The sequence below is a fragment of the Marmota flaviventris genome, chromosome 2 (assembly GCF_047511675.1).
Source record: "Marmota flaviventris isolate mMarFla1 chromosome 2, mMarFla1.hap1, whole genome shotgun sequence".
Classification (NCBI taxonomy): Eukaryota; Metazoa; Chordata; class Mammalia; order Rodentia; family Sciuridae; genus Marmota; species Marmota flaviventris.
The window spans coordinates 172849166-173103285 of NC_092499.1; the positions used below are offsets into that span (position 1 = coordinate 172849166).

At 42.8% G+C, this 254120-nt stretch overlaps 2 protein-coding genes and 1 pseudogene across 9 annotated transcripts; 2 read left to right on the forward strand and 1 right to left on the reverse strand.

Annotated features, from left to right (window-relative positions):
* Positions 1–43588: 43588 nt before the first annotated feature.
* Slc23a2 (solute carrier family 23 member 2) lies at positions 43589–156784 on the forward strand. 2 transcript variants are annotated; one of them, XM_071608773.1, is made up of 17 exons: positions 43589–43677; positions 65740–65849; positions 95073–95329; positions 113266–113364; positions 114255–114371; positions 117097–117254; positions 128176–128264; positions 129265–129335; positions 130347–130528; positions 136449–136569; positions 137064–137220; positions 140569–140716; positions 142175–142280; positions 146989–147118; positions 147966–148103; positions 150617–150712; positions 152096–156784. In XM_071608773.1, exons 3-17 carry the CDS (start codon positions 95222–95224, stop codon positions 152326–152328), a joined length of 1953 nt encoding a protein of 650 aa, XP_071464874.1. In that variant the 5' UTR covers positions 43589–43677; positions 65740–65849; positions 95073–95221; the 3' UTR covers positions 152329–156784. The 2 variants fall into 2 exon arrangements, with proteins under 2 accessions (XP_071464874.1, XP_027775980.1); XM_027920179.3 differs by having other exon boundaries at positions 65744–65849.
* Positions 156785–171506: 14722 nt separating this feature from the next.
* LOC114107585 (large ribosomal subunit protein eL8 pseudogene) lies at positions 171507–195107 on the reverse strand (annotated as a pseudogene).
* Rassf2 (Ras association domain family member 2) lies at positions 176994–221972 on the forward strand. Of its 7 annotated transcripts, XM_027955017.3 has the most exons (12): positions 177009–177103; positions 178258–178332; positions 199133–199223; positions 201965–202040; positions 205123–205274; positions 207686–207774; positions 210734–210894; positions 211694–211795; positions 213871–213922; positions 214419–214540; positions 215709–215806; positions 217712–221972. In XM_027955017.3, the coding sequence occupies exons 3-12, from the start codon at positions 199165–199167 to the stop codon at positions 217779–217781; spliced, it is 981 nt and encodes a 326-aa protein (XP_027810818.1). In that variant the 5' UTR covers positions 177009–177103; positions 178258–178332; positions 199133–199164; the 3' UTR covers positions 217782–221972. The 7 variants fall into 7 exon arrangements, with proteins under 7 accessions (XP_071464881.1, XP_071464877.1, XP_071464875.1 ...); XM_071608774.1 differs by lacking the exons at positions 214419–214540; positions 215709–215806; positions 217712–221972 and having other exon boundaries at positions 177002–177103; positions 211694–213916; XM_071608780.1 differs by lacking the exons at positions 199133–199223; positions 214419–214540; positions 215709–215806; positions 217712–221972 and having other exon boundaries at positions 176994–177103; positions 211694–213916.
* Positions 221973–254120: the final 32148 nt, after the last annotated feature.

Here is a 254120-nt window from a genome sequence, read left to right on the forward strand (position 1 = left end):
ACTGGCTTGCTGGATGTTTAAGACCAAGGCTTAGAGATTAAAGTTTAAGGAAGTAAAAGGGCTGAGAAAGAAAATAGCCAATATTTGACTCTTGCCCTCTGAGTCAGCTTGAACCCAGGAAACAAGGAAACTTCACTAAGGGGTTGCAACTCTGGGCCACATTACCTCCTGATCAAGGGGATCCATGAGCCCCAAAGAACAGAAAGCCAACCAGTACACATGCTGCAAAAAAGAGGAGGGTCATTGGAGAAGGGAGACATCCCTGATGCTTCCAAGGAAAGCCACATGGTCAAGGAGACCTGACCCATCCTGGAAGATGGCACTAAAAGAGCTAAGAGGCTTCTTAAGTTCTCTAAGAGCGACCCCCTTAGGGAACTCAGCTGACTCTTAACAATAGATTGGAACAAGATCAATTTCACCAGCTTGGTCCTGAACACCTAACAAAAACAGTTATAACCAAAGTACAGCCATAACTGGGCATTAAAAAAAAAAAGAGGGGCTGAGGCTGTAGCTCAGTGGTAAAGTGCTTGCCTCGCATGTGTGAGGCACTGGGTTCGATCCTCAGCACCACATGAAAATAAATAGATACTGTGTGTTCATCTACAACTAAATAAATATTTTGACAAGGTGACCCATCTAGCCCAGGACACTTCCCAAGAGCATGCAAAAGCCATTCTCCTCCTTCATTCACAACCTGACTCTCCTGAGCCCCATAAGGAAGGAATCACCCACAGTGATGTCAAAGTTCCCTCCGTCTATAATCCCTCAAGCCACAACCAAAAATTGGACTGGCCTCTTATAGGAGTCTAAAGTAACTCCTACCTCCTTATCCTCTTCTAGATCTCTGAGAGGGGATCCCCTACTCCACCCCTTCTCAGCAGGAAATAGCCAGATATGATGATGTCACCTCAACTCATTATACAGAGTCTGGAATGAAGGATATGGAAAATAGGCCCCAAGGAAATTACCTTCCTGTTACTTTACCTGCCCCCCCACCCCAGCCCCAAAACTCCTCCCATGACCTGGCTCTGCTAAGACCCTATAAAACCCAGACCCTGTGGTGGCCCACCACCATTTTCTCCCCAAAGATGTGCCCCTCTGGTGCTTAATAAAGCATTGCTGGCCCATGATGTCCTGCCTCCATTTTCTTTTTCTTTTTGTATTCTTTCATGTGCTTTTAGTAATGATTTAATTTTTCCTTTTGGGGTTTATTAACTAGTATCTTTGAAACCAATACATTCATTTAGGTGATTTATTTCTTCAAGGAAAAAAAAAATAAAGTAAAATCCAAACTTTGAGTCCTTCATAGAAGAGGACTTTCTTGCTCATTTACCTACAGATAGACTCTGAAATGAGGATTAGTGTGGCTCCTGGTGAGGAGAAAAATGGTGGAAATTAGGAGAGGGACAAAGGATATTATGAAACCCACCCAGGTGGTTGGGGATATGGCTCAGTGGTTGACCACTTGCCTCACATGTGGGCTTTTTTTTTTTTTTTTTTTTTTTGGCCTAGTTTCTCTGAACCTCACCTCCAAATCCTGAAGGGAGGATCTTGAGTAGGGTATGACTGCCAGAATAGGGTATCAGAAATAAGGATGAAGGGGCAAAAACAGCAGGACCATTTATTTGTGCTTTCTAATAGGAAGGACTGGTGGACTGAAGACTAATAAGACTTAAACAATTGAGTAGGTGAATCTGAATATAGGCCTTTTCACATATTCCTGTTAAATATGATTTTCCATGTGCAGTCTTCCATTCCTGCTCATGGAGGTTGCTGCAAAGCCTGATGGTACCATCCAGTGTACTAACTATTCCTTCAAGCTGTGAGTCTTTTTATAGTTTAATGAACATTTCTTCCATGTTTTAATTCAACATGTTTATTCATTGATAAACATGTTGAATAGGACACGTTTAGGATTAAAGACAGACCCCTTCCATACTTTTTTAAAAAAAGTATGGAAGACTCCTTTAGCAAAATATATACACAATTTCTTCATTATATACATGAGGGTATTTCAAATTCAGTCTACCATACAAGGGAATTAGAATTTGATTTGTACCAGGAGGATATTATATAAGGTTATGGGCTTCTCTCTGGCTTCCTATCTTATCACATGATCTCTCCCTTTTCATATACTCCTGCCATTGTGATGCTATCCACTACAAGGCCATCACCAGAGGCCAAACCAATGGTGCTGCCCAATCTTGGATGTTCAGCCTCCAAAGCTGTGAGCTCAATAACCTGTTTTCTTCCACATAAACACAGTTATCTCATACTAGACAAAGGTGCCATAAACATACACTGGAGAAAAGATGGCCTCTTCAACAAATGGTGCTGGGAAAACTGGAAATCCACATGTAGCAAAATGAAATTAGACCCCTATCTCTTACCCTGCACAAAACTCAACTCAAACTGGGTCAAAGACCTAGGCATTAGGCCAGAGACCCTGTACCTCCTAGAAGAAAAAGGAGGCCCAAATCTCTATCATGTCATTTACAAATCAAATTCCTCAACAAGCCTCCTAAAGCTCAAGAAGCAATATCAAGCATCAATAAATGGGGTGGAATCAAACTAAAAAGCTTTTTCTTCGCAAAGGAAACAATCAAGGATGTGAAGAGAGAACCTGCAGAATGGGAGAAAATCTTTACCACACGCACCTCAGATAGAGCATCAATCTCCAGGATATATAAGGAACTTAAAAACTTTAACACCAAAAAACAACAACAACAATAACAAAAACCCTCAATAAATGGACAAAGGAACTGAACAGACACTTCACAGAAGAAGAAGTACAATTTGTCAACAAATATATGAAAAAAGGTTCAACATCTCTAGCAATTAAAGAAATGCAAATTACAAGTACATTGAGATTTCATCTCACTCCAGTTAGAATGGCAATTATCAAGAATACAAGTAACTGGGGCTGGGGTTGTGGCACAGTGGTAGAGTGCTTGCCTAATGCGAGCGAGGCCCTGGGTTCAATCCTCAGCACCACATAAAAATACATAAATAAAACAAAGGTATTATGTCCAGCTGAAAAACCAGCCTCTACTTCAGAGCAAAGACTGTCCAAGGAAGGGGCATGACCTTTGTCCTTGGAAAAACCCACAGAGCACTCCTAGGCACATACCCACCCTGCTGAGTTGTTTATCTACAAATAACAGGAGAGATCTGCTGCACAGGTGTCCCTGACCCATAGCAACCCCCTAGCAGCCACCAATCAGCATGAGACAGAGAAATACCTGGGATGCTAGATGACCCTCCCAGTAGTTTATGGTGCTTGATAACATATTGGGAAACCATGTAGATCAGCACTACTTCCCTCATGGTTTAAACCAATCAGTTCAAACAAATCCCCCTCTTGTACTAACCAATCACCTCTACCCAACTTGTTCTCATCAGTGAATGTGCTAATCATGTTTTAGAGTTGTTTTATGATTTTCCCATGGTGTGTGATGATTTGCTAAGAGATGTTATGATGTATGTGAAGTCCTTGCCTTCCCCAAAGAGTGTATAAAACTGCTGCAAACCCTGGGCTTGGGGCCTCTCAGTGTCACCAGTTGCTGTGTGCACGGAGGACCGAGCTAGCTCGCAATGAACAAACTCTTTACTGCTTACATTGATCTTGGTCTCTGGTGGTCTTTTGGGGGTCCCGAATTCGAGCATAACATAGATACAACTAAAAAATAATACTAAAAAAAAGAATTCAAATAACAATAAATGTTGGTGAGAATGTGGGGGGAAAGGCACACTCATACATTGCTGGTGGGATTGAAAATTGGTGCAACCACTCTGGAAAGAAGTATGGAGATTCCTCAGAAGACTTGGAATGGAACCACCCTTTGACCTAGTTATCCCACTCCTCAGCATATACCCAAAGAACTTAAAATCAGCATACTATAGTGACAGGGCCACATCAATGTTTATAGCAGCTCAATTCACAATAGCTGAGTTATAGAACCAACCTAGGTGCCCTTCAACAGATGAATGGATAAAGAAAATGTGATATATATATACACACACACACATACACACAATGGAATAATACTTAGCCATAAAGAAGAATGAAATTATGGCATTTGCTAGTAAATGGATAGAACTGATGACTATCATGCTAAGTGAAATAAGCCAATCCCAAAAAACCAAAGGTCGAATGTTCTCTCTGATATGTGGTTGCTAACTCACAGTAAGGGAAGGAAATAGAAGTTCACTGGATTAGACAAAGGGGAATTAATGGAAGGGAGGGGTATGAGAATAAGAAAAACAGTAGAATGAATCTGCCATAACTTTCCTATGTTCATATATGATACACCACCAGTTTAACTCCACATTGTGTACAGCCACAAAAATGGGAAGTTATACTCCATGTATGTTTGATATGTCAAAATACATTCTACTGTCATATAGAACTAAAAAGAACAAATAAAATTTTTTTTAAAACTTCTATTTTCTTTACAAAGTGTCAAGCCTTAGATCTTGTTCCAGCAAAAGAAAATAGACTAATGTGGTAGAAGGTTTTAAGCCAGAACAAAATATGATCCTAATAGTATTACATAAAGGCACCCTGTATAAATGAAGGCAGGAAAACATGTTTTCTCCAGGCTTTAGTTGACAATGCCCTGAGTGAAGACAGTGCTTATAGGAATAGAGAGGACGGCAGAGAGTCGAGGGCTATTTCAAAGGGAGAGGAGACAAAATATAATGACAGAATAACTTTTCACCTTCTGTTCTTAGATTCTAGGGGTAAAATTTAAATTATTCACTACGCACAGTGGTGCATTCCTGTAAGCCCAGTGACTTGGGAGGCTGGGGCAGGAGGATCATAAAGTCAAGGCCAACCTTAGCAATTTAGCAAGACCTGGTTCCAAATTAAAACATAAAAAGGACTGCAGATGTAGCTCCGTCTTAAAGCACCCCTGGGTTCAATCTCGGGTACTGAAACAAGAGTTCCAGGAGAAACCAGCTTCTCTCTTCTGCTTGTGGGGTGAGGGGTAGGAGTGGAGGTGGAGTGTCCGCATGAGTTGCAGGCTTCTACAGCAGAGAAAACCCATTTTAGTGTTAGCACATAATCACAACAGAGGGATGCCTGCTGGCATTAGCTCTGAGAGTTGCAGCCACACCAGATTCTTCTCCACTACTACCTTCTAGCACTCAGCAGCTCTCAAAGGTGGGCCAGACCCCAGCTGTCTGCCAGTGACTTCTTTTCAGGTTCTTGTCTCACACATTTAAAGAATGAAATCCATGGACAAGGAAGAGGAAAACAGTAGGATTTATTCAAGTGAGAAGAAGAAAAGAGACAGATCTCCCACAGAGGGGAAAGGGGACCTGATAGGGCAATTGCCATTTAAGTGTATTAGTTTATGAGTTTACAGCGACTGGATAGGGGCGCTGATGGAAATTTATGTTAAATGCCCATTGTTTGAAATTTTTGTTAATCAGGTCTTGGAAAAGTACCAGGGTTATTGGAAAAAAATTATGCTAAACAGGTCTTGGAAAAGTGTTAAGGCTATTGGTTAGTCCTTGAGTCTTAGCCTATGTTTAGGTCTGTCTTACCTCCCTTTTAGCACAGCTCTGGGATAAAGGAGTTGTCTGAAATGTTTGAAATGTTTCTACAGGTTCACTTCGTGAAGTGATCTTTACATTAAAAAAGAAAAAAGAGACTCCTAAAGGAGTTCTAAAGTAACACTGTTTGAAGTCAAGTTCCCTAGAAGTAGAACCTGAGACAGGGATTCAGATGTACATGATTTTGGTGGGGTACAGCTCCTGGGAGAAGGCAGGCTGGATGGGACAAAGGTAGAAACTGAGCAAAGATGTGATTTGCATCTGGAATCTAGTCTTAGCATGATCCCACAGTGAACTTAGGAGCAGGAATAGCACCACAGTGTCAGTCTCACCCTGAGGCAAGAGGACCAGCCTGGGTAGCATAGAGCCAGGGAGCCTTGGTTACAGACTGCTGAAGAATGGTTAACCTCCAAGGCAAGGTGCCCCAGGTTAGCCAAGATCCATTCTCTGGAGAAGGCAAAAGTTGTGAGTCATTGTAGCAACCAACACTCACAGCAGCTGGGAGAGCATGCACCAGGTAGAAGGGAATGAATTGTGTCTCCCTGAAAGTTCATATGTTGAAGCCCAAACCCCAGCATCTCAGAATGCGACTCGATTGAGATGTAGGAACGATAACAAAGAGAGTGAGTTGAAATGAAGCCATTAGGGAGGCCCCCTACTCCAATCTGACTGGTCTCCTTATAAGAAGAGGAAACCAGGACACACAGAGAGACAGCAAGGGTGTGCACACATAGAGGAAGGATTCTGTGAGGACACAGAGAGAAGATGGCCCTCTGCAAACCCAGGAGAGAGGCCTCAGAAGAAACCAATCCTGCTGAAGATCAATCAATCTTGAACTTCCAGCTTCCAGAATGGTGAAAAATAAGCTTGTTATTTAAGCTACCTACCCAGACTATGGTATCTTGTTACAACATCCCCTGTGAACTTAGCTAGCAGGTACACAAGATCTAGAAGGCATCACTATATCTTCATGGAGGCTCTTCACCCAAACCAGCTCTCCTTTGCTTCACCATACCTCTCACACTCTGCTCATTTAAATCTGTCTTGGCTCTTTCTTCATTGGGACCTACAGTACCAATTATAAGAACCAGCTAATTTCCTGGATGGAATACCAGCTGCCTGCCCTGGACAGAAGCCAACCAGCTTTCCCAACTTCCATTAGCAGTTTTGACATCTCAGTGGAAACAGTGCAACCGCCTAGAGGTTTATGATCCTTCAGCAATAAATCATCAGGTAATTGCATGTGTTGCTGTATTTCAGCTCTTAACCTACCATAGATAACCAGTTCTAATGACCGAGGGGATTTGCTTGGTCTTGTCTTGTCGACAAAGAGCTTAAGAATTATTTCCATGATGGAGAAAACTGTGTCATATGCATTTATGAATATGTCAAAATGAACCCCATTATTATGTGTAACTACAAGGTACTAAAAAAAAATTGTTTCCATGATGTCCATGGACAGAGCAATTAGAAAGGAGAGAGTCCAAACTGGCTAGACTTTCTGAGATGAGATTTTAATTTATATGACAATCATTAAAGTTAATATTTACTGATGGCAAAATTTCCTTCCAATGCTAGATTTTCTTTTTCCTGTTGTAACAAAGACTTTGTTAATCTAGTTTCCATTAACAATGGTAATTCTTCAACCTTCTGATTTGCTGAAACAATGAGTTTCCAAACGATAGACTCACTGTCTGGTAAGTTTATGTATGTATTCATTTATTTTAGTTTGCACGATTAAGTGAGAACTTTGGCTTTTTCTCTGGATGAAATCGGGAGTTGTTGTTGAGAATATTAGTTTAGTTTAATCAGGCTGCCATAACACTGCATTGAAACTTATTCTCTCACCATTCTGGAGACCAGAAGTCCAAGACTGAGGTGTCAACAAGGTTGGTTTGTTCTGAGACCTCTCTCTTAGGCTTAATTTTTTTTCCCCAGTACCACATATAAAAACATTACTTAAATATTAAAATTAAAGACTTTGAAATCACCCTGTACCTGGTGTACAGAAACTAGTAATGAGGTAGCTGGGTGTGGTGGTGCACACCTGTAATCCCAGTAACTTGAGAGGCAGAGGCAGGAGGATTATAAATTTGAGGTCAGCCTCGGCAATTTAGCAAGACCCTCAGAATTTAGCAAGACCCTGTCTCAAAATAAAAAATAAAAAGGACTGGGGATGTAGCTCAGTGGTAAAGTGCCCTGGGGTTAAATTCTCAGCAACCCCTACCCCCCAAAAAAGTAGTAAAGAGGAAAAAATCACTGGGACTAAGGAAAAATAAAACTGGAAAAAGGATATTTAGGAGACAGAATGGGCCTAACCAAAAATGGCCTACCACAAGAGACTACATTTGTATTACCCACAGGTCTTCTGCTTGTAAACTCAAACAGCTTGAACAAGGAAAGGACAGAAATAGATGCCCATTACCTTGATCTGATCATTATATATGGTATACATGTTTTGAAATGTCATATTGTACCCCATAAATATGTATAGTTTTGTATGTATCCGTTAAAAATAAAAATGTATTCAAGATGAAAAGAGTAGAATTTTTTATAAGGATGTGGGTACATCTTTACAATACAGAAATGGAAAAATGCAGTTAGGTTGTGAAAGAAGCAGCCACGCGAGACAATTCACCGGAGAAAGTTCCACTTTATTGCAAAAGGCTATGTGCTTATATAGATCTAAGGAGAGATGGCAGGGCTTAGATAAATGGCAGGACACCCATTTATTGGCAAGTTCTTCCAGATATCAGTTCCGGAGCCCATGGAATTAGTTCTTATTGGGGCTAAGGTTCCCCGCCAGCGAGATTTGAAATATTGGAGCCGGCGGGAGAGTTCACACCCGCGGGAACTTTTCGCGCCAGAGGAAAAAGGGGAAAGCAGGAAGAGAAGCTCCTCAGGCACCATGTTGGGGTGCGGCTGCCGTTATACTTTTTCCCAACAGGTTGCTGGACAGAGTGGAACCAAAATTGGACAAGTCAGAAATTCAGACAACAGTCCCTCTATCTCTGTGTCTTTGCCTTTCTTTGTATTCTTGCTTTCTTCTGATTCTCCTCTTTTGATCCTTCTGTTCCTCTTTCTCCCTCACTTTTTCTCTCTGTAAACTGGCTTTCTCTGTTTCTCCAGATTTTTTTTTTTTTTTGTACCAAGGATGGAGCCCAGAGACGCTCTACTACTGAGCCACAATCCCAACACCTTTTTATTTATTTATTTTTTAATTTTGAGACACGGTTTCACTAAGTTGTTTAGGGCCCCACTAAGTTGCTGAGGCTGGTTTTGAACTTGTGATTCTCCTACTTCAGGCTCCACTAGGATTATAGACCGACATCACCATGTCAAGCTTCCCAGCTTTGGGGCAGAAAATGGTTACCAGCAGTGTATTGAAGCTGGCTCTTACCAACTCTTTTTATAGTGCTGGGGATGGAGCCCAATGGCTTGGACAAATAAGGCTAGTGCTCTACCACTGAGCTACATCCCCAGCCCTTTTAATTTTTTATTTTGAGACAAGGTCTTGCTAAATTGTTGGGGCTGGCCCCAATTTGTAATCCTCCTGCCTCACCCACTGAAGTTACTGGGATTACAGGTGTGACCTCAGCTCCTAATTTTTTTTTTTTTTTTGTACCAGAGATTGAACTCAGGAGCACTCGACCACTGAGCCATATCCCCAGCCCTATTTTATATTTTATTTAGAGACAGGGTCTCACTGAGTTGCTTAGTGTTTTGCCATTGCTGAGGCTGGCTTTGAACTCCCTATCCTCCTGCCTTATCCTCCAGAGCCCCTGGGATTATAGGCATGTGCCACCATGCCCAGTAGCCCCTAAATTTTGATGAAGTTCAATTTGCTTATTTTTTCTTTTGCTGCCTGTGGTTTTAGTGTCATATCCAAGAAAGAATTGCCACAACTAATGTGAAATTTTCCCTATGTTTTCTTCTAAGAGTTTTGTAGTTGTAGGATCACAAGTTCTTACATTTGGAGAGTTCTTGGATCCACTTGGACTTAATTTTTATATATGGTGATAGATAAGGGTCCACCTTCATTTTTTTTCACACATGGATACCCAGTTTTCTCAACATCAAATGTCAAAAAAGACAGTCCCTCCCCACTAAATGTTCTTCAGAACTTCATCAAAAGTCATTTATCATATATACAAGGGTTTGTTTCTGGGCTCTCTGCTCAGAAATATATGTCTACCTTCAGGCCAATACCACACTGTTTTAATTACGGTAGATTTGTGATAAGCTTTTGAAATCAGAAAATGTTAAGTCCTTCAACTTTATTCATTTTCTATTTTCTTTCTTTCTTTCTTTTTTTTTTTTTGGTACCACTGAGTCACATCCCAGCCCTATTTTATATTTCATTTAGAGACAGGGTCTCACTGAGTTGCTTAGCACCTCACTTTTGCTGAGGCTGGCTTTGAACTCATGATCCTCCTGCCTCAGCCTCCTGAGTTGCTGGGAGAACTTTATTCATTTTCAGTATTAACAATTTTAAGCCTTTTAGCCCAGGAACTTGGGCTGTCTATACATTTATTTATATCTTTTTAAATTTCTTTCAGCAATATCTTTTAGTTTTTATTGTACACATATTTCACCTCCTTGGTTAGGTTAATTCCTAAGTATTTTATTCCTTTTATGCTATTATAAATAGAATTGGTTTTTAAATTTCTTTTTCAGATTCTTCTTTGTTATTATATAAAAACAAGTGTAATGGTGCACAACTGTAACCCCAGTGACTCTAGAGGCTGAGGCTGGAGGATCACAAGTTCAAAGCCAGTCTCATTAATTTAGGCCTCAGCAACTTAGCAAGGCCCTTTCTTAAAAAAAAAAAAAAAAGGGCGGGGGCTGGGGATGTTGCTCAGTGGTAGAGCACCTCTGGGATCCATCCCCAGTACTGCAAAATAAATAAATAAAATGATAACAAAATTTTAGGCATTGATTTTTGTGTCCTGTTGCTTTGCATCTGGCTGATGATATGATCTTATGAAATCTTGAAAACTATCAAGATTACACACACAAAAAAAATACTGTTAGAATTAATAAATTCTGGGGGCTGGGGATGTGGCTCAAGCGGTAGCGCGCTTGCCTGGCATGCGTGCTGCCCGGGTTCGATCCTCAGCACCACATACAAACAAGGATGTTGTCCGCCGAAAACTAAAAAATAAATATTAAAAATTCTCTCTCTCTCTCTCTCTCTCTCTCTCTCTCTCTCTCTCTCTTAAAAAAAAGAATTAATAAATTCTGGCCAGGTGCAGTGGCATACACCCATAATCCCAGCGGCTCTGGAGGCTGAGGCAGGAACATCTCAGGTTCAAAGCCAGCCTCAGCAACAGTGAGGTGCGAAGCAACTCAGTGAGACCCTGTCTCTAAATAAATGCAAAATAGAGGATGTGGCTCAGTGGTTGAGTGTCCCTGGGGTTCAATCCGCACCCTATCAATATGTACTTTTATTTTTGCAGTGCTGGGTTCAAACTCAGAGTTCATGCTTGCTAGACAAGGCTTCTACTGCTGGGCTACATTCCCAGCCCAATATGTATATATAAAATACAAAATTTTAGGGCTGGGGATGTGGCTCAAGCAGTAACGTGCTCGCCTGGCATGCGCGGGGCGCTGGGTTCGATCCTCAGCACCACATAAAGATAAAATAAAGATGTTGTGTCCACCGAAAACTAAAAAATAAATATTAAAAAATTCTCTCTCTCTCCTCTCTCTCTCTCTTAAAAAAAAAAGAACCTAAAATACAAAATTTTAAAATAAAGTTTTTTTCAATGTTTAAAAAAAAGATTGTATCATCTGTAAATGAATAATTTTCCTTTTTCTTTTCCAACTCCAAAGGCATTTATTTATTTATTGCACTTTTTGGGCCTTAATTTCTTTGGCTAGAAATTCCAGTATTGGGTTGAACAGAAGTGGTGAAAGCAGGCACCCTTGTCTTGTTCCTGATCTTGGAGGAAAAACTTTCCATCTTTCACCATTGAGTAGGATGTTCACTGTGGTGTTTTCATAAACAGCTTTTATGATGCTGTGGTAGTTGCCTTCTATCACTGGTTTGGTGAGTGTATTTGTCATGAAAGGGTGTTAAATTTCATCAAGTGCTTTTTCTGCACTAAGATGATCCTGTTGCTTTTATCTTTCATTCCGTTAATGTGATGTGTAACACTGATGGATTCCAGGTCTGATTTTAAAGCATTTCTCCCTCTTCCCATATTCATAGTTTTAGGACTCTTATTCTCAATGTGTTTAGGAAAGAGGCATAATATTAGGATTTCCAAACTATAAAACCAAGTTTAGGATAAAATGTATATGTGTGTGTGTGTGTTTTTTTTTTTAAATTGGGGACCAAAGCCAGAGGCGCTTAACCACTGAGCCACATCCCCAGCCCTTTTTATTTTTTATTTAGAGTCAGAGTCTCACTAAATTGCTTAGGGCCTCACTAAACTGCTGAGGATCCTTGAACTTGCAATCTTCCTGTCTCAGCCTCCTGAGCCTCTGGACTACAGGCGTGCACCACCATGCCTGTCTGGTGCCCTCTTCTCAATAATTTTATATTGTGGACCCTAATCATTCCTTAGTAGGAGAAGGATTGTTGGCACTTGTGCTAGGGAACTAAATTAATTCTTTTCAGTATTTTTTATTGGCACATTAAAGTCAATAAAGAAGAGGTTTGTTGTTTGGGGACTGAATTCTTTTTTGGGCAGGGCAGGAGGAGCTGAATTCTTTGGAGACACCAAAGGAGAATTTTTCCAGGAATGTCTCCTGGGAAGTGGCCTCCTCCAAAGAGGGAGCTAGAAAGTGGGTGAGGTGAGTCAATGAGAACTTTTCCTCTATCTGGACACAGTTATGGAAACTAATTTACTCCTGAACCTTGGTAGGATTTGCAGCTTGGAAGGTAAGATGAGGAATGGTTTTGTCAAACATGAGATAAAAAAAACTTCCAACAAGAGGGTCCTTCAAGTTGGGTCTGGTGGCAAATGCTTGTAATCTCAGCTACTTGAGAGGCTGAGGTAGGAGGATCTCTCATTTAAGAGTAGCCTCAGTAATTTAGTGAGATCTTGTCTCAAAATAAATTCTAGGAAAAAGGAGCTGCGGCTATAGCTCAGTGGCAGAGCACTTTCCTAGTATGCAGAAGACCCTGGGCTCAATCCTTAGAACTACAGAAAAATAAAAGTGTGCGTGGGGGTGTCTTCCCAAATGACCCAATGGAAATTTGGAAAGGAATATTTCATCAAATCCAGAATTTATCTGTGTGAAACGAAAGTCTCCCTAAGGCAGTAGTAGTTTTCATTCCATGTACAATGGAACCAATGGAATCACCTGGGGGGCTTCAGAAATACCTGGTCTCCTTCCCCAGAGATTCTGAAATTAGTGATCTGCAGTGCAGCCCGAGCACCATCCACAGGTGCTTCCAATGTGTCTTGAAGGATGAGTAATGGAGACCGAGAATTTACCTGAACGAGGTCCCATTCCACATATTTTACCACCTTTAAACCTCACATGCATCTTATGAAACAAGCCCAGTTTTTGCCTTCATATAGAGAAGCTACTGAAGCACAAAGAGGTTAAGTGATTTCCAAGGACACACAGTTTGTGAGAGGCAGAGTCTCTAATGTGAACTCCAGAGCTCATGCCCCTTATCACAATTCTGTGCTGCTAAGAATTGCATGCCAGTCCCTTAAGCAGTCCCAAGATGCCTCCCCAAGTTCCTCAGGGAAGCAAAGATGGCCTCAAAAGTCAGGAGCACCTCCACCCCACTAGAGTGGTCCAGGCACCAAGGATGGAGTTGATGGACACAAGAGGGAATCCAGGAGCCTTTCTTAAGCTCCTGAAGCAACTCCTCCTATGTACTGACCCTCGCTGGCACGAAGTGACCACCAAACCCTGACTGAGCTGATTCCCAGAGACCCCAGATCATACCTTCTGGCTCCTCTCCAGCCTCTTTTGAGTCTCAGGAGTTTGTCACCCCTTCATCTGAACAACACATGGATATCATGATATGCAGTTCCTTGCATGAGACTTGAGGGCTTGGAGATGTCAACACCATACCCGCAAGTCTCAGCCAATCAAATGTGATTGTTGGGGTCTATGGTCCTGTGGCAAACAGGAGCAGTTATTTTCCCCGGCTCCTAGGGATGTGAGAAATCTTTCAAGGTCATTCTTTACCCCAGCCAAATAGTCCTAGGGAGCCAAAGAGAAACTGGAAATAAAAACATCTCTGTCCTTCACCCCATTCCCAGTCTATGTGAAAATAAATCCTAAAAGAAATAGGGGTTGGGGTTGGGGTTGTGGCTCAGCAGTAGAGAGCTCGCCTAGCACAGGAGAGGCCCTGGGTTCGATCCCCAACACCACATAAAAATAAATAAATAAAGATATTGTGTCCAACTATTACTAAAAAATAAATATTTTTAAAAAATGAAGTAGTTGTGTCCGCCCACAACTAAAAAATAAATATTAAAAAAAAAAAGAAAGAAAAAGGAGTTAGTATATATAACTTTAATGCACCACTAAAAAATGGGGGTTGAAAATGATGATGAAAGTCTACATTAAAAATGTGAGTTTAGAAAATAATAACCTTTATTTAAAAAATGAACTGAGAAAATTTAATAAATATATGTAAAATTTATCTCTTAATGCATAATAAATTACCTCCAAATTTAGCAACTTAACACTACAATAAACGTTTCTGTGAGTGGGCCAGGAATTTGGGGATGGGTTATCTTGGCACTTCTGCCTTGTCTCTCAGGAGGGTACAGTCAAAACAGCAGCTGTGGCAGGGGACAGCCATCACCTGGAAACTTAATGGGCTGTGAGAATACACTTCTGAGATGGCTTACTCCCACGGCTGTTGGCAGAAGGCCTCAGTTCCCCAGGACACAGCATCTGGCTTCCTTCAAAATGAGTAATTCAAGGCTGGGGGATGTAGCTCCGTGGTAGAGCTTGGCTAGCATGTGCAAGGCCCTGGGTTTAATCCTTAGCACCTAAACAACACCAAAAAAAAAGTGGTCCAAGCAACAGAAGCCATCTACCATCTTTCTGCAATATCCTATTTATTTTACCAGCCACTTTCCTCACATTCAATTGGAAAGAGACCTGCACAATGATTGGAACACCAGGAGGTAAGGATCATTGGGAGCCATCTTGGAGATTCAATACCTAGTCAGCGTTTTGTTGCTATGACCAAAATACCTGACAAGAATAACTCAGGGAGAAAGACTGTTAGAGCTCTCAGCCATGGTTGGCTGACTCCATTGCAGAAACGTGAAGGCAGAAGACCATGGCAGAGGAAAATTGCTCAACTCATGGCAACTGGGAAGGGAAGAAGGGGAAGGGGTCAGGAAGAAGATAAACCCTTCCAGTGTACACCCCCATTCAGCTAGGCCCCACCTCCCATTCCATCAATGGATTAATCCACTGATGAGGTCAGAGTCTTCATCATCTAATCACTTTCCAAAAGCCCCACCTCCGAGCACATGATACTTTAGGGGACATTCTACTCAAAACAAAACACAACTAACTTATCTGCAGTGCTTATTTGAGCAGGACCCTGTCTTAGTGTAGCAACACATTTCATTTTTCTTATAACCCTGTGAGGTAGGTATTATTTTACACGTGAAGAATCTAAAGCACAGAGAAGTTCAGCTACTAATCCAACCCCCATGAACAGGATTGGAGGCACATTTTGAAATCAAACAACCAGGTGCCAAAGTCCTGCTGTCAACTAGAATGGCATTCCTGTTTGGTCATTCCTCAATGAGGCATTAAATTAATGACAATGAAAGCAATGAGGATTAGACTGGCACCAGTTCCAGCTCCTTGGGAGGCAGAGGCAGGAGGATTGCAAGTTTGAGGCCAGTCTCTGAAACATAGCAAAAGTCTATGTCAAAATAAAAAGGGCTGGGATGTAGCTCGGTGATACAGCACCCCTGGGTTCAATCTGGGTTCGGTACTGCTAAATGAATAAATAAATAAAACAATGAGGATTAAATCAAAAAAGTTAGAAAGAGAATAAGGAAAACAGAAATAGAGCAAGGAAAAAGAAAAGAGAAGAAAATTGAGCAAGAAAGAAGGGCTGGGAAGGTAGTGAATGAAAATAAAAAGATACTGGTGACAATTTATGTGGAAGGCATAGAAGGCAAGGGGTGAGTGGGGGGAAGCAAGATAAGACTGTATCTTAAAATCCTCCAAAAGTTAGATTAGGAATTTAAAAAAGAACAATGAAGGTCGAGCACACAGCTAAAGCACAATGAACAAAGGTTTGCAAAGGCTGAAAAGATAAAAACGGAATCCAAACCTACCATGATGAAAAGTTAAGAATAAAAAGATAGGAAGGAGGTTAAAAAGGATAGCAAGCTTAAAAAAAAAAAAATCCCACTAGAGGCAGCTGGGGAGAGACTGAAAGAAGGTTTTTAGGACACACCAAGCTTCTAGCATGTCCTAAAATAGTCAGGAAAGCTGCAGGCGCCCTCAGCATCTGCACCCTCCTCTGTCTGTGCCTCATAACCACTCTTCCGGGCTGGGCCCCTCACTTCCACTTCATGAGGCCTGGGACAGAGTTTTCTAGAACACTGCCTCTCAAAGTGGGGCCCTGGAACCAACAGCATCCCACCTCTTGTTGGATGCAGACCCTCCAGCCCCACTCCAAGCCCCATGAATCAGCATCTGCCTTTTAACAAGATCCCCAGGGGATTCATATGTGCATCAAAGCTTGAGAAGTCCTGCTTTAGATGAAATTTCACAGTTCTTTTTTTTCTTTTTAATGTATTACCATATTAGCTTTTCATCCCTGGAACAACATATCTGAGATAAACAACTTAGAAGGAGGAAAGATTTATTTGAGCTCATGGTTTAGGAGGTTTCAGACCATAGTCACTTGGTCCTGAAACTGAAAGCTCCTTCCTTGTCCTGGACACCAATCCAATAACAAAGACAAGTTCTTGAGAAAAAGGAAAATGTTTTATTGCTTTGCTAGCGAAGAAGAAACACGGGGGACTCCTGCCCCAGAGCCTGTGATTCTGCCCACCCTGGGGAACAGTGGTTTTTTAAAGAGGTGATTGAGAGAAAATGATTAGGGAGGAGAGATCAGGAAGGAGAAGATGGGGGCGGGGGGGAAGAAGATCAGGGAGGAGAAGGTCAGGGAAAGAAAATTGGGAAAAAGAAAAAAAATATATATAAGTTTCAAAGTGACAAGGGATATAATCAAAGCATCAAGTAAACACATGTTACTGACCTGTTGCCTTTGGACCTGCTGGGAAGGCAGACCATCATGGTGGCAAACACATAGAAGAGCAAAGCTGCTCACTTCATGGAAGTTGCGAAGTGAAAAGATAGGAAGCGGCACACCACCAATGACCTAACTGCCTCCCGCTAGGCCCCACCTCCTAAAGGTTCTGTCACCTCCCAACTGGCGACCAAGCCTTTTAACACATGGGTCTTTGGGAGCCACTAATCCAAACTATAGCAATTAAGAAATCTAAGCATCCAAATACACATGAAAATAATAGAACAAACACTTAGGAACTTAGAACTCAGATAAACAAATGTTGGCATTTGGACAAATTTGCTTCAGATTTATTTTTTCCCTTACATAAAACATTTGAGTTATAGTGCCTTTTAAAAATTTTTTTTTTTTTAATTCACAGATTGGGCTGGGGTTGTGGCTCAGTGATGGAGCACTTGCCTAGCATATGTGAGACACTGGGTTCGATTCTCAGTACCACATGTATGGATAAAATAAACGTCCACACAACTAAAAAACAATTTTAAAATTCACAGATAAAATTGTATGTATTTTCTGTATACTATAGAGTTTTGAAGAATATATGTGTGTGTGTGTGTGTGCGTGTGTGTACATACATATATACATATACATTATATGCTATTATTTTCTAATTTGTAGCTTTTCTTCAAGTTTTATATGATTTTTCCATGACTGTATAAGAGTTTTCAGTGGGTCTCTATAAAACTTTAAATTTTAATTTAGTTGAATTAGATAATAATGAATCTTTTTCCCTATACAGAAGCCCAAAAACACTTCAGTATTTTCTTCTAAAAGCTTTATTTTTTAATTTTTTTTTTTTTAGTTGTAGATGGCCATATCTTTATTTATTTTTATGTGGTGCTTAGGATCGAACCCAGTGCCTCACACATGCAAGGCAAGCACTCTACCACTGAGCTACAGCCCCAGCCCTTCTAAAAGCTTTACTACATTATTTACTTATTTATTTTTAATTGGCAATGAACCTTTATTTAATTAATTTATTTATATGTGGTGCTGAGGATTGAACCCAGTGCTTCACACATGCTAGGCAAGCACTCTACCACTGAGCCACAACCCCAGCCCCTATATTACTTTTTTTTTTTAATATTTTTTATTTTTTGGCGGACACAACATCTTTGTTTGTATGTGGTGCTGAGGATCGAACCTGGGCCGCACGCATGCCAGGTGAGCGCGCAACCGCTTGAGCCACATCCCCAGCCCCCCTATATTACTTTTAATCCACTTAGAATTTGTTTATTTATTTTTAGGTACTGGGGATTGAACTCAGGGATACTCAACAACTGAGCCACATCCCCAGCCCTATTTTGTATTTCATTTAGAGATAGGGTCTCACTGAGCTGCTTAGTGTCTGTTGCTGAGGCTGGCTCTGAACTTGCTTCAGCCTCCTGAGCCACTGGGGTTAAAGGTGTGCGCCACCGCACGCCCGGCAAGAGGGAGTTTTTAAGGACAAAATGAGAAAGATTATCTAAATTCTTTTGAATCATTTATCCTTGGCTACAAGGATCAATTACAAGGGTGGTATCAAAGTTGGACAAGCAGTTGATGGATACACATCCTTGCAGAAGTCTATCATATGCTAGATGGTGATTCCGGAAGAATCTTGTTTGATAATTCTTGTTATCAGGACTATGCTATAGTTTGAAGCTTGAATGTTCCCCAAAGGTTCTTTTTCTTTTAAAAAGAGGGGGGGGAATATTTTTAATATTTATTTTTTAGTTTTCGGTGGATACAACATCTTTATTTTATTTTTATGTGGCGCTGAGGATCCAACACAGCGCCCTGCGCATGCCAGGTGAGCACGTTACTGCTTGAACCACATCCTCAGCCCCCCCGCAAAGGTTCTTGACTAATCTGCTTGAATCAAATGTATGAAATATGATATGTCAAGAGCTTTGTAAAAAAAATATGAACTAGGGGAACCCACATGAAGACTAATTAATAGCTTTCATAAAATTCTAGTTGACTCCCCAATAGATTTATCTGAATCTATGGAGACAATCATAGGGTTTTTGCTTGTTTACTCTTTAGCTGTGTAAATTATCTTGCTACTTCCTAATGGTAAAATAACATCCTTATCTTCCTGAGATGAATACTACTTGGCAATGTTTATTTTGCACATTGCTGCTTTTGACTAGCTAATGTTTTATTCCTAATTGTTGCCTCCATGTGAGCGTAGCTGAACTATTAGTTTCCATCTTTCACTGTCCTTTCTGGTTTAGGGTCCACTGGCAGCAGCTAATGACATTGGCCATAAACAAGTTGTTAGATCTTGTTTCTTAGTTTGTATAAGATAGAGGTTTTCTGTTCCTTGATGACTATAAAAGTTACCCTTGAGAACATCTGGACTTGTAAAGTGTTTTGTGGCTAGAATTTCAATTTCAGATTCAATTTCATTAATGCATAAGTGTGCTCAGGTTTCCTATTTCCCCTTGAACAATTTTTTTGGTGCTTGATATTTTCCTAGATATTTTTGTGCATTTTAATTTTTCAAATGGATAGTCTAACACACAAAGTTCAGAACTTTAGAAGGAAAGCTGCTAGGCTCTCCTGCCTTGCTACAGTTGAGTGGAAAGGGAACAAAGAAAAGATGTGGGCTCGGGAGGTTGCACAGTGGTATGGTGCTTTCCTAGCAAAACTGAGGCCCTGGGTTCAATTCCCCAGCATTGAAAAGAAATGGAAAAAAAGAAAAAGAAAAGATGCTCTGATTTACCTCTGATGAGCCACAACCTTAAAAACGACATGAAAAAAGAGCCATTAATTTCTCAAATACTCCCAGTTACATTCCTTAAAGACTTTTCATTATAACCTTAAATTTTTCATTTAAGCGTTGGGGGTATAGCTCAGTGATAGAGCACTTGCCTAGTATAGGTGAGGCCCTGGGTTCATGTCCCAGCATTGGGGAAAAAAAAATCCCACAAACAACACCACATCTTATTAAATGACAAGGACATTCTGAGTGTGTAGGGCATAGAAATGAACAAGGGCCTGCAGGTTAGGCAGGAAAGTAAGGTGGTTTCAGGTGAAGGTGAGCCCCAACTTGGGCAGAGGGGTGGCTTCTCTGATTTGGGCATGGAGACAAGGTGGAATGCTTATCTGGAAGAGGTTGTGGCCACAGGATGGAGACCTTGAGGCCAGGCAGTCACCTGCTTTACCCTGGATCACCTGATCTCAGCCTTTTGACAAGGTGGAAAGAATTTCAGGTAGGGAGATATGAACCTGCTTTTCTTACTCCTTTTTTTTTTTCTTCCAGTACTGGGGATGGAATCTGGGACCTTATGCATGTGAGGCAGGCGCTCTACCATGGAGCTACATTTTTCTTGCCACTTCTAAACCTGTTTTTAAGAAGACAGGTTTGGCTGGGTGCAGTGGCGCAGGCCTGTAATCCTAGCGGCTCTGGAGGCTGAGGCAGCAGGATGGCGAGTTCAAAGCCAGCCTTAGCAATGGCAAGACGCAAAGCGACTCAGTGAGACTCTGTCTTGAACTAAAATACAAAATAGGGCTGGGATGTGGCTCAATGGTCGAGTGCCCCTGGGTTCAATCCCTGCTACCAAAAGGAAAAAAAAAAAAAAAAAAGACAGTTTGGGATAGAGGAGATTAGGAAGAGATGAGGCTGGAGCATTGTGTGTGTGGAGGTGAGACCCTAGATACTGGTTCTCAGACGTGACTAGGTAAAGAAAGCTGGGCAGAAAGCAGGAGATTTGGGCTAGGCTTTGGGAGGAAGGGCTGAGAATATGCCCTTGGGACAAGAATGCAAGGGATCGGGAATCCACAGGTTTGCAGTTATGTGACATTAGGCAGGCCAATTCCCCAAACCTTGGAATACCAGAATGAAATCCCTGATTTTCAGCAGAGTTCTGTGCAGTTTTAAATTGTTGAGGGTTGGCCACAGTGGCCTGGAGCTTAGTGGGTTACGGAATAACTTCAGGGTCAAAACCCCCAAAGGCTTCCTCTTCAACTTCAATTAACACATCTATAATATCTGACTTGTACAGCACACCCAGGGGAGCTGAGCAGTGATACTGTGCTGGGGAAACCAAAATATTCTGTAGTTTTAGAAATGAGATAGTGAGCTGGGTATAGGGGCAAACACCTGTCAAACCCAATGGCTTGACAGGCTGAGGCAGGAGGATCATAAATTGGAGGCCAGCCTCAGCAATTTAGCCAGGCCTTAAGCCATTCAGTGAAACCCTGTCTCAAAAAGAAAAATAAAAATGGGTGGGAATGTAGAAACCAGTGGTAAAGTACCTCTGCGTTCAATCCCCAGTACCCACCCCCGAAAAAAAAAAAAAAAGAATTAGTGAAAAGTTACTGACATGGATTTTCAAAAACCATTGGGACTTTTTTATACTGTAAAACATAATGTTCTAGATAAATAAATTCACAATGATATGCAAAATGAATTGGGAAGAACTGCTGGAGTCTATCTCAGTGGTTGGTAGAGTACTTGCCTAGCAGGCACAGGCCCTGGGTTCAATCTGTGCACCGCCAAGAAAAAAAAAAAAAAGGCTTAGGGGAAAAGGGAGACTAATCTTTGCTCCTAAAGTGTGGTCTCCAGGCTGCAACATTAGCCTCATCTAGAAATTTCAAGAAGGCAGAATCTCCAGCCTGGGTCCACACTAACAGAATTACAATCTACGCTCCAACTGAGGTGACCTAGACATGTTTCATTAATATCCTGCATTAACAAGGGGCACCAAACCAGGGTTTCAAATGGAGTCACTGTCGGGAGAGACAGAGGAAGGAAAGAAGGAAAGATAGTCACCTGAACCGAATCTGGGAATGCCAGGTGATAGATTTATTAAGTTATAAATTATGGGGCAGGTGACTATGAGGAGAAGTTAGGGGTACTTCCCAGATTTCTGGAAGGGATGCTGGAGGGAATCATGCAGCAGGAAAAGGCAGGGAGAGAGAAGCAAACCAGCAAGATGGCAATTCAATTCCTGTGTGAGGCATGGGGAACAGCTTGCAGACTGTTTAGCTCCACAGATCAACTCTTTAACTCTCTCCATGGAAGAGGATACTGTGTGGAACCACCACACAAAGAAAAGACAACCAACTCCAATTTTAAACCAAATTAAAGCAAGCTTATATTGTGTACACAAGAGAGCTGACCAGCGACTGCCTCACCCGATAAAAACAGGGCCAGAGGACAGCATCTGATCTAAGGGGTTTTGTAACAAAAACTACAAAGGTGGGTGTCTTGGGAACTTAGAGCTGACAGGGTTCAGGCAAGTGTAATACAAGGGCAGATGGCAGGTTAATGATCTACATGGCTTGACATCTCAAGGTAGGGAGCAAACTCAGATTCCAACATCAGAGTTAATGAGGAACAGCTGGGATTTCAGGGAGGGTGGTTATCTGGTCAAGGAGGGCCGGGCATGGGTGAGTTTAAAGCACAGGCAGGAATCCCAAGCAAGTTTTTTAAAACATCAAAATATGCAGGCCAGATAGAAATCTTAGTATTTTACAGTAAAACAGAACTTTTCATGACTTTGTGATGAGATGGCTCCCAATCTTAAAATGGAATTAGGCTGGGTTCATCAACTGTATTGTCCTCAAAAAGAAGGAGGAAGCAGCCAGTTGCAGTGGTGCATACCTGTAGTCTCAGCAACTCAGGAGGCTGAGGCAGGAGGATTGGTTGAACCAAGGATTTAGGCTCAGCCTGGTGTGTCAAGACCTTGTCACTTAGGTAAATAAAAAAATAAATAAATGAATGAATGAACGAATGTCCCACTATGCACTGTAATCTCAGTGACTCAGGAGGCCAAGGCAGGAGGATTGCAAGTTTGAGGACAACCTCAGCACTTTAGCAAGACTCTGTCTCAAAATTTAAAATTTAGAAAAAGGGCTGGAGAAGTAGTTCCGTGGTAAAGCGCCCTGGGTTCAATCTCCAGAAAGTGAGGGACGGGTAGAAGATGTGTAAGCACTTGGTGTAGTGACACAGGTCCATCTCCAGGTTAGGCTAAGTGAACCAAGCAAGGCATGAAGCAGTGCTTATGTGGGTGCTAGGGTGCATTTCTTCCCAAGTAAACTCTAAGACAAGGATTTGAGTACAAGGACTTGATTTGGAAAATAAGCTCACTAAAGAGCAGGAAGGGAGTGGGAAAATGAGACAGAGAAGGAACGGCAGCCGATAATGCACCATCCATCCAACAAAGAAGTACTGTGGGCAGTGGTATGCCATATCCTGTTGACGGGCTTGAGACGCACTTGGAACTCACTCCCCAGAGTTATTCCCCGAGTGAAGAGGGAGTTAGAGTGTCAGGAGAACACTGCCTGAAAGTCTTGGAGGGGAGCACTTCAGGGTGGGTGTAACCCTCTTTCCTCCCATACACAACCCACCACGAGTGCTGCAAAAGCTCTTCCTATGTCTGCCAAGCCCTCAGGCAGAGCCACACTGGCCAACAGGTAAATCTGGATGAGCATAATGACCAAGCAATGTGGCACAGTGGTTAAGTGCCCCTGTTCAATCCCTGGTACCAAAAAAAAAAAAAAAATATTTTCAATTGTTTGCATCAAAGGACAGCATTGAGAGAGTGAAATGACAACTCACACCATGTGAAAAAAATATTTGCAAAGTATATGTCCCATAAGGGATTCATAGCCAGTATATATACAGAACTCTTAGAACTCAACCACAAAACACACAACGCCATTCAAAAATAGGCAAAGGGTTTGAGTAGACATTTCTTTAAAGACGATATGAAAATGGCAAATCCTTAAAAAGATGCTCAACGTCACTAATTGTTAGGAAAATGCAGATCAAAACCACAAGATGCCACTTCATACACAACTGGGTGGCTGTTAGTTTTTAAAAATAGAAAAACAACAAGTATTGACAAGGATGAAGAGAAACTGGAACTTTCATACATTGCAGATGGAAATGTAAAATGGTGCAGCTGCTGGGGAAAATGGCAAAAAGAATTACACATAGAATACTCATATGATCAAGCCAATACTACTTCAGGGTATATGTTCAAAATAAGTATATTATGGACATTTGCTTATCCATAACAGCATTATTTGCAATAGCCCCAAAGTGGAAGCAGCTCTAGAGTCCACTGAGAAATGAATGGGTAAAGAAAACATAAAACATTCATGCAGCGTAATATCATCATTCAGTCTTAAAAAGAAAGGAAATTCTATTCAGGTGCAGTGGTGTACCCCTTTAATCCCAGCAATTTAGGAGGCTGATGCTGGAGGAATGAAAGTTTGAGGCCAGCCTCAGCAATTTAGCAAGGCCCTAAGCAACTTAGTGAGAGCTTGTCTCAAAAATAAAATAAAATAAAAATTAAAAGGGCTGAGGATGTGGTTCAGGGCTGCTAGGTTCAGTCCCCAGTACCTATCCCCCAATACTCCCCCTAAAAACCAAAACAACAAAACAAAGGAAATTCTGGCACATGCTATGCTATGGATGAACTTTGAAGACCTTATGCTAAGTGAATCATACTGTCAATCATACTGTCAAATACATTATGATTCCACTTACATGAAGTTCTTTGAGTAGAGAAAAGCCAGGAGTAGTGGCACACACCTGTAATCCCAGCTACGTGGAAGGCCAAGGCAGGAGCATTGCAAAATACAAGGTCAGCCTGGGAACTTAGCAAGATCCTGTCTCAGAATAAAATTTAAAAGGGGCTTAGGAATGTAGCTCCATTGTAGAGCACTTGCTACATAAGGCCCTGGGTTCAATCTCTGTTATCACTAAAAAGTAAATAAATGAATAAATAAAGAAATTTCACAGAGACAGAAAGCCGATGATGGTTGTCAGGACTGGGGAGAGGGGGATGATCATGAGTTAGGGCTTCATGGATATAGAATTATAGCTTGTGAAGATGAGAAGTTTCTGGACATGGATTGTGGTGATGGTTGCACAACAATGTGAATGTACTTAATGCCACAGAACTGCACATTTAAAAATGATTAAAATGGCCTGTAATCTCAGCAACTCCAGAGGCTGAGTCAGGAGGATCAAAAGTTGGAGGCCAGCCTCAGACATTTAGCAAGATCTTGGCTCAAAAAAAAAGAAATCAAAAAAGATGGGGATGTAGTTCAGTGGTAGAGTACCCCTGGGTTCAATCTCAGGTACCAAAAAAAATTACTTTAGGTGATACATATTTATCACAATGAATAAAAAGATAACTGCCCTACATTGTTGATAATGGAACAAAAAATATAAAAATATAATACTTCCTGATATGATTCACTGACAAGGACACAACATTATATCTGTGATACCAGTCAAAAATATTTAATCTAAATCTAATCATGAGGAAACAACAAACGCAAATTGACTGATGTTCTGCAAAGTGCGAATGACCTGGAATCTTCAAACACACCAACATCATGAAAGACAGAAGGAGGTAAAGAAGCCACAGATTAAGAGACTAAAGAGGAATGACAACTAAATGCAACTTGTCATTTTTAACTGGATTCAAGATCAAAAAGAAACAAACCTACAAAGGACATTATTGGAACACTTACAGAAATTTGCATATACACTGGTTGTTAGAGAATCAGGGTAATTTAACTGTTACATTTCCTGAGTGTGATATTGTGGTTGAGTAGGAGGATGTCTTTGTTCTTAGGATATTCCTAGTGAAATGTACAGAGGCGACATGTCATAACATCTGTACTCCCAAAGGTTCAGGAAAAACAGAGAAAATGAGAGAAAGGAAAAAATTGTGCAATTGGAGAATCTGGGTTGAAGACTTCATGGGTGTTTCTGGTACCTTCCTTGCAAGTTTTTGTGAGTGTTTGAAACTTTCAAAATAAAAAGTTGGGAACGAAAAAAAAATTTTTTTTTTAAAAATTGGAGGTTAAAAAAGAAACTAGCCATTCGGCGTGGTGGAGCACACCTGTAATCCCAGCCACATGGGAGGCTTAGGCAGGAGGATATCGAGTTCAAAGCCAGCCTCAGCAATTTAGCAAGTCCCTAAGCAACTCAGTGAGATCCTGTCTCAAAATAAAATATGAAAAAGGGCTGGGGGTATGGTTCAGTAGTTTAGTGCCCCTAAAGTCAATCCCCAGTACCCCCCCCCTCAAAAAAAAAAGGAACTAGCCAGGTTCAGTGGCTCACACCCACAATCTCAGCTACTTGGGAGGCTGAGGTAGGAACATTGAAAGTTTAAAGCCTGGGCTGGGGATGTGGCTGGAGCGGTAGCGTGCTCGCCTGACATGCGTGTGACCTGGGTTCGATCCTCAGCACCACATACAAAGATGTTGTGTCTGCCGAAAACTAAAAAATAAAATATTAAAATTCTCTCTCTCTCTCTTTCAAAAAAAAAAAAAGTTTAAAGCCAGCCTGGGCAATTTAGTAAGACCCTGTCTCAAAATAAAAAATGAAAAGGGGGTGGGGATTGCAGCTCAGTGATAGAGTGTTTGCAAGGCCCTGCTTCAATCCCCACTACTGCAGAAAATTTAAAAATAAGAATAAGTAAAAGTCAGAACATAAGTAAAAGTTAGTACCTTCTGGGAAGGTACTAACTTGGAAGAGGTACAAGAGAAATTTTTAGGGCAGTGGAAACATTCCAGATCTTGAATGTGGTGGAGGTTACCTGGATATCTGTATACATACAGAGAAGTTGAATTAGATGTACACTTGAGAGCTGTACTTCAGGTTGAGGAGGTAGCTCGGTGGTACAGCACTTGTGATGTCCTGGGTTCAATTCCAGCACAAAATACAAAAAAAGAATCAGAACATTTTACTACTACATGTGTGTTATAAATATCAATAAAAAGTTAGATAATATTAAGAATTTTTCCTTGGCATTGATCCGCAGGTGACTTCTTATTGTCTAAGGCCCCATATTCTACATTTAGGGGTAGCAACCCTCAAAAGAATATGGCCATTCTGCCTTTGGAGCTGGGTGAGACCTGGCCCTCCAGGACTCTGGGCAGATATTGATTGGTACTCCAGCCATAGGAAGAAGGGAGGAGCCAAGATTTAAAGGAAGGGCTGGGGTGTAATTCAGCAGTAGAACATGTTCCTAGCAGGCTAGAGGTCCTGGGTTCAACCCCAGCACCACCACCACCACCACCACCCTCAACAACAAAATCAAACCCAAACAAAAGATTTGCAGGGGGTGCAGGGGCACATGCCTGTAATTCTCAGCTAGGGAGGGTGAGGCTGGAGTTCAAGGCCAGCCTAAGCAACAGCAAGGGACTAAGCAACTCAATGAGACCCTGTCTCTAAATAAAATACAAAATAGGGCTGGGGATGTGCCTGAGGGGTTGAGTGCCCCTGGGTTCAATCCCAGGTACCCCCCAAATAAAAAAATAATAAAAAAAAAAAAGGGCTGGAGATGTTGTTCAGTGGTTAAGCACTCTTGAGTTCAATTTCTAGTACTCCCCACCCCCAAATATAGGAGGAGCCAGTATTGCTGCCAATTTTTTTTTTTGGTTGCCAACTTGTAGAAATAAAGTTTTATTGCAACCCAGCCCCACACATTTTTTACATGTTGCTTCAGACTACAATGCAGAGTTGAATAGTTGTGATAGAGGTCAGCCGGCTCCCAAAACCTAAGGTATTTACTACCTCTAAGAAAAAATAAGAATGGTACAGCCATTGCAGAAGATACTTTGGAGACTACTAAAAAAATTAAGTGGAATAACCATATGATTTAGCAATCTCACTTCTGGGTATATATCCAGAAGAATTCAAAACATGATCTCAAAGAGATATTTGCACAGTCATAGGCCTTGCAGCACTATTTGCAATAACCAAGAGATGAAGCCAACCCAAATGTTCCAGAATAGACGAACAGATAAAGAAAATGTGACACATACACACAATGGAATGTTATGCAGCATTTAAGAAGGAGGGCCTGGGGAAGGATCGATGTAGCTGAGTGGCAGGGAATTTTCTAAACATTCATGAGACCCTGGGGTCCATCTCTAGTACTTCCAAATAATTTTTTTAAAAAAGTTAAACATTGATTTTATTGCTTGAGTACATACAAATTTATGCCCCCAGAACAGAGGTTATGGATGACTCATATTTCCAATTTGGGAGGAGGACCTGCTTGGTCTCATAATATCAAGTCAATCAGTAAATTCTGCTATCTATCAGAATCAGAAGGAATATAGCATCCTTATTCTATCCTCTCAAGATGTTTTTGAACAACAGTTGCTTTATTAATTTAATGGTAAAAATCCTCAGGAAGATCAGGAGCAAGTCTTTTGGACCTGGGGATTCTCAAGATTTTATTGTCAATCACAAAACCTACTTGTGCAACACCATGTGAATCCCTCAGTACCACCCAGATTTGTGAGGGAGTCAAGCCCATCTCTGCTGGTTTGTAAATATGCTCCTTCCTGTCCTCAGATGTCAGCTTCAGCCAAGTAGGGATGATGTGGTGAGAGGACAGAGCTGATAGACACAGGTCCTTCCTGGGAACAAGTATGCAACCCACCGTGGTGGCAGTCTGGAAGCAAAAAAGAACATTTTAAAAAGAGCCAGATGTGGCAGCTCTGTCTGTAATTATAGCAACTCTGGAGGCTGAGGCAGGAGGATTGCGAGGTCAAGGCCTGCCTCAGCAATTTAGTGAGGAACCAAGCAATTTAGTGACAGCTTTGTCTCAAAATAAAAAAATAAATATAAAATTCTGGGAATGTAGCTCAGTGTTTTAGCACTCCCTGGACTCAATCCTGCAACCATAAATAAATAAATAAAATTTAAAAAGAAGGAAACCATGTCACATGCTGCAACATGCACGAATCTTGAGGACATTACATTATGCTAAGTGGACGTATACTGTATAACTCCTATCACATGATGCAGCTAAATAAAGCCGTCAAAATCATAGCAACAGAAAATTGAAAGGTGTTGCCAAGGATTTGGGTGAGGTGGAACAGGAATTGGTGAATAGTGATTATAGAATTTTGGTTTTACAGACTGAAAAAGTTTTAGCTGGGTACGATGAGGAAAGCCTGTAATCCCAGTGACTCCAGGAGAGCTGAGACCGAAGGATCACTAGTTCAAAGCCAGCCTCAGCAATTAAGTGAGGCCCTAAGCCACTTAGTGAGATCTCTGTCTCTAAATAAAATATAAAAAAGGCCTGGGGATGTGGCTCAGTGGTTAAGGGCCCCTGAGTTCAAATCCCCAGTACCAAATACTTCAAAATAAATGAAATAGCCAAGTTTTATGTTGTGTTTCCTGCCCCCACCCCGCCACCCCCCCAAAAAAAGAAAGATGTAGGGAGAGAGGCAAAGAAAAAAAGAGTGACTTCCCGAATCCTCAGCAGAACTGGAATGCCAAAGGCCCTGTTGCCTCCACAGCAATCAAAATGTGGAAATAAGGAAGCTGTGGCCAGGAGCAAGTGGATGTCCCCTGGAGCCTTGCCTCTCCCAAGTGATTCAGCTTTTTGTGTGAGCTTTTGCACGTGTTGTTTTGTTGGTGTCAGAGATTGAATCCAGAGGCACTTCACCTCGCAGCTACATCCCCAGCCCTTTTTATTTCTTGTTTTCAAAAAAACTCTCACTAAATTGCCAAGACTGGACAACCCGCCTGCCTCCACCTCCTGAGCTGCTGGGTTTGCTGCCAGGGAACCAACACTCCCAGTTAATGCTGATGGCGTGTAGATCATTCTAGAAGAGGCACTGGTCCAAGCCACTGCTTCCTAATATTTTTTTACGTTCTGTTGAGAGGAACAGCCTTGAGGAGGCTGGTTTCTTTGTCCCATGGATCCGAAGAATAAGGGTAGAGTAAAATGACAGTTTATTTCTTTCTTTAAAAAAGACAGGAAATACAGCTTCTGCAAGGGAGAGATATTAAATGGGTAGCTGCAGTCTAGGGGTTTATATGGTTTTATAGAAGATGACCTTTAAAGCTATTGGCTGGTGACATTTGAGGGGAGTTTCTTCATTCAATCAGATTGAGACACTCATTGATCTTCCGCACTTCTCCTCCCCCAATCTGTATGTTGATCATGTGCTGTTCAGATGCTTGTTCAAGGACTCCTTCACATGCTTGACCAAGTGCTGTCTGGCCCATCAGATACTTTGTATACATAATTATTGCACCAGAGGTCCCACCCTGTCTGCCTATGAAGTTTCTAGCTCCTGCTCTCGCTGTCACCCCTAGGTTGACAAGTGCTGTTTAGGAGGTGATGTTTAGGAGGCAACCGACTTTGGTGGTCAATATCCTCACATAACCACAGAAGATCACCTCTGAAATCATTCACAGCACAAACACACCTTGCCAATGACTGGTTCAGGGTGGGTACACAACCCTTCTCTGGCAGTTTGAACTGAGGCACAACCTCATGGTTGTGATGATGACCACTTGGAAAAGGGCCCCTTGCTCTTAGAGATGCTTGGGAAAATTGTCCCTCTTTTTCTGTTGAAAATTACAGTGAATGCATTTAACACTTGGAACCAATGAACAATCTGAGTTAGGCTGATACATGGAGGAGATGAGATGAAAAATGAAAAGAACTTGAGTCTCTGAAGCTATCATGAAACTTAATCAAAACTAAGCCCAACCTGCTTCTGGACTTTCTGATAGCAGAGTGAATACATTTTCTTTACTTATATTCTTTATTCCTTGCACATAAATCAGACATGGTGTACTTCATTATTTTCAGTGAAAGATAATCTAATATACATATTTTTAAAAAATTTAAGTTGTTGATGGACCTTTATTTTATTTATTTATTTATATGTGGTACTGAGATTCGAACCTAGTGCCTTACACATGCTAGCCAAGTGCTCTACCACTGAACCACAACCCCAGCCCTAACTTGCATACTTTTTAGTCTAGGTTTTTATTTGTTTGTTTTTATTTATTTTTTGTACTGGGGATCAAGCCCAGGGGTGCTTTACCACTGAGCCACATCCCCAGCACTTCTTATTTTTTTTATTTTGAGACAGAGTCTTGCTGAATTTCCGAGGCTGGCCTTGAACTTGCAGTCTTCCTGTTTCAGTATCCCGAGTAGCTGAGATCACAGGCATGTGCCACCACGCCTGGCCATCTTCTTGAATTTTAACAATATCATTCTGGTACTTATCTGAAGTTGTTCTTGGACCATATGAAACAAAACATAATCCTTTTAGAAAATACCAGTACAAGAATGTTTGTTGCATATAATATTCTCAAGCTATGAACAATTAAAATGTCCATTAACAGCAGAATGGGTAAATAAATGATAGCCTTTGTGTAATGGAACACTGTGCAGCTGTGCGAAAGAATGAACTATTACCACTTGCAACACCATGGATGAATCTCAGACATACTGTTGAGTGAAAGCCAGACACAAAGGAGCATTGCTACATGATTCTGTTTATACCAAGTCCAAAAAAAAAAAAAAAAAAAAAAAAAGCAAAACCAACTAATGTGATAGAATGATGATTTCCATGGGAGAAGTAGGTAATGACTGGGAAAGACATAAAGGAACTTTTGAGGAGTCTGGAAATATTCTGTATCTTGATCTGGATGGTGCTTATCCAGGTGCATATGTGTGTAAAAATTCATCAATCATCCCCTTAGTCTGGGCACTTTATTGTAAGTATCTTATTCCTTCTTTTAAAAAAGGGAAAGAATTCTTTCCCCTTCTGACCAGAATCTCTGGTTCTTTTCTGATATGTTTCATGCCTGAACCCTTTTTTGCACCATGATATTCTTCTCTACCCACTTTGTCGGTAGCACATGTTATTGCTAACGGTCTCTGTTGATTTCGGAGGTGATGGTCTGTGGCTTTCATTGTCTTCATCCACCATCCTCTCTCAGTTTACTTGCAGTCTCCAGTGCTGGAGGAGCCCCTGGAGCTCATTCCCAGGCCTTTGCTCTTCTCCATCTACACTTTGTCCCAGGATGATCCTGTTGAATCCCTTGGCTCTTAAGTTAGAGTCTTGCTGATGATTCACATGTGCTTACTCCTCTCCTCTGTGCCTTCATAATGCATCTGGATGCTAAATCCATCTGCCTACCTGATGCTTCCTTTGGGGGATGTCACAGAATGAAGTCTTCTAGGCTGTGCTCCACCCCAACCTCACCTCCTTCTGTCAGCCTTGTCTGGAGAATGGCCTTTCACCCACCTGGCTGCCCTAGTTCCAAAACCAGAAAGTTATCCTTTGTTTCTCCCGTCTCTTTGTCTTTCACATGGAGCCCATTGGCAATCCCTGTCAGTACTGCATTAGCCTCAAAGTATACTTTCATCTGCCCCCTTGTCTCCACCTCCATGGCTCTTATTCCAGACCCAGCCACCATCTCCCATCTGAATCACTGCAACTCCTCTTGTTCTATTTGCTTTTTACTTGGCCTCTTTGACCCATCTCCACACAGCAGCCAGAGTGATCTTAATATATAATGTGATCATGTTACTCAAACCCTCTAATGACCTCCCACCATATTTAGAAGCCCTGATCAATCTGACCCCCTCATTATCTCTTCTTCAGTCTCATCTCATCCCATTATTCCCTCCTCTCTTCAATAGTTCAATCACATTGACTGATTTTTGCCTTATTTGCCTCAGAACCTTTGCACATGTTATTCCTATTTTTCTGGAATATTCTTTCCCTAGTTCTTTGCATAACCTGCTCCTTTGAGTATCAGCAACAATGTCCTTTCCTTCATCTTTCTTTACTATCTTTCCTAAGTTGATTCCCCAACATTGATCACACGCTGATCCTCTGATCATTCCTTTTAAGTCTTTATCACTAACATAATCATTTTTATTTGTTACTTCTTGGTTGTTATTTCACATCCTAGGATACAAGTCTGGTGAGTACTAGCAGCCCAACCAAACAATGATTGTTTGCAATGATTTCTGTTTTCATACTTACCAGCATGCAGGCTCTCTGGGGGCAGGTTAGGTGAGTTTTTTAATCCATTGTTGTATCAAGAATGTTAGTAGCCCAGTGCCTGCCAGGTAGCATGTGACCAATGGAGAGTGGCTGCACTAACTTATAACAGACAAGTGAGTGGTGTAGCCAACAATACACAAATGATCCGAATTCCAAGTGACCTTATGTAATTGGAGGCCTTATCAGCAGATTAGGCTTCTTAAACTAAAACCTTTATTTGTCAAGGGCTATAAAAAACATTTGTATAGAACACATTCACACCAGTTATCTCATTTAATCCTCACACTAACTTAAGCTGTATATGGGTCAGATAGAATTATCTTCAGTTTGTATATTAGGAAACTTACAGTGTAGTTTGGCTATATGATTTCCCCAAAGTCATCCAGAAAGGCAGAGGTGGAGCAGGAACTCCGTGCCTTTTCTCTCCAAGCTTGCATGAATTGCATGGCCTCTTTATTCTAGGATCAAAGGATATTAAAAATTAAACCCCCTGGTTGTGGAGGTAGCTCAGTGGTAGGATGCATGCATGAGGTCCTGGATTCAATCCCCAGAACTACTAATTAATTGATTAAAACAAATCTTTATACCCTGCATAAACAGCCTTACTTTCTAAGGGACATGTTCCTGGAGAGGATATTTTGGACCAATTCACTTCCTTGGGCCTGATTTCTGCCTCAGGGTCCACCCTATTGATGGACCATGCTATTTAAAAACAGGGAACACATAACTAAGTGAATGTAAATCTGCTAATTCAAATTTTTTTCTAAATCTATTTTTGCATTAACTATTAAAATGTTTTTGTATACTTACAGAAAAATGGATATAAATATGCAGCTTAATGAAATCATTAAGTATACATACCTGTGTGCCTAGCGCCCAACTGGTAAACACACGGAACATGACCAGTTCCTCAGAAGTCCCTGTCCTCCCACAGGGGAGCAGCATCCTGAATTCCAACAGTTTTGCCTCTTTTTTATTTTATTCTACTTTACTGATACATCTTTCTTCTTTTCCATCCCTCCCCCTTAAAGACTAAGTGTGTCAATGAAGTTCTAGGTTCAAATGATTTCCTTTTTGAATAAAGCCTGGGCATTCCATGAGTTGCCTCTAACCTTGTTTCCTCTTGGCTTCTATGATGGTTCATTTTAGGTGTCAACTTGATTGGACTAAGAGGTGCACTGGGAGTTGGTAAAACATTTTTTTCTCTGTGTGTGTATGTGTGTGTGAAAGTGTTTGCAGAAGAGATTAGCGTTAGACTCAGTTGACTGAGTAAAAAAAATCTGCCCTTATCAAGCGGGCAGGCATCAACCAATCCGCGGAGGGCCTGGACTGAACAAAAAGGCAGAGGGAAGGCCAAGTCCTCATTCTTTCTTCTGGAGCTGGGACATCGGCACTTGGACAACCGAGCTCCAGGTTCTCAGGCCTTTAGACTCAGACTGAATTACCACCAGCTTTTCTGGTAGACAACATCCTGTGGACCTTTTGGAGTCATAATTGTGTGAGCTAATTCCCAAGGGGGAGAAAAATCCTCTCTTAGGTATGTCTTGTATATTCTATTGGTTCTATTACTCTGGAGAACTCTGTCTAATTTAGTTTTCAATTCTCCAGGAACCCGGGGGTTAATTCTGAGTCCTCTGTCCCTTCATATCATACCTTCCATCAGTGGCCAACTCCCTTTTGATTCAGGTCAATGGCAGAAGTCATTGGCCATTTATTGAATCCTTACTATGTGGTAGGTATCATGTGAAGAGCTGGCATACAAAGAGTCACAAAAAATCAAAACCTCTGCCCTGGAGGACTGACAATTAGAGTGAGAACCAGAAAAGCAAATCATTTCAATATACTTACATTCTAAATACTAGGAGGCATGGAGGGAGTTCACTTACACCCCAATCTAGGGCCCTGGAAGGTGTCGAGGAAAGGCCAAGGTGAGACTTTATGAGCAAGAATGATCCAGAGGAGGGGTTACAATGGTCCAGGGAGTAGATCCTATATTTGAGGGTTTTTGAGGGGAAAACAGAAATGGTCACAGACATATATCCCTTGCCACCAGACACCAGTGTTTGAAGGAATCAGGAGGAAAAAGAGACTGAGAAAGGAGAGTGGGGGAATGGGGGGACATGGTCAGAGAAGTAAGAAAATCAGCAGGAAATGCAGTCCAAAACCAAAGGAGAAGAGATTTTCCTGAGAGGATGTGGTACCAGGTATGGCAAATGCATCTAGAAAGTTCCAATAAGTTCCAGATCTTTTCTTTTTTCTTTTTATTTTTTAATTTTTTTATTGTTGGTTGTTCAAAACATGACATAGTTCTTGATATATCATAATTCACACTTTGATTCAAGTGGGTTATGAACTCCCATTTTTACCCCGTATACAGATTGCAGAATCACATCAGTTACACATCCATTGATTTACATATTGCCATACTAGTGTCTGTTGTATTCTGCTGCCTTTCCTATCCTCTACTATCCCCCCTCCCCTCCCCTCCCCTCCCCTCTTCTCTCTCTACCCCCTCTACTGTCATTCATTTCTCCCCCTTGTATTATTTTTCCCTTTCCCCTCACTTCCTCTTGTATGTAATTTTGTATAACCCTGAGGGTCTCCTTCCATTTCCATGCAATTTCCCTTCTCTCTCCCTTTCCCTCCCACCTCTCATCCCTGTTTAATGTTAATCTTCTTCTCATGCTCTTCGTCCCTACTCTGTTCTTAGTTACTCTCCTTATATCAAAGAAGACATTTGGCATTTGTTTTTTAGGGATTGGCTAGCTTCACTTAGCATAATCTGCTCTAATGCCATCCATTTCCCTGCAAATTCTATGATTTTGTCATTTTTTAATGCAGAGTAATACTCCATTGTGTATAAATGCCACATTTTTTTTATTCATTCGTCTATTGAAGGGCATCTAGGTTGGTTCCACAGTCTTGCTATTGTGAATTGTGTTGCTATGAACATCGATGTAGCAGTGTCCCTGTAGCATGCTCTTTTTAGGTCTTTAGGGAATAGACCGAGAAGGGGAATAGCTGGGTCAAATGGTGGTTCCATTCCCAGCTTTCCAAGAAATCTCCATACTGCTTTCCAAATTGGCTGCACCAATTTGCAGTCCCACCAGCAATGTACAAGTGTACCCTTTTCCCCACACCCTCGCCAGCACTTGTTGTTGTTTGACTTCATAATGGCTGCCAATCTTACTGGAGTGAGATGGTATCTTAGGGTGGTTTTGATTTGCATTTCTCTGACTGCTAGAGATGGTAGATCTTCAGGATTGTGCAATTTGAAGGACGTGGGAATTTACGTGGGAAGTTTCAGATGAATAAAAGGACAGAAGCCAGATTGCCAGGGGGGTAAAGAGAGAAGGGAAGTGGGGATGAAGAAACAGGGATGGGAGGTGGGAGGGTGGCGGGAACTGGAAGGTGCAGGTTTTAGAAGGAAGAGGTAGTCAGCCTTAAGAGGCGGAGGGGACTCAAAGGAGGGAGGTCTCAGAGGGTCTCCAGTGTGTAAAGCTGGGAAAAGGGGTCCCTCAAGGGAAATGGGGTTATGGGTGAGGGAAGGAACCCACCTCTCCTGACTGGTCACCAAGAAGCAGGAAACAAGGTTATTTGTCAGGTGTTGGAGAAAATGATTAGGTAGGGAATTTGAAATTATTTGCAGGTAGGTGAAGTCACTTATGAAGGACAAACAAAGAGCTGAGGACTGCCTAAGTGGGAAGCCCATGTACCATGCCTCTTGTATCTTGGTACAGGCCTGGATAGCTAACACTGGCTGAAATTCAGGTCTGCAGGTACTGCCATGGTGAGGGGGATGGAAGAGGCTGAAGTGGCAGCAAATGAGCTTCTTTGACACTCCTCCTGCATTAATCCTGGGCCCACCAGTACGTTTTTCTGCCAGGTAGAGTCCTAGAACTGATGTTCTGGGTTAAGGGGTATGTGTATTTAAATTTTTGATGTGTATTGCCAAATAATATCCCAAGGAAGAAGTCCATTTCCCTTTGCCTTCACCAATAATAGAAACTATTAATGTTTGCAGATCTGGTCAATGAAAAATGATGTTGATGACTTAATTTTTGTCCCTTTTTTGGGGTATGAGCCACCAGTCCTCATAGAGGGACTGGATCTCATTGTGTAGTGATCAACCACTGAGCACAAGTCCCTCTAGACCTGTTCTCTGCTTGCTCAGAGGCTGGACCCTCATGTGGGACAGATATGTTTCTGCCTCTGAGATTGTGTCCCCTGGGTGCATCCTGTCTTCTTGGGCATGGTGGATCCTTCATACAGGTTTCTTATTCATATGCTTAGTCACTGATGGTACCCTGAGGACACTGCCTCCTGACTATTGGTACTCTCAGCTCTGTCTTTCTGGTGGTTAGCCAGGTCAGGGGTGAGATGTCATTTCATGGTCAGGCAGTACAATAGAATGGTTTTTGGATTTGAAAAGGAATGAAATTCAGCTGGGCACGGTGGTGCATGCCTGTAATCCCAGAAGCTCAGGAGGCTGAGGCAGGGGGATCACAAGTTCAAAGACAGCCTTAGCAACTTAGTGAGGCCCTAAGCAATTTAGTGAGAATGTCTCGAAATAAAAAACGAAAAAGGCTGGGGATATGACTTAGTGGTAAAGCATCCCTGGCACCCACTCCCAAATGGTTAAAAGGGTAAATTTTGTATTATGTAAAATACACATGATCAAAAAAGAATGAAATATTGCTGTGCTGTTATTCCAACAGTGCTATATGCTACAATGTGAAAACATGCTAACTGGAAAAAAACAGTCACAAGGCCACATGTTATGATTCCATTTATTCTAAATGTCTAGGATAGGCAAATCTAAAGAAAGAGTGTAAATTAGTGATTGCCAGGGCTAGAGGAAGAGGGGAATTGGGAAATGACTACTATAGGTTTGAAGTGTTTCTGAGGAATAATAAAATGTTCTGAAATTAGTGGTAATGGTTGTACCATTTTGTGAATATACTGAAAACCACTAAACTGTATACTTTAAAGTTGTGAATATTACGGTGTACGAATTATAAGTCAATCAAAGTAAGCTAGCAGGCATGGGGTAGGGCTATGTGGTGTTTTTATCATGAGTCATTCCCCAATTGATAGACATTTAGGTTGCCTTCAGTTTTTTGTTTGTTTGTTTGCTATTTGAAACAATGTTGGAATAAACATCACTGAAGATGAGGGAGAAAAGTCATTTCAGGCAGGTCTTGGGCACCCCTGTGCTGACCCATACTTGACAAGTCTCAGTAGGAGACTGATTAAGGAAAGTGTGAGTTCTGCTGTTCTTCTGATGGAGCCCCTGCCCTTGGCCTCAGGTACTTTCTCAGAGCTACGTGAAGTGACCTTGAGAAACTCCCATTTTGCCTTCTCCTATCATTCAATCAGATCTCTTGAAAATTAAAAATTATATCTGTCTTGTATTGTCCTGAAGGGACAACCCTAAGCCAGGGGACTTGGATCCAGATCAAGGGTCAGCCATCTAAGGCCCAGCTGCCCGTTTTTGTGCCAGCTAAGAATTTTTTTTTTTAGGTAGTAGGAGTTGAACCCAGAAATATTTTACCATTAATTTCCATCCCAAGTCCTTTTTATTTTTTATATTTAAGGCAGGATCTCACTAAGCTGCTTAGGGTCTTGCTAAATTGCTGAGGCTGACTTCAAGCTTGCAATTCTCATGCTTCAGGCTCCTGAGTCGCTGGGATTACAGGCCTGTGCCCTGAGTGGAGTGGCCTAAAATGGTTTCTAAAGATTAACATGTGTGATCAACTTGATGACAGGAAACACTAATCTCAAGCCCCAAATTAAGCAAAATTTTATTATAAAAGTATTATATACTAGTTTTGGGAGATAACATTTGAAGTCAAGAGGACTAGAGTTGTAGCTCAGTGGTAGAACACTTGCCTAACATGTGCAAGGTTCTAGGTTCAATCTCCAGCATTGCCCATGCCCCCGCAAAAGAGATAAAAGATAAATACTATACTCAGTTGTTTATATTTTACTATACTCAGTTATTTTTATTATATTTTGAATTTCATCAATAAAAAGTCTGTGGGAATTTGTTTTCTATTACTATCTAAGTATCCATACAATTTGGTTCACCTAAAACATTTCCAATCCGGCCCTTTTCGAAATAAAGTTTGCCCTGGCCTAGACTCCAGTGAGATGTAGGAAATAATATTGAAGAGCAGAAGTACTGTATGAAGATGGAATAGCCTCAAGCTACAATTACTTCTCAAAAATAACACAGCCTGGATATGATGGAAATTTCAATCAAATTAACCAGGTCATAAAATGTTCTTGATAGCTTCTTTAGTTTTTATAATTAAGTGGGGAGGGAAAGAAAACTTGTTTGTATGAGTTGTAATCAGGAAGGAAAACAAATGGAAAATAAAAGGAAAAAGAAGCTAATGGGAAGATGCTCATGTATTTTTTGATTTGATGATAAAAATTATATCAAAATAATGACATTGAACACCAACATATTCAAGCACTGAATAAACACTGTATGCATCATCTTGTGCAATACTGATAAGAATCTGGAAAGACTTAAGTGAAGGGTATCTCCTGATACTAACTCCAGTCTGACAGCAGTAAAAAATAGTACTTTGTCCAGAAAAAAAAAGAAAAAAGCATGAGATTAAAAGGATAAGGTTCTTGAATACCTTGCTGAGAAAGAGCTTTCATTCTCTTTCTTTTTGCTAGGTTATTCTTTTTTTAAAAAAATTATTTTATTTTTAGTTGTTAACATAATGCATTTATTTAAAAAAAATTTTTTTTTAATGTGGTGCTGAGGATCCAACTGAGTGCTTCACATGTGCTGGCCAAACACTCTATCATTAAGCCACAACCCCATCCCACTGGGTTATTCTTTATAATGGCAGTGGTTATTATTTGCTGGGTTACTCTTTATAAGGGGGTGGGGTGTGGCTGAAGGATTCTCAGAAGGGGTATAAAGTGGTCAGCTTTGTTTGGGGAGGTACCAAGGATAGTTTTGGGAGATAACTTTTGAAGTCAAGAGGCCAGAGAAAAGTTTTTCTTTTCAACAGTCCAAGGAGGAGTGAGTGAGGGTTTGTACCTATGCTGGACAGCTCAAATTGACAACAGATAACAGAGTGGACCTGTGAGCTGGGGACTGGGAGTCAAAGACCACTTTGAAGTTTCTGGTGGCAACATGAGAGAACCTAAATTAAAAAATGGTTTGTGGGAGGAGAATAATGAATCTAGAAGTGGAGATGTCCTGTAGTTGGGACTGTGGGGTGTTGGTTCTAGGATCCCCCAACACCTAGGTACCGGTATCTCCAGATGTTCAAGTTCCTCATTTATAATGCTGAAGTGTTTGCATATAACATACACACATCTTCTCAAATCCTTTAATCTCTAGATTACTTATAAAAGCTACTACAATATAAATGCTGTTTAAATAATTGTTAAACAATTATGACACAGAAAAAAAGTCTGTACATTTTTGGGATAGATGGGGTTTTTCTTCCTGTTTTTTTTTTCCACATTGAGTATCAAACTCGGGGCTCATGCATTCTAGGCAAAGTACTCTACCACTGAGCTACATTCCCAACTTAATTATTTATTTGTTGGTATTAGAGATTGAACTGGGGGACATTTTACCACTAAGATACATCCCCAGACCTTTGTATTTTTTATTTTGAGACAGGATCTCACTAAATTATACAGGCTGGACTTGAACTTGAAATCCTCCTGCCTCAGCCTCCCAGCTGGGAATATAGGTGAGCACCACTGTGCCTGACTTCCAAATGTGACCCACAGTTGTTTGAATCCATAGATGAAGTACCCATGGATATGGCCAACTGTATTTATAATTCCTGAAGAACATCCAGGGCAGGTTGTCTAGGGGATATTAGAAATGTGTCTAGAAGTTCAAAGAAATTTGGTCTGGTGAGAAAGGCATGAGGAGATGAGTGAACTTTGGAAGGATTTGGAGAAGGAGCAGGCAGATGGGGAGAAAGGAGATATTAGAGAAACTAGCATTTTTTTTTTTGGTACCAGGGATTGAACCCAGGGTCTCTTAACCCCTGAGCCACATTCCAGTCTTTTTTTTTTTTTTTTTTTTTTGGTGCTAGGGATTGAACCCAGGGCCTTATGCATGCAAGACAAACACTCTATCAACTGAGCTATATCCCCAGCCCATTCCAGCCTTTTAAAAATATCTTATTTAGAGATAGGGGTTTTGCTTAGGACCTCACTAATTTGCTGAGGCTGGCTTTGAACTCACGATTCTCCTGCCTCAGTCTCCCAAACTGCTGAGATTACAGGTATGCACCACTGTGCCTAGCTGGAAAAGTAACATTTCTAGAAGTGAACCTGAGAAACTCTTAACATCCCTGATGGGGAGGAAAGGGGAAGTGCAGACAGTAAGCAAGATTGGGGCATTATAAGAAAAGAAGTTCAAGGAGATAGTAGTCAATGGAATGTTACAGAACTATTTATGAAAGGGCTGATGGGGTTTGGTGATTAGAAGGTCACAGATGACATCAGACAATTATTCAGAAGTAATGAATAAGAGTGGGGGAAGGAGGAGAGTTAGGAAGTCTGGGAAGATGGGGATAATGGAAGTTTTTTTGTCTCTCTTGGTACTGGGGATTGAACCCATGGGCACTCAACCACTGAGCCACATCCCCAGCCCTTTTTTCGTATTTTATTTATAAAGAGGGTCTCACTGAGTTGCTTAGGGCCTTGCTAAATTGCTGAGGCTTGAAACTTGCCATCCTCCTGCTTCAGTTTCCAGAGCTGCTGGGATCACAGGCCGGTGACATGGAGCCTGGCTGGAAGGTTTTTTTGAATACAGAAAAACCATAATGCCTAAGAGGAGAGAGGGAGACAAGGAAATGAAACAATTAATGAAATAAAAAACGGGGAAGGGGTAGATTTTTAGAAGCTCAGGGGGTCAGTATTAATCAGCAATTTACTGAGGCCCACAGCAACTTGGCAAGACACTGTCTCAAAACAAAAAAATAAAAAGGGCTGGAGATGTGGCTTAGTAGTTAAGTGCTACTGGATTCAATTCCTGGTACAAAATAAATACATAAATAAGGAGGGAGGGGGATGGTGGGAGAGAGAGACAGACATAGACACTGACTGGTTGGAAAATGATCTCACTGGTGTAGAAAGATAGTTGTTGGCCAGTCAGTATATGAGTTTTTCTCTGGTTGCTGGTCACAGAATCTTGGTCTCCTTTTCTCCACCTTTAATGAGGATTAAACATTTTGCCAATATATAAGCGAATGCTTATATTTTCTAAAATACAAAACTATTAGATAAATACATGGAATGATACATTATTGATTCTTCTCTCTCTCTCTCTTTTAGGTACTGGCATTGAACCCAGAGATACTTCTCCACTAAGCTACATTTCCAGCTCTTTTTTATTTTAATTTTGAGACAAGGTCTTGCTAAATTGGGTGTGGTTGGGATGACAGGCATGCACCACCATGCTCAGCTCACATTGATTTCAAAGATACAGCTTACCTTTTTTCTATTTTATGAGATTCCCATAATTGCTGGTTAACACACACATCTGCCCTCATTCTATTGATATGTATATGAGTTCCCAAAACTGCAGAAAAAGCAGATATTTCCTGTGATAAAATCTATTTCTTGATGGGTTTACAGGCACATGCCTGTAATCTCAAAGGCTCCAGGGGCTGAGGCAGAAAGATCGCAAATTCAAGGCCAGCCTCAGAAATTTTAGCGAGGCCCTAAGCAATTTAGCAAAACCCTGTCTCAAAATAAAAAATAAATAAAAGGGTTTGGGATGTGGCTCAGTGGTTAAGCGTTCCTGGGTTCAATTTATGCTAAAAAAAAAAAAAAAAAATCTGCTTCTTGCCATGTGAGGTCAGATGTGGTCCACAGTTCTTTTTTTCCCTTTAGGATTACAGGCGTTCGCCACCGCTCCCGACGGTCCATAGTTCTTTATGGCTCTCAAGAGTTGCTTTGATTTAGGAACTACTGAATTATTGTTCGGTTAGTAAAGCAACCATGACAAGTGGTTACAAGATGGAAGGCTTAAGAAAGCGCTAATTGCTAGATTTTTTTTTTTTTAAACGTTTACTCAGATAGCTTCAGCAAAGGCTCACACCTGCTGTCCCAAGACCAGAAGCATTAGCATCACCCATCGGAAATGCAAATTTTGGAGCCTCCCTCCGGTACCTCCAGCTTCAGCACCACTGGGGGTGGGGCCCAGCCAGTGCATTTTAATGGAGCCCTCAAAGAGAGACTGCTGTGCGCTAAAAACTAAGCGCCCAGGTTTACGCATGGCTTTTCCCCTAAGTGGCCCAAGTACCTAACCTATGGGCATTACCTGGGTCACTTTAGACGTGCAAAATCCCGGGCTGCACTCCCTCAAACCCGTTATATCAGAAGTCACCCCTAACACGATTCCCAGGGAATTCAAGTCTGAGAAGCCTTGGTGTAGGTTACGGTGTCCGCATATTGTAATGTCATATAATAATGTAACCTCTTCTTCGAGTTAAGAAACCTGACGGCCTAACTGGAGAAGCGGTGAAAATTATTTTAAAACACCCAACCCCTTTGAGTCCAGTGCACCTCAAGCTGCTAATCACCCTGCGGCGATGGCAGGGCTCACAGTCCCGCGGTAGATTAAAAAGGGGGCATCTGGAGGGCGAGAACTCTGCATTCCAGGTGGGTCCCCAGGAGCAGGTGTGACGAGAAGGGTCGAGAAGCGGGGCGTGCTTTCAGTACCCGGGAGGGAAATAAAAAGAACAGGAAGGGGGCGGCTGGTGCGTGGCCCGGGATGCTGGGGGCAGTACTCCCAAGGGCGAGGGGGCAGCCCCTCCCTCCCCGCAGGCCGGAGGGCGGGGGTCGGGGGCGGGGAGGGAGGTGGGCCCCAGACCGGCGCGGGGCGGGCGGCTGCGCGGCTCCCCGCCCCCGGCCCGCCCCTCCGCGGCGCCATTTTGCAGGCGGCTGTCGCGGGGACCTGAGGCGGCGGCGGTGGTAGGCACTGAGGCGCTGAGGCGCGGCAGCAGGACTGGAGCCCAGGGAGCTGCAGCCAGGTGAGAGCCAGGCGAGAGCCAGGCCGTGCGCTCCACTCCTGCCCGCGGGTCGCACCTGCCGGCCGGGCCCCGAGCTGCCCGGTGCGCCCACGAGGCCGGCCTGGCACAGCCCCCGCGCGCTGTCACCGGCCCCGCGGCGCGGCCTGCGACCTCCCACACCACCCTTCTCCCGGGGCCCCGCGCCCTCCGGTCACCAGGGCCCCGCGCCCCGTGATGCTCGGCGGCTCCTCGCCTGTGTCGTCCTGCCGAGCCCGGCCGGGGATCCGGGGCGCTCACCCCTGCCTGCCGCGGGAGCCACCGCGCGCTCCGGCTCTCAGGCCGCGCTGCGGGGATTCAAGTAGGGTCCCCTCGGGACGGCTGGCTGTCGCCGCCTCCTTCGGCCGCTGCGTCCGCGCGCCCAGGGGTCGCTTTGCTGGTCCCTCTCCAGGTGGTGCGCGCGGGCATCCTCGCGCCCCCGGAATTGAGGGCCATGTAGAGGGGCGGCAGCGGTGGGGGATGCCTTCTACATTCTTGCTTTCTTTCCTTCTACAAAGGCGGTGCCAAGTAATTTTTAGAAGCGTCTGTACCGACTTTAGGATTGTTCTCTTTAGTCTGTTCCCCGGGGGTCGCGGGTTCCCCTTGTTGCCACCTTTCTCGAGAGAAATTGACATTTCGAGTGTGACTACTTTAAGGGCGCGGAATATTTTCCTTGGCTTGGCCCTATATATGTACCATTGGATGGGTAGCTGATAGGAACTCGGCCTACAGGCTGCGGAATTTTAAGCATGACTGATGGGAAATTATCGATCATCAGGGCAAAGGTTAAATGAGGGCAACTGCTGGTGGAAGAAAGTTATCCATAAGGGTTTTCTGGGCTGGGGCATTTTTAGTAGCTGTTAGTTTTATTTTTGCAGTGCTGGGAGATGGGAGGGGGAAGATGCGGTCCCTGCTGACGTTTGGGTCATCTGTTCCCAGAGAAAGCCTGGGATGTGCGAGGACATGGGACCAGTCCTGAGGCTGCCTGGTTTGAGCTGTCATTAATTGGCCATGTGACCTCCTTCAGCCAGTTTCCTCTTCTCTAAAGAGAAAGGCTAGAAACCGGGGTGGCCGGAACTTTTTTATTTTTGTGCTTTTGTATTTGAGTGCTGTTGATCTCTGGCCTCAAGGTTTCCGCTTGTCTACAGTGTCTTTTCAGCTTTGCACATGATTTTGCCTGCTTGACCCCTGAAAGTGTTTGACCCTGGTGGGATTTATAAAGGGCCCTTTTAGCTCAAAAAATTCAGAATTCTGTACTGGCCTTAAGATTAGCCCTATCAGGGTCACTTATGAATGCAATACTACTGTTCATTCTTCACTCATCCAGAATTTAATAGCTTTTGGGCACCTGTGGGTGTGCATAGTGGAAGCCCTAATGACACACTTACTAGTTAAAAGAAGACAGCGGCTGTGCCCATCTGGCTACCTGTTCCACCTGATATCCTGAGTGTTAGGTGAGAAAGTTATCTGTTTTCTAGACTACTTCCTTTGCCAAAATGGTGACCAGCTTCTTACTTTTAATACTAGGGCATTTTTATTCTGGTTTCTTTGCTTGGAAGGGAGAATGAATTTTGTGAAAAAAATAGGTATTTCAGGAAATTTTTTTGTTGACTTCTTTTTGGTTTTTGGTTTTGTTTTTTCATGATACTGGAGATTGAGTAGGGGTGGTCTATCACCCCTGCTCTTTTTGTTGAGTTGCTAAAGCTGGCCTCAAATTTGCAATCTTCGTGCCTCAGCTAGGATTGCATGTGTGCACCACCTTACCTGCCAGATAGTTTTTTTTTTTTTAAAGCTTTCTGTCTATGGCACATTAGACTGAGATTAAACATCTGTTAAGATGTTTGAAAAATGCTTATGAACATACTTGCCTAGACTATTATAGAGGGTTTTGCCAGCTTTCTTGCCACACTGCCTACATCTCATTTGGGTAGCAAAGTCTGGTTCACTTTGCATTGCAGAAATGAGTTACCCATCCTGTAACTTGCCACTAATACCTCCATTCACTTGTCGGTTTCCCCATTAATTTGGTGTGAGGTGCTGTTGAACAAATCACTTGACTAAAACCCAGTCTTTTTTTGTAGTCAAGGAACCTAAGTTCTACTTTGTTGATTATTGGAAATTCTGAGTTCCTTTTGCCATTCCTTTCAGCATCTCTAAAGACAAGCCTGGGCTCCATTTGGGGACCCTAGATAGTACCCCTGGTAGCTTAAGGAATTTTCTCATTTTGGTTTAGGAAATGAAAAGTCAGCAGTAATAATTTGTAATAATATGGTGCTTTGTATCTGTAAATGGAAAGCCTCATTTTTATTTAATCTTCTTAGGCTTTTTAAACTTAAACATCTTACAGCCCACCTCTGACCTGTTTCCAGGTCTTGCCCATAAAACTCCAACAAAGCAGTCGGTTGGTTCTTAAAGCCTGATAACCTCATTAATTCATTTTCACATCCTGCTGTTCTTCTAGTAGTTCTCCCCTCAGAGGGCCAGAGTGACTGGGCTTTCTTTTATTCTTTTATTTCTGCTCCAGGTAAACCTGTGCATTACTGCCTCAGGGTTTAAACGAGCCCTTTGTGAGCCCTGTGGCACTCTTCTCATTTTCTTCCTGGCTTTGCTATTTCTAGCCTGTTATTTTGTCACAGGTTCTAGGTGGTTGGCTCTCCCTTAATTGAGGTCTGCTTTCAGCTTGTGCCTTTCCCACCTTTATTTTATTTTTGAGACAGGGTTTTGCTGTTTCACCAGGCTGCCCCTGGACCCTTGGGCTCAATCAGGCCTCTGGCTTCAGACTCCTGAGTAGCAGGGACTGTAGGTACATGCCCCTACACCCAGCCTTCCACACATTTAATATCTTGCACTGCCTGCTTTGTGTAGGGTAGTGTTCTTGGTGGTCAGATGCTGTGGGGAGATTCCTGGGGCACATGGAGCTTGGACTTCAGTGGGGAAGCAGGCGCAGGACTCCAGGCTTTGTAGAAGAATCTGGCAGGCTTGTGGGTTTAATACCCACTTGTGCTGGGGTATGAACTGAAACTTTTGGAAGTTTCAAAGGTTGAGGAAAGTCCAAGGTTAAGGTTGGTTTCTGGTGAGGGTTCTTTTCTTGGCTTGTAAGCAGCTGCCTTCTCATTGAGTCCTCACATGGCCTTTTCTTGGTCCCATCTCTCTCTTTGTTCCTTGTATAAATCTACCAAATCTAGCCAGGCTTGGTGAAGTACACCTGAAATCCCCAGCTACTGGGGAAGCTGAGTAGGAGGATCACAAGTTCAGTGCCAGTTCTGGACAACTTAATGATACCCTCTGTCTCAAAAAAACCCCAAAACAAAAAACCCATAACAAACAAACAAACAAAAACCCTGGGGATGTCACTCAGTGCTAGAGCACTTGCCTAGCCTGGGTGAGGGCCTGGGTTCAATCATCAGTCTTATATTAGCCATACAACTCCCCCTTAAGACCTCATTTAACCTTAATTATGTCCTCAAGGCCCTGTGTTCAAATACAGTCACACTGTGAGGGATAGGGCATCAACATGTGAATTTTGGGTGAGGAGAAACTCGGTTCATAGAAGACATCTTGAGTTATCTTTGACTAAAGATATGTAGGAAATAAGGCTTGTGGCTATTGGGGGGAATCTAAATGGAAGAAACAGCAGATGCAAAGGCCCAGAGGCAGGAGGAGGAGAAATTTTGGTTTTGAAGTTAGATTATATAAAGTCATGTGGACCATACTAAGGCCTATAGGCTTACTCTGAAGGGAGTGGAAGCCACTGGAGAGTTTTGAATAAAAGAGGTCTCTGGCCTGATTTAGAGTGTGTGTGTGTGTGTGTGTGTGTGTTTTGTGTGGGGATGGAACCCAGGCTCTTGTGAGTTCTAAGCATGTGCTATACCACTGGGCTGTACACCCAGCCCTGATTTAGGTTTTAACAAGGACAGTGTGGACCTAAGTGTGTGAGGAGAGACCAAAAGTAGGGCAGAGCTGAGGGCCGTGATTCGGATCAGCTTGATGGTGGGGGGGAAGGGAGGCAGTGAGAAGTGGCAGGATTCTGAGGTGGGGCTGAGGGAGATTTGCTGATGAACCAGGTGCAAGGGAAGGTTCCTGGTCTGAGCACCTGAACAAAAAGTGGCCATTAACCTAGATGCCCGAGGAGCAGGTGCAGGGCATGTTATGTTGTGATGCTGATCTGAGTGAGGGAATGATGTTTCTGAGATTTCCTCCTCACTGGAAATGTCAGTCTTCTAGGGAACTTCTCGTTGTCCTTTGTCTTAATTCTCTCTTCTGTCTCAGGTCCAGGCAGCTTTTAAGGTCCTGTAGGGAAGTTCACTCCATGGACAGTGACGTTCTTTTGTCCATGGTCAGGAAAGCCTTCTTCACTCATAGGTTCTTTCCATAGGTTTTGCCCAAAGCAGCTGATGACCAAGCTCCCTTGTATCAATTGCCTGTGGGTATCTCTTTGAGTACCTGATGAAGGTCACCCTTCTAGACAGCCATCTTTATTCTATGTATGGGAAATTTACAGACTTGTGTCACCCTGTCTTCTAAGTTAAATACTACTGCAATTTAATAATATGCACTTCTCTGTAGTAGCCTCTCCAAGCAATAGAGAGCTCCCTAGAAAGATGAGACAGCCTCTGTGACAGGGCCAGTGAAGTAATGCTGGTGCCCATGGGTATTGATTATATGCTGGGCACTGGAGGTTTTACTGGCCCTAACAAATAGCAGGCAGGGTGTTTCTGGTTTGCATTTTATCCACGAAGGAACTGGAGCTGGGTAATATCCTTAAGTAACTCCTGGGTCTTGAATTTTGCTGTTAAACTGTGGTCCCCTCAATGATATCAGTGCTATTCCCAGATATTTTCTGAAGTGCTGGATTCCTAGATTCCTTTTGGTGTAGAAGAGGTCAGAGAAGCCAGTGTTATTTAGGTGCTGGGTGCTCTGCCCAGCACCTCCTGTGTTCTCTAATCATCATTTAATTACAGCAGCCCTCTGGGATAGATATTAACTATTCCCATCTTGCGGCTGAGGATGCTGAGGATGTTTGGAGGAATGACATTGCCTTGCCCAAGGTCGTAGTGCTGCTGAGCAGCAGGGTCAGGATTTGACCCCAGATTGACTGCCAAACACAAAAGTTAGACTTTCATCACGCTGTACTGCTGTGTTCCAGGATGTTTTTCAAGGACTTGGGTGACGTGTCAGATGTGCATTTTAGGAAACTTCAGGGAAGGGTAGAGGATGCACTGGGAGGAGGCTAAGGCTTAAGGTAAACAGGGTCCTTCTCCTGCTTCTGTTTCCTAGACTGCTTGGGGTTTGTTTCTCACTGTATTGTTTTTTCTTTATGTACCCCAGCTGTGACCCCTATTAATTCTCTTATTTGTTCCTGTAGGAATCCCTGTAGGACCTCTCCATGCCCAATCTCAGTACTCAACTTTTTTCTTTTTATGCTGGCTTCCTTTGCTCAAGTAAATATGTACAAGTCTCCAGCTTTATTTACTCAGTTAAATTTGATTATTTTTTTCTTGTACTAGGGATTGAACCCAGGGGTGCTTTACCACTAATCTGCATTCCCATCTTTTTTTTTTTTTAATTTTTAATTTTGAGAAAGGGTCTTGCTAAATTGTTGAGGCTGGCCTTGAACTTAATTTCCTCCCGCCTCAGCCTCCCTAATTGATGGGACTGCAGGCATGTGCTACTCTGCTTGACTTGAATAAGTATTTTCATTCTGGACCATCATTTCCTTTTTTTCCCCTCCTACCAGGGAATGAACCCAGAGTTGCTTAACCGTTGAGCCACATCCCCAGTCTTTTTTTCCTGTTTTTGTTTTTTGGCACTGGGTCCATGTTTCTAGCCCTTTTTGTTTTTTATTTTGAGACAGTCTCACTAAGTTGTGGAGGTCCTCACTGAATTGCTGAAGCTGGCTTTGAACTTGTGATCCTACTGCCTCAGCCTCCTGAGTTACTATTCGTGTTCTACAACATCCAGCTTGTATGTTTTATTTTGAGACTGGGCCTTGCTAAATCTTTGGGGTCTTGCTAAGTTGCTGAGGTTAGTCTCCAACTTGCAATCCTTCTGCCTCAGCTTCCCAAGTCTCTGGGATTACTGGCCTGCACCTCTGCAGCCAGCTGAATTGTCATTTCATTATAGAGATATTGTTTTTATGGCTCTGAGGACAGTCTTCTCCACCCTGGTTCAGATTCTGAAAGCACAGCTTGGCCGAGAACATGCCATTTTGCTTGAGTTGGGATTTCAGCTTCAAACTTGGTTCGATTTCATTGTCTTCTTTTTTGCCCTGGCTAAAATTCTTTTCTGCCTCCAAAGCAAATCACCTGGATCCTGGTTTACTAAAACTTTTCCTTGTCTAACATGGTAGATTTCATATTGGAGAATTTCTTATGCAGAGGGTTTGGGGTGGGGCCCGAAAATTTGTATTTCTAACAGGTGATGAGAATGCTGATTCCCTGTTCTCAGAAGGGTTTTTTGAAACACAGCCATGTTCCTTCAAGAGACCACATAATTGATAAGCTGAAAATATGTGCTATCTGGCCCTTTATAAGGAAAGATTTGCTGATCCCTGCTTCACAGAAAGATACATGTGATCAGTGCTGACAATTTTTTGTTGAGTTCATACATTTTTGTTATCAAGAGCTCTTTATATTTTAAGACATTGCTTCACAAAATATTCTACAAATGTATGGTGTGGGGGAATATGTGAATATTTGGAAATGTTTGGAAATATAACAAGCATGACACTTCTCTTAAGCCTTTGTTTTATCTAAAATTAATGTGACTTTCTCTTCTATTCCAGAAACATCAGTGCTTGTTTCAATATGAGGCATTTTTGCTCCTTGATCTTTGAGTAAAGTTGTTGCATCTAAATAGGTTGTGCTTGATCCTTGCCTCCATCCTACTTGAGAAATATGCCATTAAGATTTGCATTTTTAGACAGGTGCAGTGGTGCACACCTGTAATCCTAGTGGCTCAGGAGGTTGAGGTAGGATTGCTACTTCAAAGCCAGCCTCAGCATTTTAGCAAGGCCTTAAGCAACTTAGAGAGAACTTGTTTCTAAAAAAAAAAAAAAAAAGGACCCAGGGGTGCGGCTCAATGTTAAGCATCCTGGGTTCAATTCCTGGTTCCAAAAAAAAAACGCTTTTTTCCCTGGTCCTAAGGTGCAGATATTTTTGGTAAGTGGTAAGCATTGAATCCAAATCTGTCAGTCTTTTTTCTTTGCTATGCCTTCTTTACCCTGAGATTTTATCAGTATTTACCCATATTTTCTCTAAACTTAAAAAAATATTTTTTGGACATAATTAATCTGATATTTGTGCTGGAGTGTGCTATGAGGTAAGGATTATTTTCCTCTTGTTTACATTTTTTTCCTATCACCATTTACTAATTCATTCTTATTAACTTGAAATAATCCTTTAATCATATGCTGAATCTGTGGTTCTGTGGTGGGATTTTAAATAATAATTTAAAAATTATTATTCTTTTGCTATGGCCTTAACTATTTTAATCTTAATTACCTTATAGTAGGCTTTAATATCTGGTAATGCCTATGTTCAATTTTTTCCCTGATATTTTTAAATAAAGTATTCTGAAATCCTAAATTTATTTATTTTTTGTGGTGCTAGGGATTGAACAGGGCCTTGTGCATGCAAGGCAAGCACTTTACCAACTGAGCTATATCCCCAGCCTGATTTCAGAGTACTTTAAATAGGAAATTTCATTAAATGTATGAGTTAATTTGCAGAGAATTGTCTTTTTGTGGGTGTGTGAGGGATGGGGGTTGGGGACAGGACTGAGATTGAACCCAGGGCCTATCTTGATAATATTGACTTGCCCATGAGCAGATCAAAGACAGTTTCTTTAGATTTTTCCTAAAATATGGTCTGAAGATTTTTTGTTTATTTCCTTTATTTTAAAAATATTTTTTATTTAGAATGAGATTATCCCCTCTTAACTGGTATGGGGCAAATATATAGCAAGTGTACTGCTTACAGGGTATGTCTCTCATAACAGATGCCTGTGTCAGTCAGGAACTTAATACTAGCCAAAAATCTTGCCTGGCAAAATAAAAACTTATTTCTTGCTCACATTTCTCTATGTGCTTCTGACTTAGGGATCTGGGCCCTTCTATCTTATAGCACAACTGACTTCACATTGTGACCTTGGGCTGAGGGTATAGCTCAGTGGATGTGTATAGCATGTGCAAAACCTGGGTTTCATCTCCAGCACTGCAAAGAAAAAGAAAGAAGGCGTGGCTTCTAAATTTGCCATGGAATTTTGTGCACATAAGACATTTTTATGGGCCAGGCAAGGAAGTGGTGTTTTTACTCTTAGATTCGCTGGGGGTTGGGAAATAGAGTCTTTTTATGTACTTGGGAGGAAAATGAAATAGCACTGTGTCTGCAATACTTACCTGATCAGACTTTGTTATTCTTGTTTTTTGATTGATTTGAATTTCTTAGGCCATGACAATATTGGCAAGTGGTCATTTTGTTGTTGCTGTTTTCCTTTCTATTTCTATTAGTGCATTGTAGAACACTTGCAGAACAGATTTAACTGTGATGGTAGTCCTTTCTTTCTTATTCTTGTTTTCTGTTCTTTTTTTTTTTTTTGTACTGGGGATTAAACCCAAGGGGCCCTTTAACCACTGAGCCATATCCCCAGCCTTTTTTATTTTTTTATTTTGAGATAGGGTCTCAACTAAGTTCCTGAGGGCCTCGCTAAATTGCTGAGACTGCCCTCGAACTTGTTATAACCCCCAGGCCCCGCGCGCGCCTTCTGAGTTGTTGGGATTACAGGTATGTGCCACCATGCCTGGTTCATTATTCTTGTTATTGAATGATATTGTATACAATCTTTAATGGTATTGAAGAAGTGCCATCTTGTTGATGTCTTTTTCACTGAATTAAAATCTCAGTACTATACCTATTGTTTTAATGAGCAAAGCCCATCCATCACCTTGACATTGACTCTGGAATCCTTGGTTGAATATGTCACTGTTATTGTAGTAATTCTCCATATAGTTGTGTTTCCCTGCTGATGTGAGAATAATCTCAAGTTTCTCACCAGAAGGAATTAGTCCAGCTCTATATTTCTTTGGGTTCACCCCAAGGGCTTTTATTTTTTAGCCCATGCTGTCATATAGTACAGCTGCTTACATCTTTTGTTTCAGAGATTCTTTGGAAATGTTTTCTCCCTCAGAGAAGTTTTATGGGTTCTTGTTTCTCTTCCTTTATTCTTTATCCATGCAAAAGACAAACGGAGTGTGTTAGCAATGTCACTTGTTTTTTCTTCCTTCTCTCCTGGGTCAGCCCACCTAGATGCATTTGAGGTATTCCATTTTCTGCCTGCTACCACCCAGTGTGAGTACCTGCTCTGCAATTCCAAGGTGCCCATTCTGAAGCCCTGCATTCCCCCACTGCTTTCCAGTGTGATTGGTGCAGGGTGTGTGTTTGTACCCTTCCTTCCTGAGCACCTTATTGGGTCTGCTATAGACTCCACTGCAGGGACCAAGAATTTAGTGGGAGCAAGAAGATCCCCTGAGCCCTTTGCAGAAGCCTGGGAGGTAGGCTAGGCAGGGGAATCTGTTTTATTACTGCAGGTGATCTGTCAAAACACATAAGGTCACCAGGCCCAATGTAATTTCAGTGACATGGGAGGCTGGGGTAGGAGGATCACAAGTTCAAAGCCAGCCTCAGCAGCTTAGTAAGGCCCTGTCTTAAAATTAAAAATGTAAAACTAAAAAGGGCTGGGGATGTGGCTCAGTGGTTGAGAGCCCCTGTGCTCAATACCTTGTACCAAAATGAACAAAAATAAAACCACACAGGGTCAGGTTCAGTTTTCGTGGTATTTAGTTCAGTGCTTGCTTATGGTGAAAGCCTTTAACTTTCTTTCAGTTTCCATTTTTGACTCTGAAATCTCACGCTTATTGTTTTATTTCTTGAGGTGTCTGTGAACTCCTAAAATATATTTTTCAGTCTTTTTTTGATTGACCCACTTTTCTTTGATGTATATATATATTTGTATAGATAGATAATCTTTTTTTAGATATCTTGATGTGCATATCAAAGTTTTGTAAAACATCCACATCACTATATATGCTGTGTTTTCTATTCTGTTTCATGAAAAAACAAACTTGGTTATGACACCCTAAATTGATTGAAATATGCAGCTCTGAAATAAAGCCTTTGAGTAAGAAAGGTTATTGAGTCATACTCTTATGGATAAGTAACCACATGAGATTCTGTGGGAAAGGCAGGAGGTACTACTGATGTTCAGAATAATCTGAAGCTTTTTGAAAAAAAAAAGCTCTATTGAGATAATTTGCATACCAAAAAATTTGCCCACCCCTTTGTTTATTTTTATTTTTTATGTATTGTTTTGGTACTAAGGATTAAAACCTGGGACACTTTGCCACTGGGCTACATTGCCAACTCCTTTTATTTTTTTTGGTACCAGGGATTAAACTCATGGGCACTTATCCCCAGCCCTATTTTGCATTTTATTTAGAGGCAGGGTTTCACTGAGTTGCTTATTAGTACCTTGCTTTTGCTGAGGCTGGCTTTAAACTCGAGATCCTCCTGATCCACATTGCTTAGGGCTTTGCTAAATTGTTGAGGCTAGCCTCAAACTTGGAATTCTCCTGCCTCAGCCTCCTGAGTTGCCGGAATTACAGGTGTGCACAGCTGCATCTGGCAAAATTCACCCCTTTAAAAGATACACTTTCATTTGTTTCCAGCATATTCCTTGAGTTTTGTAATCACTTTTAATTTCAGAGCATTTTTGTCCTGTACCTATTTGCAGTCACTTCCTTTGCCCTTTCCCTCAGCCCTTTGCAACCTCTGATTTAGTTTATTTCTATAGATTTGCCTAATCTGGACATATAAATGGAATTTTACATGCTGGGGTCTTTTGCAGTTCACTTTTTCACTTAGCATAAAGTTTTCAAGGTTGGGCTGGGAATGTGGCTCAAGTGGTAGCGTGCTCGCCTGGCATGCGTGCGGCCCTGGTTCGATCCTCAGCACCACATACAAACAAAGATGTTGTGTCCGCCGAAAACTAAAAAATAAATATTAAAAATTCTCTCTCTCTCTCTCTCTTTAAAAAAAAAAAAGTTTTCAAGGTGTATCCATGTTGTAGCATGTGTCAGTACTTTCTCATAATTGCTAATAATATCTTACCACATTTGGTTTATAAAGTAATCAGTTGGTGGGCATTTGCGTTATTTTCACATTTTGGGTCTTAAAAATAATGCTACTATGAACATTTGTAAACAGATTTTTGTGTGATTGTGTTTTCATTTTCTCGGAAAATGCCTAGAAGTGGAATTATTGGATTGTATGATAATTCTATGTTTAACGTTTTGAGTAACTGCCAGATTGTTTTCCAAAGTGGGGGCATTAATAATACATGAGAGTTCCAATTTCTGCACATTCTCTCCAACACTTATTATTGTCTGTCCTTTACATTATAGTCATCCTAGCAGGTGTGCAATGGTTTTGATTTCCATTTCCCTAGTGATTAATGAGGTTGAGCACCTTTTCATGTGCATATCGGCCAACTGGTGTGCTGTGTTTGGAGAAATGTCTATTGAAATCCTTTGCCCATTTAAAAAAAAATTTTTTTAATTGTTAGATTATAAGAGTTCTTAGTAGAATTAAGCATTTAAATTGTAACTCTTTTTTTTTTGTTTTTGGGGTTCTAGGAATTGTACCCAAGGATGCTTAATCACTGAGCTATATTCCTACCCCTTTTTATTTCATTTTATTTTTTATTACTTAAAGACAGGGCCTTGCTAAGTTGCTGAGGCCAGCCTTGAACTTACGATCTACCCTCCAGCCTCATCTTGAGCTGCTGGAATTACAGGTGTGTGCCTTCCTGAAATCGTAAATATATTACAGGCATGTGCCACCACACCCAGCTAAATATTAATTCTCAAATGTTTTTCTTCCCTTCTGTGGGTTGTTGTCTCACTTTCTTGCTCAGACCCTTTGAAACAAAATTTTAATAAAGTCCCATTTATCTATTCATTTGAAACTGATTTTAAAAAATGGTTATGAGGCCATTGTGATTACACACAATAATGGAGTTCATTTCCATTTATTTTTTGTTGCTTGTGCTTTTGGTGTCATATCTAAGGAACCACACCTGACCCAAGGTCATAAAGATTTATCCCTCATTTTCTTCTGAGAGTTTTATAGATTTTAAGCCTTAGACTTCTAAGATCCATTTTGAGTTACTTTTTTTTTTTTTTTACTATGTTGTGCCATAGGGGGTCCAACCTCCTTCTCTTAACATTCTTTTACAGTTGCCTCAGCACCATCTTGTAGAAAAGACTACTCTTCCCTCACTGAATTGACCCCTTTGTTGAAAATCACATATTAAGGTTTATTTCTAGATTCTGAATTATCTTCCTCTAATCTATAGTTTATCTTTATACCAATTATTATGTATGCCCTATTACCACACTATCTTAATCACCATAGCTTTGTATTAAGTTTTGAAATTGGGAAAAGTAAGTCTTTCAGTTTTGTTTTGTCATTTTTATCTTCAGGATTGTTTTTGGCTGTTATGGGTCCTGTGTATTTCTATGTGAATTTCAGAATTTGTCAATTTTGGCCAAAAAGTCAGATGAGCTTTTTATAGTGGCTGCCTTCAATTAGTAGATCAGTTTGAGTAGTATAAACAAGATTTTTTTCTCTTAGTATTGGGGACTGAACTCAGGGGCACTTGATCACCGAGCCACATCCCCAGCCCTATTTTCTATTTTATTTAGGGACGGGGTCTCACTGAGTTGCTTAGCTCCTCACTTTTCCTGAAGCTGGCTTTGAACTTTGCCATCCTCCTGCCTCGGGCTCCCCAGCTGCTGGGATTATGTAAGGCCTGTGCCACTGAGCCTGGCAGTGTTCATCAACTTTGCTAGTAGATTGGGATCATCTGGGGAACTTTTTGTTTTGTTTTTGCAGTGCTGGGGATTGAATCCAGGCACACTCTACCTCTGAGGTACTTCCCCAGCCCTTTTTCATTTTGAGATAGAGTCTTGCCCAGACTGATGTCTTAAATTGTGATCCTCCTACCTCATCCTCCTAAGTGGCTGGGATTACAGACATCCACAGCTCATCTGGGGAACTTTTAAAAACTGGATGACAGTTTTTAAATGACGCCGGGTGTCATCCCTGAGACCTGGGTGCAGTTGGTTAGGAGTTCAGCCTGCGCTTTGGAGTTTCTACACATCTTTTGGGTGATTTCAGCGTGAGCCAGGATTGAGAACCCTTGTAGAAAATCAGTGAAGGCTCAGGTGTTTACCACTTACATTTTGTGGTGCTGGGATCTAACCTAGGGCCTTGTGCATGCTAGGCAAATACTCCACCTCTGAGCTATGCCCAGGTATTTACCGCTTTTAAAGCCTTTGCATAGATGACTGAACATAAGTTGGGATGGAAATGCAGGCGTATTACTAATTATAGATCTTTGGTGACGCATATATAGAGAGTTCTGGTTGCGCACTATCTCAGCTTAATATGATCACTGATGACGTTCTTCTAAGAAATTTAATGATTTTTGCAGTTGATTTCCCCGTGGGTGTATAGAGTTGTCTCTGTTGTACGTAGAGAGCAAAGATAGAACAGAGTCCCTGGAGAATGTCATTTCTCAGGAACTTTTTGTGTACTTTGCCCTTTTTTGTAATTGGAAATGGATTGAGAAAAATATGCAGGAAATCCATAGCATTTTTAGGAATTATCATATAGAGAACACTGAGGCTATTGGTTAGTGTTACTGTTGAAATACTTGAAGCTACTGGTCAGAGATTAAGATTAGCAAAATATCTGAAAGTGGGACTGGCAATCCTATCTTGGAGATAGTAAGGAATACTAGGATTGTGGTAAAAATATTACATGGAAAGTAGCTTATTTTAAACTTTTATTTAATTTATTTACTTATTTAATGTGGTGCTGAGGATTGAACCCAGTGTCTCACACATGCTAGGCAAGCGCTCTACCATTGAACCACAGCCTCAGCCTTTCTGGTTATATTTGAAAGTAAAATTTTTTTTGTATATTTATAAATGTATATACCTATAATGTGTATCTGTATTTGTTTCAAAATACAGATCATACAGGGGCTTTTTAATTCTTTTAGCAGTTTGTCTTAGGAACATGACTGAATCATTAAATCGTTCTTTAAAACATGGTTTTTAACAGCTCATTTGTGCTGAATGCATCATGGTTTACTTGATAAATCCTTTTATCGTTGGGTCTGTAGCTTATGAGTCTGTTTTTTTTCTGTGAATGACATAATACGATGATGATCAGCCTTGAGTATAAATCTGTGTTCACTTTTCTGATAATTTTTAAAAATTTTTGAAAGTGACATCATTTGCATTTTTAAGACTTAAATATACATAACATACATATGTGATAGCTCTGTATTCATTCAAGTTAATATATTGTGAATTACTGCTATTTTTTTTTTCACTTTTTGCCCATTTGGGCAGAAAATAGAATCATCATGTTTATTTTGCTATTCTTTTGATAACTAGTGCATTTGAACATTGTTTAATGATTCCTTTGTTATTTTATTTGGCTTATTCATTTACTTTATAAGTTTTTCTAGTCTCCTGTTTATATTTTTTTCCCTTGTGATTTATAACAGTTTCTTTTGTATCAAGGATATTAGCACTTAAATAAATATTATAAATACTTTCCCCATTTTGTCTTGTAATTTTATTTCATGATGTATTGGGGAAATAAATTTTACTTGTAGGTCATTTTTCTTGGGTTTAATTTTCAAATTAGAAGTCTCATTTTTCAAACCTTAAAGTTTCAGAAGATTTTTCTTAAGGTTGAATAAAAACCTTAAGAACATGATTTTATTTGAAGTAATTTTTATATTTCAATTTGTGTACTAAAATATTATTATAAGTAGATAGCTAATACTTTTGAACAGTGGGGGGGGGAAGCAAATCTTGAACTTTATTATTTTTCAGCATCATAGTCTCAATAAACGAGAGCTTCTGGAGATTGTGTATTCCAGATAAAAAGAAAAAGGTGCCAAGGAGTTATTTACAGATTTTTCCACTCAAGCTTTAAGTTTGGGTACTTTTGGTGTTTAGTTCCTTTGGGTGCATAGAGTGTTTGTTTTGGGTTGATGGAACTTTATTGCTCTAATTTCTTAGTTTTGCTCCAGTTTAGAATTACAAAGTAAAATTTAAGAGTTTTTCATCAGACTTAAATAACTCTTTTTAATGTAATCCTTTAGGCTTGTTATTAAAAAAAAAAAAATGAGCCTCCTTTTGTATTTCAGGTCTCTGGAAACACTTGTCTTAACTAGGTTTTAGGGGTCATTAGTCTTCCTGACTCCTTGAGGTTGTGTACGGAAATTAACTTTGTTTGCAGCTTGCCTGGCATCTGGTATGGCGGGGCGTGGGGCTCAGCACCCTCTGTGCACACTGTGGCATTTTCCTCCAGACGGTTTCTAATGAGAAACGAGATCGGTCTGGGTTCTGTTTCTAGAGCTGCCCCCAGCTGGGTGAGTCCTTCCTGTCTGTGCCCTCCACTGTCCTTGGAGGGAGGGGCTGCCAGATTCTGGGCTTGGTGTTTATCCCTTTACCCATCTGTGCTGTCACAGTCTTTGGGCATGGTGCTGGGTTGGATGTGGGGGCACAGCTGTGAGGAGCAGCCTTCCCCTGCACTCGGGCAAAACCATTTCCAGGTCTTCCTAGTTCTGAGTTCAAAATTCTGACCCCAAGTCACTGTAGTCAACACTCCAAGACATTTTAGAAAAGGTTTTAGGAAGTTTTGCGGATAGTTCACATAAAATAGCCTTTTGTAGCAGAGTTGGAGCGCTAGTTCATATGCAGAGGCACAGTTGATTAAAGGGAAAAGCCAAACCATTTGTGTTATTGAGTTTGACTTATTACCCCTGGTAATTGCCATTGGACTGTGTTTTTACTTTTGATATTTTTGCCAGGCTGTAAATTGGGAAAATTTTTTCTTCTCCTTCTTTTCTTCCTCCTCCTCCTCCTTTTTTTTTTTTTTAATACCCGGGATTGAACCCAGAGGTGCTTGACTACTGAGCCATATCCCAACCCTGCTTATTTTGAGACAGGGTTTCACTAATTGCCGAGGGCCTTGCTATATTGCACGGCTGGCTTTGAATTTGTAATCCTCCTGCCTCAGCCTCCTAAACCACTGAGATTATAGGTGTGTGCCACAGTACCTGGCAAAATTGGGGCATTACTTCTTAGACCCTTCACATAATTAAAATTGGCCGAGCCTCCATTTTCTCCTCTCTCCCCTTCCCTTGTTTTCCTAGAATTGAAAGTTTAATATCCCATTTTAAACATGGGATTAAACATGCTAAGTAAAGACATCTTTAAATTTTTTTGAAGATACTTAGTTGTGCCAACTTAAACTTTGAGCACAATTATTTTTAGTGACTTGTTTTATATATGTATTTATGAATTTTAAACTTTTGAAAAATCACAAATATAATGCATGTTCATTAGTAACACATAAAGCAGAACAGCATAAAGAGGACATTACCTGCTATCTGACACCCTTGGAAGTCAATACTTAGATATAATCTGTCACAGTCGATACATAGGTAAGTGTCCCGCTTTGCCTGACTTATTGACCAAGGGTGGTTTTTATAAAAGTGGAAATGATCTGCTCTACCTTCCCCACTTAGTAACAGATGGACTGTTTTCCTATGTCATTAGATAGTGTATTACAGAATGACTTTATAATATTTTATCATGAAATACCCAGATTACCCAGATGTCATTTATTTAGGTAGTTCTTAAATGTTGGACATTTACTTATTCTATAACTAAAGTGAGTACAGTTATACTCATCTAGTGATTTTCATAAAACAGTTATTTTTGTTTGATGTGTACTTTTAGAAGGATGGATGTTAAATGTTAAAAAAAAATTTGGGGGGTACTGAGGATTGAACACAAGGATGCTTAACCACTGAACCACATCCCCAGTCCTTTTTGAATTTTGTAACAGTATCTTGCTAAGTCACTTAGATTCTCACTATGTTGTTGAGACTGGCCTCAAGGTTATGATCCTCCTGTCTCAGCCTCCCAAACTACCTGAATTATAGGCGTGCGTCCCTGCACCTTGCTTAAAATGATTTTTGACCAAAAACATCTAGCTGCAAATGACGATGACTTTTTCTCTGATTTTATAGTGGGATGTGACTTCCTAAGTGTGGAAGTGATAGGAGAAATTGCAGAAGGAGATTCGATTTGACTTCAGAAATACTTTTTTAAATGACCTTTGTTTTAAGTGGTATAAACAAATGGCAACACAACAAAGGGTTAACTTTAGAATTCTTGCAAATGAATAAGAAAAACTCTAGCACCTACTGAAAAAAATGGGTAAAAGGCACTTACTGTTCATAAAAGAAGACACACACGTGAATCAAAGGAATCAAGATTGGAACCAGATGTCATTCTTTTCATGTCAAGAATTTTTTTCTTTTTAAACAAAATAGGAATGGCAATGAGGTTAACTCAGTTTCCTTCTCTTATACTTTGTCGGTTTATCAGTTCTTTCCAGAAGAAATTGGGAAGCTTTCCCATTTCCCATTTCTTACCGGAAAGGTTGGGAAATAAGTAACCTGTGGACTAGTCTGAGCATGCATCCTTTTTTGAGGCTGTTTCTTTGCTTTTGTAATTTTCTCTACTTATTGTTACTTGTTCAGGTTTTCTTTTTTACAGTGTTGAGGATGAAACACAGGGCTTGTGCATGCTCTACCACTTGTAGAGCCCACTCAGCCAGCCTTGTTCACGTTTTTTTAAAAAAATAGTTTTCCTAAAAAATTTGCCAATTGCATCATGAGTTCCAAGTGTACACTTGTGTTTTATTTTGGTACTAGAATTTTGTTTTTTACTTTTTAATTTGTTCTAATTAGTTATACATGACAGCAGAATGCATTTTGATTCATTGTATGGTACTAGAAATTTAATCCATAGGTGCTTTATTTTTTATTTTGAAACGGTCTCACTGAGTTACTGAGGTTGATCTCAAACTTGATCCTTCTGTCTCAGCCTCCATAGTCCCTGGTATTACAAGCATGTGCCACTGTGCCCAATGTTGTTGTTGTTTAAATCTTAAAACACACACACACACACAAAACTAAATATAAAAGCATAAAGAATAGGTAGTGTGTTGTTTGCCCTTGTTTTCTAATAGTATCTTTGACTTATACAGGAAGTGTTTCTAATTTGCATTAGATAAGTTTTAGTTCTTGTTTTGTAAATCAGGAGGTGTTTTGGCCTTTACTGAATTTAACAAGTATTTGGCAGCTCAGAGATGCTGATCTGTGGATGATGTGGGCCCTGGGGTTCTATCCTTTCTGTTTTTGAAACATTTTACATCCCTTTTTAAAGAAAATGATGGAGAGACTCAGGGATGGATGTTAAATAACATGGTAAAAGACAAAAGTTGGCAGTTTGGTATGATTTCCTTCTCAAATTTTTGGTGATATTTGTTTATTTTCTCTATGAAATTAAAGTCTGGAAGCCACAGCATATTCAGTTAGGATATCTCTTATCCTAAATGCATGAAACAGGAAGTGTTTCAGATTTTTTTTTTAATATTTGCATATACATAGTAAAAAACCTTAGGGATGAGACCGAAGTCTACACACAGAATTCATTTGTTTTATATATGCCTTATACATAGAGCCCAAAGGTAATTTTTTCCCCTATATTAGGGGTTAAACCCAGGGTTTTGCGCATGCTGTAATACTGAGCAACACCCCCAGATCCTGAATGTAGTTTTATACACTATATTAAAATAATTTTGTGCACTAAACAAAGTTTTACGACATCAAGTTTGCATTGAAAAAGCTTCAGATTTTGGATTTTTGAATTGGAGATGTTTAACCTTCAAGTACTTTACAAACCACAATTATAGAGCAACAATGTGAGTTCAGCATAGCCTTCATGGGGAAAAGTCAGGTGGTCAACCTTGTGCTCCCCGTGATGTTCCTCTGGCCTGTTGCAGGGGTCTGGGCTTTGAAGTCAGTGCTATGGCCTTGTGTGTGAAGGGCAAGTTTTCATATTTCCAGAGCTTGGTAGAACCTACAAAGGGGAGGGGCATTCCGCCTGTACTCTGACATAAGTTCAAGGGTGCTTACTCACTGATAACCCAGTCTTGTTTTTGTTTGTAGAGTGGTTCTTCCTGTTTAACTCCTTTCTCAATGATTCCTTTCTCAAAAGTGCATTTGCATTTTTGCAGTATAAAAACTTCTGACCCAATTCTGTGGTGTGGTCCAGTGGAATAGAAAGCCAAGCCTTTCCACTCATCTTACTAACCAGCCTAGAAACTACTTTCCAAAAATAAGTCTTTAAGGAGTCAAAGTATTTTTATGTGATCTTTCAGAATTTTTCTGGATTTGCAGCTAAAATGACATTTTTTTTTTTAATGTGAAATTTTACCCTCATGGAACCTTTTTTTTTTTTAAAAGTAATATGTCTTAGTTTTTTTTAAAAAAGGATTTACAAAAGAAGTGTACACATATTAGAAAAATTCTAACTTGTCAGAATTGTGTTAAGTAAATTGGAAAAACTGAACGATCTCTTCTATTCCTCTTCCCCACTTCAAGGCAGTTTGATGTGCATCCTTGCCAGCCCTTACCTGTGTACACAGATATGTACTATATAATTATTCTTTTCAATAAAAGTGGGATCAAACTAGATATATTGTGCAACCTGCATTTTTCAAAGAACAGTATACATTATTATAGTTTATTTAGCTGAAAGTTAGCCTTTGTGTGTGTGTATGAGTTCAGTGAAAGACCAGTGTTTAGTTTCTGAAGGAAAAGAAAAAAAAAGAAGAAAATACAGGCTCACTGAAGGCTGGACTTGGGTAAGTCTGTTGGCATTTCAGTGCTTATTTACCTCTGGGCCTCTGGGCTCGATGCCGACTCGCCCAAGAGCTAATGGTAAGAGTTGGAAGATTCCCGGCACAGCTATTTTCCACTGAGAATCTGGCTAAACTGTGGGTTGCCTTGGGCATCTTTTTTCATTTGGGAGGACCATGCTCATGACTGGGGCAGCACCGGCTGTTCCTGAGACAGCCACCAAGTGTGGCTCTGAGTTATTTTTGTTGTGAAATGCATGCACAGGTACAAGAGTGTATAAAACATGATCATTTAATGAATAATAAAAGGAACATCTGTGTATCTGCTGAGAACTCAGCTTCAGAAATAGTGTTTTCAACTTTTTGAGAAGTACTATCCCAATGTATTAATGAGTATTTTTTTTCCCATAAAGACAATATTTTCAGTTTATATTTGCATTGGCATTTAAGGTAGCCTAGAGTAGCAATTATAGGTGAGGGCTCTGCTGTACATCTGATGGGTTATGGGTTCTGACTCCTACACTCGTTGTTGCTTTCTGTTTTAAGTCCACAAACTTGACCAGGAGGTTTTGCATTCCTGAGGTTTCTTTTTTTTTTTTTTAAAGAGGAGGAGAGATAGAGAAATTTTTTTTTTTTTTAATATTTATTTTTTAGTTTTCGGCGGACACAACATCTTTGTTTGTATGTGGTGTTGAGGATCGAACCCGGGCCGCACGCATGCCAGGCCAGCGCGCTACCACTTGAGCCACATCCCCAGCCCTCCTGAGGTTTCTTACTGCAAACTGTTGACCTGGTAGCTCCCAAGGGTTGTTGTGAAGATGAAATGATGCACATGTGACATGTAATTAAAATGTTTGGCTTTTAGTTAAACTAAAAAACTCTTAATTTCTTTTTCTTTTAAATCAAAGCCCTGTGCTAGTGTATTAGCCCAACAGAGTGCAAAATTGCTTTTTTTTTTCAAAATTGCTGTTTTACAGGTATCTAAAATACAGTTGTTTAAAAATATTTTGTGCAATTGGAGAGTTGATTTTTTTTTTTTTGTACTGGGGATTAAACTCCGGGGAACCCGGACCATTGAGCCACATCCCCAGTCCTATTTTGTTATTTTATTTAGAGACAGGGTCTCACTAAATTGCTTAGTGCCTTGCTGTTGCTAAGAGTGGCTTTGAATTCCAGATCCTCCAACCTCAGCTGCTGTGATTATAGGTATGTGCCACCATTCCCAGCCCGAGAGTTGATTTTTAAGGAACTGAGAGTGCAGTTTGTGACCTAGCCTAGTATTGGGCTGGTGCCTCAGAGACAGACATTCTGTAAGAGTCAGGAAGTAATAGTTGAGTGCAGTGGTGCATGCTTGTAATCCCGGTGACTGGGAGACTGAGGCAGGAGGATCCTAAATTCAAGGCCAGCCTGGTAAGTTGGTGAGTCCACTGATATTTATGTAGATGTACGTAAGCCTGGCTTTATCTGGGTAATAGCTTTGCAAGCAGTTTTTTTTTAAATTTGTAGTTGGACACAATTATCTTTATTTTGTTTATTTATTTTTATGTGGTTCTGAGGATCAAACCAAGCGCCTTGCACATTCTAGGCGAGCACTCTGTCACTGAGCCACAGCCCAGCCCTTGCAAGCAATTTTTTCAAACATTTTATTAAGAGAATTTTCAAGCCTGGCATGGTGACACATACCTGTCATCCAGCAATATGGAGGCAGAGGCAGGAGGATTGCAAGTTTGAGGCCAGCCTCAGCAACTTAGTGAAACTCTGCCTCAAAATAAAAAGGTCTGGGGATATGGCTTAGTGGTAAAACGCCCTGGGTTCAAAAAAGCAAAACAAAAGAGTGAAGAAATAATAGAGTATGTTCTAGGACTGGGCATGGCTGAGTGAGTATAGACTCCATTCATGTAGAGTGTCTCCTGGGTTTATGATTACTTTTTTGGGGTGCGTGGGAGGGGTACTAGGGATTGAACTCAGGGTCACTCAACCACTGAGCCACATCCCCAGCCCTGTTTTGTATTTTATTTAGAGACAGGGTCTCACTGAGTTGCTTAGTGCCTCGCCCTTGCTGAGGCTGGCTTTGAACTATCGATCCTCCTGTCTCAGCCTTTTGAGCCCCTGGGATTGCAGGTGTGTGCCACTGTACCCGTCTATGATTACTTTTAATTTTAATTTGTCATTTGCTTTTCTCTAGCTAGGACTTGACTCCACCAACCAGGACTTCTCGTGGGGCTTTGAGCTTGGACATCGGCAGCACAAGGAAATGTAGCTCAGCGACTTGTAACGGGGAGAGCATATGGACAGGTCTGTACCACAGCATTTAGGTGGATCTAAAACACAATGCCCATTTCTGTGTTTCATGATAGAATGATGCTGACAACTCTTTATCGTCAGAACCCTTTTATACTTGACCTTGCCCTTTGTACATGTCAGGAATGGTTTGAATGCACAAACTGGAATAATGAATTGCTAGGTTACTGTTAATGATAAGGTAATGGACTTCTTTAGGCCAAATTCCATGTAAGTAGATTAAACTAGAAAATGAACAGGCACAGTCTTGCCATTTATATTAATTACAAGGTAGGAGGTAAATATTTTCGTATTTTTTTCCCATGCTTTTGACTCTTTAAAATAATCATCAGCAGTCCTTTGTTCAGTGCCTACTACTGTTGGGTCCTTGGTCAGGGTCACACAGGAGTGCCCTGGGGTAAAGTGATTTAAGAACTGTTCTTCACCCTTTTCCAGGCAATCTGTAAATATAAGCACATACACATTGCTAGGGAGCATTCTTCTTTTTTCCTTCTCCTTTCCTCTACCTCTCCCTTATCCCAAAGTTCAATGGACACTTTTGGTATTTAAGTGTTTTTTTGCTCTTGTAAACAATATTACAATAGCTTTGTTCTTTTTGGAAAGAACAACCTAGTGCTAAGATTATTGGGCACAGTGTATATAATTTTAAAATTTTAATAGATATTGGCAAGTTGTCCAATACAAAAGCTACAAGAAATGACACTCCTATTGATATTGGGTCTGATGCTTTACCTTGTCCAAATTGGGTGTATTCAGTATGGTATGTAATGTTCTGTCAAGGTTATTTTTATTTATTTGCTTTTACATGTAGTGAAATTCACTATTTAGGTGTACATCTATAAAAGCTTTCATTAATACATACAATGGATCATTTCCTTTTTTTAGAAATACTTTATTTTTACTTTCTAGTAAAAGAAGCCTTATCTTACTATTAAAAGAAAGAAAAAAAAAAAAAAGGAACAGAACCAAACTTGGTATATTCTAAAAATTAGGAAGAAAAAGAGTATTTTTGTTCCTACCATTATGAACATTTTTGTGTGTTTGTTTCCATTTTCTTTTTTCTTTGTGTCCTGGAGGTTTTTTTTCCCCCTTTAAGCCATTGTCATCAAAGTATATATGTTACTTTCTTTAAAACATTTATTAATGATGATGGAGGTGAGGACAAGAGTTTTGTCTAGGGGTGCCTGCAAAGTAAATAGTTTCCAACTCTCAGAGTTTCAGTTATCACCTTTGGGTTTCATTCACAAAGCTCTGTCCCTGCTGTTTGTTTCATAGAGCTCTTCTCACAACATCTGGTGGTCTTTGGTGGGCACTTTTCAGATGTCCTCCATACCCACTCGGATTCAGCACATCCACACTCTTTTTGATTTGCCTCATATGCTCATTTCGTTACTTTTTCTCTTCCTAGGGGTTTTGGTTAGTTGGTTGTTTTGGTGGTGCTGGAGATTGAACCCAGGGCCTCATGCATGCTGGACAAGCACTCTACCACTAAGCCAGATCCCAGACCCCATTACCTTACTGATTTCTGGAGAGGGCATCCTTGTTCTTTTCTTTGACACCAAGTATTCACCTGTTTCTTTGAAATCACTTACTCTTTCATCTGCTTTGTCATTTCCATCGGCTTAGTTGCCAAGGTCCTTAGATAATTGGCCTTCCAAGACCATGAGTTCTGTATCTGTGAATTTAACGAACAGTTGATTGAATCACTGCATCTGTACTGAATATGTATACATTTTTTTTTGCCATCATTTCCTAAACAATACAGTATAACAACTATTTATATTGTGTTAGTTGTGATAAGTTATCTAGAGATGATTTAAATACACAGACCCATGATGTTATATGCAAACACCATGCCATTTACATAGGAACTTGAGCATCCATGGATTAGGAAGGATGGACTGAAACCAGTCCCCAGCAGACACCCAGTGACAGCTGTACTTGGGTTAACACAGTAGCCTCTTTTCTCTGTATGGAGCATGGGGGATGGAGCATGGGGCCTTGCACATGTTATGCAAGCACTGTACCATGAAGCTCTACCCCCAGACCTCTTTACTTTTTATTTTGAGGCAGAGTCTCAGAGTTTGTCAAGGCTGGCCTTGAACTTGAAATCCTCCTGCCTTATCTTCACAGTCACTAGGATGGCTGGCGTGTGCCGTTGTGCCACTTGATGTTGAGATGATCTTGCAGTGGACTTTCTGCTGTCGTCACCTGCCCAAAGTGTGTATTTCCTAAAGCTGTGTTACAATTAGTTTGACTTTTGAGGTTCCTCTGACCCTTTGAAAATCACTTTGAAACCTATGGAGATAACAGTTTTGAAGAAACAAGTGAGGATTTCGTGTCCAGGTGGAGGGATTTTCTCCTCCACTTCACCCTGGGTGTTTTCTGTTCTGGAGACTCCTCATACACCAGTCTTCATCTGGACCTCCCTGGTGGCCTTCCTGTAAGGCTCTGGCTGTCTTGCAACACTGACCTCAAGTTCCACTTCCCAAAGCCATGTCTGATGATTTCGAGCCTGGAGTTCCGTTCTCCCGACTCTCCCGAGCCGCGCTATGGTTACTGTGTGTTTCTTCTTTACTCATCATCCCTGTCTGTTCAGTGGGCGGGCAGATTGCCTCCAATGTGGTCCGTTTCCCTATCCACACTTAGACCATTGTCTGAATCAGGAAACTAGTCGACAATTGGTTTCATTCCATTTGTTTTCAGTCTTTCAGTACAGATCCTAAACTATCTTATTAAACTGAGAAAAGAGAAGACCTTTCATCTTTGTCTTCAAGAACATACAGGTGTCATTTTGGTACCTGGCCTTTATAGCTGAGAACACCTGTTCTATTCAGTGCCAGGAGCCTGGTCCAGGTGCATTTTAGAAGTTGCTAGAATATCACAGATGTAGAGGGAGTTGGATATAAACTCAATCAAAAGCTTTGAGCAGTGAGGAGAAATTCTCATTTTATGGGTGCCCGATTTCCTAGAGGCCTCCCTGGTAATTCTGGTGTTTTTGGTTTATAGACTCTGTGTGCTGTTGACATCAGTGTCTTATTTTCTCATTACTAAACATGTTATATAAAAATGTTGTATTGTTTATGGTTCAACTCATAGCAACAAGAGAATTAAATATTTACTGGAGAAATTGGGCAGTTTCAAAAACCTATATAAACACTAGTGGTGATTATAGAGCTTACATAAGAAGGAAGAAAAGAAGATGGAATGGTTGTGTAACGGTTACCATGAAAGAGATTCCAAGCAGATTAGAACAACTCTGGACTTTTCAATTGGAGATTTTTTTAAAGTCAGCAAGTTAGTGTTGGATTAAGACCAACTGATTATGCTGACTTTCTGTGTGCTATGGAAAAATGTACCAATAAATTGTTCTGTTCTTTCTAATGATAATCCTTTTTAAATACAGGTATTATTTTGTTTTAGGTTTGCCATCCCCAACTGGAACCTGCAGTTTGGTAGTTATAAAGCCCTTCTGGATTTGAGCAGTGTTTACCTTGTGGGCTCTGTTTTATTTAGATTTCTTACGCTGCTTCTGGGCTTCCAGCAAAGAGCCCCTGAGTCCAGCCCTTCTGACCTTTCAGCTTACGCTTGTTGTTAGCACATGGATTTCTGCTTCAGCCTTGCTCACATCTGGCTTCTTCCTTCCTTCTCCTGGTTCTGCATGTGTGAAAATTTAGGTCACGGCAGGCAGCTGCTCTCCCATGCAGGCTGCAGAGCTAATTGTGTAGAATATCAATTATAGGATTTGTTTTGGTGTTTGGGCCAAGATACATGGCCATGCCACTGTGTGTGTGTGTGTGTGTGTGTGTGTATGAGAGAGAGAGAGAAGAAGTTCTCACACTCAGCATGATCACCATGGTTGTATGCTTGGAAGTGCCATTTTCTTTTCTCATTTCCTTGAATCCACTTTCTTGAGACCAGTACACTGTCCTGTACAATTATAGTAAGAGTCACACAGGCAATTTTTTAGGAGCTACATTAAATAAAATAAAAAGAAACATATAGAATTATGTAGTAGCTAATCTGTACCAGGAAATCTACCACTGAGGAATGTTTTCAACTTCTAAGCTGTGGGATTTTTGGTATTTCATAGGGTAGGCCACTTGTGTTTCAGGAACTGCAGAATAATGCATACTCATAGCCGAGTGATGTCCCTACAGCTTCCCTTTCCTCACTTTTTTCCTTTCAACTTTAGAGGTTTTCCTTTTCCTGGAAAATACTTATGAATCAGTTCAACAGGTAAATTGATTCCCCACCACCCTGGCTTGAAAAAGAACAATTTTTTTCTTAACATATTCTAAATTAATATACATATGTTTAGCAGTTTTTTAAAACCCAAGAATCTCAAATATGTTCCATAGCTTATAGTCTTAGACAAGTTGAAGTTTAGGGTTTCAGTATTGTTCTTAGGCAATACTTTTTTCAAAGAGGTACATAAACATTGTAGAAAAACAAGAACATAGAAAAAGTCAATCATCTGGAGATAATCACTTTCCATTTTGGTATTTCTCCCTTTTCTTTGTTCCTAGAGATTGAAACCAGGGGTGGTTTACTACTGAGCTGCATCCCCAGCCTTTTTTATTTTGAGGCAAGGGTATTGCTAAGTTCCTGAGGCTGGCCTTGGACTTGCAATCCTCCTGCTTCAGCCTCCTGAGTCACTGGGTTAAGGGTGTGTACACGCTACCTTGGCCAGTTGTTTCCCCTTTTTCTGCATATATATATGTACACTCATTGAAAAGGGATCATCACATTGGGTTACGACCTGCCATTTTCTTGTCCACTCACAGATACACTCAACACATTGCCATGACGGTGAGCACTGCTGTTACCAGTATTTTAATCCCCGTGATATTCTGTTTTGAGATTACAGGGACTGGTGATGTGGCTCTTATACAGTGCTTGCCTAACATGTGCAAGGACCTGGGTTCAATCCCCAGTGCTGCAAAAAAAAGAAAAGGAAAAAAAAAAAAAATAGGCAGTAATGTTTTCCTATCCAATTTGGGTTACTCTAAGCAGTATTTTAACTCTCAATACTGAAAAATTTGAGCCTAATTTAATTAGTTTATTAGGATCAATTCCTTTAAGAGTAAAATTGTTGAGTCAAAGTGTATGTATATTTTTAGAGCTTTTGATTAACGATGTTGAAGGACTACCTAGAAACATTTTGCACCACATCATGTGCTTCTGTGCTAAAGGGACATTAAAGATAATTTGGCAATTTTATGATTTGTTGAGTGAATTATAAGTGGTAAAATTTAATTTTCTGATCTTTTTATGATTTTTCACATTTTTCTTATAAGAAAGCTCATACATGATCATATTCCCTTCAGCAATCAATGGAATGAGAATCCCATTAAACTAAAAAATGAGCCTTGGCAGTTTTGGCAGTTCTTGGATCCAAGCAGATTACTTCTGAGGCTATGTGGCTAAGGTGTCCTGAAGCCAGTGTGCAAGAGGCCTGCACTCCTGACACTGTGATTTGCCCAACACGTTTTTAGGTATTCCCTTTACAAAATATTATTTTTTGCTAGCCACAATTTAGGAACCATAGATTCAGACATGTGGATTCCTCACTGCATGAACTCAAGTGTCTATCTGGATAAGGAAGGATAGTTAGTATGAATCATGGTCATTGCTTCAAGGGAATGGCAAAGGGCATAGTGTATGATTTGGATTGTGAGGAGTCTGAAAAGGATTTGCTACCATCGATATTAAATAGAGACCTGAAATATGACTAGGAGTTCTCCAGGGTCACAGTGATTCCAGGTAGAGAGAGCAGCGGGTCAAGTCTTTGGTTCAACCACAATGTCAGTTTTGAAGACTGCCCCAGTCTTCTGTGAAACCCTTTAGATTCTTCACTGTCATCTGCCCACTTCCTGGTCATATTTTATGCTCCTTGAATGTCAACTCCTGGCTTGTCACTTTCTTTCTATTGTGTCTTCTAGGCTCATATGGCCTCTAGACCTCTCTGTCCCTTTACTTTCTCTTTTGCAGGAAGCTTCACCTCTGCTCATCACAGCCTTGTCATCTCTCAGGTGACACTTTGGAGAGCTCAAGTTTAGAGAGTGTCCTGTGTGCACTCTCGCTGCCCTTTGTAGCTCACTCCTCTGCTCCGGCAGTCCTGTTCTTCATACCCTTTGGTGGTCTCTAGCTTCACCTTCCTGGCCCCTTTTACCTGCAGTTGGCTCTGTAGGTAGTCATGGGGCTGTCATCTTACCAGCTTCACACTTTCTTTACTCTGAGCTACCCCTGGAATTGTCAAGTTTCCTCAGTGATTCAGTCCTGTTTAATTTGTGTGTGTGTGTGTGTGTGTGTGTGTGTGTGTGTGTTGCTGAACTCAGCTGGAGAGAAGCCAACTTTCTCTCTCAGTAATTTGAGTTCTAGGCACAAAGGGACCTTGAATTTTGGCCTCATCTCTGGTCAGATCCTTTTACTTATCCTTTTCCTCCCTCCACAGCCTCTTCTGTCCACTCTCATACATAGCCTCCTTAGTCTCCACCATGACCTCCACTGCTCAGTTCATTAAGAAAATAAGTCATCAGGTAAGTGCCCCACCCCCACTTCCTGCCCTCCCGCCTCCTGCTGTGTTGACTGATGGTGGCTGCCTATCTGTGTACATCTCTGCCTACAGAGGACAAGGCAACCACTGCAGAGGGTCTGTGTGGAGCTGTTGTAATAGGTTCTGAGCGTTTTCCTCCCCAGGTAACGTCAGAACTGCTGTCGCTGCTGTGGCACAGTGAGAACTTCTGGTGTCTGACTTTTGGGGAAATGTCTATAATTTCATGGAAGATGGGGTTTTAGAAGTGGTATGACCCTCAGAGTGGGGAGGTCTCCCTGCCCAGATGGTAGAGCTTCTTCATAGCATAATCAGGGCTAGAATCCCATCTTCATTGGCATTTTTTTTTATCTTAGTAAGAATACTTTAGAGGGTCATTGCCTTCCCTCCCCCATGAAAGTGGGATTAGAGGTGAAGAGGGCATCAAATTTATTTGTAGTTAAAATAATAGGTAGAGAATATAAATAAATAGATAAAGGAATAAAATTCAAAAGGTTGTGTGAGATAGGTGTAGGGAGTGAGTCTGCCTTCTGTGTGATTCCAGGCAACTGCTTTATTGGGTTTGTGGATCCTTCTAGAGATAACCTTTCTTTGAGACAAAGTCTGACTGTGTTGCTGAGATTGGCCTTGAATTTAGGATCCTCCTGCCTCAGCCTCCTGAGTAGCAGGGATTATAGGTGTGTTGCCACCATGTGCCATCATAGAAATAGTCTGTCAAAGTTTTTGTTTCTAATTGTGAAATTACAAATATAAAGAAAATGAAAGAATGAACACTTGTGCCAGGTGCCCAGATCTAATAAATCTAAGCATGTTGCCATTTTTGCTTCAGGTTTTTCATTTTACAGAAAATAAAGCATTACAGGTATCCTTTTAGTGACTTCGTTTATCTTATCTCCTCCTCCTTTCTTTTCAGAGCAGCTCTGCAGCACATGTTTTTCCTTCTATGAGACATGTTTACACATCCATAAACCACTGTGCAGTATTGACTGCATCATTAAAACGATAAGTAAAAGACCTCATGGGGTATGTGTTCTGCAGACTACTCAGTCACTCTGGAGTATGAGTGATGGTTTTCAAGTCATGTTGGCCCAAGTGGCTAGAGGTCATTTCTGTTACTGTTCACTTTATTCGACTGCTTAAATATGTCACGACTTCCAGATTCTCCTGCTGGAGTGTGCTATTAAGAACAGCAGCATGATGAACGTGGTGACTGACCTAACCTGGGGAAGCATCTTCAGGGCCGGACATGTTGAGGCCTGGTCTTGCTAGAGCATAGTGCCACCCTCTTCCACCTACTGTGTGTTACCAAATTCTTATCCTAGGTGTTTGAACCAATTTCATTTCTGGCAACACGCAGGGAGAATTCCTGTTTGCCCACTATGTGTGTATGTGTATGTCTGTGTGTTTGTGTATGTGTATGTGCTTAACCACTGAGCCACATTTCCCATCCCGTTTTTTTTTTTTTAATTTTCAGATAGGGTCTCACTAAGTTGTTTAGGGCCTTACCAAGTTGCTGAGTCTGACTTTGAATTTGGCAATCCTCTTCCCTCAGCCTCCCGAGCTGCTGGGATTACAGGCTTGCTTGTGTCACCAGTCCTGGCTATCTATTGTTTCAATAGGGATGTGCCAGGGTTTGTAAATAATGGTTTTATTAATAAGTAAAATCATTATACATATTTATGTACAGGATTTCATTTTACAAGGTAGATATCTGGAAGTAGTACTTCTAGACCTTAGAATAAAATTATGTTTAATGTGGTAAGAAATGACCAGTTTTCCAAAGTACCTTTTTGCACACGTTCCAGGAATGACTGGAAGTCTGTTATTTTCTGTCTTTGTCAGCACTTGGTATTGTGTTAGCTAGCTGTTTCTATTTTGTTATATGATTTTCTTTAATTCAAAGAATGAAGTTTTAAAATCAGATTCTATTTTTAAATCACTTAATGTAATTGATTTATGCTTTCCTAGCTCTAGAACAACCTTTTCTTCTGGGGTCTAGTGTAGCATAATATTTGTAGGTTAGAACATATGATAAATGTGTTTTCATTCTGAGAGTAAGTTCATTAAATTATTGAATCTTTGATTTACCGGTTGGACTCTTTGGTATTATTTCGGAAAATACATATTAAAACTTTTGCAGCGAAGAGCGGTAAATCTTCATGTTAATGACACCATCCACCTACTTGTGATTCTCCCCCGCCCTTCTCCAGGTTTTGAGTAAGATCAATTTGAGGATGCTTGTTCCATTACTAAAAACAGAAGTGTGAAACCCACAGATGCAGGGCAGCACCCCTGTTTTACAGAGTGGGACATTTTTGGCTACTGGTTAATGACGTTGCTGTGATTTCCCCACCATGGACTCCTAGTGCAGAGCCGTTTCTTCACTAACCTCTTTGAGGCTTCTTGTGGGTGCTAGGCACACTGATGTCAGTCTTGAGGTCGAAGCCGGCAGTCTTCACAGTGGATTGACAAAGTTGAGTGAACTTTGGTTTCACCTCATTGCCGGAATTCTGGTGGGCGCTTGTCAGCACACATTCCGAGTCATGCCTAGAGATTCTGGATGACTGGGTAGCCTTTAAGTGTCTGCCAAAGAGGCCAGTTTAATAAGTCTGATAGCCAAGGTGAACAATGAATTTATTCATCTCGCCCAGACACTTACCCTTTATCATGAACCTTGTTTGACCCTTCCAAAGGAAAATAACTTTCAACCCCCCCACCCCCCTCCCCAGGTTTGAATATGTTCTGATCTGTTTCCTTTTGAAAATTTGGTAACTGGGGTCATTCCAAATAATACTATCTTGCCAGTACTCTCTTCAGATTTATTTTTTTCTCTATATGGCATCTTTTTTTTTTAAATGTTAGATTTGTTTTTGAGATGAGCACATTATAGATTACTTAAGTATAAAGTTGTTTTTGAAATATCAGGTTTCCTTTTCTGTTTTCCTTCTCTCTCTCTCTGTCTGTCTCTCTCTCTCTCTCTGTGTGGGGGTGCTGGGAGATGGAACCCAGGGCTTCATACATGGTAGGTAATCCCTCCACTGTGGAGTACATCTCCAGCCCAGAATTCTTCATTTTTAAAATGTGCATCTGTGGTGTGTGTGTGTGTGTGTGTGTGTGTGTGTGTGTGTGTTGGGTGTAGTGTTGGGTGCTCTAACATATTCAAATAATGAAAAGAAACCTGTTCAACAAGTCTGACAGAAGCTTCTGTCTCCCAGATTACTGCCCCTTTTTTCTCAATCCTGAGAGTATTGATTCTTTAACATGGTCTAAGATTTGTTTTCTGCAGTAGGGGGAAGAGAGACACAGGAAGGGGAGGGAGGGCGTGATTATTCTGCTCATGTTCTATTGGGCAAAGCTGGCCACATCTATCTGCAAAGGAAGCTGGGAAATGTTGTCTTATTTGGTTGTGTTCTCCGCTTAAAAATCAAGGGTTTACTGTAAGTTGAGTTATTGAGACTGGCTTATTTATGTTAATGAAACATATAAGTGTCCAGTGAGCCATGAGCACAAAAATCAATAATCAGAAATAAGTTGGTTATGAAATAAAAATGTGGTTTTTTTTTTAGTTGTAGTTGGACACAATATCTTTATTTATTTTTATGTGGTGCTGAGGATCGAACCCAGCGCCTCACATGTGCTAGGCAAGCCCTCTACCGCTGAGCCACAACCTCAGTCCCTAAAAATGTGTTTTAATTCTACTTTTCTGTATGTTTGAAATTTTCCAATATAGATTTTCTTAAAAATTTTTATCCTATGATTTACCTTTACCAAGTGCCAAGTAGATATTAAAACACTAGAGGGTGCTCTTGGTTAATGTACTTGATTGTTTTGCTCTTAGTATTTATGGAACAACGGCGGCCCCCTTTGTTGATCACAGCATCAGAGTAGTTTTTGTCCAACTGGTAATTCTAAATATATTTTGTTTTACTCTTTTTGATAACAATAGGGGCAATGAAATGTCAATATATAGCATTTGTTTGAATAGGTACAAGCAGATAATCACTGTAAGTAAAAGGGATTTTTTCTTCTTCTTAAGAGTTTTTTATTAAAAGGAAACAAATCAGAGATTACATTAATAAAACCAGATATTTGTAAATTCACATTTCTGAAGAATTAAATTCTTGTTTCCTATATTTTTCCAAGTTTAGCTTTTTACTTGTTTTGCATTCATTTCTTTTCTGAATTTATTTACCATACATAGGCGCTAAGAATTGAGCTGTTCATTTTGCCTTCTAGTACAATGTGAGGGACATAACTAGAGTTTAGAAAATACAGATAAGCACAAAAAGAAACATCTAGCCAGGTGCAGTGACACGTACCTGTAATTCTAGCAACTCAGGAGTTTGAGGCAGGAGGATTGAAAATTTGAGGCCAGCTTCAGTAATTTAATGAGGCTCTATGCAACTTAGGGAGACCCTGTCTCAAAAAATAAAATGGGCTGGGGATATGGTTAAGCACCCCTAGTTAAATCCTGAATATCAAAAAACACACACACATACACACACACACACACCTGTAGTCCCATTTTGGAAAGATTGCCATGTAAACTGCTTGGGATGCAGCCATCTGTTTCCTTAGCACAACTGTACATGTGCATACACAGTTTTTTAAAAAGAGATCATGTGAGTAAATAGAATATGTATGTATATATATATATTTATTTATTTAAACAACTCGTTTTCTGGGGCTGAGGATGTAGCTCAGTGGTGGAGTACTTGCCTAACATGTGCAAGGCCCTGGGTTCAATTCTAGGTGTGGCAAACAAACAAAAACCACCTCATTTTCCGTGTAGACAGACCCACTACTTGTAAATCTTTTGCATTCCCTTTCTCATAAATTGAGCTTTCAAAATCTTTTTCTTTGTGTATTGGTTAGTCCTTGTTAGAATTTCCAGAACAGTCTTCTCTATCAAACTCCTTTCCTTTTCTGGCTTTTATAGGCATCCCCGAGCGTTTTTCTGGCTTTTGGTATGGCATAGGAATTTTTTTTCTTAGGGTGGGGGGTGGGCTATTTTTTTTCTTTGTGTCTTATATGCTCAGAGTTTTATTCAAAAATTGACATTGAGTTTTACCAGATGCCTTTTTGGGTTTCTGTTGGTCCTACTGTTTTTCCTCCTCCTATCTCCTGATGTGAGTGGTAGTATGTACTAGCCTTTCCCATTTTCTTGGTTCTCATCCAGTTTTCTATCAGGATTATATTAGTCTGTCAGATCCTTTCCTGGTGCTTTGGAGCTGTCTGAGTAGCATGAAGTGACTCCACCTTGGCCTTTGGTACTTGCTTGGGAAGTCCCTGGGTGCCTGGTTGAGTGGATGGTCTGCTCTGTCCTTGGGAGACTTGTCCAAGAGCCTGCTTGAATTTATTTGTCAAATTTATCCAAGTCTTTTGCTTAATTTCTAGACAATGGTCCTCTTTGCTCCTTTTTACTTTCTTTCTTTCTTTTTTTAATGGACACAATACGTTTATTTTACTTATTTTTTTGTGGTGCCGAGGATCAAACACAGTGCTTCACACATGCTAGGCAGGTGCTGTGCCACTGAGCCACAACCCCAACCCCTCTTTTTTTTTTTTTTTTTTTAGTTTTGAGTGGACACAATATCTTTATTTTTATGTGGTGCTGAGGATCGAACTCAGTGCCTCAAGCATGCTAGGCGAGCACTCTACCACTGAGCCACAAACCCAGCCCCTTTTTACTTTCTTTAGGGTATTTTGTGGCTTATATTTTCTTGTTTAACTGTACAGATAATTTTACAATTTCAGTTTTGTCTTTGATCCAGTGATTATTCAGGAGAATGGTTAAACTTTTGAAATTGTTAGGGGATCTTGATAATTTTATTTAGTTTCTTTTTGGCCCTGTAGTAAGACAGTGGAAAATGTAAATATACCTTTATTTTGGGATTTGAAATTTTCCTTGTGGCATTTTTCACAAATGCTCTTTACCATTGTAAATGAAATTATTTTCTGTGGGGTTCAAAATTTGCTACCCATTGTGTTAGCTTTATTCGTTGTGCAGGTTAGATTCCCTAACCTACATTGCAAGATGGACGAGGAAAGGGAGTCTTAAATCTTTGACGTTTCTTCTGGATTTTTAAACATATGGGCTTTATTTCAGTGAAAGAATGTTCAGAATGTAAAGATTGACACCATCATTGTGAATTTTAAACTTCAGCAATGTAAAATGACCCTCTTACCCATTTGATGCTTTCTGACATGAATCCCATGGTGTTTGGCTTTTTTTCTTGGCTGTGCTGAGAATTAAGCCTAGGACATTGTGCGTGCCACGTGAGTGCTCTACCACTGAGCTACAGCCCTGGCCTGTGTTTGACATTTAAAAACTAATAAGGCAGCAAAATTTTCTTTCTTTCTTTTCTTTTTTACTTTACTGAAGTATTGTCTTCAAGTGTTGGCCTTTATTTTCTGACAAGATCTAAGAGTATTTTTAATGAAATGAATTTAACTTGTTTATAGGTTTAGTTTGTGTTTTTAGTCTGTGTTCTGTTTCAAATCCTAATAAAGGTTTCCTTGGGCTGGTGGTACTAGATGGTAGAACACTTGCCTAATATACATGAGGCTCTGAGTTCAATCCCCAGGAGCCCATCTAGTCCCTCCCAAAATAGTGATTCCTTTCTTTTTTTTTTTTTTTTTTTAATACAGTGCCTTTATTTTTATGTGGTACTGAGGATTGAACCCGGGTCTCATCCATGCGAGGCAAGCGCTCTACCGCTAAGCCACAATCCCAGCCCCCCAAAATAGTGATTTCTTTCAAGTGAAAAACATTTAAAAAGTTTATATTCCTGCATCTGCATTTGTCATGGTTAAAGACCTTGTCTCTTTGGGAGAAGGGTTTTAGCCTCTTCTTACTCCCCATATTGGTCTGATTTGTATTGCTATAACAAAACACTTGGTACTGCATACTTTATAAAGAGAAGTCCAAGAGCATGGTATCATTGTCCTAGTAAGGGGACTTAGGCTGCATTACAACATGATAGAAAAGTGGAAAGGGAACCAGCTGTGGGCAAGAGGGGCCAAGTCCCTAGTCTTTTTTGGGTGGGAGTGGGGTGCAGTCTTGCTATGTTGCCCAGGCTGCTTTTGAAATTGTGAGTTCAAGTGATCATCCTACTTCAGCCTTCAGAGTGGCTGGTCTTCAGGCATGTACCACTGGGTCCAGCCCTTTCTTACCATATCAGATTGTTGCGGACAATCCTGGGGCTAAGTCCTGGTGCAGTGCCAATATAGTCATGCAGTACTTGACGAAGGGAAACACTTTCTGAGATATTGTCATTGCATGAACATCATAGAGTGTAGTTACCCAACCTAGACACACCTAGGCTGTCTGGTGTAGTCACCACTGTGTATGCAGTCTATTGCTGAACAAAAAAACTCCCATACCCAGTGTACAGCACTTAAGACAACTAATCATTTTATCCTTCCTGTGTCTGACCTTTTCATCCTGGCGGTCAAACCATTTTGGACTTGTCCAGGTACAGATTTCTCTGTAATTTCTCTACAATTTTGCATGAACATGGGTTGTCCTTGTAATCTTACACTGAGATTTTTCTTAATATCAGAACAGTTTTTTTATTCAGTACATTTTATTTTAGTTAAGTCTATTCCATTTTTCTTGTTTCTTTTATTGTGCTACCAAGCTACATTCCCCACCCCTGTTTTTTGGTTTTTATTTTCCCCTTGTACTGGGGATTGAACCCAGGGCTTAATGAATGCTAAGCCCTCTATCACTGAGCTGGTCCTCAGCCTTTTTAGAAGACTTATTGAGGTATGGTTTTAACTCACCATTTTAAAGTTCGCATAGCTATACGACCACCGTCACCATAGCCTAATTTTAGAGCATTTTTCTCATCCCACAAGGAAACCCCAGATCCACTTGTAGTCACTCCCTTGCCACCCCGGCCCCAGGCAGCCCTCTCTGTGCTTGCTTTCTCTGTAGATTTGCCTATTCTGGACATTTCATACACATGGACTTGCACAGCATGACTGGCCTCTTTGTTCCTTTCGTTTAGGTCCAGTTAGGAAATGCTGATTACTCATGACATGGTTTTGCCCTTTGCCTTTTCCTCCTCCGTTCTCTTCTCTGAGCTGTGCTTTCCTTTCTGTATTCTTTCTTTTCTCTGTTTCTCAAGCTTGTCTTCCGCTTCTGTTTCAGCTTTCTATTGTTTCATTTCTCTTTATTGCTTCTCAGTTAATTAGGTTCTTCCCCATCCCCGCTTGTTATCTCATGGTCTCAGTTCATGTTCTTTATATAATTATCTGATTCTTTTCCTTTTACTTATTTTTATTTTTTTAGTACCGGGGATTGAACTATGCTCTACCACTAAGCCACGTCTCCATCCCTTTTTTATTTTATTTTATTTTTTGAGACAGGGCCTTGCTAAATTGCCAAGGCTGGCCTTGCACTTGGACTCCTCCTGCCTCAGCCTCATGAGTTGCTGGGATTACAGGCATGTGCCACTGTGTCTGACTATTTTCTGTTTTGAGATAGGCTCTCACTGAGTTCCCCAGGCTGGCCTGGAACTTGTGATCTTTCTGTTTCAGCCTCTCAAGTAGCTGAGATTATAGGCATGTGCATGCTTGGCTTGCTTTTTTTTTTTTTTTTTTTTTAATGCCACTTTTAAAAAAGATTTTATAGTTTCCTCCTTTTTTCCACCTGTTTTTCCTTTTTGCTCTGCAGTACATCCTCTCTGGGTTTGGAATTGTGGAATATCCTAAATGTAGTCTTTGGCTTCTTGGGCATGTTGGGCAGTCAGTGGGAAGCTGTGTTTGGGCATTTGTAGGGGTCAATCTCTTGCCTACAGCATTTGGCTCCCAGCTTTCTCCCCAGTTTCTACCATGGCTTCTCTCATCACATGGTCTCTTCCTCTTCTTGTCAATGTTTACTTGCTCAAAATTTTCATGAATGAGCAACACTTCTAGAGCTTTTCTCCTGTAGATGTCTAAGACGTGCCTTGCTGATGGTAGATGCCCCTCCTGCCTGGCTCTCTGGATCCTGTCTGGTGTGTGACGTTCAGCCTGGAGTAGGGGGAGATGGAGGCAGGAGTTTACATCTGAAGGGCAGAGGGTGTCACCTGCTCAGGCTCTGAAGGCCCTGGCCTGAGGCTGGGACTGGGAAGGCTAGTCTGGCTTCAGGTGTGGCTTCTTTCCTGTTACTGATTGTCAGCCCTTCAGTATCACAGTTACTTGTTGGCTTTGCCAGCCATTTGATGAAGGGATCCTACCATGAGAGCTCTGAGATTCTTTTAGTTTTGAGCATAATTGTTGTTGGATGCCTGACTGGGGAAATGAAAAAATAGTAGGGAGTAAAAGTAATTCCCCTTTTCACTGAGCTGGCAGCAGCGTGGGTGGACTTGTTCATCTGAGCTGTAGGGTTTGGAAAGATAGGTTTTAATTTCCCTTCTTTGTGAGGGTTTAGAAGTGTAATCCCAGTAGCTGCTGGGGTTCTACGATAGAATATCCAGACTGCCAAGTCAAAACCTGCTGCATATTGATGTTGAGACCATAATAGAGGCCTGCAGTAACCGTTTGTAACCAGGCGGTGGCTGTTGTGTAACACAAATGGCATTTATAATGAGGTGGTGCGGTTACACAATTTGGGCCAGCCCGTGTGGGTTATAAAAGCCAAAATTGCTTCAGTACCTGAAAACGTCTCACACTGAGCACCGGGACAGTCACAGCATTGCACAGGCGTGGTGGGTGGGGCACTGGTTAAAAGACATTTATTTTGGAAGGGTAAGGTTTCACTCTGAAGGTAAGACTGTTTCTTAGTATAGAATCTCTGTTTTGGTGGGAGTGGGTTCTGTGGGGGTGAGTTCTGTGGCTGCATGGATTGATTTGTGTGTCTGAATGTGTCTGTGCTTCCAGGAGTGTGTCTGTTTCTGTGTGTGCATCTGCATGTGTCCATATCTGTGAACATATGTGGGATTTTTCTACACATATATCTTTCTGCCTGTGCATGCCTCTCTGTGTGACTGTGTAGATGAGCGAGGAGCCTGTGGCTCAAGTTTGCCCATCTGGGTTATTAGAAAATCTACAAAGCCTTTCTCAGTGCTGTCAGACATTATTTAAATATTAATAGCCGAATATTAACATTTATGCAACTCTAGGAAGGCAGCGTCCTTCATTTAGTACATGAAAAAGAGTAACAGTAAAAATCCCTATCTGCAGCAGTTAGATGTCAGATTCCATGTTTTTCAGATGCCTATTTGCTTTATTTTCTAAGTCCAGCCTTGGGGGCTGCTAAAGCTCTGATTTTTTTTTTTTTTAATGTTTTACTTTATATAGAATTTTAGGAGTTTGAAAAGTAGGGGTATAAAAAGTAGTTTTTATATTGTCTTATTGTTCACAAAAAGGAATATAAATGAAACAGATTTCATACAGAGATGCAGTCTCATATAGCTGAGTGCATATATTTTTAAATCCTTTTTAAGGTTTTTGGATAGTAAGAATGCTAGATTTAGTTGGGTATGGAGGTGCATGCTTGTAATCTCAGCTACTTGGGAGACTGAAATAGGAGGATTGCATCAAGGCCAGCCTGGACAATTTAGTCCGATCCTGCCTCAAAATAAAAAGGACTGACTGGGTATGTGGCTCAGTGTGTCCCTGGGGTTCAATCCTTAGTACTTCTCCCCCCAAAAAAGGGGTTCAAATACCAGAGAAGCCACATGTATCTGTGGCATGTAGTTCCAAGTGATTGTTTTCTGTTTTTTTAGCGGGTATGTTATTTATGAATTTCTTAGGAGGAGCATGTTCCTTTGCAGGAAAAAAAAAAAGTGACATACAGGCATGAATTGTTTAAAGGATCAGGGAGAAGTCTTGCTATTTCTATCATCATGTGCTTGGTGTTAACCTGGGGCAGTTCCTGTGACCAAGCCCAGGTAATTGCAGTGCAGTTTAGCAAACCCACAGTTCATCCCTCATCCATCAGGGAGGTGAAATTTCAGAGCTGCCATTCCTTGTCTCAGGAGGATCTGTAGGGAACAGCTGTAACTCTTGGAGCAGCAAGAGTGGGTAGGAAGGTAAAGGATACTGAAGAAGTGATTTGCAAACGGAATGGGGAGCAGGTGGTTGAGAAAACCAAGAAAATGTGTCAGAGTCCAGCCAAACTGAGCTGGTATAATGAATAATTAGGAAATAAGGGGAAAGTGGAATGAGGCCTCTGCAGGTAAGGGAAGGAAATTTGGTTTTGGCACTTGAGGCCAAAAGAAGGTGTGAGAACTTGTGGAAGTGGAATGGTTTGCTTCTAAGAATAATTCAGAGAGAGCTGGTAAGTACTAAGCTTGAGGTAAGGGAGTGGACAGTTGTTTGAAACCCTTCTCCCAGTAGGGAGGGTGAGTTTAAACTCAGCTGGAGGTGACCCATAGTTCTCCCGAGGCTTTCTTCTCTGAAAAAGAGAAGGTATGAGTCATTGACTAACTGAGAGGAAGGGTGGAACCAGTTGGCACAGTGGAGCTGGTAGTAGGGCAGAGTCATTCTCCTGGATGTTACCTTAGCCTCCAGGGTAGCCTCTGTATCAGAAGGTGGGGCCATCATAAGCCAGAGAGCATTTGGAGACCTGGAAGAGGGGAAAGTATTTTGCCGGGTTTCTGTTCTCTCGACTAAAATGCTCAGGGGTCACTCCAGTCAAACTGGGCTGACTGGGCTGCACAAAATAACCACACAAGAGACACAAATACCTTTTTCTTTGGGGTCGCTGTGACGGCTCCTCTGACCTTAAGGGTCCGCAGAAAGAGAGAGAGAGAGCGCGAGATCACATGCTGACCCCTTTTATTGAGGGAAGCTATTCAAATGAGGCAAGGGGTCAGGTTTCAGGGGGCTGAGTATCTTCCTGATGTCCACTGTCAGCACGTTGACTGACACCTGGGTAGGCCACATCCAAGGGCACAGTAAGAGAAGGGGACACACACAAGGCACTTCCATGGAAGATTCTACCCTAAACACGGCAAGGGGTTATATTACAAAGGAACAGGTGAGTTTAGCTTCACCCATGGGGCTGTAGCAAGACACACCCATGCAGGAGACATTTCTGTGACTGAGCGCCTCAGCACGCATCCAGGGAGTGTAACTCAGTCACGTGTAAGGTTGGCCTCCCACAGTATTTATCCAGGAGGTTTCTTTAGCTTCTTTCAAAATAACCTTCAGATGTGATCTTTCAGGCCTTTCCATACCCAGCTAAATCTAGCATTCTTACTATCCAAAAACCTTAAAAAGGATTTAAAAATATATGTACTCAGCTATATGAGACTGCATCTCTGCATGAAATCTGTTTCATTTTTATATTCCTTTTGTGAACAATAAGACAATATAAAAACTACTTTTTATACCTATTTTTCAAACTCCTAAAATTCTATATAAAGTAAAACTTGAAAGGGAACACATGGCCCAACTTGTATTTTCAAGAATTCTTACCTGGCCAGATGTGGTGCACATCTAAGCAACTTAGTGCAACCTGTTCTCAAAAATTAACGAAAAAGGGCTAAAGATGTGGCTTAGTGGTTAAGTACCTACTAGGAGTTCAATCCCTGAACCAAAAAAAAAAAAAAAAAAAAAAAGTTCTTATCTGGCCTTCCACTTTTGCCCTTGACTTTTGTTTAAGGGTAAACTAAACCAACCTCTGTGCCTCAATTGCTCAACTGTGTAATGGAGATAACAACCCTTCCCAGAATTTTTGTAAGGATTAAGCGAAATCTTGTTTGTATTTCTGGAAATGATAGCCCATGATGCACTTGTTTTTATAAAGTCAGCTTTTCAGTGGCCTCTTTAATGGTTAGGGATTAATACATTTTATTTTTCTTTTCTTTCTTTTTTTTTTTTTGGAGAGAGAATTTTTTAATATTTATTTTTTAGTTTTCAGCGGACACAACATCTTTGTTTGTATGTGGTGCTGAGGATTGAACCTGGGCCGCATGCATGCCAGGCGAGCGCGCTACCGCTTGAGCCACATCCCCAGCCCCTACATTTTATTTTTCTCCTCCTCCTCTCCCCCCCCCCCCCCCCCCGTTTCAGATATCCAGGTTTTATCTGACTTCTTTTGAAATTCTCTTCCTCTTAAGAGCATAAATTCATAAATCAAGACAGTGACAGAAGGCAGAGATAGCTCATTGGGGTACAGTGCAGAGCCTCTCAGTGGCATCACCTGAGATGTTTGGTATGGGGCTCTGGTAGATTATTGTGATTAATATTTATGAACAAACGACCACTCTGATGTAATGATTATTGGTGGGCAATCTGTCCACCATTTTGGAGGTATTATGGAAAGCTTGGCCCTTGTCTCTGATGCCAATCCAATAACGAGAATGTGGTGTTAAGAGAAAAGAAAAAGGAAGTTTTATTGCTTAGCAAAGGAGAAACACTGGGACTCCCATCCCAGAGGCTGTTTCTCCCCACCAGGGAGAGCAGAGGTTTTTAAAGAGGTGATCCAAAAGGAATACTGTTTCCTGAGACTTGCGAGGCAAACTCAAGGAGGGGAAGATGAGGGAGGAGAAGACCTGGGAGATCAGATCAGGAAGGAGAGATCAGGAAGAGGAACAAACATGTCCATTTAAAAAATATGTCTCAGTGGCAGAGCATCGAGGGCTATTTTCAAAGCATAAAGTAGACCACTGTTGCAGAGAGTTGGGGGATAGGATATTTCGTTATTGGTGTCATCTTGCCCTACTTTCTCACTTTGGCAGATTATTTCTATGGGTGTGTGTTTGAGTTCAGCAAAAATTAAGTTGGGCTCTGGGAATATGTGCCTTTGTGTAACTGCAGAGCTTTAGGACTTGTTTTGATTAATTCCATATTGCAAGGCATTTACCTTGAAACTGAGTGTATCAGTCATTTGAGGTGGGTAAAGAAAAGAGATTTCTTTATCTCAGTTTTGGAGTATGGAGGTGGTTCTCTCCAAGGCTGCCCATGCTGAATGTCATCACAGAGGGGGCATGAGTGAGAAGGGGAGATCACATGTTGAGATGGAAGCCAGAGTATGATTCAGAGGTCAGGCTTGCTTTTGGGGGGGGGGGCAGTACCAGGGATTAAATGTAGGGGTTATTCTACCTCTGAGCTACATTCCCTGCTCTTTTTATTTTTTGAAACAGGGTCTTGCTAAGTTGCCGAGGCTGGCCTGGAAATTGGAATCCTCCTGCCACAGCCTCCTGAGTAGTTGCGATTAAAGGCCCCCAGACAAGCTTGCTCTTTTATAGTAAGCCTCTTATAAGTTATTAACTGGGGGCCCTTCCAAAAGCAGTGCCCCCGGATGACTTTCCATAAGGTTCCACCTCTTGAAAGTCCCACGGCCTGTTAACATGGAGGACCACGCTCCATATCAGCCACAGCCAGGCTGTGACACTGGGTCCCCCTTCCCTTGTCAGATGTGCTCTGAAGCTTTTTGTTCTGCTAAATTCCATTGTATTAAAAATTCTGCACCAAATTAACTTCATGACCCACTAGTGGGTACTAACTTGAGAGTGAAAAATAAGAGTAAGAGTTCTTGGTTTTGGAGAAGGCTGCAGGACAATTGAGTGTTTTTCAGTCACGCCCTGTGAGCATAGTTGTCATCACAAGATCTAATAATAATCACTACTTACAGGTCCATTCATTATTGCTAGATCTTTAAATGACATAATTATAGCTAGGATCAGCGTCAGCATCAGCATTGTAAGCTTCCTAAAGCAGTGGACTATGTATTGGGTAACTAATTTTATTTGAAGGGAGTTGATCATATATAAGTTGAAGATATTTGTTCTAATAATCTTTTTTGTTTTACGTGGATTAAAAGCACTTAGGTCACATGTTTAGCATTTAGCAGAATTTAACGGGAGCAGCCACAGTTTGACTGTAATCCTTTAATAATGGGGTTTAAGCACAGAACCACAACTTGGCTTTTAAAATGCGCTTTATCATTAAACCTGGTGGCTCTTGTTTTTGTCTTGGTGAAGACCAAAGTTTCAGCCCGCAGCTTGGGGTTTTGATGTCCTCATTCCCAAAACACCTTCTTAGCCACACTCCCACCTGTCTGGATAGGTTGGTGCAAGAAAAAATAGCTTTATCTCAGCCCAGGTTGCTCTTCCCCAGGGTGGATCTGAGGACCACAAGCATGAGAATATTTTTTTGTTTGTTAAAAGTGTAGCTTCCCAGAGCAACCTTTGGAATCAGATTTTGAGGAGGGACATTTTTTTAAAAAATGGAATTACAGAAAATTTTCAATTTTCCCTTCTAAAATTGGCTTTGTTGAGGTAGAGTTTACCTAGAGTAAGTAGGTATGCATACATGTGGGGCCCCCAGTGTCACAATCAAAGCATAAAGCATGCTCCCATCACTCCTGAGCTCCCTTTTCTCCCTTAGGAAGTCCTTCCCTGCCTCCATTCCTATACTAGGTAGCCCCTGACTGTATCCTGTCCCTGTAGGTTAATTCTGCTTTTTGAGAATCGTCTTGTTTCTGACTTCCTTCACTCAACGCAGTGTCTTTGTGCTTTATCCATGCAGTTACTCAGGGCGTCGGTTGCCTCCTTTCTACCATTGAGTAGTATTCCATTGGATGGACACATTATTCACCTGTTCACCTGCTGTCCATGGACCATTGAGTGTTTCCAGTTTAAGGCTATGAGGAATAAAACGACTTTTGAACTTTTGCTTACGAGTATGAACCACAGATTCTTACTCTTTGGTCTTTTCTCTCTTATCCTTCTTACAACCTTTAACTGTAGGTTTTGTGCCTAGATCACCTGATCACATGATGGATTTGTAGTGTATTTGTTTTTGAAGTAGTAGTCATTCAGTGCCATTTATTTGAGGTTAATGTGTATTTCATTGGTATTTGTTGGCCATCTGTTTTTTGCTAACAGCTGTATATGCCAGGGGGGATTCTACACTTGGGGAGAACCTTTAGTGGTTAATTCTTTCAGTGATCAGAGGCTTTGTATATTGTAAATTATATGCTGGGAACTCTACTAGGTGCTGACCATGGTAGTATATGTTTTTTAGGTTCTTTTCAGAAACATAGGGTTTTAGTATTTAATTCTAAGAGTAGCTCAGTCCTTAAAACCTCTGGTTGGAGGTCCCCGTGGTGTTTACAGCCCTGTAATCCCAGTGATTTGGGAGGCTGAGGCAGGAGAATCCCAATTTTGAGATCAGCCTCAGCAATTTAGCTGTTAGAAAACAAAAATAATAAAACAAGGGCAGGGAATGTAGCTCAGTGGCAAAGCACCTCTATGTTCAATCCCAGTACAAAAAAGAACACAAAACCTCTGTTTGGCTAATACTGGCATACTTTCAAGTCAGTATCTTAAGCCACAGTAAGGGGTGACACTGATTCCTGGATAGGAAGAGAAATGGCCAGGTAAAAAACATTGAGTACAAAAGAAATGACTACTTGCCAAATAGCCCATAAACTAACCCTTGTTTTGCATTTTTACCCGATTATGGGTGACTGGAGAGCTAGTAGTTTCACATATTAGGTACTAAAAGATTTGTTAGTGATTGAATGTTTTACTTGTCTACTTATTTATAAGTTTCCCCAATTGCTATTTTTTCTTCTTCGTCAGTCTTGTGTTTATTTTGAGGTGAGTTTTATTTTGAGACTGATGATTTCCTGCTTGCTGAAAGGTAGTGGTTTTTAACCCTGGCTGCCGGGGAGCTTTAAAATAACCTAGATGCAAAGCATAATTTGCAGAATCTTCACTTTTCTCCTGTGTTTTCTGATAAGTTATTTTAGAACTTTAAACGTGAAAACATTGCTCCACGCTGCTGTGTCTTTAGCTCTCAACAGAAATTTTCTTTATAGTGTGTGTGTGGCGGGGGATGCTGTAAAGGGAGCCACCACTGCCCTGGGTTGGAGTGTGAAGGGAGGAAAGAACTGTGCTAATTGCAAACATCAGCAGGCTCTCGGGGGAGAAAGGGAGCCTATTTTTCATTGCTGAGTAAGTAATTTTAGAAAATATAGAAGAGTATAAAACGAAAAATAAATTATTTGAGTTTGATTCATGTTTTGTCATGTGAACATACACTTTACACAGATATTGTGGGTTAGTGTTGTACCTATATATTTTTAATGGGATTAATTGCTTTTAATCCTTTTAACTCATGGCCTCGTTTTTTTAAAAAAATCATATTCAGCATTTTCTACTCAATTTTTAATTGTGTTTAGTACTTTTAACAGGACCTATGCCTTCTTAACCAATTTTTAAGTCCACAATACAGTATTGGCAAGTTTATCACATGGTGTATCACAGCAGATCTCGTCCCCCCATCCTTATATATAGTCCCATAGCAGCCTTTTCTTTTTAAACCTTAGGCCTTGCTTTTCTGGATTTTATTACAGTGAACCAGTTGTCTTGGCATATATGTTGGAAAATCCGTATCTTGTGCTGTGATTTGAAGTAGCCCATGTCATGCCCGTGTCAGCCGTGGGTTCTTTGTTCCCTGGTGTTAGTTTGATTTTTTATCTCTCTTAAACCCTTCTGTTTCTTGCAGCCTTAGATTGGTTTCTAGCTGAGAGAGCACATTCCTCTTACTATTTTTCAGACCTTTGTGGCTATTCTTGATTATTCTTCCAGAAAAAAATTTCTAAGAACCCTTCCCGTCTTCCTTTGGGGTATTAACTAGTAATTATTAATTCTTTACGGTCGTGTTTATTGGAAAGTGAACATCCTGGCAGTAGCTTTTCTGTTCAGGACTATTGTCCGCCTCTCTGGTTATTCAGTTCTCATGTTCCTTAGTAATATTTTATTGTTTTCTTCATATTTTGTTAAATTTTATTTATAAATATTTATCACTATTATTGGCATTCTGAGCAGGAGTCCTTCCTTTCATTTTCATTGGGTTCACAGACTTTCCTGTGAATAACTTGGGTTTTGTGGGCCAGATGGTCTCTGTCATAGGTTCTTCTTTGTTGTCGTTCACAGCGTTTTTAAAAAATGTAAAATCATTCTTAACTGGAGACCAAGAGGCCAGCTGTTGGTTTGCCAGCCTCTGATGTAGACACTTAATGCTGGCATTTGGGAAATGTTTGATTCGGTTCCATTGAAAGTATCTTGCCTTTTTTTTTTTTTTTTTTTTTTTAGTACTGGGGATTGAACTCTGGGGCACTCAACCACTGAGCCATATTCCCCAGCCCCACTTTGTATTTTATTTAGAGGCAGGGTCTCACTGATTTGCTTAGCGCCTTGCCATTGCTGAGGCTGGCTTTGAACTCTCAATCCTCCTGTCTCAGCCTCATGAGCCTCTAGGATTACAGGTACATACCACTTCTTCGTGTGTTTTGTAACTTGTTATTTAATTGCAGATTCTCTGATTTTCAGATCTCTTAATACAGTTGTAATTTGGACTTTTCCTTTTGAATACTTTCTCATCTTTGTGTACAGTGCTGATGTTACCAGAGTCTTAGGCTCCAACACATCAGGTCCAGCCACTTGTCCCAAAACCAAACAGAAAAGTAATGGTGAAAAACAGAGTAGGTACCTACAGCGTGACTGCACTGGGAGGGCAGGGGGGGTCCATATTTTCAGCCCTATCTTTGAGGGACTGATAAAGTCTGAAGGTTTTGTAGAAAAAATGAGGGCAAGAGTGGCAGTTTGCACAGCTGGAAGCTTTGCAAATCCACCAAAGCAGATGCATATTGATCAGGTATGGTCTGGACCATCATTATCTCAGGATTGGTGAGGTGAGGACTTTGGTTTATCACAAGATGCTTATTGATCAGGTCTGTTGTTCCTGGAATCAGGTGGCTCGGGAGCACAGGAGACAGATGCGAAATGGAGACAGAGATGCAGATGAGAATGAAGGCTCTGAGTGCCTTTTAGACTAGCAGTGATGTTGAATCACTGACTTGTTCCTGACGTAATGCACCTGCCCTGTCAGGTATAGGTGTGATGCAGTAGGAGTATTAAGCAAGAATGACTGTTACATATTAGGTTCCTTTAAAAAAAAGACAATACCTCATTCCAGAACTTTTGAGGAAACTTTAATATACAAGCCAACTTCAGCACTGGGAGCCATAGGTCTGATAGTGAGACTTTAGATTCTGCCTCTTGCTCCTGCAGCTGGCTGGGCAGGCAGGTGGACATTATCTTTCTGTTTTGAGACCATCTTCATGGTCCTGAGACACAGTGATGAGGTGATAATCAGAGGAGGTATCGACAGAAGATACCCCAAGAGAAAGGGGCAATGTACAGGCTGCCCATTTTTGAGGGATGGCATGTTCAAGATCCAGAGGGTTAGAAGAGGGCCAGCACCTACAAAGAACTGAAGCAGAGCACGTTAGGAGGGGGCTAAAGCAAGACCTGGAGAGGAGGTTGGGAGGTTCCTTTCGTCTCTTACTCATCCTGCTGTCATCATCATGATGTCGTCATTATTCCTGGGGAAGGAATCTTGTCATTCTGAAACTAATTGTCAAGCCATCAAAGAGCATGCTAACATTTTACAGGATGCTCTTGGTGGTTGCAGAATGGACAAGTGTTTGGGGCCATCAAGATGGAACAGGAAGATGATTTAAGTTCTTGGGGAGATGCTGCTGAGAGATGATGGTGACCTGTTCTGAGGAGTAGCCAGGTGGGTGGGAAGAAATGCAGATTGGGGAGTTCCTGATCTGATGAAGGTGGGAACCCCTCGTTTCACCCCTTTCTGTTGGAGTAACTTAGTTACATCAGTACTTCGGTGACCACCTCAGTATCTGAGGACCATTAAGATGGTTGTAACACAGAGAAATAATGGCTGCCTGCCTGCTTAGCCAGATGGCTATCAGAATAAGAGGCAGAATCCCTGGAAAAGGCACCCAGCTGTGTCCCTTAGCCCTGGAGCACCCTCAGGAATGACAGAGAGGGAAGAAACCACCTGCAGGTCTTGTGGAGGCAGTGCTCAGAGCCAGCTGGCATGGGCTCTGTTTGTCCAGGGAAGTCATCTGTAGCTGAGCATTGAAAGGGAAGTTTTATGTCTTGTTTGTGTAAGTAGGACAGGTGAGAAAACTGATTAAAGTTCGAATCCCTTTCCACTGCTTTTGGCTCTGCATCCTTTGGTGAGTAGCTTTACTTCTCTGAAGCTCACATTCTGCTTTTGTGGAGTCAGAGGGCACATCAATCATATGCTCACTGGCTACTAATAACTGCCATTTATATAAGGACAGGTAAGAGATGTTCCTATCGCATGTTGGCACTTAGCAACTAGAAAACTACTCTTATTCATCCTGCTGTATCTTCATCCTGGTCTTTCATCCTTTGGCTCCTCCTTCCCCTGTCAAGTGGTCAGGGACAAGACAGCAGGTAGACTTGCTTATTCTTTTTCTTTTTGCAGGGAGAAGGATGAGGGCCATCATGAGTTGGTGAACTCTCCCCAGATTTTCCTTCTTGTTTGAGTATCACTTTGAACACAGACCCTAAACTTCACTCTGCCCTCTCCCTTTGGCTTTCATCTTTTGCATTTTGCCTGTGGACCTTGGCATTTACCCACACAAAAGTTCATCCTGTGTGGATGAAACCTCTGATCTCAGGTTGATGTGTGGTTTCTGGCCTTGTGGACTGGGGTGCGGAATGCTCTCTTTTGGGAACAGTTTCCAAGATGAGGGGAAATGTGTGTGTGTGTGTGTGTGTGTGTGTATAAATTATATATTCAGTTGTAGTTGGATTTTATTTATTTATTTTTTACGTGCTGCTGAGGATCGAGCCCAGTGCCTTGCGTGTGCTAGATGAGTGCTCTACCGCTGAGCCACAAGAATATATATTTTTTGTTCAGTAGTCACTGTGTTCCTCCCCTCTCTACCCCTACTGCTGTCCCCTTCCTGATTCTGAAGCCCTCTCCCTGCTTCCTTCCTTAGATCCCCTTTTCTGTGCACTGAGGATGTTGAGCAGCACCCTGGCCTTTTCCTGCTAGAGGCCACTAGCTCTCTCCCAGCCTTGATGGCCAAAAATGCCTCCAGATCTTGCCACGTGTCCTCTGGAGAGTGGAATCATTATGGGTTGAGAACCACTGCTTTAAACAAGCGCGGATATGTCAGGATTGAAAATGTAGCCCCCAGAAGAATGTGCTGGGTGAACCCAGCTCTCTCTATTATACCAATGCAAGTTGATGTTCTAGCAGCTGTTTCTTTTCATTTTCTCTTTTTACCCTCTGACTGTTGAACTCTCAAACTTTGCATAATTCTTTTTTTTTTTTCTTATCTGTTTGTATTTTATTCCCCTTCCTTGCTCAGCCACAGGATTTGTTGAATGAACAAGTGTCCCATGAAGAATTCCTTGAACAGAGTTTCCTACTTGTATTTCCACACTCCATGTACTAGCCTGTCTTCACATTTGCAGGGCATTTTGGTTGGATTATTTGTTCTTGACGGGAAACTAATTAATTGGTGGTAAAATGTGACCATGGGCTCTGCCCCTCCCACAGCTGCATGTGAGCATGGTTATTTTCTTTATGAAAATCCAGGCATATGTAGGCACGTTTTATTTATGTGTGCCAGCCCATGTAGGGATCCCGTGTGCCCTCTCATTTTCAAAGCTGAGATCTCCCAATGCTCGCTCGTTAATCTAGGGTGGGTCACTTTTATTGTTTAGGTCTCACTAAACAATAGTGATGGTTAAAAAAAATAGTGATGGTTAAAAAAATGGTTTAAAATCGAGGTTTTATTTTCTGCTCCTTCACTGAGGCTTGGCTGCATAGAATTGTTCTAGAAACTTCCTTATTTTGGCTTTTTCTTAGATTTTTCTCTTAGTTCAAAGTATTACATTATTTCTTTTTTTTCTTCTTTAAAAAAATTTTTTTTGTAGTTGTAGATGGACAGAATGTCTATATTTTATTTTTATGTAGTGCTGATCGAACCCAGTGCCTCTTATTTCTTTAATAAATGCCAGAGTCTCTCCGATTTCTTTGGGCTTGTCAGATGCATTCTGGGTCTGGTAATGTTGATCCCTCTCCTCCCACCTCCAGTCCTTTCCTGTTTCTTGCCACTTTACCTTCCTTTTGGGGGGCAAGAGAGAGGGTTTGAGTTTCTATTTTAGGTTTATTTTGTCATTTCATTCATACTGAATGTTTTGACTCCCTTTTTTTTTTTTTTTTTTTTTGTGGTATTCTGCCCATTTTAAAACTCACCTTGCTTCCTTCCTGGAATTCTGTGTGAGCATTTAATCCTAGGTTGATTTTATTTCCTCTTTTTAATACTTTGAATGCCTGCCTCTGCCTTTAATGGGGCACATGTAGCGAATTTTGACATTTATTCAGTCATGATAAATTGCCTGTGTCCACATCATCCCGTGTGATAGCCACTAGGCACAAGTGGCTATATTAAATTTAATTAATTAAAATTCAATTTCTCATTTGCACTAGGCTCATTTCAAGTGCACATAAGAGCCACAGGTGGCCAGTGTGACTCCTGGTCAGGGCAGATACAGAACATTGCTACTGCATAATATTCTGTTAGGTTAAACTGTGTTATGAGATATATCCTAATGCATGTCAGAGACTTACCTTAATTGTCCCCCCCCCCGCCCCCCGATATTGTGATATTTTTGATAATCTAACTTAGTGGTCCTGATTTCCAGGGGGCAATTCAGAAGAGAATGGGTACTTGAGAAGTATATTTTTGGATGTTTGGATCTAACTAATATGACTTTTTTTGTGCAGGGAACTAGATGATCTGGGTCCTTGGGTTGTATGTGTGCTTTGTGGTGATTTGTTTGTAATCTCTCTTGCAGGTGCTAAGAGATGGTACTCACAGGTCTCATATCCATCTGAGAATCCGGTGCTGCAGGCACCAGAAGAGTTGACTGATTTGAGCTCCTGGCTTGAATAAGCCTTCACTCCCTCACACCACCGGCCACGCAGGCTCACTCAGCTTCTCTTGATGATGGGTATTGGCAAGAACACCACATCCAAATCAATGGAGGCCGGGAGTTCCACAGAAGGCAAATATGAAGATGACGCAAAGCACCCCACTTTCTTTACTCTTCCGGTAATAGTGCTCCCTGTCTTCATTCTTTAGATCACTCTAAAGTAATTCTACCTAGAGTCAGTGTAAAACAGGCTTTAATACTTATGTTTTCAATGAAGGCTGAAGCCTTGAAATGCAAGTGCAAAGATATTGTCTTTGAACCGAGGCCCTGCTCCCAGCCTGGAGTCCCCTGCTGGGATTAACTCCAGGGAGGAAGCATGCATTGCTAATAACATTGTAAAACTGGCCCAGGCTTACTGCCGGATATTGAAACCTTAATTTTTTTTTCTCCAAGAATGTGCTGTTATGAAATAATATGGTAATCTCACCTCTCCTTTTATTGCAAGGTGGGAGGGGAATGGCATATCATTTGGAACCCAGTGCCTGTGGTTGGTGTTATGGCTGCAACATCCAGAATAGAAGTAATTTTATCCAAAGAAGTGGTATCAGACAAGGCTGATCACACTTGTCCATTATATTCAGTACTAATATTTTCCCCCAGATGTCAGATTATGGTTTGATGTGTATAAAGTTTCTTAAAAAGTATTAGTTATAAAAGGGAAAAAGCTCTTTAGAGAGAACTTGCTTTATGGTGTTTATCTCTTAAGATTGGAAATGTGGTTAAGTCAAGAATACCATTCTAGGATTCCTTAAAACCTGGTTCTGGAATTTGCCTTCTGTGTTGGGTGGTGCTCAGTGAGAAAAGCAATGTGTGAACATGCATTGCTAAGTATTTTGATTGATTACTCGTGTTCATATTTTGGTTTTTACCTTAGCTCTTAAAGAAATGTCCTCTGATTTTTTTTACAACCGGCATCACTATTTTCTTTTTGCCTATAAAGTGAAAATTACAAAACTGGATTTTCTATCATGTTTAAACTAATGAATAGCTTATTCATTAGTTTGTTGTTCATGTTTAAATTAGACCAGCTTTGAAGAGTGAAAAGGAGTTTCCTGCAGGTCTCTCCTGGCTTTTTTTTTTTTGCCTTAGAGACCAGCAGATTATTTACTCCCATATTTCTTCACTTCAGAGACAAGAACTGAACCATGACTTCACCTTCCACTTGCCTTGCCATATAGTCTAGGATTTTGGGTTAATTTATTTTAGCATTGAACTGGTGATATTTTATACTAGAATTCACCAGCGTATGTTAGCAGTTGTCATGTTCCCTGTTGTCTTTTGCATCCTTCTGATTCCTAGTTAATTCATTTTCTTTTAAAACACACCAAGTGTTTGTAGATGGCGACTCTTAGTGTTTACATGTGAAAAATTATTGTATTTTGCTCTCAACTTGTGAATAAACTTATAACTATGCACTGTCTATTTCTCTTCCACTGCTTCCTCGCACCCTTCTCAGGGCTGCTCTCTGGATGAAACCTCCAGTAATTTCTACTTTATCTATTTGTAAAATCATGTGTTTATATTAGATTTTTATTGTAATGATTATTCTACAGTTTCCACTTGGTTCATTTCTGCTTACCTTTAGTTCTTAATTTCTTGTACATGTGTACTTTTATAAATTATTTTTTCATTTTTGTATGTATTTGGTTTTTATTTTCCTTTGTTTGTTTTGTAGTGCTAGGAATTGAAGCCAGGGCCTCCCGTATACTAGGTGTGCACTCTGCTATTGAGCTATGCCCCTGGCCCTTATATGTATTTTTAAGAATATTTTTTAGTTGTAGTTGGACACAATACCTTTACTTATTTATTTTTATGTGGTGCTGAGGATTGAACCCAGGGCCTTTCATGTACTAGGTGAGCGCTCTACTGCTGAGCCACAACCCCAGTCCATATATTTGTTTTTAAATGTTTCTTCATTTGAATCATTAAGAGCACTAATATACCTTTAAAACAACAACAAAAACCACAGTATTGGGGGTTGACCAGGACCTCGAATATGCTAGGCAAGCTCTCTACCTACTGAGCTATATTCCCAGTCCTTTTTATGTTTTAATTTTATTTTGAGACAAGGTCTACGTTGCCCGAGCTGACTTTGAACTTGTGATCTTCCTACGTCTGCATCCCCAGTAACAGATTGCTATTAGGCCTGATTACTAACATACTTATTTTACAGTCTCTCTCCAGTTGTTTTCTTTTCCTCAGGAGTCTTTGGGTATATTCTTCTCTATGATCCAATAGAAAACTTTTGGAAAGTGCAAAGGTACTTTCCTGTCCTGTATAAGTCCAGAATCTGGTCATATAGTGGAGACTTTATTCTCTCCCCTGGGAGTGCCCACAATGGCATGAAGGAGTGTGGATTCCTGCCGAGTCCTCTTGTCGGGCTTCCGGGTCCAAGCCCGGCAGGTTCCAGCATCAGTCCCATTTATTGCTTTATGTTTCTTATGTGTGGAAACATTTTTAAAAATAAGTTTGCCTATTTGGGGGCTTTCCTCTCTGTCACTGTTAAAATTGTAAGGGTGTGGTTGGGAAGGCACATTCTTCAAAGCATTAATGTCTAGGTGCACCATTACCAGGAGTCCTTGTAAGCACAGGGGAGCTGGGAATGTGGTAACCCAGAGTTGGATATAAATATAAGTCATTTTGAATGACTTGCTAATGGACAGGACGGAGGTGGAGGCTAGGAATGGGATTAATGTGGCCACCACCTCTCTCAGGTTTATGTGCATCTGTTCTTCATTTAGTCATAAGATGCAAACACTAATTCAATAGAATCCAACAGCCTCAGAGCTGAAACTGGCTTTAGAACTTTCCTAGTGGTTCTGTGGAAGGTAAAATGCAGGTATTTGCTGAAAACATCCAGTTCATATGACTTGTCTAATTATGTAAAGTTTCTATCAGTCGGATCATATAGGCTCTTGAACCCAAGAAAATCTTAGGCAGGAATCCAAGATCTGAGCTGCCCCTAAGCAACACTGATAGAAGGTGGAGGGCATTGATCATACTGATTTTAACAGATATCCTTGAGGGTGGTTTAAGAGTGAACTGAAGGCCTACCTTAGTGGTAGGGCAAGTGCCTAGCATGTGTGAGGCTCTGGGTTCAAGCCCCAGCATGCTGTGAGAGGTGGCCCATTGTCTGTGCATAAAGCTTTACAGCTTACTCAGCTTTCGAGTAGTAAGGGAGGCAGAGATGGCGAGTTGACAGTCCTAGCATAGTGGAGTGGAGTGAGCCCTGTAGTAGGGGGTCCTATAGGGCACCACTATAGGACTGAAGTCCCCTTGTTTGGGGTGACTGTTTGAGTGAGGACAGATTTGGATAGTAAAAGTTTGGGGTCTGGGCAGTACCAAAGACCTGGACTCAGGTGGGGACAATATGAATGGAGATGAGGTTGATGGAAAGGATGCTAAGATTTGGGGACCAAGAGAAAGGGAAAGTTCATGATGCCTGCCGAGATTTTTTACATAGGTACCTGGTTGGTACCCATGCTAGCCAGTGGCCAGCACCAGGCATGGTGCCTGTTATGCCATGTTTTGAAAGCATGGTCCCTAAACGCAGCAAGGTTGAGAGGTGGGCTGTGAGGACTCTGACATCGGTGAATTGATAGCTTATTGGACTACAGGGAGGTGGGACCTAGTTGGAGGGCATGCCCTGGAAGTGTTCATCTTCTCTCCTGCCCTTCTATTCACTCTTATTTTTTCCTTCTCTCTCTGCTCTCTGGCTTGCTTCAGCTGAGCAACTTTCCTCCACCATAGCCTTCCACCATGATGTTTCTGCTCTGGCATTAGTCAGCCGTGACCAAGACCCCTGAAACCATGAGCCAAAATAAATCTATCTTCCTCTAAGTTCTTGTCAGGTATTTTGGTCACAGTGTCGAAAAGCTCACTAACACAGTACCTTTGCAGAAAATATGGAATCTAAGGAAAACCGTAAGTTCAGAAGGTGGGAGATGGAGATTTGAAAAGTTGTGGATTTGAATAGCAGAATTGGCTTCCTTGCAATGGCGAGAGGAGACAGACATTAAATAAATATATGAATCTTATGGCCGCCACTGGCCAGTTCTGTGAAGAGAAGTAAATCAGGAAAGAGAGATAGTGAGGAATAGAATGTGAGGTCAGATGGATCATATTGAACTATTGGCTGTGCATGAATTTTTTTAAAAGTATGTATTAGTGCCTCCCCAAATCCTTGACGTCATGGAGCATCTGTCCTGGGGGAGAGACAGACAAAACACAGTAGAAATAAGTCAAATGTGCAGATGATATTAGATATAAATATGTACTAAGGAAAAAACAGGGGAGAGGATTAACATGGTGAAAGTTTGGGTAGCCCAGAAGGACTGCACCGTCAAGGTGGCGTTTGAGGAAAGCCTGGAGGAGTGGAGGGAAGCCTGTCATGACTGTTGGTAGCAAGTGCAAAGATCCTGAGGCAGGGAGGCAGGTGCCTGGTGTGCTGGGGAGCAAGGCTGGGGGGTGGAATCAGCTGGAGATTGTATAGGCCTCAGGGTCTACATCAAGGTTTTGGCTTTTTCTGGGTTGCAAAAAGCTTTGATCCAGGCAGGAGCTGACTCCACAGACAGGGGAGCTGACGCGGCTCTAGCCAGGGTGCCAGCCACATGGAGGTTAGAAGTGGCCAGCCCTGGAGGAGGATTGGCTTCTCGGCCTGACAAGGGTGGGAGCAAGAGGAGGAGGTAAGGATAACTTCCAGCCATTTCCCCGAGCATCTGGAAGGGTGGGTTGGTCAAGAACCAGGTTGAAGGAGGGAGTAGTTCAGAGAACAGTGCTGCCTGTGGTAGGACATCAGTTTCGGGGTTAGAAAATTGGATTTGAGATTGTGGTGCTCAAGGAAAAAGTGGCTGGAAGGTGACAGTGTGGAGATGGTTTTTAAAGCCAGGGGACTGGACAGCAGTACCAGTGAGTGGTACGTGTTGCCAAAGAGGAAAGAGATTTGGAGGCTGGGAGAGGACCAGCGGAGGGGGCAGCTGGGAGGTAGGGCTGGCAGGGCTTGCAGGGGAGCTGGGAAAGCTTTGTCTTGGACACCAGTAAAGGAAGCCTGTGAGCCACGTCTGAGCAGGGTTAGGGTTGGCTGTGGTTCAGCTCAGTGTGTGTTGGGGCGGCACTCTGCTTTACCAAAGAGGGCAGCGGAGGGGTGTGTGTGTGCAAGAGTATCGTAGTGACTGCGGACCCTGGGTCAGGTAAGGGGGAAAACAAGGGTGATGTGGGGCTCGGGACAGTGAAATGAACTGAAGTGCAGGATTTGGCAGGCCTGGTGGGGTCAAGGAGCTTTGAGAATTGGGGTCCTTGGAGTACGGAGGAGGAGTCAGGCAAATGAGGAACAGACGAGGTACATTGGACCAGAACTGGTGTTGGTTTGGATGTGGGTGGTGAGGTACAACCAGAAGTCAGGAATGGCTTGCAGGGGAGGGATTGGGCACCTGGATGTGTTGGTGATGCCCATCAGCAAAGTGAGAAACTCAGTGGGCTTTTTGTTTTGAAATTGATGTGGGAAAGTAGTGTATTGACTGACTATAGAGCTAAAGACTCTCTTTCTATGTTCATTTAGTCAGAAAGTGTTGAATCCTCTGCATCTGATTAATCTTTTCCCTCTTGTTGTCTTCTGTCAGCTAAGGCTGAGAACCCAGGTCTCTGGGGAGCTGGTCTTCCTGTTGCTGGTGTCACATGTGAGCGCTGTTTACCTTGCATCTTTTGCCATAGAACGGTTTCTAATTTACCCATTAGAAAGGGGGCCGAGAGAAATCAAGATGCAGGGTGAATGAAGAGGCCTTTTAATGGCAGACACAGGACTTGGGGCCATGTGTTTGACTCTCCTGAGCCCCCTGGTTTTTCCCTGTTGTTCCTGTGTATTTATTGATACAGCTTGCTCTTACTCACAAGGGTGCTGATTTTGAAGATACAGTATGTGACCACCTGAACTACAAGCAAACTTAAGAATATGAAATAGCTGGAAGCATATTTATGCTCTTTAGGGGAAACTTTTTGAAAATACTTATGACTAGACTTATGGGATTATAATATAATACATGTTTATATTAGGAAATTTGGAAAACACAGTAAAACATTAAGAAAGAATATTTCTGAATTGGATAGTTATGGAATTGACCAGGAAGCAGAGGTATATCCCTTCCCCCTGCCCTTTGTAGTTACAACAAATACAAGTTCATGAGGAACACCCTGACCCTGGAGAGAGTGTTAGGAGGTGGAGCGGTGCCTGGAAGTGTGGCCACTTTAAAAGAAGGGGCAAGAACACCAATGTTCATAGCAGCACAGTTCACAATAGCTACACTGTGGAACCAACCTCGATGCCCTTCAGTAGATGAATGGATAAAGAAAATGTGGGATATATACACAATGGAATTTTACTCAGCATTAAAAGAGAATAAAATCATGGCATTTGCAGGTAAATGGATGGAGTTGGAGAATATAATGCTAAGCAAAGTTAGCCAATCCCCAAAAAACAAAGGCCAAATGTTTTCTTTGATTTAAGGAGGCTGATCCATAATGGGGATGGGGATTGGGGGGCCATGGGAGGATCAGATGAACTCTAGATAGGACAAAGGGGAGGGAGGGGAAGGCGGGGAACATGGGGATAGGAAAGATGGTGGAATGAGATGGACATCATTACCCTAAGTACCTGTATGAAGACACGAATGGTGTGACTCTGTGTATACAACCAGAGATATGAAAAATTGTGCTCTGTATGTGTAATATGAATTGTAATGTATTCTGATATCATATATAACAAATTAAAAATAAAATAAATGTGCCTTGAAAAAGGGAAAGACTCTCTCCTGGAAGTGACTCCAGGAGACCTGAGACCCCAAGGACTGTAGTCTGATGGGTTTACTGAGCAGGGTGGAGGTGAGTGTTGCAGAGGCCAGGTGGTGAGCCCAGAGCCCACTGTGCCGGGCTGCTCTCCTTGTCCTTTCCCCTTCTCTGTTTTCTCTTCCCTTCCTTTATCTTTTTAAGTCAAGCAACCTTGGCAGACATGGGTTGTCAGCGTGAATGAAGAGGCTATTTAATGGCAGCTTTGATTCCTCTAAACTCCAGATTTTGTGATGGCAAATTTGTTTTCCTTTTTTTGGCACTGGGGTTTGAACCCAGAGATGCAACATCCCCTGCCCTTTTTTATTTTTTGTTTCGAGGCAGGTTCTCACTGAGTTGCTGGGCCTGGCCTCAAACTTGTGATTCTCCTGCCTCAACCTCCTGAGTAGGTGGGACTACAAGCATGTACCACCACGCCTAGCTGAATGTTCATTCTGAGCAATGAAAAGCTGGCAGAAAAGTGTTTTTTTCCTTTTCTTTTTAAAATATCAATAGTTCTATTCTGAAAACCAAACAGGGAAGCCCAGAACATGTTCTTGTTCTTGTGACTTTGTCCAGGTGCCTTGGGCTTCCTTCTTGTACATTCCTAAGTAGAAGGTTAGATTTTAAAGTTGAAAGTCTTGGTTGGGTAGTGATAATAGTTGTCTTAGGGTTGCCTCAATTTAAACATGACTTTTTGGGAACAGAGGGAGGCTTAGGCTAGTGTCACAAATATTGCTGAAGTTCTCTTGAGATTATAGTTGATTAAATGGATTTGGGGACTTTGATTTAGATAGCTATCATTACTTCTGTAATAATATTATTCAGATGTTATATTAGAAGTAAAAAGGGTGAAAATAACAACAACAAAAAATAAAAGTTGTCTTAGAGAACATTCTCTTTTTATAAGAATAATAGACCCTTCTCAGAATCACACTGTCAATCCCAAGATCTGAGTGTGATAGGAGACCATTTCCTGGAGTCAGCCTAGAGAATTGGTGTAATTCTCCTCTTTCTGTAAGAAAAGAATTTTAATCTACTATGTAGATTACTATGTATGGTTAGTATATTATTAGTGTGTGGTCGGTATCTGTTACTGGGAACAGAGGTTCCATGATTTAGGGGAGTCAGTGCTCTTGACAGGTCAAAATAGAACAAGCAAGATGATCAGCCTTTTCCATTAGAAAAATAAGTTTTGAAAAGGAATTTACCAATATGTGCTTTGAAATACGAACATCAAAAAAGCTGAGAAGCAAATGAAGGTTTTTTTGCATGATAAGAGATCCTTTTCCTTACCCCCTTTTTCTAAGTTTTTGATCTTCTTAAAAAGTAATTTTCTGTTTAGAATTTGAGGTTTCATCTGGATTCTTACATTGCAGCTGACTTTAAATTTGAATAGTTGGTAGTTTTAAACAAGTATGCATCACCATGCCTGTATCTTAGCACTGTGCTCTTGATTTTTTTAAAAATATGTATATATAGTTTTTAGTTGTAGTTGGACACAGCATCTTTCTTTTTTTACTTTTATGTGGTGCTGAGGATTGGACCTAGTGTCTCGCATATGCTAGGCAAGCGCTCTACCACTAAGCCACAACCCCATCCCAAGGAGACCTTTTTTTTTTTTTTTTTTTTTTTTTAAATCTCAAATCTCCATCTTGAGGGGCTTTGGGGTACCAATGGCTTTTATAACAGGAGAAGGGGTTCAATGGGACAAAAGGTAGGAAATAGACATGTGGATTCAGTTAGGTTGTATTAATCAGAAGCATGTTAAGTCCTTTCCTTGGTGCTTACCTGGGCCACAGGGTAACTTCTCAGTTTCTGTTCTCAGTAGGAGGAGATTCCTGATGCAGGAAAGCAGTTACCAGGAAGTTGATTTTTTAAAGAGACTCTGTTTGGATTCTTTTTTTTTTTTTTTAAATAATTTTTAGTTGAAGGTGGACACAATACCTTTATTTTATTAATTTATTTTTATATGTGGTGCTGAGGATCGAACCCAGTGCCTCACATGTGCTAGACGAGCTCTTTACCACTAAGCCAAACCTCAGCCCCTGGATTCTTTTAAGTGCAGAGCAATCCATGGTACAAATATACCATCATTTATTTAATCCCTGTTGATAGACATCTAAATTGTTTCTGATATTTTGCTGTTACCAGTAGCACCGTAGTGACTAACCTTGCACATAAGTCATTTCACTCAGATGTAACTGAAGGATAAATTTCCAAGAGTGGGATTGTTGGGTCAGAGGAGCATACCCTGGAAAGTAGAGGGGTGCCACCAATTGCCTTTGGTTAAGGTAATTTCATCAGCAGCGTATGAATGAATGCCTGTTTCCCACATGCTGGGCAGCAGAATGTGTGGTCTCTGCCAATGTAGTAGGTGGAAAAAAGTTTCTTATCATGGTTTTAATTTGTGTCTTACAAGTAAGGTTGAACATTTGAAAAGATGGGCCATTTAGATTTCCATGGTTGTTTTCCTGTTGGAACGCTGACCTTTCTTATAGCTGAGAATTCAGTTTGGTAACCATGACATGCTCCTGTCATCTCTTAGGTGGCCTTAGGATCTTTTCTGGTCTGAGTTTCACAGGGCTGTGTCTGGTGATAGACTTTTTACCTGCAGAATCTAGAAATGGTGCAGAGTGCCACATGACTGGTACTGGGAGTGTGCCAGAAGCCTAGCCCACTCTTGAGATGACGGATTAATCTATTAATCACTTGAATGGGTTATTCATTCATAAGGGCTGGGCTCTAATCTCCTCTTAAAGGTCCCACCTGGTCCTACCTCTTAATATTTCATATTGGGAATTAAATTTCAACATGAGTTTTAGAAGGAGCAGACCATATTCAAACCACAGCATCTCTAGTTAACTACTGATAAGCCTCACCTCAGAGAGATGTTGACCAAGTGTCCAGCCCAGTGCTTGACTTGAATATGTGCCAGGCCGACACTAACCATCCCCACCACTATCCATTTTGGGCTGCGTGTGGGAGCAGGAACACAAACTACGTGACGTTTTCAGTGTGGGACTGTGACAGGCACATCACCCCATCCGGTGCTTAGGGCTGAGGGCTAGAATTAGGGAAGTGAGCACCTTCTGGCTCCTCTCAAAGGAAAAGTGGTGCTGAGGACAGGAGAGGGCACACTGGGAGCCCTGAGGCTGCTCTGGCTGCTGCACCTCCAGAAGTCCTCTGGAGAAGTCGGGAGTTGGGCAGTGCAGGTGCAAGAGGCTAAACTTCCTGGGATCTGTGGGCTGCAGTGTCGACTGCTCCTGATGGTTTTGCTTGCATGTGGCTACCAGGGGTGTCGGTGGGGGCCATATTGTTTGAAGAGGTAGTGAAAACAAGATTTGGAGTTTTGGAGCACCCATCCACTTCAGGGCAGTGAGTGGTATGTTAGAGCTATGAGCTGCAGCTTTTGGGGTGTCCTGATCTGAGTTTGACTGCCTCTGGAGGTTTGGCATATGTCGCATTGTGCTCACCTTGAGTTATTTTTCATGGTAGTTAATTTTGTTGATTTGTTTTTTTTGGTTTGATTGGTGGGGAGTGTTGTTTGCAGTGTTGGGAATCAAGCCCAGGGCTTTATGCATTCTAGGCTAGCCCTGTACCACTGAGGTACATGCCCAGCCCTTAATTTTGGAATTTCTGATAATATTGAAGGCAAGTGGAAGACTGGTTATGTTCATTAAAGAGGGGCTTGAAGTATAGACTGGGGAAATACTGATTTCAATATTTTTAGTCTTTTTTCAGATTACATTTTAATTTGTAGGATAAGTTGGGTTATCAGAGGAAATTATCTTTTGTGTGGATCTGCTGTGAAGGGGGCTTAAGAATTGTGTGTTACCTTTCTATTAAAAGAACAGAAAGCTATTAATTTGGGGGAACTTTATTACTTTACTTTGAAAGTGATGGGCTTAGTATAAAGTGTTTCATGGAGCTTCCAGACATGTTACTGTGGTAGGTGGGTTATAGAAGATCCTGAACAGGTGGGAAATTTGAGTTCTGAATCCTTTGATCAGAGGTGTGGGGTTCTAGGTGCCTCTGCCCTCTGCCTACAGGAGCACTCCCGATATCTCAGGAGAGCTGCTTTTGGAACAAGCACACCATTGGCTTAGCTTAGCAGAAATAAAGCACTTGAGCAAAAAAGACCCATTTCCTGATCCATAGACACCACCCCCGCCCCCCAGAGTCAAAAGAGCACTGTGTTTTGGAGACAGACAAAAATCAACCAACAAATTGAAATAAAAAACCTGCTTTCAGAGCTGATGAAATGCCTGCATAGTAGTGGTTTGGGAGACAAGTTTGGTTTCAAACAGTTTTAGAGCGAAAAAGGACCTCTTGTTCCCAAAAGGGTTATAAATAAGTCATCTTCTAACATTTTTATAAAAACATGATTAATTTCCTGAGAGGAGAGACGCCAGATTTCTCCCGTTATCTGTGTTGTTCCTAATAGCACAAACTAAAGCCAGGCTTCATTAGTTTAGAAAGCTTTCTAAGATATGTTTTATTTCCTGGTTAAAATAACATTTAGAGGTTCACAAATGTGAAACTCTTACTATCAGCAACATTTTTCATCCTTTTCCTGTAAAAGAAAAAAAAAAAACTCAATGCCTTTCTCAAAGAATTTATTTAATATTTGATTTTATTCCCCCCTAGTGCTGGGGATCCAACCCAGGGCTTCCTACCACTGAGTACTCCCAGCCTGAACATTTTGATTTTTAAAATTAAATTTCATGTGCTTTTTCAAAAAGTACATCCTTGAAATAACTGGATTTCAACAACCAAAGGAAACAAGATTAGTGAAATAGATTCATATTTTGAATAGAATTCTTTGCCTTTAAGCACTAAAATTTAGGCAGCTCTTTGCACATTAACAAAAGATCAGGTGTCAGGCAAGAGCAGCCCCTGAGGGTGCCCTGTCTCTCATGGCCTCAGTCCCTTTTTGTGCCCAGTCTTCCTAGTTTGTTCCCATTACCAGTGGGAGCTCTGGTGGCGCGAGGGAGACAGACATGTTCCTGTCCTTCAGGGAGAAGGGAGAAGGGAGGTGGATGGGCCCCACCTCAGCTCTGCTATCGGAAGTCAGCAGGTGCAGGGTGGGCCTCGAGGTCCCTAGGACAGGTAGACCTTGTGCACATTCTTTAGAAACCACAGGTTATTTAGATCAGTAATATTTACAGTTAAGTAAAACTTGCTAGACCTCCTAGGAAAGAAAACTTCCTTTGTAGGGTGTGATTTCTATGCCCCCTACGCCAGTCTCTTTGGAACCTGCATCTCAGCCATCCTCTGGCCAGGGCTGGGGTGTTGCCCACTGTACTGTTACAGTGTCTGCCCACCGCCTCCATAGCTCCCATCCAGGCACCCCCGCCGTCCATTAACCATGTCCTCTCTCTCTTGAACCCTACCTTGGCCACTGTTAAAACCTCAACCCAGGCCACTGTCCTTGTCCTGAAGAGTCAGCCTGCCTCTGCTCTTCTCATCTTCCCCTTATTTCCCAGCACCCATCCGTTCTCCCTGCTGCAGCCAGAGTGGCTATTCAAAGCACACATCTGATTGTGGATTCTTGTGTTTGGCATCCCTTCATGGTTCCCTGCTACTTCCTATTGTAAGTTGGAATTCCTTAGCCACATGCCCCTCTAGACTGAACTTCTTGGGGAGCAACAGGACTACGTCCTCATTGCTTGGGACATGGCCAGGATTTGTTGAACGAGTATGCAAGCCTTTATTTAGGCTGAAGAGCATCTATTTCTTATTTATTTGGTACTGGGGATTGGACCCAGGAGTGCTTTACCACCGAGCTACACCCCGAGTCCTGTTTTGCTTTTTTTTGCCCCTAGAGACTGGATCTCACTAGTTACTGAAGCTGCTCTTGAACTTGCAGTCCTCCTCCCAAATCACTGGGATTACAGGGGTGCTTCTGTAGGCCTGGCAGTGTCTGCATTTTATAGTAACTTAATTCATGTGTGTGTGAGAGCAGAAAGAGAGCAGTAAGAAGTGCTAACTCCTGCTGATATCTGTCTTCCTTGGTGCCATATAAATTAAAAAAAATTATTGAGGCGAGGTTTGCATAGCATAAAATTAACCATGTGAAAGTGAACAGTTCATTGACATTTAACACAGTCACAGTGTTGTGCAACCACAATCTCAGCTAGTTCAAGAACATTTCCATCACCCCATAAGGCATTCTGTACTCAGGGAGCAGTTATTTCTCCAGCAATCCAGGATGAATGCCGGGGAAGAGTAGCCTCAGCTCACACAGGACTTCAAACCAGACCTGCGTTTCTCTGATTTAATAACTAAGTGCCCTTGTTTTAGGAGAGCTCATCTGAGTGTGCACGCCTCATGGCTTCTCAGTGTGTTGAGTGCTGTTTTGATATGATTTGGAGTGTGGTGCCCGTTGCAAGTTAGTTTCCTGTGTGGATCTGAACTTGGCTGGGAGTGTGTATCTGGCTTAGCAGCTGGTTTTATACTGAAAACTAATGCCACAAACCCAGGTGGCTTGTGTATAAGCTGTAGCATGATTTAGTGATAGTTTTAAAGATAGATTTTTTTCTTAAAACACTGTAAGAAAATTCTGCCCTGTAAGAATGCATAGTGTCACTTGAGATCTCTGGAATACTTTAAAACCAGCCTCAGACTTGGATGATAATCTTTTTTTTTTTTTAAAGAGAGAGAGAATTTTTTTTAATATTTATTTTTTAGTTTTCGGTGGACACAACATCTTTTATTTTTATGTGGTGCTGAGGATTGAACTCAGCGCCCTGCGCATGCCAGGTGAGCGCGCTACCACTTGAGCCACATATTCAGCCCCGGGTGATAATCTTTATGATCTTGAAAGAACCGTTTAATTTTTTCACTGTTCTCATATCTTTGACTAAAAGTTAAGTAGATTGAGAAGGTCCTGAGAGATTTCCAATCTACGCTACGCTGCTTAGACCTTTTGTCTTTTAAGTTCTTTTTCCTTGTAGAAATAAATTGTACTCATTAGAGAAAATCGCCAAAATAAACAAGGGGAAAAGAAGGTAAAAAATTCAGGACTATTGATTAAAAAACAACCACTGCTAATATTTGGAAGTAATATGCAATAATGTATGGATAGATACTGATTATAAAAGATCCAAATATCCAAGGAGGGTTCTGAGGAAGAAGTGAAAGGTGTCCGCCATAGCTGTCTTGTCTCAGGGGCACTCTTCCTACTGATTTGTGATTTTTTTCTGGATCCTTTACCAAGTGTTTGCACAGGTAGGCAGGTTATTAAAACTTTATTTATTTATTTACCATTTTAAATTTTTGAATTTGTTTTAGTTACACATGACAGTAGAATGCATTAATGTACTTTGATATATCATACATAGATGGGATATAATTTCTCATTTTTTCTGAGTATACATTAGAATCATAGTGGTCATGCAGTCACATATATACATAAAGTAACAATGCCTGCTTCATTCTACTATCTTTTCTATCCCCACATCCCCTCTCCTCCCCTCCCTTCACTTCCCTCTACCTAATCTAAGGAAATGCTATTCTTCTCTAGTGCCCTCTGCCTTATTGTGAATCAGCATCCACATATTAGAGAAAACATTCAACCTTTGGTATTTTGGGGATTGGCTTATTCCACTTAGCAAGATATTCTCCAACTCCATCCATTTACTAGCAAATGCCATAATTTTATTCTTCTTTAAAGCTGAATAATATTCCATTGAATATATATATACCACATTTTCTTTATCCATTCATCTGTTGAAGGACACCTAGGTTGGTTCCATAATCTAGCTGTTGTGAACTGAGCTGCTATAAACATTGACATGGCTGTATTACTATAGTAAGCTGATTTTAAGTCTTAAGGGCCTTGGACATGCTAGGCAAGTACTATAGTGCTGAGCTACATCCCGCAGCCCAATATCTATCTTTGATGAGTATTAAGGTTGTCCCTAAGTATTCAATAATTCAAACAATGCTGCAGTGGTCAGCTTCAAACACACATACCCCAGGCATGGATGTTTCTCAAGAATGAGTTTGTATGCATGCTGTTGCTAGATCCAGAAAAACACCTGTTTTAAATCCCTTCTTCATATCACCCCTCACAAAGACGATTCCACCAAGAACATCGGATGGTTGCTGTCCCCCCACACCCTGGTCAACCCTAGGTTCATCTTTTAAATTCCTCAAATCTGTGTTAAAAAATAAATTTTATTTTACACGTCATTTTTATAATTTTCTAAGTGAATTAAAATTGGGAAAGCTATTTGTATGCTTATTGCATATTTTAATTTTTCTTCTGTGAATTTGATATACCTAGCCTTTGCCCATTTCCTTTGATTTGTTTGTTTTTTCATAAACTGTTGTGACAGACCCTTTTTCATATACGGAAATCTGTTTTCTCTATGGCCATCTCATCTTTTCTTTTTTTAGTACATTTCACAGTGCTGTAATTTAAACTTTTTTTTCTTTTTTAATCTGTATTTTAAAAATGTAGTTTTTCTGTTATCTATAGTTAATATTCAAGTTTCCTTGATATTACAAACTAATTTTTCTTGTATTCTGGATGTAAATAAATGGTTTATAACTAATTACTTGTTATAACTTAGGCAGTGATTAATTTCTTTGGGTTTAAGCTCTTTTGGTTTTCAGTTTTGCTTCTTCAGGAAAGATTGCTAGGAACAGAAACATTTGCCTGAAGAGTAAAAATATTAACGTTCCTGCTGCAGGATGGTGGAACCCAAGATGATCATGCTGCCCCTCACCAAGGGCAGGCAGAGAAGGGACTGCTGGGTGCCAGGTGTCTCCTTTGAACTTACCCCAGATGGGTTCTGGTCTTTATGTGGGAGACCCAGAAACTGAATATTAATTGAATATCAATTGGTACTATTAATAAACTAGCCTGGGGCACTAGGGGAGCCCACACCAACAGGCTAGTTTATTTACCGGCAGTGAATGTTAAATAAGCTGGCCAGCTAGTCAGGGGAAGAGCAGGGTTCCAGTTCCTCTAACTGAAGTTCCTCCTTCCAGGGCAGGCGTCAGGTGGTTTCTTGGGAGGGATCTTCTCTGAGGCGGCTTTGGGGTATTCTCTTCTGTTCAGTGATGATGGCCTGGTCAGGTAAACAGCAGGGCTGGCCTCTCAGCACTGGCCCCTCCGAGCCTCTTCCCCTGGCCTGAGGTTTCTTCGGGATGTTCCCTTTCTGGTCTCCTCTGGCTGAGCTTCTGAGAGACCTGTCTTCACCCTGTGAGACACGACACTGCCTCCATCAAAAAGGCGTGCCCTGGTCACTGTTGCAGCACGATGACAGCCTCACAATTTCATTTAAGAGGGCTGGGGATATAGCTCAGTTGGCGGAGTGCTTGCCTCGCATGTTCAAGGCCCTGGGTTCAGTCCCCAGTACCACAACAAAACTAAACTAAACAAAAACTAGAATTTCATTTAAGAAAACTAAAACTTTGCTGCTGTGATGGGGGAATTGCATACTTTGGACTCTTATGAGCCTTACAGTGGCTTTTTTAAAAGGAAAAAACAAGTTTCTCTACAGCAGAGTGTTAAGTACTGACACAGCCTCTTTTTCTTTTATTTGTTCTTTTCAGATATGTACAATGACAGTAGAGTGTATTTTGACCTATTATACGTACATGGAGTAAAACTTATTCCAAGTAGGACTCCATTCTTGTTGAACAGGATGTAGAATTTCACTGGTCCTATATTCATATATGAATGTAGGAAAGTTAGGTCTGATTCACTCCACTGACTTTCCTATTCCCGTACCCCTCCCTTCCCTTCATTCCCCTTTGTCTAATCCAATGAACTTTTATCCCCACCCCTCTATTGTGTGTTAGCATCCGAATATCAGAATATTCGACCTTTGTTTTTTTGGGATTGGCTTATTTCGCTTAGCAGGATACTCTCCAGTTCCATCCGTTTACTGGCAAATGCCATAATTTCATTCTTCTTTATGACTGAGTAATATTCCATTGTGTGTATATACCACATTTTCTTTATCCATTCTTCTGTTGAGGAGCACCTAGATTGGTTCCATAGCTTAGCTCTTGTGAATTGAACTGCTACAAACATTGATGTGGCTGTATCACTGTTATATGCTGATTTTTAAGTCCTTTGGGTATATAGTGAGTCAAATGATGGTTCTATTTCAGGTTTTCTGAGGAATTTCCATACTGCTTTCCAGAATGGTTGCACCAGTGTGCAGTCCCACCAGCAATGTATGAGTGAACCTTTTTTCCTACATCCTCACCAACATTTATTGTTATTTGTATTCTTGATAATTGTCATTCTGACTGGAGTGAGATGAAATCTTAGTGCAGTTTTAATTTGTATTTCTCTAATTGCTGGAGATTGTATTGCTCTAATTGTTTGAACCTTTTTAAAAAAAATGTATTTGTTGACCAATTTTATTTCTTCTGTGAAGTGCCTGTTCAATGCTTTACCTATTTATTGATTGGTTTGTTTGTTTGTTTATTTATTTATTTATTATTTTTTGGTGTTAAAGTTTTGAGTTTGTTTAGTACAAGAGATTGAACCCAGAGGCACTTTACCACTAAGCCACACCCCCAGCCCTTTTTTGTATTTTATTTAGCAACAGGGTCTTGCTGAGTTATTTAGAGCCTTGCTAAATTGCTGATGCTGGCTTTGAACTTGCGATCCTCCTGCCTCAGCCTCCTGGGCTGCTGGGATTACAAGGTGTGCGCCACCATACCCAGCTGATGTCGAAGTTTTTTGAGTTCTTTTTTTTTTTTCTTTTAAATACCTTTATTTATTTGTTTGTTTTTATGTGGTGCTGAGGATACACCTCTGTCTGTCTGTCTGTCTGTCTATCTATCTATCTATTTTTATGTGGTGCTGAGGATCGAACCCAGGGCCTCAAACATGCTAGGCAAGTGCTCTACCACTGAGCCACGACCCTAGCCCTTGAGTTCTTTTTATATCCTGGAGATCAATGCTGTATCTGAGGTGCAGATGGCAACGATTTTCTCCCATTCTATGGGTTCCCTCTTCACATTCTTGATTGCCTTCTTTACTGTGAAGAAGAGTTTTAGTTTGATACCATCCCACTTATTGATCTTCAGTTTTACTTCTTGCGCTTTAGGATTCTTGTTGTAGAATTTGGTTCCTAAGCTGACGTGATGGAACGTTGGGCCTACATTTTCATTGTGTTGGTGCAGAGTCTTTGGCCCAATGCCTAGGTCCTTGATCCACTTTGAGTTTTGTGACACAGCCTCTTAATGGAGGGTTTCTCTTCAGGTGGTGATCAATGGAGGGGCCACGTCCACTGGTGAGCAAGACAATGAAGACACAGAGCTCATGGCAATCTACACTACAGAAAATGGCATTGCTGAGAAGGTACTGTCCCTTGTCCCTGCCTCTGCCCTGGACCCCATGCTGCAGGGATGGGGATGTCCTTGGACTGGGATTCTGGGTCTACCCTACTGTGCAGGGCTGCGTCTGTGGATCTGTTCTCTTTGTAATGGAAAGAGGAATCATATTTACTGGTTTTTAGTTGTCTTAATGGTAGTTAAGATGTGAACCTTATAGAGTTCATTATCTAGATGTTTTGAAAAGCCTCACCCAGGATGCCAGAGAGAAGAGGTTAAGAGCTTGAGGACTGAAGTCGGGTCTGGCTGTGAATCTGACTCAAACCCTAAGGGTCTATATACATTAGAGGTGCCCCCCCCCCCCCCCCCCCGTATTGTTGTCTGAGCAACAGTGTTTTTGCCAGAAGGAACTGGTTTTTAGTTGTCTTAATGGTAGTTAAGATGTGAACCTTATAGTGTAGACTTTCTTTTTAGGTACAAAGATGCTTTCCTTACCAGGGATGCAGTGGGATGGGGTTGGGTGGGAGGGGCAGACCAGTGCTTTTTGTTTGAAAGCAGTTGACATTTTATAACATCTGTTCACTGGAGGTCTCAGGGTGTCACTTTACAGTACCAAACCCTGGAGCGAGCATCTCTGTCCAACCAGGAGGATCCACTGACTTGGAGAGAAGCTCTGAGCAAGCTGGGTGCTTAGGGGGATGAGTTGATACCAAGGGACCCAGAATCCCAGAATCAGAGGATCAGCCGTCCCACTGAGTCAGTTTTTATTTGACCCTCGCCTCAAATGTGGCCAAGGCTCAAGATTTAGAGAAAGGCAGCCTGGGGATTAGAGTTGTTTCTCAGCAACAGCAGGCTGTATGGAGCTGAATGAACCTCGTCTGGGCCTTCACTGATTATGTCCTCTCCCCTCACCCACAGAGCTCTCTTGCAGAGACTCTGGACAGCACTGGCAGTCTGGACCCCCAAAGGTCAGACATGATTTACACCATAGAAGATGTTCCTCCCTGGTACCTGTGCATATTTCTGGGGTTGCAGGTAAGATGGTTCCTTCAGAATGTGTAACCACTGTCAGATGCCTGAATTGTCAAACACCTGAGTTTTTGGAAAATTCAAATTTGAATTTTATTTATTGAATATTTTATTATAAACTTACTCTTATGAGTGAAATATGGAATTTTTAAAAAAATATTTTTAAGTTGTTAATAGAACTTTATTTATATGTGGTGCTGAGAATCGAACCCAGTGCCTCACACGTGCCAGACAACTGTGCTACTGCTGAGCCCCAGCCCATGAATGGGAATTTTGTTTTTTATATCTTTATTTTATTTATTTATTTTTATGTGGTACTGAGGATTGAACCCAGTGCCTCGAATATGCTAGGTGAGTGCTCTACTGCTCAGCCCCAGCCCCAGCCCCCCATGAATGGGAATTTTTAACATCAATTTCAAAATAGCAGAGGAAGCCTGGTTCAGTGGCGCATGTTTACAATCCCACCAGCTTTGTAGGCTGAGGCAGAAGGATTACAAGTTCAAAGCCAGCCTCAGCAACTTAGCAAGACCCTGTCTCAAAATAAAATGGGGCTGGGGATGTATGTGGCTCAGTGGTAAAGAACCCCTGGGTTCTATCCCTGGTACCAAGGGGGGAAAAAAAAAAAAGCAGAGCAAGGGAAAAACTGGGAAAAGAAAGAAAAAAAAATGTTCAGGGAATAATGAAGGGGGAAGAATAAGATGGTAGTAGAAATACAAAAGAAGGCTAGTTGTAGTGGTGCTTTCCTTTAATCTCAGTGATTCTGGAGGCTGAGGCAGAAGGGTCACAAGTTTGAGGCCAGCCTCTGCAACTTAGCAAGACCTTGACTCCAAATAAAAAAGGACTGGACATGTAGCTGTGGTCGAATACCTCTGGGTTCAATCCCTGAAACCAAAAAATAAAGAAAGAAGGAAAAAAAAGAAATAGAAGGTAGAATAGAAGAAAGCAGACCAGTACAGAGGGATTGATTTTTACTGCCCATCCCTGTCTTGGCTAAATCCAGTCCACAGCCACGGCAAACTCTGCCATGAAATATGAGTAAGCCTGAAAAGTGCCCTTTTGGCCAGAACATAACTGGAAAGTCTTACCTGTAAAAAGAAGGGAAACTTGGCTATGGCCATAGAAGTGGCCACTTTGTCTTGAAGAGCAGGTAGGCTGGGGACAAGGCGAGGTGACACACGGAGGCCTTCTTCATGCTTGATACTTTCCCTTCTCTCTCTAGCTCCTTTTCCCACTTAAAGGATTAAAGTGGTTTTTTGGAGAAAGGGGACAAGACAGGAAGCTCTTTCCTCAGTGGCACCTCCTGGCCTTCATTTGCTCTGTTGTTTTAGCTTGGACCCTGTTCTGAGGTCTGACTTTCCATTTTCCCTTTCTCAAGTTTGCATGATCAGTTGCCCTAGGGTTTCTCACAAGCTGTGAAAGTTGGTCTCAGAGCCCAGACATGTTTGCTTATGTGGAAGTGGGGTTGTGCCTGCTGACCTGGTGCTTTGGTCAGGTTTCCAGGCCCTGCCCTCCCTTTAGGTATCAGAACGCATGGCAGCCTTCATTCAAGGTGTCTAGCAAAGGAGCAGTCAGAGCCAAAGGAGCTGAGCTTGGTGAATATTTAACCTTGGGCCAAGTATCCTGAACCAGGTGCAGGAAACCTGCTGTTTGGAATCTTCCAATTGTAGATGTTTCTAAAAGTCTCCCCTAGTTACACAGGAGTGAAAAATCCTGCCTATGTACTGCTCTTCTTGATAATGTGTAGTACACAAACTTGAGTAGCATGTTTCATCCCCAAGGAAACACCTGTACTGTTGGGCTTCATGGGCTGCTGGCAACGTGTTTGGCAAACATGGGCAGATGGGAAAGCTGTGGGGAAGAAAAGTAGGGAGTTTGCGGAACAGAAATGAGAACAAGCCAGGCAGGGAAGTGAGTTGTGAGTCCTGGGACTGTCCAGAGCCACAAGGAGTGGGGAGGGGTCCCCAGAGATGGAGCCAGTTCCTATAGCCACTGTGTCTTTACCTGTCTTGACAAGAACAGAAGAATTCTGTGTCTGCTGAACAATACCAGGCCATAGAAAAATCTGGAAAATACCCTATGCAATGAAGCTTATGTAGCTTTAATCCCCTGACCTGAAAGAATTAAAAAAGAGCAAATAGGGCTGGGGATGTGGCTCAGTGGTAGAGAGCTTGCCTAGCATGTGTGAAGCACTGGGTTTGATCCTTAGCAAGACATAAAAATAAATAAAATATTGTGTCCATCTATAACTAAAAATATATTTTATTTTAAAAAGCAAGAAACTACAGACTGTCTTAGCAATGCAGATTAAAAAAAATACTGGCAGATCAAATCCTAGAATAAAAGTACAGCTCGACTAACCAGGGTTTATTTGAAGAACGCAGGAGTGGTTCAGCATAACACAGTTAATGGATAAGAGGAGAAAGACCCAATGCGAATAAAGCTTTGGGGCAGGGGAGCAGGTGTCTCCAGTAAAAATACATAAGCTGTCTTGAGTCCTTTCTTTGTGCTGGCCTGGATTCATGAAAGTAGTAAGTCATCATATAAGGGGGGTAACAGGATAAGAAAACACAATGAAAAGGAAAAAAATGTGATTTGGCACATGAGAAATTGAAGAGATTCTTCATGTGAACTGTGTTTATATTTGAGATACTAGAGGAGCAAGTCCAGGATAAAACCAGGAGCAAATGAGGGAGGGTTCCTCTTTCCCTCTCGTCTCTTCTCTCACCCACAGCACTACCTGACGTGCTTCAGCGGCACCATTGCAGTGCCCTTCCTGCTGGCCGATGCCATGTGTGTGGGGTATGACCAGTGGGCCACCAGCCAGCTCATCGGGACCATTTTCTTCTGCGTGGGAATCACAACTTTGCTGCAGACAACCTTTGGCTGCAGGTGAGGCTGGGGTGTTAAAAGGGGGGTGCCGAAACCCTTAAGGCACTGAGCTGTGCCAGTTGCCCTAGGCTGCTTGGAAGAACCAGCAGGACTTGGGACAGGGTCCTGGTTGCCGTTGATCCCCACCCCACCCCTACAGGGTTCCCCTCCACGATTGTCCTCTTGGTGAAGAGCACTACCCGGTCCCAGTTGTGCAGCCTGGAAACTCAGCCTCTCTCCTATTTCTCTGTTGGCTGGCAAGTCACGTCCTGTCTCCCGCAGGCATCCCACCTCCTCCTGTAGTACAGACCTGGACTGTTCCGCCAGGTTCCCAGTTGGTCTCCTTGCCTCCAGGGCTCCTCATTCTTACTCACTGTATACCCTGACCCTGCCCTGACCTCGTTCCATATTTCTGCCTCCACTTCTTCCTTGGGCTGACTAGGCTGAAGTTCCACTCCTTGTTTTAACTGAGATGTAACCTGGTGTCCATGTGTCCCTTGCTCTCTGCCTCTTCTGTTTTCAGCTGTGCGTCTGAGTCCTGCCTTCTGCCATCTCTGTGTGCCCTGCCGTCCCACCCTGCTGTGTCTTTGCCTCCCCACCCACCCAGCACACACCTGCTCATCTTCTGTTCTGGCTTGCCCTTCCCTCCTCTGATGCGTGCCCAACTCCTCAGAAGCTTCTGCTGTTCTCTGGATTCCCACATGTGCACCTTATGTTCATTCCTCTCATGCTGCTTTATCATACTCTGCCCTTTTTGTTTTATGTCTCTTTGTCACTGGCTTATGCTGCCCTCCCCGATGCCAGGGCTTTAGCTTGTCCTCTTTCTGTATCCCTAGTGCCCAACTTAAGTGAATGTGGAGCTAGCCCAGGGAGGGATGGAAGTAACCTTTCCTTCCTCCTCCTGCAAGCTTGCCTTTTCCTCTCTTTGCTCCATCTTCTGCCCTCTTCATAGCACAGCTTCTTACTTTCCTAAGACTCTGCTGGGGTGTGGTAGGAAGCCACACTGGCTGGACTGTCTCCGAGTAAGCATGCAGGTTCTGTCTCTTGCTCCATCAAAAATAGTCTGAGTTAGGGTTGGCCTTCTCTGGGGAAAGTAGCAGAGAAGGCAGGTGGGAGTCGTGGTCTGCATTCTGAAAGACTCAGAGTCAAGAGGGTCACCCTTACTGGGGGACAGTGAGCAGTGCTGAGTGTTCTCATTGCAGTGTGGGTGGTGTCTTGAGAGAGTAGAAGGTAGCTCCCTCACAGGTCTGCTGGTAGAGGGAAGCCATGTGCACTGAAGGCCCCTCTGGGCAGCCTACAGTCACCATGCCTGACAAAAGGGAGGGTCTCCTCAGGGAACCCAGAGGAAGGGGACAGGGTTGTCATTGTCCTGCTGAGGAAGGAGCTGAGCCCAGGCCTTTGATGGATCACTTGAGCCAGACAGTTGAAAGTGGTGACAGCACCATTGGGTCTTTGGGCATAGCATTTGTATCCCTGTGTTGCAAGACCTGAGTGGATGAAGGTGATTTAGTTGGCTGGGGGACATGGTCCTTACCAGTGAACTCGTAGGCCAATCTGTAAATTCAGGAACTGCCTGTAGTTGGAATGGTTGGCTGAGCTGGAGAGGGTAGAAGGTGAGTTTACTACAGTACTGTCTGCCTCACTTACTGGCTTACCTCTGGCTGCATCCCCACATCATGCCAAGGGCTAACCTGGTCAGCCTTTGTGCTAGGTAAGCAGAGCTGCCTAAGGTGACACATCAGGAGGTGTGGCAGACTTTGGGCGAGTGTGTTTGGTCGTAGGGGGGTACCCTCTTTCCCATCAGAGACCCAAGACCCCAAAAGAACAATCCAAGTCAGTGTAGTTCACCTCCCTTCCCCTCTGCAAGAGTGGTGAGCTGGGAAAGAACAGGAGAGGGGTTGACACCCTGCCCGAATGGCTCAGAACCAGAAATAGGGGACTGTGGCTTGTGTGTGGGAGGTGTCTATGTGCTGTGTGCACACAGAGCTCAACCGTATTTGTTGTGGTGCAAGGAGCAGCATTGCCCCCTTGGCTTTCATCCTCACTGTGTGTGGTCTTGTGTTGGCTGTATGTCAGGAGGCAGGCATCCCATCCAGTGAGTGACCTTGGCAGTGAGCAAATGCTGCCAGGTAGAGAGGGTGTGCTTGAGGCACCCTGGCATGGTGCCGGTCTTGGGACGTGGGGTTTCTATGACTGTTGGGGTGTGGTGTATCCACACTCTTGCCCTGGGAAAAGAGGAAGAACACCTACCCAGCCCCATACACACCTAGTGACTTGTCTGTGTGGAAGGTGCAGGTTACCCATGGAGGCAGCCAGAGGTGCCAGTACGTGTATAGTGAAGTACACAGCCAGCAGGTCACTGATGTCCTGCCAGGGAGTTGATAGGGAGTCACAGAAGAGATGGTTGCAGACACAGGTGCTGGAGACTCAACTAGCTCTTGGCATACAAAGGATGAAGAGTGGGTGTTTCCATTCAGACAGGGGCAGGAGCAGAGGCAGGAAGTCATGCCCTGGCACCGGATTCCCCTGAGCAGACTGAGGCTGGGACTTGGGTTATCAGTAGGGCACAGGGAACCTGTGTGGCTTTCTTAGCAGGGCACCCACCTGCTGGGACTGTGCCTCCAAGGCTACAGCTCACAGCATGTGGCAAATGGAAGGACCTACCTTCTCAACATTAGGACCTTGTTTTGGTGACCTCTGCTACTGCTTCCTTTGTGAAAATGAGACACTCTGCTTTAAGTGTCCTGTGGATAGCATTTTGCCATTATCTTAATATATTGTGTTTTTGTAGATTATAAGCTTCCTAAGATATTTTGGGAAGTGGTAGGATATAATAACTGAGAAGAATATTCTTTTAGTTCTGCTAGTTTCTAATAACATACCACACCATCATAATCTGTGAATTATCATTTTAATGAGTTTGTGTATTATTTCCTGCTCAAAACAGAATCAAATAAGCAATTGGGGTAAAGGGGATTACAAGGATGGGACAGTGTGGGAGGGAAAGGCAGATAGGCCGGAGGGAGCTTTGTTGCCAGCCTCACAGCAGAGGACTGAAGGTGACCTGTGCAGGTTTGAGTGGTTTGGTTTTGTCCTCAGTCTTCAAGCAGCAGAAGGGAAAGTTTTCTCGTGTTCAGCTTTCATGATTTCTAAGACTTCTCCAACTCTAAGGTAGCTCTCCGTGTTGCATTTTATGTTCTGTGTTTGTGTAGTTTCCTGCTGCTGCTTGCTGGCACCTTGTACTCATCACACTGGGGTGAAGGGACCCCTCTGCACAGGCCCTTCATTCTGAGGAAGCTAGAGGGAGCAGGTGCTGCTGTCGGTTCTCCTCCTCATTTAATTTGGGTTCCATGGTAAAGAGTGGGATACTGCCCTGGAAACCTGATTTATCCAATAAAAATAGCCAGAACTGATAGGGAAGCCATGGTGATGAGACAGATGTATGCCTTTGCAGACCCGAACCTGAGCACAGGATGCCAGCCTCAAGGTGCCGCAACACAGTTGCTCCTCAGGATACACACCATCCCTCAGCTGTCCTTGACTCCCCACAGCTGCAGGGATTGTGTGGTGCAGTGTGGCTGGACACTCTTCCTCCTTCCTCCTTCGCTGCCGTCTCCCCTGCACAGAAGTGTCTTCCTTCCCTCCAGTGACCATTATCTTTTTGCATTGGAGGTTGTGGGTCTCAGCCTCAATTGTGGGACTTCTGTTGACTTTATAGCTTCCCAGAGCCTTTGTCTGCTGGGGACGGGGTGGTTTCTGGGATGGTGCCTCTTCCCCCTGCCTCCCCACTCCCACCTTCTCCTCTTCCTTCTCCTCCTTTGACCTTGGTTCCTCCAACTTTACTTTCAAGGTCTTTGTTCCTGTTCCAGAGTTCCCTTTAGTGAGGTGTTAACAGTTCTCATTCTGGTGGATTTGTGCTGTTAATTTTAGCTACCCGTGGGGCTTATTCTGGAAATTAGTACAAAGCCTTTAAAATCCTCAGTGGTCAGGCAGGGTTCAGAGCACCCCTAACTCAGAGTCACACAGCCTGCAAGCCATGCCCAGAATCTCCCAGCTCTGCACTGACTCCCTGCAGCAGGGAGGAGCAGAGTCCTCTGCAGCCCTGCCCCTCCCTCTCCCCACTGACCTTCCCCTAGGTATGGCTGGAGGAGAACCCCACTGTCTTTGGGGGCTACCTCCAGGCTCTCCATCACTGTGGCCTCTCCATCAAAATAAGACTTTGGGTGTTGTGGGGGCGGGGGTGCCTCTTTGGGCTAATTACAGACGTGCCTAGACACACAGTATTCCTTTCTGGGAAAGGGAGGGGGCCAAGAGTCATTGCAGCCTGTTCAGGAACCTAGTCTCTAACCAGATTGTCTGTCTGAGGAGGCGGTTCCCCTGTCTTCTGTCTTGCTAGGTTCTTGGGGCCTGAGAATGGGCCTTGTCCACATGGTATGCTGAGTCCAGGATACTTCAAGGTTTTAAATCTGGGACCTTTAATCCTGACTACTGAGAGCTTAAAAGAATGGAGGGCTGCAGTATGGGGAGGGGGAAGACAGGGGACCCCCCCCATTCTTTTTCTGTATATGTATTTGTGTGGGGTTGTCTATGTGTTGTTTTTGTTTTTTGAAAAAATTGCCAATAACATGATGGCTCACTCCTAAGTACTCTCCCAGGAGTGAGGGTTTCTTGTAACCACATTTACCACATCTGAAGAAATGAGCAGTAGCCTGTCATATCATCTTCTATGCAGTGCACATTTGATTTCCCCAGTTGTCCCTAAAATATTTTTTATAGCTGTTGCCTGTGCCTCCCCAAGCCAGGATCCAACCATGTGCTTTTGTTTGCGGTGTCTCTTCATAGTAAACAGTTCCACCCTTTTCCTCTTCATATTGTCATCCTTGTAAAGAGGACAGCCCAGTCATCTTGTCATCAGTGTCCCACAGTCTGAATTTGTCTGATTGTGTCTTTTCAGTGTTTTGTTTTGTAGTCCCTTTATTTGTATGCTGGAAGACGGGGCTAGAGGCATGGATGATTCAGGGTGAATATTTTTTCCAGTATTACCATGTAGGTGATGTCAAGCCCTTTGTATCCTGCTCTGTCAGGCACATAGTAGTAGGTTCTGGGGTTTTTTCTACCAAATAAAACATTTACTACCTCCTTCACTAAGAAAGAATTTTGGATAGTGCATTAAAATGAGAGACCAGTGAGAACCTGGAGGGGTGACTTTGTAAGATTTTACTCCCCAAGCCAGCCAGGTAAGGCTTTGGGCTCAGGTGTGTTGGGTCCTTTTTTACCATTCACTAGCCATGGGACTTTGACCAAGCTGTCTGGTTTCTCAAAGCCTTGTTCCCTCTGATATAAAATGATAATAAAAATGTTATTGAGCCTCAAACAAGGTAGTGTTTGTCCACACTTGCCTGTAAGCCCTCATTATAGTGAGCCCTCATTATAGTGAGTCTTCTAGAAGGGAAGGAGGCAGGTGGGTGCAGGGGAGGAAGGGGAGGCTACAGCCCAATAAAGTAGGTCATTGGTGGATGTAGTGGTGGGGGTGTGCCTTGGCCACACAGCCAGCACCCTGACTGGGAGGGGCCACACCAACCCCTGAACCTGTTGCAGACATCATCAGAAATGGTAATGGATTTGATCCTGAGCCACCCCTGCCTCAGCTGAGTACTATACAAGGCTGGGCTGCTTGCCGGCACATTCCCTGTGCTCTGCATTGCTCCTCTTCCTCATGCTGCTCACTTCTTTACCACTCCTTTTTAGGTGGGTGACTGGCAAAAGCAACTTGATAGAGGAGTAGAGGACAGAGCTTGCTAGGAAGGAAGGAAGCTCCTTCTTTCTGTTTCTCTTAAGTTTTGAGACTGTTATGCATAACTGATATTTTAAGGGCTATTTCATCTTGTCTACCCACCGAAGACAGCTGATGAACATGTTTGTTAAAGTCCTGTCTGTCGAGGGGTAGCTGGCATACAGTAAGATCCATTCTTTCTAACGTGTAGTTGGGTGAGTTTCTACCTACGTGTATAGTCGCCTAACCACCACTGTGATCCACAGATAGGGTGTTGCCACATCCTGGAAGAGTTCTCTAGATTTTTCAGAAATAAAATTGTTTGTGCTAAAAAACCCTTGAACTGGAATAGTTGTTAATACCTTGTTTGTAAAGGAGGTTATCTAAAGGAACAGGAGAGAGAAATATGGAAAGAAAGATAGGCCCAGTTCTATTGGAATAGGTTGCAGATATCATCACGATCTGATGAGAACAGCATGGCATTTGCACTTACTACACTCAAGGGCCAAGAAACTATGACACATTGGTGGCAGTAAGCCCTCCTAGAGCCCAGATCTTTGTTCCCAGCCACCCTCCTCCATTGTAATTAACCAGGGCTCCCTGGAGGAGCTGTGACTGAAGGGTAGGAGCTGAGGAAACGACAAGGCCATATTGTGCCAGAAAACCAGGAATGTGTTTGAAGAATGATGGAGGGTGGGGATCCCTGTCAAAAGGGACAAGAACCTGCTTGAACAGCCTTCTGTTTTATGCTAACAAACCCTTGACCTGGAATAGTTGATAGTACTATCAAGTTTAGGACCATTTTATTAAGAACAGCCCACCAGGGCGCTGTGGCGCATGCCTATAGTCCCAGCAGCGTGAGAGGCTGAGACAGGAGGATCCCGAGTTCAAAGTCAGCCTCAGCAATAGTGAGGTGCCAAGCAACCCAGTGAAACCCGTCTCTAAATAAAATACAAAATAGGATTGGGGATGTGGCTCAGTGGGTGAGTGCCCCTAAATTTAATCCCTGTTCACCCTTCCCCCCCAAAAAAAGTCATGGCAGTAAATTTTATAAAACTTTGAATAAAAAGAAATTCATGAGTCCATAGGGATGTTCTGGAAAGAGAAAGAGGAAGAAAAAAAATGGGATAAAAAGGAAATCTCTCCTTTACAAAAGGATACCAATTAATAAATGTAGATGGAATGATAAAATCATAATATTAAAATCCCCCTCCATTAGACTATACAGCTAGTGGTAATAGTCACACCAAGAATCACTCTACAGATTGCTTATTTATTCAAATTAAGAGGTATAGTGGCCACTATCCTAACCAGGCATTCTTACCTATGGAACATCTTGACATGAAAGGTACCCTGATGTGACACTTGTGTTGTCTCCTTGCTATAAATGTGTAGCCTGGCCCTGAATATGACACATGATGTAGAAACTTGGATGGGATCAGGTATGTGTGTTTGCGGGGTGGGGTGCATAAGATATTTAAATATGCCTGAATACTAGATTACGTTATTGTTACTTTTCTTGAACACGGTAAAGGAAAGATGGTGATGTAGAAGAATATGCTTGTTCTTAAGAGATGCCTGCCAAAGTGCTTGGGTGAAGTATGCTAGGTGCGCCACCTTTCAGCTGATGGTGATGAGAAATAATCGGAAAATGTTATCAATCAAGAATAAAAGTTGTTTTCTTTGACACATTCCGTTCTGCTTTTTTCAGTGGTACTTAGAATACACATTCCTGGTGGTTGATTCAGTGATGAAACTATAGCTTCTCAAACTTGCCTATGTCACATAGAGATTATTGTTTTAAAATTGCCCTGCAGTCCAGACTCAAGTAGGTATTTATTTTGCAGTGAAAGGTTTTGTGCCAACTTTGGTTGCTCTTGTGGCTACTTGAAGCCAGGCACAGAGTACTCTCTGTGGTACTGAGTCTTGTTTTTGGTTCATTCACTTTCATTAAAGAATTTCAATATTTTGCACCTTTGGTGATTCTCATAGGATCCAGTGCCTTTTAAACTTTTTAAGACCTTTCTTTCTCTGATATACCAGAAGGGAATCTATGTCTGGGTTTACTGTGAAATTCATTCATGTACATTTCCTCTCTTTTGAGTACTTTTGATCTAAGTAGTGCCCTTTCTCCAGTTTGCAATTAAAATCAACACATCAGGAAGACTTAACCTCTGACCTTTTTTGGTACTAGGGATTGAACCCACGGGTGTATAACCACTGAGCCATATCCCCAGCCTTTGCATAGGGCCTTGCTAAATTGCTGATGCTGGCCTTGAACTTTCAAATAGCTGGGATTACAGGTATGCACCATTGCACCCAGCTACCTCTTCTAATTTAACAAAATTCCTTTCAAAGAACGTTTTATTAAGTGTTTGTTGGCTCTAGGGAGAAGATGGTGGGTGAAAGGGGCACACCTCCTCTTGTCAAGGTCATCTCAGCCTCAAGGGTGTGATGGGCAGGTTAGCATGGGGACTGTGTCAGTCCAGTGGCAGCACAGAAGGGAGCAAAAAGAGGCCAAGGGATATGTGGGACCTGAGCCTGACTGGTCCTTCACCTGAGCCAACACAAAGGCTGGGCGGGAATCAGTGGGGCAAGAACCACGCATGGAATCATGCCACAGCTTGTCGGACTGTTCTGTGTGGTTTGGTTCCTTCAAAACTGAGGATGGCTTCCAGGTTAAGGTCATCTGTCCCTGATTCCTACAGAGATCCTTTCAGAGCAAGGCCCTTCAATACTCTTCTTGCCTGTAGGAAGAGCTCAAGGCCTTGGCTGCTGTCCCCTCTGACCTTCACTCTGTCCCTCCCTGTGCCTTCCCCCTCAGTAAAATATCTGTGGCTCCTGGGTCTGTCATGCGGCTCTCGTTTTGTACCTCTCTCCTCTGCCTGGAATATTCATAGCCCCTTACAGATATGACAAAGTGCTTCTTGTTCTTTAAGGTCAGCTTAAGGGACTGTTCCCACAGAGCCCCGCAGCAAGTGGCACCATATACGCTGCTGCCTTTTGTGTGGCCACAGTCAGCGTCTCCTTCACATAGCAGGAACCCCTCAAGGGCTCAGGTGGTTTTTTTCTGTTGTCGTATCTGCTTTTAATCATGCCTGTGACAAGCAGATAACTAAGAAATGTTTATCATGTGACAAAATGACATATCCCTCGTCTCTCACGGTTGGCAGGTTCAGCCTCACCTAGAGGTATTGTTCAGAATGTGAATCTGATGCCCCAACCAGAGATTCTGAGTCGGGATCTGTGGGTCAGAGCCAAGAGCGCCGAGGATCAGCCAGCTTCATGCTGTCACTGTCAGCTTCCCTCTTTTCCTCCCAAAGTCAGCTGTTAACTGTTCAAAGGGGAAGCGCCCTTTGAACGTGTGCACGCGCTCTTGGAACTTCCTGAGGTCGTTGCAGTCAGGGTGCTGGTTTGTGCTGCCAGTTCTAGGCCCACACTGCCTGTTGGCTGTCACGAGCCTGTGCAGGTAGTGTGCCCACCTTGATAGTGGACGTGTGATGTCGGCATGGGCAGCTCTTCCCACTCCTCTTGGGAACCTTTTTTTGTTTCCTACTCCCAGGGGAACCAGGGTCCCAGCCAGTGAGTGAGGTTCTGTGCAGCAGTGCTCTTAGGGCCTTTTGTCCCGATTAAATCATAAAATGCTTGTCTTAAAAGGTGCCAAAATCAGGTTCAGACTGAGCTTTGAGGAGTAGAATCCAGAGCCAGTCTCGACTTCTGGACTTCAGGGAGTCACCAATGCCATCTGATGTCCATGGTCCTTAGGACAAGGTCTTTAAATGCAACTCATTATTCATGTTATAACACCCCTGGGGGACTTGCTTGAAACCTGAAACTGTGGTAAAACAGATATTCTCTGGGCCATTGGAGATGACATGCTCACCTCCTTTATCCTGAAAATTTGTGTTTAAGGGATTTTTTTTAAGTCAAATGATGTTTTCCCTTTGATATACATTCTCACTTTGGGTGGCCTTCACTTCCACTTCCATAGCTCTGTGCTCCAGGCCCCTCCGGCAGGCAGTCACAACTGGATGTATGTGGAGGGCGTGCCCGTGGGAGTGGCTGTCAGCAGTGCATCTGGTTTGTACTGCGTGGCTCACCTCTGCCTTAAAGCTGGCATCCTGCCTACTCTCAATTGATTTTATTGCATGATTAAAATGTGACAAAAGAGTCTTGACCCTCATCTGGCTCAGACTGGAGTGTGCTGGGCTCTGGACTTTGAAAACAGCTGCTTGTCCTTCCGCCAGAGCCACTTCCTTTTCTCAGGCCAGTTGCTGTTTCACTGGCCAGGCTGACCAAGTCATTTAAGGATTTGGATGTCTGGTAGTTCCGGTCTCTGCAAACAGAAGGAACCAGTTTTACATTTTACCCCCTAAATAATGTGAAAAACAGTGATTAAGTTCTTGGTGCCAACCTAAATTATTCATAAAGTCAGTATGAATTATCTAAAATACAATCAAATGACAACTTTGAGAATCTTTGCACTTAATTTGATGATGTGGTCAGAAATTTTAATGGAGACTCTTTTAGCTTTCTGGGCCCTTTAAAAATGTGTTAGAACACTGTTGAGTATTTTTTTTTATGATTAAGCAGTAATGCCATTACTTTGTAACTTACAGCTTTTTTCTCCTTGACACATCTAGATCACTAATATGATTTTAAGACTTACTTTTTATGACTACGATGGTTCTTGACTCACAAAATGGAATGCCAGGGGAAGGTAGATTTTTTTTTTTCCTAGTGATAATCCATAAGAATTTGCAAGAGCAGTGGAGGAGGGGAAATAGCAGATGTACGCTGATGTTTAATAGGCAGCCCACAAGCTCAGCAGGAAAGAGGGAAGCTCAAAGGCTAGATGGCCCCCACCCTTGAGGGGAAAGGTGGTGATGGTAGGGGCTGGTGTTGGGGTGCTGGCACCACCACAGGGGCCCCCCAGAGTCTCCCCTAAAGCTGCCTTGGTGCAGAACAGTAGGAGGGGAGGATGGAGAAGCCAGTGGCCCTGGCTGGGGGCCATAGGAGTTCTTTTCAGATGGGGGCTCTTTCTTTCAGGTGTGCCTGCGGTTACTCATGTGCTGTGTGTCTATGGAAAAGACTGTTAAGCTGTCAAATAGTGAAGTACCTCAGTAGTTCCCGATGCCGTGATCATGGTTTTGGTCTCGTTTCTTTTAGGTTACCCCTGTTTCAGGCCAGTGCTTTTGCATTTTTGGCCCCTGCTCGAGCCATCCTGTCTTTAGATAAATGGAAATGTAACACCACAGGTAATTGCAGTTATTTCCACATATGTCATTGGGGTCCTTTAATGCAGGTGATAAAAGGGAGGCCTGGACATACTGCCCTCAGCAGCGTTCACTCCTTCTGGAATTAGGTGCAGAACACACCAACCCCCAAACAGCTTAGAACACTCCAGTCTGTGGACCGTGTCTCTCTCTCTCTTTCTATCCACTCGTTCATCCCTAACCCTAGAGCAAATAAGGACCAGGAATGACCTCATTTCTCTATGCTAATGAAATTGATAAATATGGGACTGGAATAGAACAATATCTGCTATATTCCTGCCTGTCTCTTTCAGTGGATTTTATGACCCACCAGTAGTTACCGCTCTTGCTGCGTCAGCATCCCTTCTCTGAAACATCTTTGCTTTTTAAGGATCTGGCTACTGTGGTTTTCTGCAAATGACTTTCATTCCCCCTTCTTAGTGATTGCAAAGATCCTTAAGGTACCCAATAAGGACAGGAAAAGACAGGGAAGTTTGGGAAATCAGACTCAGACCTGTGGTACTCTCAAAATAGTTACATTTTGAGGTTCTAGGAGCCAAACTTTTCAGCCTTCATTTCCTTTGTTGCTCCTAGGAGTTAGTTTGTGACCATTAGTTTGATTTAGGAACTGGAGAAGACCCTCTGTTTTATCTAGGTTTTTACAACCTCAGTCCAGCCACCTTGCCATCGGGCATTTCAGTTAGCTGCTTGCAAAGGTTGGTTTTCTGTGTGAAGCTGGTCTAGTAATGGGTAGCACCACTTCAGTCAGTTTTTGACACGTTGGGGAGCTCTCAGAAGATGAGTACATTGATTAAATTAGTGCTGGGGACTCCACTTTGCAGTGTGATAAGCCCTTCTGTTGTAGGTTGAATTCTAGGGATGGGTAATGTCACAAATATACTTAAAACAGGGAGAAAATTCCTCTTAAAGGGTAAAATGAGTATGTCCTGTGAAATATCGCCGTCACTACAAGGAAAACTTTGTCTTTGTTTTTGTTTTCAAGATGTTTCAGTTGCCAACGGGACAGCTGAGCTGTTGCACACAGAGCACATCTGGTACCCCCGGATCCGCGAGGTAAAGGACCCACGCCACGGGCTTGCAGCTTCTCCGTGTTTCTTCTTCTCGGCTCCCATGCTGGGCGTGCCCAAGAAAGCACCGTTGCTTTACCAAGTCTTCCTTTTTCTCTTCAGTTACTGAGATGTTTATTCCTGTTGTTAAACTAAATTTACTCCATGGCTTCGTGCCACCAGACAGTGTTGTTCTTTCCTCCTACAGACCCACAGACCTGCCCACGCACACCCTCTAGTAAGTTGAGGCTCACGGCTCACTTGGAGGAGCTGCCCAGGCTTGTCACAGGCAGCAGAATTGGCTGTTCTGCCCTCGGCATTTGCCTGTGTTTGTTGAAAGAAGTAAAGATATTTGTCTACTAAAGTGCCGTTGAACCAAGCGGTGTGTGGCAGACTCCAGACATGAAGAACAGCTGACAGTGTATACATATCTTCCCAGGCTCACGAGATCAGTAGAATTAGCCTGGATATGGCCATTCTGCAGGATAGAGCCATTCCTCTAGAAGTTTTGTCAGTGATATTGTCTTTTAAATGTCGTGTCCCCCCCCATCCCCGCAACCCCCGTGGTACTAGGGATTGAACCCAGGGTCTTGAGCATGCTAGACAAGCATTTTACCACTGAGCTGTGGCCCCAGCCATGGGTTTCGCTCTTTAAAGCCAGTGTGGTACTCTTAGTACCTCAGTGTTCCTATAAGGCTGGTTTGGAAATGTCTTCTTAAACGAGAATCATACATTTTGTGTATTTCATTTATTTTCATTTGGAAAAGGCAAGCTGGCTTTGTGTTCAGTGCCCCTTTCTATAATTTTCTAACATTGCCGATGTCATACTCAAGTTTTCTAGACCTTAGTACCTCCACTGAAGTTTTTTTTTGTGGGTTCCCAAGGAATTTTTTAGCTATTGTGCCTACATTATAATAACTTATTGCCTTGCAGAATTGTCAGTTGTGGTTACAGGTGACATTCCGAGTGTTTGACATCCAAGCTGCTCATTCTCATGTTGTATTTTCTCTTATTTCAGATCCAGGGGGCCATCATCATGTCCTCATTGATAGAAGTGGTCATCGGACTTCTTGGCCTGCCTGGAGCTCTGCTGAGGTACATCGGGCCCCTGACCATCACGCCCACAGTGGCCCTCATTGGGCTCTCCGGTTTCCAGGCAGCAGGAGAGAGAGCAGGAAAGCACTGGGGCATTGCCATGCTGTAAGTGTTCTGAACGCACCCGAGTGGGGACAGGCAGACTCTCCCCCACTACTGCTATGAGAACCTTTGAGAGTATTTGGAACGTTTGCACAGACTTCAGAAAGCCGTAATAAAAGAAAAAAGAAAAAAAAAACGAAGAAGAATGTTCTGACATTTTAAACTTTGATTCATGCTTGGGAATAGTTGAAGGGTTTTCTTAGAGTTTGGGAAGTGACATATAGCCAGTGTCACAAAGGCAGATGTGACAGTGATGTGGAGAGGGAAGGTCCAGAAGGCATAAGCTTTGATGAGAGGTAAGATGGAGGCACCACCAGCTCTCACCTTGTGAGTCACACCAAGTCTCTTATGCATGAGTTGAAATACTGAGAAGCCACATTTCTTAGAGCTCATCCTGTCCACGCCAGAGATTTCACATAAACCTGTAGCTCAGACCTCTGAACTCCGGACTTCCAGAATCAGTGCCCAACTTGCTGTCTCTGCTTGATATTTCACAAGACAGCTCAAACTGACACGCTCCCTGTTGCTTATGCCAGAAACCCTAGTGACGTCCTTGACTCTTCCCTTCCTCCATTCCCCACATATAGCGGGTCTTACACTTGACTCCATAGCAAACCCTGGGTCTGTCCAGGCCTTCACTGCTCTATGGCCCACCCTCAGCCACTGACTCCTCACTGTTCTCCAGCTTATCTCCTCTCCCTTCCTGACCATTCCCAGTCCTGTAACATGCTTATCCATTAGTGTCTTCCAGGCCTCTTCCTCTGTCCCCTCCTTTTGAAACTCCAGTTGGACACAGCTAGACTTCTGGAAGCTTTTAGGTCTTGTCCCAACATCTGAAACCTCACCTGCTGCCTCTTGGTGAGTCTGTTTGCATCTCTTGGCCTGGTGCTTGGGGGCCTTTCTCTGAGAGCTCCGACAGGCAGAGGTGGGAAATTTGAATTCCTTCTCAGATGTCTGCCTCCCTTCCACTCCTGCTCATCTCTTTCTAGAACTCCTAGGATGTTGGATCTCCTGGATTCTTCCACTTCTCTGTCCTTTTCTATCTTGTCGTTTTTCTCCTCTGCTTTCCTCAACTGTACCTGTTAATCCTTCGGTGGGATTTTTCATTTCTGCTCTTGTGATTTTTGGTTTCCAAGACCCGTTTGTCCTTGGGATGTCACCTGAGGGCAGCTGTGGGCCAGTTCCATGGCACACCCAGCACCTGGTCCACCTTCTGTTACAAAGTAGGTGCTTGGTAAGCACCATGTGAGTGTGGGAAGCCCTGGGAGTGGAGAAAGCCCATGTCCACCGTAGCAATCAAGAATGATCCTTAAGGAAGCTTTGGCCCAAATAGTTGACAGCAAGTGTATTAAATCTTCAGGGAAGACAGAATTCCTGTTTATAGCGTTCTAGAGCTTTGAGAAAGAAGGAAAATTTCCTGATTTTATTTTAATGGTGAAACCTAACTGAGCTAATAATACAGAGGAACTGTTGGCTCTCATTTTTCCTTTCTAGGGTTATGTTAAGGAAAAAAACCCAGAGTTGACTGGTGGTTTTGGAGGATGTTCCAGGCAAAGAGTTCTGGGTTCATATATGTTCAGGTAGAATGCTAAAGTTCAGCATCTTTGTCTACTGTAAGGTTCCCTGGGATTTTTTAAGATGCAAATTTGTAAGACTCTTCCCAGAAAAGAGCCTGAGAATCCAGCACTGCCCATACTTAATTGAAAGAATAGTGCATTATGTATCATTTCAGGAATTCAAGAATGATTAAATATCAGACAATCTATTAAAATTTATCATGGGTCCATAGTGTATTTTTTCAATAAGTTTTTATGACTAAAAAACCACTGTGACACACTAAAAAATATTTAGTGTAAGGTGACATACTTGAAACTAGTGAGGAGTGGAAGAATTATGTAGGAAAAATTAGATAATTATTTGGAAAAAAGATTCCTAGTTTATAACAATTACATTTCAGTTGAATTAAACACTTAAATGGAGGAACTAGAAAAGGGCTGGGCTGTGGCTCAGTGGTAGAGCACTTGCCTAGCACATGGGAGGCACTGGGTTTGATTTTCAGCACCACATGTTAATAAATGTGTATATATAAAAATATGAATATGGAAAAAAGTGCTAGAAAAAAACTACATAAATATTTAATCCTAAAGTGAGAAATATTTTTAAAAGATACTGAAAAGATAAAATTTGATAGATTTCACCACAGCTGCATTTAAAATGCATATCAAAAACCAATGAAACAGAGACTATGGTTGTAGCTCAGTGGTAGAGCGCTTGCTTATTAGCATGTGTGAGGCACTGGGTTTGAGCCTCAGCACCACATAAAATAAGTAAAATAAAGGTATTGTATCCATCTACAACTAAAAAATATTAAAAAAAACCAACAACACTGAAGCAATCTAAAATGAATCTGAGAAGACAAATTCTTCAGAAAGGCTAATGTCCTTAATTCATAAAGTTTAAAAGACAGAATCCCAGAGGAGTAATGGTTAAATGATACAATATGAGCAGCTGTAAAGCAAAAAAGGAAATAAAAATAGCTAATTACATGTAAGAAGGTTTATCTTTCCTAGTTATCAAAATGTATGTTATGTACACCAACTTTGTTAGGAGTGAGAGTGGACCAAGTTGTGCAAGTGTGGGTTTGCTCCAACAGTCAGCATTTAAGGACATATCCCCAGGGTTAGTAAGGGTAACACATCTGTGACTGCCATTTCCAGCACAGTGCATATATCTTTAATAGGAACAGTATTCTTCCTAAGAAATTAATTTTTAAAAAATTTGCTTTTCTTATGAAAAATTTCAAACTATTCAAAAGAGGAGAGATTAGTTTAATGGCCCATGTTCTGTCACCAAACACTCTGGAGCAGTCTTTTTTCACCTATACCCACTGCTCCCTAGACCCCTCCATTTCACTTAGTTCTATTAATTTGAAATTAAGTAATTAAGTTACTAAACAGAGAAATCTAACATAGAGCAAGTCTTCCCACTCACCTATCTCTGAGAAACAACCCCTCATGATAACTTGTAATTCAATGTTTATTCTTCCATATTTTTTTTTGTTTTCATGCAGATCAATATAAACATGCACATGTATTGTGTTGACATCAGATTATTTTGTAGTTTGTTCTTTGGGGGCTCACCTTTCCGAGATAGTGTTTTTAGATGGGTCTGATTCATTCTAAAAGTACACTAATTAAGTATGAATGGGCTGTAATTTATGTAGCCATTCCCCAATTGATATTCATGCATGCTGTTTAAGCCATTTGCTATTGTAAACATATGCTGAAATATGTATCCTTATGCATAAAGAATGAATATCAAAATGAATATTAAAATAAGTGATATTTTTTAAGTTGTTGAAATTGGCAAGCATTTAAAAGTATGATAAGACCCCATGTTGCAGTGAGTAGCAAATGGACATTCTTGGTCTCTTTGGGTGGGCTTACATCATTGTTCACATTGTTTCCGTTGTCATGTATACAGAAATTGCTAAACAAGATGCCCATTAAATGGAATGCTAAGCTAAGCCATTCAGGCACTGATAGTTTACACCATATATTGAAGTGTAAAGGTGTTCTTGGCATTAGTAAGTGCTAAAAACTGGTTAAGAAGCAGCCTATAAAGTATGCTCCCAGGTTGGGTTAGATAATGACCTCCTTGCCCCAAAGATGGTGGCAGCCAATGGTCACCTATCTTTTTTGATCCCAGTGTCCAGCCTCCCGTGAATATCCAGAGAATAAAAGCCCTTTTGGATAGATGGGAGTGTTAAATGTTTTTTATCACCTAATGGATTATGAGTGAGCTTCAGAATTTTGTCTCTTTGCTTTTGCTTATCTGCCTTTAAATTTTCTCTACAGTTTACAGTGCATCACTTGCTTTATATTAAAGTAAAAGAAAGATCAATAAAAGGCAACATGTAAATGTAAGGTGAAATGTAAAGATAACATGTAAAGCACCCAGGGCAGTAGGCGTACCACAGCCTGAGGACTTGGGCTGAGACCTTTGTCCTTTTTGTTTGTGAGCATAGCATGCCCCCACTCTGAGCCTCTGTTCTTGTCTCCCTGTCAAGAAGATGCCTGTTCCCTACTCCATGCATTTGAGGATAAAAATAATAGATGGCTTTGTAGTAGGAAGAAAACAAGTGTGTCTATCTGCCTAATCTGCTCACTTAATTTGAGTTGAGGGGCTGCAGTTGTAGCTCATTAGTAGAGCACTTGCCTAACATGTATGAGACCCTAGGTTTGATCCTCAGCACTACATTTAAATAAATAAATTAAATAAAGGTATTGTGTCCATGTACAGCTAAAAATTTTTTTTTTTAATTTAATTTGAGTTGACACATGGTGGGGCCTGGGATCTGGGTGTCTTTTCTGGATTGTCTGTGTCCCCCATCCCCTCTTAAATGTGCTTTGAAGAGTGAGCACTTTAGCACAGGTGGGTGTCATCTGAAACAATAATAGCACCAAACTTGGTGTGTTTTGGATTTCATAGTATTAATTACTTTGAAACAAATAAGTAGCTTTTCTTTTAAAAAAATGAAAATTTTACATAGGTCTAAACTTAAAATAATGTCAGTTTTAACATCTCTCATTGCTATATTGGTTTTTTGTTAGACTGCACTGTCCCAGAGGAATTGAAATAACTTGGACACCATGATGTTTCCACCTTGAGCTGAGCTGGTATTGTCAGACACTTCTGAGGGCTCACCAGTTCACCCAAGTGTCTAGACAGGCTAGGAGGCCTGTGGAACACACACACATCTGTTCTCCAGCCAAGCTTTGGTCTGCATCTCAATAGGAATGTGACAAGGGAGCTGTGCTTGCCTAGCTGTCGGTGGAGCTAATAATTCCATCTTGCCAATTGGAGCAGTGCCCAGGAATAATTAAGCTAAGCTTTGAGAACCCATGATTCCTGCCAACTCTACCTCAGGTTATAAGTGAAAGAGTGAGTCCAAGTGGAGGATTAGGCACCTCCTTGGGTGATTAGGCACATCATTGCTTGCCTGTATTATTTTGGTGATGATGTCTACCCAAGAGCATGAGAAGTGGTCCCACACTTGCCAGCCACATGGGGACATCAGACTGATGAGGAAGTGTCAGCTTCCTGTTGTAGGGAGGTCGCTGCCTATCCCTGCCTTCTGTGTAGCACTCAGCAACGCTGGCTCAGGAATGTGAGGCTTAGGGATAAAGGGCTTCTGCTGCCATCCTGGTCCTACACCCTGCAAACCTCACTGTGTGATCTTGGACCACTGGCGTTGTGTCTTTATAAAAAGAGGATCTGGAAACCACTCCATAAAGCTGAGATATGCATAGAAAAGCCTTAATGTAATGTCCTGCACACACAAACCTCTCAGAATATTATCACTGATTCTACCTAATGTAGTTTCTTAAATATTGAAGTTTCACTTTTTGCTTTTTAAAAGTAATTTGTTCTTGTTGTGTATAAATCAGAAAATGCCTAAAAGTAGGAAAAAGTAGTCACATATCATATTTTCCGAAGTCAGTCCCCTTGAGCATTTTGGATCACATCCTTCTCACCTGGTAGCGTGTATGTGCACATGCTCATGGTATTTTCTCAGTTTGGTTTTTTAGTTAATTCCTAGTTGTAAATATACTGTTAGATATGTAGTATCTGGCATCTTTCCCTGATATACTGTGAGTTTTCCCCTCAATGTGTATATTCTTTGTGTTTTCGTACTCTTTCTGGGAAAATTTAACCAAAGCTTTAACATTGCATTTTCATTTCTATATCAAAAAATGCTAGGTAAGTGAGCTGTGACATCTTCCCCCAGGTGATAGATATGATTTCCAAATTGTAGCAAAGAGGGCTAACAACTCTCTGGTTAAATGAGTTGAACACATAGTCATTTTTTTAAGGATATAGCAACCTTAACCTCATTTATTTTCTTTCTTTCTTTCCTTAGGACAATTTTCCTTGTATTACTATTTTCTCAATATGCCAGAAATGTTAAATTTCCTCTCCCGATTTACAAATCCAAGAAAGGGTGGACTGCATACAAGTTACAGCTTTTCAAAATGTTCCCCGTGAGTAGTTGGCTTTTTTTTTTTTTTTTTTAAAAAACCCTGACAGTGTTGCCTTAGTTCGTGTGTAGATATTTAGGTGAAGGAAAGTCTGTGTTATAAGCAGGTCCTCCTGAGGGTGATCATTTCTGGGGGAGATATTGGGGTCCTTATGACCAGCCCAGTCATCTTGGCCTTGAAGTTTAGAAGCTGTGCAAGTTACAGTTCCATCCTTTTAGTGGTGTCAAGAGGAGGACACTCACTGTCTTTGGGACTGAGATTTGGCCCTGTGTGGCCTCCACAAGCATATTGTCATTCTTGACTAACAAGACTTCGGAAAGCAAAGTGAATTTACCTGCATAAAGGTGCTCTCAGTGCAGTTCCATTCAGGGAGTGGGTCTGCAAAATACTGATGGTGGTGAGTTCTGAGGTGTGGTGGTTTCACTGTAGGAAAGGTTGTGTGGTCAATAGCCACGAGCTCCATTATCCTGACAAACTTCTCCCCTTGACCACTTCAGATAATCCTGGCTATCCTCGTGTCCTGGCTTCTCTGCTTTATCTTCACGGTCACAGACGTCTTCCCTCCTGACAGCACCAAGTATGGCTTCTATGCACGCACAGATGCCAGGCAGGGTGTGCTCCTGGTAGCACCGTGGTTCAAGGTACCATACCCGTGTAAGTATCCAGGTGGCCAGAGAGATCAGGAGCCCAGGAGTGCCTTCCTTTAAGGGGTGGGAAACAGTCAGAAGGCTCTACAACATGAAAAGCCTCTTTTGTCCCAGACTGTCTCCTAAGAGTCTGGCTGTTCTGGTCATTAGAGGATTAGACTACAGAAAAGGAAGGCCTTGTCCCCAGAGGACAATCATCAACACAGATCAACAGCTCCCTTCTCAGATTAGCTAGTTGGTTCTTTGGGCTCTACTAGGATGAAATCCTGGACAAGGGTTCTTGCCAAGCTTGAGTTTTGGCAGCCAGGATTTGAGGGCAGCTCTGAGAAAGGCAAGTACCGAGCTGCTTCGTACCAGCACTGCCAAAATGAAAAGACCAGAGAGCGAGACCTGGAGATTAGGGAGCAAACTGCTCAAGCATGATGGAATTTAGATAATCGCTTAATGGGTGGACATAATCTTTTTAATTTAGTCACAGCTGCAGAGGTAAGTTGATAGTCACAATTGGCCGGAAGATGGATCTTAAGTTATAATTTGAGTGTTGGGTGACACTGTGGGACAGAGAATATAATCTCTGGCTGAGGTATCACCTGGAGTCACATGTAGCATTTTCTAGACCCCAGCCCCTAAAATGACTCACATGAGCCAGTGGTTGTTAACACATTCCATTGTTCTCTTGTGAAGATTCTATATCCAGCATTGGGATTTTTTTTTTTAGACTTGAAGCCTGAGCTTGGTCAGGTTGAGCCAATTCATTTCCCTGTCAAGCTATTTTTAAAGTTTAGTCTTTCTAAAAGAACATTCTCATCAGATCATATGGGGTTTAAGTGTATACTTATATATATATATATATCTGTCCTGTTTCAAAAAAAGAATGTGCATGGTTCATAAACATACCTGTGAGATTAAAAGTCACTTGGTGAGGCAGTCAGGAGGTGGCATAGGAGCACAGGTGGGAGGAAGCCTCCTTAGCACATGCAGGTGGCTCCCAAGGTGAGCACCAGTAGGAGCACTGCGTGAGCTGCGCATGAGATGCTGCCTCTCACTGGAACGACAGTCGTGAGGCGCACATAGGGCTCCTCTTCAGAGCAGTCCCGGGCTTTGAGAGCTGGTGAATTGCCCCAGCTCTCCAGGATGAAAAACCAGCTCCAGAGACGTCATCCTGTGTGCTCCCCAGTGATGGGGATCAATTCAAAGGCAGGTTTTCAAATATCAAGAGCAGCAGTTCACAGTCTTTGGTATGCTAAGAATTACTTGGATTGAGTGTTAACATTCAGGTTTCTGTTCTGAAAGTCAGCAATGCCAAGGTTTAGAAAAAAATTGCTATAAAGTAACAGAACAAATTTAAAGTTCTAGTTAAAGGTAGAGATGAAATAACAGCTTTAAGATATACCTGTAATCCCAGTGATTTGGGAGGCTGAGGCAAGAGGATCGCAAGTTTGAGACCACCTCAGCAATTTAATGAGACTTTCAGTAACTTAGCAAGATTCTGTCTCAAAGTAGAAAATAAGAAGGGCTGGGGATGTGGCTGAGTGGTAAAGTACCCCTGGGTTTAATCCCTGGTACCAAAAAAAAAAAAAAAAGATTTTAGAAATCATAATAAGGACAAAGGGTAAGAGGTTAAAAAAGTAAAGAGACTGAGAAAATAAAAAACACTTTCTGAAAAATAGTACAGATTGAATATCCCTTTTCCAAAGTGCTTAGGATCAGCCCAAGTATTTGGATTTTGAATATTTTTTAGATTTTGGAATATTTGCATATCCTAATAATATGTACTGGGGATGAGACCCAAGTCTAAACATGAAGTTTCTTTTATGTTTTATAACCTTAAACAGAGCTTGAAAGGTGATTTTATATAATATTTTTAGTGCACTTTTTGTCATGATGATGCTCAAAAAATATCAGATTAGGAGCATTTTGGATTTTCAGATTAGGGATGCTCAATCTGTAAAAACAAAATAAGAATACCATCTCAAAATCAAGACACCAAAATGAACCACAGTACCGTAGCAGTTAACGTGGTAACAGCATAAAAGGTTATTTAGAAAACCCAAAATGTGACTTGATAAAGAAGGCCCCGGAACCAGCCCTGAGAGTTGACAGCTAAGCAGGTTGCTGGTGGGGGGAGCCTGTGCCTAGGAACTGCACTTTGCGCCTCTGACCCTGGATGCTTCTGCCTCCTGTACTCCCGCAGGAATGCACAGCCCCATGTGGGAGCAGTTCTGTCCTCACACTTACTTTGTGTCGTTTTAATCTTCCCAAGCTTGAATCTGCTCCATGTCACCTGTGACACAGACCAGGCCCCTCTAGGTGGCTTATGGAGTTCTTGTGTGTCTCACAGGTCCCTATCTCCCAAGCACCAGCCCATTCCCCAAATTTGCCCCCCACCTTCCCCATTCTTCAAGGGCCACCTGCATTTTTACTACCTTCTAATTTCCTTCCCTGGATAAGGGCATTTCCTCATTTACTTGTCCCTGGCTTGCCTTCATTTGAATTTGTTCTGGACCCCCCACCCCCGCCCCTGCCCCCACCCTCTCCTGTCAGTGTCCTATATCCCAGGCTACTGGATTTGATTCTTGTTCGATAGACTGAGTTTTATCCATCTTTCTTTTCCCACTGTGCCTTGTCCTTATTGGGTGCCTTATACCTAAGAATCAGGAAAGAAAAGCCAGCAACTTTATCAAAGGAATCTATTGGTACTAATAGTCAAAATGTATCTATACTTTCAAAGAAAAAAAAGATTTAATGAAGAATTAAATCAGATATTCCAAATGAAACTATTATAGGGCTTTGCTTTGCTTTCTAAAATAAAATTAATTTTTTATAATGTGGTTTGTGGTTTACTTTAAAAAAAATAATGCCAGTAGCATAGGAGAGGAGGATTGACCATACCTTGTGGCACACTTTACTGTTAAATATGGATTTAGTTGGTGATTCTTACTGCTCTTTCATTTGATACCACCCTCTGGGGAAAGATCTCCATTATTATATACCATGCTCTCTACAGCAGTGCTATGAATCCCTCATACAAATTTCTACCCCTGCACATCGGGTGTGTTAAATAGTAATTTAGTAGACACTGAGTATGACTTTGAAGCAGGAAGAAAAGAATCTGCCTCCTAGCCAAGTGATTTTGTTTTTTAAAATAAAGCCACAGAGGAGATCAGTCTTCACTGGGGCCCTCACTCAGTAACTTTCCCAGGCATTTGACATGTTCATCATTAAGATTTAAAAATACACTTTCCATGCAATTCAAAACCCGAGCAGATCCTGCAGGGTCCCCTGAGGTCTTGGTAACTTTTGCTGTTCCTCTAGGAAAGTGCATGCATCTTTCACGGTTGTCTTCCTTCCTCAGTTCAGTGGGGGCTGCCCACCGTGTCTGCTGCTGGTGTCATTGGCATGCTTAGCGCCGTCGTCGCAAGCATCATCGAGTCCATTGGTGACTACTACGCCTGTGCCAGGCTCTCCTGTGCCCCACCGCCTCCCATCCATGCAATAAACAGGTGCGTCCTTGAGAAGACCTTATTCTTCATCCAGGCTGTTGGTTTAGATATATGTGGAGGAGAAAGCAGGAGTTTCAGCATGAAGGCAGCCAGACGGCAGGACAATCTACTTATGGCCGTTTGTCTTTGGATTACTCATTGCCCCCATTTTCTGTCATTTTCCTCATCTGTAACCTTTCTACCTCCCAGTGACAATCAGACACTCTGGGAGACCACCATAAACCTGTAACTCACCAGAACAAATGCCAAGCATTGCCCTCATTGTTTACTTGGTTTTGTGTCATTTTGATATGTCTACTTTGATTTTTTTGTTGTCTGTTTTTCCCAACTATTCTTTTATTTTTTCCATGTAAATTCAAATTTTAGACTCTTTTGAATAAAACAGCCTCTTCACAGTTTATAAGGTTATTTCTAAATTGCAAAAATTCTGTCCCAATACCCTACCCACCCATTTGTCTGATTGGTTGCCACAATCAGAGGCATAAGAACACTTTTTTAAAAAAAATTTTTTTTTAGTTGTTGATAGAACTTTATTTTATTTATTTATATGTGGTGCTGAGAATCGAACCCAGTGCTTAACACATGCCAAGCAAGTGCTCTACCACTGAACCGTAGCCCCAGCCCCAAGAACACTTTTTTCTTGCATCTGTATTGGAAATCTTAGCAGCAGATTGTAATTATTCCAGTTTTATTAGTTAGATGCATTCCAGCTGCTCTTAAGAGGAGGCACTATGTGATCTATTCACAGTTACAGTTCATAGAAATAGGGAGGAAGATCAGGGAGAGGTGAAATTTGCAGGATCTAGAGGTTCATGAAATGTGGGGTTATACCCTCCAAACAGTTCTGGAAGTTGGTGGGGAATTGACCCTATGGAGGCTGCAGAGAAAAGGGAATAGTCCAGATCAGGTCCCCAGCCAGCTGCTGCTTCTCCAAAGGGATTGTGTGGTCTCTGCAGGGGTTTTAATTCCTGGTTTTCCATCTTTCTCTAATGGAGTTGTTGCATTTGATGAAACCTGCTTGTGGATCGATTCTTTTAAAAATTTCAGTGTTTACCAAATTTTGAAGTATTTTTTTCCTGAAGAAACTGGATTTTAATAGGAAAGAATCAGATTAGTAAGTTTTTACTTCAGTGGACAGGAAATGGCTTTATTGTCTGGCTAAAGTCCTTTGTTTTCATTTGATTTCAAAACACCTGTGTCTAATGTGGGATTTTTTTTTTTTTTTTTTTTTAGAAAGGGCTTTCTTAGAATCCATGAGCTCAGGGATCCTGTTGGAATACGGGTTCTATTTCAGCAAGTTTGGGTAGTGCCTAGGATTCTTCATTTTAATTCCTCCCTCCCAGGAAGTGCGGAAGCTGCAGATCTGTGGACCACATGTATGGGTTACAAACATTTAGAACCTGTTTGCAGTGTTTCCCCATTGAATGTTTCTCTTTCCCTGATTCCTTTACATTTTAGGGGGATTTTCGTGGAGGGTCTCTCCTGTGTTCTCGATGGCATATTTGGTACAGGGAATGGCTCTACTTCATCCAGTCCCAACATTGGAGTTTTGGGAATTACGAAGGTACACATATTTTTCTAATTAAATGATCGGGGCCACTAAGCGTTTATCCATTTCACGGGTTGGTTTGACCTCTGCGAGTTCCAACAAGAAGGGCTTGGGATTCTGAGATCATCTTCCTCCCACATCTCCCCTTTTCCCTTTGATGAGTTTCTGGAATGCTTGTTTGTTTGGAGGCAGGCCAGCTTTGGCAGGAGGAGCTTTTGGTGGGAGACTCTCGGGTGCTGTCATTCATTCTCATTCAGTCTACAAATACGCATCCTAGCAAGAGAAGACACTCATTAGTCAGCATAGCAAGTCAGTAAATAACAGTGTGTCAGCCAGGGAAGAGAAGAGGGGAGAACACGGGGTAGGGAACCAAGAGAAAGGGTTAGTAAGTATTAAATAGGGTGATCAACCCAGGCCTCACCAAGAGAATGACCCTGAATGTGGACCTCCAGGATGGAGGAAGGGAGCCTGCAGATAATCTGAGGAAGGACATTCCAGGAAAGGGTGTGGCCCGTGCAGAACAGTCTTCTGGAAGTGGAAGGTTAGCACCAAGCCAATGGGGGAGAGAATACAGAAATGAAGAACAGGTAACCAAAGGCCAGGTAACACAGGGCCTGTTGGTGTCCATAGACACTGGGGTAGAAGAGGGCACTTTAGGGAGCAACTTGATCTGATTTTGACTGCAGTGTAGAGGTTAGACCATGGCAGGGTAGAAACAGGGGACCAGTTAGGGGCGTCAGTAGTTCTAAATGAGAGGTAATGCCACTCAACACAGAAAAATAAGTGCATTTTATGTTAAAGAAGTAATACCGTTTTCAAACTCCAGTGGCAGAATCTTCCTCTTTCAAGTGAAATCTGATTCAGTGTCACAGTGAGTAATGAAGTTGAAGCAGGGCTTGAGTCCCAGTCCTACCCACTTGTTCTCCTCCCCACCCTACCCAACTCCACCCTAGCTAGACAACAGATTAGGAAATCTGGGACTGACCCACCCCAAAACTCCGTTTCCGAAGGAAGGATCCTGCTCCCAGGCCTTTCGACTTTATTGCTAGCAAATAAACTTTATATTCCAGTTGCCTTAGGCTAGAGTGCTGTTTGCCAGGATGTTGAGGAATACAGCTCAACCCACTAGCCATTCAGTGTTGTGCAACTAGAGACTGTTAAAACTGGTTCCCCATTCCTAATGGCCTGCGCGAATCACAGGTCCCTTCACCTGAGAACTTGGGGGCAAGCCCAGAAGCCTTCGAGACCTGTTTGACCTCTGTGAAATTAGGCAGGAGTGAATTTCCAAAGAAATCTTCACCCTAGCTCCTTGTAAGATTCTATAATCAGATAAAAAGAAACCATATACTAAGTTCCACTAATCTTGATTACAAATCCAGGTGAGAGGGAGCTGTGCACACATGCAGGGTGCATGCTTGGCTTGTTAGTTGTTTTTCCCCCAAGTTGATAGGGCTGGGCTAGAGTTCAGCTTCAGGTGTACTGATGACCCCCAGCTGCTGCCTGTTGCTTCCAATGCATGGCATGGGAGAGATGGCTGCCCAATGGGCACTTCCTGTAGGGTCATTCCTGAGGTCCTATTGCTGGCCGTGGTGAGAAGCAGGTGTGGAGCCCAGGGACTGAGGGAAGGGTCTAATGGCCACAGAGTGGGGCATAAGCCATGTTTCTCCTGAGTGCTGCCATGACCATGTAACTGGTCCCTAATAAGAAGACAGCGGTAAAATTGTTATAGATGGAGAGGGCAACTCTTGGAAGAATTAACAGTTTAACTAGCCACCTCCCTTTCTGGACCCTTTTAAAACACATTACATAACTTAGTCAAGGTCACTAAAGGAAGCAAGCAAAGTATTGTTCTACATCATTGCCAATGACTTAGGGAATTATTATCTTTATTAAAATTTGAATGGTGCCAGCTTATTCTGAAAAGGCACTCTGCCAGCACTTTTCAGTGAACTAATTGATGTTGTCCTGAATCCCTTTGCACCCAGACATCCAGGCTTCTTTCCCAGGCAAAGGCTGCGTCAAGTCAGAGTCACAGTGTCAGCTCTGGAATCCAATTTGTGTTACCCTGAATCTCAAGACTCAATTCCAGGAAAAAGGGTACAGTTGAGGTCATTTCCCATCTCTATTTGAGTAGGAAGGTGAGACTTGCAGCTCAGGAATATCTGTGTGTCAGGCCCCACAGCCTATGGGAAGATCCCCACCTGGGAGAAAGGAGGCTTGAGTTCTGTGCTATGACCTGCCCTTCATCCAGCTGGAGCCTTGGATAAGCCATTTCTCTGAGTAGAGTTCTGCTCTGTAGTCCTAGGGTTATGTGTCTGGATCTGTGTTGTCCAGTGGGGTAGTCAGGAGCCATATCTGACTGTGTAAGTTTAAACAAGTCAAAATTAAACACCGATTCCCCCAGTCACACTGACCACGTCTAGACTCCCGACACCTTGAGTGGCTTAATGGCTACCACTGGACAGCACAGCTGAAGGATGTATCCACACTCAGTTCTACTGGACAGTACTGATCCGGACCATTGAACCAGACTCCTTGTGGTATATAAAAGGACGGTCTGCGTCTTTCCTGTAGGCTCTGCCTCTACTTCTTGGCAACTGTGTTGTTTGCCGTCTTTGTTCAGTTATTGCATTCTCTATACATGGAATTGCTCACCTATCTTATTTAGAGTTGGGGTTACCTACCCTTGCTCTTCGCTAAGTGCATTCCATGTCTGTCCTTCAGAGGGGCAGCACTACATGGTGGGGAGGCGCTTTGGATTCCAGCTCCATTACTTAATCTCAGTGTGACCATAGGCAAGTTTCATTACCTCTCTGGTCTCCACACGCTTGTTTCTGAAGGTGTTGGAATCAATCACTGATGTAAAGCACTTAGCTCAGCCTCCTGGAGTGTAGCAGGTACACGGGAAGCTGTAGGTGCCCTCATTAGTGCTGTCTAGCCCTTGTTTTATTTCTAGAAACAGAGTAAACACTGTCTCTCTGGCTGTAGTATTCCTGGGAATTCACATATAGGCTAATCTCAGTTTGACAGTGAACTCTTACTCAGACCTCAAGATCATCTTCAAAAACTCTCCCAAACTCAGATTTCTTCCCTGCTACTGGACTGCCTCACAGTGGAACAGTGCAGTTATTTGATCACAAGCATGTGACTTATTCATCTTTGTATCTACCTGTAGTGCGTGCTGGTCACATAGTAGATCCTCAAAATGTTTTCTGAAAAATGCACCATTTTGATGATAAGGTCCTTATCATGTAATCAGAGCCAGGCACGAGTCATTTTGTTCGATTCAGCAATTTGTGTGGTCTTTCCCACTGCTTACTGGCTCTTTTAGGAGTGGGGAGGGGATGGATTGGGATGGAAGTAACTGGAAGCCAGTGTCAGCTGTGCAGACAGAGAGCCATCTTTTCACTCTTTTAGTGAAAGTTTAGGCTTTGATGCTTATCTAGCTGGCTCTGGATCCTTGAAGCTCTCAGGAGCTGGGGACTAGCACCATCTTCCACCATCTGTGCCACTAGTCACACATGCCTAATGAGCACTTAAAAGTGTGGCCAGTGCAAAGGAAGAATTTAAAATTGTGTTTCATTTTAATTGATCTATATTTCATTAACCACCTCACTGTAAGTCACATGTAAAGCCCTGTGGGCACTCCCCCAAATGTTTCCAAGACCTCTTATACCTAATTTACATCCTCAGAGTGTAGTCTCCAGGGAGGAGACAAAGAATAGGGGCCACCAGTACAAGCTTCGTGAGCCAGATACCAGCAAGAAACAGCCTCTAGAAAGCAGAGGCCAGGGTTAATAGGAAATAAGCTCATAACACAACTAGCAGAGAAGGGGCTCACCAGCAGGTGCGGCTTTGTTGAGAAGAGCCTGAGAAGTGTGCTTTATTTCCTACGCCCCAGAGGATTTAAGCAAGGGGCTGACATCCCCAAATCAGTGTGTTAGATCACTCTGTGACGGTGGGTGAAGGAAGGACCAGGCACCATTCAGCTATTTGAGGCATATCATGTCATTTAATCCTTAAGCAAAATCACAGGGTGAGCTGCATAGAGTAAGGATCTGAGACCCAGAGAGGCTGACTTGCCCAGTCATACATAGGTGGAGTGGGCATACACAATAGCTGTTGGGCTCGAAAATTCTGTACTCTTGGCCCTGAACTGTACCATCTCTCACTGGTAATAAGAGAGGTAGTTCCAGAATGCTGGAACTATGGTTTGTCTGACTCAGGGAGAGAGGTAGGGAAGATGGAATTGAGGCTTCTGTGCTTCCGCTGAGTTGACTAGGTAAAAGGTGGTACAAGGAAACCCAGGAAAGAACCAGAGTATAGCATCTGAGACCCCAGAGGGTCATCCCAGCCAATGACCACGTGTGAAGGCATTGGATACCCAAGACCTGAGCAAGGGTGACCCTGTTCAGGGAATGGAGAAGCAAGGGTTGGTCCCCAATCCCTGGGGCCACCTACCCACAGTCAAGATGAGAAGACTCAGCGGAGGAGGAAGGGAGAAGAATAGAGGGAGGATTGGAGATGGGAAGCTCTACTTGGGGGTGTCCTTATAGTAATTATGTTTGGAGTTCAATCACTGTTAGCTGAAGGTTTAACAAATAACCTAGGTTCTGCCTGAGGGTTCGGTCACATTTGCCTTGGGCCCTGGGAGGCTGGGCTGGAAATCATGCTGCTATAGGATGGCTGGCGAGCTCTTATCTGCCCTCTGATGTGTTCACAGGTTGGCAGCCGCCGAGTGATCCAGTATGGTGCAGCACTCATGCTTGGGCTGGGCATGATTGGCAAGTTCAGCGCGCTCTTCGCATCCCTCCCGGACCCTGTTCTCGGAGCCCTCTTCTGCACTCTCTTTGGTAAAATTCTACCTCCTTAATAGTGGGTGTCCCTCCCAGGCTCCTTTATCACATTTGTTAATTTTTAATAAGATCATGATGTTTTTGCCAACTCTCTTTATTAAAATTGAAGCTAACAATAAATTTGTATTTTAAAATATATTTATATTTTAAAATAATTTTAAAGTTTATTTCTATTTTAAAATATAAAAGATTATGTCTTTCAAACTGGGGTTGTGGCTCAGTGGTAGAGCACTTGCCTGGCACGTGTGAGGCACTGGGTTTGATCCTTGGCACCACATAAAAATAAATAAAGAAAATAAAGGTATTGTGCCCATCTACAACTAAAAATATATTTTTTAAAAAATTAAAGACTACATCACTCTCTAAGTTGAGTTTACATTAAAGGTAGAGCCAGCAATTAGAAAATTATGCTACAAAAATTAATTAAATATAGTCTCTTTAGTTAGAATTTCTAATTGATTTAGTTCAAATATCGTTCCTGTGAATGAACCATTTAAAACTGATCATTTTTAAAGGGAGCTCTGGATTTAATGGGTACACTATTTGGTTACAGTAATCAGGGTCATGACCAGATAATTTGAGTGTGTTCCCAATTTAATTGACTTGTTTGTGTAGAGAGGGAACCAGTTCCCGTCTCCATCTCCTTCATCTAAGGAAAATGTAGTGTGATGCAGATGTTTTGGACCAGAGACAGAGTGGTCTCATTCCACCCCCAGGACTCCTCCAGCCACTGCGCTGGTCTCCTGGTTTGTTCCTGATAGACAGAGAAAGGACTGCCATGAGTGACCCGTCACCATGCTGCAGGTGAACTTAATGGAACCTGTGTCTGGTGTTTTCTCTCTAGGAATGATCACAGCCGTCGGCCTTTCTAACCTGCAGTTCATTGACTTAAATTCTTCCCGGAACTTGTTTGTGCTTGGCTTCTCAATCTTCTTCGGGCTCGTCCTTCCGAGTTACCTCAGACAGAACCCTCTAGTCACAGGTAGGGAAAACAGGCCTTAAATCTCGGGGTGAGTGGGTGGCTGCATTCACGGCTCTTTTCCAGTGGGAAGAAGGCCTTGTGGCTTCGGGAGTGTGTTGCTGAACCTTCATCTTTGCGTTTTCCTGAATCTCACTCACTCTGGGCCATTTTTTCTTTGGAAGCCTGGGGCCTCTCACATAAGCCGACGTACATCTAACTAACAGGGAAGCTACGGTTTGTTTGTCTACCAGGACCCCCTAAGGGAGAATGCCTCTCTGTAAAATATTTTGATTTCTCAGACTAGTTCTGTATTAAGAGTTATAATTTCTTAGCCAGGTATAGTGGTGCATGCCAGCTACTTGGGACACAGGAATAGGGGGATGTCAAGTTCAATGCCTGGGGGCAACTTAGGGAGACCCTGTCTTAAAATAAAAATTTAAAAATGGGCAGGGGCTCAGTGGTAGAGAACCCTTGGGTTCTATCCCCAGCACTGCAAAAAAGAAAAAAGGTGTGTAATTTCTTAAAACTCAAGTTGATAGACTTTGAGATACGTGTTTTCCTACTGGGATTGTAGCTATTTTCAATTTAAAATTAACCTTTGTAACTTCTATTTTTAATATCCTGATGTTATGAAGAATGAACAAGGGAAAAACCGTCTTAAGAAGCAGCTATTGCTACTGATATTTTAGCAAACTCACAATTGATAACCATTCTTTGTATGTTTTTAGGTGAAATTCCCATATAAAATTAACCAATTTAAAATGGCATTTAATACATCCACAATGTTATGTGCAACCGCTACCTCTATCCAGTTTCTAAAACTTGTCATCATGCCACAGTAAAACTCCTTATTCCTTAAGCTGTTAACCTCCTCTCCCAGCCACTGGCATCCACCAATCTGCTTTTTCTGTCTCTGGGTTTACCCATTCTGTATATTTCATATAAATGGAATCGTACAATATATGACCTATTGTGTCTGTCTTTCATTTAGCATAATAGTTTCAAGATTCATTTGTGTTGTAGATGTTTAAATATTTCAGTTTTTATGACCAACATGTATATGCCATAATTTGTTTATCCACTCACCCGTTGATGAGCATTTGTTTCCATGTTTTAGCTCCTGTGACCATTGGTACACATGTACAAACACTTCTCATATATGATTATTATGTTCTGTAAAATTGCCTCAAACAGAATTAGCAAACACTGAACCACTGCTTCTGGGGGAATGTGGCCAGTACTACTATAACTCATGCCTGAGTGAATCTTACCTGATACTCACCCAGACTTCTTGTACTGAGGAACACTGGACAGCACTTCAGCACAACACTTGGTGATCATTTTAAATCACAAAATCACCAAGGAAAAGCACAAAGTGTGATAAACATGGCTTTATAGAGACTACAGAAAAGAGATTTATTTAGAGGAGAATTGAAAAGTGGGGTCACCTTGTTTGACTTCAGGTAGGAATATGTGTGTTGGGAACTCAGATTTTCCACTGTTGTGCATGCTCATGAGATGGCACGAGCACCAAGAGTGTTCATTTTGAGTTTACGGGTAAGTCTTAGTGCAATTCACAAACACAAAAATTGCAAATGAGGAGCACAGACTATAATTGTTAGGGTACCTGTTTTGAGTTCTTCTGGGTATATATCCAAGAGTTGAATTGCTGAGTCATATGGTAATTCTATATTTAACTTTTTGAGGAACTGCCGAACTGTTTTCCATGGTGACTGTACCATTTTACAATCTCATCAGCTATGTATATACAGAATTCCTTTGTTTACATGCTCATCAACATTTATTTTCTGTTGAAGATCATCATGTTTTAAGTGTAGAAAGTGTGAGAACTTCCTAATAGCATAGATATCCTTGCTGTGTTTTACATTTTAATCTGTCACATTTCATGGAGGATATCTTCATATCCAGTTGCTCCTGATTATGAAAAACAGCTAGGCTCTAATTAGTAACCCAGAATACTGAAAACTCTCGTATGATTATAGATACCACAGATATTTTTGTTGTCTTATTCATTATGCAATTTTTAAACTTTTTAAAAAGCTTTACAGCACTTATATTTTATTTTAAAAATCTATGGACAACTAGCAAGACCCTAAGCAAACCAAGGAGACCCTGTCTCTAAATAAAATATAAAAGGCTGGGGATGTGGCGCAGTGGTTAAGTGCCCCTGAGTTCAATCTCTGGTATCCCCCCCACTCCAAAAAAAAGAAACTATAAACAATGCTTTTACAGTGGCTTCATAGTTTGTTATAGGGTCAATGTCACTCTATTACGTTCATCTCCTATGCTCTACTGTTAGGACTTTTCCCTATGGAGGTATCGTTGGATTATTGTTGAAGTATTCATATTAGTTTAAAACATTAGTGGCAGAACTTTATTGATGTACAACTGGGAAACATACACTTTCATATGCTGTAGACCTGACTGGCAGAGTCGTGCCCACCCACTGCCCATTCCTGAGTCAAGGGCAGGCTTGCAGTGATGACCTCATGATGGTTTCTTTCTGCTTCTAGGCATAACAGGAATTGATCAAGTGTTGAATGTCCTTCTTACAACGGCTATGTTTGTTGGAGGCTGTGTGGCCTTTATTTTGGACAACACCATCCCAGGTATGTGGTGTGTATTGATCATGCTTACTACATGTGTGAGGGCTTTTTGTTGCTGTTGTTATTGTTTTGTTTTTTGCCAAACAAAAACAAGAAGCAGAAGCTGGTTGTGGTGGCATGCACCTGTAGTCCCAAGCTACTTGGGAGGCTGAGGCAGGAGGAATTGCTTGAGCCTTGGAGTTTGAGGCCATCCTGGACAACATAGTAAGACCTTGTTTCCAACATAAATAAAAAAGAATCAGGAAAAGTAAAACAGATCAAAGCCATCATTTATTAAAATTGTCATCTACCTAGGCATGGTGAAATATGCCTATAATCGTAACAACTCGGGAAACTGAGGCAGGAGGATCAAAAGTTCAAAGCCAGCCTCAGCATTTAGCAAGGCACACCCCTGGATTCAATCCCTGGTACCAAAAAATTTAAAAAAAGCAAAAAACTGCCTTCTAAAGCAGTTGAGATGATATGTGAATCTATTTTTGTTAATAAGTTGATTGACTTTGGGTCTGTCCACTGTGGCTTCCATGGACTCAGACTCATTGATACACTCTTGAGTTGCTGGTAACAGCCTGTGGTACCTCTCCCCCGGTCCCTGTTCTTTAAATGAATTATTCCTAAGGCGAACTTCCAGCCCACTACCGAAGGATGGTAGGCAAGGGCTGAGATCCGAAAGGCCAAGGTCAGTGATGAGACATAAGAAAACAGCTGTCCCTGCAGCATAGGAGCCCTCATGGGTGAGTGGTCCTTAAGAAGAACTAGGCAATAGACTTTCTGGGATGTGGTCCCACCTGAAGCCTTCTCAGTGTCCTAGAGATGGCTTCTACATGCTGCCTTCAAGGAAGAATGATGTAATGCTGCCTGATGTTCTACACAGGGAACCCCCAAGCAGTCTCTTGATTGAAGCATTTTGGAGAAGGATTGTTTTAAGGGGGGAAATTGCAAAGTCTTTAAGCCCAATACAAGGCTGGTGTCCCCCACTCCATACCATACCTAAAATAGAGCAAAACAGTATAAAATTTAGGTGCGTATAGTACTGACACTGTGGCCAAGGAAAGGTGTAATGTGGCTTGGGCCAGACTTTAGCCATCAACATCGACAATGTGGGACATGCAGCAGGTCAGGGACACGTAAAGACATCAGGAGGTCACTTAAATGTGGTGCAAGAGGGATAAGGAGGGGCTGGTGGTTCTTGGGCTTCGAGTCTGGGCACCTGGAGAACTGAGTACATTCAACTTCTCTGCTGTCATCCAGGCAGGTTTGATCTCTAGAACAGTGTTTGTGCGCATGCGCACACACACGTGTAAATAAAATCTTGAGTCTCATTCCTGACAGAAGAGTTAAACTAAGCATTCCTTTGTTTTATCTGTTGTGTGCATGTGTGTGTGACAGGTACCCCAGAGGAAAGAGGAATCAGGAAATGGAAGAAGGGTGTGAGCAAAGGGAACAAGTCACTCGATGGCATGGAATCCTACAATTTGCCATTTGGCATGAACATTATTAAAAAATACAGATGCTTCAGCTACCTACCCATCAGCCCAACCTTTGCAGGTTACACATGGAAAGGCTTCGGGAAGAATGAAAACAGCCGGAGTTCAGACGAAGACTCACAGGCCACAGTATAGCCCTAGCTGTGCCCTGTGGCCTGGCCGCAGTGAGGCAGTATCTGTAGTTCCTTACTGAGTAACAAGAAGTAAAGTATATGTTTGTATATCTACATTTACATCCTGCACCCCAGAGCTGAGACAGGTTGCACATTGCTTTTCTGTTGTGGGTAGTGATTTGTGTCTAATATGGTGTCTCACCTATGTCCTTATTTAAGCCCTTGACCTCTTGCCCTTTGAGAGTGTCCATTGCTGGCCATGGTCACTGAACTTGAAATTCCAGTTCTCCTGTGGGAATAGATGTGTGAAATCTGCAGCCGTTCCTTGTTCCTTCCTTGTAGTCCTCTCCAGTCCCTGCTGCTGGCTTTTCTACAGGCAGCCTCCAGGGTCCAGGGGTATTTTTGTCTCAGAAGCACTTAGACCCACTTTGTCTTCACTTGACCTTACCCTGTACCTTCAGAGACCTCCTGTGGCCAAGGGACATCAGTGTCCTTGCATTATCACAGCTGCCTGGTCAAGTGAGATTCTCTTGTCCCTGATACTCCTGTAGGGGGCTCTTGACCTGACTGACCCAGATGTGGGCATGCTTAACGTCTTTGTTCAATAATACAGATATTGAACCAACTCTGTTCAGGGGATCGAAAGGAAGGGAAAGGACCCTGAAGTCAATATTATCCTCAACTGTCCCTTCTCCCTGCCACCCTTTGGCCAGCACATTTCATACTGGCCTCTTCTAGTGGCTGAGACACCCTATTTGGCATTTGTCACTACTGGCTGGTGTGATGGGTACAGAGTGCCACACAGGGGCACCAGTCAGATACGTCTGTGGGCGTCTTGGCTCTCCTGTCATGTGGATGTTACTGTTGTGCGTGTCTGTAATTACGAGGTTTTATTCCTATTTAATGTTATAGCAGATTTTCGAAATCCAGTGTTTTTCCATTTGACCTTCTTCCCTTGCATCCTACTACTTGTCCTGCACCCCCCTATCCCCATTAAGAAAAGAACCAGCATTGTAAAGCTGTGGATACCATCAGGGAAGCTTGTTGTAATGGCTGTTAAGGCCAGTAACCATTGTTGTGGTTGTGTTTTGTATTGCTTGATAACCATGAAAGTGTAAATACTGTTATAATGCCTAATCTATTTATCAAAACTGACTACTGGACCAGAGCCCAGAAAACATGGGTCAAGTTACACGTGAATTTGTTTTGTGAAGAAGGGAAGTTGGGACAGGTAACAAACAGAACCCCCATATTGAATGGTCCATCATCCTGATAAATGCATTCTTCTGTTGCAAGTCATTTTTGGCAGATGTGGCTTTAAGGAGACTTGAAGGGTTGTCATAGTACTTGTCCACTGGATCTTGATTTTACAGAAAGGAAGGTTAGATTCCTTAGCCAAATATTGCCTTATTTATGTTGTTGCAGAAGACCATGAGAAAAGAACCTCGCAGGCTCCCTCTGTTAAGAGTTCTATTTTATAACACTAAATTCTTTCTGACAAAATGACTTCTGTTGGATTCAGTTTGAAGTTTTTCAGCCAAAGGAAAAGCCTGAGACATGAAGTAGTGACCTTGGTTCATGAGATTGTGCCTCTCACGTGGTCATTGACCTGGCTGAGCTTTGGGTGGCAGTGAGTGTTCCTGTTTCCCATAGTATAGTGTGGTTCTTGGTGGCCTGGTGTCCACAAGGTACATTTCTGTGCCCTCAGCCCCCAGGCTGACTTGACTGTCACTATAGCCCTCTTGACTCTGGAAGTTTTGGGCTTCAAGAACACCTCAGAGCCACTGCCTTGTTTTGCCAAAATCTTACTGCAGATTGAGTAAAGATCTTAGATTCTAAACTGCATTTAATTTTTGTATTTAAAAAAAAATGTTTATTCAGTGCATATTTACTTTAGAAGCACACTGGTTAATGGTTCCGAACATCACTCTTACCTTGGTAAGCCCCTGAGCCGGACGGCTCTCCTGCACTACGTTGCCCTAATATTCCTGTTTTTCTCAATATCGCCTAACTTCTCTGCTTTGAAAAATGGGGAGAACTGCTAAATATGTCATATTTTCAGAATCCTAGCTCTCTAAGGTAAGTCGCAGCAGCATATGTCCCAGGAAAGCCATCAGAACCATTGATAATTCACACACATTTCCCTTCAGCTTGACTGGGCATCTCCCCTCCTGGTGAGTTCCACTCGGGGTGTGGGCCTCTGAACACCTCATTGGGCCAGATTATATTGTGATGCTTCAACTCTGTTGGTCTGGGGGAAGGTCCCCAGCAAGCATCCACATGGCAAAGGAAGTCCTGTGCCCACACTTGCCATGGGAGACAGTTTCCACCCTCCTTCTTCCATTGAGGCCAGCTCTGATGTTCTAAGGAAGGAGAGAGGCGACAGGTGGTGGGAGATCAGATGCCCCCAGTGAGTCTGGTAGTTTCTGCACAGCCTTGAGTGATTGGGGTTCCTTCATCACTAGTAAATCTTGCACATAGAATGCATAAGTACTCAAACCATTTTAGGAAGCAGTCCTCCTGCTAGCAAATGTGTCACAGAATGAAAGTCTATAATTGAAAGGAATAGGGATATATTGTTCTGCTTGAAACCCTGCCATACCTGAAGGGGAGGTTTTGAATACAGTGGTCACCTATGTTCTGTGCCTGGTATCCTTCTCTTGCACATTTGTTGGCCTGCATTGTGGGGCTGTGCACTGCTGTGCTTCATTTTGCCAATAGAATGTTAACAGAGTATTTTAGATGTGAATGTTCTTGTAGGGCATTCAGTCTCTTAACTTTGCAGTGACCACCTGTCCATCATTTTCACCTGCCTGGGTCCCTGAAGGAAGGCATTTGTGTTGGCCATGGAAGATAGAAATAGCATTTAACAGATAGGAGATGCTGACAGATTCACAAATGGGGAGACCCCTCCACAGGTCCAGAAAATACTGGGGAATGGCTCCAGTCTTTGTGATTTCATTCTCATTAGGGAGTTAAATTTAGATTCATGGATACATTTGTTTTCAGAATCTTCCTTAAGAGGGTTTTCCAGTGTTAACTTTTAGTTTCTTGGGATTGATTAAGGCAAGAGAAGTGGCTTTACCAGACCAGCTAAAATGAAGCATCGCGGGTCCCGATGGTTTCCTATTTTCATGGTAACAAATTCACATGCAAAATTTGCTTTATACTGTAGAATACTGACTTTCACGACAACTTGGTTTATGCATGAATCTCGCAGTATTTCCATATAGTAAAATAACATTTCTGCCCAGGATAATAGTCACAGTTTTCCAGGGAGGGAATGATATAATTTTCATGACAATGTCATGTGCTTATAGAATTTCTCCATTGATGAATCTCTAGTATTGTGTGTATACTTTATTTACCCATATGTATATTTTATGACCATGAGCTAAGTTGTAATTTCTTTCATTCACATCCCTGCTGAGATATTGATAACTAGCAACTTAGTTTTAAAGTTGGCGAGTCCAATCTTCAGTAATACCAGTGCCACAAGAACAGACAGGCCAGACAGAAGGTGAATAAGGAGCAGTGGCAGAAGCCTCATTCCATCTGGCCGGAGGAGAGACAGTATCGGCAGGTGGTTGTGCTTGGGCTGTACACTTGGCTGCAGGCCTGGGGTGTCCTGGGAAGGGTCGGCGTGAGGGCCTGCTGTGCACACCCAGCCACACCCAGGCAGCTCCCGCGCCTGAGTGTTCACAGAACTCCCGTCTCCAGGAAACTGACCCTTGGCTTCAGAGAAGAAGCTGGGGTTTCACATGCTGCATGTTGTCCTCTGTCCCCTGTGATTTGGACACAGAGAATAGGACATCTCCTACCCTCTCCTCCTCCTACAGTCAGAACCCAAGTAGTGCAAGAAGGCTGCCTGTGTCGCCAGTTTTCAGCTTCCACCCCTGGGTCCCCGCAGCCCGGCAGTGCTGGCCTCCCGTCAGCAGCCTCGCAGACATTCCCGTCCCTTCAACAGGTTGCTGTTGACTGTGCCTCTTCATCATTCTGACATCCAGCGTCCGTAGAATTGCTGTATGTAGTTCCAGGCACTTTGGACACCCTTACCAGCATTGCCACTCGACTGACAGTTCAGACAAACACCCTTTTCTGTTCGTTCCTAACAACCTTTGTTTGACACATTAATAAATTTCTGACTGTTCCTAAAACAGTGGAGATGCCTGTATTTTCCTTGAGTTTTTGTGACTGACTTTGCCTATATACCTTTCTGGGATTTTGTTTGTTTTTTTATTTTGCATACCGAGGGTATTTGGGGTGGGGTTGTTTTTTGAGATGTGTAATTCTTTTATGGAGTTTTTAAAAAAGAATTTTCATATTGTTTTTTCTAACATGGCTTCATTAAACGTTTAAGTATTTTAAAAATATGTAATATTTGGACCAGATGTTGTGAATAATAGTAGAGATAAAGCTATTTTATTCTGTATTTTTAAAACTGTTCCGTACAAATAAAAGCTCTCCTGGATGCCGTTTTGCTGTTTGCATGCCTCCTCCTTTGGCCAGTGTTTAAGAAAATTGTAATTTGTTAAAAGCCATCAACGAGGCAAGAGAAATCAGCTTATAAGAAATTTAGTTTAGCCAGGCACAGTGGCACAGACTTGTAATCCCAGCTATTTGGGGCTGAAGCAGAAAGATCTCCAGTTCAAGGCCAGCCTTGGCCACTTAGCAAGACAGGCTCAAAAGACGGGCTGGAGATGTGCTAAGGGGTAGAGTGCCCCTGGGTTCAATCTCCAGTACCTCCCCCCCCAAAATCTTATCATTTTTTTCTCTATTGGTTTCTTTCTGCGATTCTGACTTTTCCATTTATACTGCATCTCTTAGATCTGTTTTATATACTGTCACTCATTTTCTCTTTCCATTTCCTCAAAAGAGTCTGGAAGAATTTCCAGAGCAATTATCTGACTCACCAACTGTTTTTTTTAATTTTTAAAATATATGTATTTTTTAGTTGTAGTTGGACACAATAACTTTTTTATTTATTTATATGTGGTGCTGAGGATTGAACCCAGGCTCCCGCACATGCTAGGCGAGAGCGCTATTGCTGAGCCACAACCCCCTCCCCCTCCCCAACCCCAGTTCCAACCTCTTGCTCCTGTGTTTAGTCATTTTCAAACACAACAGTAGAGAGAATAGCACAATAAACCCCTGAGGGAGGCAGGAAGTTCAGCTCGGTGGTAAAATGCTTGTTTAGCATGCCCAAAGCAACCCACACCAAAACCAAAACCACACCCCTTGTGCCCATCACCCAGCTAATAGGTATGGACTCAATGCCAATCTTATTTCAAATACACCCCTCCACTTTCCTGTTAGTTTGAAGCAAATCCCAGACAGCACTTCATCTATATTTCAGTAGTTAACAACTACTCTGATGCAATGAATATACCTTTAAAAATTAACAATATTTCCACAATACAATCAAACATCTAGCCAGTGTTTAAATTTCCAGTCTCAAATATTTGAAATAGAATCCACCTGAGATCCACATTTTGCCATTGGCTGATAATTCACGTCTTCCCGTGTCCAGGTCTCTCTCATGTTCTCTTCCTTACAACTTACTTGTTGAGTGATTTATGTGGTTTCCTTCAGGAGATGTGGAGTACATTCCCTTTTAACATGTTTCTCTACTTTCAGTGTTTTCTGGATCAGATTCGGGTCGATTTGGCCAATGGGGCCAGTAGCGTAGTGAGTAACACCTCTGACTGGGTCAGAACACTCCAGTTGCATCTTATGTCTAAGGATTTTAAAGGAAGACACAGTCTTCCACCATGAGATCTTTTCATAGATGCTCTATTCCCTCAAGTCCCGCTGCACAGATAACTTAGGGAGCCGTTTCATGTAAATTGTTTCATGGGCACGTTTCTTCCAGTTTCTTAAGCTGGTCCTTTCTTGTGGACTCGAAACTTTTCACATATCTGATGATTTTCTTTCTTACTGTTTTTATTGAAGAGGGAAGATTGTGTGTATTCAACAGCAGAATAGGGTGGGTAATTTTTTTTTTTTCCCCCAGAAAACTTGTTTCATGAAGTGACATAAAATTCCTTAGACTATGGAGTTGGCCTGTCATTTCATCCACTTCTGTTAGGTTATGGCTGCATCCACTTGCCAGACTCTTTATTCAGAATCAATAACTCATCATAGATATGCTAATATTTTGGTTTTATTACAAATACCTTCATATTTATGTGTGTATTTTTTTTAAATAATGATAGTGTGCTTGAAAGATTATTCTTTCAGAGGTGCAGCTCTGAGTGACTTTTATTCCTTTTTCCTCCCCAATCTTTATTTTTTATTATCTCCTCTTACTATTGACAATAATTGTATAATATTTTTCAAAGATGTTAAGTTTTTTCTTTTTTAAGTAACATTGTAAGGTCAGTAGCAAGTATAAATTCTATTACAAATATTTGGTAATACCATAGTTGAAGAAGTAGGAAAGCCCCTGTACTCCTTGAATACTAAAATAAAACTTTATTATGTTTTTCCTCAATTTGTTCTTGACTTTTAAAAAGTTTTAACATAGCTCAGGAATAATATTAGAGTGCTGAAGCTATCTCATTTGTCCTGTATGGGAAGGTTTTCCTTAGATGAGGTCATCCGGAGTATTCTAGAAGAATATGGGGAGGGGGTGGGAGGAAGTGGGGACGACAGTGGGCTTAAAACCACAAGCTCCAACCAGATAAAGGATTCTAGGATGGTGGGATTTGGGCATCTGCCTCTGAGTGGTATCCAGAAATGGACACATCCCTGGGTAGATTGACAAGAAAACTTATTCCAGCCTCAAGCTTCAAACCCCTTGGAGACACCGTGAGCCTTAACATTCTAGTGTTTGACCGGTGAAGCAACTGTCTGGAGATTTAAAGATGTCTGTGGGTCATGTGCGCGTGTTCGTATACTTATGAACACATACAGTTTGTTTATTATGTATTTGCCTCTTGGGAAGCAAGTGATTCATTGTGGCCTCAGAAAAATTCTGAATGAGTTTGAAATAGGAGAAAAAAAAAAGAAAAAACCCTCCAGGGAGATCCTCCCAGGAATGCCCAAGAAAAGACTTTCAGAAAAATAAAAAATTTTCACCTCAAGTAAAATCCTAACCATTTTTAGTGTGGTGCAGTGATCAGACAAGGAGTTTAGTAGGTGGTCATCCATGTTCAGATATCAAAGTGTCCTCTTCCTAGAGGACAGAGATTACCTGTGTCCCCCAGGCTCTGCTCTCCCACTCTTTCGCAGTTGTAGAATTTGAGAAATACACAAGACTACACTTCCCAGCCTTTCTGGCCGGGGTCATGTGACTGGGCTCTAGCCAATGAGGCACAGTCAAAGCTGAGAGGCAACTTTTTGAGTTGTGTTCTTGAATAGTATCTTGTTTATCCCCATCTTTGCCTTTGCCCCCACTGTTGAAAAGTAGAGTGGTGGCCAACCAACATGGTCCATTCAGACAAGGACAGCACCTGGCAAGGCAGAAAAATACAAAAGGATTCCGAAATCCTAGGGTTTCTTCTGATGACTTCAGCCCTAACTTTGGCACAAGAGAGAACAATTATTTAAACCTTTATTACTTGAGTGTCTGCTATAATCAATACAGCTGTATCCTGACCATCAGGAATTTTGTAGATACAAAGTAATTTGAAATGAGACTAGCACTTCATAGCGTTCAACCTCACAATTGACCATCCATGCTCCTTGGAGCATGCAACTTGAACTTTGGTCTTCTGTTTTCTTCTCTGTGAAATGGAAATAATAGTTGTAGAAAGGAGTAGAGAGGTTAAAATATAGATCCTCAATAAATTCGATTCCATTCCTCCTCAGTTCCTTTCCAGGCATACATCAATAGCTTTATAGAGCCACTGTCATGGTGTGTGTGCTTTAACTGCACAAACTGGCCCGGCTAGGGGCCATGAACCAATGGAATCAATATAAAGATGTGAAAACTTGGGCTGGGGATGTGGCTCAAGTGGTAGCGTGCTCGCCTGGCATGCACAAGGCACTGGGTTCGATCCTCAGCACCACATAAAAATAAAATAAAGATGTTGTGTCCATGAAAACTAAAAAATAAATATTAAAAAATTCTCTCTTTCTCTTTCTGGAAAAAAAAAAAAAGATGTGAAAACTACTATTCTTCTGCGCCCAAACCACCCTCCTTTAGAGTAACCCATTACTTCCACCAGGTGTGTCCTTTCACTGTGTTCTCCTTGTTTAACACACCTGACACCATTATAAGGCACATATACAAGGGCCAGGCTTGCCTGTTTGTTTTCCTGAAATAGAACTGTAGCATATGCATCGTGTAACTTGGCTTTTTCCCTTTAGGAATGCAGCTTGGGCATTCCTACAAATGGGAAGAGAGAGACCTATCCTGCATTCTCTAACATTTTGTGCATGGAGATGCAGTCTTATGAACAAGACCCTATGCCCATGGATTTCTTTTCAGTGCAGCCTTTTATTCATCTTCTCTGTTTACTTGCTTTTCCTCTTCCGTTTCCCTCTCCTGCCCAACTTCTGATTGCTGTAGTAATACATGTTAGCAACCTTCTTTGTATCATTCATATAACCATGTAAACATCTGTCTAGCTATTCTACTTGTACACACACACACACACATACACACACTGTATGTGTATGTCACTGTGACCAAATGACCTGACAAGAACAATGGAGAGGAGGAAAACTTCATCTTGGCTCATGGTTTCTGAGGTTCAGTCCACGGACAGCTGACTCCATAGCTCTGGGCCCGAGGTGAGGCAGAACATCATGGTGGAAGGCCATGGCAGCAGGAAATAGTTCAGGACATGACAGGAAGCAGAGCTCTGCTCACCAGGGACAAAATATAAATCCCAAAGGTACACCCCCAGTGACATATTAACTCTAGTCACATCTACACTACCCAGTTAATTTACATTGGTAGATTAATTAATCCACTGATTATGGTCTTATACATGAGCTTTTGGGGGACATATCTAAACCATAAAGTGAAAATATAGACATACTTTTCTGCACCTTGAATGGAACACTCAGTGATAACTTGTGGAAATAATTTAGCTGACATCACTCTTAATTTTTTTTCATGCTGGTTTTATAATATTTCTTTCTGTGGATTTACCATAGTTTATTCAGAGTTCAGGGATATTTTATTCCCAGTTTTTTTGATCATCACATAGAGCCACAAAAAAAACATTGTTGCCTGTAAGTTTAAACAAGATAAAATCCATCCCTAGAAGTGGGATTGTTGGATGGAGCCCAGTTGCCCATGGTGGTAACCTGTTCCATATGTGCGTGTTGGGATCATTTACTGCCCCTTCCCGTTCCACACCCACTGTCCACCTTAGCAACTTGCACTTTAATCTGTGCCTCACTGTCTGCATTTGAGAGACCCCAAACTATGACACCCACCACAGTTATCACCAATTTTCACAGGTGTTCCCTCTTAGGGGTAGAGGCCCTGGGAGGTTGCACATTACTCTGAAGCTTTTACAGATAATTTTCTCAAAACAACACAAACTTTCTCTGTAGAGTTATGTCCTCCTCTGAGCTCTCCAAATTTGAGTGAGAACTGTTCTTTCATGTGGCAGTGTGGTGCCCCTTGAACTTAGTCACGTGGGTCTTTTGTCTTTAGGGGTCCATGTCAAGGTGTGGGTTGGGGAAAGGAGGACAGATCTCCTGTGATATCATGGGTTACTGCTACTCACAAAGCCCTCTGGAGGGCACTGACAAGCTGGTGACTAGAAATTCTAAACTTTACCCAGACCTCATGTCTGAGTTTCCAGCCCTAAAGCCAGCTGCTTACCTGAAATAACCATGGATGCCTCTCCAACTGAAGATATCACCTCCCCCCTTCACCAGAGATCCTTCTCTTCCAGCCACACACCCTCACTAAAAACCTGGCTGTCACTTGCAATTCCTCTCTGTCTGCCATTTTACATGTCTGGTCTATCACTAAAGCCTTGGAGTTCTGCCTTGCAACGGCCTCCTGAGTCTGTCCTCCTCTCTGCACATCCACTGTGCTATATTTTGGATCTAGAATGTCTCCTACGTCCCAAGACATCACTGAATGTCTTGGTCCCCAGTCAATGGTGCTATCAGGAGGTGATGGAACCTTTAGAAGGTGGGGCCTAATGGAAGGAAGTTAGGTCATTGGGGGAGTGTCCTTGAAGGTGATATTAGGATCCCAGCCCCTCCTCTTCTCTTTCACTTCCTTCCATGAGATGAGCAGCTTTGTCCAACCATGTGTTTCCACCATGATGCTCTGCATAACCACAGGCCCCCAAAAGATCGACTAGCTGACCATGGACTAAAATCTCTGAAACTGTGAGCCAAAGTAAACAAACCTTTTCTCCTTTAAGTTGATGTATCTCGGGAATTTGTTATAGTGACAGAAGGCTAACTAACACACACTGCTACCTCTTATAATAGATTGCATCCCTTTTCTCAATTCTTGACCCACCCTGAATCCACACTCTTTGCCACGTGACTTTGCAATTCCTCCCTCTGCAGGTAGGGTATACTTCTATAAACCTTAACTTTGAGCTTGGACATGTGACTTACTTCAGCCAATGGGATGTCACAAAGACAGGAAATGTGCTTGGGTAGGGCTTGCTCTTTTGCACCTCAGACATCACCATGGGAAGAACAGTCCCCAGATAGCCACCGATTTGGAGATTATGAGAGACGGGTAGAGCAGAACTGCAGCAGGAAGCAGAACTATCCCAACTGCTCCCCACCAATGTACATCATTTTAAATACTGAGCTGTTTTTTAAAAAGTAGCATCATGGCAACCCCTGACTGATATAACTCTAGATTCCAAGTAAACCACAATTTTGTTCCTCAACTTCCATAATAACTCCTCAACCAGTTTACATGTTGTAATCATAATCCTTTCCTACCTCAAATACATCTATGGCAATCTATTGCATTTTTTTTAAAGATAAATTAAGGCACCTTGTGTTTGTCGTGCTGAGGATCAATTCCAGAGCCTCATGCACGCTAGGAAAGCACTCTACCACTGAGCTCTATCTCTGGCCCCAGTTAAAGTAAACTTTTAATACAGTTATTATAAACTTTTAATACAGTTATTAGAAGGTTTAAGTGCATAGACCTCAACATGAAAAGCAGAAGGTAAACGCACTTATCGAGTAAAAGATAGGATGCAAAAAAAATAATAATAATTAAGAGCAAAGTCATTGTATGCCATCACACTCCTATAAATGCAGTTTCTCAAAACAGCATTCAGAAACTAGTACAAAGTCATTGATCTGAGTGCCTTTGTAATATTAAACAAAACCAGAATTAAAGCTCTCAACTTAGGCTCCCCCCAGGTCTCTGCTTGGACTCTGGGGTCGCTTCTTCTGTATCAATCAGCTTAAGCTGGAATCACATTTCCTGGAATTCTCTTCCCTCTGCAGGTCCAAGTCAAAGTTGTTCACAAGAGAAACTTGTGCACATTCTGAAAAAAAGACACAAAGTAGCAGCAGCAGCAGCAGCAGCAGCATTTGGAAGATAAGTGCAGGATCCAGGTGCCACCAACCACAGCTGCATCTGTCCCTATCCCCAAGCTGCTACTGCCTGGCTTCTTTAGTGCGAGGCCAGTTAGGCCAACTGCTCCTCTTTCTCACCCTGGATTGCCTCCACGTGCAGCTGTGAGTCTTAGTGCATTAGTATCTCCTGCAAGTCACTCCCAGCTGTGGGAAAGACACGTGTTCCAGTGTGTCCTCACAGGTTTTGGTCCCTCCCTGAGTTCCGTCTATCCTTGCTTTCCCTCACTTTGTGTCCACCTTTTCTTCCCAGGCCTCCCTTGCTGACTCAGGCTTACCACCGCACACACAAGCAACAGCCTTCCGTAGATTTCTTCATCACTTCCCCTGTGACTTTCTTCTGAGCTCCCAATGGTCTTCTTATAGATATTACCTCACCAGCTTCTCCCACAAGGGCGTGAGGTCTCAGCTCTATAGCAAGTCCGTTATGCAAGGGCAGCCCATTGCAATATGAATGAAACCCCAAACTCCTTACCACAGCCCACAAGACCAGACCCGGCCCCTCTCTCCTCCTCCGGCTCCAGTGCCCATCTCTTCACACCCTCCCTGCTTTACCCGGACACTAACTTCTTCCCACAGAGCAAGAGCCCTTTGACTGAGCATTGGCAATTACATTCTCATTGGGTCACTTAAATGCTTAAGACCCTCCTTCCCACTCCTCCCTGGTGGCTGGGGTTGGAGAAGAAGAGGTTAAGCTTGTTGGAAGGGCTGGGTGGCTGGGGCCTGTTCTCAATCAGGGCACAACAGGAAGGCATGGGGAAGTCCCCATAGCAAAGTGATTAGGTAGGGTGTGTGCGAACACGCTAAACGTGCGTTCATCTCTGTGCAGAGCGGAGAGTTGGTGGGCCAGGGACAGGGAGGAGAGGCTGTCAAGGTCTCATCGCAGTACAACTTAGGAAGTTGGCTTTGCAACTGCAGAGGTGTGGCCAGCTCTGGGCAGAGGGTCAGCATCTCAGGACAGACTGGAAGAGGCGCTCACGGGCTGTCTCTCTGGATGCACCAATCCCCCGCCTCTCCTTCCTTGGCTCCTTGCTGAGGTTCTTGGCCCAGGAAGCATATGTGTCCTCCAAGAAACTTCCCCAGCTGGCTCCTCTCAGAAGGGTCTGCATCTCCCTGTGACAGGAGGTGGCTTTGCTCCCCAGCCAGCTCTGCAGTTTGAACCATGCTCACACATAGGGGAAGGTGCACTGTGTCCCTGAAGCACCACAGGAAACTGGGAACTCCACTCATCTGGAGTTTTGTTTCTTGGCTACATAAGGGGAACATAAAACACCTCTCATTTCCCACCTTTTGTTCCAGTCACAATGGACCACACACCACTCTCTGACTGAGCCAGGCTTTTCATGGCTGTGAACTTGCTACTACTTCTGCCTGCATTGTCCTGCCCCATCTCAGGAACTCCTACTAACCCTTAAGACTCAAACCAGATGTCACCTCCTTCTCAAGGTCACCCCTTACACACCATATATATATATCTTCCTAGGTGCTGCCAGGTAACACCTGCCACTGTATTGCAGTCAAGGTCTCCGCCTACTTATATGCAACACCTGGTCATCTTATTACAATTTAACACAGCCTGAGGCCTGGTTCTGAATTTATCACCAACTTCTAGGTGATGATGATGATGATGCTGGTCCCTGGACCACACTCTGAGTAGGAAAGATCTAAAACATTTATCTCGTATTCTCACTTGAAATTTCAGGTCAAATACATTGATATTTGACCATATGGAATTCTTTTTTTTTAATGAAAAGATTTTTAATTCACATTGTACTCAAGGTATATTTCTTTTTTTAATAAATTTTTGTATTTATATATGACTGCAGAATGCATTATAATTCTTATTACACATATAGAGCATAATTTTTCATATCTCTGGTTATATACAAAGTATGTTGACACCAATTCGTGTCTTCATGCATGTGTTTTGGATAATAGTGTCCATCACATTCCACCATCATTTCTAACCCCATCCCCCTCCCTTCCCCTCCCACCCCTCAGCCCTATCTAGAGTTCTTCTATTCTTCCCATGCTCCCCCTCCCTACCCCACTATGATTCAGCCTCCTTATATCAGAGAAAACATTTGGCATTTGGTTTTTTGGGATTGGCTAACTTCACTTAACATTATCTTCTCTAACTCCATCCATTTACCTGCAAATGCCATGATTTTATTCTCTTTTATTGCTGAGTAATATTCCATTATGTATATATGCCGCATTTTTTTTTAATTCATTCATCTATTGAAGGGAATCTAGGTTGGTTCCACAGTTTAGCTATTGTGAATTGTGCTGCTATAAACATTGATGTGGCTGTGTCCCTATAGTATGCTGTTTTTAAGTCCTTTGGATGTAGACCGAGGAGAGGGATAGCTGGGTCAAATGGTGGTTCCATTCCCAATTTTCCAGGAAATCTCCATACTGCTTTCCATATTGGCCGCACCAATTTGCAGTCACACCAGCAGTGTATGAGTGTACCTTTTTCCCCACATCCTCGCCAACACTTATTGTTGTTTGTATTCTTAATAGCTGCCATTCTGACTGGAGTGAGATGAAATCTTAGTGTAATTTTGATTTGCATTTCTCTAATCGCTAGCGATGATGAACTTTTTTTGTATATTTGTTGTTTGATTGTATATCCTCTCCTGAGAAGTGTCTGTTCAGTTCCTTGGCCCATTTATTGATTGGGTTATTTGTTTTTTTGGTGTTTAGCTTTTTGAGCTCTTTAAAATACCCTGCAGATTAGTGCTCCATCTGATGTGTGAGGGGTAAAGATTTGCTCCCAAGATGTAGGCTCTCTATTTACCTCACAGATTGTTTCTTTTGCTGAGAAGAAACTTTTTAGTTAAAAACAAACAAACAAACAAAACATCTTAGCCTTTATTTTGAATTTCCGTTCAGTTAGTAACAAAAAACATGGAGGGTCGATTTCTGGTAAACTCATTCATTTCAGGTGAAAAATCAGTGAATTCTGCTTGCCCCACCCTCTGAGTCTCATCTCCATTTTGGTGGGGGCGGTGGGCTTATGTAACATCTTGGCAATTGGGGGGGGGTGAGTGGGGAAATCTAGCCCTGGGCAGGTGGCATGTTTGTTCTGGGTACAGCATCTTCCACCCTGGCTCCCCCAAGATGTCTGAGCCTCATGTCATCTCTAGCATGGCTTAAACATGATCTTTTTGTGGGTCCTCTTATCCCAACTGTGAGATGTACTTGGAACCCCCAGCTTCCTCCCTTCTGGCTTCCATGGCCTTCTCTGGGGTGGGGGAAATGTTGGCTTCTTTCCCACAGCTCCCTGCATCCTCCAGAAGCTCTCTGGGTCTGGTCCATCACTGCTGAGGACGCCCTAAGTGGCCACATGCCATGGATACCATGTTGCTTCAGGAGACTGATGGGAAGTGGGTACACTTTTCTACTTTCAGATCCCACCCCAGCCTGAAATTAGAGGGTCTCATTGCTGGTTCCCACCCTTCTGGATTAACCTATAGAGAAGGTAGCATGCTAGACACCTCTTCAGGATCCCATCAGCACCCAGCTGACTGGCTTCCCTCCCAGCTTGCTTCTTCCCACCTTTTCTCTCCCCTCTCTACCTCATAGACTCTTCTTTTTTTTTTTTGGGGGGGGGGTGGAGCTAAACAGGGATTGAACTCAGGGGCCCTCACCCACTGAGCCACATCCCCAGCCCTATTTTGTATTTTCTTTAGAGACAGGGTGTCACTGAGTTGCTTAGCACCTTGCTGTTTCTGAGGCTGGCTTTGAACTTGTGATCCTCCTGCCTCAGCCTCCGGAGCTTCTGGGATTACAGGCCTGCACCACCGTGCCCGGCTATTCTTCTTTTCATTTTAATTATTTTTTTGATTGATTAATATAGGTATATTGTATATTATATACATATATCGAAACAAGCCAAATAGTACCAAAGAGTCCTCATCTTTTTATACTCTTTATTTAATCCTCTATTCCTTTGGGCATAAGGAATTGAAGGTCCACTACAATCAAGGACCAAATCGTTTTGCTTCCATTTCCTCCCCCTTCTATTCTCCCCTCTGTTTTGATTGCTTATTGCTATTATTAGTTCCAGGATTTTATTTCTCCACAGGGACACTCTGTTTGTAGGAGACCAATCTTCTTTGTCCAAGACAGTGGAGCACTTTGCAGTTTGCTCTTCATCTTTGGTCCAACACATGAAATGACATCAGCGCTGCTTGAGCCCCAAGACCACCAAAGATGCGGGTGCCTCCCTCTAACTACTGGATGCTTGTGTAACCTTGAATTCGTTTATTTCTCTACTAGTTGGGCAACCTACTTTAAACAAATCTTCTCATTCCCTTCCATTAAAACATGAGGAGATCAGGACACTTAATAAATTGTTACTTTCATTTCTTTTTTGGCTTCTACACCATAATGGTTTATAACATTTATGTTTCGTTTTGTAACCAGAATTGCAATAGTTGTTTTAAATTAAATCTCAAACTAAATGTATTCAGTGCTCCCTATGGGTGCTTTTACCTGTTTCTTTCTTTGTTTACCAAACTTGTTTTTTTTTTAATATTTTCTTCAATATAACTGAGGTGTTTTTTTTTTAATTGCATGATTTATGGTTGGCTTAGGGTTTGAGTTGATATAAAGTTCCCGGATCCTATTTTCTTTCTTGAGAACACTATGGTAGCATAAAAAGGACAAGACTAACTTTTTATACTCTAGCTTTGGGCATTACTGTGCTGAAATTTCTAGTTAGGCTTTTTCTTTCTTTCTTTCTTTTTTTAATGTGTAATTTGACCTTTCTTCTGAGTAACGAAGGAATATTTATGTTTGAAATATAGTAACATTGATAGGATATATTGGTGTCAGTTGGCTTGTTCCTTTAGTTATTATTTTGTCAAATGCTTATTGGGGCCTCCCAGGTACCAGGCATAATTTAAGCATGAAGAACATGGCATTAATGTAAAAGGATAAAAATCTCTGTCCTCGGATGCTCCACTTTGGATCTAGAATGTTCCCCAGAGGTCTCTGTGTTAAAGACTTAGTCCCCAGCGTGGCACTATTGAAAGGTGATAGAAATCTTAAGAATTGGAATCTGGTGAGAGAAATTTGGGTCATTAGTGGCATGATCTTAAAGGGGACAGTGGGACCCCAGTCCCTTCCTTTTCTCTCTCTTTCATTTCTTGGCTGTGGTGAGGTAAGCAGCTTGCTCCATTGTACCCTCCCCACTATGACTCTTGACAAGACCCAAAAGAAACAGGACCAAGTGACCACGGTCTGAAACCTGTGAAACCATGAGCTAAAATAAACTTTTTCTCCTTATGAGTTGATTATCTCAGATATTTTGTTACAGTGACGGCAAGCTGACGAATACAGCATACCTCACGGAACATTCTGGTAAAAAACTAAAAAGGAAAAACAGACTATATCCATTTCTCAAAAATATAGTATGCTCTTTTAATCTATAAAATCAAATTGTTTGGTTGAGGAAATTTTCCTTAATTTATACATGCGAATGCCAATTATACATGTTAGGTTTCCCACACTTATTATTTCATCTTCCGCCTTTTAGAATTCTTGTTATTCTCCATGTTGCTGTGTTCATTTTTTCCGAAGGACCTCCCATGGTCCTCTCTAAATTTTCTTCAGTGTTTTCTCCTTTATTGGGTCTTTTCACTTCAGTGATGGTTTATTTTTCTGTCTTACTTTTTTTTCCTGAGCCCTGGCAGCAGTTTATAGTTGTCCTTTGTTTCCATTGTATTATTTTTCTTGTGTATTTATCTTTTCTTGTGTACTTAACTTTTTATTTATTTTTTTGCTTTCATTATGTTATTGAATTCAGGAGAAAATCATTGGTCACAATTTTTATCCAGTGAAGACAAAGCCTTTCTCGAGTGTTGGCAAGAAGTCTCTCTCTGGCTCAGGGGAAAGCTCAACAACTCAGATGTGTGTGTGTGTGTGTGTGTGTGTGTGTATGCAGGGCGAGATCTGTGAACACGTCGATATATTATTTCACTAGGGTAATACATATTTACTTCTCTCATCACACTATAATGGTTAACAGGGCTTTGCCTTCTGAGTGGGGAGACAGTTCTGTCATGGCAGATGCCCGTTACATGTTTGCTGAATGAATTGGTGAATGACGGAGCCTTCCACATCATAATCAAAGAAAAAAAGGGGGGTGAGTAGAGGGGAAGAAATGGGAGTGAGGGTCGTACACTAAGGCCAACTTGTGCTGGCCTCACAGCTTGGTGGACATTGAACGGTCACCCCAGGGGCTCTGTGGTGAGGTTTCTGCTGTTTCCTATGCCCAACCCTGGGGAAATTGCAAGGAAGCAATAACCCTGACTCTCTCTCCCTCACCCTAGGACTTATGTCAACCTCCAGCCCCAGGTTCCCCGAATGGTTTCAGGTGTTGGTTGAGGCTAGCAGTCTGGGTATCATACCTCCACTGGACCTGGCTGCATAGGGCAGGGGCAGAAAGCACAGAGGTTTGGGAGAGGGACTAGAGATGGATTCAGGGATTCACATCCCAGCTCTGTCTGGCCCCTTCTGGCTGTGATCCTGGGCAAGTTACCTAACTACTCTGTGCTTCAGTTTCTTGTGTCTAAAGTGAGAATAATAATCATGCCACCTCTTAGGTGGATGAGGATTAATGAGTTAATGCTTGTACTGTGATGAGATTTGAATGGCAGTTATACATATCCTGTATAACCTATGTTATACTCTCCTCTGCCACAATGTGAGTACCTAACACAACGGCTAAATTAATTTCTTCTGTGCTCACTGTTCTCAGGGCGGCAGGGGAGGAGATGAACTGGTAAATTAATCGCCATCCTGGTTCTTGGCTGGTAGATTGGAGGAAGTGCTCACTGTGCTGCATTTGGAGATGGTGAGAAGGCTGAGGAAGTGGTGGTTGGGGGGGTGGGGGTGAGGAAAGGCTGGTCAGGGAGGGGGCCAGGTCCCAAATGGGCCTTGTCCCCAGGAGAGGTGGCACTTGGGCCAAGTTTTGGAGGATGAGTCGGCGTGAGGAGCAGCTCCAAAATGAGGGCTTTGGGAACAGTTCTAGTTGAACCAAGAAACTCAGGGGATGAATTGGGTAATATGTTTGATAATTTTTTTTAACTTAGATTATATGTTTAAATTGAGAGGCTGAAGAGCAGAGGGCACTGAAAAAGTTACCATGGCTGAGGAAAGACCACCCTTAGCTTTGTCAGCAGGGAGAGGAGGTAAGAACATCTCAGGAGAAGGAAAATACTTGGGAAAATATGTGGAGAAAGAAAAGGCATGAATCAGCACGCCTGTAGTCCCAGAGGCTTGGGAGGCTGAGGCAGGAGGATCACGAGTTTAAAGCCAGCCTCAGCAACTTAGTGAGGCCCTAGGCGACTCAGTGACACCCTGTCTCTAAAGAAAATACAAAAAAGGGCTCAGTGGTTGAGTGCCCCTGAATTCAATCCCTGGTATCCCCATGTCCCCCCAAAAGGTGTGAATCAGAGAACACCCCCCCCCCCCATCTAGGATCACTTAGGGATGCTCAGGCCAGAGGCAGGTGGAGAGGAGCCCTCAAGCCTGGCCACAAACCTGGGTATAAGCACCAACAAGGGAGAGATGAACAGGCCATATGAGCTGCCTGCCCCTCACCTTCTGAGAACATGGACCCATACCACATCCTGGTCCCCACTTCCTTCCTGGCTACTGCTGATGGCACCAGAGGTCAAGTGAGTTGATGACAGCTGCTTCAACAATGTAGACGTTGTAGTGCATGTCGAGGAAGGCCGCCATCTGGGCATAACTTGGAGCAGGAAAGAGAAGGTAATACAAGAATCAGGGAGGGACAAGGAAAAAGAAGGGGAGAGAAGACTCTCCAGGTTGCAGTCATGACCCATCTTGGACCTGGCTCACTTCCTTCCTGTGGGCCCTGCCAGAGAACCTTAGTTCTTTAAAATGAATCTTCTTTACTTAAGCTCGTTCAAATGGCTTCTGTTTCTTGCAACCAAATGCTATGGTGACTTGATTTCTCTTAAGTTCCAATCTTTGAACCCACCAAATATATTTCTGGACAAGATGCTACCTAATACTGTTTGGACCCTCAATATTTGTTATGATGGTATGTATGGATTCACACCAAGAAACTGATATTTCCTTCCAAAAATGGAAAAGGATCTTTGGTGGAATGTAACCCTGGGGTAAAGGAAACTTGAATAGATTCCTAGGAAAACTCTATGAAGTATTCCATCTAATTTGAAACAGTTCAGTTACCAGACTATTCATAAGCAATTTGTTTAGCAGGATGGCTTCTGAGAGAGAGAGTTTGGCCTTGAGGCTCACTAGCAAATACTTTTTGTGAAAAGAGACATATTTGGTGGCAAGGAGTAAGTCTAGATCATGTGCTTTGGATTCTTTGCTTTCCTTTTTCCTTCTTATCACCCTTTGTTTGTGTTTTCACTGCAGGAGGGAAAATCTGGTAAGTTTCTGTCTGGGGCTTTACAAAAGCTTTAAGTATACCCTTGCCATCTCCAAGGATGGATCCAGACACTGTCCCATATAAATATTTTAGACACCATGGAAATTTCTTCATGGTAGATAAAGTGGACTCTTTTAATTAAGATAGTTCTTTCCCATGAAAGAAAAACTTGTAGAGGTTACTGACAAACATCTTTGTAACTCACATTTCCCTGGGTCTCTCCAGCTTGAGAAAATAAAGTGGAGTCATATTAACAGCTATAAATCTAAATGTCACCATCTCATTCACACTTAAGCCATTTGAAAACACCTCTCTGCTGCTTTGGATGGTTTAGGGGCACAGGCAGGCAGGACAGGGGAGTTCCCAGAGGTACCTCATAAGCTCATGAACAAATCCAGGCCTCCAGGCTTGTGTCCACTAGATACCCCAGTCACATCAGCCATGACCACAGGACCTGTTAAGTTCTTTAGCAGTTAGCAATTGCTATAAAACAAGCCGCCCCAAATTCTAGTAGCTTACAATGGCAACCTATTTACTTGTGCTTTTATTGGGTATTTGGACTGAACCAAGATGGGCTCTCTCAGCCGTCTGTGGTCAGTTCTGGGTTAGTGTCTTACTCCATTTTCTGTTTGCTATAACAGAATACCTGATATTAGTAATTTGTAAAGAGAGAGAGAGAGAGAGAGAGAGAGAGAGAGAGAGAGAGAGAGAGAGAGAGAAAAGAGGTTTCTTTTGCCTAATGATTCTGGATGCTGCAAAGTCCGAGATTGATTGGCCACATCTGGTGAGGACCATGTGCTGCTTCAACTTATGGTAAAAAATGGTAGGGCAAGCAGGTGCATTCAAAAGAGACAAAGAGACAGAACACAAGGGATAAACTTGTTTTATAACGAGCCACTCTCAAGGTAACTAATTAGGTCCTTTGAGAGAAAGAACTAAGTCATCAGAGAAAGGCCTGAATCCATTCATGAGGGCTCAGCTCCCATGACCTGACCACCTCCACACAGTACTGCCACATGGAGGAATTAAGCTTCCAAAGAATGAACTTTGCGGGGATACAATCAAATCCAGGCAGCTGGAGAGGGAATTACTGATTTTGGTTGGACTCCCTCACACCTAGGGTTTTGGCTGGAACAACTCAGCTGACTTGGCCCTGGACTGTGTGGTCTCCCATCTTCTAGTGTGCTAGCCCAAGCTTTGTGAACATGGTAGAGACAAAGTTCCAATAGAGAGAGTAGAAGACTATAGGGCTTCTTGCTTGATGCCCAGGCTTTGGAAAGGCACAATACAGTATCTGCTATATTCTATTGGCAGGTCACAGTGTCAACCCAGATTCCAGGTGGAGAAACTGGAGGAACTACAAAGTCTCATGGCAAAGAGTATGAAGGCTGGGAGGGGAGTCATTGTGACCATTTGGGCAATCATTCTACCCCTTTCTGGGTATTCTTGTTGACCTACCAAGCCCTTGAAACAGAGAAGCTGAATGGTGGCATGTTGGTCCCTTAAGTGTTTCTCACAGGGCCATCCAAAGCATGATTGCTTGAGCCTCTCAGTATCCCCGAGGAGCACAAAACAGTCCTTTGTAACTCAAAGCCCCATTCGGTCTTCCCAGGAGTCCCCTTCTATGGGTCCAGTTTGGGGCCACTTCAACTCTCTTTCATGGCTCTACTGGGCCAAACTTGTTTTCTACTTCCCCTAGAGTGAGGTCACCTTCCAGGAGGGGATAAAGATGATGATGATGATGATGATGATGATGATGATTTTAAAGAGAGAGAGAATTTTTAATATTTATTTTTCAGTTTTTGGTGGACACAACATCTTTATTTTATTTTTATGTGGTGCTGGCTGAGGAGCAAACCCAGTGCCCCACACATGCCAGGTGAGCGCGCTACCGCTTGAGCCACATCCCCAGCCCCATATTATTATTATTATTTTTAACCCTCCGAAGCAAACAAATCTCCAGCCAGCCCACCCTGCTGTGTGCCTGGCATATCCAGGTATGGTGGGGTCCCAGGAACAGATTTGCTTAGACTTCCTTATTTCTCTATGACTGACTGGATCTTCTTTTGTAGATGTGTCAGTGAATTCTTGCTCCTGGGCCTGTGCTGTCCCTGTGGAAGCCACCTGTCACATGTGGCTATTGAGTACTTGGAATATGGCCAGTGCCCCTGAGAACTGACTTCTAAGCTTATTTATTCATATCTAAAATTAAAATTTATACACTGATACTCAATTCAATTGCTGGGAACCATTTAAGTATGTTTGGGACAACTTCGTTATATGAATCTACAACTATAACTACAATTTGAATATTTTTAATGAAAATTTAAATCTGAATTGAGGTGTGGAGAAGTATAAATATATACTTAATTTCTGCTCAAGTATGAAAATAGAATGTAAAATATCTCATGAATAATTCCTGTACATAGATTACATGTTGAAACAACAATACTTTGGATAAACTGGGTTAAATAAAAAATATTATTAAAATTAATTTCACCTGTTTTTTTTTTTTTTTACCATTTTAAATGTGATTACTAGAAAGTTTAAAATCAAGCTGGATGCAGTGGCATCCCAGCAGCCCAGGAGCAGGATTGAGAGTTCAAAGTCAGCCTCAGCAATTTAGCGATGCCCAAACAATTCAGTGAGACCCTCTCTCTAAATAAAATACAAAATAGAGCTGGGGATGTGGTTCAGTGGTTAAGTGCCCCTGAGTTCAATCTCTACTACAAATAAATAAATAAATAAAGTTTAAAATCACATCTGTGGCTCTAGTGTGTCTTTCATTGTTGTGTTTTTTTTTTTTTTTTTTTGCGTTTTTGGAGATCAAACCCAGCACTTCATGCATGTTAGGTAAATGCTCTATCATGGAGCTACACCCCCAGCACTTGTCTTTATTTTTATTGAAGAACTCCTTCTGGAAGGCTCACCTGCTGCTTCTCTATACCATGAGCCTTCCTGTCCAGTTCTTGAGGGTGGAAACCTATAAGAAAACATGGTTGGTTTTTTTTTTTTCTAGTACTGGGAATGGAAGCCAGAGCATCGCACATGCTAGGTAAGTGTTTTTCTACTAAGCCACACCCCCAGCCCTCAAGGGTGGACTTTAATGCAATATTAAGGCAATATTTTCAAAATATCTTTATCCCAGATGTATTGTCCCTATCTTTTCTTGAAGGAAGAGAGACTTTTCCTTTTTCTCTTGTGGCTTCTAAGGGAAACTGATGAATAGTGTCTTGAATCAATCAATCAATCAATTAATCAATGTATTTATCATGATGGAGAATATAATTATAGAGAGAAATGGGTTTGGTTTTAAACAAATTCTAGAGTCAGTGTTCTTGATGGGACATGGGACAAGGGAGCCTACACGTGGCTCAGGGGATGGGTCATAGGATGGTCACCTGATTCAAGGTAAGCCTGTGAGCTACTTTCCTGAGAGACTAAGGGATTCTAGCAGCATGTGGCTGCTTTCTAAGAGCGGCCCTGCACCAAGCCCTAGTTATAGAAGTCATGACTACTTTTGGTCATGTGTCTGCAGAGCAGGGAAGATCATTCTAGAAAAGAAGAAAGAACCCCTTGGAGAAGGTTTATCCTGGGTTACTGGAAGCCTTCCAGCTCTGGATCTCCTCTTACTGAGCTCTCCCAACAGTTTCTGACCTGAGAAACTCCCATGTCCTCAGAATACATTCTCTGAGGCTCCTCCTGTTACCTGCAAAAGAAAGAAGCTTAACAGAATAGTGGCTTCAAAGGGGGAAAATTAATGGGAAAGGTTTATGTTTTCTAGCTCAAGGAGAAAAAAAAAGCATATTTATTTATTTATTTTCAATAGAAAAAGCTGATCAGTGGCCTCCTTGTTCAGGGTAGCTGACAGTTCTCAGTAAGGCCCTGCGACTGCATTTTGGGTTCAACAGACTTTTGTAGCTGGCCTGGGAAGCAGATCACCATTTATAACATTGTTTCTAAGGGAGACACATTCCAAGATCCAAACAATGAATTCAATAAGGAATGTTTGGCTTCCAAGCAGGATGAGCTGATCGGGCTGTAAATTGGGGAACTGGCCACCATTAATCGTTATGCTCCCTTCCCCTTTGGCTGGGACCTTTCTGCAGGGTGGAGGTATGTATGCGGGGTGGGGTGGGGGGAGAAATCTGAAAGGAGGGTAGAGAACCCGTAGCTGGGGTGTTTGAGGACCTCCTGGACACTGGAAGTGGCCGGAGGTCCAGGGATGGAGAAGAGGGGGAGGTGAAAGATGGACAAAGAAACTTGTCCTCCTTCACATTGCTGTCACGTCTGCCAGCCCGCCAAGTCGACAGGGCGTGTTTAGCCTCTGCCCAACTCCAACCCTTTGGGGGAATAAGCTGGGATGATGTTGATAAAAACCAAACCAAGTAAAACGGCACATCTCCTGCGTGGGGAATCCGGTCGTTCTAGGTGGGCTCGGTAGAGCAGTGTGACTACTCCCAGGGAGTGGCTGTCACCGCGCCAGGCGAGCCGAGGAGCCGGAGCCAAGTCTCCATCCCACTTGGAGACGGCAGCGGCGATGGGGTGAGAGTAGCTAGCTCATCTTCCCACCCCCGCACGCTTACCCCCTTCTCACCTCCCCCAGCCCGGAAGAAGCCCTGGCAGCCCGAGCCCCGACTTGGCGGGCGGGGAAGGGGACGAGCAGTCACAGCATTGTCTAAAAGGGAGGGGAGAAGCTCCGCCCTCTGGAGGGGAGAGAGGGGAAGGGAGGGCGGGAGAGGAGGGAAGGAAGAAAGGCGAGCGAAGAGGGTGGGGGAGTGATGGAGAGCGAGAGAAAGAGGAGGAGAGAGGACGGTCAGACCCGGTAGGGCTGATAAAGGCAGAGGGACGGGATGGAGGGCGAGGAGGGGCGGAGGGGAGCAAGGAGGGCGGGGCGGCCGACCCCCCATAGCGCTGCCACCTCCGCCGCCGCCCGGCCCGACTGAGCTGGGCCGCCGGTCGCTGGCAGAGGCGCGGCTGGAGCATCCCCGCCCCCGGCAGTGGCGCCCCCACTTTGCAACTCCTCGGTCCCAGCGGCGCGCGCGGGATGCAGCTGGCCCGGGACGCAGGCAAGGCACCTGGCACCGGGAGCTGCGAGCTAGGCACGGGCGCCCGACGCTGGGCGCAAGGTGCGGGGCACCGGGCGGTCCCCTTCCCGCGTCGCCCCACCTCTCTCAAAGTTTTTCCTCCGTGGCCCCTGTCCCGTCCGGGTCAGCCCCTCAGTCTTCTCCTGCCCCGGTCTCCTTCCTTCTCCCCCAGCCACCGGGGGAGCCCAGGCATGAGAACTGCCCCGAGGGCCTGGTAGGCGCCCAGCCCCAGCCCACCCGCCTTCCGCCCCCCAAAAGTTGTGGCTTTGAGTTCCTCCTCTTTAACCCTTGGGGGGTGGGGGTCCATCCTTCTCTCCGCCAAGGGTGGTGGCAGGAAAGTCCCCAATCCAGACTCAGGGTCTCTGGGACTCCCTGGTGAAGTTGAGCCGGGTAGCAGGTGCAGAGCTGGGCAGGCCCAGCAGCCCTGGGGAGTGTCCGACCCCAATCCTCCCTTTCCTTCCTGGAAGCTGGACAAGTTCCCCAAAGGCTAATCCCGGTTGCCAGCGCAGGGACTCGGCGCGCACATGGCTCTCTCTACCTTCCGAACTGCTGCTGGGAGCTCAGAGGCCTGTGGTCCTCGGTGTACTTCCTCTTTGCGGTCTCCCGGCCGCCTGGGTAGCTAGTGCCTGAGGTCACTGGGGACCCAGCTTTGAGTCCTTTCTGAGCAGGTGCTTTGGGCGGCCTAGGCAACTTCTGCATTTCATAGTGCACTCAGCCCTAAGCCAGAGAGCCCTGGGGACAGCGGAGAGTGGAGGTGGCCTGAAAGGGAGACCAAAAGTTCTGTTTTTCTGGATGATGTGTGGCCACTGCACTGTCCATTAGCACCTCTGCACCTCCATAACTAAGAAGCTGAGAGCCAGGCTTCTTAGGGCTGCATACACTTTATTCTCAGGTGTCTGGAACCCAGGGGCCTAGAACGCATTCCTCCGGAGAGCAGAGTCCTAGTCTGCAGCCGGCCAGGGTTATAGTAAGTACCTTCCATGTGATGAATGAATGTGTGAAGGAATGGAGCCACAAATAGCGATTTGTTTTATTCCTGCCAGTTAATTCTGACACAATTGGAGGAAAGAATTGGTAACCACAATTCTATTTAAACAAATGGGAGTCCAAGTTCTTCTATCAGGAACCTGTGGATGGGGGTCTGAGATTGATCCATCTTACTTTTCAACCCACATTTACTTACTGGGTACTCTATCTGCAGGTTGTCTGAGGGTTAAAGAAACCTCTCAAGGCAAACATATATTGGGTTTAAGAACAGTTTTGTGCTGTTGTTGTTTGTTTTTGTTTTGTTTTTAACTTGTATCCTGGGAACTGAGGTCTTGTCCTCTTAAGTGGTGCCTGTTTGGGATCAGAGAGCCTCCCTGGCCTTAGGGCCATGAATGTGGGCTCTATTTTCTCCTTTGGACAGGGCAGGCTGACATCTGGAATCTCCCTCTGAAGAGGGAGGGCATGGAAGAGGGCATGCAATGGTGTCTGAACTTGCAGAGGTGGGGTTTTGGACAGAGGGGTAGTTTTTGCCCTGGGAGAAGATGGAGGCAGAGCATGTAGCCTGCCTGGGTACCTGGGGGTGTGGACTGGTATGGTTTGGGATCTCCTGTGCTGGGGAGCCTGGAAGGCAGGACCACTCCTTTTTTAACAAATGGGACAACAAAGTGATGTATTGGGGAGATACAGGATAAAACTTGGGGTATAGCCTAGACCTATCCCAAGCACTTCAGTACTCTCTAAGCTGTTGAAATCCCATTAGAATGATGAGGGGCAATTTCAAGGATCCAGGCTGAGAGGAGGTCAGAGGATCTGAAGTCCCCCCACTGAAGCTTCCTTCCCAGGGAAGGTAGGGGCGCACTCTGTGCAGCTGGCCAGGTGAGCTAGAGCATGTGCTGTCCCTGTGAGTGTGTCTGTCCAGCCAGCATCATTCCTACCTTCCTGAGGCTTCCTCTGCTCCTGGGGCTCTACAGTCCATCTCTCTGCATCTCTGGGTGACTTCTCTTAGGAGGTTCAGGTCTTTTTCCCAGTTTGTATGACACTGCAGCCAGCGTCGGGTATGGTAGATGATTATTTTCAATCTCTTACCTCTCTTCCTCATTCTCAGATGCCCTGGGCCATCTGGTACATGTCCTACTGGTTTAGCTTTTATTTCTTGATCTATTTCCTGGTGTCACAGAGACAGGCTTCTTGTCTGCAATTCTGTGTGTGAGCCGCTTAGGAATGGCTGAGAAAGTTGGCTGGAGAGGTGCCCAAAGCTGAGCGTCTTGGCACCTCTGCTGACTCAAAGAGCTGGACTGTGAGGCTTGCCAGAAAGGGACCTGTCATCAAAGTACAAAAGAACCTGGGCCAGATTATGGCTCTCAGGCTTTGTTGGGATACTTGGCAGGAAATGTCTTCACTGCCTGGAGGTTGGGGGTGTGGAGGCAGGGACAGGTTACCCGGAGGGAGTCCCTAAAGAGAGGCTGGGAGGTAGACTGAGGATACAAAGAACAATTCCAGGGCTTGATCCAACCTCCTTTCTCCCCCCAGTGAAAAACTGGGCAGATCTCAGCAGTGTGCTTGAAATGGAACAAGATGTCCAGTCTCTGTCTTCAAGTCATGGGTGCAAAGAGCTGCTTCAGCTGAGTTTATAAAGCTAGAGAAGCAGTTCCTCCTACCACCTCCCATCCCTCCTATCACTTTTTACAATATTGTCCATTTATTTATGCCAGTGAGACACTATCTGTTTAAACACCTCCCTTCCTTCCAGAATAATTTTTTTTTAAAGTCCTTAAGTTGGGGTAAACTCCCACAGACCTGTGATTGTTGGTTTAATTTATTTTGCCTGCTTGTGGGTTCCCATGGAGGATGTGGCCTTGGGACAGTGGGGGTTAGTGGATGGGGCAGGAGGCGTAATAAACAAGGACATCCTTAGACTCAACTGGCTGAGCCGCCAGTGGGTCATTTTCCATCATCCCTGGGATGGCAGACTCTGAGGCCTGTAATCAGTCATTTGGGATGATAGTTTGAGGCTCTGGAACTTCTGCCCAAGGCATCTGTGGCTGAATCAGAGGGAAATCTCTCACAGAAGAAGGAGACCTGGAAGGGCATTTGGCTAATTCCAGTGAGAAGGCAATGACTTACAAGCACATTTTCCCCCCCTCTTCTGTTGATGAAAATTGATAAAAAGATGACTTGTGTTTTCTTTGGATATACCAACCCAAAATAATTTGGTTAAGTAGGTTAATTTCATCAACGTGGTGTTTTACATGGAGCCGGCACTCAGTTGTGTTTGGTAACTGCTCATTTCTGTAAGTGCGAATGAAAATTGAATTTGGAACTTGACTTGCATTCTAACATTTTCTAGCTGCAAGATCTGGGGTAATATAATAGATACTGTCAGTGTCCTGCTTATGTTCCCTAGGCCTCAACCAATGGCTGAGGGGAGAAGGTGTATAAACACTCCAGCTCCCTCACCTCCTGGGATTACTTTGGGACATGGTCTATGCTATCTCTAAAGTTTCCTAGAAGGACTGAATTGCTCTTAGTGGTAACTTGTTCCCTTCATTGGCTATCTTCCCCTTCCTGGCTCACTTCTCTACCCACTTTGCACTTGCACTTGAATCTTTGTATCAGTTTCTACTTCTGGGGAAACCAACTTAAGATGGGCAATAGTCTGTAGTTAAAAACTCATTTATATAAGTCTCAGTTCCCTCCATTGTAAGATGGAAATTATAGTAACTGTATCACAGTGATATTATAAAAATCAAATGAACTATCATATGTGGTTAGGCAGGGACTGGGCACAGAGCAAGCATTCAGGAAAATATTTGCTGGTTCATTGATTAATAAGAAATGGGCTATGATGGATTTGAGAGCGTATAGCATGGTGCAACATGGAAAGTTATAATGCTTTGAAGATAGCAAACTGAGGTCACCTGTTCAGTGTTTTCATAGCTAGATTGTAACAGTAAATGTTTAACACCTGGCTCTCAAAAGGGTCAGGTAGAGGAAGCCTGCTTTATTCTGTTTGCCAATTTCTACGGTGTAAATATTCCCACCATGAACTGGGTGTGGTGGTGCATTCCTGTAATCCCAATGATTTGAGGCTGAGGCAGGAGGATTGCAAATTGGAAGCTAGCCTCAGCAATTTATCAAGACCCTAACCAACCTAGTGAGATCTGGTCCCAAAATAAAAAAGAAAAGAGGTCTGGGGATGTAGCTCAGTGATTAAATGCCTCTAGTTTCAATCCCTAGTTAGAAAGAAAGAAAGAAAGAAAGAAAGAGAAAAAAACCATCATGGCTGATTTCAAGCTACCAACATGGCATGACCATCCCAGTGATCTAATTTCCAATTTTAAACACAGAAAACAGGAGAATAAGATTTAGCAGGGCATGGTGGTGCACACCGGTAATCCCAATGGCTCAGGAGGCTGAGGCAGGAGGATTGGGAGATCAAAGCCAGCCTCAGCAACTTAGCGAGGCCCTAAGCAACTCAGTGAGACCTTGTCTCCAAATAAAATACAAAAAAAAAAAAAAAAAAAAAAAAAGGGCTGGGAGACTGGGGTTGTGGCTCAGTGGTAGAGTGCCTGCCTTGCATGTGTGAGGCATTGGGTTCAATCCTCAGCACCACATAAATAAATAAAATAAAGATATTGTGTCCATCTACAACTATTTTTTTTTAAGTTTTTTAAAAATTGGGGGGCTGGAGATTTGGCTCAGTAATTAAGTGCTTCTGAGTTCAATCCCTGGTACCACAGGGGGGAAAAAAAAAAGAATTGTACTAGTTGTCTGGGTGTGGTGGTACATGCCTGGAAGAGCCATTCAGGAGGCTGAGGCAGGAGGATCACAAGTTCAGGGGCAGCTTGGGCAATTTAGGGAGACAGTCTCTCAAAATAAAATAAAAAGGGCTGGGGATGTAGCTCAGTTGTAAAACTCCTGTCTAGCACGCATGAGGTCCCTGGGTTTCATGCTAGTACTTCAGGAAAAAAACAAAATGAAAGAGTTGTGCTAAATATCTGATATTTGGACTATAATTAATCCCTGCTCTGAACTAGTTGAACCACTGTATGAGCCAGTTCTGGGGTTCATTTAGTGATTATTGAGATATTGATCCTGAGTCTTTCTGGGCCTTAGTTTTCCATCTCCAAGGAAAACGACAGATGATTCACACATCCTTTCTAGCCCTTTATCTCTTTAGAAAGCTCATTGGATTGTCCTTCTGTCCATAAGAACAATATTTCAACAACAAAAATTCTTTTCTTTCTTTCTTTTTTTTTTTGTCTTCCTATACAGGGGATAGAATCCAGAGACATTCTACCACTGTGCTATGTCCATAGCCCATTTTCTTTTTTATTTTGAGATAGAATCTAAGTTGCTGAGGCTGGTCTTCACCTTGCAATCCTCCTACCTCAGCCTCCCAAGTTGCTGGGATTACAAGTGTGGGCCACTGAGCCCAACTCAAAAAAATTTCATTTGTTTATGTTTTTGGTGTCCACCATTGATTGGGGACCCAGCACCAGGCAAACTTAGATTTTTTCCTGTCGAACAAGTAATTCAGTAGTTATTAACTATGTAATTCTGTGTAATTCTGCCTTCTTTGTATACCAGTTTTATTTTATGGCATGGGAAGTAAGTATATGTCTCCAGAGAAGGCTGAGGAGGGGGGTTAGGAAGGAGCTGGTTTCCTTTGGAAAGGACAGCCCCTAACTTTCTGAAGCATTGTATAATTTCATGAAATCCAAGAAAAGTTCATGGGGAGAGAGAAACTTTTATAAGACAGAATTCAACATCTCTGATACGGTTTTTCTCTTAATGCTCTGTTGAAAACCCTCTCAAGGGAATCCCTGACTCAGCAATTCCACCAGCAGGAATTCTTATCCGAAGTGTATAATTGGACAAGTGTGTGGGGATGTGCCTTGCAACATTTATTTATTATTTTAATTGTTTTTTTTTAGTTGTAGGTGGACACAATAATTTTTTTAAAAATTTATTTACTTTTACGTGGTGCTGGGGATTAAATCCAGTGTCTCACACAGGTGAGGCAAGCACTCTGCCACTGAGCCACAACTCCAAGCCCTTGTAGCATATTTATAATAATGATAATAACAACAACGATGATAATAGCAATAAAAAGTGGAGTTTATGGTATATCAATATGTAGGGAAACCAGTGTAGTTTCAAAAATAAAGCATATAATTATATATGTATAAATATGGGAAAATAAGACATATTTCCAAGAAGCAGGTCACCAAACATTTCACTATTTTTGGTGTTTTGTAGTGTTTTAAGATGAGGGTCTCATTATGTTGCTCAGGCTGATCTTGAACCCCTGAACTCAAAGGATCATCCTGGGTTTGGTGCATGCCTGTAATCTCAACTACTCAGGAGGTGGAGACAGGAGGATCATAAATTCAAGGTCAGCTTTAGCAATTTACTGAGACTGTAAGCTACTTAGGGAAACTATTTCAAAATCAAAAATAAAAAAGACTGGGGATATGGCTCAGTGGTAAAGCAACCCTGGGTTCAATCCCCAGTGCCAGGAAAAAAAAAAAGTCCAATCATCCTGCCTCAGGCTTCCTAGTGCTGGGATTACAGACGTGTGCCACCACGCCTAGTCTTGTTTTATTTTGGTACAATAAATAATCTGTTTACATGTGTGTCTAGAAGGATCCATAGAAGAGTGTTAGCAGTGATTATCTTTTGGTGTTGGACTCTGGGGAGATTTTTTTTTTTTTTTTTTACTGGGGATTGAACTCAGGGGTGCTTAACCACTGAGCCACATCTCCAGCCCTTTATTTATTTATTTATTTATCTATTTATCTATCTATCTATCTATTTATTTATTTAATTTAGAGACAGGGTCTCGCTGAGTTGCTAAGTTCCTTGCTAAATTGCTGAGGCTGGCTTTGCGATCCTCCTGCCTCAACCTCCCAGGCCGCTGGGATTATAGTCACGCGCCACCATGCCTGGCGAATTTGGGGAGATTTTTATTTCCATCTTTTTTTTCACATGTTATCATTATTGTGGAAATACGCATATGCATATATATATATCATAAAATTTATCCTTTTTTTCTTTTAAGTATACAATTCAATGGCATTAAGGTATATTCACAATCTTGTGTGACCATCCCCACTATCCATTTCTAGAACTTTCCCATTATCTCAAGCAGAAGCTCTCTGTACCTTTACTCCATCTTCTCCCCAATTTCTGGTAACCTCTGTCCTACTTATTATCTTTATGAATTAGCCTAACCTAGGCACTCCATATACGTAGAATCACACAATATTTTTTCTTTCATGGATATTAATCTTTCTGTTTGTCTATTTTTTTAAAAAAAATTTATTCTTTTATTTATATATGGTGCTCAAAATTGAACCCAGTGCCTCACACATGCTAAGCAAGCACTCTACTACTGAGCCACAACCCCAGCTCCTGTTTGTTTATATTTTTAAAATAAAATGAATTTATTTTACTTGTGTAATAGAAATGGATAAAAACTCTGAAGTAGGTGGCGTGAGGGAGAGAGTGTGAGTTGTCATATTTGGCCTCAGATGGTTCGATTTCAGCCAGGGCCACAGGGCCCTGCTGGTCCTTCCTTCCTTTGATGCCGCAGCGCTCCTGCAGTGAGATCCAACCAGGTAGAAGTGAACTGGTTGAGACCTTTCTTAAAGATTGAGGGAGTCTCAAGTTTTCTATTCCAAGCATCTTCTGTGTGTTCTAAACCCTGTGAGTGACCTGGATGTGCCACATACCCATCATGGCAGCCACGAGAATGGCTGTTGAAAGCTTTGTCCATGGTGTAGGCTGGGGTTCAGGGAGGACTTTAGCTGCTGGGATCCAGGAGGCCCCAAGTACTCTGGAGATATGAGCAGTAGTTTCAGATAATTGTGCCCTTTTCCTAAATCTCCATGCAGGATCTTTTTGATCACATGGACATCTGGGGCGGGGATTGTTCGCTGTGTGTGGACTTTAGGGCAGTGGGGTAGTAGCTGGTGAGCTCTGTCTGCATTTCGGGTTACATCTGAGTTGACAAGCAGCTGTGGGACCCAGGACTGGGAAGCCAGGTCTCATGGCTCTATTCAGGGGTCACGACATGGGTCAAGTGGCTTTTCTCCAGTATGCCTTGTTCTGTGACAAGGGCTTTAAGTTCCTTAAGTGAGCTCCCTGTGGGCCTGCTAGGCCTCCAGCATGTCGGGAGGAGTGTGTGGGTCTACAGGGCTCTCAGGATGTTTCTTTACCTGGCTGTGCTTTTTCGTCCGTCCAGTGGACAACTGTCTTTGGAATTCCAGACAGGGAAGTATAAAGAAGATTCTAGAAAAACAGCCTTTGAGGGCCATGTTGGAGAAGCTCTGTTTTTTAGGAGGCTGATTTTCCTGTAGGCTTTGTTAGCTTTTCACCGGAGGGCAGGCAGAGGAGGGCCTGAATATGATGTTGTGAAAGACTTCCCCTCAACCTCCTGGAAATGTTCTGGAAACCCCCAGATGACCCATCTCTCCTGGCACTAGGATGGCTTCCAGATCTGATGTGTGAGGGTGAATTTCCCCCCACACGCTGTTGGTGTGTTAATGAGGTTAGAGGAGGGTAGATAAGATGCCCCCACAATGGCTGCCCCTTGGGAGGGCCCAGAGTATATCAGAGCCATCCCTCTCTTCCCTCCTTACTGCTTCTCACATCCAAGGGACCTGCCTGTCTCCGGGGGTGGGGGTAAGGGGCAACCCCGTCAGGTTTTCTGGCCCTGACTCCAGGTAGCAAGTAAAGGAAACCCCAAGATCTCTGCACACGAAGCTCAGAGTCTCAGCCTGTGGCCCACCATAAAAGGAAGAAGTGCTGGGGTTCCCTTCAGGAAAGGGATGTGAGGTCAGAGGTGAGTCTCAGATTGGCCTGTGACTTGGAGACGACCCAGTAAACAGGACGTGTGGCCATCACAGAAACCTGTGCTCAGAGGAAACAGGGAACTGGAGCCAGCCCTTCCTTACCTGCCCGGATCAGCCAGCAGGTCTGCAGAGCTGAGAGACCAGCCCACGGACAGGCAGGTGTGTGGGAGCTCAAGGACACAGACTCATGTCCTGCCTACAGGATGGCCTCCCTGTAGGATGTGACTCCATTTATGTCCCTAATTATTGGGCTAGAAGGAAGCTTCATTTGCCTTTATCCAGGTTAGACATTAAAACTGTCCTATCAAATGTCCCTTGGTTTTGAGAATTGCAGGTCAGAATGTTTCTTATTTGCAGATAAAGATGGTAGGGTTTAAGTCTCTGGTTTCTCTGAGTCAGAGTCTAAGTTCTCTGACCTACTTTGTCCTATAGTAAGTCATAAGACCCTCCTTGTCCCAGAGGGATCTTGCCTCATAACCTGGAGTGGGGAATGCCACACGGAGAGGCCAAGAAGAATGCAGGCCTTGCTGGGTTTCCCCTCCCTGTCTCTTGGCATTAGATAATACCTTTTTTTGTCTAATCACATTTCGACCCAGTTGTTCATGCATAAATACCCAAAAGGCTTGGGTTCAGAGAGCTCCCAGAGAAGTAAGCATGTGGAGGTTCCTACAGGGTGGCACACCTGGAGAGGTCACAGAAGCTCCGCACCTCTTCACCCAGACCTCGCTCTGTGCATCCTTCATTCCTATCCTCTGCAACAGCTTTTACAATAAACATGTGAACATAAACCGCATTAGCTAATTAATCAAAACTGAGAAGGGGGTTGTTGGAACCCTAATTTGTAGTTGGTGGATTCAAAACACAGGTAAAGCTGCCTGGGACTAGTGACTGGCATCTGAAATGTGGGAGGTGGTCTAGGGGACTGAGGCCTCAAGCCATGGGATCTGACACTCTCTCCAGGAGGGTAGTCTTTCCTGATGTGGGTTAGAGGACGCTGAGCTGGTGTCTACAGCAGAATTGATTGCTAGTGGGAGAAATCCCCATGCACTTGGGCACTTGGTGTCAGGAGACTTCTGTGTTGACTACAGTGTGAGGGGACTTTGCTTTTCCTGACATTTCTCACACATCACATATACATACCCTCACTCATGAACATCCCATAAGCATGGACACATGCCACACCCGCACACATTCATACCACACGCACACCCACCCCCCGTCCCCACACACATACACATGTACACATACCCCACCAACACCACACCCCACACCACACACCCCCAAACATGCCACGCACACCGTGCTTACACACCCAAACCTGTAATTCACGTCCACTCACATGTACCACTTTTTCTGTCTAAAAGTTTTACTTCCTTTAGGCCTTTTTTTTGGTTCCTGGTTTTCTGATGAGAGGTGAAGGGCCCTTGAGTTTTCTTCTAAACATCCATCCAAAAGGTTAAAAGCTGTGGAAACTGGCGGGACTTCCCTATAAACAGGAGGCTGCTCTTCCTGCCTGGGAGGCCATCGTCTGGGTGTCCCTGGGGCTGCTTTCTGGTCATTCACCTGGCCAGCGCCTGCCTGTTGGTGTGGGGCAGGAGGCAGGCCTTGGGAGCAGGGGTTCCAGCCCTGCTCCCTCAGGTCTTCCACGGGCCCTGTGGGTTGGGGAGCTCAGGCCTGTGTGCGAGGGAGGGTCTGAGCCAGAAAGCCCAGGAGGGGCCCCAGTTGGTGTGGAAGGAGAAGGGACTTTGCAGAGCTACCTGCTTGGGGAGTCCCAGCCTTGCTGCTTGCTGCGTTTCAGTTCCTCATCTCCCTGGTGGCCCAGGCTGAGATGCGTGTCAGGAAGGGCCTGTGTTTGGTATTGGCCAATAGCTGAAGCTTTTTCTAGGGGTGAGGGTGGGGTGGAAAAGATTTGTGGGGCCTGTGATGGGGAAGTAGTTCATCTCTAGACAGGGTGCTATGTGACTAGGGTCGTGGCTCTGTGAATGCCAGTGCCCAGGCTCCTGGACAGGGATCTGCATACTCTAGGCCTGCAGGGAGGGTCAGCGTCTGCCTTTCCTCTAGCCTGTCTGCAGGGTCAGTCCCTCCCTCCCTCTATTTCCCAGGACTCCCAGCCTGCTGCTGCCTCCCCTGTGCCTGGGTGGGAGTCCCTCAGATCCAGCTCTCAGCAGATACCAGAGAAGGAGCACAGGCTTCAGGCCAGCTGTGTCACCTGGAACAAATTGCCTAACCTCTGGGACCTTCTGTTTCCTCAAAGCAGTGAAAATAAAGCCCTCCCTGTGGGGTTCCTGGATGGACTGAGATAGAGCACAAGCCTTTCCTAGGAGCATTAGCACAGCCAGGAGCTTGTTAGAAACACAGTATCTTGGGAATGTGGCTCAGCGGTAGAGCACTTGCCTGGGCACGCATGAGGCTCTGGATTTGATCGCCAGCAACGCAAAAAAAAGATAGAAAGAAAGAAAGAAATGCATCATCTCCCGACTCCACCCAGAGTCACTGAGTTACTGATTTAGAAACTGCAGGTTGAGGGTGGCAGGCATCTGGGTTTTAGCAAGGCCTCCAGGTTCTGATCCCCACTGAGGCAGACCCTCCAGACTACAGCTGGCTCAGTTGATTTGGTGAAATTTCCTTCCCTTCACTCCAAGGGGAGCTGTAGTATGTAGGGGTTCTGCTTTGCCACGGTGCCATCTTGAGTTTGGACCTCAGCTCTGCTCCTTGCCAGCTGTATCTTTGGGTAAGTTATGTAGCTTCTTTGTGCCTTGATTGCTTTACCTGCAAAATGGGGATAATAAAATTTCTTTTATTGTTTGGTGGTGTTGGGGATCGAACCCAGAGACTCATGCGTGTTAGATAAGTCCTCTACCACCAAGCTACACCCTGAACTCTTCATGGGGTTGTTGTGGGGATTAAATGAATTGAAGTAGATAAATAGAGAGCCTGGAGTAAGTTCTGCATGGTAGTTGTCTACTTATTTGCATTTGTTGTCTTATCATAGCCCAAAAGGTTCCCTAGTTGTTCTGTTTCCCATTTGTGGGGAAACCGATATTGAGGACCCCCTACAACTGATCTTCTGCTAGAGCTTTTAGACTGAGTCCTTTCCCCCAGGCTTCCTTCATTCTGTTCCTCCTGAGCAGGGCAAAGTAACTTCCGTAATGCTTAAAATTTGGGGGTTGGGGGAGGAAGTCAAAAGTAAATCTTTGAAAGTGGAGTACATTCTCCCAGGACACTTGACTTCAGTGTCCCTCCAGGCAAGTGTTTGGTGCTGGATCCCTTCCTGAGCAGGGTGGCTGGGAAAGCCACATGGTGGACTGTCAGTGGGTCCCTGGAGATCTGGAGAGGGGATGGGGAAGGAGGTGTTGGAGTTTGTTTGGGGAAGGGTCTGGGGATGAGCAGATTCCAGGGAGGATGCAGCCTGGCCAGGAAGTGGGCCTTCTGTTGACTGAGGCATGCAGGTGGAAAAGGGGCACCTCGTTTCCTTCAGTGTCAACCCGAATTTTGCCCAGGCCCCTGGCAGGCTCAAGTCGGTGAACCTCTGTGTAGAATCTCTTGTCATCTCCAGATCTTGGCAGGAACCCAGCCCACAACTCAAGTCTCCTTCCTCATGTAGCGCAATGGGGCCGGGGTTTCCTGTTTGCCATTGGCACTTCTTCCTGCCCTGCTATCAGGACAGTACAGAGGGCCCCATGTTATCTCCTCTGTCGCTGCTTGGGTACAAAGCAGATATCCTGGGAGACCAAACCAAATAATTTTTAACACCATAGTATGAAGCACTGTGTCAGATAACTCTGTTGTGCAACCCAGGAGATCCAGATTGTCCTTAGAGGCAGGGGCAGGGCTCAGAGAAGAGGTGGGGACAGGCCCCAAAAGGGGAAGCTGCAGATCTCCAGTGAGCATTTCCTGTACATCAGGCCTAGAGCCCAGGGCTGACTTCCTGGCTTCTGTGACATGGTGCCCTGGTTTGCAAGAAGGCCTTTTGCACCAGCTCTGTGCGTCCAGACGCCGCCTTTGGGATACTGTGCAATGTCTCCTTGGAATTCTTAATAACAGGAAGGAGGTGCTAAATACCCAATTCAGGTTGCTTTTAGGAATTTCCATTCCTTCCTTTCTTCAAAGGATATTCTCTCACTGATCAGGTGGTAGCTGGAGGGTCTGCCACCCTGGGAACCGCCCACGGGAAGCCCTCTCCTCCTGGAGTCTGTCTCTCCCTCCTTGCAGGTGTTTTTTCTTAGAGTCGAGCCTGTAAATTGACTTCTGCCCTAATGCCCTCCCCAGGCCCCACTGGGAGCTGAGGTGCAGGTGGGGTGGGGTCTGGCTCCTGCCATACAACCAGGAGGACAGTTTGGGAAACAAAAACAGCTATCAAAGGGGATTCTTCATCCATCTCATTCTGGACTTTCCAGGGGTTGTGCCTTTCTGTTCTGCATTTGCCACCCACCCCCCCGCTTTATTTTTCCTGGGACTTTCCAGACAACATATAAGAGGAGAGGTGCTTACTCTAACAGCTGGGACAGAAACCACAGGGAGCTAGCCTCTGGGCTCCCTGACTGCAGGGAGTGAGGGCACTGGCATTTGGAGAAACCAAGGGCTAAGAACAGATTTTGTCTTTGGAGAGCGCTCTGGATGCTGTTCCTACCTTCTAGGGCTTCTCGAGGATTTGGCATTTGCTCTCCTCAGAGGAAGCTGAGCCTGTGAATTTCCGAGCCTTGGACAGCCCCTCATTTATTTTTCTGGGAGGCTGGAAACACCTGTGAATGAGGTCTGTGACAAGAAAGAGGGGAGGCTCCTTAGAGTGCCGGTGACAGGGCCTTGACTGGCACAGAGCTGGCCCTGGCAGCTGCTTCTTCCCAGCTTGGCAGAGCCAGGCTGCGCTTCTGTACCAAACTCAGGGTGCGCTGGATGCTGAGGTACCCACCCAGGTTCCCTTTATCTACAGAGTGTTGTGAGCACCAGCTCCTGCAGGCCTTCACTGTCCCCTTTATCCTGAGACTAGCTCTTGCTAGTCTCTTGCAGGGAAATGCTGGAGAGTCACCCCCCATCCATGAGTGTCACTCATCAGTGTCTGACTGGCACATAAGGTCTGTCCCCCCTGCTTCTAGCTCGACAACCGCACGCTCTTTGCACCCCAGAGCTCCCTTGGGAGCAGGCTGAGTCTGGCCTCCTGCAGACCCATGCATCCCCTCCTCATTGCCAATCCTGCCCGGCTTCCCTCTCTCCCTTACAAGTTTCTCTGAAGATGGGTCCTCCTCCTGCTCCTAGGGATCGCTGAGCAAAGCCGCAGGTTCCCTTCCCTGGGCTGCTACTGACTCCATCCCTTTTCTTGAGTCTTGGCAGGAGAGAGGCACAGGCTGGGAGCTGTGGGCCCAGAGGAAGGAAGGGTCAGGCCCAGGAGGGGAAACACCAGACAGGATTTCTGAATGGAGCTGTAAGAAGGAGCAGTAAAAGGGCTGAGCACCTGTCCCCACACAATGAGGACATTGGGGACAATGGTGACAGTTCAGAGTGGGAGGTAAGTTTGAATCAGGGTCTAGGGAACATGTGAGCTTGCTGGAGTCTGAAGAAGGGACATGAGAACACCTACAGGGCCTGGGAAGCAGGTTCCACGTTAAATGTGTCACGTTAATGACCAAGGAATCTTTCCTTTGTAAGGACATTCTCAGGGGTCTTTGGGGAGGTCATGCCCTTGAGTTGTCTTAGAAACAGGCAGGCAATCATGATGGGTCTCCACATGGGGTGAGCCAGATCCCATCAACCAGCTGGATGGCCTCACCCCGGTGGTTAATGGAGCTGAGGAGAATCCAGAATATTCTGCCAAAGCAGGAAGCTAGTGCTAGAAGGGAAAACTGACTGGTCGGTGGTCCCAAAAGAAACCCAACGTGTCTAAGAGGCTCACTGTCAAGTAGGCAAGTCCAGCAATAGTCACATCTAAAGTTTTTGCAGATGTGCTTTGTAATTAGTAGAATATATGTATTTTATTTTCTAAAGTGATTTTTCTAAAAAGAAGTATTGATTCTTTTTTTCTCCCCATTGGTGCTATTGGGGCTTGAACCCAGAGCCTTGTGCCCGCTAGGAAAGCACTCTGCCACTGAGCTATACCGGCCCTTTTTATTTTATTATGGACCTTTATTTTATTTATTTACATGTGGGGCTGAGAATCAAACCCAGTGCCTCCCCATGTTAGGCAAGTGCTCTGCCACTGAGCCACAATCCCAGCCCACGAGTTAGCATCTTTTTTAAAAAAATTATATCTTCTGTATTTTGAGTTTTGAATATAAAGGTTTTCCCACTTGAAGTTTATACTACATTTCCTTCAGCATTTTATTTATTTCTTCCTCTCTCCTTTCACTGTGTGATAAGCTCGGAGGCGTCAATGCTGCTGATGTGGGAAGCACCCCCTTTTCTCCTTTCCCTTTCCCTTCTAAAAGACCTGGTGACTGTCGGTCTGCATTCCCAAGGCATTGTGGGAAGTGATGCTAGTAAATGATTCTTACAGGGCATTTTAGAGCACAGGAGGACTCCAAAGGGTCTAGATAATAACTGGGGAGACAGAAGATTTGCAATCAGCTGGATGTGCGAATCCCTCTCTCCAAGGCCACAGATGTTGGCAGGAACCCTTGGAGGAAGTCTCCAATTGAATCCACATTCCAACCCCATAAACGTCTTCCTCTGACTCTTCCTTATGTGAGGAACAATACTCTGTTTGAGACCTAACTCTAAATTTCCGGCCCTTTGTTAAGGGCTGTGTTTGCCCTAAAGCGTGCATGCATAACTTGAGCTTGGTTTTTGCAGCTGGCTGGGGTAGTCAGGGATTTGGGGTCATGGTTTGAAGGTTTGTGAAGAGAGATGTAGATGTTCCCAAGGCAGACAAAGTAGGGGTGGTGTCCTAGAATCACTTACCTGGAATTTCAGTTTGACAATATGGTAGACTATGGGACCATTTTCCTAGTGCTCCTTTCCTGAGATGTAGAAAAAAGATGGGGAGAAGTCAGATTAGAAACATGAGGAGCAACATGAGCCTATACGTTGGATTTATTGTGATGGCCTTGATAAGATCACCCAACAGGTAGAAAATGACTGGGTCTGTGTGAGTTTGTATATTTGGGATCATCAGACTACTTGATTTGAATCAATCTGGTAAGTAAAAAGGTCATGAGGGTCACGATCATGAGGTCTTTTCATAGGTTTATTATTATTTTGAATTTATTTTTCTGTGAATTATGTCCCTTGGGCCATCCCGCCCCCTTTTTCTCTTCAAAATGACTATAGGACCTTTTTCTTATTGTTTTATTAAAGCCCTTTATATATTAAAGACATTAGCCATTTGTTTCATGTATTGTAAATATTTTCCCCAATTTGATGTTTGCCTTTGTATAAGGTTAAATTTTGTTTTCCAGAAAAAAGTTAATATTTTTACAAGTTAACATCTTTTTTTTTTTTTTAATGGTGTTGGGGATTGAACTCAAGGCCTTGAGCATGCAAGGCAAGCACTCTGCCAACTGAGCTATACCCCCAGCCCAGTATCATTTAAAAAAAAATTATTTTTAGTTGTCAGTGGACCTTTATTTTATTTATTTACATGTGGTGCTGAGAATCAAACCCAGTGCCTTACACATGCTAGGCAAGTGCTCTGCCACTGAGCCACAACCCCAGACCCATGAGTTAGCATCTTTTTTTTTTTTAGTTCATATTGAATATCTTTTAATATTGTTCTTTTTAAAATTTGTTTTAATTAGTATGAGTTAGCATCTTTTTAAAAAAATTATATCTTCTGTATTTTGAGTTTTGAATATAAAGGTTTTTCCCACTTGAAGTTTATTCTACATTTCTTTCAGCATTTTATTTATTTATAGGTACTAAGATTAAAACTCAGGGGCACTTTACCACTGAGCTACATCCCCAGGCCTTTTCTTTTCTTTTTTTTTTCAATTTTGAGACAAGCTCTCACTAAAAGGTTAAGGGTATCACTAAGTCGCTGAGGCCGGCCTCTAACTCAGAATCCTCCTGCCTCAGCCTCCTGAATCACTGGGATTATAGGTGTGTGCTACCAGGCCCAGCATCAGCACTTTATTTTTCTGGATGAAGGGTGGTTTTTATTATTATGTACAGAAAACACACCAGTGTACATCTATCCCAGCTAGTGTCCAGTTCTTTAGCCTTTGCCTTTTCCAACTTGGCAATGTGAGCCACAGATTCTGGACCCAGGATGTTGCCTCTCCTGTGACATCAGATCTCATCCCATCTGTCCTTGTAGTTGGTTCTGAGAGCTTTCACCAGCTTTTCCAGAGCGCCCTTGTCTTCCAAGTTAATCTGTGTGAAGGCAACAGTGGTGCATGCCTTCCTGTGAGCCCGATGTCCCAGTCTGGCCTTCCCCTGGACGGTGCAGTAGGGGGCTCTCATCTTGTCACACACAGCAGGCAGGAAGACAGCAGCTGGGTGGGATCCACATCACGAGCAACCACCACCAGCTGAGCCCCCTTGTTCTCCACTAAGGTGGTGACAGCATTGACCCTTGCTCCAAAGATGGCTGGTCTCTTAGTGGGGACATCCCCTTTGCCAGCAGCTTTTCTCTCTACCCACGCCAACAGCTTCTGCTGCTTAGTCTCTGGTCTCTCCTCGGGGCAGAAGCAGCTGGGTAGCTGGCCGGCCAAGGCCTGGGTGAACTCATTAGCTGCAGGAGGCACTTTTGGCCGCTTACAGAGTACAGCCCTTTGCTGCTGCATCTGGTTGCAGTGGGGCCATCTTACCAAGTGGGTAGGGTCCCTTTGGGGCTGGGTGTCCTGTCCAATGCTGAAGTTCTCAGGCCTTTTCTTAAACAGGGTTCGCCACCTTCTTGTTTTTCTATCTTAATGACGGCAGGGGCCGGGGTCACCTTCTTCCCCTCGGCCTTCTTTCCTTTTAGCATCTTGGGCAGCTGGAGGAGACAGCTGCATTTTATTGCTTAATGCTTAAACTTTTTACTCATCTGTGATTTCTTTTGGTGGATGGAGTAAGATAGGGCTTTAGCTTCCCTATCTCCCTCTTTCCGGAGTCAGCTAATTCTCTAGTGACTTTTTTTTTGTTGCAGTTAATCTATTTTTTCCCCTATTATTTAGAAATTCTGCTCACATTCTATGTTCTCAGATAAATTTGGGTCTTGGGTCTAATTCTGTATGTTATATTGTTTCATTGATCTGCCTGGTTTTTTTTTTTTTCCTCTAGTACCAAATAGATTTAATAACCATAGAGAAGACTTAAAGTTCTCTCATTGGTATTCTCAGTAGATTTAAGAGGACCTGGAATCAAAAGGGAGTCGTCTTAAGAGCAGGGCAGATTGCTTTCGGATGCAAAACAGAATGACTAAATTATAGGTTATATTGGAGGCAGTGAACAAAGAGAGGTCTGCAGAAAAATCAACCCATGAATTAGAAGATAGGCTGTAGAATTCTGAGGAAAATAAGAGATGGAGATTGTGAGTCCAAATGATGCGAGACTTGAAAGACAGCTGCAGGAATAGAGGCATGGATGAAGACAGACTCCGGGGTGCATGGGAAGAAGGGCACTAGGCACCACCCATCTGATTCCCACTCCAGCCAGGCTGTACAATTGGCGCCGTCTGAGGTTCCTCAAGACCTTTGTGTGCTTCAAATCGGGCTCCAGTTTCCCTTCCCTGGGCTCCCATCACCAGCTACTGGCCCTGCTCACCACGGCCTCTATCTCAAGGTACCCTGTTTTCTGGGCTTCCAGAATACGCTATCTTTTGTTTCCACCCCACCAAGGGACTCTTATTTCTTGATCCACACTGACTGACTAGGTATCTCAGAGCCCTGTCTTAGCCCTTTTCACTCTCTCCCTGGTGACCTCACCTGACCGTGTGCCTGCACACACCACCCATCCTGCATGACTCAGGGGTGCCCGATCCTTCTGCTTGGGCACATCCACCCTCCCTTTTGCCAGTGCCATCTCATCAAGGACTTCTTCGTTTGGAGGTCACTTCCTTCAGAAAGCTCCCAGCTCCCCACCCTTCAGTGAGCTACCATAGCTCTGCCTTCCTGTGTTAGAAGGGGCTGCTCCCTTTGTCTCCCTCCTACTAGACTGTGCACCCCAAGGGCAGGGTAGGGCCCATTTGCTGTTGAATGCTGTGGAGCCCTCCAGAAGTACAACATTTGGCATGGCTAGGCACACAATAAGTTTTTGCTGAAAGTGAAAATTGACACATGCATATAAAGGGTACCTTTTGGATATGTACTAGTTATGGGTAATTGTCACCTTAAAATGAAAAAAAGAAAAAACTTTCTCACTTTCCTTTCTCCCTTTTTATGCAGTACATATTCACTCTGGATTTTATGAACAGATTATTTTTCCTGGAAAAACATTGATTGAGGAGGGGGCGGGGTGGTACTGGGGATTGAACCTAGGGGCACTTAACCACTGAGCTACACTCCCAGCCCCTTTTATTTTTTTATTACGAGACAGGGTCTTGCTGAATTGCTTAGGGCCTTGCTAAGTTGCTGAGGCTGGCCTTACTTATGATCCTCTTGCCTCAGGTTTCTGAGTTGCTGGGATTACAGGTGTGTGCTACCACACTTGGCCCTTTCTGGAAAAGTTTTTATATATTTAAAATTTAGAGAGAGCAGTTGTGTCTCTAGGGTATGGCTTTTGGGAACACAAGTGGACTTGGAGTTTTCTGAGTGGAACTCAGCTCTCTGTTCCCTCCCTGGACTCTCATTCCTTTGCATTCATTCCCATAGTTGCCATAACAAATTATCAAAACTCAGAGGTTTAAAACAACACAGATTTATTATCTTAACAGTGGTGTAGGTCAGAGGTCTGTCATGGTTCTCATGGGACTAAAATCAAGGTGTCAGCAGGGCGGGTTCCATCTGTTTCCATAAACAAGTGTTGAGCTCAGTTTAATGAAATGCATGCTGAAGTAATTAAGGGAAAGTGATTGATGTCAGTAATGTACTTTGAAGTGAATGAAAAATAACATGGACTTGTAACTGAATTAAGAGATGTACAGATGAACAGATGTGTGATAGAGTAAGTTTAGTAAAAGATTAAGGATACAATAATCTTGGCTTTCATTACCATGAAAACAAAACAAAGCAAAACAACAACAACAATAACTATATATTAGATGTTGATGGACCTTTATCATATTCATTTATTTTTATGTGGTGCTGAGAATCGAACCCAGTGCCTCACACATGCTAAGCAAGTGCTCTACCACTGAGCCATAACCCCAGCCCTGTTTCTTCATCTTTATGTTTGCAAATTCTTTCTCTTTCTTTCTTTCTTCTTCTTTATTTATTTTTTATTTTTATTTTTTGGTACTGAGGATTGAACCCTGGTATGCTATTGAGCTACATCCTCAGCCCTTTTACTTTTTCGAGTCAGGATCTCACTAAGTTGCTGAGGCTGGCCTCAAATTTGCGATCCTCCTGTCTCAGGCTCCTGAGTTGCTGGGATGACAGGTGTGTGCCACCACACCAACCCTGAAAATTCACTTAATAAAATGTTTGAAAAAAATCACTAGTACCCAGATAGATCCAGCCTTTCAGTTGTTTCTATGCATCCATATAAATGCCAGTGGTTCTCCATTGGAGTGATTTTGTCTGGAGACATTTTTGATTGTTATGACTGGGGTGATCTAGTGATTAGAGGCCAGGGATGCTGCTAAACATCCTCCAAAACTCAGGACAGCCTCCATGAACAAGAATGGTCTAGCTCTGGATCTTAATAGTGCCAAGAACACTTGATGAATACCTACATATTTAAATGTATGTGTTTATACATATTTAAATGCATGTGTTTATACATATCAAGGTGTATATTTCTAGCCTTTTCTTTTCCTTAATTTCTTTTTGGTACTGGAAATTGAACCCAGGGGCACTTAACCACTGGTCTATACCTCCAGCCCTTTTAATTTTTAATTTTGAGCCACAGTCTTTCTAAGTTGCTTAGGGCCTCCCTAAGTTGCTGAGGCTGGCCTTGATTTTGTGGTCCTCCTGCCTCAGCCTTCTGAGTTGCTGGGATTATAGGCATGTGCCACCAATCTTAGCAATTTATGCATATTTTATATCTACAAATCAGATGCATAGCTCTATAACCCATGTTTTCATAATGTATTGCTCTTTTCCCAGGTAATGAAATCGCCCACATTTTAATAGCGATCACAGATCGTATGCTGTAGTTGTTTGTGTCCAGCTCTATTTGGGCATTTTAGGTGGTTTCTCCTTCTCAGTGTGTTTGTCAGTTTTCCGTCACTATCACAAAATAACTGAGATAAGCAGCTTAAAAGGAGGAACTGTTTATTTTGGTTGGTGGTTTCAGTCCAGGCTTGCTTGAGCCCTTCACTTTGGTACTGTGATGAGGCAGCACATCATGGCAGAGAGCACATGGGGAAGCAGAGAGGGAGAGAGGGAGGGGTTATGCTCCCAATGTCCCTTTAATGGCACCTCCCAATGACCTCTCTTCCTTCCACGAGGTCTTCCTTCCTCCTACAGCGCCATAGGTTGGTGACCAAGCTTTCAACACATGGCCCTTGGGGGACATCTAAGATCCAAACACAGCGCTCTATATACCTCAGGAGAATCTGGGCTGTTCCTGTCTGATGGCTCTCTGCGCTGTGTTATGAAGGTCCCATCAGGGACAAGGCTCGTTGGTCATCTTGGGACCAGCTTGGTATCAGCATTCTTTGTGGCTGGGGCATTTGTTCTTGGAGTATCCCAAAGTTGTCATCTTTCCTGAGGGTGTTTCCTCTCAGTAGCCGCTGCCAGCAGAATGGCCTCTCAGCAGTCCTGGGTCAGCTTTGGGCACCCAGGCTGTGGACCTGGGGGATGGTCTCATTCGGAGTCTTCCTCCCCTTGCCAGCTGCAGCCTAGGTTCTGATGAATTTCCCAAGGACCAAAGCCAGCTTCAACCTCGGCCTTCTCCTTTCCATCACAGGCCCGCCCTTCGGATGAAAAGAGAAAGGAAGGATGGACTACAATCACCAAACGTCCCTCGTCCCCTGTGGACAAGATAAATACATTTCCAAGTAAGAATTTTTGCTGTGCTGCTTGCCCAGGGGCCAGTACCGTGTGGGGACCTTGTGGGTGGATCGAAGCCACGGGCAGAGAGGCTTCCTCTGTGCTTCAGAGGCCCAGGGCTCTGGTGTGTGAAAGGCAGCCAAGCGGCTGGACTTGGACTTGTGAGGACAGCAGCAAGTCTGCAGCTTTAGATTGAAAAAAAAAAAAAAAAAAACCCCCAAGCCCAGCCTGGGAGGGAAGTAAAGGGGGAGCCAGACATGTGGGGGTGTCTTGGAAGGCTTCCAGGAGGAGGAGGAGGATGGTGTCTGCTTGCTGTGGCCTCAAATTCATTTGTTGAATCCTAACCTAAGTCTGTGGTATGAAGAGGTGAGACCTTCCGAAGGTGCCTAGATCATGACAGTGGAGATCTCCTGAATGGAATTAGTGCCCTTAGAGAAAAGGCCTGAGAGAGCTTGTTTGCCCTTCAACCCTGTGAGGACACAGGAAGAAGGTACTATCTCTGAGGGGCAGGCCCTCGCCAGACTCTGAATCTGCTGGCACCTTCATCTGGGACTTTCTGCCCTCTAGAACTGTGAGACATGAACTCCTATTGTTTATAAGCCACCCCGTCTCTAGTATTTTGTTATAGCAGCCCCAACACACTAAGAAACTACTCACTGTTCTGTCTGTGATATTGCCTGAGGGAGTCCTGGCTTGGGTGCTATGTTCCTGCGTTGCTCCGTTTCTGGCTAAAATTAGCACACCCTCTGAGTAGAAGGGGCAGGTTCCTTGTTTTCTATGTACTCTAGGTGTCTTGCACTCAGATTTTTCTTTTCTTTCTCTCTCCCTCTCCCTCCCCTCCTACCCTCTTTCTAAAAGCCAAAACTGAATTTTTCCTACTACAAATTTGAGGATTTTTTTTTTTTTGGCCTAGCCTGAATGTTCTCCGTCTTAAATAAGCCAACTTGAGTTTATCTGAGACTAAATTGTTTTAGACACACTTGGCCATACACAGATGCCTGTTGTGTGAGATCCAGAACATTCTTATCTCTTTATTGAAGGATTTCTCCAGGGACTTTTCCTGACCGGGTTTCAGATCTATGTGTTCAAAAGTACCAGACGTTTTGTCTTAAGTTATTTGGAATCACTTTTTTTTAAAATATTTTTTTTACTTGTTGATGGTCCTTTATTTTATTTGCTTATCTATATGTGGTGCTGTGGATCGAACACAGTGCCTCATGTGTACAAGGCAAGCGCTCTACTGCTGAGCTACAACTCCAGCCCCCACTTTTTTTTTTTTAACCATTCATTTCAGCTTGCTTAGAATTAGAATTATTCCCTTATCTAGGTTTAATATGTCAGAAATTTTTTTGGAATTTCCAGTGAGTTTTAACCTGTGCTGTGGTCCAAAAATCTCTCCATTGGATGATTGGGTTTAGAAGGACTGGATTCTGTCACCTCTTGCCTGAGAACAGGCAGAAACACACAGCAAATGGCTTCCTCAACCTCCTGCCTTCCCAATTCCTCATGGAGTGCAACAACAAGCACTTTTAGATAAAATCATATCAAAAATAGAACATTGCTGGGTGTGGTGGCGCCCGCCTGTAATCCTAGTAGCTTGGGTGGCTGAGTCAGGAGGATTGCCAATTCAAGGCTGGTCTCAGCAATTTAGTGAGACCTTGTCTTAAAATACAAAAATAAAAAAGGGCTAAGATGTAGATCCATGGTAGAGCTCTTGCTTAGTGTGCATGAGGCCCTGGGTTGAATCCTCAGCAACACATACACACACATAGTCTCTCTCTCTCTCTCTCATACACACACACAAAAAAAAGAAAGAAAATAGGATATTGCCAGGGTTTAGAAGCCCCAGCCTGTCCCCTTCCTCTCACTGCTCCACAAGGTGACCCTCTATTCTGAATCCTAAAACCCATTTCAAGCTTTATTTATTTATTTATTGGTATGGGGGATTGAACCCAGGGATGCTTGCTCTCTGAGATACATCCCCAGCCCTTTTTATTTCTTGTATTTTGAACTGAGGCTGGGATTCCTTGCACATCCCATTGTGCCTGGCCCATGGAATCGCACATTATGTTCTCTTTTCAAGTCTGTCTTCTTTCCCAATGAGATTCGTTCATGTTGTATTGTTCGTTCATATCTTTGTGACTGTGTAATGATGCACCGTGTGACAGGGACTTCCTTTGCTCATCCACTCTCTTGTTTGTGGGCGTTTGTAAGTTTTCAAACCCACAGTGAGGTCATGTCAATCACGTCTGAGTTGGTCTGTCCCACACCTGTCCCTGCTCACCTTCTGAAAAGCCTCAGAGTTTTTCTGAGTTTTGCAAATGCCTGTGGAGAACTCTCCTCTCCTCACTCACAGCATGCACCAGGGAGGGAAGGAGTGGAGAGGCAGGGGAAATCCCGTCTGTGGGCTTTGGAGGGCCTGTGGCCTTCTGGAAAGGTGTCTCCATGAATCTGTGACATACCTGCCCGCTCATTTGGCTTGGGTTTGGGGGAGTGTCGACAGAGATCCAGCCTTGGTAGTGCAGGACTGTCTTGGGGTTCTAGAGTTGCTTCTTAACATTCGGTCAAGTCTTGACCTTGGTGCTGGGGGAAGGTGCCATAGGGTCTTGGAAACTCTGTGGGGTGTGTGTGTGTGTGTGTGTGTGTCCATGTGAACATACACTGAGGGGGTAACTGAGGCCAGGTTAGAGGTGAGAATTATTGTATTATAAGAGGCTTCAGCTGAAAATGTTGTCACTTTCCCCCTAAGGAATGAACTTCTCCTGCATCTGAAGACCTACAACCTGTACTACGAAGGCCAGAACTTGCAGCTGCGACACAGAGAGGTAAGAGCAAGCCCTGGCAGGCTCCTGCCCTGGTGGGCTGGCCCAGTATTTGCCTCCACTTGATCTGGGTCTAAGGGGCCTGAGGTCTCCAGGGGTCCCCACCCTCCTGCCCCAGTGAGTGGCCTCTCACAATGTTGGCAAGAGTCCTTGGGGTTGTTTGGAAGGAGGCCCCCCCAGTTTTGATCCAGAATGGTTCAGCTTTTCTGCTCTGGAGACATCCCTATGGGAGTGTGACAGGGTAGCACAGCCTCAGAGGGGGGGTATCTCCAGAGGGAGGTTTTCATGAAGTGACCCTCTCAGATGGCTCCCAAGCAGGCATCCCCTTGTTGGGTGGTTCCCCGGAACCTTACCTGTCCTCTGTGTTTACACTTCAGGGCCAAGTCCTGTTGCTACAGCGACAGGGCAGATCACATAAGATCTGGGTGGTGACTCCCACTCTCCCCCCTCCACCTGTGGCCATCTTCTCAGCCCTTCTCAGGATGCCCTTTGCTTTCCCTCTGACTTTTCCCAGCCCCCACCCGGAAGCTAAGCTTATCCATCCTGTATCTGTTTCTGTAAAGCCTGCTATCAGATAGATGTTGAGTTATAAGGACGGCTGGTGGAGTAATTTATACTCGAGCGTTCTTAACTGATAAGAAGCAGTGTGTAATACCCTGGGTTATCAAGCCATGGCGATTTAATCCATAGAAACAGATAGCAGATGGTGGAATTTCAGCCGCTCAGGCAGGCTGTTGGGGGTAGGATATGGGAAGCGTGGCCTTTTCCTGTGTCCCTCAAGCCACTCCACTTAGGCAAAGTCCTATTGAGGGTTAAGTTCTGTCCTGTAGTAGTTCAATGTCATGATACCAGCTCTGCCCAGTTGGAAGTCCTTATAAATCAACTGTGCTTACATAAAGTCTTCTCTCTCTCTCTCTCTCTCTCTCTCTCTCTCTCTTTTTGAACCAGGGATTGAATCCAGGGGTGCTGAACCACTGAGCTACATCCCCAACCCCTTTTATTTTTGATTTTGAGATGGTCTCACTAAGTTTCCTAGGGCCTCACTAAGTTGTTAAGGCTGGCCTCAAACTTGTGATCCTCTTCCCTCAGCCTCCTGGGTTGCTGGAATTACAGGCATGTGTCTCTGTGCCCAGCCATGAAGCCCTTTTCCCCAAGATCCCCAAATGCTCTGAAGTTGTTCCACTCCTTTCCTGATTCCCCCCAGTCTCCACCATGACTCTTGGCTTTGGTTAGTTGCTCACTTGGCAGGTTCCATTTTCACCCAAGGGGGTTTATCCTGAAGATGTGGCCATAATCTAGGTCAGACACCCATGAGACTTACCCAAAAAACATGGGTTCAGAAGGGTTTTTCTGAGACTAGAGAGAGAAAAAAAAAAAAAAAAACTGACCCTTTTTGGCATTGTCAAAGCTGCTATTAATTAGTAGCTAGGCCATGAGCAAGATTTTGATCCTTTATCAGCTTTCCTAGGATATATCCTACAGAATACATCTTCAAAGACAGCTGGGTGTCGTGGTGCACATCTATAATCCTAGAGGCTTGGGAGGCTGAGGTGGGAGGATTGCAAGTTCAAGGCCAGCCTCAGCAACTTAGTGAGGACTTAAGCAACTTAGTGAGACCTTGTATCAAATAAAGAATAAAAAGGGGTGGGGATATAGCTCAGTGGTAAAATGCCCTTGAAGTCAATCCTCAGTATAAAAAAAAAAAAAGAAGAAATTCTTAAAGTACTACATGATTAAAGTTTTTCATGGTCACAAATGATCTACTTTTTCAAGATGGAACATACTGATGTCCTTAGAAATTTCACATTTGCCAGGTGTGGTGGTGTATCCTGTACTCACAGCAGCTATGAGGCTGAGGCAGGAGGATCATGAGTTCAAAGCCAGCCTCAGCAATTTAGCAAGGCCCTAAGTAACTTAGCGAAACACTGTCTCTAAATAAAATATTTTAAAAGGCTGGGGATATAGCTCAGGGGTTAGACACCCCTGAGTTCCATCCCTGGTACCAAAAAACAAAAACAAAAACAAACAACAACAACAAAAACACAAAGAAAGCAACCTTTTAGCATAACTTGGAATTCCTGCAGGACTTATTTACCTTTAGAAGAGTCATAATATTAAGCACATTAGCTTATTACAAAGTGCCAAGAAGTTCTGTTAAGAAATTTGCTTAACACAGCCTCTCCTAACTCATGATCCCTTGACATCCTTTTAAGGCAACAGTTCATCTGCTAAAGGAGCTGGTGTTCTGTAGAATAAATTTGGGGAAATTCTGCTTTAAATATCCTTCATCCAGAGGGTTGGATTGCTAGACATATGTTGTAGCTAAGGACATGTCACTTTCTGTAGTAGGGGAGGGATAAGTAGCTAATTCAAGAACCCAGTTCTTGCTTCTGTTAGAAAGGCTAGGTCTCATTTTATTATACTTTTTGGAACCAGGGATTGAACTTAGGGGTGCCCAACCATTGAGCTACATCCCCTGCCACTTATTATTTTTTATTTTGAGACAAGGTCTCTGCTAAATTGCCTAGGGCCTCACTAAATTGCTGAGCTTGGCCTTGAACTTGTGATCCTCTTGCCTCAACCTCCTGAGCTACTGGGATTATAGGCATGTACCACCAAGCCCAGCTAGTCTCATTTATTTTAAAAGATGTATTCTGGTTTCTTAAAAGTTATTATTATACTAACAACAACAACAAAAAAGTTCTTTTTAATTTGCACACATTGTTTAGAATTTCACAGCAACGTGTTTTTTGTTTTGTTCTGTTTTTTTTTTTTTCAGAGCTGGGGTGGAGCCTAGGGCCTCATGCATGCTAGGCAGGCTCTCTGCCACTGAGCTACCCCTACCCCTACCCTGCTCCTTCACAGCAACTTTTGTGCTGTCCTGTAAGGTCAGCCTCAGGGTGTCAGGGAGCTTTAGGGCAGAGTGTGTCTTGGAGTTGAGATGTGTGAACACCATTCACATCCTATGAATACCATCCAGGGCACGCAGATAGGACACATGAAGGATGCTGTCTCTGTCCCCCAGTGCCGTGCTGGCTTTTGGAGGGCTTTTCTGGGCTCACCAGACTGATTGCTTTGCGGGCAGGAAGAAGATGAGTTCATTGTGGAGGGGCTGCTGAATATCTCCTGGGGGCTACGCCGGCCCATCCGCCTGCAGATGCAGGACGACAATGAACGCATCCGCCCCCCTCCGTCCTCTTCCTCCTGGCACTCGGGCTGCAACTTGGGGGCACAAGGGTGAGTGAGGCGCGATGGGGCTGGGAGGTGACTGGAGTGTCTGGGTGGTGTGTGCCTAGTCAGCCATGCTCCAGTCAGTCCTGTTCCCACTACCTCCACTGCCACCAGTGTTGGGCTTGTGTTGAGGAGAACAGGGTTGGGTTGGGTTGGTGTAACCGGGCCTCCATTCTCTCTCCACAATCACTGAGTGAGGTCAGGGTGAGGAGGGGAGGTGCTGAGTCACAGAAGGGGACATGCCAGCGTGTCCTCCCTGGTGGAAAATTCTGGAGTCTCAGGGTGTGTTGCTAGTGGCCAGCACATCCAGCAGATTTCTAACAGGATGCCAATGTGTTGGCGTCCTCATAGAATGGTCCCCACTCCAGGGACATTTAGGACTTGAACTCTCAGACTGAAGCTCTCTGAGTCTTGCGGGGAACCTGGAAAAATAAAAGGAATGTCAACCTCTGTGTGAACCAGCCAAGTGAGGTCAACCGGGGAGTCTGCTGCACACCTGGAACAGGGTTGTGGTCCCCTTCCCCTGGTCCCCATGGGAAGGGGTGTGAAGATTGCGCCTGTTCCTCCCCAAACTCTGCTCCTCATGTGGCCAAATGAGTAACCAAATGCATCTACGAAGCCGCGCCCTTTTTACTGTCTTTCTGGGACTTTGGTTTTCAGGATCAAGTGACTAGCCTCCTTCCCTCCTGAAACTTGCTGATGCTGGCGGTCTGCAGGCTACAGCCTGGGTGGAGTTTTGCCGGCCTGGAGCCAAAACCACAGTGATGTTTTTTTCTAGTTTAAATGAGAGCCAAGCCCTCTCTGTTGGCCACATGGAACGTTTTGTTGAACTCCACGGCCAAAGTCTATCTTTACAATTCAGAGATACCTACAATATGGCCCGACTCTGGAGGTGATCTGGTTTCTTTCCAAGAGAATCTAAGGAGGAAAGTTCTTACCCGTCCCATTGGGATGTCTGGTCAGGGTTCTTTGGTTTCATTTAACTTTGCTGGTTTCACACGGCTTTGCCTTCAGTGCTTACTCTGTATTTTATTTCCAAGGAGTCAAACCCTGTCCACTGCCCGATACTGACCCCCACGCTGTTGCATTCTGTTCCCTACATGAGATGATTACAAAAATTCCATTTGTCCGTGGGGCCTTTGACTGGGGCTGCCATTGAGGGGTCCTTCAATCTGCGTATTGGTTTCTTCTCCCTTCCCTGGGGCATCAGGCTGGTCTTGATTGGCCCCTGAAACGTACAAGCACATGGAGAGTAACCAGGTGGGTGGCCAGCTATAGTGAAGTGAATACCTGGACTACTGTGTTAAGGAGGATGCTGAGGCCAGTTTCTGCTTCAGCAAGAAAGAGGGCTTTGGATCAGGAAGCAAGGAGAGGCTGGCTACTCCGGATGCCAAGTGTTCATTATTCCCTGAGAGGCTCTGGCTGTATGGATCCATTCTGGGGCTCAGAAGGCTGTATTATTATAGAAAATTCTTTCAGATTTTTAATATTAATTGTATACCCTTAGAACTATCATCTTTGGAACATAAGGCCTGTCTCTACTGGGTCAGGGAGCTCACAGTCTTTTCACAGTGGGATGGCCTTAATTGGTTAAATATGATTCTCCTTCCTGGCCAAATCCTCTGTTGATTTTGGGTGTGTTTCTCTGAACTGCTTCCATTGTCCTTTTTGGCTTTGAGGAATTAATTGCCAGTTATCACGGCAAACCGGGGTTCAGCTCAGACTGCCTGCTGCGACTCTCTCTCTCTAGCTTGACTGTGGCCTCCATCCTTGCAACCCAAAGAATGCTGTCCTTGGTGCCCCTACCAAAGCTGCCCTGATCCTTGTAGCAGCCAACCTGTTACTTTCTACTCCTTTGAGAAGCCAGAAGCGGTTTCTGAGTGTTTCCTCCAACAGAAGGGAAGGTGGGGCTGGGAATGTGGCTCAGTGGTGGAGAGCTTGCCTGCCATGAGTGAGCCCCTGGGTTGGATCCCCAGCACCGGAAAACAAAACAAAACAACAAACCAGAAGCGAATCTGAACTGGAATCCTGCCCCAGAAACAAATGACCATTATTAGGGTTTCAAAAAATCAGTCATAGAACCCACATGTGCTTAGGAACTCGGCGCAGGCAACACATGGGTTTTGTTCTTCGGAGTTTTCCTTCCTGGGCTGGATGAATTAGGTGTTTGTGTTGCTGCAGATGTTGGAAAAGAGCATCTTCTTGTTCCTAAACTTCCCCCTCCCCCATCAGTGCTCAGCCTGCAGGCTGGGCCAGTCTCCTGGGATGCTCAGGGCAGCCCACCTGCCTCCTTCATCAGCTGGTGTGAGTTGGTACCCAGCCCGGCACAAGCAAAGCATTCACTGGGGAGGGTGGGATGGGGGGATCTCTTGACCAGGATTAACCCAGTCTCCCTTTTGTTTGTTTTCTGCCCCCAGCACCATTATGAAGCCCCTCACCATGCCTAACATTCAGATCTCAGAGGTGGATGCGTCTCCTGAGAGTGAACAGATGCCAAGCCCCACAGGTACACGTGCCAGGGGAGGAACATCCGGTTAGGGGCCAACTGGGTGATAGTTGTTATAAACTGTGCTTTATTTGTAGATATATGAAATTTTTATAGTTCAAGATTCAAAAAGTGTTAAAAGGAAAAAAAAAATGAATCTCCCACCTCCATCACTGAGCATCCTCCCTAAAAACAACCTGAGTACATCCTTCTCCAGACAGTTATACATATATAAACAAAAACACACTGACAGATCTTTGGGATGTCGTTTCTTTTTTAGTGCGGGGGGTACTGGGGATTAGCTCAGGGGCACTCGACCACTGAGCCACATCCCCAGCCTTATTTTGTATTTTATTTAGAGACAGGTATTACTGAATTGTTTAGTGCCTCACTTTTGCTGAGGCTGGCTTTGAACTCTGGATCCTCCTGCCTTGGCCTCCTGAGACACTAGGATTACAAGTAGGCACCACCATGCCTGGCTGGATGTCATTTCTTATCTTTTCCTTTTTATATAAGTGGTAGCTTTTTGCACTTTGCTGGTTTTATCTATATATATATATTTTTTTCATTTAACTTAGGATTATTCCACATAGATCCATAAAGAACATCTCTGTTCTTCACAGCTCTGCAGGATTCCATGGAAAAATGATAATTTATTTAGTCACTCCTATTAATGAGACATTTAAGTCATTGTCAGTCTTTGCTATGAAAAATCAGATTGCTGACAATGAGCTTATACATGGGCCATTTTACTCATCTTTAAGCATGTCTATAGAATTCCTTGAAGTGGAATTACTGGGTCTGAGAAAATATGTGTTTACAGTTTTGACAGATGTTGTCAGTTTGCAAATCAGAAAACATGAATTAAATATATTTTAATAAAAAGAGCTTAACCTACAATTCTATTATTGTCAATTTTTAATATTTATAGACATACATAGGTAGAAATATGTCAGGGGACCCCCATATATTTATGTGTCTTATTAACATTTTTTATTGTGATAAAATACTTATTATCTTTTCATTCTTAACATTTTGAAGTATACTGTCCAGTGGTGTTAAATACATTTATAATTATTCAGCCATCACTTCTAAGCATTTCCAGGACTCTTCTTCCCTTAAAACCATCATCCTTGTGTGGGGAAAAAGGTACACTCATACATTGCTGGTAGGACTGCAAATTGGTGCAAGCATTCTGGAAAGTAGTATGGAGATTCCTCAGAAAACTTGGAATGAACCACCATTTGACCTAGTTATCCAATTCTTCGGCATATATCCAGAAGACTAAAGATCTGCACACTATAGTGACATAGCCACATCAGTGTTTATAGCAGCTCAATTCATAAGAGCTAAGCTATAGAACCAAACTAGGTGCCCTTCAACAGATGAATGGATAAAGAAAATGAGGTATATACACACAAAGGAATATAACTCAGGCATAAAGAAGAATGAAATTATGGCATTTGCTAGTAAATGGATGAAACTGGAGACTATCATGCTGAGTGAAATAAGTCAATCCCAAAAAACCAAAGGCCGAAAGTTCTCTTGAAATGTGGATGCTGACTCACAATAGGTGGTGTGTGTGTGGCGGGGAGGGGCAGGGGAGTAGAATTTCACCCATTTGGACAAGGGGGAGTCGGGGGAAGGGAAGGGGATGGGAATGGGAATAGACAGTAGAATGAATCAGACATAACTTCCCTATGTTCATATATGAATACACGACCAGTGTAACACCACATCACGTACAACCACAAGAATGGGAAGTTATACTCCTTGGATGTGTGATATGTCAAAATATACTCAACTTTCATGTATAACCAAAAAGAACAAATAGAAAATTAAAAAAAAATCATCCTTAGATCATTCAAATCTGTCTCTAAAACCCAAAACTCTTTTTTTTTTTTTTTTTTTTTTTTTATAAAACTGAAACTCTTGGGAGTATAGCTCAGTGGTAGAGCTCTTACCTAGCATGCATGAGTCCCTGGGTTTGATCCCCTGCACCACAAAAAATAAAATTAAAACCTCTGAAATTCTGTACTCATTAAATAATAGCTCCCCATTTCCCTGCCCACCCCAGCCACTGGGAACCACCATTCCATATTGTGCCCCTATGGTTTTGACTGTTCTGGGTACCTCCTAGGAGGGCAATCATGCATCACTTGTCTTTTTGCAACTGGCTATTTTCACTCAGCATAACGTCCTCAAGGCTCATCCGTGTTGTAACACATGTCAGAATTAGTTTGCAATATCTTGCAGGCCCTCACATGCTTGTTCTGTGCCAGGCACTGCTCTAAGTTTTTCTATTCATTCATTTAGATCTAATCTCCTAAGATGGGTGCTATTGTTAGTCCCATGGTAGAGACAAGAAAACAGAGGCACAGAAAGACTAGTGACAGATGTCTGTGGAGGAGCTGGGATTTGAACCTGAGGAGTCTGGTTCTGAGGTTTCAGAGTAGAGACCCCTTATCCCTCATAGAGCCAGTCACTGTAGTACTTCTTAGTAAATCATGTATTATGCTTCTCTTCCAGTCAGAAATAGTTTTTATAAAATACATTTTACAAAAATATATTGAAGTATATAAATTTTGTAAAATATATTTTGGGGGAGGGAATGAGTGCTGTAGTGTTGGCTAGAAAGGGATCATGTACAAGTTGCTGCGTCCCAGGTCCAGGCAAACAGAGCCCTACCTTTGCCTCCCTCCCTTCCCTCCCCATCCATTCCTTCCTTCCTTTCTTCCTTCCTTCCTTCCTTCCTTCCGTGATGACTGGGGATTGAACCCAGAGTGCTCTGCCACTAAACTACATCCCCAGCTCTTTTTTAAAAATTTGAGACAAGGTCTTATTAAATTGCTCAGGGCCTTGCTAAGTTGCCAAGGCTGGTCTTGAACTTGTGGTCCTCCTCCCTCAGCCTCCTGACTCACTGGGATTATAGGTGTGTGCTACCACACTCAACCAGAGCTTGTTTCCCCTTTTCTTTCAGACTCCAGGGGCCTGAAGCCTGTGCAGGAGGACACCCCACAGTTGATGCGCACACGCAGTGATGTTGGGGTACGTCGCCGTGGCAATGTGAGAACCCCCAGTGACCAGCGGCGAATCAGACGCCACCGCTTCTCCATCAATGGCCATTTCTACAACCACAAGGTAGAATGGATGGGGGAAGGTGAAGGGGACAGTTTCAGAGGGCAACACCCCTTCTTGGGCATCTGCCACCTCGGGGCTATAGCTCTGCGGTCCCTAGTGGGACACCTAGGAAGTCATGTTTGCTGTTCAGTCTTTGGGCTGTAGGATCTGCTGGCTCTATGAGGGATAAGGGGCCTCAGGTCAAGGGGTCCCCACTAGGGTTATGGGTACATTCAGCGGGGCTATACAAAGTAGCACCTGCTGTAGCCTTGAAGGCTTCCTAAACACCCCTCATGAACTGCCCCCACCGAGGTACCTGTGTCTGTGCCCTCTTCCTGCACCCCGAGCCCCGCGGCAGGTGCATGGTCTGACTTTCCCCTGAGCTAACGGCTTTCTGAAGCAGAGCTGTGAGCCCCAGATCGGCACCTTCTCCACAGGCAGCTGACCCCCTTCTTTCCTGTTTGGTTCAAATCCTGCCTTCTTATAGCACGGGCACGACTGGAGAGTGGCCAGAGGCCTCCTCATGGTGGTTCCAGCAAAAGGGTCTTTGTGAGTGTTTTCTTTGGAGAGAGTCCAATTTCCCCTCCCCAACCATGCCCTTTGGGGAGTCAGCCCTGAGCCTCCCACAGGGAGCCCACACTGAGTTAGTCAAACCTTGGGGGCTGCTTGTCTGCATCAAAGTCCGATGCTCACCCTGCTGGCCCGGGAGTTCTCAGGGGGCACCTTTTGAGGACCATTGTCACTGAAGCTAGTCCCTACCTGGGTTTTTATGCTGTCTTTGTCCCTGATCCCAACCTGAGCTGGACCCCTCTATTGACAGACCTCGGTGTTCACACCTGCCTATGGCTCCGTCACTAACGTCCGCATCAACAGCACCATGACCACCCCACAGGTCCTGAAGCTGCTGCTCAACAAGTTTAAGGCAAGTTCCCTTTGCTGGTTGTGTGCCTCAGGGCCCTGGAGGGGTGGTGGGGGAAGCTTTGGAGAGTGTGGCTTGTGGGGTGCTGGGCAGAGGATTTGGGTTTTTAGACCCTTGCTAATCAAGGCAAAGCCCACAGCATTAGCATCACCCAGAAGCTTGTTAGAAAAGCAGATTCTTAGACCCCATCTTAGAACTTTCGAGTCAGAAACTCTGAGGGTGAGGCCAGGGAGCCTCTTTAACAGCCCTGCAGGGCCCTCCGCAGCCCATTTGGAGTTTGAAAAGCATCAATCCTCATGTACTTTTATGGACTGCCATGGAACAACCCCAGGGCCTGACCTCTGGTTTCGGGCTTAGTGCATAGATAACTTCTGGAACACATGCAAATAATAGTGCATATGTGCTTTTAAGGTACTGTTACTCTGTTTTCTGTATTCCCTTTATAATTCTCTTGGAGACCAAGTATTCTTATTTTTATTTTTTAAATTATTTTTAAGTAGTGTTTTAGTCAACTTTTTCTCTCTGTGACCAAAGACTTGACAAGAACAATTTTAGAGGAGGAAAAGTTTATTTTGTGCTCATGACTTCAAAGGTCTCCGTCCATAGACAGCCAACTCCACTCTTTGGGGCCCCAGGTGAGGCAGAACATCATGGTGGAAGAGTGTGGCAGAGGAAAGCAGTTTAGGACATGCTCCTGGAAGCAGAGGAAGAGAAGAAGGGCGGGGCTTCTATTCAACTAGGATACAATATGTGCCTCCAGGGACCCACCTCCTCCAGCCACACCCTACCACCTACAGTTACCACCAAGTTAATCCCTCTCAGGGATTAGTGCACTGATTAGGTTAAACCTCTTCTAACCCAATCTTTTCACCCTGAGCTTTGTTGCATTGTCTCACTCTTGAGCTTTTCCGGAACACCTAATATCTAAACCATAACAAATGGTGGCTTGCTGTGTTGCCCAGGCTGGTCTCAAACTTCTAGATTTAAGATCCTCTGCCTCAGCTTCTCAAGTAGCTGGGACTACAGGTGAATGCCACTCTGCCCAGCTAGTATACTTTTTCTTTTTTTTTTTAATTTTTTTAATATTTATGTTTTAGTTTTCGGCGGACACACATCTTTGTTTGTATGTGGTGCTGAGGATTGAACCCGGGCCGCACGCATGCCAGGCGAGCGCGCTACCGCTTGAGCCACATCCCCAGCCCCATACTTTTTCTTTTTTAAAAAAAATTTCTACAGTTGTAGGTGGACAGCCTGCCTTAGCATGCCTTTTTATTTGCTTATTTTTTTTGTGGTGCTAAGGATCAAACCCAGTGACTCTTGCGTGCTAGGCAAGCTCTCTGCCTCTGAGCTCCAACTCCAGCCCTAGTATACTTGTTTTTAGTGGAAGCCAATGTAGCCTAGAACGCAGGACCCTGGTTTGAATTCCCGTCCATCACCTGATAGCTGGCTGAGTAGGACAGGGGATTTCATCTCCTTGGTTTCTGCTTCCTCATCCATAAAAGAAGGATGAGGGTAACGTGTATTGAGGTTGTCAGGAGCACGAGATGAATGAAAATAAATGTAGTGTGTGGAACTTCATTTTACAATAAGTGTTACCTATGACTGCTTGAGCATCACTAGTCTGAAATCTTTCTCCAAAGTTAGACACTTTTGGAACACTGACATGATGCTCAAAAACTTTCTGACTTCAGAGCATTTTGGATTTCAGTGTTTTGAAGATCAAGTTTATGCAAATACTCCAAAATCTGAAATACTTTGGGCCTTAAACATTTTAGGTAAAGGAGGCTCAACCTATATTATCTTTTTTTTAGAAATTGAAATTCTGGGGATAGAAATCAGAGCTTCAGTATGGTAGGCATTTGCTCTATCACTGAGCTACCCCCACCCCTAACCCTGCATTATCTATTATTGATAAAGTTATCTGCCTACCCCCCCATCTCCTTTTAAGAGTTGTGAATAAACAGCCTCCCCTCAAAAGAGCCTAAATTTGGCTTTTTAGTGTTGCGGAAGATGGGATGTCTCAAAGCTGGGATATTTAAGTACATGCTTTCAACAAGTCTCTTTTGCCCCTGATTCAGATAGAGAATTCAGCGGAGGAGTTTGCTTTGTACGTGGTCCACACCAGTGGTGGTGAGTCTGAAGAACACAGTGTACTTTAAAACTTTTAATTAACTCAAAATAGCAAGTTAAAAAAAAAATACCTCTGGCTCATTTGGTTGTTGTTTAGGTTTTGGAAACTTCCAAATGTTGGCCTCCAGGGTTGGTGGGCTTGCTGGATGAGAATTAGAATACCACTGAATTAGAATACCATATTTGGGCAGTAAACAAACCCTAAACTCTAACTGCCTGCTAGAGAAAGAACTGGACTTTCTGGAGAGACAGATAAAGCCAGTTCTTCAAAGTGGTTTCTTCTAAAGGGTTTGAGGCAGGGGAGCCTTATTGAGGGGAGAATGTTGTTTTTAACAACACCTGCTGAATAGTTCATTTACAAATCAATCACTTAACTTGTATGACCACATCTTCTAAACTGCCTGGTCCATTTGGACCCCTGTGTTGACCACTACTTATGGTGAGAAAGGTATTACAAGCTGAATTCAAGGATGTTCCTGGTTGTGTGTGGTTCCAGAGAAGCAGAAGCTGAAGACCACTGATTACCCACTGATTGCCCGAATCCTCCAGGGCCCATGTGAGCAGGTCTCCAAAGTGTTCCTGATGGAGAAGGACCAGGTGGAGGAAGTCACCTATGATGTGAGTTCCCTCCTGGTTGGGTGGTCTGTCTTCAGAGGATGGGGATTTTGTTGGGGTGGAGCATGGAATTCCTTCTGGAATACAGTTGAGGACCCTACCAATACCTGGTTTTCATGAAGCCAGTTGAAGGTATGATCTTTGGGAATTGTTGGAGGAATCCTCTGGCGGAAAGTGATTTCCACAGAAGAAACAAATTTCATGAGTCTTTCTAGGATATTGGAAGAGGTTTGAGAGGTTTTATAAACACCCTCTTAAGAACTTCAAGAAGTATTTTTACCTTATGTATTAAGGTAAAAGAAGTTAAGAAATGTTTTTAACCATATGTATGAGTCAGGTTTTGCTATAATAACAAATATCCCCAAATTTTAGTATCTTATAACAGCAAACATTTACTTATTTTGCTCATGATTTTGCTGACTGGTGTCAATGGCTTTGCTTTAGGTTGTAGGCTGAGTTCATGTCTTCAGTGTGCTTCATTCAGAGACCCAAACCAAAGGGTTTCTGGGATATGTTCCTTCTGAGTGATGGCTGGAGCATGAGAAACCAGACCAAACCATGTAGGTGTATTTGAAGCCTACACTCAGATTTAGCATATATCCTGTTTGTACATATCCCATTGGCCAAAGGAAGTCACAAAACCAAGCTCAACATTAATTGGATGGAGAAATAAACTTCTCCCGTGGGGGAAAGTTGACATAGTAGGCAGAGATTCTGATGGGGAGGGGAAGACATTTCTTAACTTCAACATCCCAGCAAGCCTCTCCCAGCCTCTCTGAACCAAGTGCACATTTGAATACCGATTTGAGGCTTGAGAAACAAATCCTTCTTCTGAACCATGATGAGTCCTCAGATTCTCTTAAGGGGAGAGCAAAGAGATTTATTAATTATTCTGAGTTCAGTTCCTTCAATATATCACTGTAATCACTGTATCAAGAGAAACTGGACATCACCAAAATCATGGGCTAGAGACAGAGACGAAAAATGAGACTGTGTCATGTGAATGAAGCAATCTTCCTTGTGACTCTGAACCAGTCTTAGAAGAAGACTTGCATCTGGGATTTCAGGAAATCCTGGATTAGGGGGCAAATAGATTTCTCAAGGTTCTGCCCTGAAGGAGAGTAATGCATGCCAGGAGGGCACACACCCCATGTTGCTTCTTCCTTCCCAGGTGGCCCAGTACATAAAGTTTGAGATGCCTGTCCTTAAAAGCTTCATTCAGAAGCTCCAAGAGGAAGAAGATCGTGAAGTAAAGAAGCTGATGCGCAAGTAAGTGTGGTCACCAGGGTACTGGTTGGCTTTCTTTATGGAGGAACCCTCAATGACAGGGGCCTCTATCCAGGTGCCAAACAGAGACTGCGCCAGATTTCTTCAGGAGACTGGGGCTTATGGGCCTTCTTCGGGGGGCTACCTGTTGACAAATCCAAATCTCAGATGGGAACATGAAACTTAAATGTGCACCAATACACTTAGAGGCCTCAATATACTTAAGGGCATCAAAATGTCTTTCCTCTCCTTTTATGGAAGAACTTCAAAAAAAAGATATATGTTTTTAAATCTCTGTGGGGTCAGTTTATCCTGTGTATTACTGTTAGTCCATGTCATATTACTATAACAAAATACCCAAGACTTGCTAATTTGTAAAGAAAAGAGTTTTGTTTAGCTCCGAGTTTTGAGGTCCAAGAGCATTGCACTGCTTCTGCTTGACTCTGGTGAGGGTCTCATGGTAGATGGCATGACAATGGTGGGAACATGTGCAGAAGGGATCACATGACAAGACAGAAAGCCAGACAGGGATTCAGGAGCCAAGCTTGCTCTTTGTAACAACTAGCTCTTTCAAGAACTAACTGGGATCCTTTAAGAACTACATCAATCCCTTCAGAGGGCAGTGTCCCTAGTAACTTAAGTGCATTTCATTAGGCTTTACCTGTTAAAGGTCCCACTACCTCCCAAGGTCACCACAGTAAGGATCAAACTTCCGACATGAACACTTGGGAGACACACTCAAACCTTACCCAGACCACAGCTTCCTGCTATCTCAAGTGTGTGATCAGGCCCCCGGCAGCAAGTGGATGCCCACTCAGACAAGGGTCCTTGAGGAGCATTTGGTGAAGGAACTATTTACAAACACATGGCAGGGTCTGGGGTAATCTCTGGGGACAATGCAGTCCCCAGGGACAAGTGTTTGCCTCCATACCTGAAGGAGGGAGGACAATCAGGGCTGGCTGAGACCCGAGGTTCTGGAAACCCCTGGACTGTTACCTTAGCAGTGCAAGTGGTCTGAGCCCCTGACCTCTAAAATACTTTCTTTCCGCCCTTCCTCCTTTTCCAACATTTCTCTTCTGGAAGTTTCATTTGGCTTGAAAAAATCCAGGAAAGCTTTCTGGGAAGGATTTTCTGATTTCTTTGCCAAGGTTAGTCACAGAATCGACTGCACTTCATAGCCACAGTGGAACAATTGATTGATTTTTTTGCTACCAGAAAATAAAGCCAAAGCTATATTTGCTGTAACTGATGACAGCATTTACATTTGGCTGAACACTTACTCTGCCCTAGACTTTAAAAATAGCAGTGTTGTGCAAAACCCCAAACATGAGGAGTGTGTCCCATTTCGCCCAGCACCCGGTATCTGCAGTGCCATCATTCAGGGGCGTCGTGGGGAAACTGGACTCACCCACAAGCCGTGGACATCCCTATGTACTAGTTGCTATTGCCTCGACTACAAAATGCAGGTACAGGGGGCAGGTTGAATATAGGAAGTTGCTGTTTTGGTAGCCCCTCCCCACAAAAGGCTTAAATATTGGCAGTTTCATGTTCCAGCCTAGATGAGGGCTAACGAGCTACCGTGCATCTGAAGTGCTAGGCATGGTGCCTTGGGGATCCTAAGCTCTCAGTTAATAGACTGCTTATTATTATTATTGTTGTTGTTGTTTTCATCTTTCTCTCCTTCTTTAGCCACACGTTCTAATCATAGTAACATAATCTAAATTGGGTTTGACCTCTTGATTTCTTCTCATTCTGATGTGCAAATGAACCTAGCAATGAAGTGGCTAAAGAGTGGGCCAAAGATGGGGGCACAGGGACAGGACTACAGTGTCACCTGGGTGGTGGAGAAGATCACCCGAGGGTGGTGTTGCTGGCTGGCCCCTACCACAGGCTGTTTCTTGCTCCTAGGTACACCGTGCTCCGGCTAATGATTCGGCAAAGGCTGGAGGAGATAGCCGAGACCCCAGCAACGATCTGAACCATGAGAACAAGGGGATCCAGACACCCCAGGGGTTGCCGTTGACTTGAAACGATCCACAGGAAGCTGGGTTCTTTCCTTCCATGGAAATGTTGCAATGCAGATCTTTGCAGTGCCTGACCAGCCATTATTTGCTCCCTGGAGCAGGATGAAGAAGTCAGAGGACAAGTCCCCATCCCTGGATCCCTGCTGTCTTCTCTTTCACTCACAAGACTTCTGTTCTAAGGAGGACCCAAAGTGTGTGTGTGCGCACACATAGGATACATGTCCATGGGTCTCCCTGATATTTTCACATGCAATTAAATTCCAAGCCACCAGCACAAGTGCCATGAGGCTGGCAGATGAGCTGTTGATGGGCAGGAAAGTCAGGGGAGTCCCTATCCCAAGGGCTTTCAGCTAAAGAAGTGATTTCTCCCCTCTGGTGCCAGGGGGAAGCCACTCATATCTGCCTGTCTCTGACAGAGGAAGAGTCCCTCGAGCTCACCATTTGGGGGGTTTATATGTTAGTAGAGATTCTCCGTGTTTGCCTAGAAGGATCTGTGGAAGAGATCCTTGGAAATTAATAAAACAACAGCTTCATACCTTTGGGGCAAGTCTGATGGAAAGAAAAAGATAAACCTTCACATGGGGTAGATGCAATGAGTGTTCGTGAGTTTTTACACTGGAAATTTTGATTGTTTTAAATAACAAAGATGAATGTGCGATGCTGTGTGGATGCCCGGAAAGAATGGATCCTTCCTCCGTGCCACCTCTGTGGCCACCTGTGTATCTCTGCTTTCCAAGCTGCCAGCTCATTTCTCCAATGCTTCCTTGTGCTGAAGGAAAGTCTCTTGAATCAGTGGTCTGTCTGGCGGGCACATGGCAATGCCTAGTGGGTATGCCCAGGGCTTGTTTGGGGATGGTGGCCAGGAAGTTTCCAAGCTCCATCCTTAAGTCTCAAGAGAAGGGTAGAGGTCACCTGCAGAAATGACAGGTGCCTTTGTGCCCCACCCATCTTCACGTCAACAAGTCTTTCTGAACTTGGAGCCAGGCTGTGTGTGTTCATGGTCAAGACCTTACTCTTCCCAACCTCTGGATTCTTGGCAAGTTCCCTCACCTTGGATGTGGAGATGGAACCCCAGAGTAAGGACGTGTCCTGCTGCCCACTGAACGTGGTCTCAGGGAAGCTGCCTGGTGAGGGTGCCTAGAGAGGACAGAGCTTCTCTTTCAGCTTCTCAGCAGCCACTGTGCGGATCTTTAGAGCCAACCTCCCTGGGGGGAAAGAGCAGGGGCAGTGTGTCCCCTGTGACTCCAACGAGGAAGACTGCCAGGCATCTGGGTACCTGTGTGGCTAATACTGTTTATCTGGAGGGAGAGACAGATGTTTGGAGCCAGGTGTTGGGCTATGGAGATCAAGCAAGCAAGATCTGGAACTTCTAACAGAGGCACCTCGGCTCATGAGGGAAGGGGCGCGCCCATCTCTTTTCTACCTCCTCTCCAAGGACAGGTTTGGGGAAGGAGAGCCATGGCTGGTGCCTCCCACGGAAGGTGGGCCTCTGTGGCAGAGCTGTTGTTGCCCTAGGCACCCTCCCATCCCCCATCTGCACTCCAGGCCTTCTCTGTGGCCTATTTAAAAGGCTCATAGCTGTGGTCTTACTGTGGACTTCCAAAAAGATGGCACGCTGCCAGAGGCGCTTTGCAGGTGGTGGTGGGGGATCTCTTAGCAAGCTTATTTCCGCTGCAGGGCCAGCACCACCAGACCCCTGGGGCATGTGGTAGAAACCCAGAGGGGCTTAGGCTCAATCATACATTTCTGCAAAGTGCACAGAATTGGGGGGGAAGCGGGGAGGGGTTGTGTGTGGCAGTGGGGAGAAGTTTCCTTTGTTACAGATTCAAAAGATCAGTTTTGTGAATGCAAACAGAGAGGTTTGCATTTGAGAAAGGGATTTGGAGAATTTCTCTCCCAGTTATTTTTTATCACGAATGTTCAAAGCCTTTCGTTGCCCCAATAATTCTCCTTTGGGAACTGGGGGGTGGGGGAGAATTTCCACAAAGCTAATTACTAACCACTAATTCTTATTGGACAGCTATTTCTGGTTCATAAAAGTTCTTTGTAATTTGTACTAGCACCGCGATGATGATTGTGTTAAATATGGAAATGTTGCAAAATGCTAATTTGACAGGACACTTGCCAAGAACGTGATACCAAGCATTTTAAAGATGGGGTTTTGGAATAGAAGTGGGGGAAAAGTACATCCTACATCATCCACTTCCACTAACACACTTTTCTATTTTGGCTCATCCTGTAGAGATCATTTCTCACTTAACCTGATCAAGAATTTTGGAAACTTGACCAGGAGTGTAGCTCAACCTAGGGCCCATACTTAGCATGAATGAATCCCTGGGTTCAGCCAGCACCCAAAACAAACAAACAAAAAAGAACCCAAACAAAAACAGAATTGTAGAAACCTTTGAAATAGCAGCCTCAGCACAGTGTGGACCGGATTTTCTCACTGGTATCACATGGCCTTGCTGCTTTGAACTCCTCAATCTATTTGTGTGGGTTTATGTAATTGTGTGCAATGAACCTGAAATTGTGTGAAGAACAAAAGGCCAATGTATAGGGTTATTTTTTCCCCCCAACTTGTGAAAAGCAGTTTAGCTGCATCTGGCTTTTTTTTTTCTTTTGGGCAGAGGCTTATGTTACAAGGTGATCAAGTGAAGAAAAAAACCTGAATCTGTCTGACTGGGCTGGTGGAATTAAGCACAAGGTCACAAGGTCACATTCTCAGTGATCATATTAGTGGGAAAATTAAATGGACAGGTGTTATTTGGGAAGGGGCTGAAAAGCACAAATGACAGGCGTGTGCGCCCTGGTCTTTGGGCTGGATGGATTTCAACTTTGAGGTTAAGGTAAGAGGGTCTCAGGAGATTAGCCACCCATTCCTGAGACAAGCGTGGAGGCTGGAGGTCACTGTTTCCTTGAAGACAAGCTGGTACAGAAGCGTCAGATGCTTCAAAGGGGAAATATTTGCATCCTCCTCCTTACCAAAAGGAAAGCAATGCTCTTCTCAAAACTTCCACATAAAGACATTTTATCAGCATATCCATGGCAAATGATAACCCTCCAAAATCTGTTCTCCATGCAAAAACATCTTGGTGAGAATTGCTTCCTATGGAGTTGGGAGACTATTGCAGTGTCAGGAGACTAATGCAACCAAAAAAAATCAAGAAACTCTTAAGAAAAGAAAAGCTTTCTTATTTTTTGTACCAGGGATTGAACTCAGGGGCACTTGGCCATTGAGCCATATCCCTAGCCCCTTTTGGTATTTTATTTTGATACAATGTCTCACTGAATTGCTTAGCACCTTGTTTTTGCTGAGGCTGGCTTTGAACTCTCAATCCTCCTGCCTCAGCATCCCGAGCTGTTGGCTTTACAGGTGTGCACCACTGCACCTAGCTGAAAAGCTCTTTTTCAAAATGTCAAAAACCAGCCTAAAGCCACATTTTATTTAAAAGCTCTGTAACACAGAGAACTTGATATCCGAGATGATGTCTCTAAGATAGAAGTTTCTGTGTGGACAAGGGACTTGCAGTGTCTCAAGTGTCCAAACCATGACATTGAGAGTAAGATAGAGAGATTGCCTGGAGTCTCTCTTATACAACAGCATGCCTGCATTTTTGAGTGTCTACTTAAATTGTTTTACACAAAGCCTTGCTCAAGTCAGATAAGATATGATCTCCTAAATGTAAACATAGAAAGGAATGGGGCACCCCTTCTTTCAGACCTAACCAGAAGTGTTTACTCCGTCACAGGATGTTAAAGTGCCCCTCTGCCTGTCCCCACCTTTTAACTAAGCACAGAGAAGCACAAGCTGTGAAGAAAAGCCTCAGCTTCCCTTTGGGGTCTTCCTGGCAGATCACAGACCTGTTTCCGGGCTGATGGTTTCTGATGTGTAGTTACTAGTGTTTCTTAAGGGTTCCCCCTCTTGTTTGAGTTTTGTGAAGTATTCTTTTCCTAACTTGCCTTCCAGTCATGGTACCTAGCCTGGTTCAATGTTTGATTCTGAACTGATAAATAGATGCATTTAGGCATCTTAACATAATTTGACAAGGCCTCAGTAGGGAGCCGAACATTTTTTGTAACCTTTTAATATGTTTTAATGCACCTGATTTAGCTCTTATTGAAATAAAGCACTTTTTAAAGAGAAATCTGTCTGTGGGTGGTTCTGTGTATATCTGTTGGAAGGAGAGTTCTGTGCTGGGAGAGAGTAGTGATAAGGTCAGAGACAGGAGTGGGAAGGCCCCCTGAGAGGTAAGTTCATTTTCTTCCCCCAGAGTTTATGGTTTGAACAGGCCCAGATCTGGCTGTAATGTTCTTAGTCCATTTTCTGTTGCTATAACAAAATACCTTGGATGATGTAACTTATAAAGAATAGAGGGTTTGTTTAGCTCATAATTTTGGAGAACAAGAAGTCTAAGAACATGGAACCAGCATCTGCTCAGCATCTGGTGAGGATCTTCTTGTTGCATCATTGCATGGCAGGGGGCATCCCATTGTGGGACAAGGCAAGTGGGCCAGAGAGCTCAGTTTGAGAGGTTTTTTATTTCTGGTGCTAAAGTTGAACCCAGGGCCTTGTGCCTGCTAAGCACATGCTGTGCCTCTCCTATATTCCCAGACTGAGAACTCTTGTTAACAAAGCCACTCCCTCAATAAGCCATTAACCCATGAGTGGATCAATCCATTCATGAGTACAGGGCTCTAATGACCCACTCACCTTCCAAAGGTTCTACCTCTCAATACTGCTGCCTTGTGAACCAAGTTTCCAGCACATGAATTTGGGGGATATGTTCAAATCATAGCATGTTCCAAATAAAAAATGAAATGAGTATATCCTTATGAGGCTCGAGTTGAGGCCCCTGGGGAACCAGCAGTCATGGAGGAAGGAGCTAGGGACTGCCACATGGTGAGGCCAATTTCACTCAGACTCACCGCTGGCTTGTTAGGACCAACTCTGTGAACCTTTTTTCTAAGACTTAATTTTTCTCACCTAAAACAGCCATGCCACCCTGCATAGAGGTGGAGACTTGGGTGTACCTCTGTTGAAGACAGCCCTCTAGTGGTCTACAAGGGTAAGGCTTTCAGATTGCAGCCCAAGTTAATTTTTTGTGTCAACTTGGTCAGGCTATGGTACCCAGATATTTGCTCAAACAGTAAACTAGATGTTACTGTGAGATTATTTTTTTAAGATGAGATTAACATTTAAATCAGACTTTGAGTAGGTTGCCCTGTAGAGTGTGGGTGGGCCTCATGCAATCGGTGAAAGATCTTGAGATAAAAGACTGAGGACCCCTGCAGTAGAAGGAGTTCTACTTCTGGCCTGCTTTTGGACTTAACTGCTACACGAGTCACATGAACCAAGTCCTTAAAACAAATTTCTTTCTCCATCTACATAGGTGTGTGTGTGTGTGTGTGTGTGTGTGTGTATGACTACTTATACATATGTACAGTCAGACATCTATATCTGCAGTTTCTTCACTTGCTAAACCAACCGTGAATCAAACAATAATTTTAAAAAATTCCAGAAGGTTCTTAAAAGCAAAACTTGCATTTGTATGCAACCAGCACTATACTGAATCCACATGAATGCAGAGGTGTGTGGACGCGTGTTCTGTAGCTCCTGCCACTCACGGATCCTCAGTCTGTCCCCAGCACTTGTTACAGCATCGTTTGTCTAAAACATTGTTCACGTATCATGTAGTTAGATCTGTGATGGCTACATCTGTATTGGACATGTACACACATTTTTTCTTGTCATTTTTCCCTAAATATTATAGCATAATAACTATTTACATATCATTTACATTGTATTAGATATTCTAAGGGATGATTTAAAGTCTACAGGAGGATGTATGTATGTTACATGCAAATACTATGCTATTTTACTTAAGGGGCTTGAGCCTCCATGGGATTTGATATCTACAGAGGGTCCTGGATCGAATCCCTCATGACTTAACAGTTGTCTTCCTAGGAAACCTGGCCATGTAGCATAAATAATGTCCATCATAATTTGGCCTCTAAGTAAAAATCAAGACAAGGGCTGGGGATGTGGCTCAAGCGGTAGCACGCTCGCCTGGCATGCGTGCAGCCCGGGTTGGATCCTCAGCACCACATACAAAGATGTTGTGTCCTCCAAAAACTAAAAAATAAATACTAAAAAATAAATACTAAAAAATTCTCTCTCTCTCTCTTTAAAAAAAATCAAGACAAGATTTTTTTTTTTTTGTACTTGGGATTGAACCCAGGGGCGTTTAACCACTGAGTCACATTCCCTTTTTATATTTTATTTAGAGACAGGGCCTCACTAAGTTGCTGAAGCTGGTTTTTAACTCGCGATCCTCCTGCCTCAGCCTCCTGAGCCACTGGGATTACAGGCATGCGCCACTGTGCCCAGCTACTGTTAAGTTTTAAACACAATTGAATGGGTTATTGGAAAGTTTAAATACAAACAAACACTATTAAAAATTGAATTTGGGTAAAATTGACATTGATAGTTTCATTTTAGAACCATGTAAAATAGAAAGTATATCTTGCATTTCATGTTTAGTATTTAGGTATGTAAGTTTAACATGTAAGTATGTAAGTTAACTTTGTGTAAGGATTAAATTATTAGTATGGATACTAAGGAAAAACCTCAAGAGACTCTTTAGTTTCACTTGCTCTTAATGGATTTCAAAATCACTAACTTTGGAGGTCACACAGCTGGGCAATACATTGTGAGTCTACCACTAACTTTGCTATAGATAGCACCTTTGACGTGTGGGTTAAAATGATAACAATTGCCTGGGTTATCTTCAGGGACCTGAAGGCCAATTTGCTGAAAACACTGACCCCTCCACTTGCGCCTGTAGATAGATGACCAATGGGTGACTGGAACAGGAGGAAGAGGCTTGGCATCTCTGTTTTCTATTGTGCCTGTCTTCTTTTCTGCCTTAACCTTTGAGTCAGATGCTCCTCAGCTCTGCATATGGACATGAGGAACATCTGAGAAATATTTTTTCCAAAATAATAATCTAGGATTAACTTGATCTAGACTCACCCGGTCTCCTCCTGCTTCAAAGCTAAAGACAGCAACCTGTTGCCATGACTGGAAACACCAGACTACCAAAGGAGTTTGAAAAGAGGAGGCACCCAAATTCCCAGAAAGAACATGAATGTGCCTTCCCTTTAATAGCCTATCTTCCTCATTATCCTTATCCTATATCTCTAACTCCTCAACTTTTTTTTTTTTTTTGGTGGGGGGAGTATCCAGCCCTATTTTGTCTAATGCAATTTAGAGACAGGGTCTCACTGAGTTGCTTAGCAATTTGCTTTTGCAGAGGCTGGCTTTGAACTCATGATCCTCCTGCCTCAGCCTCCTGAGCTGCTGAGATTACAGGTGTGCACCACAGCTACTCCTCAACTTCTTGGAGTTGAGAAATTGATCTGCAAGCAGAACTCCTACTTCTCCATTCTTTGGTCACTGAATAAACTTGTGCTGTCAATACTCAGCATTTGGTTTTGGTTTTTGTTTTTCAAAACTTGAATCGAAAAATAATCCTGCTGTAGGTAACAGCATATACCCTATAAGTATGTAAATTAGCTTCAGAAGTTTTAAACCATGGGCCCCTTGGTAGGAACCATAGGTCCTGGTTTGCTTGGAACTGTTCCACTTTATGCCTGTTGTTCCAGTGTAATTATAAACAGCACCCCCTCTTACTATGAAATGCCCATGTGGATGGTAAATACATTCCTTCTACCCACTGGCCAAAGAGCAGTTTACAATTTTAATGAAAAATGAGAAGTTTTAAAGAAGCAGTCATAAGTTTCATTGAAATGTTGTTTAAACTTTAGGATAGAACTGAAACTTCAACACATGTTTTGATAGAATGCAACGTATATTTCATATGTCTTGTTAACTCTGATTTAAAAATTCTTGAATTAGAACGTGTGTGTGTGTGTGTGTGTGTGTGTGTAGTTTTAAAACTGGACACATAGTCTTAAAAACTCATGGCTTTGGTTTTTTTCTTTTTAATTTGAAAATATATTGGGCCAGAGATGTAGCACAGTGGTAGAATCCTTGCCTAGAACGTATATGAGGCAGTGGGTTCCATTCCCAGAATTTAAAAAAAAAAAGTATTTATTTTCCAGCTTTATTGAGGTATAACTGACAAATAAAAATAAATTTGTATATATTCAAGGTGTACAGCCTGATGACTTTGATATGCATATATATTGTGAAATGATTACTACAGTCGTGTTAATTAATATATCCATCACTACACATAGTCCACTTTGTATATGTGTGTGAGGACATAAGATCTACTCTTAGCAAATTTCAAATAAACAATACAGTATCATAATTAAAATGACCATACTGTACATTAGATCCTTAGCACTGATTCGTATATATATATATATATATATATATATATATATATATATATATATATATATATTTATTTTCTTTGCACTGAGGATTGAACCCAGGGTGCTTAATCATCAAGCCACATCCCCAGCCCCCTTTCTGTTTTTAATTTTCTATTTAGAGACAGGGTCTTGCAAAGTTGCTTAGGGCCTCACTAAATTGCTGAGGTTGGCTTTGAACTTGAGATCTTCCTGCCTCAGCCTCCCGAGCTGCTGGCATTACAGGCCTGTGACACCTCGTCTGGCCTGAGTTTTCAATTATAACACCAAAACACAACAGCAAAAGCAAAAATAAAACAAATAGAACTACATCAAATTAAAAAGCTTCTACACAGCAAAGGAAACAACTGGCAAAATGAAAAGACAACTTACAGAATGGGAGAAAATGTTTGCAAACCATATGTCTGAGAAGGGGTTAAAATCCAAATATTATTCAACAATTTATGAGTCTGAACATCCCCTGCTCGTCACTAAGGCCCTCTAAGCTGCCCCTGGTGCCATTGACCTACACCTGTGGAGCCATCTCGGGTGAGCAGCACCCAGGTTTGGGTACAGCAAAATCCTCCACTGGGAGAAGCCGGGCTTCAGGAGGTAGCTGGTGCCCACACTGGTGCCGACAGCGTGGGCAGGTCCTGCCAAGGGAGAGTGATTATGTCTGGATATAATTTTGGGAATAAATTGCTAATGAGAACCCCCACACATACTGAATGCTGAATGTCTGGGGCTATCCAAAGCCTTGAATCCAAAATAATGTCAAGGAAAGTTCCTCAAGGTAAGGGCATATTTGAGAAATATGAGAAATGTAGTTTTGGTTAAAGTTCCTTTAAACAAAATTTGGCAATAATACAAATTACCACAAAAAATAATTCAAGTAATTTGGTCCAAAGCTCTTGAGTTAGCTAAGCAAAAAGAGCCAACTACAATATTTATGACCCATTAAAAAAAACTAGGAAGTAAAAATGAAATTGAAAATGCTCAGAATGATCTAGAGAAGAATGATTAGAAATACCCACTGAATTTTGCAAGGTTGCCCAAACAATGAAAAACTACAGAAATATAATGTATGTCTAGTTCTCTCATCTAATAAAAAATAAGAAAATAAAATTAAAAAATGGAAAGATACACTGCATCGATGGATCAGAAATTTAACAGCTCTCCCCAAACTTGCGTATAGATTGGAGTTATTCCAATAAAAAGCTGAGTAGGTTTTCTCATGCCTTCTTATTTCTTTTAAAACAACGATCCAAGTAAAGTAAAAACTATACCCATAAATATTATTCAGCCATTACAAGTATAATCATAATGTTTGTGTAGAAACATGGAAAATAATATTATGTTAAATAAACGAAAGAGCTGATGTTTAATATGGACGTTGACCTATTTGGAAGAAAAGCTTATGGGAACACTTAACCTCGTAAGTGGTGGGATTAAATTTTCTTCATTCTTCTGTTACATTGGATTTAAAATTTAAATTTCCTGTTAAGTCCAAAAATATTGAGGATTCAGAAACAAATAGGACTCATGCATGCTAGGCAAGCACTCTACCACTGAGCTACACCCCAGCCCCAGAATCCCTGTGAGACGCAGTCCCCTTACATCAAAATCGTGTGTGTGTGTGTGCGCGCGCAGCAATACATACACATAGGTTTATACTTGTAATTATAGGTTTATAATTGTATTCTCAATGCTCCTTTCAGAAATTAGACAAGTAAAAGCTTTCAAAGGGAGAAAAAAAAATATGGTAAATTTCAGAAACCTGAGGTCAACCAGAATGTGCCATCAGACTACTCTACTTTCAGTTGTCACATTTTGATACTCCCTCCACTAAGAACTGGTACCAAATGCAATGCCTGTTGGCTAAGCAAGCTCTCTGCAGGGTGTATTCTGGATAAACGTGTGCCTCGCCCCACCTGGACACACAGGAGAGTCCTGCTCCCTGTCCCACCCAGTGCATCTGAGGTTGATGGAGGAGCTGGGACACTTGGCAAGAGACTGGGAACAGTGGCAGTGAAGATTATTTCTGGGCTGACTCAGATAATTATCAAATAAAGAATTTTAAAATAATTCACTCGGGTATCTATTCGGGTCCTTCCAGGATGTGCACACTAAGTCAACAATAAACAACCCTAAAATAACTGACTCTCAGCAATCTCAAAATGCCCTTAGAATTCCCCCACCCCCAAAACTTCAAGAATCCTAAAGAGCACCAGGGGACTTGTTAAAACGCTGGGCCTCCTACCAGAGTTTTTGATTCAGCAGATAGTAGTGGGCTGGGAATTTGCATCTCTACTCAAGTTCTCTGGGGATGCTGAGAACTTTCAGTCCACGTAGGTCATGAGGTTCTAAATGAGTCAAAGGCTCACAATGCCATCACCTGGGAGTTAAAAAAAATTATTATTTTGGTTCAAGAGCTTGAACTCAGGGGTGCTTTACCACTGAGTACATCCCCAATTCTTTTAATTTTTTTATTTTGAGCCAGGGTCTTACTAAGTTACTTAGGGCTTCACTAATTTGCTGAGGTTGGCCCCAAACTTGAGATCCTCCTGCCTCAGCCTCCTGAGTCACTGGGTTATCTGGCATGAGCCACTGTGCCAAGCCCTGGGGAGGTTTGAAAAACATTGATGTCTGTTTAATACCAAGAGATTCTGATTTAACTTCTGGGGTGTGGTTCTGACAACATGATTTTTATTTATTTATTTATTTTTTAGTTGTAGTTGGATACAATGCCTTTATTTTATTTATTTTTTTTTTATGAGGATCAAACCCAGGGCCTTGCACCTGCAAGGCAGGTGCTCTACCGCTGAGTCACAATCCCAGCCCGGTTCTGACAACATGATTTTTAATACTGCACCTGCTACCACTTACCATTCTCCCATCCCTGTGTGTCCTGAGTTTGAGAAGCTCTTCACCAAACAATCCTAAAAGATTCCAAATCCAAACAATGAAACATGATCACATGTAAAATACCTAAACATTATAAACAACAGAAGTACCTAATGCTGTTCATCAATCCTAAATTTTAGATCCTAAAGGATACTGAAAAATTCTAAATAATGCTTAGCAGCAAAAACTTAAAACAAAAACAAACAAGCAAACAAAACGCTAAAAGACCATAACAATTGAAAAAGACCTTAAATAGCCTTAATGACGTCAAGTTTTGGAGTCTAGTTGGGCATGGTGGTACCCCTGTAGTCCTAGCTATTCAGGAGGCTGAGGTAGGAGGATCATTTGAGCCCAGGAGTTTGAGGCCAGCTTGGCAGCCCAATGAGACCCCATCTCAAAAACAGATAAATAAGCCACCCACAATGACACATACCTATAATCCCAGCAGCTCAGGAGGCTGAGGCAGAAGGTTTTTGAGTTCAAAGACAGCCTCAGCAATTTAGTGAGGCACTATACAACTCGGTGAGACCCTGTCTCTAGATAAAATATAAAAAAGGGCTGGGGATGTGGCTCAGTGATTAAGCACCCTGGGTTAAATCACTGGTACAAAAAAAAAAAAAAAAGATAAATTAAAAAGGTCTAAGAGTCACCAAATGAATTATGACCCTGGCTGATCCTAACTGACTGTAAAAACTAAAAAGTTTAAAACCTAAACTTAACACAAAAATAACCCTAAGTGATACTAAATGAATTTCAAAAAATCCTATATAATTAGAAGAGATTCTAAATGGCCATAAAACATTCTAAATGATCTTTAATGGCTTCTAACAACCAGAAGTCCTTAAACCTTGAATGAGTCAATTAGAAAAATAAAGAACACAAATGATATTTATTGACTCTAAATGACTTTAAACCTCTCTTAAAAATTCCCAAGTCCTCATCCAGCCTACCTCCACCTCACCTGGCTAAGCCCCCCTCCTCCTGGGACCCCATTACCTCTGCCCTCCTGGACAGTGCTGTGCTTTGGCTACCCTGGTCTTACTGTCCTTCTTACATGCTAAGTCCCCCAATTTCTGGGATTTACACTTGTCACTCTCTCTTTCTGGAACATTCCTCCCCCAGTTCATTACATGCTTGGCTCTTTTTTGATTCAGCTCAACTCCTGCTTCCTACTGAATTTCCCTGAGCACCTCAGTCAGCTGCCAATCACCCTCTGCGACCACTGTCTCCAAAGTACTTTTCACTCTCTGAACATATATGACAATTTATGCGTCTAAACTCCAGGAGGGTATTCTCAACACCTCAAGCAGTACCCAGCTCTTGACAGGTACCTTGATAATATGTGTGTAATGAGCGAGTGAATACCCAGATGTATCCTAAACAGAAAGATCTTCAAATGCCGGCTACACCAATGCTAACAACATCAAAGGCCTGAACCAGATTCCCTGCCGATTTAATACCCCCTAAAATGGTCTTAGATCATCCCAGTAATCACCACAAATGGTCCTAAATCCTTTGTGATCCTAAATGTCACGAGCCATCCATGGGCTGTGTGTTTGGACTGTTTTGCAAAGTAGCCAAATGAGGGCATAGGCCTGGCACTGCCAACTCCCTTTCAGGGTTTGACTGTATGATGCAGGTGTGTCTCCCCCTCTAGCTCTGCCTAAGATCCCACACAGCACCTGAGATGGGTGTGACTTGCCAAGGTGTCAATCAATCTGCCAATCACAAGACGTCATGAAGCAAGACTCCACCCTTGAAATCTTATCCTTCCCTCTGATGTCCCCCCTACAAAATAAACCAAACGGGGGCTCAAGCTGTCTTTCCAGCATGGAAGATGACCCTTAAGGTCGCAGAGCTGTCCCGCCTTTTGTGAATTTTTGCCACTTTCTTAGCTTAACTTTGCAGCCAGCCCTTTTAAACCCAGTTTGTCTCATCTGCACGGGTCGTGACCAAAACCTAAACTACCCAAAATGATCTAGAACCTCAAACATTCTTAAATATTCTAAGGTGTATAAATCACTCAAAGCAATGGTAAAGGTGAAATGGTCTTCCATGACTTTATTTTATTTTTTTTAAAGAGAGAGAATTTTAAAATATTTATTATTTTTTAGTTTTTGGTGGCCACAACATCTTTATTTTATTTTTATGTGGTGCTGAGGATCGAACCCAGTGCCCTGCACATGCCAGGTGAGCGCACTACCGCTTGAGCCACATCCCCAGCCCCCTTCCATGACTTTTAAATGGCACCAAAGGTAAACCACTCTTAAAGTCTAAGCAATCAAAAACAAAACAAACAAACAAACAAAAAACCCAACCAAACAAAAAAAACCCTTGAAAACCTTAAATGTCTCTAAAAGACCTTCAATATTTTTGAACCCCATACAATGTTCTGATGCAGAAAGTGACCCTAATTCTAAGGATTCTATAGAGCCCAGCCATTTAAATGATCCCATGGCTAATGTGTCTAACACCCTTAAAGTCCTCTTCCTTGCAAATATCGCAAGTGATCCTAAACCGTCTGGGTTAGTCAGCTCTCCATTGCTATGACAAAATACCTGAGACTAACAACTTAAAAGGAGGAAAGATTTATTTTAGCTCATTATTTCAGGTTTCACTCCAAGGTCACTTGACCTGTGGCTTTGGGCCTGTGGTGAGGGAAGAACATGGTGGTGGGGGGCATGTGGTGGAACAAAGCTGCCCACCTCGATGCAGAAAGGGAGAGAAAGAGGCTGGCAACCCAGCCTTCCACACGTGAGCTCTCAGGAGACATTTAAGATCTAAACCATAACATTATCCTAGAACACAGCTCTTTGGAGTGATCTTGTTAAAATGTTGCTTTTGATTCAGCAGAGCTGGTGTAGGACTTTAGGATCTGTCTTTCTAGGGGATGTCCGTGGTCCTGGGCCCATAGACCACACTTTGAACAACGCAGCTAGAAGTTATATGATTTCCAATGACCTCCAAGTATCCCAAAAAACTAAAACTGCCCTACATTCTAAGTCTTCCTCAAAAAACTTAACTAAATCTTAAACAATTCTAAACATCCTCAGGTTTCTTAAATGATGCTAAAAGCTGTAGGCTCCAAATTACTCCCACATGACTTTAAACTAAGCCCCAAAGACTCCAAATAATCCTAAGGATCCCAGTAGACGCTAAAAAAAAACTCTTACACTTTTTTGCCTCTATAAAGGACCCTTGAAAATTCAAATTTACTTTATAGGACTCCAAAGCCCAACAGTTCAAAGGACCCTAATAGTTCCAAGGGCTTCTAAATGCACATATAATGCCCAAACTAACTTAAATCGAATCAATCCAGAATTATCCTAAACCCCAAAAGACCTTAAACAGTTTCAAAGAAGCCTAAGTCCAACAAAGCTGACTTTCCCAGTCTCAAGGACAGTAATACTAACAACTCCAGTGACCTTGACTTTAAGAACTGGCAGTTCTAAGCAATGGAGCAAACACCTTGTCACAGACCTGTCCTAATGCTGACTACCTCACATCTACATCCCAAAGAACAGGGCTCTGTGTATTTACCTTGACTTAAACTCTGTCTGAGGGACCTGTTGATACAGAACCAGAAGATCCTGAATTCCAAATGACAGCAGATATATCTATGGTTGGACCTACTTACCTGATACAGACAACTTTAAAGCCTAATGACCATAACTAATGACCCTGAACTCCAAACTTTGTAAAGGACATTAGAGATAACCCAGAACCCTAATGCTGTATCACCCACACCTCTTAATGATCATATGTCTTCACTCCAATAATCCCCATGACATGAGAACAATTACAGAGACACCTGGAGTCTTTCTTAGACTTAAATGTGACTTTGACTCTGATCCTAAGGGCCCTAAATCCTAATAAACCTAATTTTAAACCCTAATCCCTGAACAAAGAGAAGGTAGTATTAACATAGTCCCAGAGTGATGATAGATTCTCCTGATGAAGACCACAGGGCCTCACCCGGCACTCCCTCCCCTCAGCCCCACATGCATGCCATCCCTTGAGGGCTTATTACAAAACAAGATGAAGTAATGCTTACATATATGTAAATCCATTTGCCTTTTGAACTGGAATCCAAAAATCCGTCCAAGGGCTATAAACCATGTTTTTTTTTTCCCACTTAGTCACTGAAATTCAAACTGAATTGGGATGAAAATAATGCTGATTATAGGCTTTATGAGACTAATTTTAAGCTATCCTTATAGTCGTGATGTTGCTCTTTGGGCCAGCGTGACATTTAGCATGTTGAAGAAATAAAGGGAAGAAAAATCCAGGAGTCACCATTTTAAGAACAAGCCAACCACAAGAATTCATGCAGGATATTGTAACTGAATCCTACCAAGTGATAATGAATTTAACTGTGTTATTCCCCCAAGGAAGATGCTCCAAAAATGCATTCCCACCCAGAGTATTCCAGAACCATAATACTGTTTCTTGGGGGACATACTAAAAAGATAATATTTGGGTTTCAATGAACAACGTAAGTGAGATTCAAGTCTTGGGTAATAAAGAGTGGTCTCACAGGGGGTAATAATGTCTTTATTTAGAATTAGTAGAGAAAGAATATTAAATTCTACAGACCTAACACAAAATTAGTTCTGCTAACTGAAAGTCGCGATGTCAAGACATAAAGATAGCCAGGTGTGGTGGTGCATGCCTGCAATCCCAGTGACTCTGAAGGTTGATGCAGGAGGATTGCAAGTTGAAGGCCAGTCTCAACAACTTAGCAAGACCCTGTCTCAAAATAAAAAATAAAAAGAGCTCGGGATGTAGCTCAGTGGTAAAGCACCCATGGGTTTAATCCCTGGTACCAAGAAAGAAAGAAAGAAAAATAAAGATATAATGATGCATGAAAATAGCTAGTTGGTAAAAAGATACACATGGGATAATAGTATATCTATAAAGATACAGAAAAAGATCCACAGGATATAAGTGCTAAAGGTTATCTTAAGAGTAAGATGGGGGATACGGTGGTGAAGGATTGAAAGTTTTAGAATTTATTTCTTGACTGACTGACATGGACGTGGTTTAAAAAGACAAAATAGGGAGTTACTATGATCAGTCCCATTTAACTGATGAGGAAACTGAGACTTAGTAATTGATTTAGTGGCTTGCCCACTAAGTGAGGGATCAGAAGGGGGATCTGAACCCTGCTTGTCTTTGAAGCATGGATGCACAGGACCTTCTGCCTCCTTGATCTCACTCTAGCCTCCATTTTCCTAATTGAGAGGTTCAGGATCAGAGCAGTTAAGACATTTGTGTAAGATCACACAGCCAGCAAGGGGGTGGAGCCAGGATTCAGATTGAGCGGGTCCAAACAGCCCTGCTCTACTACAAAGTAGAAATCTGAATTTCTGCTCAGACCTCTCAGGAGCTTAGTTCTCAGGCTGTAACAGAGTTAGAATCTTTTTATGCCCCCACCCTCAACCAAATGTTGACGAACCCACTGAGGATTTAGGCTACCAGCTAAGACCCAAGCTTCTAATAGGAAGAGAGTATGCACTCTTTGCTATTGATCTTTTCCATTTCAAATATATTAACAGATTCTGTTGTCTCTAAAACAACAACAAAACAGTGCTGTCCTTCTCCTCCTGTACCCAATTCCTATTTCTCCCTGCGGCTTTGAATTCTTCTCCTCAATTCTTTGTTATTTGCTCCCTTATCTATAAGGAACATATGGGTGGGGTTCTTTCTGATTTGCTGATCTGGGTGGGGTCTCATCTTTTCCACTTCCTTCCCTACTTCTTGTGTCTCTTGCCAATCATGATTTTTGGTTTAGACTGTTGTCCACCTTTCACATCATTTGACTATACAATAACTCTGTAAAACCAAAGTATGTCTTATACTGTGCTGATTTTCCCTTTCTCGTCATAGCTTTCTGTTTCCTTTAAACATTATGTTTTTGCTTGCTTCGTTTTTTAAAAAAGGTGTTTTTCATGAATTCAGTCTCATACTTGAACAAAATCTCTAGACTCCTCGCGTGTTCGATCCAGTGTTGTGTCAACTTGCCTTCCTGGAGGCCTGACTCCTACGGGGTCGCCTTCTGGGCCTGGTGCCAGGCCCTCCCTTCGCTTTCCTCCTCTTCTTCATTGCTGTCTCTATTATTTCCTCTTTCCTGAACAACTTTCTTCTTGTTTTGGGTTTACTCCCTGTTTTTAGCAGGATTGCAAATTTTGACTTCTCAGGCCATTGCTGCCTTCTGGGAATGCAAGCCTCTGAGATTTGGGAAGTTCTAATCTTTCAAAAAAGCTCAAGAAATCCAGATTTTTTTTTTCCCCCAGAATCACTGATTTTTTTTTTTTTTTTTTTTTTCAGTGCTGGGGATGGAATCCAGGGCCTCACTCATGCTTGGAAATACTCTACCACTGAGCTACATCCCCAGCCCTGAATCTCTGATTTTTAAAACACTGTGTCAAGCCAGGTGTGGAAGCAAACACCTGTAGTCCTCACTAAGGTAGGAGGCTAGTAAGTTGAAGGCCAGGAGCTGGGGATATAGCTCAGTTGGAAGAGTGCTTGTTTCGCATGTATAAGGCTGTGGGTTCAATCCTCGGCACCTCATTAAAAAAAAATGTTCAAGGCCAGCCTGGGCAAGTCAGAAAGACCTTGTCTCAAAAATAGAAAATAAAAAGAACTGGGGATAAGAATCACTGGTAGAGTAACCCTGGGTGCCATCCCCAGTATTGCAAAAAAACAAAACAAAACAAAAAAAAAACTAATGAAACAAAGACCCTAAATGTTATGCCAGACAGAAGAGCGGGTCACCTGAACAGCCTGGTAGATAGTCACTCTGCTGTCAACTTAAGCTAATTCAAGTTAAATTGGCTTCTCTAGGCCATACATAGATCCTTATGCTTTATAGTTCAAGAATTTAGAAGTCCATATGCTTAGAAGATTCCAGAAGAAAATCCATGCTTTTCCCCACACAATCTGAGGGCAGCTGCTAACCTTAACAAGATCTATCAAGAGTTTCTTTGGTCACAAGAGTGGTTTAGAACTTGATCCTAGGGTCAGGCATTGACTGTGGAACTTGAGAATAAAATTCTAATTCATTTTATTGTTGTTATTGTCATACCTGCCACATGGGTGAGGGTCAGGCGCTGGTCCAATAGGGTACCACCCTTCCCCCTCAGTGGTACACTCTGCCACTCTGCCCCAGGGTCCTGACAGATGTGAGGCAGCAGAACTTTCTTCTCTCAGCAGGGGAGTGCCTCTTCCTCAAGGTCCTGCAGGTATCTCCCACTAGGCTGCCCCATGTGGTCACTCTCATATGCACAGCTGTGAATTCCAGAACCTTCAAGCCAATGAATCCATACTCTGGCGTGGGCCAGCTTTCCTGACACTGCCCCAGGCAACTTGCCTCTTTTATTCTGTCCATTGCTAATGCCTTGCCTCTTGTCCACTTCTGGGCCAGGGGGGCCATTTGACTCAGGTTCAAATTCAAGAAGGGAGCCCGACACACTGTGCACGCTTATAATGCCAATGACTCGGGAGGCTGAGGCAGGAGGATTGCAAGATCAAGGCCAGTCTCAGCAATTTAGTGAGACCCTCAGCAACTTAGCAAGACCCTGTCTCCAAAAAAAAAAAATCAAAAGGTCTGGGAAAGTAGCTCAGTGGTAAAGGACCCTTAGACTAAATCCTCAATACAAAACAAACAATCTTCATGAAGGGCCTGGGAATATATGCTTTTGATGTTATTACTAAATAATATGCAAGACTATCTTAGACTCCTCCAGAAGTGGACTCTTGAGACTAGGATTGAGGGCCAATAGTTTATTTGGGACTTGATTCTGGAAAACACTGAGAGTGCAATGAGGAAGGAGAGGGAATACAGGGTAGTCAGTAGAAGAAACCTAATACTCCTCCTGCCAAGAGGTGAGGGAGCTGGGATATGTAGACACCAGCTTCCATCAGGCATTAGTTGAGGGCGGCTTTTGGGGTTGGGGAGTGGCTTGGATTTCCTGGCACATTTGCTTTGTAGTGTACAAAAGCAAGAGCAGGCTCCAGGAGCCAAGTAAATCCCGTAGCTCAAGGGAGAGGGCGCTGGCTGTCAAAGGTCAGGGGTCTGTGCACAGATGTGGCAAGTAGAGATGGATAGTGTCTGCTGTGTGGGCTCTATTCATATGTTAAAATGGCAATTTAAAAAAATCGAGATATTTAAACTATGACACTTTTTTTGGGGGGTGGTACCAGGGATTGAACTCAGGAGCACTTAACCACTGAGTCATATTCCCAGTCCTATTTTGTATTTTATTTGGAGACAGGGTCTCACTAAGTTGCTTAGCACCTTTTGCTTAGGCTGACTTTGAACTCCTGCCTCAACCTCCTGAGCCACTGAGATTACAGGCATGTGTTACCACCCCAGCTATGCCACACTTTTGTAAACACGTATTGGTGTTTCTTCATCTCACAATTTTGAGGATGTCCTAAAAGGAAAATACCACTGTCCTCTACCCCAGGTGATACTCAAGAAATTTGTTTAGGTCTCACCTAAAAAATCCAGAAGAGTAACCGACCCTACCACCCCTTGCCCAAGATCAACATAATTATATTTCCAGAACCCCTTTTTCTGTATTAAACTCACAGGTTCTAGAGACTGTGAACTGATATCTCTGGGGGACATTTTTCCAGCCTACTACACTCTGGAAAACCCCAACTAGTTTGGAAAAAATGAGGTTAGATAAAAAGAAAAGCCCTCAATCAATTGAAAGATCCTATTTAATAGACAAGAAAATACTTAACTTGGGCAGTTTGGAACATTGCTCATAGCTGACTGCAGACCCTGGGCTCCTGATACCTCCATCTCCGGGTGATCATTCCCTTCTTCTAAGCCAACTCTGAATCTTGATGCCATCATGCACCTCTGGGTAATTCCCAAAGCAGTTAATGAACTGGAGAAACTTTGATTCCTTTCCCATCATTCATTTAACACTAGAAACAAGATCCCAGATACAGAGAGGAGAAAGGATGCTTTCACCTGGGGAAAGAAAGTGTGTCTCCGAGGAGAAGCAAGTTGGTGGCTTAGAAGTTCATACTCTGCACTGGGTAAGCCTGAATGTTATCCTAAGATGGCCCCTCTATTTTCTCACTTCCCACCCAAGTGATTTGCACCAATGTGCCTTACCTTGGATGATGTCATCTCTATTCCCCGACAGCCCCATCTGGAATGTTCAGCTTGACTTTTCCTGTTCTGATGGGTTCAGCCATTGGGAGTTGGGAGTTGTCTTTGAGTTGGTTTCCTTCATCCTTCTCAGAGTCCACAGGTACCTGCCAGACAGACATAATGAGTGAAGGCATTTTGCAAACACATCACTGAATTTCCAGCCACCATTACTGAACCCCTTTTCTTTAACTTGAACTGTGTGGAGCAACATCCTGCCAGTTCCCTGGATCTGAAGGGAACTATCCTTTGGCCTGTCCTGTGGACTCCTGGAGGGGTCTTTGCAGAGCCCAGGCCTGCTAATGGTGCTCAGCCTTGTTGCTTTCCTTCTGAATTACTTTTCAGAAGGAGGAGCTCATTCAGGGGAGCATGTTGGACACCCCAGACCTTGGGGCCCCCTCTGGTGAGCATAATCATTCCTGAATTATCTGGGCCCTAACTATCCCCTTTTGAGTTTTCTACCATGGCTACTGGAACCTCCTGGAAAACCTGGATCCATCTAGGCTACGTCTATCCCTGGACCCCAGGTGGTTGCTCCACTTGATTTTTTCTTTCTCTCTTTTCCTTAGACTGCCTGGAGGTGGCCCCAGGGCTGGTTAAACTGGGGAGCTTTATCATTCTTTTCATTTGGCACCCCAGTGGTTTCCAATCACACCTCCATTGGATTTAGAACTCCTGCAGTCTTTGAGACCCTAATCACCAGCCCCCGGCTACTCCTCAGCCTCATCTTGCACACCTGCCTGCCTGTTTCCTTGCTCACATCTGTTCCCACACACTCATCAGATTCTCAAACATGGGCCCTTTGAAGGCATGGTTTTCTCTTCCTACAGCAACTTGGCAGGAGGAGACACCAAATTTTGTCATGGCCGGATCATTGTATCTCATCCTCACTTTCCAAGGCTCACGCAGTTCCAACGCCCCCTTGGCAAAGAGGCTATCCTCACTATCCTAGCTGATATCTTCCCTCCCCACGCACTTTTCTCATTATTTGAAAAAATTTTTATTTGGTAAAATTTATGATGAAATGCACCCATCTCAAGTGTCCAGTGTGACGAGTTTGACAAATGTATACATCTCTGTGTGTGGTAACGCCCAGGGAAGATGGAGCCTTTTCTTAGCCCCTTACCACATGTGCCTTGAATCCTTGACCTTGCTTGGCTCCAGAGGACACTGTCTTGTTCGTTTGCTGTTGGTTTCATTCTTTCCAATGGAAGCTTCCAGGAAATAGGGATTTCTCTGCCTTGTTTACTGCTGTATTCCACATGTTCAAGACTCCCTTCTTGGTTGCTCTGAAGGAGAGTTTCCACTTGGGTGTAACCTCTGACTTGGGGCGCTGTAGAGACCCTCAAGGATCTGTGCTTAAGCACCACCATCCCTTGGTGGAACAAAATTCAAGTTGCAGGTACCCCTGGGGCAGAGTAACACACTCAGTCCCTCTGCCTCTGTGGGGAAGAGTTTATTTGTCAGAACTCTTTCCTCTACCTCCCTCTTGGTTTGGCCATCTTGGAGACTCACTATCAGGGCGATAATATACAAAAGCCAAACGTCATTTGTGTGTGACCTTTCAGATAATGCATGAGTGTGTGAACTTGAGTTGTGTGACTGTGGTCACTTTTCAAAATCAATTTTCGTTCAGGTAGACCTTCCTGGCAGATATTTGTTACCCCAAAAGACATCAAGGAGAGTTGTTTTTTTTTTTTTTAATGCTAACTCAGGAGAGTTTCATGGTCATTATCTAACCCAGGTAACAAGCTACCTCATTTCAGGGATGGCCCCGAGAAAGATTTGGAGTTAAGAAAGACAGGCCCATCTTTCAACCTGGATAGGAGATGGTTAAAGAGAACACGAACTGCATCCTTCTAGTGGGTCAGGTTGTGGGCACAGCTGGGAGACTGGTCACTGGCCCGTCGACATGGGTGGTGTTAGGGCGCCCCCCAGTGGTTCAGACATCACACAACTCCTACTCCCTTGCTTCCTCCAAGCGGTGACCGTCAGAACTGAGTGGGAAAAGAGAAAATGACTTCTGTGTTGATAAAATTGAAATTTAAAAATCTGAACAAGAGTGACATTTTGACCTTGGTGTTTTTACTTGGTTTGTGAGTTGGCCTCATATCACATTGCATAAGGTAGAGATAAGTACGTGACATGTTCGCTTGTTGGAAGGATGCCTCCCCTGGACTCAGTGGTTTGGAACACAGTTTTGGGCACATTCCTGGTGTGTTGTGCTGTTTTCAGAGTCAATTTTCTCAGGTTTGAATCCTGATTCCCCTATTGTGAGACCTTCTGCCCACCTCCATTTCTTCTTCTGTTTAATGGGTATATTGTTAGTACCCATCTCATGAGGATTAATTAAATGCCTTAAAAACATTTAGAAAAGTTCTTTGATGGACTATACAACTGGCAGCAATTATTATTATTATTATTATTAACCATTATTATTTACTTAAACTAAAATTATTTACTTAAACTAAAATCCCCATAAAAATCCTAAGACTTAAAATTACTGATTAAGATGATAACAAATGCAAATTCGTAATATTTAGAAATACATGTATTTGATTCATAAAATGAGGAATGCTCACTGGATGAGTGGCCAATGTGAAAAGTTTTGGAGACCATTGGTTTTGAGCCTTGATGCCTAATGGAGGTGCTGCCCTTTTCCTGTTTATCTCTTTTGATTTATGTAATTGCCATTTGGGTTGGTGAGGACCTCAGGGTCATGCTCCATGGGGAGACACTGAAGCTCAGAATTTTCTCTTTCTAAAAGGATACCAGTCAGATTGAGTCAGGAAACTCCTAATTCAACAGTTAACAATGATGGTTATCAAGAAAAGTGAACTGCATCCTTTTAGTGAGGTTGGAAGGCCAACCTCTTACCTTTTGGGAAACTGTAATTCCAAAGATAGTCTGATTCCTAGCTGCTGGGAATTAGGGACATGAAAAGCTGCACGGGGAGGTATGGGAGAAGGGACACACAGCTTCCATGCCCTTTCTGAGAGTGGCATACTCCACATTTGGGTATCTGGACGTTCTTAACATTTTTTAAACAAGAGTTTTAAATGCATCAAGAAAAAGTCCAGTCTTCTGAACCAACAGCTTTGAGTTCCTTTTGCAAACCAGAAAGTGAAATGCTGGGGCTACTCTCTGGTTTGGTGGCCAAGGGCACAGGAGTCTCTTGTCGCCCTGAGGCATATTCCCAGGCCATGAATGGTCTGTTCTCACACAGTCCCGGCCACCTCTTAGACAATGAGCTCCTGGGCCAGCTGTGACTTCTTCCCAGGGGACCTCGGATCTTCCTCAGTCTCTTTGTTCTGTAGGTTTCCTTTCCTGCCAGCTCCCATTCTTCCCACCAGCAGGAAGCAATGACAAAACCCGGAGCCAGAGTGTCCTTCAGCTGCTCACACCAGGCCTTTCAACACTCTGCGACTCACAGAAAACAATGGAGCCCCAGAGAGCCTGTGAGTCTGTTTCCTCCAGACGGTCTTCATTGTCACCTGCTGCGGTGGCTGGAGTTGTTTGGTCCTCAAGGAGAGGTGCCTGTTGAAATTGGTGAGTTGGGGAGTGAGGCACCCTCACATCAAGGAAGCAGGAGAGAGGGACTCTGTGGCTGAAAAGGGGGAGGGCCGTCTGTGAACTTGAACTTCTCAGTGTGTTTGGATTCTTGGTTCTTATTCCTCAAACTGAGAGGACAGAGCTCAAAACCAGCCAGGTCTGGCTTTTCCATGTGTCTCTAGAAGTCTTACTAAGGTCTCCCACTCATTTGCCCTTCCTGGAGGCCACTGCGAGGTCACTGCCTCTCTCTGCCTGGCTTCTTCCTCTGTGTGCTTGGACCCAGGTAACATTCCAGAGCCACCTTACCTCTCCAGTGGGGCTTGCTGGTGGATGAGCGCTCTGGCTCCCTTGCTCCTGGGAGGGCAAATTCTGAGGTATATTTCGTGGTCTCTCAGAGGTCCCCATGGTAGCAAAGTGCTCCTTAACCTACTGCCCACCTCATCCCTCCCGAGTGCCCCCGCATAAAGCACCCCCATCCAATTTTTTTTTGTCTCGAGCTCTCGTTCTGGGTGAACCCAACTTTGGATAAATACTATTAGAACTCTGTGGTTTTTAATTGTATTTATAAAAGACAGAGGAGGGTTATTTTGGGTGACCAGAACACGTGGAGCCTCATGGGAATTTCCTTCAAGACTCAACAAAGAACAAAGGAATTTGTAGTTGCAACAGGACCGCCTATGGAGGGTGGGAGGGGGGTCTGGGCAGTCCATCAGTCAGTCTGAGGGGGCCCAAAGAAGGGACCTCCTTTGGAGCTGCAGTAAGCTTTTCTCAGTAGATGGTCTAGTCCACTCTGCTTGGCCTGGTGAGGTCTCATGGGAACCTACAGGACCTAAATGAGAGAAGGTGCCTAGTGTTCTCCTCCCAGAGTGATGAATAGAGAGAAGAATGGGACTGAGCAGGTAGTGAGACCAGTCATGTGAACCATAAGCAGAAAACAGTATTGCAGAACCAGAATCTCTGCACCTTCTAGTGGGGCTCTGGGACCAGGAACAGCTCTTCTGTGGCAGAGCTAGAAGCAGCCATGCTGGTCCTACCTCACTGGTTCTTGTGATTAAGCCAGAAGGATTTCAGACATGTAGCTGGCTCAGAGTAGCAGGCATGTGTTTATTAGGAAGGATAGGAAAAGGAGAATAGGGGATCCTCTCAAGGAAGAGAGTGGGTCCTCTCAGAGAGGAGGTGGAAAGTGTGTGCTTCCTGCCCTCCAGTTTTATTAGGTGTCTCAAGGAAGTTTCCAGAGCGTCCCGCACAGGTTCACCTATTGATTTTTGACTAATAGCAGGATGACATCAGACTTTTAAGTTCCCATTGCATTTGGTAAAGATCCAAGGCAACTCTGGGTCACTTTGGTGACTAGTTCTAATTGGAACCTATTCTTACAGATTTTATGATTAGGTGGAATTATCCTTATCTCCCTGAGTTCTGAAACCTGGTCTGTATAAGAGGCACAAAAACCCCCCCTTCAGGGTAACTTATATTCTTCTCATCAGCATTTTGGGCCTGCATTTCTCCCACAGATAACAGGTTGTTTGCTGAATAATGTAACACATCCTATTGACTAAAGCCAGGCAGGGCTGCCAGAGAATTGCTTTTTTTTTTTTTTTTTTTTTTTAAAAAAAACCTGCTAAATGGATTTTATTATCATTTAAAATTCATTTTTCTTCAATTAAAAATTTTTAAATTTCTTTTAATTAGTTATACATGACAGTAGAATGCATTTATTCGCTTTAATATATCATACTTAGATGGGATATAATTTCTCATTTTTCTAAGTGTACATGTTGCAGAATCATATTGGTCATGCAGTCACATATATACATACAGTAATAATGTCTGTTTCATTCTACTATCTTTCCTATCCCCACATCCCTCCCTTTCCCTCCCATCACTTCCCTCTACCTAATCTAAGGTAACACTATTCTTCCCTAGTGCCCTCCCCTCACCTCATAGTGAATTAGCATATTAGAGAAAACATTGGGCCTTTGGTTTTGTGAGATTGGCTTATTTCGTTTAGCATGATATTCTCCAACTCCAACCATTTACTGACAAATGCCATGATTTTACTCTTCTTTAAAGCTGAATAATATTCCATTGAGTATATATACCATATTTTCTTTATCCATTCATCTATTGAGGGACACCTACATTGGTTCCATAGTCAAGCTATTGTGAATTGAGCTGCTATAAGCGTTGATGTGGCCGCATCACTATAGTATGCTGATTTTAAGTCCTTTGGTTATAAACCAAGGAGTGGGATAGCTGGGTCAAATGGTGGTTCCATTCCAAGTTTTCTGAGGAATCTCCATACTGCTTTCCAGAGTGGTTGCACTGATTTGCAGTCCCACCATTAATGTATGAGTGTGCCTTTCTCCCCACATCCTCGCCAACATTTATTGTTGCCTGTATTCTTGATAATTGCCATTCTGACAGGAGTGAAATGAAATCTTAGAGTAGTTTTGATTTGCATTTCTCTAATTGCTAGAGATGTTGAATACTTTTTCATATATTTGTTGATCAATTGTATTTCTTCTTCTGTGAAGTGTCTGCTCAGTTCCTTAGCCCATTTATTGATTGGGTTATTTGTTTTTTTTGGTGTTAAGTTTTAGTTCTTTATATATCCTAGAGATTAATGCTTTATTAGAGGTGCATGTGGTAAAGATTTTCTCCCAATCCGTAGGTTCTCTCCTTACATTATTCATTGTTTCCTTTGCTGAGAAGAAGCTTTTTAATTTGAATCCATCCCATTTATTGATTTTTTTCCATTTATTGATTCTTGATTTTACTTCTTGCACTTTAGGAATCTTGGTAAGGAAGTCAGATCCTAGGCCAATGTGGTAAAGATTTGGGCCTATTTTTGCTTCTAATAGGCTCAGGGTCTCTGTTCTAGTGCCTAATCTTTGATCCACTTTGAGTTGATTTTTGTTCAGGGTGAGAGAGAGAGGTTTATTTCATTTTGCCACATAGGGATTTCCAATTTTGCCAGCACCATTTGTTGAATAGGCTATCTTTCCTCCAGTGAATGTTTTTGGCACCTTTGTCTAGTATAAGATAACTGTATTTATGTGGGTTTGTCTCTGTGTCCTCTATTCTGTACCATTGGTCTACAAGTCTATTTTGGTGCCAATACCATGTCATTTTTGTTACTATTGCTCTGTAGTGTAGTTTAATGTCTGGTATTGTGACGCTACCTGCTTCACTTTTCTTGCTAAGGATTGCTTTAGCTATTCTGGGCCTCTTATTTTTCCAAATAAATTTCATGATTGTTTTTTCTATTTCTATGAAGAATGTCATTGGGATTTTAATAGAAATTGCCTTAAAATTGTATAACACTGTCGACAGTATATCATTTTTTAACAATTGATAACTCAATATCTACATACAATATTACACAAATTATGAGTAGATCAGCAATTATATTAACAATACAAACTCAGGAACATTTACATGGAACTGCTGCTCTGAATTTTGGTTCATTTTATGCCTGATACTTTAGTAAATTGGACAAACACAAAGGAACTCAGCTCCTTTAATTCATGAGAATCAGCTTTCAAAAAAAGTATGTGTATCATCTTAGAGAATATTTAATATGTCAAACCCAGGGAAATCCGTAGACAGTGAGAAAAGGGCTACTTTAAAAGAAAAGTTGGTGATCGAAATGTTAGATTACAATATTGTTTAAAAATATTAGCCATTGGACTTAGAAACCAGAAAGTGTACACATACTGAGAATTTTAAGAGACCCCCATGTTCTGCTTTACAATCACTATTACACCCCAACAATGGAGTGGGCTGGGCTGCTGTAAGATATTCTCTGCTCGTGTAGACCACTGTTTCAAAGTTTTAAAGAAACAAGATGGTGATTCACATAAAAGAGTCTTAAAATAAGACTTGTCCCCTCTCAAAATAAAATACAATAGGTTCTTGTCAACGTATAAAGGAAACTCTATCCAAATGTTGGCCAGATTAAGCCACACTCCCCTTTCCCTTCACTGCCGTGGAAAGCTGAGCACAGGTGTTCTCTGTGAGGATGAGGTGATGGGGTAGGGCCAAGCTCTCTCCTAGTTGCAGAGCAATGTGGACAAATGCCCTTCAGGCTCCCTGGGGTTTGTCTCTCCCCATACAGAATTTAGGGGGTCAGAAAATGCATGGGGGTCAACATAGTTACCCAGTTTACAGAATTATTCCATTAACTTCATGATACTCGCCCCTCCCATCTGCCTGTTACCTATCACTCATGGAATCTTGGGATCTCGTTTTGGGCAGAGGGAGGGGGAATGCAGAAGCAGGTGGACTTCCCTGCTCCTCCCCACCCCTACACAAGGGCCATGACCTTCAGTTGAAGACTCCAGCAAGAAATGACATTCTAACTTTCTTGACAGGAACTAATAAAGTACTAAAATTCATTAAAAAGAGGCAACAAAAGTAGCTTTTGCCAGGCACGTTTATGCATGCCTGAGTGCCTGTAATCTGCTGAGGCAGGAGGATCGTGAGTTCAAAGCCAGCCTCAGCAACTTAGGCACTTAGCAACTCAGTGAGACCCTGTCTCTTAATAAAATATAAAAAAGGGTTGGGGAGGTAGCTCAGTGAGTAAGCGTCCCTGGGTTCAATCCCTGGTATTAAAAAAAAAAAAGAAGAAGAAAGAAAGAGAAAGAAAAATAGAGTGTGGCTTTTTGAAGCCAGACTGACTGCCCGCCCCCCCTGTTTACTACCAGTCATGATCATCTCACCAAGTCATAGTCTCTCCTTTTGTATAATGAGGATTATTTTGTTTCATTTTTTTTTTGTGTGTTGGGGATTGAATATAAAGATGCTTTACCACTGATCCATATCTCCAAATATTTTTATTTTTTATTTTGAGACAGGGTCTCACTAAGTTACTTAGGACCTTGCTAAGTTGTTGAGGCTGGCCTTGAACTTGTGATCTTCCTGAGTTGCTTAGCTTATAGACGTGTGCCATGGTGCCCTGTAAATGCTGATAATTTTAGTAGGGCCCACCTAATAGGTTGTCAAAGAGGTTAAGGATGCTCCTCGTTAACATAGCAAAAGCCATTGACTCCTTATTGGGACATACTAAGCACCCAATAATGTTAGCTGTTGTTTTTTGCAACTTCGAAAGTAACAATCAGCATCCATAGTTCTTAAGTATTTTAATTGGTATGTGTCTTCATTTTTCAGATTAGATTTCTTATTAATATTGTCACAGAGTCCCTAAGAGAGTCAGGTGCATAAGATTTGAGCAGCTCCAAGAGAGATGTTGTAACTTAACTAAAACCTAGAGCAAAAATTAACCGTTTTTCACGTGTCTGCTCCTTAAGCTTCCAGCGGATAAGGCTGTAGCCAGGTGCCCCAGGGCCTGAGCGTGCCCTTGTGAAGAAGGGCTGCCCAGGTGTCTGTAAGATCAGCCTTCTGAGGGCTGCTCCTTCTTAATGGGATCTGTGTCCTTATCAGTATCATCATCCAACAGGGTGACACTAATCTCAGAGGAACCACCTGGCATCTGCTAAGGCCTTCTCCCTTCTGCAGCCTCCTCAAACTTTGGTTGCTATTTTTAAACTCACTAGAAGGAATCCATCAATACCTCAGCCCTGGTCACTCCAAACTTCTGTCTGCATAGAATCTGCAGTTAGAGGAACTTGGGGCTGCTCAAGTGAGTCCTCAGCCCCTTGTTGCAGGAATCTCTTTTGTAGCACCGTGACAGAGGCAGGGAGGGTCCAAGATGGGGTTGTGTGTTTGAGAGTGACTCCATGCCACCGTCTGCCCTTCCCTTTGCACCAGAATTTCTGGTCTCCTTCTGAGTTTGATGCCAGCCTCAGTCCCTGAGGGCTGAAGTCTTCCTGACAGACAGGACCAGTCACTTTACTTGAGAGGCCCTGTGCAAAATGAAGATGTGGGCCCTTGTTAAACAACTGTGAAGAATTCTGAGGTGCCAGAGTGTTAAACCAAGCGGAGGGCCTTTCTGACGGCTGCAGAGGCCACGGGCCTCAAAGTGGGGCCTGCTCACAGGAGTGTGCCCTGCTTATTGCATCATCCTGGGATTCCTGAAGCTCCTTCCTTACCTCTGTTTTTCTGTATCTGGCCTTTTATATCTGGTTTCTTTCATTTAGCTTAACATTGTCAAGATTCACCCATTTTCATTTCTTTTTATGGTTGAATAACATCCCACTCTTTTAAGACCACATTTTGTTCATCTTTCATCTGTATTAATGCTGCCTTCTGAAATCTGATCTTCACACCACTCAGAGTGACTCTCATTTTTGCAATAATTATCCCATTTTCAAAGATTCATCTGTTTTCTCCTTTTAACTGCGTTTTTTAAAAGATGTGGAACTGATAGATAGTAAAGGGCACCGTGTTAACGTTACTTGACTGTAACAAGATACCTGATATTGTCAACTTAAAAAGACAAAAAGTTTGCTTTGGCTTCCAGTTTTGGAAGTTTGAGTTCATGATCAGTTGGTCCTGTTACTTTTGGGACTGTGACATTGCAGCATATCATGGCAGGTGCGTGTGGCAGAGGGAGCTATAGCTCATGGCTGGAATGTGAAAAAGAGAGGAAGAGATCACATCCCATAATTCCTTTTGAGGGCATTCCCCCAGTGACCAGGAGACCTCCCACAAGGCCCCACTTCTTAAAGGTTTCTACTACCTTCCCATAGCACTAAGCTGAAAATCAACCCTTGAGCACAACAAGGCTTTGGGAAACATTCCAGATCTAAACTCTAGCATGCACATATCTCCAGCATGCAGGTTGATGGACTTTTACATGTCTAAACCTGAATAACCACCATCCAGAACATTTCATCTCTCATCAGCCTCTCTGAAGCCTCCCCTCAGGCAACACCACGTGCCCCACCCTTCAGAGAAAATCACTGTTCTAATTTCTATCATCTCAGATTAGTTGTACGCATCCTTGAACTTCATAAAAAATGGAACTGTATATTATTATTTTGCTTGACTTTTTTTTAAAAGAGAGAGTTAGAGAGAGAGAGAGAATTTTTTAATATTTATTTTTTTTTTTTAGTTATTGGCAGACACAACATCTTTGTTTGTATGTGGTGCTGAGGATCGAACCCAGGCCGCATGCATGCCAGGCGAGCGCGCTACCACTTGAGCCACATCCCCAGCCCTGACTATTTTTTTAATACCTAACAATAACACTGTGAGATTTGCTCATGTTGAGTGTGGCAATGATCATTTCTCTTTGGTGGCTCTATGGTGTGCCATTGTATGGCTGTACCACCGTTGAACTATTCTTCTATCTGTGGACATTTGGGTTGCTCCTAGTTTGCAGCCATTGTGAATAAAGCGGCTATGAACATTTTTGTCCATGTCTTTTGGTAGCCATGAATTCTCACTTCTGTGTGTGAGTGTTCAAATCTCTCTGCTTCCTCATCAACCTTTGGCCATTCTGGTATATAGTGACATCTCACTGCAGCTTTAATTTGCATTTCACTGATGATGAATGAGATTGAGCACCTACCCAGGTTCTTATTGGCTATGTATCTATAGCTAGAGTTTTGTTTTTATCTTGAGATGGAGTTTCCCTATGTTGTCTGGGCTGGCCTTGATCTCCTGGGCTCAAGGGATCCTCCCACATCAACCTTCTGAGGAGCTGGGATTACAGGTGCACACCACTGCATCTGGTCTCTTGTGTTTTTTCCTTTTTTTTTTTTTGTATTGGGGATTGAAACCAGGCCCTCACACATGCCAGGCAAGCACTCCACCACTGAGCTGCATCCCTAGCCCTTTTCAGAAAAAAATTATTTTGAAACAGGGTCTCCATAAATTGCCCAGGCTGTCCTCAAACTTGTGATCCCCTCACCTCAGCCTTTCCAGTGGCTGGGATGATAGGCATGAGCCACCAGGACTGACCTCCTATCACTTTTATATCATATTTTCCTTTACACTATGGCAAAGGGATTATGCCTTTCTTTTTCTTAAAAATTTACTCCTGTTAACTTACACTTTTTAATTTTTTAAATATTTTTGTTGTTGTTGATGGACCTTTATTTTATTCATTTATCTATATGAGGTGCCTCACACATGTGAGGCAAGTGCTCTACCACTGAGCCACAACCTCACCCCTGTATAACTTATACTTAATTGCACATTATTATATGCGTACATTTTTCATTGTTCCTCACATCCTTGCTAAGACTGGATATAACCTGTCCTTTAAACTAATGAGTGGGGGGGACAAGCAATCTTCTTAACATTTTAATGTAATATGCATTTCTCTGATTATCAGTGAGATTAAGCATTTTTTTAATGGATATAATATCTTTATTTTTATTTTTATGTGGTGCCAGGGATTGAACCCAGTGCTAGGCAAGTGCTGTATCACTGAGCCACAACCCCGGCCCCAAGCATTTTTTAATATTTATTTGTCACTTATGTTTGCTCTATGTATAGGTTTTCATGTGTTTTGTAAATTTATTTTTATTTTTGATTATGAAAGTTCTTTTTTCTTTTCCTTATGAAAATTCTCTCAGTTTTTTTTTAAAAATTTTTTAAATTGTGCTGGGGATTGAACCCCGGCCTCCTGCATGCTAAGCACATTCTTTACCACTGAACTAAATCGCCAGCCGATTATGGAAGTTCTTTCTATGTTTTGTAATTTGTTGTCTGTTAAATACTGCAAACATTTTCTTATCTTCTGTTGCTTGCATTTTTGAAATACTTTTTTTGTTGTTGTTTAAAACAATTTTAGATTTATAGAAAAGTGAAGAAGATAGCACAGAGAGTTCCCATACACCCTCACTCAGCGTCCCTTTTTAATCAATATCTTACATTACTACATGTTACACTTGTTACAATTAATGAATCAATATCAACATATTATCTCTCTGTCATGTCTCCTTAGGCTCCTCTTGGCGCTGATAGTTTCTTAGACATTCCTTGTTTTTAGTGACCTTGACACTTTTAACAAGCACTGGTCAGATATTTTGGAGAATGTCCTTTGGGTTTGTCTGATGTTTTCCCTAATGATGAGGCTGAGAATTATAACCCATAACTTTTTTTTTTTTTAAAGGAGGAAAACCACAGAGGTAAAATATGATTTTTCTGACATCATATCAGAAGTACATACTATCAATGTGATTTATCACTGTTGATGTTGACCTTGAGCACCTGGCTGAGGTGGTATTTGTCAGATTTCTCCACGGTACAGTTTCTCTTGCCTCTTATTTCATGCTGCACTGCTTGGAAGAAAGTCGCCGTGCTTGCTCCACACCTCAAGAGTTGGGGCTTAAAAAGATACAATAAGAGAGGTAAATAGAGAGCCTACATCCTGGGAACAAATCTTTACTCCTCACACTTCAGATAGAGCCCTAATATCCAGAGTATACAAAGAACTAAAAAAATTAGACAATAAGAGAACAAACAACCCAATCAACAAATGGGCCAAGGACCTGAACAGACACTTCTCAGAGGAGGACATACAATCAATCAACAAGTACATGAAAAAATGCTCACCATCTCTAGCAGTCAGAGAAATGCAAATCAAAACCACCCTAAGATACCATCTCACTCCAGTTAGATTGGCAGCCATTATGAAGTCAAACAACAACAAGTGCTGGCGAGGATGTGGGGAAAAGGGTACACTTGTACATTGCTGGTGGGACTGCAAATTGGTGCAGCCAATTTGGAAAGCAGTTTGGAGATTTCTTGGAAAGCTGGGAATGGAGCCACCATTTGATCCAGCTATTCCCCTTCTCGGTCTATTCCCTAAAGACCTAAAAAGAGCATGCTACAGGGACACTGCTACATCGATGTTCATAGCAGCACAATTCACAATAGCTAGACTGTGGAACCAACCTAGATGCCCTTCAATGGATGAATGGATAAAAAAAATGTGGCATTTATACACAATGGAGTATTACTCTGCATTAAAAAATGACAAAATCATAGAATTTACAGGGAAATGGATGGCATTAGAGCAGATTATGCTAAGTGAAGCTAGCCAATCCCTAAAAAACAAATGCCAAATGTCTTCTTTGATATAAGGAGAGTAACTAAGAACAGAGTAGGGTCGAAGAGCATGAGAAGAAGATTAACATTAAACAGGGATGAGAGGTGGGAGGGAAAGGGAGAGAGAAGGGAAAATGCATGGAAATGGAAGGAGACCCTCAGAGTTATACAAAAGTACATACAAGAGGAAGTGAGGGGAAGGGGAAAAATAATACAAGGGGGACAAACGAATGTCAGTAGAGGGGGCAGAGAGAGAAGAGGGGAGGGGAGGGGAGGGGAGGGGGGATAGTAGAGGATAGGAAAGGCAGCAGAATACAACAGACACTAGTATGGCTATATGTAAATCAATGGATGTGTAACTGATGTGATTCTGCAATCTGTATATGGGGTAAAAATGGGAGCTCATAACCCACTTGAATCAAATTGTGAAATATGATATATCAAGAACTATGTAATGTTTTGAACAGCCAACAATAAAAAATTAAAAAAAAAAAAAAGAGTTGGGGCTTAGGTTCCTCCCACTTGAGGGCAGAGTGTCTGCATGTATTACTTGGGTCTCCTGTGCCTGGAAGATTTGTTAATTTATTCAATCATTTATTTATATTGGTATCGACTCATGGATATTTATCTTCTACTTTGGGTTATAATGCAGTACTGCTTCATTTCAGTTGGCTGCTGTAGCTCTTTGACAGAGTTCCGATAATATAAATTTGTGTAGTTTTTAAGCACTTCCTTATTTTCTGGTCCCATAACATGTTCCAAGCTCATCTTGTCTACTTCTGCCTCCAGAATCAGGAATTTCTCCAAGGAGCCCTGCTTCCTTTTATTGGAGAAGGGAATTAAACACCAAGATCTGGGGAGGGGGGACTAGGGTTGTGGCTCCTCCTTTTTAAGGAGGAAAACAGGTTTAATGGTTGAAAATGCAAACAGCTTTTCAAAGTAAGTAAGAGAGCTAAGAATGGATTTCTAATGTGCCTCACTCTCATTTGATCTTTAGGTCTCAACACAATCGTCATTTCCACAGGACAGGTCTTCCCTTGACCTTTGGACTCGGTGGAAACCTCTTGTTTTAATATCCAGATCCCTTTACATGAGAATTAATTTTAAAGGCTCTAGTTCATCAAGTCTGCTCAGCCATTGAGATGCTGGAGACAGGTCCTTGCCTGTGGTCTCCATCACTGTATTCCCCAGGCCTGACTCAGGTGACGTCACATCGGAGAGGCTTGGTCACGCTTTGTTCCTTAGAGACTGGCCAGTGGCCTGGCACTTAGCTGCGCTTATTTTGTTCCTCTTCATAGGGTTTGTCGTGTTCTGTTCTCTGAGGATCTCCCTATTTCACTTTTCTCCACTCCCCCCCTCACAGTCTATATAGGGCTTGTACCAGGCTGGGGCAGGGCCTGTAGAACTCGTCACCTTTTCTATCCCTTTAAGCCTCTGAAATGTTGTTCCTTCTTATAGGAGTCTCTGTCCCCACTGTCTCATTCTCTCAGTTTTTTCTGTACCCTTCCCAATTCTCATCTGTAATGTCTCAGCTAATGGCTAGCTAGGTGGCCCCTTCAAGCTCCATAGTAGCCCTTCAGTGCCCTTCAAGTGTCTGATGTGTCCCCATCACTGTGGACTGTGGACACTCAAAGGCAAAACATCCTAAGATTTTTGTGAATCTCATTAAAGCACACATTTCCCCCTTAAAAATTCAGTAGTGTTCAATTAGAAAACATAAGCCATCACCCTTGACATTTTGATTATGTATTCCAGGGATAGGCGTCTACAAAGCTACTGAAATGAACAGCCTAAAATAAGTGACTCTCCTGTGCAATAGCACTGAGTGACATTAGACAGGAACTAATTACTCAGCAATAAAAGAGAATAAAATCATGGCATTTGCAGGTAAATGGATGGAGTTGGAGAAGATAATGCTAAGTGAAGTTAGCCAATCCCAAAAAACCAAATACTGAATGTTTTCTTTGATATAAGGAGGTTGACTCATAGTGGGGTAGGGAGAGGGAGCATGGGAGGAATAGACGAACTCTAGATAGGGCAGAGGGGTGGGAGGGGAAGGGAGAGGGCATGGGGTAATTAATGATGGTTGAATGTGATGATTATTATTATCCAAAGTACATGTATGAAGACACAAATTGGTGTGAATATCCTATGTATACAACCAGAGATATGAAAAGTTGTGCTCTATATATGTAATAAGAATTGTAATGTATTCTGCTGTTATATATATATATATATATCCTGCTTCCCTGGAGGACACTGGCGAGCATTGGAAGGGCTCTTTGTTGAACTCGCTGCTCTCCTCCAGTCTCAACCTAGG

Excerpts from the sequence above, each read along its gene's own strand:
- Slc23a2 (XM_071608773.1), top strand. The coding sequence starts at position 95,222 with ATGATGGGTATTGGCAAGAACACCACATCCAAATCAATGGAGGCCGGG. Across the intron at positions 130,529-136,448 it reads CACTGGGGCATTGCCATGCT|GACAATTTTCCTTGTATTAC; the intron begins GTAAGTGTTCTG and ends TTCTTTCCTTAG. Across the intron at positions 150,713-152,095 it reads TTTGGACAACACCATCCCAG|GTACCCCAGAGGAAAGAGGA; the intron begins GTATGTGGTGTG and ends TGTGTGTGACAG.
- Rassf2 (XM_071608776.1), top strand. The coding sequence starts at position 199,165 with ATGGACTACAATCACCAAACGTCCCTCGTCCCCTGTGGACAAGATAAA. Across the intron at positions 207,775-210,733 it reads ACAGATGCCAAGCCCCACAG|ACTCCAGGGGCCTGAAGCCT; the intron begins GTACACGTGCCA and ends CTTTTCTTTCAG. Across the intron at positions 210,895-211,693 it reads GCCATTTCTACAACCACAAG|ACCTCGGTGTTCACACCTGC; the intron begins GTAGAATGGATG and ends CTCTATTGACAG.